The sequence below is a fragment of the Delphinapterus leucas genome, chromosome 13 (assembly GCF_059928025.1).
Source record: "Delphinapterus leucas isolate spDelLeu-1000000601 "Yukka" chromosome 13, BTC_Dleu_Yukka2, whole genome shotgun sequence".
NCBI lineage: Eukaryota > Metazoa > Chordata > Mammalia > Artiodactyla > Monodontidae > Delphinapterus > Delphinapterus leucas.
In genome coordinates, this window is record NC_143141.1 from 13,687,129 (window position 1) to 13,930,921 (window position 243,793).

General features: G+C 44.7%; 4 protein-coding genes and 1 non-coding gene across 11 annotated transcripts; 2 read left to right on the top strand and 3 right to left on the bottom strand.

Moving 5' to 3' along the window:
* Positions 1-119,892: 119,892 nt before the first annotated feature.
* On the bottom strand, positions 119,893-137,377 carry THNSL2 (threonine synthase like 2). Of its 4 annotated transcripts, none has more exons than XM_089922834.1 (9): positions 137,103-137,228; positions 134,136-134,370; positions 132,704-132,898; positions 131,844-131,996; positions 128,400-128,630; positions 125,364-125,512; positions 125,132-125,257; positions 122,834-122,985; positions 119,901-122,340 (listed from the first exon to the last, which is right to left on the bottom strand). In XM_089922834.1, the coding sequence occupies exons 1-9, from the start codon at positions 137,166-137,168 to the stop codon at positions 122,115-122,117; spliced, it is 1,533 nt and encodes a 510-aa protein (XP_089778960.1). In that variant the 5' UTR covers positions 137,169-137,228; the 3' UTR covers positions 119,901-122,114. The 4 variants fall into 4 exon arrangements, with proteins under 4 accessions (XP_089778962.1, XP_089778960.1, XP_022411766.2 ...); XM_022556058.2 differs by lacking the exon at positions 137,103-137,228 and adding an exon at positions 137,291-137,377 and having other exon boundaries at positions 119,902-122,340; XM_089922835.1 differs by having other exon boundaries at positions 122,230-122,692; positions 137,103-137,229.
* A 19,296-nt stretch (positions 137,378-156,673) lies between these two features.
* FABP1 (fatty acid binding protein 1) lies at positions 156,674-163,485 on the top strand. The gene is made up of 4 exons (XM_022556076.3): positions 156,674-157,714; positions 159,661-159,833; positions 161,296-161,388; positions 163,435-163,485. Exons 1-4 carry the CDS (start codon positions 157,648-157,650, stop codon positions 163,483-163,485), a joined length of 384 nt encoding a protein of 127 aa, XP_022411784.1. The 5' UTR covers positions 156,674-157,647.
* Positions 163,486-171,371: 7,886 nt separating this feature from the next.
* Positions 171,372-223,522, bottom strand: SMYD1 (SET and MYND domain containing 1). The gene is made up of 11 exons (XM_089922839.1): positions 222,292-223,522; positions 213,591-214,850; positions 198,510-198,686; positions 195,740-195,953; positions 192,975-193,105; positions 190,582-190,620; positions 187,724-187,913; positions 181,048-181,140; positions 178,839-179,002; positions 177,520-177,688; positions 171,372-176,278 (listed from the first exon to the last, which is right to left on the bottom strand). Exons 2-11 carry the CDS (start codon positions 213,725-213,727, stop codon positions 176,120-176,122), a joined length of 1,473 nt encoding a protein of 490 aa, XP_089778965.1. The 5' UTR covers positions 213,728-214,850; positions 222,292-223,522; the 3' UTR covers positions 171,372-176,119.
* Positions 222,976-242,709, top strand: LOC111165397 (lysine-rich coiled-coil protein 1). 4 transcript variants are annotated; one of them, XM_089922837.1, is made up of 5 exons: positions 222,976-223,210; positions 232,704-232,810; positions 233,174-233,346; positions 240,959-241,038; positions 241,348-242,709. In XM_089922837.1, exons 3-5 carry the CDS (start codon positions 233,308-233,310, stop codon positions 242,138-242,140), a joined length of 912 nt encoding a protein of 303 aa, XP_089778963.1. In that variant the 5' UTR covers positions 222,976-223,210; positions 232,704-232,810; positions 233,174-233,307; the 3' UTR covers positions 242,141-242,709. The 4 variants fall into 4 exon arrangements, with proteins under 4 accessions (XP_089778963.1, XP_022411718.1, XP_022411720.1 ...); XM_089922838.1 differs by lacking the exon at positions 222,976-223,210 and adding an exon at positions 223,601-225,024; XM_022556012.3 differs by lacking the exon at positions 240,959-241,038 and having other exon boundaries at positions 222,977-223,210.
* Positions 227,654-227,726, bottom strand: TRNAR-UCU (transfer RNA arginine (anticodon UCU)). Its single transcript has one exon. It is a non-coding gene; the product is annotated as a tRNA-Arg (tRNA).
* Positions 242,710-243,793: the final 1,084 nt, after the last annotated feature.

Below are 243,793 nucleotides of genomic sequence, written 5' to 3' on the forward strand. Positions count from 1 at the left end.
TGGGCCACCCTGGCCCCATGTGCTGGCGGCTCTGGTTTCCCAATTCTCAGAAGCTTTGCTTCTGGCTGGGGAAGACCCTCTACAGAAAACAGGCTACAGCAGCAGAGGGTCACAAATGACACAAAAGAGCACCTGCCCCATGGACATATTACTGTGATTGCTGCAGGAGCACAGCTCCTGCCCCTAAAGACAGGTACTGGCTGCCCTGTAGATCAGTCCCTTTGAAGACAGAATGTCATCATGGTTACAGATGCCATTTCTGCAGTCAGAGTGACAGGAGAACTTCCTGGTTGTGCCACATACTTTTGGTGTGACCTTGAGCAATTACTAAAGCTCTCATCACCAGAGGTTCGTCATCTATAAAATAAGAAAAAAAATTGCTTGTCTCTTAGGATGAGTAAGAGGATTAACAGAAATGATAAATGGAGAGCACTTTCTACAGTTCCTGGTGGTAAGCACTCAAAAAACAATAGCTGTTGTTATTACAGGGAAATTGTTGTTATTGGGGGAAAAGCCTTACACCAAAGATAATCAGGTATAAACTAGTGATTCATAAAGAGTAGTAAGAGCTCAGGACACTAGCCCACCTGATCTGTGCTTTGGCTTCTCAGCTGAAGGGCTACACAAAACAACAGCACTGAGGCAGAAAGTAGGGTAACCAACTTGTCCCAATTTGCCTTGCATTTTCCCAGTTTTAATACGACAAGTCTCATGTCCTGGGAAGCTCCCTGGGTCCTGGCAAAGCTGGATGGTTGGTCACCCTAGATGCCGAATGGAATTTGTTTGGGGAATGATTACAAGTAAAGTACCTCATGGAATGTTTGCTCCTAGACTGACCCACTGTGTCTTAAAGCCCAGACTTTTAGTGGAAGGGGCCTAATAAGGGATAATGGTCCTGGACCTCATTCTTCGTTAATGGCTTTAATTGGAGCCGGGGTTATCTGGCAAGGCAACTTCCACCCAGCCTGCTGGGCAAATCCCCTCCCCACTGGGCCCAGTCATCAGGCAGATTTGTGTGGGGAGGAGGGGACACGGCTTTCCCTTGTTCTTCTCTGGGGAGAATCCATGCAGAATGTTGAGGGGACGCTGCCCACGTCTGCCCTCTGGGGCAGATCCTAGGATGAAGCTAGGTCCTGGGTAATGAACAGCAGTTGCAGCCCACCCTGGAGACCACATCTGTGGACGTTGTCCTCTGCAGCAGGGAGAAGCTGGAACTGAGACTTTGAGAGGGCAGCTGGCCTAATGCATCCAGGCCAAGTGCTGTAGCTCCTGATCTCCAACGTGCTGTCAGACGTTTGGGGGTAGCATGGACCTCATGTTCAGATTTGTAGGAACCACAGATCAGCATCCCCGGGATCATTACGGTCCTTCCAACCTCCTCCCCTGAGCTCCAGAGGAAAAGAGGAAAAAGTACTGATTAATATCAGTATTGGGGGGACATTCAGTATACATGTATTAATAGAAAGACATGGTTTAAAAATGGAAATACTTCATTTCAGTTTATTGATTTATATTGGGTTGGCCAAAAAGTTAGTTTGAGTTTTCTCGTAAGATGTTATGGAAACAATATGAACCCAATCCCACATGAACATACTATTTCTATTTCTTTTTTTTTTCCTTTTTATTCTTTTATTTTGGGGCCGTGCATGCAGCTTCCGGGATCTTAGTTCCCCGACCAGGGATCGAACCCAGGGCCTTGTCAGTGAGAGCATGGAGTCCTAACCACTGGTCTGCCAGGGAATTCCCACGAACATACTATTTCTATAGTGCCTATTGCATCACAATACGTAAGCATGCATTACAAGAAGACAAATGCTGTCTTTGGCGATATGCATGTATTCGTTTACTGTTGCTGCTGTAACAAATTACCATGAAACTTAGTGGCTTAAAACAATACAAATTTATTATTTTGTAGTTCTGGATGTCAGAAGTCCAAGTGAGTTACTGGGGCTGAATTGCTTTCTGAAGGCTCGAGGAGAGAATCCGTTTCCTGGACTTTTCCAGCTTTTAGAGGCTGCTCTGTTCCTTGACTCATGGCTCTCTTCACCTTGACCTCTGCTTCCATTGTCACATCTTCTTCTCTGCCTTTGATGTGGACATTGTGGGAGCCATCACTGCCCATCACAATGAGAAATGCATCTGGGACAAAGGCTGAAGTGGCTGCCCCTCTCTTGGTAGGGGATGCGATGCTGCCTCTCTGCCCTTGATGGCTACTGCCACATGTGGGGACAGGGTGTTAACCCAGCATGACATTGCTGACCCAGCAGCATGCTGGCAACAAGGATGGGCCAAGGACAGAAGGAATATCTGCCTGGAATGGACCTGAGCGTCACTCCTCCTTGGGCTATCCAGGCCTTGAGGGAAAAGATTGTGTCCATTTACATAAAAATATAATTTTTCTAGAAAAATTTCTGAGAGGCAAATTGGCAAGAATTAAAAAAAAAATGAGTAAGAAATAATCCTTACCTTGAAATATAGCCTTGTAAGACAGGTAGACACATAACAGGAAATGACAGCCAAGGGGATTGGTGGAATAATCTACACAGGTACACAGGGTGAAGGTTATTGTGCCCGTATGATTCTATAAACAATGAATAATTTTTGTTTTTACATTTATTCAGCACCTGCTGTGTGCCAAGCCTGTGATGAGTCTGGGGATGCTTTTGTGAAGTAGGTCGGCAGGAAACTCCTACCTTCTCTCAAAGACAGTACAGTCAAGGCCATAAAAGGCAGTCAATTAGTGTAGAAGATGAGTAAAGGCTTTGCTCCCAAGGTGATGGCTAAGTGTACAAAGATCGTATAAGAATTAGTCTGCCAGTCATCAAAGAAATTAAAATAAGAATGGGGCACTATTTCATATGCATCAGATTGGGCAAGTATGAAAAGGCCCGACAATACTAAGTATGGCTGAGGATGTAAGAACAAAAGAACTCACGCATGCTGCTGGTGGGAATATTATATTGAAAATATCAACCTCACAGCCCATCAATCCTTCATCTAGGTATGTGCCCGAGGACAGCAGTTCTCAAAGTTTTCTCCCCAACACCCTTTCAGGGACCCATGAGGTCAAAGCTCATTTCATAATAACATTAAAATGTTATTTTACTCTTTCACTCTCATCTCATGAGCGTACAGTGGCCAAATTATATGTGATATCACATATCAAAAATAATAAATGATATGTGATATCCCAACAGATTGAATGCAGGAACACAAAGCCATTCTATTTTTTGTTTTGGATACATACAGGTATAATTAAATTATAAAATATAAATGGCTAACATGGAATAATACTGGCAATGCCAAGTGCTTCTAAGACTGTGGAGCAACCAGAACTCTTATACACTGCTAGAGAGGTGGCCAAATGGTCTAGCTGCTCTGGAACCTGCTCTGCACTCTCTTCTAAACTTAAACATACACCTATCATATGATCTGGCCGTTCCACTCCTTGGGATTTATCCAAAAGAAGTGAATGTGCTGATGGTCACACAAAGACCTGTACACAAATGTTTACAGCAGCACTATTCATAATGGCCACAAATTGGAAACAACCCAAAACTCCTTTAGCAGGTGAATCAATAAGCAAACTGTAGCATATCCATGCAATGGTATACTACACGGCAATAAAAGGGAATAAATTACTAACACAGGCAACAACTTAGATGAACCTCGAAAGCATAATAATACTAAGTGAAGGAAGTCAGTCTCAAAACGTCGCATACTATTTGATTCCATTTATATGATATTTTTGAAAAGACAATATTATAGTCATAAAAGATAGATCGTGGTTGCCAGGGGTAGGGTGTCAGAACAGCGTAGCTACAGAGGGATAGCAGGAGAGAGCTTTGGGAAATGATGAAACTATTCTATATTTTATATTCTGATGAGTCTGTATGTGTGCTAAAATTAATGGAACTCTACACAAAAAGAAGTTAATTTTAATACTATCTTTTTACATTAAAAATTTATTTTTAAATAAACTTTTAGTTTTAGTTGTAAATTTACAGAAAATTGTAATGATAGTACAGAAGTTTGCATATACCTCATACCCAGTATTCCCTGTTAACATATCACATTAGTGTGGTACCTTTGTCACAATTAATGAACCAATATTTATATATTATTATTATTTATTTTTAAAAAATCTATATATTTTTATTCTTGGCTGTGTTGGGTCTTCTCTGCTGTGCGCGGGCTTTCTCTAGTTGCGGCGAGCGGGGGCTACTCTTCTTTGCGGTCGTGGGCTTCTCACTGCAGCGGCTTCTCTTGTTGTGGAGCACGGGCTCTAGAATGCAGGCTCAGTAGCTGTGGCGCATGCGCTTAGTTGCCCCGCGGCATGTGGGATCTTCCCGGATCAGGGATTAAGCCCATGGCCCCTGCATTGGCAGGTGGATTCTTAACCACTGTACCACCGGGGAAGTCCCTATGTATTATTATTAAGTGAAGTCCATACGTTATTCAGATTTCCTTACTTCTTACCTATGTCCTTTACTATTCCAGTATCCTATCCAGGACACCACATTGCATTTTGTTGTTATGTCGCCTTAGGCTCCTCTCACCTGTGACAGTTTCTCAAACTTTCCTTGTTTTCAGTGACCTTGACAAGATTGAGAAGTACTGGTTAGCTATTTTGTAGAATGTCCCTCTGTTGGGGTTTAGTGTTTTTCTCATAATTAGGCTGGGATTTAGGGTTTGGAGGAGGGAGACCACAGAGAAAGTACCTTTCTCATTGCATCGTATTAAGGGTACATACTGTCAACATCCTTCATCACTATTGATGTTAACTTTGATCACCTGGCTGAGGTCGTGTTTGTCAGGTTTCTCCACTGTGAAGTCATCCTTTTTCTCTCCTTCGCGTACTGCACACTTGGAAGGAAGGAAAATATGCATGGCTTAAAGAGTGTGCAGTCGTGCTCCACTGTCTTGAGGGATGAACATCTATATAAATTATTTGGAATTCTTCGGTGCAGGAGATTTATCTATCCTCCCCTCCCATTTATTTATTTAATCATTTATTTATATCAGTATGGATCAATGGCCATTTATACTGTGGTTATAATTCACTACGTACTACATTATTTTTTTTTCTCTCTCTAATTGTTCCAGCTTTTGCCGTTGGGAACTCTTTCAGTTGGTACCCATGTCCTTTTGACATACCCCTCACTGTTGCATGTGATGGTGTTTGGCATTTCCTCATTTTCTGGCACTATAAGATGCTCCAGGCTCATCTTGTATATTTCCTGCCCCTGCCCTAGAATCAGCCACTTCTCTAGGAGCCCTGGTTCCTTTTATTGGGTAATGGTTTTAGAAAACAAGATCTGGGCATTGGGTGTGCTTACTACTACTGGTGTGTCATTACTTCTAGGCTCTCTCAGCTGATAGAACAGGAAATATATGTATCTATACTAACTCATATAGGTGCACATATCTATAAATATCTCTATATGTGTCCATATGTATCTATATCACACTAAACATGGGTTTATACTAATGTCTCCAATTCTAATTCAGAAGCACATGGATCATTCTAGCCTTCCTCCCTCACTTGTCTATAACCCCCTACCAGTGAGAAACCTGGCTCCCAACATCTGCTATCCATTTACTTAATTTTTCAATTCCCCTATATCTATATAATGGTTTCAGAATTGTTCATATCCCATTGAGAAATAATTTTACCAACTAAAGTACAATGCTTCTGTACAGTTCCTTTTCCCTCTACTCTTACAGCCTCCCTTCATTTTCAAAGTCACTTAGATGAGCACTTTTTCCCCCCACTCCAATCAGTGTGGTTATTTAATACATTTTATACAAACATTTCATACTTTCATTCTTTTGTCATAGTCTGCATTCCATCTTGGGATCCCCTGACTGCCTAAATGATTTTTATTTAATTTGCATACATTAAAGGTCACACTTCGTGCTGTAAAGTTCTATAGACTCTGATAAATGAATAATGTCATTTATCCAGTATGGCTATAAGATCATTTGTTTATCATTCACCTATTGGAGGATCTTCTGGTGGCTTCCACTTTGGATGATTCTGAATAAAGCTGCAAGAAACATTCATGTGCAGGATTTTGTGTGGACTTAAGTTTCACATCAATTTGGTAAATATCTAGAGCTCAATTGCTAGATCTTGTAAAGTATCATCCTGAATTAAAATTTTTCAGGTTTTTTAAAATTTTAACATTTATTTTATTGACTTGTACAATTAATATGGAGTTTAACTCATATATCATATAATATACTTTTATATAAAAGGAATATATGAAATTACATTGTTTTTAAATAAGTCATGAAATTTATTTTGTTTTGGTTTGGGGTTTTGGGGTTTTTTAATTAATTTATTTTTTAAAAAGTTTGTATAGGGCTTCCCTGGTGGCACAGTGGTTGAGAGTCTGCTTGCCGATGCAGGGGACACGGGTTCGTGCCCCGGTCCGGGAAGATTCCACATGCCGTGGAGTGGCTGGGCCCGTGAGCCGTGGCCGCTGAACCTGCGCGTCCGGAGCCTGTGCTCCGCAACGGGTGAGGCCACAACAGTGAGAGGCCCACGTACTGCAAAAAAAAAAAAAAAAGTTTGTATACAATTTTTAAAGGTTACTTTCCATTTACAGTTATTACAAAATATTGGCTATATTCCCATGTTGTACAATACATCCTTGAGCCTATCTTACACCCAATAGTTTGTACCTCCCACTCCCCACCCCTTTATTGCCCCACCCCCCTCTTTCCAATGATAATCACTAGTTTGTTCTCTATATCTGTGAGTCTGTTTCTTTTTTGTTATATTCACTAGTTTGTTGTATTCTTTAGATTCCACATATAAGTGATATCATACAGTATTTGTCTTTCCCTGTCTGACTTATTTCACTTAGCATAATGCCCCCCAGGTCCCTCCATGTTGTTGCAAATGACAAAATTTTGTTCTTTTTTATGGCTGAGTAGTATTCCATTGTAAATATATACCAAATCTTCTTTATCCATTCATCTGCTGATGGACACTTAGGCTGCTTCCATAAGTTGGCAATTGTCAAATAATGCTGCTATGGACATTAAAGTGTATTTATCTTTTCAAATTAGTGCCTTTTTTTTTTTTTGATGTATACCCAGTAGTGAAATTGCTGGGCTATATACAGTTCTATTTCTAGGTTGTTTTGTTTTGTTTTTTTGGCCATGCCACACGGCTTGCAGGATCTTAGTTCCGCAACCAGGGATTGAACACAGGCCCCAGCAGTGAAAGCACTGAGTCCTAACCACTGGACCACCAGGGAATTCCCTATTTTTAGTTTTTTGAGAAACCTCCATATTGTTTTTGTGGACATATATCTTCAATCCACTTGTATGTATACCTAAGAGTGGAATTATCAAAATGTTTTCCAAAGTGGTTGCACCGTTTTGAATTTCAATCAGGAAGGAATAAGAGTAGCTATTTCTTTGCATCCTTACTAGCAATTGATATTTTCCTATTTATGGATTTTAGACATTCTAATTGGTGTGTTGTAGTATCTCATTCTCATTGTTGATTTAATTTGAATGTCCCTAGTGACAAATGATCTTCAGTATCTTTTCATATGCTTATTTTCCATCTGTATATCTTCTTTAATGAAGTGTCTGTTCAGACCACTTGCTCATTTTTACCTGGGGTGTTTGTTTTTTATTGTTAAATTTTAAGAGTTTTTGTGTAATTTTTATATGTCTTTTATCAGGTAGCTGATGTACAAACCACCATATGATAATTTTTAAAATAAAAATTAAAAAAACATTAAAAGCAAGGAGAAGAAGGGAAGGGGCCTCATAGTCTCTGAAGCTGATAATCCTGATTCTGCTTCTGGCTTTGCTTCTTTTCAGCAATGTAACCTCCTGGGGTCTCAGTTTCTCCATCCATCTTTGAGGATGATTGTAGGGACTAAATAAGTTGAGCTGTAAAAATTACTGGTGCTTATGAAGTGTACAATAAATGGTAGTTTAAATAAATTTTCCTTACCCAGGATTACCAGGTTAGCAAGTAGAGGAGCCAAAAAGCAAATCTAGAGACCTTTCAAAACCTGTGCCTTTCCCAACTGTCCCCACCAGAGGGCAGCATTAGAAGCCAAGCAGCCCTGGGTGCCAATTTTACCTCTGCTGCCTGCTAGCTGCGTGACACTGGAAAGGTGTGTTCATCTCTCTGAGCCTCAGTTTCCTCAACTGCAGAGTGAGGGTCAGATGAACCAATGTATTTCAAAAAGAATCTACCACTGTCTTTGAGACATAGTAAATGGTATATATTTCATTTATATATCTTTTTAAAAGATACCATATGGTATATTTGGAAGACAATGAATAAAAAGTCAGGAGTCCCAGGCTCTTGTCTTATCTTGCTGAGTGACCTTGGGCAAGTCTTGACCTCTCAGGACTTTGGAGTCTGCATCTACATTAAAGCATTAGAATCACTGATGGGAGTGGGGGGTTCTTTTAAAATACCAATAAAAATTATGAAATATGTATGGGGTAGACAACAAAATCAAGATAGCAGATGCTACTCAAGAAGAAAGGAAATGAGATTGAAGAAGGGCCCAGAAATTGTTTCAATTGTATTTATAGTGCTTTCTTTCTTTCTTTTTTTTTTTTTTTTTTTGCTGTACGCGGGCCTCTCACTGTTGTGGCCTCTCCCGTTGCGGAGCACAGGCTCCGGACGCGCAGGCTCAACAGCCATGGCTCACGGGCCCAGCCGCTCCGCGGCATGTAGAATCTTCCTGGACCAGGGCACGAACCCGTGTCCCCTGCATCGGCAGGCGGACTCTCAACCACTGTGTTACCAGGGAAGCCCCAGTGCTTTATTTCTTAAAGAAAATCTGAAGTAAATATGGCAAAATATTTAGCTTTGATAGTCTACATGGCAGAATATGATAGACATTATTCTCTACACTTTTAAAAGGGAGAGAAGGGTTTGATGAAAAGGAGATTGAGGGGTGGAGGTATTTGATAAGGAGGTTCCAGGCACAAGGAAGTGAGTAGAGACGTAAAGGTGATAAGTAGTATGGTGTTTTCTGAGAGACTGTGGATACATCAAGTTCAAGAAGGGAGTGGCTGAGATAAGCAAGCAGTCCAGACAGAGTCAGGTCAAGGAGGACCTTGTTTGCCAGGCTGGGCAGTATGACTTTATCTTGTCTATAGTGGGCATGGGGGAGGGTGGTCACCAAAGACTCGTATGATATATGATTTTGCATTTGAAAATCATTTATTTTTTCTTATTCATTCTTCATTGACCAATTAACTTCCAAATGTCATGCCAGTCATTGTCCTGGGCACTACAGATGCAGTGTTGAAAAAGATGAGCTCAGTCCTTTTTATGATGGAGTAAGTCCTGGGAAAGCAGACATTGAAGCTATGAATTATCAAGTTAATCAATCATGATGCATTACTCCAATAGAGTGTAGATGCTGGAGGCAAGCACACCAGTTAGGGCTTCCTACAAGAGTTTGGGCTGGGGGATATTTAGAGGGCCCGGGCCTGGCAGGCAAGATGAAGAAGAAAGGATGACATTAAGGATGATTAGGAGTTGATGATTGGTTGGATGAGGCAGGAGAAGGGAGGTCAAATCATCACTGATGTCTTTAGCCAGAGTGCCTGGGGGATCAGTGGTGCCACCCTCTGTGAAGGATAATATTGTCTTCTGTGTCCTTTCTATCTCCCGCATCCTCACAATCTCCCCCCCAAAATTGTTTAGCATTTAGAGGTCCTTGTGTTTTCTACAGAACACAATGAAATATTAATATTTGTACTTTGAAAATGAAATATATAATTTTGTGATAAGTTGAGCACCATTTTATATTAATTTCTAGCATAAGCAAATTATAACACGTACTTTGAATTGAAGTAAAAATTCCAGGAGTAAAAGTTAAAATTAAAGAGTTTATTCATTAATTTTTATCTCCCTGAAGACTAGAAAATGACTGCCCTTATATGGCTTGAGCTTCAGAAAACATTGTTCCAGTTTGAGGATGCCAGGATTCTGTGGGAGCACAGTTAGAGGACCTCTAACTTTTACGATAATCAGGGCCCTTCCTGGTGGTGTTTCCAGAAAGTTGCATAAATATTCCAATTCTCTCCTTTATGGCAGAAGAAGAAGTGATGGGAGGGGCAAGGAATGATCCTGCCAATAGGGATTTTTGGTGCTAAAGCTGGCAGAGGGAGTATCAGTCTAATCCCGAAGCTTCTCGTGACATCAGTATTGGGAGCGCTTTCAGAGTCAAGAGTTGAGTGTCAGTCAAAAGTTAGTGATGTGGAGATGGAGGCTCAAATGGACCTTCAAAATGAAGTGAAGAAAGACAAACAACCTAATTTTTTAAATGGGCAAAGGATTTGAATATATTTCTCCAAAAAAGATAACTGAGAGGCCAATATACTCACATGAAAAGATGCTCAAGTTATTAATCATTAGGGAAACAAATTACAATAAGATAACACTTCACACCCCCTAGGATGACTATAATCAAACAGATGGACAGTAGTAAATATTGACAAAGATATGGAGAAATGGAATCCTCATACATTGCTGGTGAGATTGTGAGATGGTACAGCCACTCTAGAAAACATTTGGCAATTCCTCAAAATGTCAAACTTTATGACCCAGCAATTTCATTCCTAGAAAATTGAAAATATGGAAAATGCATGTCCACACAAAATCTTGTACACAAATGTTCATAGCAGCATTATTAAAAAAAAAAAGTGGAAGCAACCAAAATGTTTCTCAGTTCATGAATGGATAAACAAAATGTGGTATTCCGCACAATGGAATGTATTTGGTCATAAAAAGGAATGAAGTCTTGGTACGTGACACAACATGCATAAACCTTAAAAATATTAAACTGAAGTTATAAGAGGGAAGTTTATAGTGATACAAGCTTACCTTAGGAAACAAGAAAAATAAAGATCAGAGCAGAAATAAATGAAATAGAGACTAAAAAAACAATAGAAAAGATCAATGAAATTATGAGCTTGTTCTTTGAAAAGGTAAACAAAGTAAGCCTTTAGCCAAACTCATCAAGAAAAAAAGAGAGAGGGCCCAAAACACTAAATCAGAAATGAAAAAGGAGAAGTTACAATCAACACCACAGAAATACAAAGGATCATAAGAGATTACTATGAACAGTATATGCCAATAAAATGGAAAACCTATTAGAAATGGGCAAATTCCTAGAAATGTACTATCTCCCCAGACTGAACCAGGAAGAAATAGAAAATATGAACAGACCAATTACCAGTAATGAAATTGAATCAATAATTTTAAAACTCCCAACAAACAAAAGTCCAGGACCAGATGGCTTCACAGCAGAATTCTACCAAACATTTAGAGAAGAGTTAACACCTATTTTCTCAAATTATTCCAAAAAATTGCAGAGGAAGAAATGCATCTGAACTCATTCTGAGGGCAGCATCATCCTGATACCACAACCAGGCAAAGGTATCACACAAAAAAGAGAAAATTATCGGCCAATATCACTGATGAACATAGATGCAAAAATCTCAACAAAATATTAGCAAACCAAACCCAACAACACATTAAAAGGATCATACACCATGATCAAGTGAGATTTAATCAAGGGATGCAAGGATGGTTCAATATCTGAAAGTCAATCAATGTGATACACCACATTAACAAACTGAAGAATAAAAAATGTATGATCATCTCAATAGATGCAAAAAATCTTTTGACAAAATTCAACAACCATTTATGACAAAAACTCCCCAGAAAGTGGGTATAGAGGGAACATACTTAACATAATAAAGCCCAAATATGATAAGCCCACAGCTAGCATCATACTCAACAGTGAAAAGCTGAAAGCATTCCCTCTAAAATCAGGAACAAGACAAGGATGCCCACTCTCACCACTTTGACTCAACATAGTGTTGGAAGTCTTATAGCCACAGCAATCTAATAAGAAAGAGAAATAAAAGGAAGCATTCTGGCCACTGTTAAGCTCAGACTTGGGGTGGGGCGGGCAGTGGGGGATGTGGAGAGGAAGAAGGTGCTGAATCAGTGAGACTAGTCAGGAGACCATCATAGGAACCCAGGCATGACACGGTGGAGGTTTGCACCACTGTGCAGGGAATGGAGATGGTAGGAAGCTGTTAGATCTTGGGTACTTTTATTTGATTGTTTATTTTGTGTTGAAATTTTTTTCCTCATGCATATATTGATTTACTGTCATTTTTGTTTTGCAAAATTTGGATAATATAGGCCTCTGGCTTTTCCCACTAATCAATAAATTGTGGAAACCCCACCAAATCACCTAGTATAAAATTAATTATTTTAGTGGCAGTGTGATACCCCATGATGTATGTACTGGAATGTATTCAACTATCAATAGTTGAATGTAAGTCAACTATGAATGTTAAATGTCATCTGTATTAATAGGTATTTACTTCATTTCTACTATTTTTGCCTCTGAAAACAATGCTAGATTAAATACCCATGTATACATATTATTATTTACAATTGCTTTCACCTGTATGGGATTGATTTCAAAGGAATGGTAGCGCGGGTTTCAATGGTACATGCAATTACAATATTATATTATGGAAAATTTCAGACATACACAAAATAGAGGTAATAATATAACATAATGAACCTCTATGTACCCATCACCCTGCCTCAGCCATTATCAGAACATGAACAATCTTGTTTCATTTAAATGCCCTCCCCGCTCTCCTTCTCTCCACCCCCAACACACGCTGGATTATTTTGAAGCATCAGGCTGTATTTTTAAGGTAGAGACAAGATTTCCTGACCCACAGGATGAGGCACGTAAGAGAAAAAGAGGAGTCAAAGATTGTTCCAAGATTGTTGGACTGGGCGTGGGGTGGGGGAGGTTTGGGGAGGAAGCATTTGGTTTTGGACAGGCTGAGTTTGTGGATGATTCGGCAGCTAAATGGAGATGTCTAGGGGGTCAGTAAAATAAATGGATCTGGAGTTTCGGAGAAAGCAAGTGCCTGGAGATATAAATTTGGGAGCCACTGACATGTCCCATCCATAGGCCTGAATGATATCATCAGGAAATGAGTGTAGATAGAAAAAAGAAGACCGACCCCTGTGGCCCTCCGTGGTAGGCAGAATTATAGCCCCCAAAGATGTCCAAACCCCAGGGGCTGTGAATATGTTACCTTACACGGCAAAAGGGATTTTGTAGATGTGATTAAAGTTAAGGACCTTCACATGGAGAGACTATCCTAACTTATCCTGATGGGTGCGATCTAATCCCATCGTACGGTCAGGCCGCTCAACATGGCTGTTCTCTTGCTCTCTGTACATCCCCTGCTTGACCAGTGCCTGCTTCACCTACACCCTACTCACATGACGGACCTGCCTACATACTTGCCCCCGCCCCAGCTAGTTACTGTTCTAACTTTTAGATCAGAATATCTCCACTATGATAGTTTATCAAGGGGGTGGTGAGGGGCGTGCCCGTCTGACGGTTTCCTGGGTAACCGATGAACCAACCGGACGTCAATTCCCCCTATAACCGGCCATGTCTCCCCTTCCCCCTGGGAGTGAAGACTGCCGCCATGTCCTGCCCATCGTCTGCAGCACACCGTGGGGTGTCCCTCCGGGACCTTGCTTCAGACGTGTAAGATGCCCCTGTCCATTAAAGCACTGATGTCTCTGCTGCTGACTCAGGGCTCATGGTGCAGCCCAAGACACATGGATCTTTAAACATGGAGAACCCTTCCCAGCTGTGGTCAGAGAGATCTGTATTGATGCAACAAGGGGCAGAGAGATGCATCGTTGCTGGCTTTGGGGAGTTGGGGGGCAAGAGTCAAGGAATGAGGACCGTCTTCAGGAGCTGGAAAAGGCAAGAAAATGGATTCTCTCTGGAGCCTCCAGAACTGTCAGAGCCTGTCAGCCCCACCGACACCTTGATTTTAGACCCATTTTGGATTTTTGACCTCCAGAACCGTAAGATAAGAAATTTGCGTTGTTCAAGCTACCATGTTGGCAGTGACTTGTTATAGTAGCCATGGAAAATGGCCACACCCTCCTACATGAAGGGGTGCAGGAGAAGAAGAAGCAGCTGAGGGGTCTGAGAAGCAGCCAGTAGGATAAGAGGAAACTAGGAAAGGTGGTACCCCGGAAACCAAGGAGGCAGCAGGAGCTTGGACCACATGATACTGATCAGTCAGATAAGGATGAGGACAGAGATGCCACCATTGGACTTAGGAATGTGGTGGGTAATTCTTTGAAGAGGTTTCTGCAAAGGGGAATGAAGACATGGGATGAAATTTAAGAGATGTTTGTTGTCACTGTTGTTGTTTAAAATGGGAGAAGTAGCAGTATGTTTGTAAGCTGGTAGGAGTGAGACAGAGAAAGTGAGAAATAAAGAGAGAGGGGAGACTAGACGGAGCGCTGTCCTTGCGTAGCAGGACAAGGTCTAGCGCACAAGCAGAATCAGCTTTTCTGGAAAGAGAAGGTCAACAGGTGGGAAAGCAGTCTTGGATGTTGTTGGGGGCAGCTGCGTGGCAATGGTGGCGGGAGTCTATGACCTTCTGTTTGCCTCAGTCTCCTCAGTGAGGTAGAAGATGGGGGTGGGTGGAAAGAGAAGACGTAGAATAAACCCCTAGGAGAATGGGAAACTGCATGGATGAGAGAAGCACAGTATAATTGCCACGCAGCATTCAAGACCCACTTCAGGTTCAATTACTTTCAAAGGGAAATAAATGAAATGGAAAGTGTAACTAAAAACAGATTTGCAAAGTGCAGGTTTCCCCTGATGCTGGATATCTAATTCCCAGCCCACATTCACCTGATAGAGGCCATGGGCACTCGGTCTTAAATTCTCTCTTAGCAACTTTTTGGCCTCTCATCGTGGGGCCTCTAGGCTCTGTGTTATTAGCTGCCTCCCTGGGGCTAGTCTGATGAATATCGTGTTCAAGGTCAGATGAAACAAGTTTTTCTGTTTCCAGCTGCACCACACCCTTTGGCGACCTCCCACTGAGTTCTAGCTTCTGGTCTAGACAAGACCCTTCGTTGTTTTTTTTTTGCTCATTTGCATAGCAGAGATTACTGACATCAGGCAGATCCCAGTGAGAGCACAAACCCGTCTCAGCCCAGGTTCCCAGCCTCAGCCTGGGTCCAGTCTCCCCTGCCAGGTAGCAGCTTCCTTTTTCTTTTCCTTTTTCTGTGGAAAAGTGTATCTACAAAAGCCTCACATCTGAGTAACAGTGATACACCTCCTATAGAAATGATACAGTGATCACCATGGGTGCTTCTTTCACAGACCTTGAGCAGTCAGGGAAAAAGGGAGCACAACCAAAGAGGGGATGGGGGAGGAAATGGTGATTTAAAAAGTGAGGTCAAAGACAAACCTTTTCTAATCCAATTTGGTCACACTTTGGCTATCTATAGGACTGGGGAGGTGAGGCTATCAAGAAGGGAAAGACCTAGAACAGGTCCCTGTCAAATTGGGAAGATATTTTTAGATGCATATGGAAAGTCTGCACTTTCCATGGAAGCTTCCAGAATTCCCCGCTTTGGGCCTCTGCTCCATGGAGTGTCGGCTAGTTGCTGTTTTATCTGGAGGAAAGCTCCTTTGCTACCTCTGTAATCCCATTCACCCATTCCCTCTGCCAGAAAGCCCTCCTACCCTAATTTCCAACGTTCAAAAATTTTTTTCAGGCATCAAGACTCACTTCAAATTTTACTTCCTCTATTATCTTTGGTTTCTTCAGCTAGAAGTTTTCTTAAACTTCTTCATAAATTCTTAAAGCAATGTACCTCCCCCTCCCCCTTTTTTTTCATTTTCACCCTGCTAAGGAGCCTTTTTTACACATTTTCCCCCCTGGTAGCCCCGCTCCTGCAATGGAACTGTAATACTTCAGAGTAAGGGTGTCCAGGAGAAGGCTGGGATTCCAGGATTTTGAAGCCATGGTAATAAGAAGGATGCAAGGCAAGTCACATGGCTTAAGAATTGGCATACCTGGTTCCCCCACTGGTTTGACTGAGGTTCTGTCCACAGGATTCCAGTTTCTTTGATCCTTCTTTGACCAGAAGACCATTCACTGACAGACACCAGAACCCTGGCTCAGATGTTTGATGGAAGGCACAGAACTAGGAAAAACCCATAGACTATAGAAGGGCTCATTTTTAGAAAATCATGAAAATCTTAAATTTCAAATCAGATAAACAGTAGATAGATTACAAAACACTGTTCACACAACGAAAGTGCCTTAGAGCAGGGGTCCCCAACCCCTGGGTCGTGGACCGGTACCAGTCCGTGGCCTGTTAGGAACCGGGCCGCACAGCAGGAGGTGAGCAGCCGGCGAGTGAGCGAAGCTTCATCTGCCGCTCCCCATCGCTCGCGTTACCGCCTGAACAATCCCCCCCCATCCCCTGTCCGTGGAAAAATTGTCTCCATGAAACAGGCCCCTGGTGCCAAAAAGGTTGGGGACCAGTGCCTTAGAGTACGCCTTTGGACAGTAGTATAGTGAGGGGCAATGAAAATAGGACTTGACTTAACAAAAAAATATACACAAATTTTGGCAAATATGCATTGTACTATGCATGGTATACTAACATAACATCGATCTGAACATACAATACCAAAAAATCACATAACAACACATTTACTGCTCATTTTTAAAAGTATAAAATAGTACAGGTTAATTGTAGATATTTAGAATATATGTATAACCTCCCTAAATTAAAAATCACATAAACTCACCATGTAAAAATTATCATTGTTACTAACAGTCTATGTCCTCCCAATCTTTTAAAAATGCATACTTGTCCCTTTCCAAGATTGAGATAATACAACACATATTGTTCTTTAATCCATTGATTTACACTTAAAAAAAAGAGGATAACCATTTCCCAGTACCATTATGTATCTGTCGACACCACACTTTTTCAGGGGTGGTATTCCAGCCTATGGATGGACCATGAATTATTATTTAATCTCCTGTTAATGTGTCTAGTTTTATTTTTTGCAAGTATAAACAGTGGGCAGTGAGTATCTTTGCAGAAATCTGTGCTCACACTCGTGGTTATTAGGACAAATTCCTAAAAGTGAAATTACTGATTCAAAGTGTATAAAACATGTAAAGACTTAAGAGACAGGGTCGGGAGGCATTAGAGCAGCTTCCATTAGACATGGTTCATTGAAAAGAACATTTTCTGTTCACCTATATATATGGAATATATAATTCAGCCACACCCCAAATTTTCCTCACTCTGTCCTAGTCAGTCCCCACTCACCACTGGTCTGCTTCCCATCACTAAAGATGAGATTTCTCTGTTCTAGGGCTTCATATAAATAGAACCATACAGTATGCACTTTTTTGTGTGTCTGATATCTTTCCTCAGCCTGTTTCCGATTCATCCACATCAGTGAGTGGGTCAACACATACTTTTATTATTGAGAAGGATTTCATTTTATGGATAATAAAAATTGCTATCCAAACACCTACTGAGGAACATTTGAGTTATTTCCAGTTTAGGAGTATTATGAATAAAACTGTCATGAACATGCATGTGCTAGTCTTTGAGGGAACATATTCTTCCGTTTCTCTTGGGACGATACCTTAGCAGTAGAATTGTTGGACTAAAAAATATGTATATATTGGGGCTTCCCTGGTGGCGCAGTGGTTGAGAGTCCGCCTGCCGATGCAGGGGACATGGGTTCGTGCCCTGGTCCGGGAAGATCCCACATGCCGCGGAGCGGCTGGGCCCGTGAGCCTGGCCGCTGAGCTTGCGCGTCCGGAGCCTGTGCTCCACAACGGGAGAGGCCACAACAGTGAGAGGCCCGCGTACCGCAAAAAAAAAAAAAAAAAGTACATATTTAACTTTATAGAGAATTGACACAGTTTTCCAAAGTGGGTGTACCATTTTACATTCCTGCTGGCAAAATATAAGAGTTTCAGTTATTCTATATCTTACCAACATTTGATATTGTGAATTTTATTTTAGCCTTTCTGGTAGATGGTAGTGGAATCCCATGATTTTTATTTTCATTTCCCTGATGATTAATGATACTGAACACCTTATCATGTGTTAATCGGCCATACACAGCATCTTCTACAAAGTGCCTATTTAAATCTTTTGCCAATTTTAAAGTGGGTCATTTGTTTTATTATTGAATTTAAAATTCTTGATAAAAATTCTTTGCCAGATATATAGATATCAAATATTATCTTCTATACGTGTCTTGCCTTTGCATTTTCTAACAGCATTGTTTGAATTGCAGAAGGTTGAATTCTGATGATTTGTTTAATCAATTTTTCCTATCAGGGTTTGTGCTTTTTATGTACTACCAAAGAAACCTTTATCTACCCCAAGTTTACAAAGATATTTCTCTATGTTTTCTTCTAGACTTTTACAGTTTTAGCTTTTATGTTTAAGTCTGTGGTCCATTCTGAGTTAATTTTTTGTATGGTGTGAAATGTTATTTTTCACTATATGGATATCCAGTTCTAATAATATTTATTGAAGACTACACTTTCCTCATTTAATTACCTTAGCTCCTTTATGAAAAATCAATTGAATGTGTGGGTCTATTTCTACTCCCTGAGGTACGTGGTTATCCTCATGCTCATACCACACTGTTGTGACTACCCTTACTCCTTAGTGACCTTGACCTTAGTGAAGTTTGGCTTCACTAATAAAGTGTTGCCCTTCTGGGGTCTCTACTGAATGCCCTGGGTGATCAATGATGACTCTTCAGTATGACTGATTGGAATTCAAGCCACTCTCAGCCCAGTGTGAGCTCTGGGAACTCTTCAGCTCACAGCTACCCTGTCATTCTTTGTCCAGACTAATGGAATTTCACCTTACAATTCCATGTCTTAGAATTCACTGAAGATATTCACAGCCTTACAGACTCAATGCTTCTAAGTTCTTAACCTCTCAAAGGGATCCCTTGGCAGATTTCAGATCTTTTTATGCCTAGACCCCTCTATTCTGGAACTCTACCTCATACTTTATAGCCATGTCAGCCTCCTTATATTCTGATCTCTATCCCTCGATTCAACAATACTGCAGTGCTCTGCTTGAGAATTGCCTGTGCTCTGTGGTCCAGAATATTTCTCCTGGCAGAAATCAGAAGTGATTGTAGGACTTAAATCGTTTATTTATCTTCTCTCAGGGATCACAGTCCTTCACTATCTGTTGTCCAGTGTCTGAAAGCAGTTGTTTCTTAAAATTTGTCCAGTTTCCTAGTTGTTTAAGGCAGAAAGGTAACACCATTATGGAGTTAAATCCATGAGATGGAAATTCTTCATTAAACATTAAGATTCTCATGTTCACATAGTTGAGAAGAGTATAGTACTCACTGGCCACTCATTATTTTTGTAGCATTAAAAAAATGTATGTTTACTGAAATTGTCAATAATTAGTAATAGTAGTAGTTAAATATTTAATAAATATGACTGTCTACTTGCTCTATTATTTCACAATGCAGCACTCACAAGTTGCAAAATGTATTTTCTTATTGATTATTCGCATCAGCTACTTCTAGTTAATTAATTTCGAAGTATTTTACTTTTTTCCTAGGTTCTATATTCATTTGGTACATATTCCATAATTTTTACTTATTAAAACTTGTAAAACTTTGGTTAAGAAAATTTAAAATTTCAGACATACGCAAAATAGAGATAATAATATAACATAATGAACCTCCATGTACCCATCATCCTGCCTCAGCAATTCTCAGAACATAAGCAATCTTGTTTCACTTAAATGCCCCTTCCCCTCTCCTCTCCACCCCCAGCACACACTGGATTACTTTGAAGCCATCTGGATATATTTTTGGCTTTCAGAAGTTTTAATATGTATTTGACGTTTGTTTGTTTTTTAAATCCTGCTCAGAGTTTGACCTTCTTGTGTCTGTAAGTTGATTCTTTCTCTTAACCAAATTTGGAGGGTTTTCAGCCATTATTTATTCAAATCTTTTTTCTGCCCCATTCTCTCTTGTCCTTCTGGGACTCTAATCATACATGTGTTGACCAGTTGATATTGTCCCAAGGTCAATTTAAAAAAATTTTTCTGTGTTCTTCAGATTGGATCATTTCTATTGATTCATCTTTCACTACCCTTTCTTCTATCATCACCAATCTGCTACTAAGTCTAACCAAACAGTCAATTTTATAAATTTCAGATATTGCCAATTTTCAGTTCTAGAATGTCCATTTCGTTCTTGTTTATAGTTTCCAGTTCTCTTCTGAGCTTCTCTATCTATTCAGTCACAATGATTATCTTTTCCTTTAAGTCCTTGAACACATTTTAAAATATATGCTTTAAAGTCCTTGTCTGCTAATTCTAAAACCTATGTGATCTCATGGTCTGTTTCTATTGGCTGTATTTTTTTGACTATTTTTTTCACACATTCCTGTTACTTCACATATCTAGTAGTTGTTTTATTATATACTGGACACTGTGGATGAGACATTGTAGAGACTGGATTCTGCTATCTTTCTCTGAAGAGTGTTGTTATTTGTTCTAGCAGGCAGTGAATTGTGGAGGCTTGGTTTTACATTTATTTAGGTCTGTGAGAACCCCAAGATGGTTTACCAAGCCTCTCTATTTTGACAGAATTCAGACACCAAACTCTTTCTCCTCTTTGGTGTGTAGTAGTTCAAACCTCTGTTCAGTTCTTTCAGACTTTCAACTTTTGCTTTCTACTAGGTTCCTTGGATTCTCCCCTACATATGTGAAGCTCAGGGGTCAGGCAAGGATTTGAAGGGATTTATATGCAGATTTGGGGGATCCTTGCTGTTGTGGCTCCTTTCTTTATGTGATCTACTCTCTCAGTTTCCAGATACTCTGGCAGCTCTGAACATCATCCTCTGATACCCCAGGCCAATAAGATCAAGAATTTCTATTGAATTATAGTTAACCTGAGCCACACAAACTCAGGGGGTGGGGTGCTCTTAGGGAAAATCATATAATGTGAATCTCACACAATATGCTTTTCTTCTTTCCATTAGTCAAATTCCTTCCAGTTTCTGCTTTCCTTTGGCCATTTTCCCATGTCTTCAAAATATATATGTCATTTGTCCAGAGTTTTTAATGATCATCTCTTGGAGGATTAGGCTGACACAAGATATTCCACCTTAATGGGAACTAGAGCCACTCCTTGCCTTCTTTTTATAAAAGAAAATATGATTATAAAATTAATGCTTAATCATTGAAGAAAAGTTGGAGGATCCTGAAAAACATAAAGAACAAAATGAAGTGATCCTAACTATCTGGAGCTAGCCATTGGAAACATTTTATTGAACATCCTTCCAGTCTTTTTTTTTTTTCTAGATGTTGGGGGTAGGAGTTTATTAATTAATTTTTTGCTGTGTTGGGTCTTCGTTTCTGTGCAAGGGCTTTCTCTGGTTGTGGCAAGCGGGGGCCACTCTTCATCACGGTGCGCAGGTCTCTCACTATCGCGGCCTCTCTTGTTGCGGAGCACAGGCTCCAGATGCGCAGGCTCAGTAGTTGTGGCTCACAGGCCCAGCTGCTCCGTGGCATGTGAGTTCCTCCCAGACCAGGGCTTGAACCTGTGTCCCCTGCATTAGCAGGCAGATTCTCAACCACTGTGCCACCAGGGAAGCCCACTTCCAGTCTTTTTGCTATCTATCTATCTCTCTATCTTTCTATCTGTCTATCACATCCATCTCCCTTATCTTGTGGCAACAGTGTTTCTTGATATTCTTTCTCTTTTTTCTTCGTGGTTTTCTTTTTCTCTATCCATTCTTATGACACTGTCTGTATCTTATTGGTATTGATGTTTACAGATACTGTAAAGTATTTCAGTATCTTTAGTACTTGGAAAACTATAAGCATTCAATGAATGGGTGCAGAATGACCAAACTTTCCTAGGAAAGGTAGAGATTTTCTTTAACCTACAACTATGAATTCTGTGGTAACAACTACAGCTATTCAAAAATATTTGGTTCTCTCTTTTTAGCACATGGTAGGATTGTACTTCTCTGTTGAATTCAGATGGGATCACATGACTTGCTTCGGGCAATAAAATGTGAACAGACGTGTGGCAGAACCTTTCAGGACCAATGCATGCTTTGCCAGTTTCTTTCCCCCTGCTGGGGTGATTAGCAATGTGCCATTTAAAGGCTCCTCCATCACGCTGGGTCCTGGGTCAAGTATGATGGTAATAGAGAGCACAGCCCCCACTTACCCTCAATGGATAAGGAACACGGTATGAAGTAAAGCTTTCTATTTTGCACCGAGGGGTTGGTAAAATATGCCTGAGGGCTGGCTGTGTTTGTAAATAAAGTTTTATTGGGACACAGCCACAGCCATTCATTCATGTAATGGCTGTATTCATGCTATGAAGACAGAGTTGAGTAGTTGCTACAGAGACCTTATGGTCCACAAGCCTAAAATATTTAGCAGCTGGTCTTTTAAGAAAAGTTTGCTGATTCTTCTTTTAAGCTGCTGCAGTTTTGGACTTGTTGTCACTGCAGCATAATCCAGGCAATCCTAACTGATACACATTCCAAATATCCAAATGAGTATCAGGAACAGGATGGAGAGAGAAGAAGGCCACAGCAAAGCCAGACACAGTGACCCTAGAAGACTAGAGTAGCTAAATCTGCTCGCCTTAACCTTTTAAAACTCATCATGTTCCTTTTTCATATATTTTAAAACACATTATTCGTCTTTTTAGATTGAAGTATAGTGATTTACAAGATTGTGTTAGTTTCAGGTGTGCAGCATAGTGATTCAGTATTTTTGCAGATTATCTTCCCTTATAGCTTATTACAAGATAATGGGTATAATTCCTTGTGCTATACAGTAGGTCCTTGTTGCTTGTTTATTTTATATATAGTAGTTTGTATCTATTAATCCCATACCCTTAATTTATCCCTCCCCTCTTTGGCAACCACAAGTTTATTTTCTATGTCTGTGAGTGTGTTTCTGTTTTGTATATACAGTCATTTGTATTATTTTTTTAGATTCCACATATAAGTGATATCATATAGTATTTGTCTTTGTCTGTCTGACATTTAACTAAGCATAATATTCCCTAGGTCCATCCACATTGCTGCAGATGGCATTATTTCATTCCTTTTTACGGCTGGTAACATTCCATTGTATATATATGTCACTTCTTAATCCATTCATCTGTTGATGGGCACTTGGATTGTCTCCATGTCTTGGCTACTGTAAATAGTGCTGTTCTGAACATTGTGGTGCATGTATCTTTTTGAATTAGTATTCTCATTTTTTCTGGATGTATACCCATGAGGGGAATTGCTGGATCATATGGTAGTTTTACTTTTAGCTATTTAAGGAACCTCCATACTGTCCTCCATAGTGGCTGCACAAATTACATTCCCACCAACAGTGCAAGAGGGTTCCCTTTTCTCCACACCCTCTCCAACACTGGTTAATTGTAGATTTTTTGATGACAGTCATTCTGACAGGTGTGAGGTGACATCTCATTGTGGTTTTGATTTGCATTTCTCTAATAATTAGCGATGTTGAGCATCTTTTCACGTGCCTGTTAGCCATCTGTATGTCTTCTTTGGAAAAATGTCTATTCAGGTCTTCTGCCTATTTTTAAAAACACATCATTCATAATGTTTACAACGTAAATCATTTGTTCTTTACTAAGCTTCTAACAAATTGAAACTATAGTAATTTCTGAAGGGAGTTTTGTTTTTATCTTAAAAGAGGCACTTTTTGGTTTGAACTTGTTTGGTTTTGATTTGTTTTGACTTTATCAGGGTGAACAGTAACTCTCCTTTCAGGTGGAGAATAGCACACAGTGAATTACTTTCAACATCAGCTTATTCTCTGCTTTGTAATCAATGACATCCTTCCTCCCAGATTCTGTTAATTACCTCCAACCCCTGTGAAGGATCGTGGCTCTACAGGACCTACAGCATCACTACAGACAGGAAAAACTTGAGAGTAGAAGCCAGAAGGGTTCTGTCTGGGGCTCCAATAGAAATGTAGTTCTCTCATCCAGAGTCCAAAGGGGAGGCTGCAGGCAGCCCTGTCACTGAAACAGGAGGATGAAAGGACTGACAGTCAGAAGGACATAACCTCAGGGTGAGGGTTTTGAGAAAGGAAGGGTCTTCAGACTAAAAGGGACAGATGGCAGGGAGTGCCTGGAAGGGTTTGCTCAGTGCTTTATACCTGAGCCAAGCTACCTGAACAAGGAGAGACTATTCTTCTTCTTCTTCTTCTTCTTTTTTAATTTTTAAAATGTTTTGGTCACACTGCACAACACTTGGAGATCTTAGTTCCCTGACCAGGGATCGAACCTGTGCCCCCTGCAGTGGAACCACTGGATCACCAGGAAATTCCCCATGGAGAGGTTATTCTTATGAGAACGCTCCATGATCGCAGTACACTTGCCTTAGGAAACTAAGGCTTAGAAATGGTTGTTTGCCCATAGCCATGCAGGTAAGTGGTGGGAGGAGTCTCAGACTCAAGCTGGCTGACTCTGGAGTCTGCACTTGAACCCCTTTATTACCTGGCTCTCTAAAGAGTGACTTAGCCTCTGTAGGCAGGTAAGATCAAGAGGCCAGGAAGAGGCCAGGGTTTCCAGGGACAAGGAAGCTGGGTGAGCTTCATTGGCCTTGAATAAAATGATGACATTTCTCTCTTCCCCTCCTCCTCTTCCTCAGAGTGCCTTAGTTTCCCCATCTGTACAATGGGTACCTATCTTATAGGGCTGTTAGGTTTAAATGATAGAAAGCAAGTGATGCCCCTAGCAGAGTATCTAGTGCTTAACAGACACAAGCCATTGTTATACAGAATCTCGATGGATTAAATTCTATGGCAACAGGCCCCCCCCCCCACACCCTGCTTCCCAGACCTCAGTCGGCCACCTGCTCTTCTCCCCACAGCCCCTTTTTATAGGATTTACCATCTGATACCCTATAGGGAAGAGTGCCTTTGAACTTGTGTGTTGACCAGCTGAGAAGATGGAAGAGCAGCTATGGAACCTAAAGAAACTAGTGGCGACGAGGGTCTCAGGGCCTTCTGACTTGGAAATCCTCCCTTTTCATCCTTGGCTGGTGGACAGGGGCAAAGTGAACCCACCAGATCCAATGGGAGCCTCCCTTAGGGGGCAAAGGGAGAATGGAGAGCGTTCAAAGCCCAGCTCTGCCACTGACTTGGGCTTGGAACATGGTGGGGCTCAAGATGGATTTGCTTCCCCCTTCTCTTGGTGGTGCCCCAGAAGCCACGTGAGAAGATGCCAAGTTCCCAGTAACAACACTTATCTTTCTCCCCGCTTCTCTGCTCCCGCCCCTCGAGAAAGTTCTCGCCTACCTGCCGTGCTCTTCATTAGAGTTCACCTGGGGCTTCTCCCGACCGAGACACCGCAGCCATTCCTGAACCACCTAGGGCCAGAGTCTCACCAAAGCCAGCTTGGGGCCCCCTACCAGATGCAGAGCCGGTAATGGGGCCAACCTAGGGGCAGGCGGCGGCTGCGGATCTGCAGGCAGGGCCGAGAGCTGCCTGATCCGCAGAAACTTGGGGGTGGGGGACCGACATCAAAGGCTCGGCGCCGGGAGCGCGGGGGTAGCGGCGCAGGTCGGGGGCCGAGGGGCCCACGCCCCGTCGACCCGCACGTTTCTGGTTCTTTCCGGATAAGAGAAAATCCCTCTGTTGAGGATGGCGATCGCCTTCCTCTTCCTGGAGTGCCGAGGTCCTTACACACTCTGCTTTCGGAGGAGGCTGCGGGGCATCCGGGGGGCGGCAGGGGCCGGCCGCCCCACATTGCTGCTCGGCATCCGGTACCGATTGCTCAAAACTCTCCGAACGCAAAAAGGGCTTGAAAGGAGATCAATAATGACGGCTTCGTGACAGCTGTGATTCAGGGATGCAGATCTCCGCGGAGATGCTGACAGCGATTCCCCGCGGCGGCGGAGGCGCAAAGGCTTCTCGGAGGAGGCGCGGGCCTCTGAGGAGGGTGGAGGTTCTCAGGCCCTGGACCAGAGCTCTGGGGCTGCACAGAGGGGCTGATGTTTGCCCTTGGCAGGGTCGGAGGCCTGCCGGCCTCAGCAGGCGGGGCGCGGCTGGACTCCCCGGGCAGACCTGTGACCTCCGCGGGGGCTCCTTCCTTCTCTCGAGAGGGGGCGGGAGAGGCTGGGCGTTCCAAGGGGGAGCTTGGGATGCTGAGGCAAATTATGGGAAGGAGGCTCAAGACACTTCCGGAGCCGACTTCCCGAAAATAGGCCCCTGTGAAAAGCATCACCTGGGAACTTGTTAAGAAGATAAACCTTGGGCTTCCCTGGTGGCGCAGTGGTTGAGAGTCCGCCTGCCGATGCAGAGGACACGGGTTCGTGCCCCGGTCCGGGAAGATCCCACATGCCGCGAAGCGGCTGGGCCCGTGAGCCATGGCCGCTGATCCTGCGCATCCGGAGCCTGTGCTCCGCAACGGGAGAGGCCACGACAGTGAGAGACCCGCGTACCGCAAAAAAAAAACCACCAACAAAAAACAAGATAAACCTTCTGAATCAAATTGACCCAGCAATCAACTGTTCAGCAGGCCCTCCTGCAGGTGATTCTGACGCCGGCTCAAGTTCAAGAACCACTGGTACAAAGGAAGGGTTCTGGCCTCGGGGCTGGGAAACTGGGCCCCTCGGTTTTCCCATGGGTAAAAGGAAGGATTGGACCAGATCAGGGGATGCTGGTGGGTGGAGCCAGGCAGGTCGTACAGAGTGAGGTGGATCGGGTAGGTAATGTCTCTGTGCCCTGTGCCAGCCAGGGGTTGTCTGGCCTGAACCGGGGACAGGTTGTTGCCATATTATGTGGTTTTGCAAGAGAAGCTGGAAACCTGGATTTTTAAAATGTGAAACCTCTTGTTTTTGTTTAAATGTTGGCAACTAATTAGACATTTTAAAAACATTGTTTGGGTCTTCACTGCAGGCCAAGCAAAACACACATCCGCCACCTGGATTCGCCCTGTGGGTCCCAGTTTATTCTAGGATCTCATCTTATCCTGAAATACCTGTGAGATTGACATAAATGTGGCCTCTGCCCTGGGACAGAAGAGTAGGGCTTCCTGAACTTCTAAGAAAATATTATTAGGAGAGACAGTTGTTTGAGCACGTCATAGTATCACAAAAATATCATTGTTCCTTCAACTCCCTCCTTGCTGTTCTCCATCATCCTCTTAATCTGGGAACTTCGTTGTTCTCGTTATAATTTAGATCTAAAATAATGCTGACCCGCAGACACGTTAAGCAACTTGCCCAAATTTATCTGCCCGCATCAGACAACTTCCTCATCAAGACCCACTCTAAAAAACACCTAGCATTTATCAAGTGTTTTGCCTACGTGCCAGATATTGTTTCTAAGTTCTTCACAGGTATTAACTCTTTTAATCCTACAACAACCCTATGAGGACCATTATTGTCTCCCATTTTACAGGTGAGGAAACGGAGGCCCAGAGAGGTTGAGTGACTTACCCAAGGTTGCCCAGCTTGTACGCAGTAAGTGGCAAAGCTGGGATTTGAACCCAGGCCGCCCGGCTGGCTCCAGAGCCCACCACACCTTACTGCCTTCCCTGCTGTCAGTGATAAGCCTCCTCCTGTCCCACCAGGATGGGGTCCCTAGGAATGTGGCAGCTCAGAAGGCCATAAAGAGCCTGTGCTGATGGAGCCCAGCAAGCCTAGCGCACGCCGAGCTCTGACCCAACCAGGTCAGCCCCTCTTCGACGTAGCCGCTAATGTAGCCAGTCAGGCTTAAGGTGTCACGGAGTTTGACAGTTTTAACAAAGGAGGTGTCATCCAGAGAAGATGAAAGAGCAGAGCTATTTATTTGAGGATTAGAGCCTTAAGAAGTGTCTGTAACTCTGCAGGCTGCATTTCTGCATCTCACCCTCCTTGTTCCTGACAGTGTTCTCAGGGCTTTGGAGGTAAGAATGCCCTGTAATCTAGGCTTTCTAAGCAGAGGAACTGTTTCCCTACCACATAGCACTTGCTCTTAAGGGCTCCAGATGGAAAGAGCACTGAAAAAGGAGTCAGGAGGCCTGGGTCCTAAGCCCTCGCCTTATAAATAATTGGCTGTGAGACCTGGGGAAACTAATTTTACCTTCCTGGGTTCTGGCTGGTTCCTCCCCTGTGTAGCCCTCACCACATGTAGCTAAATTAAAAATTCAGTTTCTCACCTGTACTCTCTAACGATGCTCAGTAGCCAAGTGTGGCACGTGACTGTCATAATGGACGGTGCAGATGTAGGACTTCTCTGTTATTGTAGAAAGTTCTGTTAGGAGGTGCTGCTGGTGATTGAATTAGCAAATCCTAAAGCCCTTTGAATACTTAAATCCTATGTTTTGTTTGTTTCTGATACGTGAGAGGTCACTATTCATATCTGCTAGACTTTCCCTGGGGATGGCTGATCTCTGCCAGTGAAATGGGGTGCAGTGAGCTTTCAACTGGTAATTTCACCCTGTGGCCAAGAGCAGCTACTAGAGAGACATCCGGTCAGAATCAGCAATGCAGCTCTAGACCGTGAAGGTTGCTGCTCTTTGAATCCTACTGGCCCATAAAGGAAGTGAACATTGGATCTAATTGTTTGGGGTAAAAGTATGAATGATATTAGCAGCACTATTCACAATAGCCCAGACATGGAAACAACCTAAGCGTCCATCGACAGATGACTGGATAAAGATGTGGTACATAGATACAATGGAATGCTACTCAGCCATAAAAAAAAAAAAAAATGAAATAATGCCATTTGCAGCAACATGGGTGGACCTAGAGATTATCATACTAAGTGAAGTACGTCAGAAGGAGAAAGACCATATGATATGGTCTTTCCATATGATATCGCTTATATATGGAATTGAAAATATGACACAAATGAACTTATCTACAAAACAAAAACAGACTCACAGACATAGAGGACAGACTTGTGGTTGCCAAGGAGTCGGGGGGATGAGGGAAGGATGGACTGGGAGTTTGGGATTAGCAGATGCAAACTGTTGTAGAGAGAATGGGTAAACAACAAGGTCCTACTGTACAGCACAGGGAAATATATTCAATATCCTATAAGAAACCATCATGGAAAAGAATATGAAAAAGTATATATATATAAAACTGAATCACTTCGCTGTACAGCAGAAATTACCACAACATTGTAAATCAACTATACTTCAACAAAATAAAAAAAAATTTTCTTAAGTAAGAATGATATTGTGCCAACTAGATGTTGGGATAAAAACATTGAAGGGATTTCATCAAATAAGAGTAAAAGCTAACATTTACCTAGCATTTAGCATATGCCAAGCATTGTCCTAAGCACTGAACATGTTTTAACCCATTTAACCCTCATAGCAATGCCATGCGGTGGGTACCACTATTACCCCATTTTACAGAAGAGCAAGTTGAGGTACAGAGAGGTTCAGCAGTGCCCACTGTCAAGTGACTAGTAACTGCTGGAGCTGGGATTAGGGCTGCCAGATAAAATACAGCACTGAGATTCAATTATTATTGGATGTCCTGTATTTTTATTGGCTAAACTGGCAACCCTAGCTGAGATACAAGTCTAGGCATTTTGCCTCCAGAGTCTGTATTCTGCCTCTATTTGTTGCCTCTTAAAAGAGGAAGGTAATTTGGGATGCTATGTTCTAAGACACAAGGAAGCACCTCCTTGGAACTCTGCAGCTCTCCTCAGTGCCATCCCAAGTCCTCATACTCAAATGAATGGACATCAACCAAAGCACGAAGAATCTGGGAGTCCACATTCCATACAAACTGACCAATTACAGATGCCCCGTAACAGGATCCAGCTTTTCTGGCCTAAAGCATGAACCCAGCTTCACACCTGGACAAGTAGGCTCCATTATTCCCAGAATTCCAGGAACCCACCCACCGCATTAACATGGAGGCCCTCTCAACACTTTTGCTTTAACACAAGGCACAAAATTCAAGCCACAACATGAGAATACCTGGGGCTTATATTCTAAAGTTTTCGTGAGCCAGATCCAGATCTGCTAGCATTGAATCTCCAGAGGTGGACCAAGGGCATCTGTATTTTTAATAAGCTCCTCAAGTAGTTCTGTTCGGTTCCCAGGTTTGATGACCCCAGTTCAGAGGTGCTGCTGGACCCGCTGCCCCCTCTCAGGACTTTTCCCTACATCACATGCCACAACCCCACCTCCCAGTACTGCTGCCTACCTTGTTATCCTGAATCCTTTCAAGTCTTTTCCTCCCTTATCTATTTCCTCCACTCATCTCTTGCCTTTTTCTCCCTACCCCAGAGCTGGATCCTCCCAGGCTTTCTCTCCTAGCATTGTTCCGGTTCCTATACCGTCAAGTTTCTGGTCAATCACTCTATCAGTATTCTCATGACCCATTGGTGTACCACCTCCACCGTCACAGAATCTCTCTAGGTTAGATTTGTGGATGAGACCTCGGCGGGGGAGAAAAAAATCTCTATTTTACAGATGGAGGAAAAAGAAAAAAAAAAAAAAGGCTTCAAGAGATGAAGTAACCCTCCCAAGATGCAGAGAGAGCTTGAAAGGAATCTCTCTGGAAAATCTGGTCTCTGGAAACTCTGCATATGCCAAGACCCAGGCATATGCACATAAGATGTCTCGTATTTACAGGGACAAAGGCTGCAGTTCCAAGCTAGATGTGATCTCAAACAAAAGATATTTCGTACATTTTTACCCCTGCTCCAGGGATGGTTTTGACAATTGGAAATCTGTTGGTGAGTGGTCAGCCCAAATCAACTGGCTACAGCCTAGGAATTCTTGGAGTCTCTAAAATGTGAGATAAGCAGGCCTGTCAACCATTTAATTAAGTCTGTGGACTTTGCAGAAACTATGACTCATTGGCACTGATCTGCACTGACAGGGGAGTTTGACAGGTGGGCGGTGGGCTGGGGAAGCTGGGTGTCCTTTATAGCTGTCAGCTCAGCAGACAAGCACCCTTATTTTTCTTTAAAAGCCTGCCCTCATCACTGGTGACTCTAAGTGCCGAAGGCCCTTAAGAACCCTTCAATGTATTCACAAAGCAAGCCTTGAGGACCTAGTATATGTTGAACACAGCCTGAGTGCTGAAGAAGTGGATGGAATAAACAGGACATGGCCCCTGCCCTCTGGGAGCTAGAGACTGTTACTGGAGGTGAAAGGTACCTCGGGACCTTTGGATACAGGGAACTTTTACTGCAGCTGATAGAGTGTTAAGTGAGAAGAACTTTAGGCTTGGGGGTGGGGAGGGGTCTCTGTGGTCCGCATCACTCCAGGAGTGACAGGGAATGAAAAGGGGGCTCATTTTCCAATACAAACACTACCATACATGTTGTCATGCATGTTAACGTATGATATATATGTATCATACATGGGCAAGCTACTTAACCGTTTTCTGCTTCCATTGCTTGATTAGTGAAATATACATACTAGCTAGATCTACTTTGCTAGATTGTTGTGATGGTTTCGTTAAAATAGATACAACTTAAACTGCCCTAGTAAAGCGCCTGACTCTTGGACATGAAACAAAGACGGTCAGCTACCCACCCAGTCAATCCTACCATTTAAAAGAAAAATCAGCCCTACCACTTATTTGGTTTGGAATTCCATGGAGCATGCCATGAAGGTCGCTTTTATCACCAAACTACCAAAATGATCGGGTTGTATGGCACTGCGGCAAAGCGTGGCCAAAGAAGGAGAGAGGGAAAGAGAAACAAGACAGAGAAAGCGTAGAAAGAGGGAAAGGGGAGTGAGAACGTATCAGACAAAACAAGAGCCAGGCTGGAGAACATTTTATGTTCACTTTTGACCAGCTATTCAGAGCCTACACAAAGGAAAGCAACACCTAAATAGATAATTATTTAGATAATATCGGCTTAATTAGTCCCAAATGGTACTCAGTTACTAGAGAATTAGAAATCCTTGATTATTGGTGTGGAATTTCAAAGGAAGAGCCTAGGAAATATGCAAATGCTCCTGCCGGGTGCCCAGGTGGGACCCAGGCATGCCAGGCGGCTGCCATTCATTCACCTGGGAGAGGCGCAGGGCTGATGTTGTCAGAAAGCAGCTGGGACAATTACAGATTTGTGGCGAACAGCTGGAGACCCGGGAGAAACGAGAGGAAGCTAAGCTGTGCCTGAAGCCGTATTAGAATAGTTGGGTCTTACCTGTAGCTTTTTTACTTTAAAAAAGAAGAAGAAAGAAAAAGCACAGCCATGATACATGCTGAATGAATCAATGAATGAGGTTGAGAAGTTTTCGCCAGTTTAACCCATGTTCTGTCTCTCATGCTGGCCCCGTTTCACAAAACAGAAAATTCGTTTTCTGTCTAGAAGAGGGGATACTGATTATAATAAAGCAACACTATATTATTTTAAGTACTTTATATGATGAATGTAAGCCCCAATAACTACCCTCTGAGGGAGGTGCTATTAATATGCCCATTTTACAGATGAGGAGACGGAGGCATAAAGTTCACGTAACTTGCTCAAGTTCACACAGCTGAGTGGTGAAGCTGAGGACCCTGCTAGGCAGTCAGGTTCAGAGTTTACGTTTCCAACCACCAGACACACGTCTTCTCTGTTCAGAGCCCGGGGAGCGGTCTTGGACATCCGTGCAGTGAGGTACAGAAGGGACCAGCAAGGAAATCAATGTAGGGTCAGGGAGCACATGGCATTTTCCTGGAGCAGCCCACACGGAGGAGGTACCCCATAGGCAGCCTGTGGTGTGGGCATCGTGCCCCCGCCATCCCCACCTGCCCTGGGGCTTCTCCCTGGGGTGACTTCTCAACTCCTTCCAGGAAGCGATACCCCACATATAACTTCTTTATAGAGTCCTAAAAGGACCATGTGTGTCCATTTTTTTATTGAGGTGTAGAGTTACAATATTATATTAGTTTCAGGTGTACAATATACTGATTCAAAGTTTTTATAGATTATACTCCGTTTACAGTTATTATAAAATATTGGCTATATTTCCTGTGCTGTACAATGTGTGTTATGTATGTAATGTGTGTCCATTTTGGATGACACCTACCCCATGAGCAGAATTCCTCACCCTCACCCTCCAAAATAATTTGACAAAGACTCCAATCCAGGGCCAAGAGGTCCTGTAAGTAGTTCAGACATGTCAGAGATTTCTTTGTGGTCACATCGAAGCTATGCCAGTGGGTTAACTCTTGAATGACCGAATGGAACCTTAACTAAAAATTAGAAGTTCACCTATGATATAAGATTAAGGATCTATTGCCAAAAGAAGGCACTTTTCCAGTGACTGGTTGCACAACCACAGGGGGAAATAATAGATGCTAAGGAGGTCTTGCAGGGGATTCCTTAAGTCGTTCTTCCCACCTGGCAGAAGCTTTCCCACCCCAAGTTGAACCTGTGCTCCATCATTTGACTTTCCAGATGTGTGTATGGGTGGATGTGTGTGTGTGTACGGATGTCTGTGTGTATACATATTTGGCCCTGACAGGCGGCATGGTGGAAAGTGGCTTGAACTATGACCCAGGAGAATTGAGCCGTCCTGGTTCTGCCCCCCCTTAGCTGTGTGACTTTGGGTCGGTCCACTTCCCTCTCTGGGCCTCACTGTGGTAACTTAGAAGGCTTAGGAGTTGGAGATGTTCTCACCAGGGATTTAGGATCTCTGAAGAGTGTTACAGGGACCTCCCCTTTAGCAGCCCTTGATAAGCAGCATCTCCCAGACCCCAAGTCCAAGTTCTCCCTACCTTCCCTAGTTGCCACCCTGAGACAGCCGCCCATGAGAACTGCCTCTGCCTCCCTGTTAGTATTTCAACAATTTCTCCCCCTTCATCCCCCACCTTGCGGAGGAGGGGAGGCAAAGCCACAAGCAAGTAGGCATGTCCAAACCTTGGTTCTCACAGCACCACCAAGCAGGCTGTTCTCAGAGGTGAGCCCCATCCTGACCCAGACTTGCAGCCCAGCTCACTTATCTGCAGACGGCTTTGTTCTTCCAGGCCCAGCACAAGACTCAGTTCCAACACAACCGAGCAGATCCCAATCTTCCTGGCCCACGCCAGCCGCGGACGCTAGCTTCAGCACCTTGCTCGTCCTCTAGAGACTCCTTGGCTCATTGTATCCTGTGATGGAGGCGTCCGACACCCCCAAGTTTCTCTGGCCCCGGGCAGGAGTGGTGACAGGAGCACAGGGCAGGGGGAATTGTGCACGGCTCCTCTGGAGCGCCAGTGAAGGCACATATTTATTATTTTTCTGCTGATTTACTGGGCTGGCAGAGCCCTGCCTTTGGTGAGAAAGCTTTGGGGCTCGTTGATATCTGCTCTTCTTGTAGCCAGAAAGATGGTGGTATGGGTGGCAGCCTCATGGCACACATGAGAGCTTTGAGTCTCAAGGGCTGGCTTTACGTCAGGTATGACAGTGTGAACCCCAAGCCCTTGGGCCTCCTATGGTCCCCAAAGAGGAAATCACTACTGGGTGGATGTCAGGAGGCTGTCCCAGGCAAGTTCTGTAGATTCTCCTGGTCTGAAGACCGAGTTAAGGCATTTCTCCTCTTCAGTAGGGCACAGGTATAAGTTAGTCCACTTATAAGCCACTCTTCAGAGTCTGCACTTTGCCAACAATTGAACTTCACCCTGTGTTCAGTTAATTATGGGCTTTAATTGAAACCAAAATAAACTCGGGAGTAGCTCAGGGCTCCGCGGGCATCTGACACCTTGATCCTCTCTGAGGGTTTATCCCCAGTTCTTCCCGGACCTTCTCTGTAAGCTGTTACCCGGACCTCCTTCAAGGCCTAGTCCATCTTCCAAGTCCCAGATCAAATCTTCCCTGACCATCCCGGGCCTCTTTTTTTTTTTTAATTTAGTTAATTAATTAATTAATTAATGGCTGTGTTGGGTCTCCATTGCGGCACGCGGACTTTCTCTAGTTGCCGCGAGAGGGGGCTACTCTTCGTTGTGGTGCGTGGGCTTCTCATTGCAGTGGCTTCTCTTGTTGTGGAGCACGGGCTCTAGGTGCGCAGGCTTCAGTAGTTGTGGCTCACAGGCTCAGTAGTTGTGGCTCGCGGGCTCTAGAGCATGGGCTCGGTAGTTGTGGTGCAGGGGCTTAGTTGCTCCACGGCATGTGCAATCTTCCTGGACCAGGGCTCGAACCCGTGTTCCCTGCATTGGCAGGCAGATTCTTAACCACTGCGCCACCAGGGAAGCCCCCAGGCCTCTTGATCACACCTTTTCTGAGCGTCAGAGCTGCCCATGTAATTTGGCCCGCAATAGTGTCTATTGTTCCCTAACTCCTTCTTATCTGTGAGTGTTGTCTCCCTAAAGAATCTGGAGGACTGGGAGGTCTATTTTTTATTTCTTTTGGAGCCCGCCTTCCATTATTTTCTGGCAGAGTGCTGATCTGGGAGTTGGGGCTTAATAAATGCTTGCTTGATTGAGAAAGATAATACTTTGTCAAGAGATAAAAGAAGCCAGAGATAAGGCACAACTGTTGCAATCCTTTAGAAGAGACAGTTGTGCTAACCAGTTGTGGTCCAAGCCCCCCTTCATTCCCTCATGACTCCCTTGGGGTCATGTGACTAGCTCTGGCCAATGGAAGGTGAGTAGCAGTGCCAGTGTCACTTCCTATCTGAAGGAGGTCAAGTCACTGAGAGTTTTTCACGCCCTTCCCTACCCTCTGCCACTCACCCTGTTGCTATGGCAGCATTACAAGATGGTGGCGTCTCCATCAGCTTGGGTCCGAGTGACCCTATGGAGCCAAACCCCCAGCGTGAAAGTCATAAATTTTGTGTGAAAGAAATAAACTTTATATAAAACCTCTGAAATGTGAGAGTTTGCTCCTGCAACAGAGCCTCACCTGACTAATATGACTCCTACTCTACTTAAATATATTTTAGAAATAAAGATGATCTTCACATTGAACATGGAAACGCAGAAGACAAAGAGAAATAATTGTAGTCCAAAATAAGCCCCAAAAGGGGCATCTTGCCTGTTGTTTCTTAAAATGTCATCCAGGGATATATGTGTTAAAATGCATATATGCGTTAAGACACTGGTTAAATCGCAGATTCCTGGACCCTACTCTAGACCAGATTCTGACCTAAACTCTAGGTCAGAATCTCTTGTGGCAGCTCCTGGGCGTTTATATTTTTAATGAGTTCCTAGGTAATTTTTTTTTTTTTTTGCAGTACGCGGGCCTCTCACTGTTGTGGCCTCTCCCGTTGCGGAGCACAGGCTCCGGATGCGCAGGCTCAGCGGCCATGGCTCACGGGCCCAGCCGCTCCACGGCATGTGGGATCCTCCCGGACTGGGGCACGAACCTGTGTCCCCTGCATTGGCAGGCGGACTCTCAACCACTGCGCCACCAGGGAAGCCCCCTAGGTAATTTTTATGCACAGTTAAGTTCGAGAAGCTCTGATCTCACCACTTTATTTTATTTTGTTTTTTTGATGTGGACCATTTTTAAAGTCTTTCTTGAATTTGTTACAATATTGCCTCTGTATTTTTTATGTTTTGGGTTTTTGGCCGTGACGCATGTGGGATCTTAGCTCCCCGCCCAGGTATTGAGCCCGCACCCCCTCCACTGGAAGGCGAAGTCTTAACCACTGGACTGCCAGGGAAGTCCCTGACCCCACCACTTTAAATGAGGCATTCTCTGACTGGTGATTCAAAACCCTGGCTACACATGAGAATCACCTGAGAAGCTTTTAAAAAATGCTGATTCTCTGCCTCACTCCTACAGAACCTTTTCTTTTTAATTGAAGCATAGTTGATTTACAATGTGTCAGAGGGACAGCAAAGTGCTTCAGTTTTATATATATGTATATATATTGAATATGAATATATATATGTTCTTTTTCAGATTCTTTTCCATTGTAGGTTATTCCAAGGTACTGACTATAGTTCCCTGTGCTATGCAGTAGGTCCTGTTGTTTATGTATTGTATGTAGTAGTGTGTATCTGTTAATCCCAAATCTACAGAACCTTTTTTAATTGGTCTGGAGAAAGGCCTACATACCACTCTGTTGTTGTTGTTGTTTGAAGTTCTCTTTTATGACTTTAATGTGAACTGTTGACCTGGATTAACTGTTTAAAAGCATTTTCAGTTCATATTTCAGAGGATTAAATAAGAAGGAATTGCTCCAAGACTGAGACATGAGCTCAGATGAAGGTAACTGGCATGGTGTCCTGAGTTAAACGTTTACAACCTTCAGTGACAAGTTCTCATTCATCTGTGGCTCCTCCCCATTCAGAGCTCACAACCTACACACACCACGAGGCAACACTGTAGGAAAGAACCCATGGGTGTGGGTGGCCTTACCCAGATGAAGGGACATTCTCTGGCACCAGAAACTTTATCTGCACAAAAAGACTGCTTCTTGTAAAATGTCCAGTTTTCATGAAAGGCTGTTTCTGTCACCCAGTTTTACCTCAACTGTTTTCCTCATCTGTAAAGTGGGCTTAATAGAAGTTTCTAGTCTTATAAGGTTGTTGTGAGAATTTAGACAGAAGTAAGTTACACACATACACACAAATCCACTCAGGATTCATTGTACACAAAAGTTTTTATTTCACACAGATGAATCAATTCTCATAGAAAAGCCACAATCAGTAATCTCCAAGGATTCCTGGAAAGTTAAAGTGTCAGTTGACAGGATATGAGCAAATATCTTTTTTTTTTTTTTAAGTTTTGTTCCAGCAACTACAGACTGGCAACTTTGCTCTCTGTCAACGCCAAAATTTTAGAATCAATCTTTCTTTATTTCTTTTGGCTGTGAGGCTTGTGGGGATCTTAGTTCCCTGACCAGGGATTGAACCCGGGGCCACGGCAGTGAAAACACCGAGACATAACCACTGGACCGCCACGGAGCTCCCGAGAATCAATCTTTCAATTGTGATCACCAAGAACTGATATAGGTTCATTGAGAATAAGCTTCTTTCTGATAAGATTGCTTATTGAATTGGCAAACTGGTAGATGCGATGTATCTTGACATTTAGCAAGGCATTTGGCAAGTATTTTTTTAAGAGGCTGTTGTGAATAAAATAAAAGTGTGAACTTTTAGTTCAATTCTCCAAGCCTATCTAAAAACAAATTCGTCAATGGCTCTGTTAGCTTTCTACAATGTTGTACACTCTCAACTGTATCTTAACTTAGAGTCCCTCAGAACCACCAATGCAGCATCCTACTAGGTGTGAAAACACTATAAATCATCATTAAATGACTGCTCTCAAGGGACAGAATTCTAGTTAACTTCCCCTCACTGCTCTCTTCTTGGCTCCCTTATTGACTTATAGCTTAGACGATAATGACGGATGGTGAGGTCAAGATCCCAAAAGTTCTCTACATGAAATCAGTTGGGAGTAAGATGACCTCTTTTTCTTAATGAACAGGGACATTAATGTAGTTGGGGAGATCTAGCCTAGCAGCTAGATCTTGTAAAATCAGTGTTCACTTGATTACAAAGTCAATTGTAGCCAGTAATGTTCTTGGCAACTGAAACATTAAAAAATCTTAGCATGTTTAAAGTCATCAGATCATCTTAATAATGGTCTCGTCGCACTTTGCACCAGTAAGACCTCATTGGAGGAATCTCATTGGCTCTCACTCTAATGGGTTGAATTGTGACATACCCACTCAGAACCTGTGAGTGTGACTTTATTTGGGAAAAGGGTCTCTGCAGATATTATTAAGTTAAAGGGAATTAAGTGAGATCATCCCGGATTGAGGGTGAGTCCAGAGTCCAACACCAGTCATCCTTGTAGGAAGAAGGGAAGGCAAAGTGAAGATGGAGGCGCCACCATAAGCCAACGAAATCAGGATTGCCAGGAGCCACCAGAACCCAGAAGAGACAGTGACCGATTTGTCCATGGAGCCTTTGGAGGGAGTACAGCTCTGCCACCATCTTGATTTCAGACTTCTGGCGCCCAGAACTGTGAGAGAATAAATGTCTCTTGTTTGAAGCCTCCGAGTTGTGGTGATTTGCTGTGGCAGCTCCAGGAAACTAGTCCAGGCACCATGGTATTTAAGCAGAGGTGTGGTGACCGGAACAGTGACCAGTCTGGGAAACGGGATGGAGGTCTTTAAATGTTTAAGAGGCTGCCAGAGAGGAGAGGGAAGGAAAAGGATGTCGATGGAGCCCTGCTCTGAGCCAAGTGCCGGCTGGTTCAATCTGTCCCCTCATCAGCCTCACAACACAGCTCCCAGTTACTGCTTCCTGCCTTGTTCTTTCGTCAGGAAATCTCTCCGGAGCACTGACTGGGTGCCGGGCCCTCCTCTGAGGCACTGGGGATAAACCAGAAGGACACAGGTGAAATCTCTGCCTCTGGAGGCCACGTTCCAGTGGGGAGGAGGGGGGAGTTCACTGAAAGCAGAAAACTGGAATATGCAACAAAGCCAGAGTTTTGTTTTCTTGTTGTTATTTTTTTTTTGTGGTATGTGGGCCTCTCACTGTTGTGGCCTCTCCCGTTGCGGAGCACAGGCTCCGGACGCGCAGGCTCAGCGGCCACGGCTCACGGGCACAGCCGCTCCGCGGCATGTGGGATCTTCCCGGACCGGGGCACAAACCCGTGTACCCTGCATCGGCAGGCGGACTCTCAACCACTGCGCCACCAGGGAAGCCCTGCTTGTTTGTTTTTAATGCTCAGATGAAGATGTCAATCACCACTAACAGTCCCAGACAAAGCTTTGACTTGAGGGAGATGTTAACATCCAGTGTGAGTTAAGAGACCCTTACTCCACCCAGGAGGAAAACAAAAGTCAGAATTCTCTTGTGTTGATTAATAGCAAAAAGAATTTAGAGAAAACGTCCAAATTTTACCTAGACTCACTTTTCTTACTAACTTCTTCTTTGGGACTGTTGCTTAAAAAAGGACCCCGAGAGAAGCTTGGGTGGTTGAATCATAAAGCATTACTACCCCACTGATGGTAATTTACTCTAATTGAGGACAAAATACCTAGGAGGAATTGAAATGTCTCTTGATTGCTACTTTTTAAGCCCAGAACTTTAAGAGATGGTGAGAAGCAGAGAAAGCATTTTCAATGTTATAAAGGGAATTAACAGGAAAGCAATAGGCTTCTCTTGAAACGGAATCCCTTATGTGTTAGTTTTGCTAGAATTCAGCTCTTCCTCAAAGGAAAAGATAGCACCAATTACAAACCTATTGGTATTTATACTGAAGCCAGTAAATTCCAATGACACATCTATTTATCAGGAACAGGGACGTTTTGGTTGCATAGCTGCACGTATAGACTGCTCTGCAGCCCTTGGTTATGAAGAGTTCATCTGTTACTGTCGACTTTGCTTTTCATCCAATGAACTTTGTTCTAAAGCGATATTTCAAGAGATTTGCTGTTTGAAGTATTGCTGTGTACAAGAAAGTACAGAAAGCAAGCCCCGTCTTTCTTCCTGGGAGAATATGTTTCGGAGCAACGTAAATAAAGAGAGTAGAGGCAAAAGCGACGAAGACCAGAGGATTTCTTCCGCTTCCTGTAATGGCCGGCCAAGAGGAACAGTCCAGAAGCCACTGTGCAAAACCTCCTGTGTCTTAATGGGCTGAGCTCTTGCATAGAGACCACATCCAGGGCCATGGATTTACCTGAACAAATAGATGAAGGCCTTCCAAAGCTGCAGCCTAAATGCTGTTTACGCTGTAAATAAGAAAGACATAAACAGCTCTCTGAGGAGCTACTGTCACATCTGGGCTGCCTCGTGGGAACAGAGGCATGTTCCAGTGGGTTGGCTGGCAGTGGGCGCATTTTGCTAAGATCGGCCCTCCTGGTAAAACTTGGGAGATGCAGCCGATAAGAGATCAGGACGCGAAACTTCTTGGCTGTTTTTGAAACAGTACAGGGCTGAGTTCCCTCACCTATCGTTTTCCCCCAAACTAGCCATCTGGGAGTGTGTAGCAGGAATGAAAGCCCTTACCCAGCGCTGGCCTGGTGCTGAAATCCTGGTCACTCCCTTTACCACTTTGGTGGTGCCATTGGTCTGCAAAGGCCCAGAGATTAGCCTTCCAGCCAGAGCGGGTGTGTCAGCACGCCAATACTTATGGACAGAACACCCTACAGAGAGCTCTGTGCTCTTTGGTATGGAAGATGAAAATAAAGACAGCCCCTGCCCTCAGAGCTGTCATTCTAGTTGAGATTAAATTGGTAAGACTTCAGCCAGTGGAAGATGAAGGATGGTCCCCGGGGAGGGTGAGCCAGGCCCCAGGCCTTGGGCTGTGACGGGGCCCTTGACTGTTTCGCTTGCTTTCCCCACCGCTCACCCCCATATCCTCACTCCGCGTCTCCCTCCAGCCAGGCCAGGTGTCTGCCAGCTTCCCTAACTCTCCCTGCATGACCCTCTCTCCTTCTGGCAAGCTCCCATCCATCCCATCCCATCACCGAGCTAAGCCAGCAAGCCCAGCTCCTATTTCTCCTCCTCCACGAAATCTTCTGTGAGCCATTTTTTGTGGAACATGTTCTGTTCCTCCTCTGAACTCTCATGGCATTTATTGTCCAGGACTGTGGTCCCCAAACTGTGTGCCGAGGGACCCAGGGCACCACAGCAAGCTCGCAGTGTGATGCGGATATTTTAGATTTTCTCAGAGAACCATGTGTCCGAAACCATGCAAAGTACTGGCTCAAGGTAGTACAGTTTCCATGTTAAATTGCACCGCATTCCTTTGGATGACATATTTTTTACAGTTGCTGTGATTTTTGTCCTTTTTTACAATGTTCCACGTGAAAATCAATTCGGAACGGGAAATAAGCGTGACAGTGTTGTGTCCGACCTGATTCCAAGGTCTGAAAGGTGGTGACGAGGATTATAATTATGAAGTACAAATATTTTTTCTTTCTGTCTTTTGAGTTATTAATTTTGCAAGTGGCTACTAAGTTATTAAGCCATGAATACTTAAGTTGCTTGGATCTAATTACTTACTTAATAAATGGAATTGTTGGTATTTCTTCTGGCCTAGGGGCACCTTGAAAAAATTACTGAGACACTGAGGGTTCCGTGAACAGAGAAAGTTCAGGAACCTGAGGTCTAGAACATTCATTGGACGGGTAGCCTTTACTGCGTGAATTCTTGTTTTATCTCGTCATGTAGCATCTTGGGAATCAAGATGTGTTTCATTTGCTTGTTTATTCAGTTTCTTCTGGGGCTAGGCTTGGGAAGAATAAGAAAATGTTTTCTCCAGAAGATCCAAAGGAGCTTTAAGAAAGAAGAAAAACTGACCAGCAGGGGGATTGGAGAGAACTGGATGAGTCTAGACAGAAAGAGAACCCAAACAAGGGAAAGGCCAGGAGGAATCCATAAATAAAATTAAGTTTAATTAACTCAGTGGTTAGAGGATTGTATCACTTTTATGCAAAGGTAGGTCACCACTTCTCTGCACCAGGCTTTTGAACAGTGTATGTTTTTCCTTATTTCATAATGAAGGGTATATTTTAAGTAAACTTGTTTTATTACTATTAATAGATGTTTGAAAGTTAGTGCTAATGAGGGAATGAAAAGTGACTCCTATTTGTTTATTTGTTTGTTATGTTTTGTTTTGTTTTCTGTGCTTCATATCTGGAGTTTTCCATGCCTAGAACACACTAATTTGCTATTCAAACAAAGCACCATTTACCCCCACTGTTGACAGCTAGATGTAAAGATGAACTTGAGAGGAGTCTTTCCCCAATGAATTTGCCAGCTCCTGGTGAACAGGTTTGCATATGCTACGTTCCTCTGACTCCTTGCAAAGAGTCTTGAATGCTAAATCACTATGATTCTTCATGGATTGGACCCATGGGGACCATGAATGGAGGAAAACTTGGGAAGTTATGATGATGGTTTAGAATTTAGATCATCTTGCACTGAGAGCTAGGAAGTCTGCTAACACTATAGTAGAACCAGTGGGTAGTAACTCAACCTCTCAGAGCTCAGTTTCTTCATAGCATTGTTATGAGGTTTACATAACGTTGGGTGACAGGATGGTGCACAAAATAAACATTCAATAAAGTCCATCTGAAATCAACAAGACAATCGAACATGTGTGTCCCTTAAACTGTTACTTTTTTGTGTCCTTTCCTCCTCCAGACTTCTTGGTGGCTGACTGGCCGTGTGAGCTCGGTATATCCCTCCTTGTTCTGCCCTCTGGTCACTCTGTTCCTTTGATTTCTATTTGTGAACTTGCCCTTTGACCTTCACGCCCTGACTCTTGCATTTGTGTGCTTGGTGCCTTCTGGTTGGGTCCTCCCCCAGCAAGTATGACAGATTTGCTGAGGATCAAAAGGGTTGCAGCTGTGACCACGTCTTCAGACAACATTCAACCGTGGGGATCCCCCCAACAACTATGGATGAGATTGTCTTCTGAGAAATTTACAATCAAGTAGTGGTTATATAACTGACTCCAGAGCCAGACTGCCTGTGCTCAAAAAACGGATTCTGGGGCTTCCCTGGTGGCGCAGTGGTTGGGAGTCCGCCTGCCGATGCAGGGGACGCGGGTTCGTGCCCCGGTCCGGGAAGATCCCACATGCCGCGGAGCGGCTGCGCCCATGAGCCATGGCCGCTGAACCTGCGCGTCCGGAGCCTGTGCTCCGCGACGGGAGAGGCCACAACAGTGAGAGGCCCGCGTACCGCAAAAACAAAAAACAAAAAACAACAAAAAAAGGGATTCTGGCTCCACTATTAATGGCAATTTACTTCATGTTTCTGAGCTTCTGTTTCCTCCTCTATGAAATGGAAATAAAAGTAGCATCTACTTCATAGTGTTGCTATGAACATGAGATGCCTAATACATGAAAGTGCTTAGACGTGTCCCAGGCGCGGAAGAGGTACTCAGGCATTGGCGGCTGTCTTCCATCAGGGGCGTGCTTTAAGCCTGCACTACCGTCGGCTGGCTGTGTGACCATGACCTGGCTCTTTCACCTCTCTTGGTCCCAGATGTCTTATCTGCAAACTGTTGGTGGCACCTGTGTAATTGCTTAGTGGTATTGTTGGGGTAGTAAACTGGAAAAGTTCTGCACGCACGTAAGATTTTAATTTGTTCTCAGTGGCCCCTTCTTTTTCCATTACAGTCAACAGTGTGGTAAAGGTCTCTTTTCCTGAGAGAGGATGCTGAGTGCTGGACACAGTGCTCAGGCCCAGCCTAGGCATCCACTGGGCACCACGTTGGACTCAGTGCAAGTAACCAGGGCACCCAGGGAGATGCATTTCTTGGATCCTCCCTGGGTTCGTGAATGAGTCCAGAGCCTGGTTTTCTGTCTCTCCTTTTCTCAATTAGGGAAACAGTTGAGCACTGTGTGTTCTTTTTCAGGTCTCGACAAGCCCTGGGGGTGGGGGGAGGAGAAGAGAGGAGACAGGAAGAAACTCTCCCTGTAAAACTTGGCTTTGACTGAATAGCTTCCAGTTGCCTTGAAATCCAATCTTCTTTTGAACTTGAATTTGCCATCAGTCACATTCTTGGAAGGCAATGAGCTCCAGCCCCAGTCCTGACAGTTGGGAGGGATAATACCTTTCCAAGAACCCCACTCCTGGTGTGGTAGAAGCTGACCGCCAGCTAACGCTTCTTTTCATCTGCTCAGGGAGAATGGAGTGTCATGGACTTCAGCTCTGAGAGACCCTACAGACATCCTATGATCTGGCTCAGGAGAGAAAGTGCTCTCTTTCTACCTACTGTCTCTAGAACTGAGGGATAGTTTGATATCTCTTTTATACACTGTTATTGAATTCTCAAATGCTTGGCTTCCCCACTGCAACCAACAAAACTTGACTTCAGGCTGGCATTCACTAACTCATGAATTAATTAATTCAACAAATGTGTATTCAGGACCTACCATGGGTTCTAGGCATTTGAAGAACAGTGGACAAAGTGAACAAAACACCTGCTCTCTGTGAAGTTCACCCCCAACACTTAGCCAACCAGCAAAAGTCAGGACTGAAATCTGTCAGAGAGAAAGACTTGGACCACAAGTCAGAAGATCCAGGTTTGAGAGAGAGAGAGCTTTACCATGTAAAAGGCGTCTGACACCAGATATACCACTGAGGTTCCCCGAGCCTCAGTTTCTCCTCTATAATGGGCATTGTATGGCCTGCTCATCCCCTGTCCTTGCAATGATACAATGAAGGGAAATAAGTGAACTCATTTTGTATGCTGCAACATTGCCTGCCAACTGGTCCAGTACAGCTCTACTGTACCAACTCAAGCTTTTTATTTGGTTACGGAAGGAACGTTTCTTGAGCACCTACTACGTACCCTGCATTTGGAATACAAGGATGAATAAGATACGGCCCCTGCCTTCCAGTGGAGGAGACACACACAAAGCAGTTGGTTATACAGCTGTGAGATGAAAGCAGTGATGAAGCCATCCAAGAGAACTATGGGAGAGTAGAGGAGGGGGTCTAGCCCCATCCTTGGGTGACGACGACGATGGGACACTTGAGCTGAATCTTAAATGACACATTGGAGGTAGCCAGATGAAGAGAGTGGGAGGGGAGGGGGATGTGCTTGGTAAAAAGGTGTTGAGAGCAGAAGAATGGAAACCAATGACAGCTCAGTCCCGTGGTTCCCAGGCATTGAGTATTGACAGGAAGTGATGAAAGAACAGCTGTCTACAGGAATGAGCTTCTGGAAGGCCTTCTACCATGGTGATGTGTTGGGGTATATTCTCCAAACAGCAGGGAAACATTAAAAGGCTTTGAGCAAGGACGTCAAAGCATCAGCTCTAGGTTTTAGTTACTGGCAGTTGTGTGACACATTGGCTGAAGGGGCACCTGCAGAGGTTGTGAGACAAGAATATTGCTGTAGGGCTTCCCTGGTGGTGCAGTGGTTGAGAGTCCGCCTGCCGATGCAGGGGACACGGGTTCGTGCCCCGGTCCGGGAAGATCCCACATGCCGCGGAGCGGCTGGGCCGGTGAGCCATGGTCGCTGAGCCTGCGCGTCCGGAGCCTGTGCTCCGCAACGGGAGAGGCCACAACAGTGAGAGGCCCGCGTACCGCAAAAAAAAAAAAAAAAAAAGAATATTGCTTTAACTGTATAGCACAGGGGACTATACTTAATATTTTGTAATAACCTATAAGGGAAGAGAATCTGAAGTACATATATATATATATATATATATATATATAAAACTGAATCGCTGTGCTATACATCTTAAACTAACACGATATTGTAAATCAGCTATGCTTCAATTAAAAATATATTCAAAAAAAGAGAGAATATCGTCTTAGACCCACAGCAGGGCAGGGGCCTGAACTTGGGTGGTAGAGAGAGGTTAGGGTGGATTTAGCAGGTGGAATTACAGGGCTTGGTAATGGCTTAGATGTAGTGAGTATGATCGGGAGAGGAAATGATTCCCAGGTTCCTAGGCTGAGTGCCTAGGTGGAGGGTGCAGCAGGAATCAGAAAGGAGGGAGGATTTTGAGGGAGAGATGGCAAGTTCTAGGTGCTTGTTGGATTTCTGGGTGGTCTAGCAGCCAGTTGCATGTGGGCAGACCTCGCTTTGCGTGGTTCCGTACCTGTGAACCTCAGTCGCCAAATATAGTTAATAACCAGTCCCCGCCGCCTCCCCCTGCCCCGCACCTCTCAGTTACCACAGCACATTAACTGTGAGTGATTGTATAAGGCAATTACTCTACTTCTCTGCGAGCTCTTGGGTCCACAAATCACTACAGAATAAGAGATGCACATAACGATCCATGACCCATCACATCATAAAAAACAAGTGTGTCAAAATTCAAACAATACAGACATCAAAAAGCCCCGAGTCATGCCAACACACCTCTCTGACCCTCTGCTCCCATACCCACTCCCTCCCCTGGAAGGGTTTCCTGGAACAAATGGGACTTCAAACCAAGCCTTCAAACACAGGTCTTCAGAAGGAAAGCTAGAAATTTGCCAGACTTACCTGGCAGGGATTTTCCCATTTTGTGCAAACAATGTGATTCTTGTCATACTCGACCTGGACACCACACCTGGCACCTCAGAATCAGAGAGGAAAACAGAAAGGACAGGGGTAGATGTCACTGTTCCTCTTCTCTGTACCCAAACGAGTGTTTGATGACTCTTTTTGGACTGAGGAAAGAAGAGAGGAGAAAGGAAGTGGGGCTGCGATGAATAGTAGGAACAGCACCAGCCTGGGAGCCTCAGTTTCTTCATCTGAAAAATGGGGCTATTGAGCCACCTGATGGGCTTTGTCGCAAAACCCAAACGAGATCATGTGCGTAAGAGAACTTTTTCAATTGCGAAAGACTGTTCAAAGTTGGGAGGCAGTGAATGTATCGGGAAAAAAGAGAGAAGAGGTGAAGAATATAGGATCCTGAGAGATAAATAACAAGGACCTACTGTATAGCACAGGGAACTATATCAATATCTTGTAATAATGTATGGCGAAAAAGAATCTGAAAAACAATAGATATGCATGTATAACTGAATCAATTTGCTGTACAATCAAAGCATTGTAAATCAACTCTACTTCAGTAAAGAAGTTAAAATTAAAAAAACAATATAGGATCCTGGTTTCCTGCACAACTCAGAATCAACTACAAGAGCCTCAAAAACTTCCTGGGCTCCTGCTACACACTAGGCGTTGTCCTGTGATTATTAGCTTCTATCTATTTCGTGCTTGGAGCAGGTCAGAGATAACTCTACAGGGTGTCTTATTCAGTGCTCTGAGGGTAACAACTCAGCCCTTAGCAGAGGCTGGTCCGTTTTAGGTATGGATTTATCAGGAACCAGAGGCTGGGGCATTTTAGAAGGGAACACCTTCTAAATTTTGGAAGGGAAGAGGCAAAGTTTCGCAAGATGGGCTACTTCCCAGGAGGCCAAGTGAGGGCACCCACGGGGTGGGGCCGGGCATGGCAGGAGGGGAGAAACGTTGGGATCCATCAAATCTGGGTCAAAGCTCAGAGCCTCCACTGACCACCTCTGAGACTTTGGGCAAATAAGTCACCTGACCTTTATTGACCTTCCTTTTTTGTAACACTGGGGTATTAACAGCACCCTTCTCACAGTGATGCTGTAAAGCTTAAATTCAATAACGTACATGCCATCTTTCCCAAAGGAAATAAATGTTCAGTGCTGGCAACTAGCCCGCCCAGGGGGGCTGGAGAGCCTCTTCCACCAGGCCGCGGTGGCGGGGAGGCGTCACCAGGAAGCATCAGAAAACAGTCTGCCTCCAGGGAGCTCCTGGTCAGCCCAAGCCCAGTCCCCAGGGTCTTGCATGCCTCTGCTTGGGGGATAATCTGAGCTGTCCTCAATGCAGAATTCTGGGCTAGGAATCATAAAAGATAGCCCGGGGCTAGTCAGACAACTACTGGGCTTGGGCCACACTCTGCATTTATTTTCCTCCCTCTCTCCTGTCGCCCCTCGTTCCCTTCCTCTTCTCTCTCTCCTTCCCCCACCACGTCCCTCCCTTCTTCCTTCTTTCTTTCAAAAAGTATTTACTGAGCATCTACTATAAACCAGACATTATTTTTAGAGCTGAGGATGTAGCAGTGAATAAAACAATGTCTCTGTCCTCAAGGGCCTTAAGTTCTAACTCGGGGAGAGACAAAGAAGCAAAGTAGATACTGATTAGGGCTGTGGGAAAACAGCTAAGGAGGGAAGGTGGGCAGGGAGTCAGAAGGTGGGAGAGGGGGGCCATTTTGGAAGAGAGAGGAAGGAAGGTGGGGTCATTCTCCTATCTTCTCTCATGGCCACATCACCGCCAACGGGGCCCCATGGACAACATCCACAGCCCCTTCTTGCTTCCCACCTTTAGAGAGACCCATCCTTAATCTCACTCCCAGGTTCCCTTCCCAGATCCTGGGCTAAAGATCTTGGGAGATGCATGTATCTGTTTTTTCCTCGAGAGAATCTCTCATCCATAACTTCATCATCACCACCAAGATACACATCTGCCTTTCCTCACAGAGGCAGAGGGGGAAGGAGGGGAGAAGAGAGACAAAAAAAAAAAAGAGAGAGAGAGAAAGAGAAAGAAAGAATGAAAGAGAGGAAGGGGGAGAGGAGGGAGAGAGGAAAGAAGGAAAAAAAGCAGGAGGGAGTGGGGAGAGAAGGGAGGAGAGAAAATGGAAGAGCTGAGCCTTTCCAGCCCACAGGGTTACCATCTTTGTTACTGGCCACCACAAGCCTCGGAAACTCTCAAAGGACTAGGGTTTTGCTTCGGGACGTCATGCACGGACCCTCCTCTACAGCTCCCTGCCATCTGTTCTGCAGTAAAACAGGAAGAGAGAAAAACGATCAGAAGCAGCAGGTGGAAGAGAGAACAAGACAGGTCCGGAGCTGGTGGGTGAGGGTGGGAGTTGAAGGAGAAAGCAAGACAGCCAGGGCTGTGCGGGCAGCGTCCAGGAGGGTCTCTGCCGTCAGAATCCCCAGCTCCTCTCCAGCTCTAGCCTTGGTTGCGGGGGTGGGGGGGTGCTTCCAGGGGCCACAGGACCCCTCAGTGGTGCTTGGTGGGTGAGCAGGGCAGCCAGGTCGATGGGCTCAGGTCTTAGCCACAGGGAGGCCTGCCAGCCCCACCCACGCACAAAAGGCATTGAGTCTCCCATGGGGAGAAGGAAGAATTGCCAAACTCATTTCTGCTCTGAAGTCAAAGAAAACCTAGTATAAACACAGTGGGCTCTTTGAATTACCCACATGAAATATTTAACGTGTGTAGCCTGGAGCAGAGGAGATTTAATAAAGGGATGTTCTCATGGTGATTTTATTAAAAATTTTAATAATCAACTACCATTTATTAAGCGCCTGGTATCATATCAGCCACTGGGCTCCAGGCACCTTGCCATGCACTCTTCTCCCTGAAACCCCCAGAAGGACCCCACCACACAGACTCACATACATCCCCCACTACCACCAATGTTACCGCCGGGAAACTTCCCTGAGGTTCAGGAACATTAAGAAACTTTCTTAAAATCATGGAACTAGTAACAGTTAGATTCAGAATTGGAAACCAGGACTGGCTAACCGCAAACCCCAGGGCCTCCATCACCGAGCTATCCTGCTTCTACGTACAATTTAAGGATGAATCAGGCAAGAAGATTCAGTCCATTCAGTCCTGTTTTATATAAGGCAAAATGTGCAACTTGAGCCCTTTACAGTTTAATTGCTTTTTCCTAGAAATGTAAGCGATTCTGCAAGACAGAGCTTCTTCAAAGGTTGAGATATTTATAATCCCATTTAGGAGTAAGCACCTCATGCTCTACAAGTACTTTTAAAATCAAAAGGACCTTTTTAAACATGTGATGTGTTTTATTTCTAAATGATAAGTTACTACCTGCACATGACAACAGAGGTACAAATCAAATGATAAAGAAGAATTTATCCTCAATCTCACCTCCCAATTCATTCACTCCCGCCTTCGTGGGGGAAACCACTTGAAGACGCATAGAATTTGCCAAAAACAATGAGACAAGGTGTTGGAAAGCTTCTAAACAGAACTTCTTTAAAGCAAAGGGTTATAGGACATATATGTTCCCACCCAACTCAAACATTTTCAGGAAAGAGAAACAGACACTGAATCATTACAACAAAGTTAGGACTTTCCCAAAGAGTTTCCCACATGGTTGCTTCGAATCAATCCCAATTGTTTACCTCCCACGCTTTTCTGCCTCCAAGGCATCAAGTCCTGCCTTCTACTGCCCGAAACCCTAGACAAGGACCTGTCTCCTGGATACTGCAATCACCTCCTACCCTTTCTCTGCACATGCACTATTGCCCCCTCTCCAATCTTTTAAAAACGCGAATCTGACTGTTCTTAGAATAAAGACCTAAATTCTTAATGTGGCCTCTAAAGGATATTCTTGGTTGCTTAGCAATCATTGCCTTCTCCCTCCCTCCTAGGAGACATGTCAGCTAGACTGTGTTGAGATGCAAGCACTAGAGTACCTGACTCGCAGTAGCCTAAGCAATAAAGACTTTTAATCATCTCATGCATGTTCCTTGTTTAATGTAGCTGCTCTACAATGTTGTCAAAGACCCACACCCTTTCTGCTCCCTCATCTTCAGCATGTTGGCTGTTGGCCCTCGCGTCTGTCACCACATGAGCACAGGAAGGCTGCTATAGCACCATGTTTCACAACTGCATTTAAAAGCAGGAAGCCTGGGGAAGGTGGTAAATGGGGCATTGCCTCAAATGATAGTCTCCTTTTATAAGCAAAATAAATATTGCCCAGAAGCCTCCCAGCAGACTTCCTCTCACATCTCACACATCATTACTGTGTCACAATGGCCCTTTCTAATGACAGAAGAACCTAGGAAAGTGAAAATATGGCAAAGGGAAATGGTATTACCGTGACTGACTTAAATCAATCATGATTCATCAAGTGGGCCATTGGGACATGGAGGGAGGTTTGGCGGGCCTTTTGGGAAAGTGATTTCTTCACTTTTCTAGGACAACATCTGTAAAAGATCTTGTTTTCTTCCTTAGGATGCAGTCTTGCATGGGAGTAAAGCTCTTCAATCTTATAGCCATGTTGTTTCTAGCCTGTTAAGCAGTGATGCACAGAAGAGGGGCAGAGGCAAGAGAAATCATAAAAGCATAGATGGAGCCTGTGGTAGGCGGCCTCTGAGCTCCACCTGCCCCCCCCCCCGCCCCCGCAACTCCGTGGTCCGTGCCTCCTGGGTTCATGCCATTGTGTAATCTCCTTCGCTTGCGTGTGGGCAAGACCTAGGGACTCTCTTCGAATGCATAGAAAAGGGCAGAAGTGGTGGCGTGCCATTTCTGAGATTAGATGATAAAAAGACTGCAGCTTCCACCTTAGGTCTTCTCTGTCTGTCTGTCTGTCTCTCTCTGTGTCTCAGCTCACTTCCATTGGGGGAAGCAAACGTCCATGCTGAACACATCCCTGTGGAGAGGCCCACCTGGTGAAGAACTGAGTTTCTCGGTCTAACCACCCTGGAGGAACTGAGTAACCACCGCCAACAGCCACTCGACTGATCTTGGAAGCTGATCTTTCGGCCCCAGTCATGTCTTGGGATGACTGGAGCCCTGGTTGACAGCTTGGCTGCAACCCCATGAGAGATCTTGAGCCAGAGCCTCCCACTAAGCTATTCTTAGACTCTTGACCGGATAAACTGTGAGATAATGTTGTTTTCAGCTGCTTAGTTTCAGGGATAATTTGTTTTGTAGCAACTGTTAACTAACACAGTCATTAGATGAAGTCAGCCCTTGTGCGTAGGGCTTCCGGTTATATGAGACAATACGTTTTCTTATTTATTAAGCCTATTTAAGTTAGGTTTCTGTTACGTGCAGCCGAAAGCACACTAAATTGGTCAAAAGAAGACTGCATATTATCTTTCTGTAGCCTGTCTCTCTGGCAGCATCTTGAAACACTTTCCCATTTCTCTAAAATACTCCAGCCACCATCCACCATGACCTTCTTCTAATCCCATGAGCACACCATGTTCCCTCCCGTTTTCTGGGTTTTTACCTATCTTGTTCCTGCTAGCCAGAACATTCTCCACTTTATCTTGTTAACTCTTTTTAGTTTTTCAGACTTTAGCTTGTAATCCCATTTCTTGGTGAAGTCCCCAACCCCCCTCCAAATTATATCATATCCCCTTGCTATGCACCTTCATAGCACTATGTACCTTTTTCCGGGCCTTTACACAGTGGTCATTATGCTTTGTGTAATTATTTGCGTACCTCTGTCTCCTTTCTCCCTGAGGACAGGGCTCATAGCTGCTTGGTACCATTGGACCACGGTGTTCAACACAGTGCCGGAGCAGGGCAAGTTCTCAATGAATAATTAATAAGTGAGTAAACAAATGCATTGGAAACATACATTGGTTGGCCAAGAGAAGGGCCAGGACTAAGTAGATAGATTTTGAAGTCATTGGTATAGAAGGGATATTTGATTTCCCGGGAGAAGGCAGTCTCCCAGGAACACTATGTTAGGGCAAAGATGAAACTTCAGGATCTCCAGTCCATGGAGGCTGAAGAAGAAAGAAGCCTCAGGAGAGGAGGTCCACAGGTGGTGAGGGAGAAAGTCCAAAATGCCAAAGTGATTTAACCATCAGAAGGAACTCCGAGTCCTTGAGAGGTGACAAAATGTGGGACTCTCAGAGTGCCAACCAAGCCAAGGAGACATGGTACAAACCAAGCTGGGCTGCAGGAAAGCAGCTCACAGTGTGAGGCCTTGAGAAGGACACACTAGTGACTCTTTCTCCTGGAGCAAATGGACCAGGATGGGTCACTCCCCTCTTCACACCCCTCCCTGTACCCCTGACCAACAGCATGGGAATAAGACAGACAGTAGAAGTATAGTGCTTTGAAAGCAGTGACAACCACAGCATTTTGTACATGGAAAGGGATTTTCTCCCAGCACAGATTCTAATTGCAGTATCCATCACTGTGCCCCTAGGGAAGGCTAGGCCAACCCTAGAGGAGTCATGACATGATGGTGCACTCCACCATCTCTGCGGATAATTCAGGCCCCACCTCCTCTTTTTTGTTTTTCTAAAATTGCTGAGAGAGGGGCTCAAATTATTCTGACAATTATTTTACCTTGACTCTTTTGTTCAGCCCCTGGCTCATACGTCTAGCTGAGCCTGAAATCTATGTGTTCATTAAAACATCATCTATCTCGCCAACTGAGGGAAGGATGAATGTGGATCTGATTAACGCAGTGTCTATCTAAGCTAAGTGCTTGAGTTAGGAGATTAAATTTCCAGGGACTTCCCTGGTGGTCCAGTGGTTAAAACTCTGTGCTTCCAATGCTGGGGACGTGGGTTCAATCCCTGGTCGGGGAACTAAGATCCCACATGCCACACGGTGCGGTCAAAATATATATATTTATATTACTAGAAGGTGAAATTTCCAGATGACTGGAATTTGCTGCTTGAGCAACAAAAAGTAAAAAAAAGAAATAAAGCATTATCAAGTTCAACACACACCTCACTCACTTTGAATGCAACCTGTAGCTCCTTCTTTCTTTTTCCTTCCTGATGGTAAAGGGGATGGTAGGGAAGCAAAAAGAGGAGGAAACAGAGAGAGAAAGAGAATGGGGGCATGGTTAGAGCAGGAACTGTCTAAAGCAGGTGTCAGCAAACTTTTTTCTGTAAAGGGCCAGATAGTAACTATTTTAGTCTCTGTTGAAACTTCTCACCTCTGCTGTTGTAGCATAAAAGCAGCCATAGACAATGCACAACCGTGAGCTTGGCCGTGCTCCAATAACTATTTGTGGATACTGACATTTGAATTTCAAATGATTTTCATGTGTCACAAAATTTTCTTCTTCTTTTGATTTTTTAAAAGACTTTGTTTAGAGCAGTTTTACGTTCACAGCAAAACTGAGTAGAAAGTCTAGCGAGTTCCCATATACCCCATGGCCCCACACAGGCACAGTGTCCTCCATCATCAACATCCCCCTCAAGAGTGGTCCATGTGTTACAATTGATGCACCTACACTGACGCATCATTATCACCCAGAGTACATAGTTTACATAGTGGTCCTCAAGAGTGGTCCATGTGTTACAATTGATGCACCTACACTGACGCATCATTATCACCCAGAGTACATAGTTTACATAGTTCACTCTTGGAGCTGTATATTCAACGGTTGATTTTTTTTTTTCAACTATTACATTTTAAAACCATTCTCAGCTCATGCACTATACAAACACGAGTAGGGGGCCAGATCTGGCTCATGGGCTGAAGTTTGCTGACGCCTGATCTAAAGTAAGGAGTTAAAACTACCAAAAAGAAGCAAGTCTCTAGCTTTCCTTCCCTCTTGCCTTCTCTTCTCTCTCCACCCCTCCTTTTACACCATGACGTTCAAATTTTACCCTGTAACAAATATTCAGACTGTTTCTCTTGGCTTCTACCTTGCCCGTCCTCTAACAAATACTTTTACTTGTGTTAGCATTCAAGAAATTGGTCCTCAACCACACGTTCACTTTCCTGTAGCTGAAAGATTAAGGAACATCCAGAGCTTTCTATAGAGTAAGATTCTTTTTTTTTTTTTTAACATCTTTATTGGAGTATAATTGCTTTACAATGGTTTGTTAGTTTCTGCTTTATAACAAAGTGAATCAGTTATACATACACATATGTTCCCATATCTCTTCCCTTTTACGTCTCCCTCCCTCCCACCCTCCCTATCCCACCCCTGTAGGTGGCCACAAACCACTGAGCTGATCTCCCTGTGCTATGCGGCTCCCATGGGTTCTACCACCGCTTATCTTATTTCTTAAGAATCTTACTGCCTAGCACAGGGAGTAAGATTCTTAAGAAATAATATAAGTGGTGGTAGAATCCATGGGAGTGATAGTGACTCAAAATTCAACTCTGTAAAGTATAGGCCCACCCACTTTTTTTCTCTATTGCTGTATTACAAAGTAGAAATCATTTATCACTAACTATAATGCTTAGGTTTTATTTTTAATTTTTCTTACTTGCTCAGAATTTTAAGTGATTTTCACTAAAGTCTAAAAATGTTCAGCCGTTCTTACTTTCGGATGAAACAAATGGTCAGTACTGAAGCTCTCAAGCAGGGAAAAGTCTTACTACGCGTACTTAGTGAGGGCTGATGTCCTTGTCCTTATATTTGCATAAACTTCAGCCTCAGTGAATACAGGTCATGGACGTCAGGGAAGAACTCAGTGTCTGGAGTGAGACAGGCTTGGGTCCAAACCTAGTTCTGCCACTAGTTGTAGGACTTACCTTCTTGAAGCTTCAGTCCCATCCCCTGGAAGCTGGAAATAATAAAAGTCCATTGTTCTGATGTTTAAATGAGCTAACAAATATGAAGTCCTACTTCATGTCAGCGTTCTTCATCTCCTCCATCTCTGGAGCCTCTCCCAATCCCCTCCCCGTCTACTGAGCACCGTTGTTTAGTATCAGCAACAACTTTCTATTTTTTTATCTGAAGGCAGAGCAAGTAATAAAAAGGCATTCAAAGTCAATCTCCTGGATCGAAGGTGCTTTTTCCTTTTTAAGCTGTCTCAGAATATTCAAGTTAGTTTCAATTGTCGCAATAATTAATAGCACATTAGTCAATGAAGCCGGCTTTCAGAAGTAATAAACCCGGGAGCAGAACGTGAGCTCACGGCTACTCTTAGCTCTTAAGTCTCTGCTGAGGAGGAGAAGAGGAGCCTGCCAAGGAATGCTGGGGGGAATGATCAGGGGTGTGGGTTTGCCAAAGCAGAATTAGCCGGGCTCTGATGCCTGCGGTGGGCGCCGTGCAGATGCGGAGATGCCTGAAAGCAAGGCAGGAGGCGGGGAGGGGGTGGGGTTGCTGCAGGGGAGCGTTGGAAGGATGGCGGCAAACATGCGCTGGGGTCGTGAGATGCTGGGCCGGGCATTGTGCACTGGAGTTACAGACCGGCCTTGCTGTATGGCCCAGATTTAGATACCGAAGCTAGAAAAGGCTCACCATCAGGGGGCTCTACCCTCTCACTGTACAGATGATAAAGCTGAGACCCAGCCATGTCCTGACTTGCCCAGGGACATGCATGTTCTGTGAAGGAAGAGATATATGGCTGGCTTCCTAGGGGTCATTCAGAGAAGGGAAGTCCAGTGTCCTGTTCTGGCCAAAGTAGAAATAGACGTCCAGAAAGTGCTCAGCTCATCATGTAAATGTCCCAGGCAATATCGCCTACTTGTCCATCACCCCTGGGCAGAGAGGGCCCCGCACACACACACAGACTCACTCACTATTGTCTTTCTTTTCGAATTTGGGGTTTGTGAATGCTGAAGCCAACTGTTAGAGCCTTTTGAAAAATTTTGGTTGCTATTGCAACAAATATTTACAGTATTTATTATAATGAAATATTAATGCTAATAATGAACCAGACACCAATTTGTGGAAATGACCCTTCTTCCCTGTCCTCTGTCCTGAGAAAGGGGCATGAATTGAATGCCTGTGATTAGCCTTGGGGGAGTCATGGGGGCCCTTGAAAACCCACCTCCTGATGGCCCGTTGGAGAGTCTCCCAGCAAGAAGTGCCCCTGCTCTGTTGCCATGGCCCTCCAGCCAAAGTCTCACCTGCCCATCCCCGGCCCCTACCCTGGGCTGAGCCCCCCACGTGCACCCCTCCCCACAAGGAGAGAGCCTGGCAATGGGAGAAGGCGGTTGCTTTTTCAGGGAAAAGAGGTGCCAATTACAGCCTTTATTAGGCTCACACCGCCGTCTCCCTGCCTTCGACTGCTGCAGACCACACACACACTCGGTTTTCTTGCACTAGGACGGGAGACCTGTGTGGTCCTGCCGACTCACTTATAATAAATCTGCGAGCTTAATAAAAGGCATCATTTCTATCATTTGATCTCTCTTGAGTTACTCATAGCTCTGGGTGACACACAATTCTTGACTGACAGGCCCTTCCCAGGGAAAACCCAAGCTTGGTGGTTCTTCAAACAAAAAGCGGTGTGGAGAGGTGGGGTGTGTGTGTGTGTGTGTGTGTGTGTGTGTGTGTGTTTGTGTGTGTGTGTGTGTTTGTGTCTCTGTGTGTGTCCATGTGTGTGTGTGTGTGTGTGTGTGTGTGTCTGTGTGTCTCTGTGTGTGTGTGTCTGTGTGTCTCTGTGTGTGTGTGTGTGTGTGTGTGCTTGTGTTGGGGGTGATGCACTGTGTGATTTGCAGGAAAGGAGAAGGGGAAGGAGGAGCTTGTGTATTCCAGGAGAGGAGGCGAGCATCACCCAGGGCCGGTGCTGCTGGCAGAAAGTTCTAGAACCCTTAGGGCATTGGGCTCTATAGGCCTCACCTGCTCCAATCTTCCCTCCTGCCTTCCTTCAGAATCCTTCTCAGGATCCTGTTTCTCCAGGGACCCTCTCTGTTGACTCCCTGTCAGCTCCAGGTCTTAGTTTTAATTTAATCTGAGTTTGTTTTCAACGCACTAAGGCCGGTTTCTTTTGGGACCTCCTGTGTGTAAATTCCTTGAAAGGATCAATATTCCACTTTCTTTCCCACCTCCTGGCACACCCAAAATCTATCGTATCAGCCACCACGTGTGGGTGTTGGCTGCACTTCCTCTGCGTCAGGCTCTGGGCTGAGCTCTGGCCGTGGATTATTCTCATGTGTCTTTACAAACCTGTGAGGTAGAAACGGTTATGATGTGCATTTAACAGCTGAGGAAAGTCAGGCTCAGAGAATGTAGGTGAGTTGCCTGAGGTCACACAGCTCATAGGTGTGGATCTCATCCCAGGGATGTCTGAATCCACAGGCCCTGCTCACCCCCACTCTGCCCCAACCCCATGCTGGGCCTCCCTGGGCTGGTCAGCTGGGCTTGCATTTGCATCCCCTCCAGCACCCAAGCCCGAAGTCGAGGTGAAGTTCCCATTCCAGCCTCCCATGGACTCACGTCATGCCCACTCCCTCTGTACGACTTCACCCCAGGCCACGGCTGCTCTGGGAAACCGCAGCTACTCAGGGGACCATGTGGTAGACGCCAGACTCAATATCGACTCACTGTGTGTTGGCGTTTCAGCTGAGAAAACAAAATTACCAGGCCAGCCATGTTTGGTCCTCTTTACCTCATAGACGCAGCCTTCTTCCCAGCCACCCTCACGTGAAGCCACAGGCTCGGGGATCACAGGGCCTCATGGAACAGAGAGGCAGCCTGGCCCGCTGGTGAAGGGTGCAGACCCGCCCTGTCCCTCAGTATCTCTTTGACCTCGAGTAAGTCACTCAGCTTCTCAGCTCAGTCTTCTCACATGTAAAAGGGAGATAATAATGCTTATTTCATGTTAAGTGAGATAATCCATGTAAAAAAGCCTGGCATAAAGGAAAGTCTTTTTTTAAAGGTTAGCTATTATTAGTGTTCTGGGTTGAATTGAGTTCCCCAAAAGTTATGTTGAAGTCTTAACTCCCAGTACCTGTGAATGTGACATTATTTGGAAATAGGGTCTTTGTAGATGTAATCAAGCTAAAATGAGGTTATTCGGATGGACCCTAATTCAATATGACGGGTGTCCTCACAAGAAGAGGGAAATTTGGACACGGATGTACACAGGGTGGAGAACACACTGAAGACACAGACATAGAGGGAAGGTGGCCATATGGAGACAGAGACAGAGATGGGAGTGACACTGTCACAAGCCGAGGAAATACCAGAAGCTGGAAGAGGCAAGGAAGGACATTCCCCTCGAGGTTGCAGAAAGAGCATGGCCCTGCTAACACCTCAATTTCAAGCTTCTAGCCTCTAGAGCTATGAGAGAATAACTTTCTCCTGTTTTAAGTCAACCATTTTGTGACTTTGTTACGGCAGCCCTAGAAAACTAATACAATTAGCATTAAAAAGATCACTGGTCTAGGACGCCCAAGACTATTGTCCTAGTTTTGACTTTGTTTCTAAATAGTTGTGTGAACTTGGACAAATAAATTATAGAGGCATCGACTGTTAGAACTGAAAAAGACCTTAGGCCCAGAGGAAGAAACTGAGGCCCACAGAGGGGAGGGACTGGCATGTAACCCCAGAGAACCTCAGTTACTTCATCTGTCAACAAGACGTAATTATCCCACCCCACCTGCTTCACCCAGCTGCGGTTGACATGTCAATAACATCACCTGGGTAGACCAGTTGCCGTCACAATCACGGCAACACACACACACCACTGTCTGTCTTCAGAGGAGCACCATTGTCAGTTTCCCAGGATTCTGGTTGATTCAGAGGAAGGAGCCAGGCCAATGATGAACTATTTGAAGCAGATGGAATCCATAAGAGCCTCTGGGCACCCGTTGACAGCCAGCCCACTGTTTGGGTAAATAGAGAGGAACTGCGTAAATGTGAGTCAGTGTGCCACTTGAGAGGCAGTGCAGACAGCATCTACTGACATCCATGAAGGAGGGATTGGTCTCTTAGGGAAGCAAATGACGAATCAGGACACCTGGGTTCTGCGTCTGGAGCTGCTGCCTGACTCACTATGCATCCTTGGGCAATTCTCTTACCCTCTCTGGGCCTTTCCATGCCTGTCCATACAATGGGAAGCCAGGACCCGCACCCAGGTCTGTGTGACTCCAGAATCTCTGATCTAAACCATTGTTTTATACTGCTAAGAGAGATGAAAGTGACTGGTCATTCCAGGGAGTACAAGTGTCAGTAGGGCACTATGTATGTATGTATATATGAACTGAAATCATAAAGCTGACAGGGTCAGGAGGTCCTCTGAATCATAAAGGTGACAGCCTTCATAAGCAGATGTTTGAATAGCTTCTGGACATTCCAGTGAAGTTTTCCTTATTCCTCTTGAGGACACTCATTCTGTCGGCATGGAAACAGTCTTCCTTATATGGGGAAGTGATGAATATAAAGATTAAGAGTTTACAAAACCAGACATTTCTCCAAAGAAGACATACAGGTGGCCAAAAAGCACATGAAAAGATGCTCAACATCACTAATTATCAGAGAAACGCAAATCAAAACTACAATGGGGTATCACTTCATACCTGTCAGAATGGCCATCATCAAAGAGTCTACAAACAATAAATGCTGGAGAGGGTGTGGAGAAAAGGGAACCCTCCTACACTGTTGGTGGGAATGTAAACTGGTAAAACCACTATGGAGGACAGTATGGATGTTCCTTAAAAAAGTAAAACTAGAACTACCATATGATCCAGCAATCCCACTCCTGGGCATATATCTGGAGAAAACCATAATCTGAAAGGATACACGAAAACCATAATCTGAAAGGATACACGCACCCCAATGTTCATTGCAGCACTGTTTACAATAGCCAGGACATGGAAGTAACCTAAATGTCCATCATCAGAGGAATAAAGAAGATGTGGTACATATATACAATAGAATATTATTCAACCATAAAAAAGAATGAAATAATGCCATTTGCAACAACATGGATGGACCTAGAGATTATCCTACTAAGTGAAGTAAGTCAGAGAAAGACAAAGATCATCTGATATAACTCATACGAGGAATCTAATTTAAAAAATAAAGATACAAATGAACTTATTTTATTTTTTTTATTTTTATTTTTTGCGGTACGCTGGCCTTTCACTGCTGTGGCCTCTCCTGTTGCGGAGCACAGGCTCTGGACGCGCAGGCTCAGTGGCCATGGCTCACGGGCCCAGCCGCTCCGCGGCATGTGGGATCTTCCCAGACCAGGGCATGAACCCGCATCCCCTGCATCGGCAGGCGGACCCCCAACCACTGCACCACCAGGGAAGCCCCACAAGTGAACTTATTTTTTAGAAAAAGTTTACAAAACCAGTTTGGGTCATTTTGGGTTCTGCCCCTTTTTTTAGCCCATACAACTTCGGGCAAATCACTTTGCCTTTGCTAAGACTCATGTGGAGACTTTGCAGAGTCACTGTGAGGGTGAAGCAAGAGAAGGCTGTGGAAGCTCTTAGCAGCCCTGGAACACAGCAGGTGCTCAAGAAACGTGGGCTTTCCCTCCCTTGTGTTAACCTGGAGCAAAACAAATTATACCTACTCTTTGGACCTCTGTCAGCTCTTCAGCTGAAAACTGAAAACAACTCTCAGGTAGTCCCCCAGCCCTTAGCATCCTCAGCACCTTCCTCCCCTTCATGATCTTCATCATAACCATTCACATCATCGCCTTTCATTATCACTGACACCAACAGCATCCTCACCATCATCTTTATCAACACATCGTTATCATCCTCATCTTCACATCACACACATGAACTAATTCCCATAAGTGTGGCTGTTGGGTCCTTTAACAATTCAATGAACTAAATATTCTGACTTTACAAATGATGAAACTGAATCTCAGAGAACTAAGGTGACTTTCTCAGGCTTGCACAGCTAGAAGCGTCAAAGGCAGGAACCTAACCTAGGTCTCGTGATGCCAAATCTTAGGACGGTCCCTTCGAGGGCATGTTTTTAGCAAACATGTCACCCAGCCGGCTCAGGTTACACACGGGATGAGGTAGGAACCTCCAAGTGTTTTCTAGTGAGGTGTGATATTCTCCATTATGTTCTTGTGCAACTGACTTCTCAAATTTAAAGGGGAAATTTTACATTTGAGTGTGTGTGTGAGAGGGAGAGAGAGAGAGAGAGAGAGAGAGGAAGAGGATGTAGATATTCCTGGAAACCTCTGGCATTCTGCTCCTGCCAAGTAGACTTGGGATTCAGCCCACACCTGCAAGATTTGGATGTCTTTTGTCCTCTGAGAGTCTCACTCCGTCTGGTTAATCCAGGCAGAGCTTCCTGTTGCCTCCTTACAGGACACGGTTCAGACCAGAATATTAATGGAGATTACAGCAGGGGGAAGAATAGATTTGGGGGAGGTAGGGAGCTGCCTGGCAGAGAAGCTTGGCACCCAGGTGGGGTCCTTCCATAGATGATCTCGAAGCACTTGTTTGGAAGCAGGATAGGACACAGGAGACACTTCCTAGGGGTGCCTAGAGCTAGTCTATATCCTGTCCCCAGTTTGTTCCTAGGACAAATCTGCCCACCCTTTTTCTAGGAAATTGGCATGTGTGCATCTTTTTTCTCCCCTGCACATCAAATTCTGCTCACTACAAATAGAGTGACCCTACAGCCCAGTTTGACTGGGACAGTCAGGTTTGCATCTGCTGTCCTGGCACCCCATCCAGTTTACTATTTGTCATCATCAAAAGCATCCCTATTTGGATGTTAACTATAGAACATTCTTTCAAGGATAAGCATCAAAGAAGGCAGGAAACAAGAGCCACCAAATGCTGGGTTTGCCATGTAGCCCATTGGGAAGAGCATTAGACTTGGAGGCAGAGAACTTAAAGTCTCAGCCATACCGCTTTCTACCTAAGTAGGACTCAGGTATCTCATCTGTAAAATGGGCATAATTATACCCACCTCACAAGGTTGTTGAAGGTAAATGGCCTTAGTGGGCTCTGTTCTCTGCAGTCATCACCTTGAATGAACCATTTTACCTTCATTTTTCAATTACTACTGAGCCAGTTTTTCTCCAAGATTGTTGAACATCTGGTCACATGGAATCAGTGGGGACCTTGGGCCAGGGTCAGGGACTCACCACCTGTGGGGTCCACTCAGAGAGCTGTAAGTTACGCCTGGAAAAAATCCAACCCATCTTTCAGTGCTCCACCAGCTGAAGCAGCTACACATCAGGAACTGCTAATTTGGTAGATGGATTTGGAAAATCTGGAAGATTATAAAAATCTTTTACTTGTTAGAAGTTTAGAATATTAGAGCCAATAAGCAGAAAGTGGTATTGGGAGGTGGATTAACTACAGTAAAGGACTGAATTTGTTTGGAGAGGAAGATATTAGAGTCAGCCCTGCAATGTCATTCCACTGGGGAGCCTGGCCCAGAATGTTCTCTCCAGCCTGGTTACTGAGCCCAGCACTGCTCCCCAAGTCCTACGTTGGTGAGTTCCAAGGGGCTCCCAGGTGCCACTCTACTGCTCCCTTCCACTGCTGGTGGCCAACAGCAACACCTACCAGTCACAACCTGGCCTGCCAACCATGCTGCTCATTTTCCAACCACACACCAACTGAGCACCTAAGGCCTTGACCACAGACACACCTCTGAGACACTGGGGTTTAGTTCCAGACCACAGCAATAAAATGAATATTGTAATAAAGCAAGTCACACAAATTTTTTGGTTTCCCAGTACATATAAAATTTATGTTAATACACTGTTGTCTATTATGAGTGCAATGGCATTACGTCTAAAGAACAATGTACATAACTTAATTGAAAAATGCTTTATTGCTCAAAAATGCTACTTATCTGACCCTTCAGCAAGTCATAATATTTTTGCTGGTGGGGGGTCTTGCCTTGATGTTGGTGGCTGCTGACTGATCAGGGTAGTGGTTGCTGAAGGTTGGGGTGGCCGTGGCAATTTCTTAAAATAAGACACCAATAAAGTTTGCTGCATCAGTTTCACGATGATTTCTCTGGATCATGCAATGCTGTCTGACAGCATTTTACCCACAGGAGAACTTCTTTCAGACTTGGAGTCAGTCCTCTCAAAACCTGCTGCTGCTTTATCAACTAAGTTTATGTAACATTCCAAATCTTTTGTTGTCATTTCAACGATCTTCACAGCATCTTCATTGGGAGTAGATTCCATCTCAAGAAACCACTTCCTTTGCTCATCCATGAGAAGCAACTCCCCATCTATTCAAGTTTTATTATGAGATTGCAGCAATTCAGTCACATCTTCAGGCTCCACTTCTAATTTTCTTTCTGTTTCCACCACATCTGCAGTTACTTCCTCCACTGAAGTCTTGAACCCCTCAAAGTCACCCATGAGGATTGGAAGCAGCTTTTTCCAAACTCCTGTCCATGTTGATATTTTGACCTCTTCCCATGGATCACAAATATTAATAGCATCGAGAACGGTGAAGCGTTTCCAGTAGGTTTTCCAATGATTTTGCGCAGAGCCATCAGAGGAATCAGTATATATGGCAGCCACAGCCTTATGAAATGTATTTCCTAAATAATAAGATTTGAGAGTAGAAATTACTCCTTGCAGAATGGATGTTGTGACAGTAGGCAGGAAAACAAAATTAATCGTATTATACATCTCCATCAGAGCTCTTGGGTGACCAGGTACATTGTCATTGAGCAGGAATATTTTAAAGGAATCATTTTTTCTGAGCAGTAGGTCTCAACAGTGGGCTTAAAATATTCAGTAAACCAAGTTGTAAACAGATGTGCTGTCATCAGGCTTTGTTGTTCCATTTATAGAACACAGGCAGAGAAGATTTAGCATAATTATTAAGGGCCCTAGGATTTGGGGAAATCAATAAATGAGCATTGGTTTCAAATTCAAGTCACCAGCTGCATTAGCCCCTAATAAGAGAGTCAGCCCCTTTGAGGCATTGAAGCCAGGCATTGACTTCTCCTCTCTAGCTATGAAAGTCCTAGATGGCATCTTCTTCCAGTAGAAGGCTGTTTTATTTACATTGAAAACCTGTTGTTTAGTGTAGCCACCTTCATTAATGATCTGAGCTAGAGCTTCTGGATAACTTGCTGCAGCTTCTACATCAACACTTGCTGCTTCACCTTGCACTTTTACATTATGGAGATGGCTTATCTCCTTAAACCTCATGGACCGATCTCTGCTAGCTTCACACTTCTCTTCTGCAGCTCCCTCACCTCTCAGCTTTTATAGAATTGAAGAGAGTTAGAGCCTTGCTCTGGATTAGGCTTTGGCTTGAGGGAATGTTGTAGCTGGTTTGATCTTCTGTCCAGACCACTAAAACTTTTTCCAAATCAGCAATAAGGCTGTTTTCCTTTCTTATTACTTGTGTGTTCACTGAAGCGGCACTTTTCATTTTCAAGAACTTTTCCTTTGCATTCACAACTTGGCTAACTGTTTGGCCCAAGACACCTAGCTTCTGGCCTATCTTGCCTTTCGACGTGCCTATCTCACTAAGCTTAATCATTTCTAGCTTTTGATTTGAAGTGAGAGATGTGTGACTCTTCCTTTCACTTGAACACTTAGAGACCACTGTAGGGTTATTAATCAGACTAATTTCAATATTGTTGTGTCTCAGGGAAGAGAGAGGCCCAAGGATAGGGAGAGAGAGGGGCAATGACCAGTCAGTGGAGCAGTCAGAGCACACACAACATCCATCCATTAAGTTCACCGTCTTATCTGGGCTTGGTTCATGGGCCAAAACAATTACAACAGTAACATCAAAGATCACTGATCACAGATTTCCATAATAAATGGAATAATAATGAACATTTTGAAACATTGTGAGAATTACCAAAATGTGACACAAACATGAAGTGAGCAAATGCTGTTAGAAAAATGGTGCCAGGTCTTCCCTGGTGGCGCAGTGGTTGAGAGTCCGCCTGCCGATGCGGGGGACGCGGGTTCGTGCCCTGGTCCAGGAGAATCCCGCATGCCGCGGAGCGGCTGGGCCCGTGGGCCATGGCCGCTGGGCCTGCGCGTCTGGAGCCTGTGCTCCGCGATGGGGGAGGCCACAGCGGTGAGAGGCCCGCGTACCGCAAAAAAAAAAAGAAAAAGAAAAATGGTGCCAATAGACTTGCTGGACTCAACGGTTGCTAAAAACCTTCCATTTGTAAAAAAAAAAAAAACAAACAAATAACTCCATATCTGCAAAGCTCAATAAAACAAGGTACCCTTGTACTCAGGGCCACATTGTATGTCCAAATGCAGAAGGTACTGCCAGGCCTTGTTCAGGCTCTTTCCTTTTCTGAACAAGCCCTACTTCTCCTCACCATGTGAATGCAGCCACCTTTCAACACCAAAATAAAGATGGTTGATTCTCAAAACTTTCCTTGACTCCACCTGCTCCAGGCAGTGTGAATTGTTTCTTCCCTACTACTTCACTGTAAGTTTAACTCTCTTTGCAAAAGTCGTCATACTTTTTTTTTTTGGCCACACCGGCATGTGGGGTCTTAGTGAGGCATATGGGATCACAATTCCCCAACCAGGGATCGAACCCATGCCCCCTGCATTGGAAGCATGGAGTCTTAACCACTGGACCACCAGGGAAGTCCTGTGGTCATAATTTAGAAGAGGCTGTCTCTGGGTCTGTTCCCTCCATTCACCGTGAGCTCTGTCCCAGGCCAGCTCTGATTCCCCAGTGACTCACACAGTGGGGGTCAGGTTAACCCCTCTAAGACCCTTATCAGGGCACGAGGTGTTTTGACCTCTGTGTTAGGGTTCTCCAGAGAAACAGAACAAATAGGATATTCGTTTTACATATATATGTGAAGAGATTTATTATAAGGAATTGGCTCACATGGATATGGAGGCTGGCAAAGTCCAAAATCCACAGAGTCGTGTCCCATTTTGAGTGTGAAGGCTGGAAGCTGCTGTACAATCAGGTCTTCCGATGTCTCAGTTGGAAGACTGTCAGGCAGGAATTTTTCTCTTATTCAGAGAGGGTCGGCTTTTTGTTCTATTCAGTCCTTCAACTGATTGATGAGGCCCACCCGCATTGGAAAGGGCAATCTGCTTTACTCAGTCTTGCAATTCAAATGTTAATCTTATGCACAAACACCCTTGCAGAAACACCCACAATAATGCTTGACCAAATATCTGGGCACCAAGGGGCCCAGACAAGTTGACACATGAAATTAATCATCACAACCTCCCTGTGCTGGATAGCGCTTAAATGTCATCAACATTCATTACCTTGCCCTTCTATGCTCTCCAGTGCACTGCAGAGGCTAGAACCTGAGACCTATGTTTCCCAGACTCCTTTGCCAGCAAGGATACCATTAAGGTTCTGCAATCCATCAATTTGCAAGAGATTTGGAAGCAAAGCAGAAGCATCCTCCCTCCAGCACCAGGGACAGGAGAGTAAGCTTCTGCAGATGTGAGTTTTACAGTGACTGCTAGATTCCCATCCTCTGTATGTCATCTGTGCTAGCTGCAGTGTAAGCCGATAGGATAAGGCGGTCCCTGAGAAAGAGAGTCAGGCATGGCTTTCTTGACAGAAGAGAAGCCATTTTGGCCTAAGGCATTCTGTGATCTAAGCCTGGCCACAGTGCTTGCCCTTGAACAGGTCTCAGTAATTAACAATCTTAAGGGGAAAAAAAGAATACAGGAACAAAGGAAAAGAGGTCAAGAAACAATAGTTCAGCAGTAAAAACAGAGTCCTAGTTCCTCCTCAAGGGACATACATCACAACCTTATGCTTATCTTTGAGTTCTGCAGTGATGATGTTGGCATTTTCTGATCCTTGAACTTCAATCAACTAAAGCTTGGACTCTGTCAACCTTTGCCCCAATTCTATGCTGAATTCTCCTCTGCTCCAGCCCCCTCACGAATACACACGTACTCTTAGCTTAAAACTTCCCCAATTTTGCTGTTCAAGGAGACACCGCTTTGGGAAAGAGCTCTGGTGTTCTCCTTACTTGCTGTAAGTAATAAATCCTTCAAGTAAATAAATAATAATCCTGAAAGCAAATAAAACCGTATCTCCTGACATTGTCATTTTTGTTTTGTGGTTTTATTCCTACCAAATCTAAGAACATCTTCTGTTATAATACTTGGGCTTTGTCCTCAGTTCCTGAAATAGCTTCAGAGAGTTAAAGATAAATAGATGTCTTTTATTAATCATAACAAACCCCTTTCAACCATACCTAAGTTTGTGTTCTTTGTTTGTTTGCTTTTTAAAGGCTTTTCTATGTCAGCCCACCTGTCTCATAAAATAATGCAAAAGAAAACACAAACATGCTTTACCTTTAACAACAATAACAAAATAACAGAAAACCATCTGCATACAGGGTTATACATTTTGCCATTGCTTTCCAGTATAACTAACACATTCCTTTAAGGCTTTGGCGAATAATTTTCTAAGTCAATAATTTTCTCAGGCAATGCCTCTGCCCTGGAGGTAGCTGATTCTATCTGGTCCCTGAACTATAGGCATAATCATGTCACTGTATTTCCCCCCCAGTGTTTACATGTTTTGTTTTTTTTTAAATAAATTTGTTTATTTGTTTTTGGCTGTGTTAGGTCTTCCTTGCTGCGCGCGGGCCCTCTCCAGTTGCGGCGAGTGGGGGCCACTCTCTGAAGCGGTGCGCGGGGCTCTCACCGCGGTGGCTTCCCCTGCTGCTGCAGAGCACAGGCTCTAGGTGCACGGGCTTCAGTAGTTGTGGCACACAGGCTCAGTAGTTGTGGCCCGCGGGCTCTAGAGCGCAGGCTCAGTAGTTGTGGCACACAGGCCTAGCCGCTCTGCGGCATGTGGGATCCTACCGGACCAGGGACTGAACCCGTGTACCCTGCATTGGCAGGCAGACTCCCAACCACGGCGCCACCAGGGAAGTCCTACATTTTTTTAAAACATCTTTATTGGAGTATAATTGCTTTACAATGATGTGTTAGTTTCTGCTTTAGAACAAAGTGAATCAGCTATACATATACATATATCCCCATATCTCCCCCCTCATACATCTCCCTCCCACCCTCCCTATCCCACCCCTCTAGGTGGTCACAAAGCACCGAGCTGATCTCCCTGTGCTATGTGGCTGCTTCCCACCAGTTATCTATTTTACATTTGGTAGTGTATATATGTCCATGCCACTCTCTCACTTTGTCACTGCTTACCCTTCCCACTTCCCGTGTCCTCAAATCCATTCTCTACATCTGTATCTTTATTCCCGTCCTGTCCCTAGGTTCTTCAGAAACTTTTTTTTTTTTAGATTCCATATATATGTGTTAGCATACGGTATTTGTCTTTCTGTTTCTGACTTACTTCACTCTGTATGACGGACTCTAGGTCCATCAACCTCACGACAAATAACTCAATTTCGTTTATTTTTATGGCTGTGTATATTCCATTGTATATATGTGCCACATCTTCTTTATACGTTCATCTGTCGATGGACACTTAGCTTGCTTCCATGTCCTGGCTACGGTAAATAGAGCTGCAATGAACATTGTGGTACATGACTCTTTTTGAATTATGGTTTTCTCAGGGTATATGCCCAGTAGTGGGATTGCTGGGTCGTATGGTAGTTCTATTTTTAGTTTTTTCAGGAACTTCCATACTGTTCTCCATAGTGGCTGTATCAATTTACATTCCCACCAACAGTGCAAGAGGGTTCCCTTTCCTCTACACCCTCTCCAGCATTTATTGTTTGTAGATTTTTTATGATGGCCATTCTGACTGGTGTGAGGTGATACCTCATTGTAGTTTTGATTTGCATTTCTCTAATGATTAATGATGTTGAGCATTCTTTCATGTATGTGTTGGCAATCTATATCTTCTTTGGAGAAATGTCTATTTAGGTCTTCTACCCATTTTGGGATTGGGTTGTTTGTTTGTTTTTGATATTGAGCTGCATGAGCTGCTTGTAAATTTGGGAGATTAATCCTTTGTCAGTTGCTTCGTTTGCAAATATTTTCTCCCATTCTGAGGGTTGTCTTTTCATCTTGCTTAGGTTTTCCTTTGCTGTGCAAAAGCTTTTAAGTTTCATTCGGTCCCATTTGTTTATTTTTGTTTTTATTTCCATTTCTCTAGGAGGTGGGTCAAAAAGGATCTTGCTGTGATTTATGTCATAGAGTGTCCTGCCTATGTTTTCCTCTAAGAGTTTTATAGTGTCTGGCCTTACATTTAGGTCTTTAATCCATTTTGAGTTTATTTTCGTGTATGGTGTTAGGGAGTGTTCTACTTTCATTCTTTTACATGTAGCTGTCCAGTTTTCCCAGCACCACTTATTGAAGAGATAATGGTTTTAGTTTTTCACCATTGAGAATGATGTTGGCTGTGGGTTTGTCATATATGGTCTTTATTATGTTGAGGTAAGTTCCCTCTATGCCTGCTTCCTGGAGGGTTTTTATCATAAACGGGTGTTGAATTTTGTCGAAAGATTTTTGGCATCTACTGAGATGATCATATGGTTTTTCTCCTTCAATTTGTTAATATGGTTTATCACATTGATTGATTTGTGTATATTGAAGAATCCTTGCATTCCTGGGATAAACTGCAGGTTTGTAGTTCCCATTGTTTTTGGTGTCTGCCACCAGTGGCTAAGGTTGGTTCACTGGGTTGTGTAGGCTTCCTGGTGGAGGGGACTGGTGCCTGTGTTCTGGTGGATGAGGCTGGATCTTGTCTTTCTGGTGGGCAGGGCTGCATCCGGTGGTGTGTTTTGGGGTGCTTGTGACCTTTTTATGATTTTAGGCAGCATCTCTGCTAATGGGTGGGTTTGTGTTCCTGTATTGCTAGTTGTTTGGCATAGGGTATCCAGCACTGTAGCTTGCTGGTCATTGAGTGGAGCTGGGTCTTAGCGTTGAGATGGCAATCTCTGGGAGAGCTTTTGCTGTTTGATATTATGTGGAGCCGGGAGGTTTCTGGTGGACCAGTGTCCTGAACTCAGCTCTCCCATCTCAGAGGCGCAGGCCTGACACCTGGCTGGAGCACCAAGACTGTGTCAGCCACACAGCTCAGAAGAAAAGGGAGAAAAAGAAAGAAAGAAAGAGAAAGAAAGAAAGAAAGAAAAAGAGAAAGAAAGAAAGGAAGGAAGGAAGGAAGGAAGGAAGGAAGGAAGGAAGGAAGAAGGAAGGAAGGAAGAAAGAAAGTTATTAAAATAAAAAATTAAAAAGTAATTAAAAAAAAGAAAGAAAGAAAGAGGAGAGCAACCAAACCAAAAAACAAACCCACCAATGATAAAAAACACTACAAACTACAGTAAAAAAAAAAACAACCCCAAAACAAAAAAAGGACAGACAGAACCCTAGGACAATTGGTAAAAGCAGAGCTGTACAGACAAAAATCACACGAAGAAGCAAACACACACACACTCACAAAAACAGGAAAAGGAAAAAAAAATATATCTATAGATAAAAAAAAGGAAGAGAGCAACCAAATCAATAAACAAATCTTCCAGTGATAATAAACTCTAAATACTAAACTAAGATAAACATAAAACCAGAAACAAATTAGATGCAGGAAGCAAACCCCAAGTCTACAGTTGATCCCCAAGTCTACCACCTCAATTTGGGATGATTTGTTGTCTATTCAGGTGTTCCACAGATGCAGGGTACATCAAGTTGATCGTGGAGCTTTAATCCGCTGCTCCTGAGGCTGCTGGGAGAGATTTCCCTTTCTCTTCTTTGTTCGCACAGCTCCTGGGCTTCAGCTTTGGATAGGCCCCCACCTCTGCATGTAGGTCACCGGAGGGCGTCTGTTCTTCGCTCAGACAGGACGGGGTTAAAGGAGCCGCTGATTCAGGGGCTCTGGCTCACTCAGGCTGGGGGGAGGGAGGGGTACTGATGCGGGGCGAGCCTGCGGCGGCAGAGGCCGGCGTGAGGTTGCACCAGCCTGAGGCGTGTTGTGTGTTCTCCCGGGGAAGTTGTCCCTGGATCCCGGGACCCTGGCAGTGGCGGGCTGCACAGGCTCCCAGGAGGGGAGGTGTGGATAGTGCCCTGTGCTCGCACACAGGCTTCTTGGTGGCGGCAGCAGCAGCCTTAGCGTCTCATGCCCGTCTCTGGAGTCTGCGCTGATAGCCGCGGCTCGCACCCGTCTCTGGAGCTCGTTTAGGCTGTGCTCTGAATCCCCTCTCCTCACGTACCCCGAAACAATGGTCTCTTGCCTCTTAGGCAGTTCCAGATTCTTTCCCGAACTCCCTCCTGGCTAGCTCTGGCACACTAGCTCCTTCAGGCTGTGTCCACACAGCCAACCCCAGTCCTCTCCCCGCAATCTAAGCTCTGATGCCCAAGCCTCAGCTCCCAGCTCCGCCCACCCCGGCGGGTGAGCAGACAAGCCTCTCGGGGTGGTGAGTGCCAGTCCGTACCAATCCCCTGTGCGGGAATCTCTCTGCTTTGCCCGCCGCGCCCCTGTTGCTGTGCTCTCCTCCGTGGCACCGAAGCTTCCCCCTCCGCCACCCGTAGTCTCCGCCCGCGAAGGGGCTTCCTAGTGTGTGGAAACCTTTCCTCCTTCACAGCTCCCTCCCACTGGTGCAGGTCCCGTCCCTACTCTTTTGTCTTTGTTTATTCTTTTTTCTTTTGCCCTACCCAGGTACGTGGGGAGTTTCTTGCCTTTTGGGAGGTCTGAGGTCTTCTGCCAGCGTTCAGTAGGTGTTCTATAGGAGTTGTTCCACGTGTAGATGTATTTCTGATGTATTTGTGGGGAGGAAGGTGATCTCTACGTCTTACTCTTCTGCCATCTTGAAGGTCTCCCCCTGAGTTTATGTTAATGACGATTTTTTAGGTGATTTTTTAGAAAGCCCCTAGATAACCACAGGATGGGGGCTGGTTGCCAGAGGAGCCAACAAAGTGGTTACAGGGTTGGAATTTGAGTCTCTCCCCCATTCTGGGAGAGAAAAGAGGCTGGTGGTTGAATTAATCATTGGTGGCCAGTGATTTAAGCAACCATGCCTGCATAGTGAAGCCTCCAAAAAAATCCAAATGATGATAGAGTTGGAGAGCTTCTGGGTTGGTGAATAAGGAACAGCCGTGTGCCAGGAAGGTGGTGCACCTTGACTCCATGTGGAAAGATGCTCCGTGCTCAGGACCCTTCCAGACCTTGCCGTATCTTTTCATCTGGCTGTTCGTTCTTATACTTTAATTTCCTTTGCAATAAACTAGTAATCTAGTAAATTAACTGTTTTCCTGAGTTCTGTAAGCTGTTCTAGCAAATGCTCGAACCCAGAGAGGGAGTCATAGGAACCTCGGACTTATAGCCAACTTTGATGAGTCATGGGCAACATGGAGACACACCACTCGTGATTGGTGTCTGAAGTTGGAGGGGGCCGGGCTTGTGGGACTGAGCCCTTAACCTGAGGGGTATGTACAAATTCTGGTCAGTATCAAAATGGAATTGAATTGTAGGACACCCAGCTATAGGTGTTGCAGGTCCCAATTCTGTAGGAGTTGCAGAATTGCTTGGTGTGGAAAACCCACACATCTGGTGTGTGGGTTTTCCACAGGAATGAAAAATTCTGTGAAGAGTGTTGCAGTAAAGGAAAACAGAGGAGCTTTTTGTTTCTGTGTGATGCCTCAGTTTTTAGAGTTCACTGTGTACTATTTCAGTTGATGTCAGATTTCTTTCTTGATTATTATTTCTACAGGTAAATTCTACCAGTAATCATCAACATAAGTTAATTATACAAAGATTGATTCTTTGCATGGTCCTTTAATTGAAGCAAAGTATATCAGACAAAAAAGGCGGAGGCTGTATGTGCACAGCCAGCTCCTAGCATTCCTATCTTCAAGACGGTAGGGTAAAAAAGCCCTGCTTGTCTGGTTTCCTTAACTATAAAACATGCTTGTTCTGAGGATTAAGTTAAACAATACATCAAATGCTTAGCACAGCATCTGGAGTATAAAGCGCTCAGTAACGATTAATCATTATTATATTAACTCTGTGAGTTAAATTGAATTTGGAATCCTGTGAGATGAATATCATTATTATCATCCCCATGTTACCCACGAGGAAGCATAGGACATTGGTGGCTGGCCCATGTGAATCTAGGACATGGTCCCAAGCCTTCTGACACTGGGGGCCAAATCCTTTCTCCCACCCCACACAGCTCTGCAGGGGAAAGAATGTGTTCTGTCCCAGGAGACAGAGAGCTCTGTGCTGTGCCAATACGATTGTGCATATACAATTGTGGTATACGTGTCAGATCATTCCAGGAATTCCAACCGAACACTGCCAAGGGTTTGGGCAGGAGGGGCCAGGAAACAGCGAACAGGTATCAGAAATACCAAGACATCCATGGTTCCTGACCCAGTGCCCAGCTGTCCTATCAGGGTTCAAGAGAAGCAAGGCAGGAAACAGAAACAGCGGCCCATTCTGAACACTGAGGCAGGGCAAGTCCAGGGCAAGAGCTATGTATTAGTTCCCTATTGTTGCTACAACCAGTTGCAACAAATTTAGTGTCTGAACAATGAAAATATATTATCTTACACTTCTGGAGGTCAGAATCCTCCAGAGTCTCAGTAGGCTAAAATCCAGGCATCAGCAAGGCCCTGTTCCTTTTGGAGGCTCTAGGGGAGAAGCCATTTCCTTGTCTTTTCCTGCTTCTAGAGGCCGCCCGCACTCGTCAGCCTCCTTCAGTACCAGGCTGGGTCCTTCTTATGCTGCCATAGCTCTGGTTCTCTCTTCCAATTCCTTCTTCCATTTCTAAGGACCCTTTTGATTACATTGGGTCCGCTTGGATAATCCAGGATAATCTCCCTATTTTAAGGTCAGCAGATTAGCAACCTTAATTCATTCTGCAATCTTAATTCTGCTCTGTCATCTACCCTAACGTATTCACAGGTTCTGGGGATTAACACACAGATATCTTTGGGAACCATTATTCTGTCCACCATAAGCCAGTAAAAGTGTGGCATAAGAGGGCCCATCATTATGGAAAATTGGTCAGTTTCTACATTTCATTCTAGCTGTTGGGCAAATTTCTGGGAGATGGTTTAATGTGGCTTTGGTGTCAGGCAGATCTGGATTAGAAGCCTGGCTTTAACACTTAATGATTAGTAACTCAGACACTCAGTTATCTCCTCATCTTCAGGGCGGAGATAATACTTGAGGCACATATTTTTAGCAAGAGTTCAGAAAGACAACACATATGACGGTGCCTAAAACATTCCAAGTGTTCAATATCCTTCTACTGTCACTTCCTTTACAATATGTAGGATCTCTTATCACCTCCTGACACTTCTTTACTTAGCAAATATATATGGAACATGAACTATGTGCTGAGTATTGTGTTAGGTGCTGAGGGAGAGCCAGCACCTGGATCTGCCTTATCTGAACTTCAGAAACACAGCAGGGGATAGAGCTGGATGATGGATCATGAAAGGGGCAGCAACAGAGAAACCAGAGGACGGAGATGCCTCCCCCAAGATCTATGTGTGTCATCCTTTACCAGGTAGTGCCTGAGACCCCTAAATCACAGGACTAGGCTGTCAGGAATGGGAGAGAGTAGGTATTAAGAACATGAGGTTTGAATTCAGACCTAGATTTTTAAAAATATATATTTATTTATTTATTGGCTGCATTGTGTCTTCGCTGCTGTGCACAGGATTTTCTCTCTAGTTGTGGCGAGTGGGGGCTACTCTTCGTTGCAGTGCACGGGCTTCTCATTGCGGTGGCTTCTCTTGGTGCAGAGCACGGGCTCTAGGCATGCAGGCTTCAGTGGCTGTGGCTCATGGACTCTAGAGCGCAGGCTCAGTAGTTGCGGTGCACGGGCTTAGCTGCTCCATGGCATGTGGGATCTTCCCGGACCAGGGATCGAACCCGTGTCCCCTGCATTGGCAGGTGGATTCTTAACCACTGCGCCACCAGGGAAGTCCAGACCTAGATTTATTTTAAAATACTTTTTTAAATGAAAATTCCAAATATTTACAAAAGAAAAGAATATAAAACTGTGTTGTTTAATTCCGTGACTATTGAGCATTTGAAAAAAGACTAGTCTGAAATGAGATGCGCTAAAAGTGTAAAATACCCGCGAACTTCAAAGACTTAGTATTAAAAAAATGTAAAATATCTCATTAGTAATTTTTATATTAACTAGTTTTGGTACGGTGGAGCAAATAAACTAGCATTATTATAACTAATAAAACACATTTCATTCCTTTTTTAATGTGGCTAAAATATTTTAAATTATGTATATGGATCACATTAAATTTCTGTTGAATCAAGATGATGTAGAATAAATCACTCAGCTTCAACAATTACCAATTTCTGCTGTTGTTTCCTCTATACCCCTACCAATCTCCACCCCCACTGAATTGTTTAGCAATAAATTCCAAATAACATATTACTTCATATGTAAATATTTCAGTAAAAGGACTATTTTTTTAAAAAAAATCTCATTATTACATTTAATAAAAACTAACATATGTCAATTATATCTCAATAAAACTGGGAAAAAACTAACAATAATTCTTTAATATTATGGGGTAGAGATTTCTGGTTCCAGAAAAGGTGGAGTAGACACATTTCTTCCTCTTTCTCTAAGAACAGGTAAAAACCCTGGATTTAATACATAAGACAAATATAAGAAGACTCTGAAATGTGGAAGAAAGGAGAACTGAGTGGGAATCTCAGGATTTGAGGACAAAGTAATGAGTTCCGAGATTTTCTCATTTACTCTTATATCTATTATGGCTTCCCTCCATCTGGAAGCACCAAAAAGTATAGAAAAAATAATCTCCAAGAAAATCTCTAGCCAAAGAATTAGCAAAGGGGCAGCTTAGAAAATCAAACACATTTTGGAAATATTCTAGCCAAACATCATGGGAAAAAACAAGACACCTGTCTACAGCTGAGATCAAGTGGTAGCCAAGGCTTTCATCTATGCCCAGTCGTAATCAGGTTCCTCTTCTTCCTCTTCCCACCACCTGCGGTGTCAGCAGAGACTAAATGGGAATTCTGGGTTTCTGCATTACATGGTAGTAATGAGATGGCAACACCATTTCCCCTGCAGTAGAGGCCTGCTAGAATAGAATATTTTAATAATATCCAGGGCTTCCCTGGTGGCACAGTGGTTGAGAGTCCGCCTGCCAATGCAGGGGACACGGGTTCGTGCCCCGGTCCGGGAAGATCCCACATGCCGCGGAGCGGCTGGGCCCATGAACCATGGCCACTGAGCCTGCGCGTCCGGAGCCTGTGCTCCACAACGGGAGAGGCCACAACAGTGAGAGGCCCGCGTCCTGCAAAAAATAAAAAATAAAAAAAATAATATCCAGAGTCTTATAACACAATACCCTACATATCTAGGATACACTACAAGAACACATCTTATACCAAGAATCAGGAATATCTCAATTTGAAAAACAAAACTCAAAAGTCACCAATACAGATCACACAGATGTTGGAATAATCTGATGAAGATTTTAAAGCAGCTATCATAAAAATGTTCTAACAAGCAATAAGCACACTTGAAGCAAATGAAAAAAGCTCAGCAAAGAAATAGAAGACATAAAGAAGAACCAAATGGAAATTTAAAAACTGAAAATATAATTACTAAAAGAAAAAATCACTAGGTGGGCTCAATAACATAATGCTGTGACAGAAGAAAGAATCAAGGAACTTGAAGATGAATCAAAATAAATGATCCAATGTGAACAACACAGAGAAAACAGACCAAAAAAGAACAGAGTTTCAGGGATCTCTAAGCCAATAACAAAAGATTTAACATTGATGTCATTGGAGTACCACAAAGAGAAGAGAAAGAATCTGGAGCTGAAAAACATTCTACAAAATAATGGCTGAAATTGTCCCATGTTTGGCAAAAGACATAAACAGATTCAAGAAACTGATTAAACCCCAAACAGTATAAACCCAAAGAAGTTTATGCCAAGACCCATCATAATTAAACTTTTGAAAATGAAAATCAAAGAAAAATATTGAAAGTATCAAGTGAGAAATGACACCTTACTTACAAAGGGAAAAAGTGAATGACATCAGATTTCTCATCCAAAACCATGGAATCCAGAAGGAAGTGACACAGCATTTTTCAAGTGCTGAAAGAAAAGAACTGTCAACTCAGAATTCTATGTCCACAAAAATGTCACTCAATAATAAAAGGGAGGGAAATTCCCTGGCAGTCCAGTGGTTAGGACTCAGTGCTTTAACTGCAGGTATCCAGGTTCAAACCCTGGTCGGGGAACTAAGATCCCACAAGCCATGCAGCCAGGAAAAAAAAATTTTTTTTTAATTTAAAAATAACAAAAATTGAAATCTAGAGAAATATTTTGAATAAATAAATAAACAAAAGGGAAATCAAGACATTCTCAGATGAAGGAAAACTAAGAGAATTTGTCAGCAGCAGACCTGCCCTGTGAGAAGAGCTAAAAGATGTTCTTTAAAAAGAAAGGGAGTTAGGGGCTTCCCTGGTGGCGCAGTGGTTGAGAGTCCGCCTGCCGATGCAGGGGACATGGGTTCGTGCCCCGGTCCGGGAAGATCCCTCATGCCGCGGAGCGGCTGGGCCTATGAGCCATGGCCGCTGAGCCTGCGCGTCCGGAGCCTGTGCTCCGCAATGGGAGAGGCCACAACAGTGAGAGGCCCGCGTACTGCAAAAAAAAAAAAAAAAGATACATCCAAAAACACTACTGATATATGAAAATAAAATTCAAAAAATGTTCACAGAATCCACAGAGAGACAGGAAACAGAAGAATGGAAAACAGAGGGAATAAACAAAAAAAAAATAAAAAATGAGTAGTAAGCCCTAATATATCAATAATTACATTAAATGTAAGTGGTCTAAATACACCAGTTAAAAGTGATATTTGGCCCAGTGGATTAAAAAAAAAATATGACCCAACTCTATGCTGTCTACAAGAAACTCAGTTCAAAAATATAATGATATAGATAGGTTGAATACAAAACGATACCCTGGGAATTCCCTGGCGATCCAGGATTAGGACTCTGTGCTTTCACTGCAAAGGGTGCGGGTTCGATCCCTGGTCGGGGGACAAAGATCCCATAAGCTATGCAGCGTGGCCAAAAAAAAAAAAAAAAGATACCCCCCCAAATACCATGCAAACCTTAATCAAAAGCAGGGCCCTGCTGAAGCCTTGATTTCAAACTTCTAGCCTCCGGAACTGTAAGAGAATGTAGTTCTATTGTTTTGAGCCACCCAGTTTGTGGTACTTGGTTACAGCAACCACAGGAAACTAATATGCCTCTTCCTTCAGAGCTAAGCACACAACTCCCCCCAGGAAGCCTTCCCCTGCACCACCTTGCCCAGCATAACCACATATCACCTGTGCATGCCTCCTCCCAGCACTCACCTATCTGTCTCCTGCGCTAGTCAAGGGGGGGCACTTCCGCAGGAGACAGAGAAGAGGCTTTGTGAGGGCAGGGAACACACCTTCCTTTCTTCTTCCATTCATTCTTTCCAAAACTAGTTTTTGATCACCTGTTTCTGGCCAAGCATTGTTCTAGGCCCACAGGATACATCACTGAACAAGGCAAACAATACCCCTACCTTCAGGGAGCTTGTGTTCCAGTGGGTCAGGGGAGACAAACAAGAGCTTCTAAACACATTAATCAAAGAAATAAAATCATTTCTGATAATGACAAATTTATGGAGGAAAGTAATGGGCAAGAGAAGGACGGGTCCTGGAGAACGGGGAGGTGAGGGGGAAGGCTTGAGGTGCCCTTACAATAGGTGGCCACGGAAAGCAGCACGAGAGGCCTGAATGAAGCCAGCCATGCTCTGTGTAATGCCCATCTTCCTCATTAAGGTCTACATTCCTTGGGACTTGGGATGGTGTCTGTGGAGCTTGTCACTTTGTTCCCAGCATCTGTGATGTATTTGAACTGGCTCTGACCCCCGCCTGGAACAGGTACCCAACAAAACCACATCTTGCTGAAGGAGCATCTGAATCGGGGATGTCATGAGAAAAATATTAGAAACTACAGAAAGGGCCTGGTACACCTTGGGTGTTCCATAAATATTCCTTCTGCCCTTTCCTCCCATTGTTAGCAGCACACATGAACTTGTAGCCCATTAGCCCCATACAACTTGACCGTCACATCACCAAGGAGGCCCCTTTCCAGGAGGCTGCCAGCCAACACTACTCCGTTCTGCAATCCCGCCCCGCCCCCCTCCCCACGCAGCCCAGGACAGACATTCTTGTCCCTCACAACACAAGCGTTTCATGCTGATGCTAAGCAGCCATTCTGATAACAAAAGACTTAGAATTTTATGAAACCATCCCGCATATACCATAGCCCTTCATTTTTTCCAGATCCCTTTCACGTAGAAGGTACCATCTCTGCCATATCTATAGACAAAAATCCAGTCTCAGAGAAGCAAAGCGTTCCCCCAAAGTTTCCCCATGGTAAGTTGAGGGGGACCTGGCCAAATCCCTCGATCCTCCAACTACACCACAGGCCAGGTTGGGAACAAACTCCAGTTCATGGGGCTTCCCTGATGGCGCAGTGGTTAAGAATCCGCCTGCCAGTGCAGAGGACATGGGTTCGAGCCCTGGTCCGGGAAGATCCCACATGCCGCGGAGCAACTAAGCCCGTGCGCCACAACGACTGAGCCTGCGCTCTAGAGCCTGTGAGCCACAACCACTGAAGCCCACGTGCCACAACTACTGAGGCTCTTGCTCCTAGAGCCCATGCTCCACAAAAGAGGAGCCTGCACACCGCAACGAAGACCCAACGCAGCCAAAAATAAATAAATAAATATATTAAAAAAGAAAATCCAGTTCATGTCTCATCAGCCAAGGGAGGCATCCGGAAGAGGAGACGCCTGGTAGTGCAAAGTCACATGACAAGAATTTATGGGGTCCGGAACCACATATTGTCAGCAAATGTTATTATCATTATTGGTGGTGAAAGTTCCAGAAGCAGTGAAATTCTTTGCTGTCCAGAAAGGTACTGCCAAGTTAGGGGTCAGAAGCCCTGCAGGCAAGATTCCCCCCACCCCCCCAGCTGGCTAGGTGACCTGAGGCACATAAGTGAACCTGTTGTTTGATTACTCTTTTGTTTATAAAACAAAGTAGCAAATAAAAAAACAAAATAAAAGGGAAAACAGGACTGAGTTGCCTTCCCTTCCCCTATCACGGGGTGACTGTGATGATAAACTGAGGTTGGAAAGTTGTTCTCAGGTGTGAGGAGATGCCGCTGTGCCCCTGGAGCCTCACCCAGTATTTGAGTAACAAAGATGCCCATCCAGAGAGGGACAGACAGGCAGACAGGAGAGAGCTCCCCCTTCCAGATAGCCTGGAGAGGAAAGGCAGAGGATGGGCTGGTTGTCAAATCCTGTAGCTGTGGCGACGTCCTCAGGGTGCGTTGTGTGCAGTGAATCAGTGACCCACATACGCTGCTGTCCTCAGGATCTGCAGGCAGGGGACCACAGGGCAGGGATGGGAGTGGCCCCTCTCACTGTTAGCCCTGCTGATCCACAGGCAGCATTTGGCTTCCCGCTTCCACAGCTCCGAGCTCTGCTGGTGAAGAGGTCTCTGTCCCCAAGGGGGTGGGGATCTCCCACAGGGGACACAGCACGGGGTCCACTGAAGAGGAAGCTGGGACGGCCATCTGGACACATTGCCTCTTCACTCCAGTGAATCAACAGGCAAAGAGGTCGCTCTACTGTTTGGGGTGATTGATCCTGACTCTCCAGAGAAAATCGGGCTGCAGCCGCACAACAGAGATGACGAGGAATATGTCTGGAATGCAGGGGCTTCCCTGGGGTCCTCTTAGGGCTCTCGAAGGCTGTGATAAAATTCAGTGGAAAACTACAACAGCCCAATGCAGGCAGGTCTGCTATTGGCCCAGGCCCTTCAAGAAGAAAGATTTGGGTCAGCCCCCTAGGCAAGGAACCTGGTCCAGCCAAGGTGTTTGCCCAGGGCACAGAGTGTGGAAAGGGCGGAGGAAGGAAAGAATTATAAATACCAGCTGTCACAAGACCAGCTGCAGAAACAAGGACTTTAATATTTGTATTTCTTCCTCCTTTTGGATATAAATATGTTTGTGTATATATTAACTAATTTTTTTTACTCCTCTCCCATCCCCCTACCATCTAACATGAGATACGTTAACAACAGTCAACCTTATAGCTCAGTATTTGTTACAGGCTATCAAAGGGGAAGTGTGATTGAGCTAGAAGAATGAACAGCAACCAAAGACAGGAAAGGGACTCTGTATCCTCCTTTGGGGAAAGAGTTTAGCATGTCATCAGTTATGTGGCATAGCGGTATCGTGCTCCGTGAAAGTGACTTGGCTGTTGCCATTATTTGCTAAATGTGGTTTAAAGTGGTATAGATGAGTGCTAAGTTGACAACAGGTGGACCACGGTGGCTTTGTAATACAATAAGTCCCCTACATACGAAAGAGTTCCGTTCCGAGGCACGTTCGTAAGTCCAACAAAGTTAGCCTAGGTACCCAACTAACACAATTGGCTATATGGTACTGTACTGTAATAGGTTTATAATATTTTTCACACAGAGAATACGTACATAAAAATCAAACACAAAACATAAGGAAAATATTTTTAATCTTACGGTATGTACCTTGAAAAGTGCAGTAGTGCAGCACAACAGCTGGCATCCAGGGGCTGGCACGCACGTTTGCGGTTTTGAAAGTTCGCAACTTGAAGGTTCATATGCAGGGGACTTACCGTACGTCAACTTGGCTGGGATGAACGGTGTTTCCTCAAATTCCCTTTCCTGTGTTTTCAGTTAGTGTGACCCCAAGAAAGATTATGCGTGGTTTTTGGAGGGTGAAAGTGAAGCAGCAACCATGAGGTGTGTGTGAGCTGCCGGGGCCCAAGCATCGCTGCAGCCCACACATGTCACGTGCCTGCTGGCTGACTTTGTTGGCATGGCCAGCTGCCAGGCCCGCAGATGTTCCAGCTCCAGAGTGTGTGGTGTTCACCTTCATGATAAAGGGCACCAGCTTCTCCTGCAGGACACCCACCATCGTGGCCATGGGGGACAGTGAGGGCTCGTTATGGACTGAACTGTGTCCCCACCCAAGTTCATGTGTTGAAGCCCTAACTTCCAATGTTACTGTGTTTAGACACAGGGCCTTTAAAGAGGTAATTAATATCCTAATCTGTGTGGGGTCCTAAAAGTGGAGCCCTAATCCCACATGACTGGTGTCCTTATAAGAGGAGGAAGAAACACCAGGGATCCATGTGCATGGAGAAAGGTCATATGAGGACACAGCCAGGGGTGGCCGTCTGCAAGCCATGGAGAGAGGCCTCAGGAGCAACCAAACCTTCCAACATCTTGATCTTGGACTTCCAGCCTCCAGAGCTGTGAGAAAATTAATTTCTGTTGTTTAGGTCACCCAGTCTGTGGTATTTTGTGAGGGCAGCTGTAGTAAACTATATAGGGCCCGATGTGGGTTCCAGCTCGTATATGTGACATCCAGCCTGCCCTTGACATTCCATACCTTGTGTTTATCTTTCTTTCCCAACTGTCTGCTCTGCCAGCCCCAAGCTCCAGCATCAGGGAAGACAAGACTCCCAGAGACTGCTGAACCAGCTCCTGTAATTCCATACTGTCACCTCCTGTCACGAACCCCAGGGTTCTGATTCTCTGACTGAAGCCTGACCCATACAGGAGGGGAGGTTCTTGAACAGGCCTATGGGGTGGCCCCTGGAGGACTGAAAACCTGAACTGCATTCAAGGACAAGCACCGGCCAAGGATGAGGGCACCTTGGGACACGCCCGTGCATCTCTCTCTGAGCTTGGGTGGGAGGGAGCTAGTCTTCCATGAGGACACTGCAGCAGCCCCCAGGAAGGAAGGAACATAGGCAGAGGTGAGGAGAGCAGATGGGGCCAGGCATGCACCCAGTCCGTTGAGCAGATGCCAGCAGCCCCACCTGCAAGCTGCCAGGCTCCATGTAAGATCAAAACCTCCAGCCCTAACACCTGTGCTCCAGGCAGCCCGGCCTTGCTGTGACAGGTAGGGACCCAGAAGCCAGATGCTTCCTCCCACGTGACAGAGCCCGGAGCCTACATCTGTCAGGGATTAGGGTGCGCTGCCCTGGGTCACTAATTGGTTACACTCCAGGCAGTTTCCCTCCTCTGTCACCTGAGCCCATCTCCTCTGCCTTTTTGTCCGCTGCCTCCCTGCTTTCCCTGGCTGTGTGGTCCTGGGATCGCAGCAGCTGTTGGAGCGCAGCCCTCTTCATCAGGCCGATGCTGCCTTTAGGATTCACGTTTAAAGAACACAGTCAGGGACTTCCCTGGTGGCTCCGTGGTTGAGAATCCACCTGCCAACGCAGGGGATACGGGTTCGAGCCCTGGTCCGGGAAGATCCCACATGCCGCGGAGCAACTAAGCCCGTGCGTCACAACTACTGAGCCTGCGCTCTAGAGCCCACCAGCCACAGCTACTGAGCCCACGCGCCACAACTACTGAATCCCGCGTACCTAGAGCCTGTGCTCCGCAACGAGAGAAGCCACCGCGATGAGAAGCCCGCGCACTGCAGCGAAGACCCAATGCAGCCAAATAAATAAATAAAAATAAAGAATGCAGTCAGCCCCCCAGGATTTTGAGCATCCCAGCCCAGGAGGCCAGCGGCCTGGTGGAGAAGCAGAAATCAAAAAGAAGCTACCATGTGCCAGACACAGGGTAACTGTTATTAGCTGAGCTACGACTATATGCCAAGTGGGTTTATAGTTACAACCTCAGCAGCTCTGTGAAGCTGGTCTTAACGTCTGCATTTTCTAGAGAATTCTCGGAGGCACAGAGGAGTTAGGGAAGTTAACAAGGGGTCACACAGAGACTAAAAACTTGAAAGTCCTTTCTCATCTTACTCCCAGAGGCTGCTGCTGGTTAAGTTACCCTCTCTTAACCCAGATGGGGCTGGGGTATGAGTGAGGGGGAGAAAAACATGATGTATGACAGCGATTTTCAAAGTGTGGCCTGATCAGCAGCCTCAGAGTCACCTGGAACCTTGTTAGAAATGCAGATTCTCAGGCCCACCCCAGACCTCCTGAACCAGAAACCGGCGGGGTGGGGCCCAGGCATCCCCGCGTTAAGAAGTCCTGCAGGTTGTTCTGATGCGTGCTCAGGTTTGAGACCCACGAATCTAGGGTCTGTGACCCTCTAGGTCTGGGCTGGGGTGCCCTGGCTGAGTGGAGACTCCCTGGTTGGAAGGGCTGAGTGTAGGCCCAGTGGCAGGACATGGACCAGGGTGGGATGGCCCCTCTCATTCACAAAGCACCTCTCCTGACCTCAACTACTTCACCCTCAGACCAACCACAAGGATGCATATCATCGCCCTCTTGTTTCTGATGACATTTTCTGACAAGCACTGGGTTCAAATCCCAACTCCACCCCTTCCTGGCGGTGTGACCTTGTCCAAGTCACATTCCTGCCTCCATGATGCTGGACCCATCACTCATCTTCTCTGGACCTCCGTTTCCTGTAAAGAGAAGGGGCGAGATGTGCTCAGAGTTTATCCATTTGATTCGAGGACTCCCTGGGCTCTGTGTGGAGAGGGGCTGTGAGAGCTGTTGGGGGCACTGATGGAGATAGATTATTCCACAGACAGTACGACGTAGAAGAAAGACTACACCAAGTGCCCTTGTTGATTGTAACATTTCAGAGACATTAAAATGTGAATTTCCAAAGTGAGGAAGTGCAGCTTCCTTGGCGCTGGGTGGCTTACTTGCTCTCCCTGTGCAGCCAGTGTTTTTCGTGAGGCAGCTGGAAGTGTCAGGCTCCGCATCACTTCCTCCTGGAAAGATCCGGCTCCAGGGTGGGGAAGCTGGTCCTCTGACTGTGGAGACCACCCCTCACGTACAGCAGTTCTCCTGCTCCAGGAAAAGGCAGTCATGCTAACCCCGAATGTGCGTGAAGGTTTCTACCCCCTCACCTGCTGCTTCCTTTCACGCTCACCCGTTTATGTAACTGTAGAGAGTTTTCTGTCTCATTTGCTCCTCAAAGCAGCTCTGAGAGTGCAGTGTCATTGCTCCCGTTTTCCAGATGCTTGTACAGCTAGAAAGCAGCGGGGTTGGGATTTGAACCCCCATCTTCTAACAACAAGTGTAGTGCGCTTTATCCTAGAACTAGGGATCCTGCAGGTTCAGGTGGCCCTGGCTCGGCTCGGCTCGGCAATTTTCCTGCTGTGTGTCCTTTGACAAATCAACCAACTCCTCTGAATTAAACGTCGTTGTTCAAGGCTGTAACCACGTAAGCTGGGAGAGGCTACCCCTGGTTATTTTATAGGGAAAGGGAGCTCGGATTGTCTCTGATTTGATAAATTAAAATAAATGGACCCTCACTGTTTCATAGTACAAGTGGTTTATTTGGTGGTAGGCAAAGTCTTTGAGGAACAGAGCCACAGAGTAGGGGATAAATCGCAAAGGATGCCCAGTGATGACCAGGTTGGTGGCAGAGCCCTCAGCCACCTTTGGACTAAGACAGTTGGCTTCTCAGAGAAGAAGATCCATCACGGACTCCTGGTGGCGATTTTCCCATGGAAAACCTCTCTGCGTGATCCCTACAGGGGTTCATCTGCCTTTCCTTGGATACTTCCAGTGACGGGAGCTCCCCTCTTAGGATAAACTCTTGCAAGTCGGATGGCTCCGATTATTACGAAACTCTTCCATAGAGCACATCAGATCCAGCCACAAGAGACCAGGAGTCTTTGGTCTCACTCGGCCTCCAAGGCCCCACCGTAAGTCTAGACCAGGAGCCCTCTGGGCTTTTGCAGACAAGTTCTGGAGTCTCCGCCAGCAAATTCTCATGTTTGTTTTGAGTCCACAGCCCTGACACCTATAAGTATCTTACTCCCCAAATGTTCTGGCATAGTTTAAAAATTAAAGTTAATTAAATTCAAGTAGGGAATTTCATAACCTCTCCTACGCTTGCACACCTAAGGGGGAAGAGTAATAACACCTCGTCCCCCACCCATGCCTGCATCTGTTTAACGCATTTCCTTCAAAACATCCCTGCGCTTTTTATTTCAATTGATCTCTGCAGCATCCCATGACATAAGCCAATGGGGATTACTATCTTCATTTCCTGGTGAGGAAACTGAGGCTCAGAGATGCTGAGTGACTTATCCATGAGTGAGTCGTAGGAATTGTTGTTATCGTGGGGACTCCTGACCCATGGGTAGCATTCTTTCTGCTACAGCTCATTATCACAACGACTGCCAGGTTCAAAAACAAGCCACTTCTAAGTATTTACCCTACAGGAATATTCATAAAAGAATGCACACGTCTGTACAAACGTGATGACTGCAACAGTGTTGGCAAATGATTCTTTGCAATCTGATTGTTCAGCGATGGAGAATTAAAAACTGTGGAACAGCCATTAATGGAATTCTACACAGCTTTTATTTTGTTTTATTTTTTATTGAAGCACAGTTGATTTACAATGTTGTGTTAGTTTCTGCTGTACAGCAAAGTGATTCGGTTATACATACATACATTCTTTTAAAAATTCTTTTCCATTATGGTTTATCACAGGATATCGAATGTTGTTCCCTGTGCTCTACAGTAGGACCTTGTTGTTTATCCATCCTATATATACTAGTTTGCATCTGCTAATCCCAAGCTGCCAATCCATCCCTCTGCCACAACCCCTCCCCCTTGGCAACCACAAGTCTGTTCTCTACGTCTGTCTACACAGCTTTTAAAACAGAGTGGGTGACTCATGTATATTCATATGTGTAATGTGTATGCTGTTTAGCTGAGCCACGCAGTAGTGCTGAGTTGGGATGAAATACATTTTTTTAAAAGTGGGTATAATATTCCATTTTTATTTCAGATATATATATATATGTTTAGATGTACATAAAAGCTTGAAAGGATACACACCAGCTACCAACAGGGATGATCTTTTATTTGTGTGTGGGGAGGGGGGAAGGTCGGGGGTTAAGAGTAAAAGGGAGGTTTACTCTCTCTACTTTCTTGACTTCTCATTTTTATTAACAATGAATGCAGAAAGTTAGAAGTATCATAGGAGTCTTTCACTCTTTGCATTACAGATTTTTGTTTTGTAATAGAGACACATTTTTGTTTGATATTTATATATATATGTATGTATATATATATGTATGTATATATACACACACACGTCCCAAAGCATTACCAGAAAATGGTTTCATTTGATTTCAAATATGAAAACTTCAGAGTCCCAGTCAAGTGTATACTAACTTGGTCTTCACTGAAGTATCTATCTCAACCTCAGCAACTGCACTTTACAGAGAAGACTCTCTTATACCCATGAGTAATCTCACTACGTGGCTGGTGGAGCCCACGAGGCCTGATGGTTAATGGTGTTCATGGTGGACTCTTTCTAACAGGCGGCTGACTTTTAAGGAGAGAACAGAAAAGACAGTTATTGAAGACCATCACTATAATATAATGCTGGTAACAGTCCTAATAACAAAAGCTATTATTATTGCCATTGTGTGGCTTGAAACTCCCTGAGGCTGCCCCAGCTGGTGCAGGAAGCAAGCCCATACTACCTGCTTCTGTAGCTCCAGCATTTAAGGGTGCCTGGAGCTCAGTAGAGAGGCTCAATGAACATTTTTGGCAAGTATCAGTTGAAGAAATGAATGAAAACTCTATTTAGGTTCTAAGTCACATTTATCATAAACACGGTTTGCCCTGGTGACACTGGCTCAGGAGTTTTAAGCAAAAGGACACTTTGTGTGCCAAAAATGACCATTCATGGTTTCCTCTAGTTGTCAGAAACCCTGCCGATTGGTCCTTCTGATTCTGCTTCCAGCGGGCAGAGCTTTCATTTCTCCTGAGGACAGCAGGTAGATGGCAGGGCCTTGAGGGTGATCTGGAAGGGGAAGCCCATTGGCAGCCTAGCCACCCATCCAACATCCTGCACAGCTCTCTCCTGAAATCCCATGGTGATGTTTACTAAGCTGGGGATTGACGAAGGTTTGGAACTTTTCCTTTAAAAACATTTACTGCATCTTTCATTTTACTGTCCTAAATTTCATAAACAAATCTTCTCTGTATCCTGATGTTTGGGTGATGTTCTTTAACTTCTAAGTAGAGGCCAGAGCTCCCCACTTCTTGCCCTCAGTTTCTCTGGGCTCTGGTCTGTTGCCCTTGATGATTCTGAGGTGGTAGGATTGTCTGATCAAGGGTAGGGTGGGGAGGGCATTCTTCTTGATTGGGGGGGGGGTGACCACTGGGGAACAGGTGTGAGCAGCCACGGTGTAGATTGCACAGTTCTGACTCCAGCCTAAGACCTAAAGTAATGGGCCACAGGGAGTCCTCAAGTCTCAGCCCAGCTCACCATTCCAAGCCAAGCAGCCAGTGTGCCTCTGGGCCACAGAAGCCCAGGACCCTAAGCACATTTAGGGGATTCACATTGTTCCAGTCTTGCCTACCAAGTAACAGGTTTTTCGGTGATCCATTTAAGTGGGGGCATCTTTGGGATCTCTGTCCTAGGGGCTTTGGTGAAGAATCTTCATCTACCTGGTCCTCCAACAACCCCAATGCTGCCATAGCCTCGCTTCTCTGCTTTGCTCCCAAGGAGCTGTGTAGAAATCTTGTCTGTCTGAAGGGAATCCCACTGGACAACCATATTTGAGGAAATCTAAATCCCAGTTCCCTAGTTATCGATAGTTGCAAAAAAACAGTACCACAAACTTAGCAATTAAAACTACACACATTTATTACTTCACAGTCTCTCTCAGTCGGGAGTTGGGACATGGCTCAGCTGGGCCCTCTACTTTGGGGTCTCTCATGAAGCTGTCAGCTAAGTGTCAGCAAGGGCTGGGTTCCCTGAGGCTCCAGGTGGGAAGGGCCCACTTCCAAGCTCATGTGGTTGTTGGTAGGATTCAGTTCCTTGCAGGTTGTCAGACTGAGGGCTTCAGTTTCTTCCTGGCTGTTGTCCAGGGCCCACCCCCAGTTTCTTGTCACTTGCCTCTCTCCACAGAACAAGTCATAACACAGCAGCTGCCCTCACCAAAGGAGAAAAGGGAGAGTCTGATGGCAAGATGGAAGTTACAGTGCTATGTAAAGTGATCATGGGAGTGGCAGCCTTTGCTGTATTTGTTGGTTAGAAGTAAGTCACAGGTTCACCCTCCTTCAAAGGGAGGGGTTCCACAGAGGCATCAATGCCAGGAAGCAAGCACCATGGGGTCACTTAGAGTCTGCCCACCACAGGGATCAGCAAACCTCTATAAAATGCTGGGGGGAGGGGTGGTGGAGTCAAGATGGTGGTGTGGGAAGACGCCAAGTTAGCATCTCCCCACAACTAGGGAGACTGCCGGCCGCTGGTGGGAGACCCTGACGCCCAAGGAGATGGGAGGAACCCCCAAGTGAACCAGTAGGATGTGGGGGGAACTGAGGGGGGAGGAGAAGTGGAGGTCAGACAGGATCGGCATCCCTGAGACCGGGTTGATCAGGACAAGCAGGTAGGAGGGGCCATCCCAGAGGAACGGGAGAGGAACAGAGGGCATTTGCCCTGCCCACTTGGACCGGAGAGGCTGCTGAGTTCCCAGGCTGGTACCCTGCCCTCCAAAGCCCCCTGCAGGCCGCATGGGTCCTGGGGGCATAGGAGGGAGGCCAGGGGAGAACAGGAGAGGCAGGCAGGAAGGGTCCTCTGGGACTGGAAGAGCAGGAGAGGAGACGAGGGTGTTTGCCCCACCCACTCGAGCCCAGGAAGCCTGCTGGGCTCCCAGGTGAGTCCCCCGCCCTCTGAGACCAGGGGTGGGGGGCTTGCCTGGGCCCCTTCTGTTCCGTTGAGCCTAAGCCCCACCCCCCACAGACCCCAGGGCCTTTTCCATCCCTGTGGGTCCTAAGCATTGGCCCCGCCCACCATCTAAACCTTGCCCTTGCATAGGCCCCGCCCTCCACAGCCAAGCCCTTTCCCCCCCTTTTATTTTTCTTTTCCCTCCTCTTTTTTACTAGTGTGGTACTGTTGTACCTTCCGGTTGTTGATTCATCTATATTCTTATTTTTATATTCTTTCTAACATATTGTTAGTTTCATAGTCTAATTTTTTTTCACTTTGTTATTATCCTCCCTCTCTCTTTTTTTTTTTTTTTGCCATGTTACATGGCTTGCGGAATCTTGGTTCACTAGCCAGGGGTTGGGCCGAAGCTTCTGCGGTGGGAGCTCTGAATCCAAACCACTGGACTAACAAAGAACCTCAGACCCCAGGGAATATTCATTGGAGTGAGGTCCCATGGAGGTCCTCATCTCAGCAGCAAGACCCAGCTCTACACAACAGCCTACAAACTCCAGTGTTGGAAGCCTCAGGCCAAACAACCAGTAAGACAGGAACACAATCCCACTCATTTAAAAAGAAAAAGAGAGAGAGAGAGACAGCAAAAAAATATGTCACACATGAAGGAACAAGGTAAAAACCTACAAGACCAAATAAATGAAGAGGAAATAGGCAATCTACCTTGAAAAGAATTCAGACTAATGATAGTAAAGATGATCCAGAATCTTGGAAATAGAATGGAGGCACAAATTGAGAAAATACAAGAAATGTTTAACAAACATCTAGAAGGACTAAAGAACAAACAGAGATGAACAACACAATAAATGAAATGAAAAATACACTTGAAGGAATTAATAACAGAATAACTGAAGCAGAAGAACGAATAAGTGAGCTGGAAGACAAAATGGCAGAAATAACTGCTGAGGAACAGAATAAAGAAAAAAGAATGTGGCTTCCCTGGTGGCGCAGTGGTTGAGAGTTTGCCTGCCGATGCACGGGACACGTGTTCGTGCCCTGGTCCAGGAAGATCCCACATGCCGCGGAGCGGCTAGGCCCGTGAGCCATGGCCACTGAGCCTGCACGTCCAGAGCCTGTGCTCCGCAACGGGAGAGGCTGCAACAGTGAGAGGCCCACGTACTGCAAAAGAAAGAAAGAAAGAAAGAAAAAAGAATGAAAAGAATTGAAGACAATCTCAGAGACCTCTGGGACAATATTAAATGTACCAACATTCGAATTATAGGGGTCCCAGAAGCAGAAGAGAAAAAGAAAGGGTCTGAGAAAATATTTGAAGAGATTATGGTCTAAAACTTCCCTAACATGGGAAAGGAAATAGTCCCCCAAGTCCTGGAAGCACAGAGGGTCCCATACAGGATAAACCCTCAGAAAAACACACCAAGACACATATTAATCAAACTAACAAAAATTAAATTCAAAGAAAAAAATTAAAAGCAGCAAGAGAAAAAGAAAACAAACAAAAAATACAAAGGAATCCCCATAAGGTTATCAACTGATTTTTCAGCAGAAACTCTGCAGGCCAGAAGGGAGTGGCAGGATATACTTAAAGTGATGAAAGAGAAAAACCTACGACCAAGATTACTCTCCCCAGCAAGTATCTCATTCAGACTTGATGGAGAAATCAAAAAGCTTTTCAGACAAGCAAAAGCTAAGAGAATTCAGCACCACCAAACCAGCTTTACAACAAATGCTAAAGAAACTTCTCTAGGCGGGAAACACAAGAGAAGAAAAAGACCCACAAAAACAAACCCCAAACAATTAAGAAAATGGTAACAGGAACATACCTACTGATAATAGCCATGAATGTAAATGGATTAAATGCCCCAACCAAAAGACACAGACCGGCTGAATGGATAAAAAAATAAGACCCATATATATGCTATCTACAAGAGATCCACATCAGACCTAGGGACACATACAGACTGAAAGTGATGGGATGGAAAAAGATATTTCATGCAGGTGGAAAAAAATATTCCATGCAAATGGAAATCAAAAGGAAGCTGGAGTAGCAATACTATCAGATAAAATAGACTTTAAAATAAAGACTGTTACAAGAGATAAGTAGGGACACTACATAATGGTCAAAGGATCAATCCAAGAAGAAGATATAACAATTATAAATGTTTATGCACCCAACTTAGGAGCACCTCAATACATAAGGCAAATGCTAACAGCCATGAAAGGAGAAATGTACAGTAACACAATAATAGTAGGGGACTTTAACACCCCACTTACACCAATGGACAGATCAGCCAAACAGAAAATAAATAAGGAAACACAAGCTTTAAATGACACAATAGACCAGATAGATTTAATTGATATTTATAGAACATTCCACCCAAGAGTGGCAGAATACACTTTCTTCTCAAGTGCACATGGAACATTTTCCAGGATGGATCACATCTTGGGTCAAAAACCAAGCCTCAGAAAATTTAAGAAAATTGAAATCACATCAAGAATCTTTTCTGACCACAGTGCTCTGAGATTGGAAATCAATTACAGGAAAAAAAAACTGTAAGAAACACAAATACATGGAGGCTAAACAGTATGCTACTAAATAACCCAGAGATCACTGAGGAAATCGAAGAAGAAATTTAAAAATGCATAGAAACAAATGACAACAAAAACATGATGAACCAAAAGCTATGGGATGCAGCAAAAACAGTGCAAAGAGGGAAGTTTATATCAATCTCACCTCAAGAAACAAGAAAAATCTCAAATAAACAATCTAACCTTATACTTAAAAGAACTAGAGAAAGAAGAACAAAGAAAACCCAAACTCAGTAGAAGGAAAGAAATCATAAAGATCAGAGCAGAAATAAATGAAATAGAAATGAAAGACACAATAGCAAAGATCAATAAAACTAAAAGCTGGTTCTTTGAGAAGATAAACAAAATTGATAAACCCTTAGCCAGACTCATCAATAAAAAAAGGGAGAGGATGCAAATCAATAAAATTAGAAATGAAAATGGAGAAATCATAACTGACACTGCAGAAATACAAAGGATTATAAGAGACCACTACAAACAACTATATGCCAATAAAATGGACAACCACGAAGAAATGGACAAATTCTTGGAAAGGTACAATTTTCCAAGACTGAACCAGGAAGAATTAGAAAATATAAACAGACCTATCCCAAGTAATGAGATTGAAACCGTTATCAAAAATCTTCCAACAAACAAAAGTCCAGACCAGATGGCTTCACAGGTGAATTCTATCAAACATTTAGGGAAGAGCTAACACCAATCCTTCTCAAACTCTTCTGAAAAATTACAGAGAGAGAAACACCCCCAAATTCATCCTACGAAGCCACCATTACCCTGATACCAAAACCAGAAAAAGATATCACAAAAAAAGAAAACTATAGGGCTTCCCTGGTGGCACAGTGGTTGAGAGTCCGCCTGCCGATGCAGGGGACGCGGGTTCGTGCCCCGGTCCGGGAAGATCCCACATGCCGCGGAGCGGCTGGGCCCATGAGCCATGGCTGCTGAGCCTGTGCGTCTGGAGCCTGTGCTCTGCAACGGGAGAGGTCACAACAGTGAGAGGCCTGCGTACCACACACAAAAAAAGAAAACTATAGACCAATATCACTGATGAACATAGATGCAAAAATCCTGAACAAAATGCTAGCAAATAGAATCCAACAACACATTAAAAGGATCATACACCATGATCAAGTGGGATTTATCCCAAGGATGCAAGGATTCTTCAATATATACAAATCAATCAATGTGATACACCACATTAACAAATTAAGGAATAAAAACCATATGATCATCTCAATAGATGCCGAAAAAGCTTTTGACAAAACTCAACACCCTTTTATGATAAAAACTCTCCAGAAAATGGGCATAGAGGGAACCTACTCAACATAATAAAGGCCATATATGACAAATGCGCAGCAAGCATCATACTCAATGGTGAAAAACTGAAAGCATTTCCACTAAGATCAGGAAAAAGACAAGGATGTCCACTCTCACCACTCTTATTCAACATAGTTTTGGAAGTCCTAGCCACAGCAATCAGAGAAGAAAAAGAAATAAAAGGAATACAAATTGGAAAAGAAGAAGTAAAACTGTCACTGTTTGCAGATGACATGATAGTATATGTAGAAAATCCTAAAGATGCAACCAGAAAATTACTAGAACTAATCAATGAATTTGATAAAGTTGCAGGATACCAAATGAATGCACAGGAATCTCTAGCATTCCTATACATCAACAACAAAAAGTCAGAAAGAGAAATTGAGGAAACAATCCCATTTACCATCACAACAAAAAGAATAAAATACCTAGGAATAAACCTGCCTAAGGAGGTGAAAGACTTGTACTCAGAAAACTATAAAACACTGATGAAAGAAATCAAAGATGACATAAACAGACAGAGAAATATACCATGTTCTTGGATTGGAAGAATCAATATTGTGAAAATGACTATATCACTCAAAGCAATCTACAGATTCAATGCAATCCCTATCAAACTACCAATCGCATTCTTCACAGAATTAGAAAAAAATTTTTTACAATTCGTATGGAAACACAAAAGACCCTGAGTAGCCAAAGCAATCCTGAGAAAGAAAAACAGAGTTGGAGGAATCTGGCTCCCTGACTTCAAACTATACCACAAAGCTACAGTAATCAAAACAGTATGGTACTGGCACAAAAATAGAAATACAGAACAATGGTACAGGATAGAATGCCCAGAGATAAACCCAGGCACATATGGTCACCTTATCTTTGATAAAGGAGGCAAGAATATATAATGGAGAAAAGACAGCCTCTTCAATAAGCGGTGCTGGGAAAGCTGGACAGCTACATGTAAAAGAATGAAATTAGAACACTCCCTAACACCATACACAAAAATAAACTCAAAATGGATTAAAGACCTAAATGTAAGACTGGACACTATAAAACTCTTAGAGGAAAACATAGGCAGAACACTCTATGACATAAATCACAGCAAGATCCTTTTTGACCCACCACCTAGAGAAATGGAAATAAAAACAAAAATAAACAAATGGAACCTAATGAAACTTAAAAACTTTTGCACAGCAAAGGAAACCATAAACAAGACCAAAAGACAACCCTCAGAATGGAAGAAAATATTTGCAAATGAAGCAACTGACAAAGGATTAATCTCCAAAATTTATAAGCAGATCATGCAGCTCAATATCAAAAAAACAAACAACCCAATCCCAAAATGGGCAATCCCCCCAAAACAAACAACCCAATCCCAAAATGCCTAAATAGACATTTCATCAAGGAAAACATACAGATGGACAAGAGGCACATGAAAAGATGCTCAACATCACTAATTATTAGAGAGGTGTAAATCAAAACTACAATGAGGTATAACCTCACACCAGTCAGAATGGCCATTAACAAAAAATATAGAAACAATAAATGCTGGAAAGGCTGTGGTGAAAAGGGAACCCTCTTGCACTGTTGGCGGGAATGTAAATTGATACAGCCACTATGGAGAACAGTATGGAGGTTCCTTAAAAAACTAAAAATAGAACTACCATACGACCCAGCAATCCCACTACAGGGCATATACCCTGAGAAAACCATAATTCAAAAAGAGACATGTACCTCAATGTTCACTGCAACACTATTTACAATAGTGTTCGAGCCCTGGTCTGGGAAGATCCCAAAGCTGCAGAGCAACTAAGCCCATGCGCCACAACTACTGAGCCTGCGTGCCACAACTACTGAAGCCCATGCGCCTAGAGCTCGTGCTCCACAACAAGAGAAGGCTACGCACTGCAAGGAAGAGTAGCCTCCACTCGCTGCAACTAGAGAAAGTCCTTGTGCAGCAATGAAGACCCAACACAGCCAGAAATAAATAAATTAAATTAATTAATTAAAAAGATAAAAACAGGCTGTGGGCCAGATTTGACCTGTGAGCTCTACTTTGCCAAACTCGTCCTCATTTATCAGTTAGAAAAATTAAAGTTTTGCATATCAAGTTTTTTTTGTTTTTTTTGGCCGCGTTGTGCGACTTGTGATCGAACCGGGCCCAAGGCAGTGAAAACATTGACTCCTAACCACTGGACCACCGGGGAATTCCCAGCGTATCAACTTCTCTTAATGTGAGTTACTCCAGAGTCGGAGGCTTTCGGGCAGCCTCTCTGCATGTGGTCAACTTCTGCTGTTGAGTTTTAGAGATAGTTCAGTTTAGAGACTCTTTCCCAGACTATTTTGAAGGAAGGAAATAGTCCCTGCATTTGTTGAACCACAATTCCCTCCTCAGTTTCACTCAGGGAAGTCAGACATGGAGAAATGCTTATTTGTCCTGAACTGATTTGTCCCCAGGCTGGAAAGTACCCTTTGACCAGAACATACAGGCCTCTGGTGAGGACCCCAGGTCCAGAGGGAAAAAGTGACCACTCCCCACTACCAAGGCTGCAATGGGATACTCCGTGCCCTACCTCCCGGTCCTTCAGCTGCCTGTCTCCCACATCAGCCCACACTGGTCTTTTCTTGTTGTCTCTCTCTCCGTCCCAACCCAGCCACCCATCCCTCAGGCCGACCTGGAACTCCCTGAGACCTGCTAGAGTATCTCCCCTCTCTTCTGTCTGCACATGCTCCCTCCTCCTCTCACCTCCACCACTAACTGGAGAGTAGGGGGTGGGAGCCAGGTGCACAGTGGGATGGGGGAGCAGTGCAGCAAGTTCTCATGGAGGTCACGTGAAGGCCAAAAGGGTATCTATAAAGAAAGCATTTGCAGATTCTGCTTCTGTATAAATCTGTTCTTGCTGAGCCGCTGGCTTTGGAGCGGCAGAAGAATGTTTTACCCTGTCTACCTTCCCATTCGACTGCGGGGTGGAGAGTCCCACAATGGCAAGCGGCAGCAAAGGCTGTTAGCATTCAATTCTTGTTCAGGGGTTTGTGAATAATAAATGAGTAGTTACTCAGCAAAACTCCCCCCGGGGGCTTAAAAGAGAATTTGTCTGTAGACTCTAGAGCGATCTTTTAAAACGTTAAGGGCATCATGCCTCCCCTTGCCTGACAGGCTTAGAATAAAATCCAAACTCGTCCCTGCAGCGCACAGGCTCTACCTGCTTCTCCCACCACTCCTTCCCGGGCCTCCACCCTTGCTGCAGCCTCCCTGGCTTCTTCTTTGTTCCTCTAGCGACCATGCCCTTGCCCACCTCAGGGTATTTGCACTTGCTGTTACCTATGCCTGCTGCCTCTAAGGCTCTTTACTGGAGCTTTTGAATGATTGATTCCCCCCATTCAGGTCTAGATTTAAATGTTGCTTCCTCTGAGGGGCGACGCCAACCTCCATTCTAAAGGAGCCACATGCACTCTGCCTTTAGTCTGTTTATTTCTTGCCCATCCTTTATCACCTCTGCAATCATCCTCTTTGTTTACGGGTTTATCATCTTTCTCTAATTTACTGCTGCATCACCAGTACTTACCGTAGAACCTGGCACGTGGGAGCAACTCCCTAAATATTTACTGAATGAACCAATAAAGGAAATATTTATTCCTTCTCTCATCAGGAATAATTGCAACGCAAATGCCCTTCAGTGGGTGAATGCTTAAACAAACCATGGTACATCCACACCATCAATACTACTCAGCGAATAAAAAGTACACTGTTTTTTGGGTTTTTTTTTTAATATTTATTCATTTGGCTGCACCAGGTCTTAGCTGCCGCACTCGGGATCTTCGTTGCAGCACGCGGGATCTTTTAGTTGTGGCATGTGGGATCTAGCTCCCTGACCAGAGATCGAACCCAGGACCCCTGCATTGGGAGCGCAGAGTCTTAGCCACTGGACCACCAGGGAAGTCCCGGCACACACTGTTGATACATACAACAACTTACCTGGGACCTTAGGGGAACTAAACTGAGTAAATAAAACCAATTTCAAAAGGTTACATACTGTATGATTCCATTTATATAACATTTTTGAAATATCAAAATTATAGTGATAGAGAACAGATTAGCGATTGCCAGGGGTTAAGGACTGGGTAGGGGAGAGTGTGAATCTTGCAGCATGGGGAAGCCCTGTGGTGATGGAACAGTTCTGCATCTTGATTGGGGCGGTGGTTACACAAAGCTACACGGGGGATAAAATTGCACAGAACTATGTACACACATATACAAATGAGAGCTTGTAAAACTGGTGAAATCTGAACAAGCTCTGTGCATTATACCAACGTCAGTTTGCTGGTGTTTTTTTGTTTTGGGTTTTTTTTTTGGCTGCACCACGTAGCTTGTGGGATCTTAGCTCCCCGACCAGGGATTGAATCTGTGCCCCCTGCAGTGGAAGTGTGGAGTCCTAACCACTGGACCACCAGGGAATTCCCAACTTGTTGGTTTTGATACTGTACTAGAGGAATTGCAAGACGTTCACTTTGGGGAAACCTGGGTGAAGGGTGCATAGACCTCCCTATTCATTTTTTTCCCAACCTCCTGTGAATCTACACTTGTCTCAAATAAGAAATGTTCCCCACAATCAAAAAAAAAAGACAAGCTGAAATGTTTTTAATATTAAATCTATTTCTACAGGCAATATTATTCTTTAGGCCATTGCAATATAAAGCATATCTAATTCAACTAAAAGCCTCTTCCAAAAATAAGTGATCAATGTGTTTTGCCTCTAATATCAATGAACAATTCTTTTGGGATTGGTATTCCTCCCTGATTAACATCTGTGCTTTACAGATCACACAGGCTTCCACAGGCATCATTTCACTGGAGATTATCAGTACTGAGGTGGTACTTTGATTGATATCTCCATTTTGTGGATCAGAAAACCAAGGCTCAGACATAAAAATTATGCACCTTAACTAAGAGGTAGAGCATGACTGATTCAGGACCTAGTTCTCCTGATTCCAAATTTCCCCTCTCCTCCTTTTCCACCAATGACAAACATTTGAATAACTGCTTGGAAATCCTAAATTAATCTAAATCTATGCTGATATTCAGACTCTGAAACCTATATCCACTCTCTCCTCTAGAGGGCGGTGGCCTCCCAGACTCAACCAGCTCCAAGAGGCTAATTAGCACTGCTTTTTCAAAACTCAAGGTGCACTAACAGAGAAAAGAAAAATGTGTTGCTTGTTGCTCATTTGCAGATGTTTTCCTTGCAAAACCACATCAAAGCAGGAAAGCCCACCGTGCACTTGGCCGGAGACCAAAGCTCGCTGGCCAATCTGAGAAGTGGCAAGTTCCATCAGGCAGAAAACCATTTTATCTTCTGGGTCCAGATTCCTCGCTTAAAACTGATGGAGGTGGAACACCCCCCCCCCCAGCAGCAAAGCTCTCTCTAAGCCCCCAGTCAGCTTAGGGAGCCCCCCACTTAAGGAGCCCAGCCCCACGCAGGCCTGATTGGGATGGAAGATGAGCCTCCAAACAAACCCCATGGACTGTCACTGGGTGCCTTCTAGGTGCAGGGCACGTGGCAAATGTGACCTTGGGAGCAGCCCCATCACATTTGGGTACAAAAAAAAGAAAATGGGTTTTCATCTTCCTGAAAGGCATTACCAGACATGTGTTCATTTTTTTTTGGAAGAGAAATCAGAAGGGTCATCCTATTAGCCGCTAAGAGTATGTTCTGCAGGGCATTACAGGAAACACACAGTAAAGATGGCATAACTCCCCCCCCCTCCACAGAAAACTCTCTGGGGGATTCCAGCATTCACAACACACAGAGAACCATCTAAGATCTCCCAGGGAGGAGTCTAGATTTGATTTGAAGGAAGCACGGGATTTACAGGATACAGCAAGTATGGGGGTTGCTGTTCCGGGGAGGGCATTTCAGCAAGAGGCACCAAGGATACTTGGCCATCTTCCTGCATGAGATTGTGTTCTTATCCTTCTCCTTGCCTACACCCTGAGCTCCTTGGGGGCCGGGCCCATGGCTTTCATCTTTATATTCCAAGTGTCTAGCACTGTACCTGGCACATAATAGGCACCGATACCCTTTGAGTGAATGAACGGGTTAGTGTCTGAGTAACGGAGATTAATCAAGGATTTCTGAGCTGTGGAGGTGACACAATTTTACCTATGTTTTAGGAATGTCACCTTGACAGCCCTGTGTAAGCCCTGGCTGTAGGGTGAGAGTTTGGGGATTTGAGCTGGGCATTCTAAGTCTGAGAGGATAAGGCAAGTCACTTTCATCTTTCCTCCACCCCCCAATTTGACCTCTGGTCCTGTAAATAAAGAGCCCAATTAAGGCTTGGTGTAAGCTGGAGCTGAAAGACCTCAGGCTCTTTGGAGGTTTCAACTAAAGGTGACAGTTCCCTTCCCACTCACTGTGCCTTACAGGGACCTTGGATTTGATAAATACGTGTTGATTCATTAAATGAAAAGACATGGGGAATTTCATAACTATGGAGGTGTGGTCATTTTACAGTTCATCACATCTATTCTCTCTTCCTATGTTGGAAGAATTCCCCTCCTTATGAATCTTGGTGAGAAGAGCCCACCTCACAATAAGGAAGCAGAAACTCATGAAATTGTTTGCCCAGCCTTTCTTACAGCCAGAGCACTGGCATGGGACCCAAGCTAGCCAACCAGAAGCCCCCAGCTTCCTTGGCTTTAATGAGGTGCCAGTGATACTATCTCATACCTTGGCCATGAACTTCCGACAGGGCACAAATCACCCAGGTGGACAGGACATCTCTGCAGATATCAGTGACGATCCAGAGAGCAAACAGCAGATCCAACCCTGCTGCCAAAAGGCCATCGCAAGCTACAGCTCAGCCTCTGCACCTAAGAGATGCCTCAGTAAAGGAGGAGCAGAGCGGATACGCACCACGGCCGTCTAGCTCAGGGGCACGGCCTTCGACTGACCAGTGAAGACTCCTTGATTCAGTATTTCAGACTCTAGGTAATGCTCCCTGTCAAAAGCTGGAGGGCACTTGAAAGTTTTTTCTTATACCAATGGTTTCTGAATGTTCTGAAGAGGTAAAACTTGGAGTTTGTTTCATATTAGAAGGGAGGTTAAAAGCAAAACGCAGAGGCTAAAAACATAGACCCCAGAATCAAACAAACTAGCATTTGGTTCTAAAATCCTCCAGCTGTGTGACTTTGGTGAGTTCAGTTAATTGTGGCTCTTATTGTTTTGTTTTGTTTTAATCAATTTATTTATTCATTTTTGCCTGTGTTGGGTCTTCATGGCTGCACGCGGGCTTTCTCTGGTTGCATTCGTTGCGGTGCGCGGGCTTCTCATTGCTCTGGCTTCTCTCGTTGTGGAGCACGGGCCCTAGGCGCGCGGGCTTCAGTAGTTGCAGCACGTGAGCTCTAGAGCACAGGCTCAGTAGTTGTGGTGCCCAGGCTTCGTTGCTCCGTGGCATGTGGGATCTTCCTGGACCAGGGATCAAACCCGTGTCCCCTGCATTGGCAGGCGGATTCTTAACCACTGCGCCAGCAGGGAAGCCCCGCTATTATTGTTATGGTTATTACTATTACTGTCTGGGGAGACTATTTGAGGAGGCAGGATTGGAGAGATGGAGGAGACAGGCTGACTCCAAGAACTGGGCCTGAGCTCCTGGCTGAGCAGAGGCAGACAGTGGAAGAAGGATTAAACTTGCTCAGCGTAGCCCTGAGGGCAGAGGACCAACTAATTGTGGAAGCTCGAAGGTGACATGTTTGGCCTCAACATAAGACTTTCTAAAAATAGTCAGAAAATCTGCCAGGGTCATTGAGTGGATAGCAAATCTCCCGTATAGGAGGTGTTTAAGCCAAAGGTGGAGAAATACTTGGTGAGCTATTGGAGAGAGGATTTAAATAGACATTAGATTCGATCGAAAGTTTAAACAAATGAAACTTCCCTTTTAGATGAAACGTACTGTGAAACCCCAGTCAATGCTGTGATTCCCCAAAAGGCATTCTAAGCATATGGCTCAGAACACTGGTGAAGTGGGAGGAGGGAGAGAAAAGTTCCACTTGAATAAACGCAGCTAGAATGTTTCCATCAGCAAAACTAGAAATAAGCTACTTTAATGTCAGTGATTAAAATCCAGTTGTATGTAGGCATGGAGGCATCACAATCTTCTCAGTATTCCGGGCCTTTAAAGTCTTAATCTGGTCCTGAGCTCATTATAACAAACAGATCAAAGCAGAAGTAAGAGCCAGGAGCCCCTCCCCACAGGCCTCCCACTGAGGCCCCTGCAGGGACTCTGAGGACCCCTAGAGAGTCATGGAGCCCAGCCTGAAAAATCCTAGAGCATCCTTCTAGTCCTGGGATTAGGGAGAGGTTCTCCCTTCTTGACATACGGGCTCAAGTCAAGCTCCACTTACAAGTTCATCTGTGATATTATTTCATTTTAATTTGCTTAGTAATTTTAACTTTTCAATCTTTTTCCCTTATCTATTATCTTAGTTTACTCTCATAGCATTTCTTGAGGGAGGTTGAAGGATTTCTCTTTTTGTATTATAGGTAAGGTAACACGTCTCAATCACACAACATTTTTTTTAAGTGGAGAATTTCTAACATACCGAAAGTCCGGGACTTCCCTGGTGGTCCAGTGGTTAAGACTCCCTGCCTCCACTGCAGGGGGGTTTGATCCCTGCTCATGGAACTAAGATCCCGCATGCCATGTGGTGTGACCAAAACAAAACAAAACAAAAACAAGAACAGAAAGTGAACAGAAAGGTATGATGAACCCCCAAGTATCCATTATCCAACCCCAATAACCATCAAGCCCTGGCCAGTTTGACCTTATCTATACCTCATCTATGTCCTCTTTCTTTCTTTTTTTTTTTTTTTTTTGCAGTACGTGGGCCTCTCACTGCTGTGGCCTCTCCCCTTGCGGAGCACAGGCTCTGGACGCGCAGGCTCAGCGGCCATGGCTCACGGGCCCAGCTGCTCCGCGGCATGTGGGATCTTCCCGGACCGGGGCACGAACCCGTGTCCCCTGCATCGGCAGGCGGACTCTCAACCACTGCGCCACCAGGGAAGCCCAATGTCCTCTTTCTGGTTTTTTTTTTTTTTTTTTTTTTTGCGGTACGCGGGCCTCTCACTGTTGTGGCCTCTCCCGTTGTGGAGCACAGGCTCCGGACGCACAGGCTCAGCGGCCATGGCTCACGGGCCCAGCCGCTCCGCGGCATGTGGGATCTTCCCGGACCGGGGCACGAACCCGTGTCCCCTGCATCGGCAGGCGGACTCTCAACCACTGCGCCACCAGGGAAGCCCAATGTCCTCTTTCTGGTTTTACTTGAAGCAAACCCCAGCCATCATACCATTTCATCCACAAATATTTCAGTGTATATCTTTATTTTTTTAATAAATTTATTTATTTTTGGCTGCGTTGGGTCTTCGTTGCTGCGCACGGGCTTTCTCTAGTTGCGGTGAGCAGGGGCTACTCTTCACTCTGGTGCACAGGCTTCTCATTGCGGTGGCTTCTCATTGTAGAGGTTGGGCTCTACCTGCACGGGCTTCAGTAATTGTGGCACGTGGGCTCAGTAGCTGTGGCACACGGGGGCTTAGTTGCTCCGAGGCTTGTGGAATCTTCCCGTACCAGGGTTCGAACCCGTGTCGCCTGCATTATCAGGCAGATTCCTAACCACTGCGCCACCAGGGAAGTCCCTTAGTGTATATCTTTAAAAGCTTAGGATTCTTTTCTCTCTCTCTTTAACACATAACCACAATACCATTATAATATTTTAAAAATTAGATATAATTCTTTAGAATCATCAAATAGCTATCAGGTTTCACATTTCCAATTATTTGGTAAATGTCAGAACTATTTCCATTAAAAAAATCATAGTCCAAGTGAGGAACTCACTTTACAGTTTGTTAAGTTTTAAAATAATCATTTAATCTATGCTCTCTCTCATCTTGCAATTTATTTGTTGAAGAAATTCAGGTGTTTTTTTCCTATGGAGTTCCCCATAGTTTGGGTTTCTTGATTACATCTCTCAGGCGTGATTTAAAGTGTTTTTCTTTCCTCCCTCTTCTGTATTCCCTGTAACCTAGTATTTGGATCTAGAGGCTGGATTGGATGTAGATCACAAAGCTATTTATGGAAAGTAGGGAGCAACAAGGTGTGCTGGAGTCCATGCTGTTGTGCTCGTGCATGACTCCCTCTCTGCCACCAGGGTCACTCTGCTCATGAGCCAGTGTGCAAACACGGGGGTGGCTGAGAACAGAAGTGGGCTGACAGCTATTGGCTGAAGTCCTAATCACTCAGTTGTTTATTCCCCTCTTCCGCAGGGGATGGTGTCTGACGGGCATTAACCGGTCAATGCAAAGATTCTCACACTTGGCACACAGCCCCCAAGGTCTATCCACAGACCTCTTCTCGAAACTTTCTTGTCCTTCATCTTCCAATTTTGCTCCTTCCAGGGCCCTGACAAATCAGCCAGCCGTTGACCACAGCCCAGGAGTCTGCGTTGACTCTTTCTTCTGTCTCACAGAGATGATCGAGAGTCCATTGGAGGTCTCCTTACCACTACCTTTCAGGGCCACCCTTGAGAGGTCATAGTGTATCAGCAGTCCTCTTTGGGCTCATAGCTACCACTGAGCTGACCCATCTATGATCCATACGGGGCTCTTTTTGTACTTTGTCAGCTGGTCATAGGGAGCACCTCTTCCCTGTATAAGACCACAGGTGTGAGCCGAGGGAGGTATGTTTGGAGCAGTAGTGGTAAGTGGCGTGTGTGTCTGGGCCGTCCACTTTCTGCTCACTTGTCCCCCGGACCCGCCCAATCCCCAATGTATCACTTTCATAGATTTCTGCTGCCTCCCCCCGCAGCCTATGACTTACTGGCTCTCACAATATCCAGCTCATGGCCTTGTGGCCTCTTGGCCTCCCATGGTCAGAGGCTAAATTTCTACAAGAACCCAGTAACATGTCAGGAGCTGTTTTTGCAATAATGGTGCGTAGCTCTCTGCCGTAAATGCCTCTACCCTGTTTCTGAACCTTAAGAGCCGTGTTGTCGCTCTCTTATCGGGGTGTGCAGAAGTTCTACCTGGCATCTTTCTCTACCCTGTGTGATCTCCCAGGTCGTACAAGCCAAGAAGCAAGGCTGCTTGTACTATAGTCTGGAGCTGCTGTAGAACCTGCTTTTGCCCTGGACCCCACTCAAAACGAGCAGCCTTCTGCAACACCTGATAAATGGATCATAACAGGATTCCCAAGTATGGAATATATAACATTCAAAACCCCAAGAAGTCTGCCAAGCACTGTGTTTCTTTCTCAGTAGTGGGAGTTTAAGATGCAGTAAGTTGTCCTTTGCTTTGGAGAGTTAGCCTGACCATGGCTCGAACCACTGGACCCTTAATAACTTTATCAATAGAGCAGTTCCCTGAATCTTTTATGTTTTTTCTCTAGAATGCATTTCTAGGGGGCGTGTCTTTTACCAAGTATTTGCTACTTTTTTGTACACTGGACCAAATTAGCATGATTTTACCAATTTCTTATGGGGGCTCAGGCTCAGCCTGTGTGCTGTGGGATGTCAATAGGTGTTTCACCAAGAAAAAGCTCAAAGCTCTAGTAGCCATATTTTTGCTCTAAAAAAATGTTTAAAATATCTGCTTAAGGGCTTCCCTGGTGGCGCAGTGGTTGAGAGTCCTCCTGCTGATGCAGGGGACGCGGGTTTGTGCCCTGGTCCGGGAAGATCCCACATGCCGCGGAGCGGCTGAGCCCGTGAGCCATGGCCACTGAGCCTGCACGTCCGGAGCCTGTGCTCCGCCACGGGAGAGGCCACAGCAGTGAGAGGCCCGCGTACCGCAAAATAAATAAATAATTAAATTAAATTAAATCTGCTTAAGAAAAATACTGGACACATTTATAGAGGTGCCGTTGATATTATTACGTGATAATCTGCTTTTCAAAAATGATGAGCCTTATTGAAGAACGGAGGAAAGCATTACCTAATCATACACATGCGACATCCAAAACAGCCTCCACTGATGTATGGTGTCTAACAATTGACCCTTAGGCTGTGTGACAACACAACTCTTGGGGTTCAGGAACAGGGTAGAGGCATTTGCAGCAGAAAACGATGTGCCATTATTGCAAAAACAACTCCTGACATGTGAGCAGCATCAGCCTATATTGTATGTTCAGACTTATAAGATCCAAAGGTATTCACGATGTGTTTCAATGTTTCCTGTATCCTAAACGTATCTGCTGTCCCGTATCAGTCCTCATGGATCTAGAAGAAGGAAGTCTTCAATAAAAAGAATCGTGCGCTTCCAAGCTGGGTTTGAATCATACAATCACAGAAGTAAGCAGCCTCCAAATGAAGAGAGTTTCTAAAAAGTTGGAAGAAGAGCTCTTGAAAAGGAAGTAATTAATTGCCAATACCACTAACAATAACTACGATAAAACACAACACAAATAAGGCAAATTGGGTTCTTGATGTTTTAGCCTTTGCTACACTGTAGCGGTAACAGAAATGGACTTGATGTTAAAACTCATAACAAAGATCCAAACCCACGTCCTTGCTCCTAAGTGAAAAGGTAGCTTTTAAATAATTCAAAGGAATGCCCTGGCGGTCCAGTGGTTAAGACGCCGCGTTCTCACTGCCGGACCCAAGTTCGATCCCTGGTTGGGGAATGAGGATCCCACAAGCCGCATGGCACAGCCAAATAAATAAATAAGGATTATTTCGATTAAAAAATGTTTGTGGGGGTCATACATTATAATAAAAGTATAAAAATACATATTTAAAAGTGTGTTCTATTTAATTATTAAGAAAATTAAGTTGGTTTAATTTACAGAATTTGGAACTTCTCTTCTAAATGAAAAATACAAAACTCCTTTTCAGAATTTCTTGCTACAATTAGTTAATCTGCGAGACCACATTCTGCCTGGTGTGATCCAAGCACATTACTGCCTTTTAATCATCTTGGTGTCTCCTCAGTCCATTACGCTTTTAAAAAGTATTTCATGATGATATAAGTGGGAGAAACATGGTCACAAGGGCTGGTGGATGTGTGTAGGGCCTTGGAGTCAGAGAGACCTGAGTTTGAACCTCTTTCCCTGCCATTTCCTACCTGGGAGCCCAGGGCAACTTCCTCATCTTCTCTTAGTCTTTGTTTTCTGGCTTTAGCACAAGGGCAGAACCCCAGTATCTTGGGGGTGAGACAGCCATGTTAAATTAGTGGTAGCCATTAATATTTGCCACATATCTCCAGAGTCTGTGAGAAGAAGATTCCACCCACAAGTGCTGAGGAAGGCGCTGCAGGGCCAGCAGAGTTGGCTTCCTCAGGAAGAGCTTGTTTTGTTACCACTCTGCATTTTCCCTTCATGTCTCCTAAAACTGCCTGCCCTATTCCCGCAAACTGCCGGATTGTCCCATGGCTTTGCTCCTATCTGGGTGAGCTTCCGGACAGCCCAGCTGGTGTCTCCTGTGTTTGTCTTCACAGAGGCCACTGGTAAAGTTTGTCCAGGGGCAGCTGCCTTCTAACTGGTTTTAGATTCGGGCCTTGGTGAGCTCCAGCAATCCTGTCTGTCTCTCTCTCCCTGTCACACACACACCCCTTTTAGGACCGAAGGGCGTACAAGGGAATACGCCCCACACCCCAGCTGTTGGGAGCACCGCTACAGACAGCCCTGAGCCCTAACCCTATGTGGAAATTGTCTCAGTGGAGGTGAGTCACCTCACCAAGGGCCCCCTTCCTGGTGCCAGCCTGCCACCAATGACTAGTTGATTTGGGAGATAAACACTGTCCATGCCTGCTTCTCTCCCTTCCCTTCCTCTGAAAGGGCCGCCCTAGAATAACCCTTCTCTGTTACCCACCCAGCTGCACCCCTCCCTCAGCCAAGATGGCCGCCTCTGGGCCCCTTCCTCGAGGCTGCTCCACCAGCCAGCATCACTTTTGGAAAGGTTCTTGGACCATAATCTCCCTTCCTGACCTTCGTATGTCAAGGCTCCTGTTTTTTTGTTTTTCGTGGGGAAGAAAAAGGAGGGAGACTTCCAGAAAAGAAGAGGGAAAGAAAAATAAGAGAGAGGTAAGGATAATAGACCTGCCTGTTGTGAAGCCCAGTCCAGTTGGCCAAAGGATTTTTCATCCACATTGTCTTAGAGAAGAGGAAGAGGTACTGTTACTACCTCCAAGCAGTGAAATTTCAGGTGATCTTTGCTTTTTTTTCCCGCTTTTGTATATTTTCAGGATTTTTTGTTTTGCAATGAGCAAATAATCAGGAAAAAAAAACAAACAAAAAACACCCAAGAAAGCTATTTTGAAGGAGGACTGGAGGACTTAATTCTTCTCCCTCTCTACTCCCTGCTTTCTTTCCCTGAGAGCAGAGCGGTCCAGCGTGGCTTGTGGGCAGAGGAAATAAGGCCACAAAGCTCCAAGGCAGCTCAAAGCCGGGATTTCTGGCCCAGCAGATTCCCCCATTCTTTGCTTCCAGCCCCAAATCCCACGCTTACTCACTTCACAGCACCTACTTTTAACCTGCCAAATGCCACTAAATCTGCAAATTAAACCTCTGATTACAGAATTCCTTTTGATGTAAAAAAAAAAAAGTTGAGATTTAAAAAATGTAATTATTCATACACTAAGATTTTAATTGTGCTGCTTTTCTCCCTCTCTCGCCTGTTTTTTTTTTTATTTTCGGGGCAGGGTTATTCCCCCGTGCAGGCCTGCCCAGGCAACACCAGGGGCCGGCGCAGGAAGGAGGCTGCAGGAATTGTCTGATGCTGGCCGATCAGGCTGCTGCATTCCGGGGAGGCTGCAAGGGGTCAGGGCAGCAGCTGGTGGCACAGGCCCCCACCTCACAACCTTCCACCTCAGCAGCAGTGTGACACCAAAGGCAAGGTCACGGTGCGCTTCCTACGTGGGGAGCCTTGGACTGAGGCTCAACATCCATGGCCCTGGGACCTGGGAAAGTCCTTGGGTGGAAATCCTAGAGCCAGCCTTGTAGGGTGCAGAGCAATGGGGAAGTGGCCTGGGCTGCCCCCTTTCTTCCGGCCTCTCCCTCCCTCTGCTCTTGAGATGCAACCAGACTGAGTTTTTTACATTTGTGGCAAAATACACAGAACAGAAAATGTGCCACTTTAACCATTTTAAAGTGTCCAGTTTAGTAGCATTAAGTACGTTTACAGTATTGGGCAACTGTCACCACCATCCACCTCCAGAGCATTTTCATATCCTAAAGTGAAACTCTGTACCCATTAAACACTAACTTCCCATTCGATCTCCCCTGCAACCACTGTCTCTCTGTTTCTATGAAAATGCCTATTCTAGGTACCTCATCTCTTTTTTTTTTTTTGCTGTACGCGGGCCCTCTCACTGTTGTGGCCTCTCCCATTGCGGAGCACAGGCTCCGGACGCGCAGGCTCAGCGGCCATGGCTCACAGCCCCAGCGGCACGTGGGATCTTCCCGGACCGGGGCACGAACCCGTGTCCCCTGCATCGGCAGGCGGACTCTCAACCACTGCGCCACCAGGGAAGCCCCCTCATCTCAGTAGAATCATATGGTACTTGTCCTTTGGTGTCTGGTTCTTTCACTCAGCATAATATCCTCAAGGTTCGTCCATGCTGTAGCAGGTGTCAAAATTTCTTTCCTTTTTAAGGCCGGATAATACTCCACTGTAGGGATATACCACTTGTTTACCCAATCATCTCTTGATGGACACTTGGGTTGTTCCCTTGTCTTGGCTACTGTGAATAATGCTGCTATGAACATGGGTGTACAAATACTTGATCAAGTCCCTGCTTTCAGTTCTTTGGGCTATATACCCAGAAGTAGAATTGCTGAATCATATGGTACAGACTTTTAATTATGCAAGTTAAACCATTTTGTCCTAAGCCTCTCTTGGGCCTGAAAAGGTCTGCATGATGGGCTCCCTGCCGGGCTCAGGAGCTCATTTCATCCCATGTTCCCCTTATGGACCCTGCCACAAACACACTTACGTTCTTGGGGATTCTCAGACACCCAAGCATGCACCACCCTTAAGCCCCTGCTCTGGCTGTGACTTTCCCCTGGAATGTTCTTATGCTAGGCTACCCAGTCCCCAGAGTTAGGGTGTCAACTCCTAGAGATCGTCTCCTGACCACCCACCAAAAGCTGGCCCTACCCCTCTGATGTCCATCACATCTTCACCCCTCTGTTTATTTTCCTTCACACCTTTATCACAGTCTGGAATTATCTTGCTTATTTATTTATTCCTCTATTGCCTGCCCCCCTCCCTCCCCAGAATGAAAGCTCCAGAGGAGGAGGTACTTTATCTGTTATATCCCTGCGCCTAAAACCATGTCTAGCTTATAGCCGGCACACCTTAAAAAATTATTGGATGAATGAATGAATGAATGAATGCAAGCCCATGACTTTCCAAGTGGGTAGAGTTAGGCCACAGACTAAGCATGGGTATCTTACAGGAACATAAGGACCATACATTTTATTTGAAGATGGGGGGATGCTATTTTATTTATTTTAAAAAGGTATTTTAAGGTATATATTAGTTTCCTGGGGCTGCCATAACTAAGGACCACAAACTGGGTGGCTTAAACAAGAGAAATTGATGGTCTCATAATTCTGGAGGCTAGGCGTCTGAGATCAAGGTGTTGGCAGGGTTGGTTCCTTCTGAGGGCCATAAGGGGAGGATCTGTCTCTTTGACTTGAAGATGGTTTTTCCCTGTGTCTTCCCTCTGTACGTGCTGTGTCCTAATCTCTTTTTATAAAGACACCAATCATGTTGGATTAGGGCCCACCCTAATGACCTCACTTTACCTTAATTACCTCTTTAAAAACCCCGTCTTCAGATACAGTTACATTCTCAGGCACTGAGGTTTAGGACTTCAACGTATGAACATCTGGGGGGCACAATTCAGTCCATAACAGCTGATAAGAATTCCCTTAGCCCAAACCCGAAACACACTTGACTCACTCCCTCTAGAAGCTTTTACTAACTGCCCGACACTGCACCAGTGATTTCTCCCATTCTCAGAACCACCACAGGAAATTACCCAGGGCTCCCAGCACTTCACATTTGTGTGTGTGCATGTGTGTGTGTGGGAGGGGTGTGTGTGGGGGTGTACAGGTCTTCTGGCAACTACTGGAAAGCAGGAGCTTCCTTCTTCTTCAAGATGCTTCCTCATGCCTTGCATGGTACCGAGCACGAGGTAGCGGTTTTATAAATGCTGAATGTTCAGCTGGCCACTGATACCAACGTTTTATTTGACACTGAGAACAACGGTTTAATTAGAAACGTTGGGAACCCATCCCCTCCCTCTGAAGGACCAGTGCAAGCAAACGATGCAGCCCAATGGAAGGTTGTCAGAGTCCAGGGCCACTGGGACTGGGAAGAACACAGAGAATGTGGAGCCAACCCCACCATTCACAGCGCTGAGAGTGGACGAGGCACATCTGACCACAGCCGGACAGTGGCAGAAGCAGAAGAAGGAACCGGTTCTCCTGACTCCCAAGCCACTCCCCTGTCCACCACAAGCACCACCTCTGTCCCAAAGACAGGTCTAGATGACTAGAACGCTCTGCCCCAGCCCCTTGAGCTGATTGCACACAGATCCACACACCCAAACACAGCAAGCTTTCTTTTACCTAGAAAAAAAGGCGGGGCGGGGGAGTACTCTGGCTCATTGAGAGTAACCACTTAAATCATAGAAAGATTATCAACTTTCAAAGAATTGTATAGACTAGAAGGGAAGATTCCTGGTACTAAATGGCACCGGGCAGACCTACCCTTTCTATTTTTCTTGGCCATGAGGTGCAGCTTGTGGGATCTTAGTTCCTCGACCAGGGATTGAACATGGGCCACGGCAGTGAAAGCGTGGAGCTCTTACCACTGGACCTCCAGGGAATTCCCAGACTGATCCTTTATTTGATGATGGCCCTGGTGCTGGCAGGATCTCAGGTCACCGTTCTGAGCATCCTCTCAGCAGCCTGTCCTCTCTGACATCTGTGAGATTGGATCTACTCCATGGTGGGTCCCCTGGAAGCTGAGTTCTACAGTAAATTTCAAATTTCAACATGTTTACTTTATTTCATTTTTCCCTCAAGCTGAGAGCAGAACAAGGTCCCACCCCGGTTTGCTTGTTTACCCTCTTTGCACTATTCTACCGTTTTATTAACCATTTTGCACAATCCCATCCTCCACACCACCTCCAAAGTATGCTTTCTAGAGCATAAATCACACCATTTCAGTCCCTTCTTCCAATCATGTAATCCTTCACCCCACCCACCCCCATCATCACCTCTGAGGATAAACCACAAACTTCTTAGAAGAGCATGGAAGTCTTTCCTGATATGGCCCCACCTCTCTCTTCATATACACCCTTTCACTAGCATGCCTTTAGCCACAAAGTACAGAAAACTCAACTAAAATATTAAATGTAACCAGCCTTGTTATCTCCTCTAACTAGAAGTCCAGAGGTGGGAGGCTGCAGAGCTGCTCAGCTCAGAGGTTCGCAGCCTCCCTGAGGGCTGAGGGCCCTGCCCTGATCTCTGTTCTGTCATCCTCATGGGGGCAAAGTGGCTGCAGCAGCTCCAAACGTCCCCACCTCCCATTCTAATGTCAAGAGGCAGAGCCTGTCCTGGATGAGCTTTCCCTTGCATTTCATGGGCCAAAGCCAGGTGACCAACCCTTTCTGAAACTGGCATGGGGAATGGAGTACCATGATTGCTTTATACCAACTTGTATTTCCCCAAGTCCCAAGGCTCACCCCAACTCTCATTTTCCTTTGAAGTATTTCCTATCCCAACTCTGGCAGGGCTACATGATGTCTTCTCATCTAGTCACTCAACAAATATCTACTGAGCATCTTAGAAGTGCCAGGCATGGGGGATACAGTAGTGAACAAAAACAGACACTGTTACCCTCATTTTGTCCCTATTTCTATTACAGTACTGGACATATTTATTATGTTTTGTGGAGTGTGTGATATTAGGCACCTCTCTGAGCCTCAGTTTCCTCATGTATAAAAGGAGATGATAATGTCCAGCTCAGTGTTATAAGATTTAGCGATAATGTACCATATAGAACCCAGAATGTGCCCAATTTATAATTGATGAACAAGAAGTGGTAACTTTACAGATTTGTTTTCCCCAAATGAAGAGAACTTTTCTTGTGTGTTCCTCAGTAGCCTGGAGGAATATTTTCAAATGCACAAAATAAAATACCTGGGATAAGAAAGGAAACTAATTATATTGAAAGACAGTTACCAAAATACGTTTAAATATATGTAATATAGAAATATACACTCTTTAATAATAATTAAATAGCGTAATATAGTGTCAGATCTAATATTATTTTAAAGTAGTGATGAGCGTTAATGCTATTTCAAGACACCTACAACTGCTACTATAACGCCATGTGAAAATGTCTGTGATTTTTATCTTCCAAAAAGTCCCAGGTGCTATTAGTGTTAATTGGTTTGTTGCCAACATTTATATTTTAAAGAAGTGTTAAATTTCAGGTACAGGCTAGGGAAAATAAAGATGCAGTTTTTTCCCATCTGGTTCTCACACCTCCAGAATTCTATCCATGGACCCTTTGGGAGTTAAAAGACCTCAAATTAAAAACCTGCCCCTGGAGTTGGGGAAGAGATAGTCTATTTTCCCCAAGCCGTAAAAGTAGTATCCAATAAGCCCTCAATATCTTAAAGGCTTAATAAGTATATATTTTGTTCTCTCCATAAACTTTCATATATATATATATATATATATATATATATATATATACACATACATATATACATGTATATATATCAGAAAATGGAGTCTGGTAGGGCTTTAAACAAGTTCTTCCTATCTGTGGCAGTGGCCGTGTATATCTAATTTCTTTCCTGTTCCAAGCTTGGAAAGATGGCTGCTTGAAATGTGCAGGAAATTACCCAGACTGCAATGGTTAATTCCTAAGAGAATCCCTAAAACTCCTTTCCTTGGGTCAAGCCTGTAATGGGAAGTATTACTGTGTAAAATGAGAGAGTCTCAGAGTCCTCAAGCTGCCCCATCTGATTAGCTGTGTGACCTTGGCTAAGTCAACTCTCCTCTCTGAGCCTGTTCATTCATCTGTAAAAAACAAGGGTTGGGGGAGATAATGTTTGTCAAACAGGGATTCAGACATGTATTGTTTTTTTTAATTTTATTTATTTTTTTAATTGACGTATAGTTGATTTACCATATTATATTAGTTTCAGGTACACAGCATAGTGATTCAGTATTTTTACAGATTATACTCCATTAAAAGTTATTATAAGATAATGACCATAATTCCCTCTGCTATACAATTTATCCTTATGGTGCATCTATTTTATACATAGTAGTTTGTATCTCTTAATCCCATACCCCTAACTTCCTCCTCCCCCCTTCCCTCGCCCCTTTGGTAACCACTAGTTTGTTCTCTAGGTCTGTGAGTCTGTTTCTGTTTTGCATATACATTAGTTTGTATTAGTTTTTAGATTCCACATCTAAGTAATATCATACAGTAAGTACTCTTGCTGTTTAAGAATTCTTAATCAATGGTGTGTTTGTGTGTGTGATTTCATTTGATAATTTTTTTAAGACATTTTCTGCATCATTTGCCAGCCACCTTAAAAGTAAGTCATCACGGGCTTCCCTGGTGGCGCAGCGGTTGAGAGTCCGCCTGCCGATGCAGGGGACGCGGCTCGTGCCCCGGTCCGGGAAGATCCCACATGCCGCGGAGCGGCTGGGCCCGTGAGCCATGGCCGCTGAGCCTGCGCGTCCGGAGCCTGTGCTCCGCAACGGGAGAGGCCACAGCGGTGAGAGGCCCGCCTACCGCAAAAAAAAAAAAAAAAAAAAAGTAAGTCATCACATAATTTCAGTGTCTGCATTTGTACCTGTATTTACAATTGCAAGCAACAATACCATCTCAATTGTCACAAGGAGAGGCAGACAGATGTGGCAAATATATGATGAGCTGGTGCCATGTAAAGGTTATATGACATCACAACGTACTGTGCTTGGGATGTTTCCCGGTGGTTAATGTACGAAAAATGATGAAGGAGCAAAGTTATTCCACCACAAAAGGAAAGTAAATACGCTAAACAAGCAACAACAACGAAAATCCTGTCTGAGGGGTGCAGTGCCACTGTCACAGGGCACCAGAAATTTGAGTGCAGTACACGATGGATTATACACATTAGTGAGATTACTCTGAATTTTACTGATTTTGTTTGTAGATTTGTTCTCATTTAATTTGAATGTTTGTTTCTCCTTGTTTGGGAGATATCAATATAAGGGGTTCATAGGTAGTTTCATGTTTGTACATGTTGCAGTAGCATTATTACAAAGCAAAAACTGTTTACGACAGCACTGGAATTATATGTGATATATACGTTGTGAGTATATACTTATATATATATATGTGAGTATATATACCTTTTTTTTTTTAAGCTTTAGAGGAGGGACTTCCCAATATTAAATTTGAGAAACAATGAGCTAAGAAACAAGAAAAATCTCTGGGGCCCACCCCCCTTTCTGACCTTCAGGGGCTCTAATTCCTAGAGAACAAGGTCAGGCCTGCATGCCTGTGGGGTGCGGTCAGTCACCTTTGGAGGGAGAGGGACTTTGGGTGTGTTCTGCCGCTCTCTGCTGGCCATTCCGGGCCTGAAGAAGATTTTGGAGGGAGCTTTTGTCCAGGGGTTGGGGGGGGGAGGGGAGAGAGGGCGAGAACGCAGCTCGAAGGGACGTCCATTTGCAGGAGGTTACCCAGAGCTGCGCCCTGACCTTTCCGAACCCTCAAGACCTAAACTGCATCCGTTTTATAAACAAGCGCTGTCCCTGCTTGGGGATGAGGTCTGGATCAGGGATGGTGGAAGCCAGTGATTCCAGCAACTTAGGAGACCAAGGGGAGGCTGGAGAGGTGACACTCAATAGGTCCCCCTAGCAGCCAAACCAAGGGGAGGCTCCAGGGGCTTCACCCTGGCCTAACCCATGCAGAGCCCTGCCTCAGTTCTTGGCTCTGCACCTGTTACAGGACCTTGGCCTTGGTGACTTAAGACCTGCGCATTCATTCAGAGAAAAGAAGGTCCTCTCCCCAAGGAGCAAGTGCACAGACACTTCTGCTGCAACAGGAGGTCCCTTGCCTTCTTATAATAGATCTTTGTGATGGCTAAACCATTGAAGAAGAGAAGGGAACAGTCCTGAACCGAGGAGCATCCCCTTGGTACCTAGCAGACCCTTGGAGACCCAGCCCAGCCTTCTTCACTCCAGCCCCACCCTCTCCTGCCCAGTCACCTTTCCTCCTCTGGGCCCTGCAGTTCCTCCCACCTGTTCTGTTCCATGCTCAGTGAAGGCTAGGTGTGGACGCCAGGTCCTGGCTTATGGGGTATTTGACAGCAGCCTTTAAGGACTGTTTAAGTAGCGGGGGAGCAGGCTCTAAACCAATCACTGCAACACTGAGGGTCAGTGTGGGAGGGGGCCGCAGGGGGACTGCCTGGGCTCCTGCCCTGGAGAGCCAGTAACCAGTCCCTCACAGCCTTGGGACAGCCCCTGGGTGCTGCCACAAACTTTTATCCTTCTGCATAAGTCAACCCCAGCCCCATCTTTTCCTACTTTTTCTCTCTCCCCAGCACTTGGTAGGCAGTCAGCACAGTGGCGTTCAGCATTTGCCCAGCTGGCACCTGGGAGATGCCCAGGTTGTGGAATGGATAAACTGATGGGTTGGGCCTGAAAGGGAGTTCTGGGGAGATGCTTTTTTGGACAGAGGCAGTGAGCAGGACAGAGAAGTTGGCCCTCTCCTCTTTCCAGGAGGCTAAGAGCCCAGCCCTTCCTGTGTTGCTCACCCGTTATTTATTTGGGGACACGGAAAACCCAACAAAGGCTCCCCGACTTCATCCATCTAAGTTTGAGTCTTTCCAGTGGGAACCACCAGGCTGGGCCTCCCTGCCAGCAGCTGACAATCCCACAGAATTACTCTCACCTCCCTCTTGTCCCGTAACCATACCCAATCCACTCAGCAGACACCAGCATCCCCGCGAGGAACCCAGCTCCAAGAGGGAGCCTGAGCCAGAGGAGAGCTCCCTGCAAAGGCACTGGCTCTGTGCCCCTCTCCCCAGATGGCCCGTCTCCTAGTGACGGGTCCTCTTCTCTTCTCCTCCACCCTCAGACGCAGCCCTCTCCCCATCGAGCTCACAGACTCTGATTGAAGAAAACTTGGAAGCCATCGGGCCCAAAGTTCCTCTCCTAGTCTAGCTCTGAGGTTAACTCAGCCTCACATCCTTCCTCCAGGACTCACTGGCTGGGTGGTCTTGGGAAAATTACTTAACCTCTCTGAGCTTCATTTCCTCATCTCTAGAATGGAGCCCCTAATGGTACTTTCTCATACAGTCCTTGTGAGGACTGAAGGAGCCAATGTCTGCAACGTGCTTTACAAAGGGCTCAGCCCATCATGAGTGCTCAGGAAAGGGAATCATCCCACCATCCTCATCACTGCAAATTAATGAGGCTTGTTAACTGCCCAGCAGAGCCCCTATTGATTAATCCATGACATTCAATCCCCAAATGACCCCTACAGGGCTTGTCGCTGGGTGCACTGAGCAGGCCAGGGCAACTCCAACCCTGCACCCAGAGCTGTCCCAGCACCGCAGGGCCACGAAGGAACTTCATCCTTCAGGAAGAGGCAAGAGAAGACGAATCCGGGAAGCAATTAGTAAAAAACACAACATAGCTTAAAAGTACTAAACTGTTCACTGCAGACTAAATTATGTTAGAAAGAAGCACTTGTATGGCATTTTAGCATTTACCTGGGAATTGGAAATACACGATCTCAATCCTCAAAATAAACTAGCGAGGTAAGTGTTACAATTAGCAGGTGAGGAAACTGAGGCTCACAGAGATGAAATGGCTTGTGTGTGGTCACACCGCCAATTAGCGGACGACTCAGAAGGACAACTTCAACCTGATTCTAATTTCAATTGGTACCAGGATCCTTGCTTTTTCCATTGAGGGGGATGAGTGTGTATGTAGGTATGTATTTGTATGTGTGTGTGTGTCTGTCTGTCTGTGTTTGTGTGCCTGTGTATATGTTCACAGGGGTGGATGTTTCTTCAGACTTCATCTCACTCCTGTCCTCTCCTCCATTCAGCCCTAAGGTTCCCTGTGGCCAGAATATCTTGTAGTTCATGTTTCATGTCTGTTTGTGCTGTGTCCAATGGCTTTATTCTGGGTCTCCTCTCACAGGTGCAGTGGGCTCTCAGAGTTGGATATCACTCCGAAGCCTCTAGAAGGTGAAGGGTTTTGTGACCCCCTGTAACTCCCAGCACTGCCCTGAGAACCTCAGAAATGCGGCAGCAAAGAATAAGGAACCACTGGCTCTGGCCGCATGCAGCAGGTGGGTGCCAGGGCCCGTGCAGAGACCTGGGAAGCAGGTTTGCAGCAGCCCCTGGTGGACCTCCTGGAGCATCATGGCCACGCTCCCAAATCCACCCATGAAAGGGAGGGTGGAAGAGGATCCCGCGGAAGGGCCACGGCCTGGGGCAGGATGGAGAGTGGCGGGCCACAGCAGAATGGACCAGCTCCATGCAACATGATAAGATGAAAATACACGTCAAACTTGAAGCCACATGCCTGGGTTCAAGTCCCAGCCCCTCTGCTCCCTTGTGGTACCACCCTGACAGGTTACCTCATCTCTAAAACATAGATGGTAGTAACACGTATTTCACAGCTTGCTTGCCAGCATTAAATTAGTTGATTCTGGTGAAGTATTACCTGGCGTAGAGCAGGTCCTATGAGGGCCGCATTATGACTTTTGTGGGCTCCAGGCACTTTTGCTTTCAAGGGGTTCTTCTACAAAAAATATTTAAAGTTCTTTTTTACTACTCTGTTGGTGTAAAGATGAATATAATCCAAGCCGGATTATATTCACTGTTTCTTTTAATAGAAATAAAAATATTTTCATGGGCCTCTAAATATCTCATGACCCCGAAGTATCAGCCTGGTCTTGCCTAATAGATAAATGGGTCCTGGGGGCTCCATCAGGTACGCTCTTGTGGATATTAAAGTGTCTCGGAAGCTGTCAGGTGCTGATGGCTGTAAGGGTCACGGTCATCTCGCCCATCCTCCTGTGCGTCCAGCATTCCTGCCCTCTCTCTACGTGCTGAATGCCATGCTTCGATGTCAAGTTTTCCAGTAAGAGGATGCCCTCCGGCCTCTCCTTTCAGCCCCTGGGCACCAAGTAGATGCGGAGCTAGTGGTTCTGATGTGGAGGTAGCAGGCAGAGATCAAGCTGGGTGGCCCAGAAGCTCCTTTAGACTTCGGGGGCCGGGAAAGGCAGCTTTGCAGGCCAGATGCCCACTGGCTCCTTTCACAGCGGCCCTCAGAGTGGTAGTAACAGCGCCCTCTAGTGGCCAAAAATACCTCCACGCTGTGCCTGCCTTAACTGCCTTCCAGAGGGCCCCCCCCCCGCCCCCCCCCCCCGAGACCAGAGCCTCAGGCTTGTGTTGACGTACACACGTTTGTGTTTGTCTAACCCCCTCCCTCAATCTACATGAGATTTGAACCCAGTAATATAACTAAATCCACAACTATCTGACATGTGTTCATGTGTACCCAAAGCCTAGATCACTGCTGTCCGTAGAAATACAATGTGACACAAAGGCGAACCACATACATAACTTTAAATGTCCCTGGAAAAGGAAAAGGAAAAAGACGGAATTAATTTTGATAACGTGTTTTATTTAACTCAATACATCAAAATATCATCCTTTCAACAGGTCATCTGTATAAAATTATTAATGAGATAGTTTAGATTTTTTTCATTGGAAGCCTTTGAAATCCAATATGCAGTTTACATTTGTGACACATGTCAATCAGAACATTGGAAATACTTATCTGTATTTTATGTACATCATAAATTTCACAGCTGAAAAAGCAGATTCACATATCTGCATTTTTCCAATCATACCTAAAAGCTTTCCAATGACTGAATCAAGTAACAGTTTTGAAATTTAAATGTAAGTTAAACTTAAATAAAATTTAAAATTCAGTTCCTCAGTCAGACTATTCACATTGCAAGGGCTCCACAGTCACATATGGTTAGTGGCTCCTGAATTGGACAGTGCAGGCTAGATCATGAAAACAGTAGCAGGAAGAAAGCATGCCCTTGTGAAAAAGCCTATCTCCCTGTGGAAGAGAATTATTTATACACTTAAAGCCTCTGGCCAAGGTTTCCCGAGTGAGAGGGTCGAAACTTACTTGGGGCATTTGTAAGGACTGAAGATGGCGCACGCACGCCCACAGATTTGCCTTTGAAGGTCTGGGGTAGGGGCCAGGAGAGTGTATTTTGGATAAACCCAGGGACCACACTTTGAGAGTCATCGCACAGTATCTGGCAGATGTGCAATCACAGGGGAGCTATGCCCCTGGTTCCTGCTGGTTCTGGAATGTAACAGGCACTGTGTTCAACCAGGACTGCCAAAGACAGGCCCACAGGCAATCCATTGGAGAATGGGGAGAAAAGATAAATATAGGTGTTGTTATTATTCCTTCATGTCTATTTTAGCACACGGTTTGTGTAGTTTATAAATAATTTAGTACACATATGTTGGGAGAACATATTAAAAGATTTTTAATCAATAGGGGCAAATCCAAAAAGTTTTAGCCCTTGCGTTAAACAATTGTTCCTACCTTCAAGGAGCTTAGAGACAGGAAGATAATGTCTCAAGTGGATAACCATAAAACAGGGCAGAAGGGAATACACAGCTTAAGAAAGCTACAGTTGGAGTTCTGCCAGAGTTAGGAAACAGGAGTCCTTATTTCCAGCTGCGCTGACGAGTAAACAAGACACAGTAATCAAGTACCAGGAACCAAGACAAATAGCCTGTGAGATGGGACTTGTGGGTTCATCAAAGAAGGACAGTCTCCCAGAGGCAAGTGTAGGGTCAAAGGCATGGAGAGGGGAGAGCGTCAGTCGTGTCTTCAGTGGAAAGAACAACTTGACTTCTCTGAAGCAGCGTGATTATGGAGGTACCTGTGGAAATGTAGGCATTTGGACTTTATTTAGTATTTAAAGAGGGACCATTGCTTCTCGCTGCTATGATCATGACTTCGTTTAATAAGGATGGTGAACCTGGTACATGAGCAACAGGGCAACTTGACCTAGTTTGAGGCCCCTGCTTTCCTACATGGCCTGGATCTGGTGATCCTGAACCTCAACTCCTGTGCCACCTGCCCTGCTGGCAACCTGGGGCAGCAGATGGATGAGGGACACCATGGCACCACCATCACCACCTGAGAGGCACTGGGCTCTGCCCACAGGGCACGCAGAGTCACCATCGCACTGAACCTGCACTTTTATTCCAGGGATTCCCAACGTTTGACAGGGTGGAAGCCCTGTGGCCAAGACCTCTGGATCTGACCTGGGGACCAGATAAACTAAGGCTCAGAGCCAGACCTGTGGTAATGGAGGCAGCAGGCCCCACCTGCACAGGTTTTAGGATCTGGGGGTCCAAAATCTTGGAGCCAAGGTTGCCCCTGAGCCCCAGACCTTTCATTTGCAGGCCCTGAAAGTTTCACAGGAAGCAGTGATGTTCCTGCACTGTCTGGCCCTGGGGGTGCACCCCCAGCAATCATCCACGACTCCCTCCCCGCCTCCCCGGTGACCAGGCCCAACACGGCCAGCCAGCCACGGTGAGAGCACAGAGCAGCCAGGGAACAGCGCACAGCCCGCTGGCTCCAGACCCAGCTGGGCAGCCCCCTGAGAAACTCCTGCACCTGCATGGGGAGAAAGTGCACAAGGCAGCTCAGAGGGGACACCTCCCAGGGTCCGAAGCATGGAGAGAAGGTGCACCAGGCAGCTCAGAGGGGACACCTCCCAGGGTCCGAAGCCTAAAGGAAGCCAGCTCCAGCCTGGCTATGCCGGCGCGTTCCGGAAGCGCCCCTGCCGCTGCCGGCTCAGGTCCTCAATCAGGCCCCGAAGCATCCGTGTCCAGTCGTCACCCTTCCGCATCGGGGTACAGCGCGCCTCCTTGTGCTCCAGGGCGAGGATCTCCGCAGGAGTCTCCGGGGTCAGCCCAGCAGCCAGCACGGCCTCCGGGAACTTGGCTGCGGAGGCGGGAGCCAGACAACAGCGGGGAGGGCTGCGGAGGCAGGGCAGGTGGGAACAGGGGGCGGAAGACAGAAGACAGAGGGACAGGTACAGAACGAAGGCCAGGAGGGAGAAGAAGGAACAGGGGAAGGGGAGAGGTAGGGTGCAGAGAAAGAGAGAGAGAAAAAGACATGTTTGGTCCCTTGAACTTATCTCTGCAAGCAAATTGCTCCTCCTTGTTGGAGGCCCAGCTCCCCCTTCCAGGATCACAGTCTCAAGACACAGTTCCACGCAGCACCCATCATGCTCATAAAAGCCATCTGTGGGACTTCCCTGGCGGTCCAGTGGTTAAGACTCTGTGCTTCCACTGCAGGGGGGCATGGGTTCCATCCCTGGTCAGGGAACTAAGATCCCGCGTGCAGCAAGGGGCAGCCAAAAAAAAAAAAAAGTCCATTTGTTCACATTCCTCTCTCCCCTGCTTGGGGAAGAGGAGGGCCCCTGAAAGCCAAGGGTCCCCCCGACACACAGGCACCCACCACCTGTACCTGGGCTGCCTCCTGTCCACCTGCTGGTAATGGTAGCTCACAGCCACGGCCGAGTGAGGGCACAGCAAGTACTGGTTCTCTTCCCAGCAGCGGCCCATGGTCTGGGTGATGGCCTCGTCTGACACTGACTGAGAAATTACTGCCTCTGAAAGCTGACAGGTTTCAGGGTCAGAGGGGTGGGAATCAGGGCTGAGGGGAAGTGGGGGAAAAGGGGAGAAAATTCCCGCCACGTAACATAGCTAGATATGCACCAGAAACTCGAATGAAACGTTCAGATTGAATGGCTCAGATTCAGCTCAGAGAAAAATCTGGTTTCCCACGTTTCCCAGTTTTAACTGGATTCACTCAAGTTAGGGGAAGGATACCTTTGAGTTTCAGGTCAACACATTTAGTTAGAATTTGGCTCATGAATCAGCAAATTAGTGTATGTAGTCTTGTTCAACAACGGGACAGAACACAGGGTAAGGGCACTCAAGCATTCCTGCTGCTTTGTTGTTGGCACGCCCCCTTCCTGTGGATGTGAGAATAGCTTCCTGTCAGTTCCCACCCAGCTCTTGTGGCACCTCCTTTAGGAAAACTCCCCACTACCTTTAGACAGAGGAAGGCTTCCTTCTCAGTGCTCCCTTGGTGTAGATGGTTTATTTGATCATTCTCTGAAAATTCACTGCATGCTTACAATGTGCCAAAAACCCTGCATATACTCAACTGCAACCAATAGAGACCAGAGGGTATTATAAATTGTTTAGATACCTTCCTGACCCATTAGGGTTCACAGAAGACAATGCATGTGTTTTATTTATCTTTGTATCTCCAGCACCAAGCATAGCTCCTGACTCATGGTCAATATGTAATATGAATGAGTGAATGAATGAATGAATGAATGCTGTTCCAGCAGTTGGAATATCTTCTACGTGTACAGCGGGGGAGAGAATGAAGAATTGGGGGATATGGTGTCTGTCTTCATGGAGCATCTCATTTACATGAGGAGAAGGATTGTGGGTGTCAATACAAACCATTAAATAAGTTGAACTTTGGTTGTGTTATGGTCTGAATGTCTGTGTACCTCCCAAGTTTATATGTTGAAGCCCTAATCCCAATATGATGGTATTTGGAGGTGGGGCCTTTGGGAGGTAATTAGGTCATGAGGGTGGAGCCCTCATGAATGGGATTAGCGTCTTTATAAGAAGAGGTCAGAGGGCTAGCTAAATCTCCTTCCACATATGAGAAGGCAGCCAACTGCAACCCAGAAGAGGACCCTCACCAGAACTCAACCACGGCACCCTGACCTCAGTCCTCCAGTCTCCAGAACTGTGAGAAGTACATTTGTGTTGTTTCTAAACCACTAGTCTGCGGTACTTTGTTATAGCAGTCCAAACTAATTAAGACAGGTTGCATCAAAAGAAGCATAGATTCCAGAAGACAGAAATTCCACTCCAGTCTGTGTGGGTGTATCTAGTTCTGGAGACAACCCTTTAAGATGGGCATTGACCACTGAAAATTACGTCATGTAAGGGACAGCTAAAGGAGGGCTTAGCAGGTAAACGAAGATTCTCTTCAAGTATGGGAATCAGATGGCTCACCAGTGCACAAGCTAAGAAGTAACAGGTTCTAGCTTGATATAAAGAACTTCATAATGATTAGAGCTGATGTGAGGTAGTGAGGTCCTAGGCACTGGAGATATACACAGTCTGGATGACGATTTGGTGGGAATGTGGCAGAGAAAATTAAAAGCAAATTCAACATATGAAATTCTTTTTTTATATTAAATAAGTTTTCATCGCCAGGTTACCTTAAAATAAAAGCAATCCCTCCCTAGGCTCCTACCCATCTGAGGAGATAAAATTTCTCCTTCTTTCTTTTTTTTTTTTTTTAAAAAAAGCTAATAGAGCAATAGTCTCTGCTCATACTGGATGGGAAAAGTGGCTTCCAGTTATTATTGGAAATCAACAATAATAAATAAAAACAACAGTTAATATATTAAGCCCTATATTGCCAGGCAGTATACAAAGTTCTTCATGGGTATTATTTGACTTAAAATTCAACAATGCTATGAGGCAGGCATTCTCTTTATCCCCATTTTATAGATGAGGAAATTGAAGCACGGAATTTAAGAAACTGGTCCAAGGTCTCACAGCTGGCTTGGAGTTAAGCCCCACCTGACTCTAAACCAATAACCTCTACTGCCTCTCCTCATTCAACAAAGAAATCCACATGACGTGACTGCAGATGTGCCAGGCTCATCGTAGGTACTCAAGAAACAAGCATCCCCTTCTCCATGGTGTATGGGTGGTAACTGACCTTGCTGTGCAATTCCTTGGGTAGACTCACACTTCGGGTCCTTTCAAACTGCTCCATGAGGGCTCTTGTCACCTGGCTGTCAGAGCCAGATAGCAGCCAGAAGATCCTCTCCATGTTGTACGGCACCTGGGCAGAAAGGCAGGGTCCCGAGGGTCACGCTGACCTCAGCCCTTGTCCACCTCCACCCAACCAACACCTGGGTCAGACCTGCACATCGCCTCACAGGCCCCACCTGAATGTCCATAGCTGATGCCAAGGTTGGTTTGACGGCCTCAGACAGAGAGAAGTCTCCCCGCTGGATGGTCCTGTGGATGATGTCATTGTAGTTCACTGCCGCGACCAGGTGGATGGGCAGGCCCATTTTCTGAGCGATGAACCCAGCTTAAGAGAGGAGAACAATGGTTTCTTAGACACAACACCAAAAGCACAAACAACAAAAGAAAAAAAGTAGATAAATTGGACTTCATCAAAATTAAGAAGATTTTGTGCTTTTGGAAACTTTTGTGCTTCAAAGGAGACTATCAAGAAAATGAAAAGACAACCCACAGAATAGGAAAAACTCTTTGCAAATCATATATCTGATATAGGACTTGAAGCCAGAATATATAAAGATTTCTTACAACCCAACAATAAAAATAACCCAATTAAAAAATAGGCAAAGGACTTGAGTACATATTTCTCCAAAGAAGATATACAAATAGCCAATGAACACATGAAAAGATACGCAACATCATTAGTCATCAGGAAAACACAAACCAAAACCCCAATGACATACCACTTCATACCCACTAGGATGGCTAGAATCAAAATGATAGATAATAACAAGTCTTGGTCAGGATGTGGAGAAACTGGAACCCCCCCCCCATACACTGTTGGCTGGAATGTAAAATGGTGCAGCCACTTCAGAAAACAGTCCAGCAGTTTCTCAAAAAGTTAAGCACAGAGTTCCAATATGACTCAGAAATCCACTCCTAGTTTATATATACTCAACTGAAAGCAGGTCCTAAGCACAAATGTTCATAGCAGCATTATTCATAACGACTAAAAGATGGAAACAATCCAAATGTGCATTAACTGATAAATGCATAAACACAATGTGGTATAGCTATACAACAGAATAGTATTCAGCCATAAAAAGGAATAAAGTACTGATACATGCTACAACATAGATGAGCCTTGAAAACATTACACTAAGTGAAGGAAGGTCAGATATTGGATGATTCTATTTATATAAAATGTCCAGAATAGGAAAATCTATAGAGACGAAATAGATTAGTGGCTGCCTAAAGCTGGGAGGGATGAGGGGAAATGGGGAATGATTGCTAAAGGAACAGGACTTCCTTTTAGGGTGAGGAAAATGTTCTAAAACTGGTGATGGCCACACAAATCTGTGTATACTAAAAACTATTAAGTTATATACTTTAAGTGGGTGAATTGTACGATACGTGAATCATAGAGCAATGAAGCTGTTACAAAAAAAAGAAGGAAAGAGTAGGAGAAGGTGACTGTGCCCTGACACTGTTCCCGTGCCAAACCCTTCCCCCAAGCAGGTACTGACACATGCTTGCCACCATTTGCAGAAGAGAAAACGGAGGTTCTGAGAAGTTGAAATGACCCATCCAAAGCCTGCTAAGTGGCAGACTAAGGATTTGAACTAGGTCTGTCTAAGTCTAGAGCACATGCTGAGTCCCCTGACTCAGTCTCCTAGAACCAGCGCCCTCAGACTGCGTCCCCTGGAAAGGGACTGAGAGGGCACAGAGCAGCAGCCTCAGTCTACCCCAATAGCGGTGTCTATTGGCATGGAACAAACAAGGAATTCCTCACCCTGAAAGATGGAAAGCCCAGAAAGGCAACGTAGTTTGGGGGAAGGTTCCTACCGCCATGAATGGCTTATCTCTGATGAGCAGGTAAAAGGAGTTAAGGATAACCACACCACCCAACATCACTCTTAATTTTGCAAAGCACATTCACAGTCTTATTTCACGTGATCCTCAGTAAACATCATGATATCCTCGTGTGACAGAGGAGCGACGGAGGCTCAAGGGGTCCAGGGGCTTAAGGTCAAGCAGCTAGTTCCTGATGGAGCAGGGCTAGATCGGAGTCGCCTCTGCAAACACTGCTTTTGTGCCAGGCACTGTGGCAGATACTGGGACGTGCGCAGGTGGCATCACTCCCTGGAGGGTGATGCAAATGGGCAGCCATGGATGGGGAAGAAGGCTGAGCCATCCTGGTCTAACAGCCAGCCTGCCATTCTTTCCATCCCTGTGTTAGCTGAAGTCAGGAAGACTCCTGACCGCTAAGATGCTTTCATGGTCTCACCTAAGCTGTCCTGGACGCCCATCAGAAGCGATGCCACTAACAGAACCATCAGAAAAAAAGTCATGCCAATCAGGAGGCAGCCTTGCATGCTGGTGAGGATTCAGGCTCTGGAGCCAGCCTGCCTGGGCTGCCATCCTGGCTCTGGGACTGACTGCTGTGTAACCAGGGGCAGGCTGACCAACTTCTCTGTGCCTCAGCTTCCTCGTTATAAAATGGAAATAATAGTGTCGTCCCCCTCATAGGCGCATGTGAGGATTTAAGGAGTTAATACGAGAGAAGCATTTAGAGCAGTACCTGATGCACAGTCAGTGCTTGATAAACGTTAAGTATTATCATAGGAAATGATTTGAATGCCACGTAGCTCTATAGCTCTTGACCCTCATAAAGTCCACAGACACGCATAAAGAATCTTATTTCTGCTCCGTGGTCATCCTGAGAGATATGATAAGTGTTCCAATCTTTGATAGCTGAGGAGCTGAATCTAAGAGACAAGACGTTTAGCTAGTAAAGGACAGAACTGGCACAGAAGGCTAAGTCCAGGACTCTTTCCACATCACACGGTCTCCAGGGAAAACACGCCGTGCCAGGCAAGCCCTTATCTTCAGAGAGGGCAGCTGGCTGGAGCTGGGAGGAAAGTCCACGCTCCTGGCAGAGGGCACTGCCAGCCGGGCCAGCGGCTGAACCTTGACATGGTCTCCCCACGTTGTGCTGAGCAAACACATCAGATCAGGCAGCCGGAGCACCTCGGGGTTAACCCATCCTCCTTCCCCTGTGGCAAGAGGCCAGGGTGTCACCCCCAGGGAGTTGGGGCAAGTTTTCTGGAAGCTTCTTGTGTGTCATTTCCCATCACTTAGGACCCAACCTTTATCCTCAACCAAAGTGCAGCTAGGAGGACGGGGACCACAGGCGTTTTTCTGGAAAGCCCATTTCCGCTCAGGGGTCTCCTTACCTGCGAGGCTACCGGCACCCCCCGAAGGTACAACCACCTCCACGGGGGGCGGTGGGTGCAAGTCTAAGGTTGGTGCACACCGGAAATAAGCGAAGAAGTGGTGGGCCATTTGCACGAGGACCCGGGACCAGTTGATGGAACTCAGACTCATCAGACTGTGCTCCTTGACAAAGGCCACGTCGGCAAACACGGCCCTGATGGGCTCGTCCAGCTCATCGCTGCTCCCCTCCGCTGCCAGAGGAGAGAGGAGAGGGAGTTATCATGAAGAACCCCCCGGGGGCCAGCGCGTGCCCAGAAGGTCAGCATGCACTCCTAGGCTGAGACCATCCTGCTGGGACCTTCACTCAAACCATGTCTCATATCCTTGGGGTCACATTTCCAACGTTTCTATCGTTATCTAAAACGAAAGAAAATGTCAGCTTTCTGGGATATTAGGGGGAGAATTCCTCTTTGTATTCCATGCCCTCTTCCCCAGTCTCTGGGGATGGTCTATCAGATTGTGAGATGGTGAGAGGCTGGGCTTTACTTCACCGTCCTCCATCAGGGGCTGGAGGGAAAGAGTCGCTCTTCCCACGTGGGTCCCTAGTCCAAGTTGCATCCCTCAACCCAGCCCAACCAGCAATCAAGCCAATATTGTTCTCTTATCTGAAACCTGGGTCTGTTTCTCCACTGGGTCCAAGCTTGGAGGACAGCGGGGGAAGATTATCAGGGGAAATGCCAGAGTAGGCACCGAGGTTATTTATTTATTTTTTAAAATAAATTTGTTTATTTATTTATTTATGGCGGAGTCAGGTCTTTGTTGATGCGCAGGCTTTATTTGTTGCGGCGAGCGGGGGCTACTCTTCATTGCGGCGCGCGGGCTTCTCATCGCGGTGGCTTCTCTTGTTGCGGAGCACGGGCTCTAGGTGCTCGGGCTTGTGGCACGCGGGCTCAGTAGTTGTGGCTCGCGGGCTCTAGAGCACAGGCTCAGTAGTTGTGGCGCACTGGCTCAGTTGCTCCACGGCATGTGGGATCTTCCGGGACCAGGGCTCGAACCCGTGTCCCCTGCACCGGCAGGCGGATTCTTAACCACTGCGCCACTAGGGAAGGCCGGCACTGAGGTTACTATTCATTCCACCCTTCATCGTGTAGCAGTAATGAGGCTGCAGGACTGACTCCAGATCCATGTACGGGGGGGATATTTGCTGGGGTGCTAGGAAAAGATTCACTGTTTTTAAGAGAGAGCCACAGGAAGAGAGACTTGGTTACCTTCAGTAACCATCATATACCACAAGAGGAATGAGGCTGAATGGAAGGTGGAGCAGAGAACCTGGCTCCAGTGAACCAGCCAGTCGGGAGCCTATCCCACCTCTAGACTTCCAGGGACATGAGCTGAAAAGTATCCCTGTTCAAGCCAGTCTGAGTTAGATTTTCTGTTACTTCCAACCAAAAACATCCCAAGTAATATATAACTAGCCCTTGCTGATTATCCTGTGCTTAAGGAGAACCAAGTATACAATGTATATGGAAATGCATGACTTTAGAAAACATTAGTGTCCAACACACAACAATCCAGGTGGCCCATCTCTACTCCCTGAGCTCACCAGCCCAACAGAAAACACATGCCCACCGTTAGCTCCCGAACTAACACACGTCCTCCTGGAAACCAAACCAGAAGATTCCAGAAAGGAAGGGAAGAGTTTGAACAGTCCTGTTTTAGGAACAAAAACTAATTCCTTTAAAGGCTCCTGCCTTATTTTCTTGACGCGCAGAACGCGTATGAAACAGAGATGCCCTTTGCCTCAGGCAATAGCACATTGATGACATACTGTGTTCATCACCATCCACGTGTCTGCCACTATTTTTCTTTTCTTTCTTTCTTTCTCCTTTTTAAAATTTTCTGGCCATGCCACACAGCATGCGGGATCTTAGTTCCACAGCCAGGGTCGAACCCACGCCACCTGTGCTGCAAGCGCGGAGTCTTAACCACTGGACCACCAGGGAAGTCCCTGCCACTATTTTTCAAATGTGCACCATTCTCCAGCCCGTGGTCAGGAACGGTGCTTCTACACATGCCCTTAGGTCAAAGCCTTCCAACATCTGTGTACAAGGAGAGAAGGGCGTAGGTGCAGATTAGAGGTACAAAAAGCTCTTCTCTGCTTTGATTCTAGGTAAAGACAGTCCTAGATTCATAAATAGCAATTTTGGTGCTTAGGGTGAAACAGGGACACTCAGGAACCTGAACCTTGTACATTAAAATCTTGCCATGACTGCAGGAAAATGCAGCCAGATATGGGTAATTCATTTCTAAGGCTAATGTGTAAGATTTTTGCCAACACCCGCCTCAGCTAAACCATAAACTTTTCAGTGGAATGCGTATGTGCTTGCTAAAGAAAAGAGTAGAAGGGGCTTTTTGTTTGCTCTTGAACAAATAGACAAAGAATATTCATGCTACTCCCATGGGTAAGGTTCGTTCTCAATGTTCTTTTGGTCCTTGACAAAATTGGTGTTATATAAAAACATCATCTATGGGATTATAACAGGAGGCCAGGCCAGTTATAGAAGGAAGGTTTTCTGCCACCACATTTGCTGTCCTGCCAGGTGAGTGACCAAACCAAGCCAGGCCACCTGGACAGCTTGCCCAAGGCCACAGTGCACAAAACCTCACCAAGACCCCTACTGCTCATATTCCAACCCCTTCCTTGGGGCTACCTGGGGTGTAGTAGGGTGTCAGAGGTAGAAATAAAAAGTATGGCTCCACTCAAACCCATCCCGCCTTCCTACACTCTTGAACTCCGTAATGATTAAATGCACTCAGAACAGATGGCCAGACATTAAGGAGATGGCTTTTTGCCTCTCTGCAAACACAAACGCTACGATTCGTGATGTGGCTCAGGAAGGGGGGTCACTAGCAATGGGTCCCACTGAGTAGCTTCTTATTTTAAATACTTAGACCTGCTAACCAAGTGCATAGCTTAGTTGATTCAACACTGCAAGGGAGGGCATGAGCTGCCAACATGCAACGACACATTCTCTTAAAAATAATTATTAAACATGTTTTTGCCATCTGAACTTCAGTGCCCTGGGACAGAACCCAAGTCAGTTGGCTCAGGCTATGACTCTGGGTAGTTGCCTGTAGATATGGCACCAGCAGGGTGAACGTGCAGGGAAGTGGCATTCTATGGGGTATGGTTTTCAACTTGCACTTCCTCGGTTGTACTGTCAGTATTGGCTTATGCACCTGTCACCTCCAGTAGTTTCTGAAACTGTGTAGCCACGAGCCTGCTCAGAGCTAAGCCAAGGCATACACCAACCTCTAAATATGACTGATGAAGGAAGGGAAGGAGAGAGAAAGGAGAGGAGGAAGGATGGCCAGCTAGTCAACTGACTAGTTTTCTAGTCTCCCAAAACAGACCACTCGAGGCAAAGCCATGCTGTCCCCGGAGCCTCTGTCCCAGCACTCACCTCCAAACACGTGGACATTCTCTCTCAGCACTGTCGTCATCTGGAGCTCCTGAATCTTTGTGCAGCGACCTTTGGGCAGCAGAACAATGATGTCCACGTTCTCTGCCCCCTTAACACTCTCGATAGCAGCACTCCCTGTGTCCCCAGAAGTTCCTGGATGGGAAGAAGGAGGAACCCTCCTCTTTAGGACGAGGGAGATGGAGAAGGAAAGCAATGGCCCCTAAAGCACTGTCGCCAAGTGAGGCAATATCCAGGAGGGTAGGAACCCAGTACTTAATCTGGGGTCCTTGAACCTCCAAGGGATCCACGGATAGAAATCAGGGCATCTGTGAGCTTGGCGCCATATCTTCTGTGTATTTTATGTATTTAAAATATTATTCTAAGAAGGTTCCACAGCCTCCACCAGACTGTCAAAAGGGTCTGTGGCACAAGAAAAGTTTAAGAACCGTGCTTTATAAATTAGGAGGTTGGGATTACCATATACACATTATTATACATAAAATAGATAACCAACAAGGACCTACTGTAGAGCCCAGGGAACTGTCCTCAGTATTTTGTAATAACCTATAAGGGAAAAGAATCTGAAAAAGAATAGATAGATAGATAGATAGATAGATAGATAGATAGATAGATAGTTAATGTATAACTGAACCACTGTGCTGTACACACACACACACACACACACACACACACACACAGAGTACTGTAAATCAACCATACTTCAATTTAAGAAAAAGAACCCTGCTCTGGAAGAACCAATAACACACTCCCCGAGAGACATCAGTGGAGGGCATCCTGTGGGTGGACCCCGGCAAGCTGGGGCACTGTAGGGCTCCAGGGCACACGGCCATGATGCACACCTACAACCACGGTGATGTGCTTCTTCCTCTTCTCCAGGAAGTACTGCAGGAACTGTGTTGCACAGCACAGGGACAGGTCCTTAAACGCGTAGGTGACCCCATGCCACAGCTCCAGCACGTTCAGCCCATTCCTCAGTCTGGATAGATGGACCACCTCTTTGTGTCGGAATCTGCTGAAGGCTCGGTCGATCAGATCTGCGAGGGGAGAGAGGGGACATTGGACGGTGATTAAAGGCCATTCTCTTGTCCCTCAAGTTCACTCTCAGTCTCTTTACACTTTTACATTTGAAGTTTCTTTCCCTTGTTACCAGATAAAAAGACCGGAAGTTTTCATCATAAAGGATACTGTGTATGAATATAATTGTTTAATCCTAGGAAAAATGTCTGAAAAGGCATGAACTAAACTGTTCATGGATTCCTCATAGTGATGGCCCCAGAGACCAGAATTGGTGCTGTAAGACTTTCAGTTTTCACTTTATAAATTTCTTCATCATTTGGATTTCTTGTGTGCATGTATTCCAATGAGATTCAATTAAACAATTGCATAAGAAACAAAGCAAATGTCTCATCTCTTCTAATTTTCCTTCCTAAAGACAGAGACTTATTTGTTTGTTTTTGCATTACTTAATCTCACATCTGTGATGCCAGAACCTTGAGATGGTTTACTTAGAATCCTACCTAAGGCTAAGGTCATCTAGAGTAGTGTTTCTGAAACTTTAATTAGTGAACCAATCACCTGGGATCTTAAAATGCAGGTTTGGGGTCTCTAGGTCAGAGAAGTCTGAGAATTCTAATATTCTAATATGTACATCAGTGCGGGTCATCGAACTACATTTTGAGTCCTCTTCTTCTCAGCCCCAAACTCTCACCATTACATTTGGTCCACAGACCAGCAGCACTATTATCATCTGGGCATTTGATAGGAATGTAGGATTCTCAGGCCCACCCTAGACCTACTGAATCAGAATCTGCATTTTAAAGATATTCCCACAGAGTATCTGTAGGCACATAACAGTCTGAAATGAGCTGGACCAGAACACTCTCAAAGTCCCTTCTGGAATTACCATTAAAGGAGATAAAACAGCAATCTGAGGGTCTGGGTGTTTTATATACAGGAAGGAAATACCCCACATTCAAGCATCTCAGGACAATAGCGAAATCCCTTGAAAGGGTTTTTTAAAAATAAGCAAAAAAAAAAAAAAAAATCTCCACAGGTCACTTTGGCATTCATCTCACTGGAGGTGGGAGCTGGAATGAATTAACCCTTTGGGGATATTTCCAATTCTGGGATTCCAGAGTCTGGAAAAAACTCCAAAGTTTCAGAAATGTGGCTAGGGACCTCCTAGGGGTTAAATGATGGATTTGCAACTCCATGGTGGGCTGGGCTGGCAGAAGAGTGAAATGGGAGAGTAGAAAGGCAGGGTCTGCTCACCATTTAAGTCATCTCTTGGAATGTGCTCGGGGCCAATGAAGAGGCTACACAGCTCCTTCACCAGGCTGGGGTAGGAGACCACACTCCACTGACGCAGGGTGTCTCTGTCCAGCTGAGGCAGCTTCTCGGGCATGTAGAGGCCCCCATCCGGAGCATAGCCAGAGAAAAGGGCCCCTTCAAAGTCAACCCGTGGGGCCATCCCTCGAGTACTGACGTACCACATGATCCTGGAGGCCTGCAGAGGGAACAGTCCCAGAGACACTTGATCTCCAAGCTCAGTACCCCATGGGACGATGCTGAAGTACACCCAGCCCCTTCGGCTAGCCCCTGGGCCATCATCCAGACTGGGAGGCTGGAGCTCTGTGAAATCTCAGGCCAGCTTCACCTGAGACTGTGCAAATCCTGACCTCTCCAATCAAAATGAGGTAATTCTACTGACCTACTGCCACGGGAGAGGGGGTACTGGAGCATTCTGGGAAAGGAGAACACTTGGTCCTCACTGATGAGGAAGAAGTCCTTGGGGCGGGGAGAAGGAATAAAAATAAGGCAAGTGCCATTTTGATACCCCTCTCGATAAGGAGAGGATGACACACTTGATTATACTCCCTTTTGAGAGATGTATCTACTTCTGCTAGAAAAATAATCATCACCTTCAATGGATTTTTAGCAATGCTGCCTATAACCTAATGGTTCTCCACTCTGGTAGTTTGTTGCAATCAGCTTGGGAGTGTTTAAAAAAAATACCCCTACTTGGGACTCTACCTGGATCAATTAAATTGAAATCTCTACATGAGGCTCCTTGGGTGGGTCTAATATGCAGCAAGGATGAAGAATAGGGTGGCCAACCCATCCCAGTTTGCCCGGGACTTCCCTAGTTTTAAAACTGAAAGCCCCAAGTCCCAGGAAACCCCTCAGTCCCAGGAAAACCAGTACGGTTAGTCATCCCAGGTGAAAACCAGTGCCCTACCTCTCAGTCTGATCCTAAAGTAGTTAGAAGTGCTGATATGCTACTCTATCATCTGGCCCGGCTAACTGGTCCTGTCTGGATGCAGAACTCTGATTAGCATGGAAGGGGATAGGGTCCAAGGGCACCCCAGGCCTAACTCTGGTCACACTTCACATCAGTTAGGTTCCCAGGAGCCGAGAACCATGTTAAGCCGCTAGGCTTGAGCTCGGAACACCTTTCTCTGGATCACGGCTGTGAATTCTGATTATAAATCCCCACAACACCTCTGGGGATGAATTTGACTAGACATAGCTCTCAGTACCAGCTTGGACTTACTTCTGTGCCAGGGCCGGAGGGGAACCCCTGCCCTCTGGGGACAAAGCCACCTGAAGCCTTCCACCTATGAGCAAGGGAATGAGCTAGCATTGACCTGGAGGAATTCTGGTTCCCTAGACTGTGACTCTGACACATCTGAGCCCAGAGCAAGTCCTACATGGGCTGCCCTGTGCCACTCCCAAGCCTACGAACACGAATGCATCCAACTTTGAGAGGCAGAGACAAGTTGAATTGTCCAAATCATGAATCTTTTGAAAGTGAAAGTGGACGTTATTAATAATTACGCTGGGACAATGGGGATAAACCAGAACCGTCTCAGGCAAACTGGGACATATCACCTTGTATAGGGGTGCACGGCACAGAAATGAAGTCAGGCAACTCCAAAAGCCAACCGCAGGGAATACGCAAAGAAGGCCCAGTGTCTCACAAACCACAACAGGGTGGGAGGGCACAGGGCTAGCAGTGCCTTCAAGCAAAAGAGTAATTTCTGTAACTCTGTGGCAAGGGTTAAAGCCAATGCATACTACCCAAGACCCTGGAGTAACGGGAGGGTGATCGTGCCTGGCCACTTCCCGGGGTCAGATTAAAGGCAAGAAGACAACTGGGCTGCCAGAGAAGCTGTGGCAAGCATGAGGGCAGTCAGAGCTACAGAGAAGCGCAAAAGAAAATATCTGTGGAATGCACTTTCCTGGGGCGCTGGTCTCTGTTCCCGGCTCCACCTGGCCCAGGAACAGCGGAGAGGGCCTGAGGCCGGGCTCTGCACAGGTCAGTGGGAAGAAGTGGACTGATAGGCACACGGGCGGCTGTCTGCACCAGGAAGGGCCGCCGCCGCTGTTCTATCCAAAGGCCCCAAGGGGCAGCCTTCTGAGGCCAACACGGCAAAGCTACATGCACTATACACTACTGGGTTCAGTGTAAGGTAAACTGGAGACAGAAGCCCTGAAGTAGAAGCCGCTGCCACAGGACGTGGAGAAGCTGACGAAAAAAATCAGGCACTCTGGTTGGACTGCTGTATGCGGGCTGTATGGGGGCTCCAAGCATCCGACGGGGACTGACCTAAGTGACCTCTGGCGCACGATTGATTTTATAATTTGCCCCTGTGACTCCGCTGGGCCCTATTCCAGAGTGGAGACAGGTCAGAAAAACTCTGACCAATAATCTGGATGAAAAGCAAGGGAAACAAGAGAGCGCCGCAAGACAAGGAAACGTTTCAAGAAGGGTTCCTCCAGGAGGCGAAGAGATTTCTGAGCAGGGGTGAGGCCATGGGGAAGACTTAAACCTCTGCGGCCGAACCCCTGGCAGCCGATCGCTGACCTCGGACTGCGGCCCCTGGGGTGGAGGCCCCGGCAGGCCCACGGCAGGCGCCGGCCTCTCCAAGGTCACTGGGCACCAGTCCAACGACTGGCCTGGTCTTGGGCCAAGACGGTTTTGATAAGGTCTTAGGGATAAGCCTCCACTCCCAGCCTCTGAAAACCCCGCAGACTTCTCAGTGTCGGGGCTCTCTGAGAATTGCAGAAATCCTACCCAAAGTGCAAAGCATCGGGAACCCTCAACCCTCCCAGGTTCCTCCAAGTCGCAGCGCCCGAACTAGAGACTGAAGAAAGGGGTTAGGGAGGCCGATCCAGCCACGCCGAAATCCGGGTTGAGCGAAAGTTCCAGAGCTCAAAAGTCTCGCTACCGATTACCCCAGAGAGGGCGCCGCGTTCACCGGAAGAGGACCCGGAAAGGGGACCCGAGGCCGGCGCGCGCATGCTGGACGCTCGGCCGCTGAGGCGCCTGCTCCCGTGGGGGCGGAACCCCAATCCCCGCCCCGGAATCGGCTGGCCGGGCGGGAGAGTGGGAGGGCTGCGGGGTCCGGGCCGGGCACGTTTACCTGGTGCCAGGCTCCGGGAGTGGCGGGGCGCGGCCCGGGAGGCGGATCGGGCGCGGCGGGAGTGCCCGGTTCCGGACGTGCGCGCGGACGCGGGGGCAGCGGCCAGGCTTCCGGTCGGAGGATGAGCCGGGCCACCTGGCAGGGAGGCTAAGGGCGGAAGAAAGCGGCGTGGGAAGGGGTGAAGGAAGGAGCGACAGGGAATGATAACGAGAGGGAAACCATTTATTCTTCACTTAGTATGCTTTTCTGACACTTTGCTAAGCGCTTTATTCACAGTCTCTTAAATATTCCTTGCAAGCCCCGGAAGCACCACATCGTCGCACGTTTCAGGGTAGAAAACTGAGCGCAAGATGCAAAGAAGAAAGGCCCTTATCGTCTCTGGGCTTCATGCTTCCCACCTACGAAAACTGGAAGGCTGACAAACTGTTTCTCAAACTAGGGTTAGTGAGTCAGGAATTCAGAATCCACAGGGATACGTGACATCGTATTGTAGGAAAACACTTTTTATTAAGCACAGATATATTCTAGGGTAAAACGCCTCCCCAATTTATTTTAAAGAAAAAAAGCAAGACGTGAAAAAACGTCTTCCAGATATAGCCAGGTATAGCCTTGGATTCACGTTCCTGCTCCTGGGACCCGACCCACTTAGATGGCAAAATTTGTGGAACTGGATGTGATAGATGCCGGATAAGGTTTAGACTTGCCTCTAGGCCGGGCTTGGTCACTGTAGGTGGTCCCACTGGGCGTCATGGGGATGGAGGGAATGGCCGCCCTCTGGTGTTGCCGTTACTTCTGCCATCTTCCTTCTATTTATGACATTCTCCTAAACCTATGGTCTCTGCTTACTCAAGTTACCTGCCCTCCAAGCTTTGGCCCACACATGGTGTCCACATCCATATACGTCCACGCACCTGCCGTTGACTGACTCCAGCCTGAGTGGGTCTCAAATTCCTGAAAGAGAAAGTCTGACTAGTCACTGCTCAGCTTATAGATTGTTGTCATGGAATTCACACAGTGGCCAGAGGGGCCATTCCCAGAGAGGAATATAGGTCAGGCAGGGACCTGCAAAGAGTTTCCATCCCCTGCATCAAGTGTACTTAATAACTCAAAGGCCAGGGAAACTGAGACCCATGGCAAAAATGCCATAAGATGCCACAGAGTTTGTTACAATACTCATAACCAACCAAGCATCTTCTATTGCTGGATGCTTCTTATATGTATGGTTCTTTTTTTTTTTTTTTGGCCACGCCAGGGCATGTGGGATCTTAGTTCCCCGACCAGGGATCAAACCCACCTCCCCAGCACTGGAAGGGCAGAGTCTTAACCACTGGACCACCAGGGAAGTCCCTGTATGGTTCTTATATGTATTAGTTATGCACCCTTTTCTAGCATACTAAATAACTTCCTCTATTTCTGAATTTATTTGGAATAGCAGTAATTGTGCCTAATTAATAAGAATCAGAGATGCCTTTTAATGTTCTGATAACTGGTTTTACTCAGTAACTTTTGATAAACTTGTAGAATACATTTGAGAAGGGTACAAACAGTTCTGCAGTTAATATTACTTCGTGTTGCTCTTTTTTTTAATTTTCTTCATAGCGTTTATTGCTCTCAGACTCATGTGCTTGTTGGCTGTCTTTCTCTCCTCTCTATTCTAATGGAAGCTCTATGATAGCATGGACCTTATTTGTTGTATCCACCACTCTTTCCCCTAGAACAGTTACTGGCCACACCCAGGACATGCTTATTGAATGAATGAATAAAATGCATAGAAAACAAAACTGACTTGTTTAAAATATTAGCCATCTGGATGTCGCTGGTAACTCATTTAGCAAAGGCCAGCCTACAGAAGTTGATTGGATACTAGTGTGAAATTCCATCACACTAGTGGTGGCTGTGTTAAACATCCCTGGAAAACAATGGTCAGCAAGAAAGTTTCAAGCTTCAGCATGAGAACGCACTTTTGCAGTTCCATACATTGAGAATTAGACAATCCGCGTAGACTGAAGTGATCTTAAATGCAGAAAGGGAATCTGCAGGCTGTGAAACTTTCTTATTCCTCTGGGTGAGCCAAGCAACCATTTCCCATGGCCCAAACCCGAATGTAGACCCTATTCTAAGAACCTTTTGATGGCGTTAGGTCAGTGGTTCTCACACTCCCAGGTGTATAAACATCATTTAGGCCTATGCTTCTCAAACTTTAATATACCAAAGCTTCACCTGAGGATTTTGTTAAATATGGATTTTAATTCAGTAGATCCGGGGTGGGGCGTGAGATTCTGCATTTTTAACAAGTTTCCAGGCGAGACCAATATTGCTGGTCTGAGAACCCCACTTTGAGTAGCAAGTACCTAAGAAGTTTGTTTAAAATGCAGATTCCCGGGTGCCATCTCTAAGATTCTGATTCAGAAAGTCAGTGGCAGGGACCCAGAAATCTTTATTTTTAACAAGTGCCCCAGGTGACTCTGATTCAAATGATCTGTTGGCATATTTAGAGAAATTTTGCATTTGACCGTTGTAATAAAAAAAAAACCTCAAGAAGAACAAGGAGGGCTTTCCTGGTGGCATAGTGGTTAAGAATCCGCCTGCCAGTGCAGGGGACATGGGTTCGATCCCTGGTCCGGGAAGAGCCCACATGCCGCGGAACAACTAAGCCTGTGCGCCACAACTACTGAGCGTGCACTCTAGAGCCTGCGAGCCACAACTAGAGAAAAACCCGCGCGCAGCAACGAAGAGCCAACACAGCCAAAAATAAATAAATAAATAATAAATAATAAATAAAAGAAGAATAATGAGCTAACAAGCTGCCTTGAATAAAGGCAAAAAAGGCAACTAGGGAAATAGGAAAAGGGTTTGGGGGGGATAGAGAGGAAGCTTTTTATGGGGACCCTCTCACGGGTGGTGAGGAAGATTGACTCAGGGTAATGCTCACATTACAGCGCTTCCAAACGGCCTTTGGACACCTAAAAATGTCCAACACAGAAGTTCGTGAAGGGGTTAGTGACGTCATGAGCTCTTAGTATAGAGCATGACGTCCTTCATGACAATGAGCCTGGATTCATATTTCAGGAAATAATTGGAGCAACAGCTCCTTTTTAGAGGCAATTAGAAATATAAGAGCGTTAACATTTAACTTCATCCCCTATACTCTCCTCCTCGCTCTGTCTGCTCGGGCCACAATGGTGCCCACCTCTTCCAACACGTGACAAGCATGGCGCCACTTCAGGTCTTTGCAACTGCCCTGTCCTCTGCCCAGAATGCTCTTCCTCTCGGTGCAGTCAGGTTTTTGTTCCAAGGTCTCCTAATGCGAAAGGGCTTCCATAACCACTTGGTCTAAAACAGTACTTAGTTATCCTTCTACGCTGCTTTACTCTTCACCATAAACTTAACACCACCGGACACTCTAGAGGGTCACTGGTTTCTCCTCACCCTAATGGAAGCTCCCAGGAAAATAAGGAATAGTTCTGTTCCATTCTCTGATTTATCCCCTGTGCTCAGACAGTGCATGTCATATAGTAAATGCCCCATAAAGTATTTGCTTAAGGAAGACATTACTACAGCAATGGAGATGCTTTTCCCTCTCTCTACCCTGACACCTTCCCTTCCTCCTGGTCCCAAGGTTCTTACCAGCACGCTGACCGGGAATGAGAACAATCAGTTACCTCTTTTTAATAACTAATGCTGCGGGCTTCCCTGGTGGCGCAGTGATTGAGAGTCCGCCTGCCGATGCAGGGGACACGGGTTTATGCCCCGGTCTGGGAGGATCCCACATGCCGCGGAGCGGCTGGGCCCGTGAGCCGTGGCCGCTGGGCCTGCGCGTCCGGAGCCTGTGCTCCTCAACGGGAGAGGCCACAACAGTGAGAGGCCCGCATACCACAAAAAATGCTGCTCTATTTTGTCTTTCTCAACAAATTATAGAAAGACAAAAGAGTAAGGTCAACATATAATAATTTATTACTTCAGGTGAGTTACAAAACGATAAATGACCATCAAGTTGACACAGGTATTGTACACGGCATGTGGATGACACAGGTCTCGGTCACAGAGAACAAGCCTGAGACAACATGGGACACGAGTCAGGCAGGTCAGTCATAGATCAAGCCGAGGCTGGGAGGAGAGTTTGACTGTCTAGGACAGGGGTCAGCAAACTATAGCCCACGGGCTAAATCTGGCCCACTGCCTGTTCTTCTGGATACAATTTTACTGGAACCCAGCTGTGCCCATTCATCTGAGTACTGCCTATGGCTGCTTTTGCACTAAGACAACAGAGTGGAGAAGCTGCACCATCGACCCTATGGCCCGTGTCAACTGAAAAAAAAATGCACAGAAGTTGAGAATTGTGTTTTATTCGGTGGACTGGCTGAAGACTTAAGCCCGGGAGGCAGCCTCTCAGATAGCTCTGAGGGACTGCTCTGAAGAGGTAAGGGAGAAGCCAGGATATATAGGAGTTTTTGCAACAAAGACCAGGTAGTCGGAACATTAAGAGATTACTATTAATTAAAGGAAACCAGACATCTCAAGTTAATGAATTGAGCGCTTTTCTATGTATGGGAAGATGTAAAAGTCTGGGCTCATTGAAATCATTCCCTCGATGTGCACCGCAGCTGTCTAGGGACACTATCTTGCTTTTCTCCATCCTGAGTCCCCTCAGGGTGCACAGTGGGTGGAGGCTGCAGTGGCCAATGGCTTGATGGCCCCAACATCTTTTGTTTACTGATACGGCAGGTGACATTTTTCACCCACACCCGCAAAGCCTAATATGTTTACTATCTGGCCCTTTACAGAAAACATTTGTCCACCCTGGTCTAGCAGCTTCTTCCTAAGTAGAATGACAGGCAGAGAGTGAAGGTGGGAAGTATTTGTCTGAATGCTCTGTGGGAGACTCGGAACTTGTTGACCATCTATCTCACAGCACGACTCCACAAGCAGAGTCAGGAAAACACCTGCCAAGGGAAGGCGGGAAAGCACCAGGGCCAGGAAACAATGCGAGTCACACAGGGGCACAGAGGGAAGGGGAACAGTTTAAAACACAGGAAACATTTAAAAAACCTATGACACTCAGCTGAGCTACCTGAAAGGAAGGAGCAGAAATGCTGGAGGTGTATCCCAAGCTGTAAGAGGGGAGGGGAGAACGGTCCGTTTCCCCTGGTGCAGAAATGGAGCAAGTTAGCCAGGGCTTGGGGACGGAGGCACACTAGGTCCCTGGGGGCAGATCTTAGAGACATCACAGTGTCTTCAGGAATCAGATATGATTCTATAAATCACTCTTGCATCGGTCAGTCATTGGACATGGCTACCCTGGGCGGGGGGAGGTATGACCTTGGACGAGGCTGATACAATCGCTGTCTACAATTGTACCGTCAGCTGATACAATCTCCAAAGAAAGCTGTGGGCTGAAGATCTTCTCCCAGCAGTTCCCAGCCGCTGGGGAAGAAGCTTTTTCTTCCTGAAGGAGTATGTGAGGAGAACATCACAGTATCCTCCGCATTTAGAAAATGATTTAAGAGGAGTAGAGCTCTCATTCTCTGGAGCTGATATTATTAAAGTGATGAACACTTACTCTGCCATTCACTCATTTTTATTCCATAATATATATATATATATATATATGATGTATGATTAAAGATATTTTATATATATTGGACACCCAAAAAAGTACCAGGCACTGGGCGAGGCTCCAGGCTCTGCCCTTCAGGGTCCCATAGTCTGCAGAGCAGAGGGGTAGGGACGGGCAGAAAGACACACACAGCCCAACCGAGAAGTGCTACAGGGGAAGCAAGCACAGGCCTGGCTCAGCACACAGAGTTGGGGCTCCGGAGATGCAGCCACGGCTTCACAGAGGAGGTCCCTGGTCTAGGCTGGGCGACTCGGGTTTACAGCTTTAGGTGGAACAGAAGTGGGCTTTTTTCTACCCATTCACGCCATGCAGAAAGTTGAGTGATACAGAGCGTGTGGCTCCCTTCTCTCGCGCCTGGTACTGCCAACCTGAGTTCCAACTCTCCGGTTCTTGATTCCAGCATAAACCAGGGTGTTTACACTCTTTGCCACTAGATGGCAGTATTCGGTCAAGAGGACTGGCTACCGTGGCTTATTGCTGTCAGCCCCAGTTCCGATTTTGGTTGTTGCGGGGAAGGGGGTCAAGGGGAGGGGTCCTGGGAATGGCAATAGGGTTTTCCATTTTTTTTACTTTAATTCATAAAATTGTATATGACATATATATCCATGCGCCTAAAGGATTGAAAAATCAAGCAAATACTAGAATATTGGTGCCCATGGTAGTCTGGAAATTACTACCTGATGTTTTCCTAGAAAACTGGCAAAACTAGAATTTTGCCATGAGAATTATTTTTTCTTACTGTGTCCCCCCTACCTCCTGGCCAGGTACAGATTGGTGATGTTATACTTAAATTCTTTTCATGATCTCCAGCTGGGACCACCTTCTATCACTTTTGAGTGTCCCGCCCACGCTCCACCCAGTGAGAAGAAAAAATTTTCTAAATGCGGAGGATACTGTGATTTTCTGCTCACACCCTCCTTCAGGAAGAAAAAGCTTCTTCCCCAGCGGCTGGACTTTCTGTGGCAGGTGATATGGGGCACGTCTGGGGCATTCCCTGACAGCAAGACGACACAGGTGTGCCCAGCTGTGCACCTGAAAACCACCAAAGAAGCCTCATGATCTTAATCTTCCATGATAATGAGTCACTGATAATATCTAAAGCTAAAAAAGGAATGAGGGGGGGACCTTCAAGGTGGCGGAAGAGTAAGACGCAGAGATCACCTTCCTCCCCACAAATACATCACAAATACATCTACATGTGGAACAACTCCTACAGAACACCTACTGAATGCTGGCAGAAGACCTCAGACTCCCCAAAAGGCAAGAAACTCCCCGCGTACATGGCCGTGTGGCTGACTGGGTCCTGGTGCTCCGGCTGGGTGTCAGAACTGAGCCTCTGTGCTGGGAGAGCCAAGTTCAGGACATTGGTCCATTGGAGACCTCCCGGCCCCATGTAGTATCAATCGGCGAGAGCTCTACCAGAGATCTCCATCTCAGTGCTAAGACCCAGCTCCACTCAACAACCAGCAAGCTCCAGTGCTGGACACCCCATGCCAAACAACTAGTAAGACAGGAACACAGCTCCACCCGTTAGCAGAGAGGCTGCCTAAAATCATAATAAGTTCACAGACACCCCAAAACACACCACTGGACGTGGTCCTGCCCACCAGAAAGACAAGATCCAGCCTTATCCACCAAAACACAGGCACAAGTCCCCTCCACCAGGAAGCCTACACAACCCACTGAACCAACCTTAGCCACTGGGGGCAGACACCAAAAACAACGGGAACTACGAACCTGCAGCCTGCGTAAAGGAGACCCCAAACACAAAATGAGAAGACAAAGAAATACACAGCAGATGAAGGAGCAAGCAAAACCCCACCAGACCAAATAAATATAGAGGAGATAAGCAGTCTACCTGAAAAAGAATTCAGAGTAATGATAGTAAAGATGATCCAAAATCTTGGAAATAGAATGGAGAAAATAAAAGAAACGTTTAACAAGGACCTAGAAGAACTAAAGAGCAAACAAACAATGATGAACAACACAATAAATGAAATTAAAAATTCTCTAGAAGGAATCAATAGCAGGATAACTGAGGCAGAAGAACAGATAAGTGACCTGGAAGATAAAATAGTGGAAATAACTACTGCAGAGCAGAATAAAGAAAAAAGAATGAAAAGAATTGAGGACAGTATCAGAGATCTCTGGAACAACACTAAACACACCAACATTCTAATGATAGGGGTCCCAGAAGAAGAAGAGAAAAAGAAAGGGACTGAGAAAATATTTGAAGAGATTATAGTTGAAAACTTCCCTAATATGGGAAAGGAAATAGTTAATCAAGTCCAGGAAGCACAGAGAGTCCCATACAGGATAAATCCAAGGAGAAACATGCCAAGACACATATTAATCAAACTATCAAAACTTAAAATCAAAGAAAAACTATTAAAAGCAGCAAGGGTAAAGCAACAAATAACATACAACGGAATCCCCATAAGGTTAACAGCTTTCAGCAGAAACTCTGCAAGCCAGAAAGGAGTGGCAGGACATATTTAAAGTGATGAAAGGGAAAAACCTACAACCAAGATTACTCTCCCCAGCAAGGATCTCATTCAGATTTGGTGGAGAAATCAAAAGCTTTACAGACAAGCAAAAGCTAAGAGAATTCAGCACCACCAAACCAGCTTTACAACAAATGCTAAAGGAATTTCTCTAGGAAGGAAACACAAGAGAAGGGGAAGACCTACAATAGCAAAGCCAAAACAATTAAGAAAATGGGAATAGGAACATACATATCGATAATTACCTTAAATGTAAATGGATTAAATGCTCCCACCAAAAGACATAGACTGGCTGAATGGATACAAAAACAAGACCTGTACATATGCTGTCTACAAGAGACCCACTTCAGACCTAGGGACACATACAGACTGAAAGTGAGGGGATGGAAAAATATGTTCCATGCAAATAGAAATCAAAAGAAAGCTGGAGTAGCAATTCTCATATCAGACAAAATAGACTTAAAATAAAGACTATTACAAGAGACAAAGAAGGAGACTACATAATGATCAAGGAATCAATCCAAGAAGAAGATATAACAACTGTAAATATTTATGCACCCAACATAGGAGCACCTCAATACATAAGGCAAATGCTAACAGCCATAAAAGGGGAAATTGACAGTGACACAATCATAATAGGGGACTTTAACACCCCACTTTCACCAGTGGACAGATCATCCAAAATGAAAATAAATAAGGAAACAAGCTTTAAATGATACATTAAACAAGATGGACTTAATTGATATTTATAGGACATTCCATCCAAAAACAACAGAATACACTTTCTTCTCACGTGCTCATGGAACACTCTCCAGGATACATCATATCTTGGGTCACAAATCAAGTCTTGGTAAATTTAAGAAAATTGAAATCGTATCAAGTATCTTTTCTGACCACAATGCTATGAGACTAGATATCAATTACAGGACAAAGTCTATAAAAAAAATACAAACAAATGGAGGCTAAACAATACACTACAAAATAACCAAGTGATCACTGAAGATATCAAAGAGGAAATCAAAAAATACCTAGAGACAATTGACAATGAAAACAAAATGACCCAAAACCTATAGGATGCAGCAAAAGCAGTTCTAAGAGGGAAGTTTATAGCAATACAATCCCACCTCAAGAAACAAGAAAAATCTCACATAAACAACCTAAACTTACACCTAAAGCAATTAAAGAAAGAAGAACAAAAAAAAAACCCCCAAAGTTGGCAGAAGGAAAGAAATCATAAAGATCAGATGAGAAATAAATGAAAAAGAAATGAAGGAAACAATAGCAAAAATCTATAAAACTAAAATCTGGTCCTTTGAGAAGATAAACAAAATTGATAAACCATTAGCCAGACTCATCAAGAAAAAAAGGGAGAAGACTAAAATCAATAGAATTAGAAATGAAAAAGAAGTAACAACTGACACTGCAGAAATACAAAGGATCATGAGAGATTATCACAAGCAACTATGCCAATAACATGGACAACCTGGAAGAAATGGACAAATTCTTAGAAAAGCACAACCTTCTGAGACTAAACCACAAAGAAATAGAAAACATAAACAGACCAATCACAAGCACTGAAATTGAAACTGTGATTAAAAATCTTCCAACAAACAAAAGCCAAGGACCAGATGGCTTCACAGGCGAATTCTATCAAACATTTAGGGAAGAGCTAACACCTATCCTTCTCAAACTCTTCCAAAATATAGCAGAGGGAGGAACACTCCCAAACTCATTCTATGAGGCCACCATCACCCTGATACCAAAACCAGACAATGATGTCACAAAAAAAGAAAACAGGCCAATATCACTGATGAACATAGATGCAAAAATCCTCAACAAAATACTAGCAGACAGAATCCAACAGCACATTAAAAGGGTCATACACCATGATCAAGTGGGATTTATCCAGGGAATGCAAGGATTCTTCAATACATGCAAATCAATCAATGTGATACACCATATTAAAAAATTGAAGGAGAAAAACCATATGATCATCTCAGTAGATGCAAAAAAAGTTTTTGACAAAATTCAACACCCATTTATGTTAAAAATCCTCCAGAAAGTAGACATAGAGGGAACTTACCTCAACATAATAAAGACCATATATGGCAAACCCACAGCCAACATCTTTCTCAATGGTGAAAAACTGAAACCATTTCCACTAAGATCAGGAACAAGACAAGGTTGCCCACTCTCACCACTCTTATTCAACATAGTTTTGGAAGTTTTAGCCACAACAATCGGAGAAGAAAAAGAAATAAAAGGAATCCAAATAGGAAAAGAAGAAATAAAGCTGTCATGTTTGCAGATGACATGATGCTATACATAGAGAATCCTAAAGATGCTACCAGAAAACTACTAGAGTTAATCAGTGAATTTGGTGAAGTAGCAGGATACAAAATTAATGCACAGAAATCTCCTGCATTCCTATACACTAATGATGAAAAATCTGAAAGAGAAATTAAGGAAACACTCCCGTTTACCACTGCAACAAAAAGAATAAAATACCTAGGAATAAACCTGCCTAAGAGACAAAAAACCTGTATGCAGAAAACTATAAGACACTGATGAAAGAAATTCAAGATGATACAAACAGATGGAGAGATATACCATGTTCTTGGATTGGAAGAATCAACACTGTGAAAATGACTATATACCCAAAGCACTCTACAGATTCAGTAAAAACCCTATCAAACTGCCAATGGCGTTTTTCTCAGAACTAGAACAAAAAATCGCAAAATTTGTATGGAAACACAAAAGACCTCGAATAGCCAAAGCAATCTTTTTTTTTTTTTTTTTTTTTTGCAGTATGCAGGCCTCTCACTGTTGTGGCCTCTCCTGTTGAGGAGCACAGGCTCCGGACGCGCAGGCTCAGCGGCCATGGCTCACGGGCCCAGCCGCTCCGCCGCATGTGGGATCTTCCCAGACCGGGGCGTGAACCCGTGTCCCCTGCATCGGCAGGCGGACTCTCAACCACTGCGCCACCAGCAAAGCCCAGCCAAAGCAATCTTGAGAAAGAAAAACAGAGCTGGAAGAATCAGGCTCCTCAACTTCAGACTGTACTACAGAGCTACAGTAATCAAGACATTATGGTACTGGCACAAAAACAGAAACATAGATCAATGGAACAGGATAGAAAGCCCGAGATAAACCCATGCACATATGGTCACCTTATCTTTGATAAAGGAGGCAAGAATATATAATGGAGAAAAGACAGCCTCTTCAATAAGCGGTGCTGGGAAAGCTGGACAGCTACATGTAAAAGAATGAAATTAGAACACTCCCTAACACCATACACAAAAATAAACTCAAAATGGATTAAAGACCTAAATGTAAGACTGGACACTATAAAACTCTTAGAGGAAAACATAGGCAGAACACTCTATGACATAAATCACAGCAAGATCCTTTTTGACCCACCACCTAGAGAAATGGAAATAAAAACAAAAATAAACAAATGGAACCTAATGAAACTTAAAAACTTTTGCACAGCAAAGGAAACCATAAACAAGACCAAAAGACAACCCTCAGAATGGAAGAAAATATTTGCAAATGAAGCAACTGACAAAGGATTAATCTCCAAAATTTATAAGCAGATCATGCAGCTCAATAACAAAAAAACAAACAACCCAATCCAAAAATGGGCAGAAGACCTAAATAGACATTTCTCCAAACAAGATATATAGACTGCCAACAAACACATGAAAGAATGCTCAACATCATTAATCATTAGAGAAATGCAAATCAAAACTACAATGAGATATCATCTCATACCAGTCAGAATGGCCATCATCAAAAAATCTAGAAACAATAAATGCTGGAGAGGGTGTGGAGAAAAGGGAACACTCTTGCACTGCTGGTGGGAATGTGAATTGGTACAGCCACTATGGAGAACAGTATGGACGTTCCTTAAAAAACTACAAATAGAACTTCCATATGACCCAGCCATCCCGCTACTGGGCATATACCCTGAGAAAACCATAATTCAAAAAGAGTCATGTACCAAAATGTTCATTGCAGCTCTATTTACAATAGCCTGGGCATGGAAGCAACCTAAGTGTCCATCATTGGATGAATGGATAAAGAAGATGTGGCACATATATACAATGGAATATTACTCAGCCATAAAAAGAAGTGAAATTGAGCTATTTGTAATGAGGTGGATAGACCTAGAGTCTGTCATACAAAGTGAAGTAAGTCAGAAAGAGAAAGACAAATACCATATGCTAACACATATATATGGAATTTAAGGGAAAAAAATGTCATGAAGAACCTAGGGATAAGACGGGAATAAAGACACAGACCTACTAGAGAATGGACTTGAGGATATGGGGAGGGGGAAGGGTAAGCTGTGACAAATCGAGAGAAAGGCATGGACATATATACACTACCAAATGTAAGGTAGATAGCTAGTGGGAAGCAGCCGCATAGCACAGGGAGATCAGCTCAGTGCTTTGTGACCACCTGGAGGGGTGGGATAGGGAGGGTGGGAGGGAGGGAGACGCAAGAGGGAAGAGATATGGGAACATATGTATATGTATAGCTGATTCACTTTGTTATAGAGCAGAAACTAACACACCATTGTGGAAAATTATACTACAATAAAGATGTAAAAAAAAAAAAAAAACCTAGGGAAGATTGTAAGATAGAGTGGTACAAACAGTAAGAGAGGCATAGTGACTAGAGTTCAGAGTGAGGAGGAAATACTTCCAGCTAGGAGGAGGGGAAAGGGAAGGGGCAAGGATGACTGTCTTCTCCCTACATCTCCCACTTGTGTGGATGGCGTTAACATCGCCATGGTAACCCAAACTGGGGCTTCCAGGAGCATCTTCAACTCCTCCCATTCCCTCTCACCCACCTTTAATGGATCCCCAAATGTTCTCAGTTACAATCACAGAATAGCTCTCTAATTCATACACTCTCACCTCCTCCCAAGTTCAGCTCCTCTCCCCTCCTGCCAGAATTTTTGCAGGAGTTTCCTAACCAATTTCTCCACCTCCAGCTCTCTCTCCATCCAGCCCGTCTTTCACGCTACCTAGAGAGTAATATTCCAAAATCACAAATCTGATTAGCATTCCTCTGCTTAAGAACTTTGGTTGACTTTCCATCACCTAGCATAGCAATATCTAAAATTTTGTCACTAGCATATCAGCTTCCCTACTTTATTGCTGTCACATCTCCTTATGTCCTGTGCCCAGATTTTTTTTTTTTTTTTTTGCCTGTGTCTCTTGGCCCCTTCCCCCCACTTCACCACTCGGCTCTGTGTTTTGGGGGCTGGAGTCTACAAATAATATTTTCTGAACTCCTTTGCCAGCTGCTTTTCTGTTAGGACATAGGGTATGGCAATCACCCAACCAGAGGGCAACTGGAAATCAGCAGGAGGAGACACTCTTCCTTCTGCAGCAGTTACTTGAAGCTCTCGTGGTTGCTGCTGTGACAGCAGGAGTGCAGTGGCTCTAGATTCCAGCAGCCTGGTCAAGGTGGATCCAGAACAGAAGGTACCAGCAACCTCCAACCTTGTAGAACCAGGTGTAGACCCCTGGGTTCCAGCCCGGAGGCATCAGCAGCTTCGAATTCCCTTTTGCTCTTCCAGCTCTTCCATCACCTTGGTAACCAATCTCCCATATTCAATTCCTGCATTTGAAATACCTAGGGTAATATCTGTTCTCCACCCTGGACTCCTGTACTGTTAGTTATGTACTATTTTTCTCTAAATGACTCCTTAAAAAAAACAACCTGACCTTATCCAAGGCAATAATATTCATGAGGTCATAAGTTGATGTATATTTTTCTAATACATGTTCGACTAAGTGCAAAACTATTAATGTGTAAATTGTCCATCTATATCCCATCTAAAATCATCTCTTGTACTGATATATATCCCATTTGGGGAAACTATAGGCTAGGGAATACAGTCCAGCCTCCCCATCACCATCTGGTTGTGGCCTCCCTCTCCAGCTCCCATCTCCGGTTCCCCTACACAGACTCTTCCATCCTCCTCTCTATCCTTCCTCCCCAAATGACATGCCTTTCTTCAACAACAGTATATTTTTCTGTTCTCTGTTCATGAAACTATCCTGATTCTTTCCCTGACCAGAAAATCCCTTCTTGGGACTTCTCTGCTGACGTAGTGGTTAAGACTCCGTGCTCCCAATACAGGGGGCCTGGGTTTGATCCCTGCTCAGGGAACGCAATCCCACATGCATGTCACAACCAAGGAGCCCGCCTGCCATAACTAGGACCCAGTGCAACCAAATAAAAATAAAATAAATAAATAAATATATTTTAAAAATTACTTCTTACTCTTAATTCAATCATCCCCTACATTTTGAAGTATTATTTAAACTTCATGCTATTCAAAGGGCAGCTTTGACTCTCTTCACGCTCCTTACTAGACAGGGAGTTCCTTTGTAGATTCAAAATATAACCCCTGCAGGAACTTCAGTAGGTCAGAGTATTGCTTGTTGAGTCAATAGTCAAGAAGAAGATGAATTATCTGATGTCTGTGGCCTCGGTGGGATCCGAGGCTGGGGAAAGTCTACCCTGGAGGAGGGAACAGAATGATGCATGCAATCACCATGAAGCACCAGGTGAGTGCTTACAGAGCGGCCCAAATTGGATATTCCAGTAAATCCAATACAGGAAGAACAGCAGATACTAGCCTTAAAGAATTAGAATTCAATAAAATATGCTTTGCACGGCACCTCTACTGGACAAGGGCTCAGCAGCCACTTCAGGACCTTTCATTTCTTCGAGATCAGTCTTCATGCACATGGACTGTCCAGTTATTTGACCTAGAGTAACAGGACATTTCTAAACCAACAGTAACCCAACCATCAATGACTCAAGAGGTCAATAGCACCTGGACTATCGTCTTGTCAACACTTTCTAGACCCGTGCTCCATGGAGAGCGTAAGCTTAAGCTCTGGTTTAGAAGAATTTTTATCAGAATAACCAAGATATACCTTTAAAAATTATAATGTGGAAAAAACAAAAGTCAAAACCATACGCTTTGGGCTTCCCTGGTGGCGCAGTGGTTGAGAGTCCGCCTGCCGATGCAGGGGACACGGGTTCGTGCCCCGGTCCGGGAAGATCCCACATGCCGCGGAGCGGCTGGGCCCGTGAGCCATGGCCGCTGAGCCTGCGCATCCGGAGCCTGTGCTCCGCAACGGGAGAGGCCACAACAGTGAGAGGCCCGCGTACCGTAAAAAAAAAAAAAAAAGCTCATAAGATTTGTGTTCAGCAGACGGGGTTCAAGCTCCTATTTGGCAACTTCCTATTTGGGTAGCCAGGTAGCCATTACTAACCTCTTCTTACCTTACTTTTCTCTCCCGAAAAATGGGGATAATAATGCTTACCTTAGAGTATTGCTTTGAGAATTCAGGAAGAATTTTCAGAGAAAGCACCTACTTAGTAGTCAATTAGTGGAAGCCGCATTTTATCGCTCTTAATGTAACAGAATTCATGGAATCAAATAGAGGTGACGATTGGGGATGTCAATCTAGAGGAACAGAACCCCCAGGAGGGCTATATGGAGAGGGGCTGTGGAGCTGAGCCTTGAGGGGTGTCAGTGGAGTGACCATTCTGGCTCTAAAGGGCTGATGATTCACGACTCTAAGGCAGAGAGAATGCAGGGCTGCAGGGTCGGGGTGGCTAGTTGGCCAAGGGTTGCTGGAGAGAGATTTCACTTTGAAGGGCCAGGCTGACTTTGAAGCCAACTGGAAGCCTCCAACCCTCAGAGGGCAAGGGACATAAGGACACAGGGACACAGGACAAGCAAACATGATTAGCTTTTACAGCCAACACAGGAGACTTATGAACCAGCCTTGCAGATAAGTTTTGAGTTCTTCCTTGATTATATCAGCCCTCAAGTTAGTGCCACTCCCTGCCACGTAATCCACAGGATTTTCTACTCTACCGTGTCACAGGAAAGGAGAACTCACTGGGGGGGCCCAAAGGAAATCACAGGAAAGTCTCACTTTACACAATAGGGATATTCTTAAAAGTTATGGTGTAAAGGGAAATTTTGTTGAATACGTTTTCCAGTATAGTCTGTGTAAGTGTGATTCCCTTTACAGGGCAAACCACAACCCACAATTCTTGTTTGGCATATTTGTCCTTTTGTCCCACTGTGGCTTCTTCAAGGAGGCAGACCTCTAAAAGGCCAAGGACATTGAGTGGTTTCAAGGCAGATCCCATTCTAGGTACCGGACAGTTTTTATAGGGGGGATTCTTGAAGGAATTTACAATGATTGAAGAGACAGAATAAGCATATGAAAAGCAAGGCTTAAGAATGTCTTTTAAAAGTTTTCGTCAAAGGATGTACATCCTGAAATTCCAACGAAAAGATTTTTTAAAATATTTATTTATTTATTTGGTTGCACCAGGTCTTAGTTGCAGCAAGTGGGCTCCTTAGTTACAGCTCACAGGCTCCTTAGTTGCAGCATGTGGGCTCCTTAGTTGTGGCATGCGAACTCTTAGTTGCAGCATACATGTGGGATCTAGTTCCCTGTCCAGGGATTGAACCCAGGCTCCCTGCATTGGGAGCGTGGAGTCTTATCCACTGCGCCACTAGGGAAGTCCCCCCACCAAAAAGATTTGAAACAGCACATGATAAAAACACAGGACTCGCAGGACTGATGACACGGCCCACGAAGCTGATACAAATCCTTCCCTCAGGACGCATCAAATGTGCAGCTTGAACCATACCGCCTTTTCCGATGTACAACTGAGGTGTCAGGAAAGAAAGAAAAACCCCCAGATGCCAGGAGCACCGTAGGAATTGTAAGTCAGAGAAGTAAGCAGTGAGCTGAGGCTGGGGCACCCGGAGACATTACCACTGGCCCAGGGAGATGGGAAGGAAGCTAGTCCCCGAGTCAGGAGATAAACATAAAAGTTGGCCCTGGGCTGGAGATACCTCTGGACACCTGGCACAAGCAGATGCAAAGTGCTCTGATCCCCTCTGACTTCACTTTCCTGAAGGACTTGGGTTGACACAGGGCTTTCACAAGGCAGAGAATGTCAGGACCATTTAATAGATAAGGAAGTGGAGGCCCAGTGAGGTTGAGTGATTTGTCCAGGGTCACACGTCTGTTAGCCAGAAGAGCTGGACCCAAACTCAAGTCCTTCCCCTCTTGCAGCCCTGCCTCTAGTGAAGTACATGGCATCTCCCGAAACACCCAGGAAGTGGGGAAACTGACACTGCAGACATCCTGGGATCAGATCCAAGTGCAGAGGTGCCTGGCCTCAAATAAATGGCAGTCATATTCTGGCTACCAAGAGGCTGTCACCCCTCCCACGCCTCCACGTTGCTCATCTGAGTAGGGAAAGTGAGGAGAGGGGATGTCTGGTGGGGCTTGGAGGGGGCTGGAGTCTGCGAGTGGACAAAAATCAGAAGCTGGTCCCATGAAGTGGGATTCTTTCTTTCTTGAAAGCCACTTGAACTTTGTCATTGCAATTAGGCTTATCTCTTCTTGTGTTTACTTAGCTTGTGGGCGGGAGATGTCATTACCCTTTTTTAATTTTACGGAAAAATACAAGTGGTACATTTTGAAATGGCCACTAATTTCTGTGACTTCAAGACTCTCTCTCTCTCTCTCTCTCTCTCTCTCTCTCTCACACACACACACACACACACACACACACACACACACACCACACAATCTAGCCAAGAGGAGGCTGTCCCTTTGCCATGGGAGCTGTCATGTCTCCAACGGCTGTGCTAGCCCCTTGACCAGCCTCTGAGCTGGTCATACCAGGCACTGCCTGGACGGAGAAGCAGGAAGGGCAGGGCAGGCAGAAGGGTCTGCAGGGAGTCAGTTCACAGGCACTGCTCTTCCTCGGACACCAGAAAAGGGTCCAGGGTTCCTGAGAGGCCTCTGGGATTGGTGCCATCCTGCCCTATGGAGAACCTTTTATGATGCTCTGTCCCCCTAGCCACCTTAGAGCCCAATGAGCAGTACTGTGGGTTGTGTCATTTGACATCCATGGTCAAGGGGAGAGGGTCTGGATGTGGAATTCATATACCAGGCAACCCTGTACCCGAGGAGGGGTGTTGGGCAGGCAGTGGCTGCCTGAGAGAGCGTGCCGTGTCCAGGGCACTGCTAGTAGATCCTCCCAGATAGAGCACTTGATAGCGGGGAGGGATTGGGGGGTGTCTCAGGTATAACTTGAATTTAGCCCAGGGGTCAACCAGCGCACAGTCATTAGGCAGACACACGTCAGCTATTAGCCAGTGCATTACCCTACGTAACCCAGATGCCAGCAGGGATTAGATGGTACTCTGGGATTTGGACAAAATTAGTTTGAATTCCTCTAAAGCCCAATCTAGGATTTAGGGGGATCCCTGGGGAAAATGCACCCCATGGCCACTCGGCTTCCTGGCACTGTTTTCAGTGTGCTGTCTTGGCTGCATTACATCAACCCAGAAATGAAACTCAGCCCATCATTTTCCTCTTGCACATCTATTGATTCATGGGTTATGCTTTACTGAAGCATGGAAGTAGCTGGGGAGAGAACTGAAGAAAGATGGATGGGGATTCACTTGGCAGTTTCAAATTCAACACCAGCCTTCCTAGAAGCCTGCCTGCCTCCCTGCCACTGGGGATGCCTTAGTGACTCGGTCACCCCACACCCTCTTGCTGGCCACTCTCCTTTCTGCCTGCTGCACTGCTCTGTCTCCTCCCCATCATCCAGGAGGGAGAAGGATGCAACTGATGTGTCTCTCTCAGTCTCCTGCCCAGAACAGCCCCGCTGCCTCATCAACTCAGCCTCACTAAACACAGACCCCGGGCTCCCTCACCCTCTCTCCCTTATCCTGTCATGTTTTCTCTCTCTTACACACACACACACACACACACACACACTAATCTCCTGGCTGCCCAGCCCTGCCCAATCTGACTACTCTGTATCTCTCGTTTTTGTTTAACGAGAAACACGGTGGCCTCATTATCTGCTGACCGTTTTTATTTGCTGACTCATCATTAATTGGACATCTACTACGTGCCAGTGTTGGGAATACCAAGGAAGAAGTACAGTGGGAAAAAAGGCAGAGAGAAATAATCCCAGTAGGAATGACAATATAGTTACTTGCAAAGTGTTCTCTGAGCCCAGAGGATTCATAGAGGAGGCTACCAGGGGGAGAAGGACAGAAGGGCAGGGGGAGCCCCGTGAAAGCCAACATAGAGGCATGAGCACCCCGACAGGTTCAGGGGGTCCAACAGGTCCTACCTTCTTCCTTCCCCTATCTTGTCCCTGCCTAATTAAATGCATCTCAATCTCCACACACCTGGTGTAAAGGTACCCTTTCACACTTCCAAAAGGAGATTTTTTTTTTTTTTGGCTGTGTTGGGTCTTCCTTGCTGCACACGGGCTTTCTCTAGTTGCAGCGAGCAGGCTTCTCATTGCAGTGGCTTCTCTTGTATCGGAACACAGGCTCTAGACACGCAGACTTCAGTAGTTGTGGCTCGCAGGCTCAGTATTTGTGGCTCACGGGCCCTAGAGCGCAGGTTCAGTAGTTGTGGCGCCCGGGTTTAGTTGCTCTGCGGCATATGGGATCTTCCCAGACCAGGGCTCGAAGCCGTGTCCCCTGCATTGGCAGGTGGATTCTTAACCACTGCATCACCAGGAAAGTCGCCAAAAGGAGATTGATTTGGACTGTGGAGGAGCCTGTGAGGAATTCCCAGAATACAAAGCAGCTCTAGGGACTGATGACAACTTGGTAAAAATTAACTTAGGGTGACAATAAAGATGAGAAGAGATCATAAGGTAACTAAGGTGAGGTTTTGAGATTAAAGGGATTCTTTGGTATTTTTCTGAGTGTCTAAATCTGGATCCACACGTACACATACACATCTCCACGTATACATACATATACACATGCACACACACACACATATATGCGTGTGTAGGTATGTATGCATACACATATGCGCACACACACATTTCATGGGATAGCAGCACCTTAAAGTCTGCAGAGCCATAGGGCTTTGCACCTGATTGGCACTCATCAAGTTTTGCTGAATTGGAGCAAATCACTGCTGTGCCCAACCTGGTTTTTTTTAATCGTTGACCATTGCTCTCAGGAGTTAATGTTTGAACCTGGCCATAAAGGAGTCGACAGCGGCTGACCTATGGCCTACATTTGAAGGGGAAGGAGCCCCCTATAAATCAGCCCATGCTGGCAGCCCTGCCAGCAGAGCTGTTGACTCAGCTGTGAAGGGAGCTTCGTCGCCACCATGAACTTCTCCGGCAAGTACCAAGTGCAGAGCCAGGAAAACTTCGAGACCTTCATGAAGGCAGTCGGTGAGTGCTGGGCCAAGGCTGGGGGCCATGGCCATGACGGTCTGGTCCTACACGTGGTGGCCCTTTGGGGTCCTGAGGTCTGGATGCAAGGAGCGGTCCAAGCTTTACACAGACCAGGGGTCCTGTTCTGTTACTTTCGAAGCGCATGCTAGTCCTCCCTGCGCAAGGCTACGCCTTAGGCAAGTGGAAATAGCACTGAACTAGGGTCTGATCTGGATTGAAGCCACCTCTACTGGTACCTCATTGTGTGACCCTGTTCATTCACTCATTCATTCATTTATTCATTCTTTTTTTTAAATATTTATTTATTTATTTTTGGCTGTGTTGGGTCTTCGTTTCTGTGCGAGGGCTTTCTCCAGTTGCGGCGAGCAGGGGCCACTCTTCATCGCGGTGCGCGGGCCTCTCACTATCGCGGCCTCTCCCGTTGCGGAGCACAGGCTCCAGACGCGCAGGCTCAGTAGTTGTGGCTCACGGGCCTAGTTGCTCTGCAGCATGTGGGATCCTCCCAGACAAGGGCTCGAACCCGTGTCCCCTGCACTGGCAGGCAGATTCTTAACCGCTATGCCACCAGGGAAGCCCCATTTATTCATTCTTCTAACAAACTTTGATTCAAGGCCAACCGCATGCTGAGATGAGTGCTGTGCTGGGCAGATACCACGGAGACAGATAACAATGAGCCACGTTTCCAAGGTCACAATTTAGAGAAAAAGAGAAGAAATAAATGCAATCAAGCATGCTCTAATGTGTCCTGAGTGCTGACTCAGCATCAGGCCCCATGCTAAGCCCTGAACAGGCAACATCCTGTTAATGCCTCAAACTCTGAGTTGGCTACTATTATTTTTCCCATTTTATAATTGAGGCAATTGAGGCCTTGAAAGGTGAAGTAATCCCAACCGGGGTCACACAGGTAGTAATCCCAAACTGAGCTGGGATTTGAAGCCGGCTCTAGTTCCCGGGGACACATTTAAAATCCCTTCGCCCCACCCCACCGGGTCACTTACAGGAGGATGTGGTGGTCCTGGGAGGGCATCAAGGGAAGCCTTGGGAGGAGCGAAGGCGAGCCTTGGCTGAGTCTTGGGAGATGAGCAGGTGTCCCCTGTGGGGCTGGGGGAGGGGAGTGTCCTCCAGGGGGAGGGAGCAAAGGGGCAGGGGGACAAGGAAGGATGCTGAGAGGAGAGGGTGGGGAAGACAGCAGAGGCAAAGAGAGGAGGAGATTCGGGGAAGCTGAGAGCTAGGACCTTCTCCTGTAGGGCACGTCATAACACCTCTCTGTGTCCTGCATCCCTCACTTGGGCAACAGGACCCTCCCCACCGCTGTCAATGCACCTGGTTTTCATGAAGCTCAATTCATGTAACAACATAGACATGCTCTGAAATTCGTAAAGCTCTGTCCCCGGGCAAGGGACACCTTGTCCATCTTCCTCAGGAGCCTCGATGGCAGAGGTGGAGGTAAGGATAGGGGGACATAGGTTTGCCAGGCACAGGCCGGGTGTGTGCCTGCTGTTCTGGCATAATTATTCAGAGCTCCCCTTCCACTCTCGGGGGGGACCTGGCTTGGGAGACAAGCTGGATGGTCCCCTGAATGTGGAGGACAAAATCCTTTACACTCAAAAGAGCAAAGTCTGAAGGCTTTAAAGTAGGAGGAACGAAGAGGGAGAGCAAGTAAGAAGCAGGTGCTCAGCCGAGAAAAGCTTCCCCTGGGCAGAGGGGTGTGTTTTTCTTATAAACCAACTGGCAAGATAGCAGGTGCATGAGATCAGGCCAGGTAAGGCCACTGACCTTCCCTTTCAGAGGTCAAAACCCACACTGCTCACAGGACTCCAGAAAGTGCTGGGGCCTCCGGGAAAACACGGCATCTCCCCTCCCCCTCCACATCACGGGGTTTCTCTTGTGACCTTGCAGCTCCCACCTCTGCCCACCTCTGAACTTCCAGTGCTTTCCACCAGGTATGCCTGATGACCTCATCCAGAAGGGGAAGGACATCAAGGGGGTGTCAGAAGTCGTGCATAACGGGAACCACTTCAAGTTCACCATCACCACTGGCTCCAAAGTGATCCAGAACGAGTTCACCTTGGGGGAGGAGTGTGAGATAGAATTCCTGACTGGGGAGAAGGTCAAGGTAGGAGGTGCCCCCTTGAGCCACCCTCTGCTTCCAGAACTTTCCCTGGAGCCTGGTCCCAGGCTTCCTCCCTCAACGCTCCCACCTCACAATTCCCACTGCTGATACCCTATCTCTGAACCCACTGCTGGGGTGAGAGGCAGAGAGACAAAGACAGCTCTTAAGGAAGAAGCTCTTAGGGAAGCTCCCAGTTTCCTGCGACCCTCTGGAGGAGCTCTGGCCCAAGGGTCCGAGCTCTCCCATATAGAGGGTATGGGGAACCAGGCCCAGAGCGGGAGTCTTAGACTCAGAATCTCCCAGGCCCAGCAACGGGCAAGTGACAGTCTGTGCAAAGCCCCTAACAGAGCCCTGAGGTCATCCATGAGCCAAAGGAAATGGCTTTGCTGAGCCTAGAGCTGGTGGTCATGGGGACAGACTTCCTGAAGGAGGTGCCTGCGACACCAAAGAACCAAAGCAGGCCTTCAGACCAAGCCTTGTGGGTTGGTCAATGAGCCCCTAGACTTTGCTACCTCATCTGTGAAATGGGCACAGTCGCCCTTCCCAGAACAAAGGCAGCAGGCAGGGTGGTGTCACCTCTGCTGGGCTGTGGCTAAGGTGTGTGATGAGAGCTGGGTGTGGGATGTGTGAGTGGTGGGCAGGCGGTGGCAGGGAGATCCAGGCAGGGGGGCGCCCCCCACAAAGGGCCTCTGTTCCTCCGTCCGAAACCCCACACACCCCAGCACCACCAGTACCACTGAGTGGCCATCTTCAGTCCTCTCCCCCAACATCCCCTGACCCCAGACAACTTTGTGCATCTGTCTCCACACAACTGTTGGTCTTTTTTTTACCTCTTCTGATGGCTCTTGATTTCTGCTTCTCTAGATGTAACATTACAGGTCAGGAAATGTGTGATAAATTTTAGATGGGAAATTCTCTTATACGTCCCACGGTAAGGGGCAGGCTGTCATGGGTTTTACCACAGGCCTTTTACAATTGTCCGTTTTGGAGGCACATTTTAACGTTGGCCAGTGTCTTCTGCTCCGTGCTGGGTTTCTGTTACCTCTTCCTGGATGCATGAAAAGGAGACCGCAAGAGGAAAGATAAAGGTGCTAGAAGGAATAGTATAAAATAATACAAAGCAAAAATATGTGTTCTTCCAACTGGCCAGGATTTTGAATTTTGCTACTCCCTCCCTCCATTGGCTTGGAGAATTGCGACTTGAATCAATTTTATTTGTGTTTGATTTGAGACAGCTTAGGGGTCTTATGCTGACTCCTAGATCACATCCCATAGATGAAAAGTCTGGCAAAAGAAGCCCTGCCATTTTCTTCAGTTCTTACATGCACCTCACTTCTGTTCAGAGCCAGAGAACAGGGTTTGTTTGCTGCAAGCAGAGACCTATGCAGGGTAGCCAACCTCATTAGAGAGAGGTTTACTCCCTCGCAGACCCTTCCTCCCAGGCCGTTCCTTCTGTCCTATGCAGGCGGTGGTTCAGCTGGAAGGTGAGAATAAACTAGTGACAACTCTCAAAGGCATCAAGTCCGTGACTGAATTCAACGGTGACACAGCCATCAGCGTAAGTTGACACTCTGACTTGTGGCTCCTCGTGCTTGGGGCCAGGGGTCAATCTCTGCTACCACTTACTGAGCATCCACTGTGCCCAGGAAGCTTTCACACATTATCTCGAATCTTCCCACCAACACTGAATTTTCTTAATGGGGAAACTGAGGCAATCATACCGCCAGGAAATGGCAGAGCTAGGGTTCCTCTGAGCTGGATCTGTCTCACAGGGCAGCAGTCCACGGTGATACACTGCACCACCCTAGGAGAAGCCAGCTCCTATTGTAGACGGGGGAGCTTTGTACATTTCTTACTGGCTTGCAATGGATGCTAGTAAGTCATTTTGTTCTAATAAAACCAGTGCAGTGTGTTAAGGCAGTTTTCCAATAGAGAAGTATGGTGTCTTAAGGAAGGGGCACACTTTTCTAATTCACCAAAAGCCCCCCATGTGCTGGTGGTGGCCCCAGCTGGTGCTTCCCTGCCTCTCCCTGTTCCTTCAGGCTGTCCTTCCACCACCACTTTCCTGGTCAGGGTCGACCACTCCTACCTCCCCCACTTCCTTCCTCCCTCACTGCCATCCCCTGCCTCCTCTCCCCTTCCTCCCCCAACACCCAAATAGGATGGGGTAGGAGAGGAGCCTGGTAGGAGACACAGCGTCATGCAAAGCCACCAGCACAGGTCACACTTCTTAGACTCTGCTGGGGTGTGGACACAAGTCTCGCTCACGGGCTGGAGGACAGAAATCCATTCATTCCCACCTGTGGTCCTCTGATTCACGGAGCAACCTTCCCATGCACGCAGCGCCCACGCTCAAGGAAGGCTTGGTCTGGCAGAAAGTTGGGCTGTTTCATTGCTTTTTCTATTTTATGACGTTGCAGTAATTGTCAGCCATAACCCTTCCCTTCTGCGTCACTAACCAATGAACACAGAGGCCTCCATCTGCCTTGCAAGCCCAGGGAACTCAGTAAATGCCTTTGCCCTTTGGGCATTTATAAGGAGAATCGTATTCTCGGCAATTTCATGGCAGCTTATGGATCTGACACTCCGGTTTGTGTGTGCCACGTCACCCTTGGCGTCTGGCTGTCGGCCACGTCCTCTCCCCCATATGGGGGTGAATAGCACAGTGTCTCTCCTGCAGTGATAGTCCCCCCGGCTCTTCCTTGCCCCCAGGTTGTATTTTGGGGAGTAACAGGGGCAGAACACTGCTCAAGGGGAGAAATCCCTCAACGAGGGAGAGAGTGAGGGTCAACCATGAAATTTGCGGTCCCCAGCACATTCACAGCAGAGAGAGGCACCTGCAGGGCAGTGGTAGATAAGCTGTCCTGGACTCAGTCCTGGCCGATGTCTTTGCTATGTTCCATTGCCCCTATTCCTCTCATCTCCTGTGAGGGAGGCAGGATGGGGGACTTAATAGACAGGTTGACCTGTCCAAGGTCATCCAGCTAACGAGTTGTAGAACTAGGGTTCAAACCTAGATCTTTCCGTTCCATTTCATTGCTGTTGAAACTAAAGGGCTGCCTTTTCACCCTGATGACATCACCCCACATCATTTCCATAGTCTTGTTCAAGAGAATCAGCAGGAGGGAAGGGCTGGGGGAGAAAGGAGCAACCCTCAAAAACTCAAACACTTACGGATCCAATGAATCTAATGTTTTTATAGGCTCCACAGCTTTGGGAGGGAAATTATGCACTACCTACTAAGTTCCAGGCTGGATGCCCAGGTGTTTCCCCATACACTTGTCCTCGGTGCTCAACACGTGTTTGGTCCATAGTAGGTGCTCAATGAAACTTTGAGAAATTGGATCAGATTGGACTGGTTTGGATGGTCTTGCTGTAACAGTCATTGATGTAGGAAGGAATTCAGTAAAAGGCAGGACAACTCTGCACGTGAGGAAGTAAAGTGACCAATGGGATTTTAGAAAAGATTGCCAACCCTTCCTCTGGTCCTATAGAAAACAGAGGAGTCTTTGAATTACTACATATGTTAGCATACTGGGGGCTTAACTATCATTTACGATTCAACGTCAGATGAGCGTTTCATGATGTCTTTTCTGGCTTTCAGACCATGACACTGGGTGACATCGTCTTCAAGAGAATCAGCAAGAAAATTTAGACAAGTCTGCATTTCATATCCTTTCAGTATATACAATTAATGTAATAAAGTGAACTTTGTTTTTAAAAAGTGTGTTTTCCTCTTTTCATTGATGTGGTTATTGAACGCCGATCACCTCTATTTTTGTAAATCTTGATCATCTTCACATTCCATCCTACAGAGTCAGGTCTGATTCTCAGCCTGAAAGCAGACCCCAGGCTGCCTACTCAGGTGACCCTGTAAGGGACACATGATGTGGCTGGATCTGTAGAGCAGCCCTGAAATGAGCTGTCCCAGCCAGCCACATGGCAAGGAGCTGGAACTAGAGGGGCTGTGTGCTGGGTCACCCCCATCGGGACAGAGGCAGCAGAAACACTGGGCAGGCAAAGGGATGCTATGCTCACAGCAGCCCCACCCACCAGGAGACATGAACAAAAAGATCGGGCACTGGCCCACCCAGGGACAATTCTCCCTCCTAGAGGATGGCTGAGTGAGAAGCTTCCAGAAGCAGACAGAGGAATCTCAGGTAGAAATTCCCTCCATGCTGTGGGCAGAAGCAGAATATGGGAGAAGAGGGATTTCTCCAAACGGCACCTTGTACCAGGCTCTGGTAGCTGTGATGGGTTGAGTTGCATCTCTCCAAAACTCACATGTCGAAGTCCTAGCCCTCACTACCTCAGACTGTGACCTTATTCAGACATAGTCTTGCAGATGTAACCAGTTAAGTTAAAATGAGCTCACACTGGAGTAGGGTGGGTCCCTAATCCAATATGGCTGGTGTCCTTCTAAAAAGGAGAAATTTTTGAACACATACACCCACAGGGAGTCTGCCATGTGGAGACGAGTTATGCAACCACAAGCCGAGGAACTAGCAGAAGCTAGGAGAGAGACCTGGACCAGATCCTTCCCTACCTCTTGCAGAAGGAGCGTAGCTTTGGTCACCTTGATCTTACACTTCTGGCCTCCAAAACTCTGAGATAATAAATGTCTGTTGTTTGAGCCGCCCAGTCGGTAGTACTTGGTTACAGCATCCTTAGCAAATGAACACAGAGCTCATTTCCCATACCCAAAGAGCTACCAAGCTCGGGCATTTCTACCTTAAATCTTTCAGCTCTCAGAACAGTGCCCAGACCACAGAAAGCTCTCAACAAAGATGCTTTAATGAATGAATGAATCTGTCACCTTTCCCACCTTCCCTCTTTTGGGGTTGAAACCCCGTTACTTGTTACTTGTATTGTTTCACGGGCCACTATGGCATCTCCCTGCATCTCTCTCTCACCTGCGAATCTGTACCCCACAAATTGTCATCTTCCCTAAAAACAGCACTGATCATAATGCACCCTAGTTCGTTGCCTTATACATAAAGAGTCAAACTCCTCAACCTGCATTCAAGGCTCTGCAACAGGGATCAGTAAACTTCTTCTGTAAAAAGCCAGAAAGAAAATATTTTCAGTTTTGTGGACCACCCGGGCTCTGCCACAGCTCCCTAATTCTGCTGTTGTAGCACTGAAGCAGCCACAGAACAATACCCAAACAGGTGGGCATGGCTGTGTTCCCATGAAACTTTATTTATGAACACTGAAATTTAAATTTCATATCATTTGCCTATGTCATAAAATATTGTTCTTCTTTTGATTTTTTTCAACCATTTAAACATGGAAAACCATTCTTAGCTCGCACACCATATAGAAACAGGTGGGGACTTCCCTGGAGGTCCAGTGGTTAAGACTCCGTGCTTTCACTGCAGGGGCGTGGGTTCAATCCCTGGTCAGGGAACTAAGATTCTTGCATACTGTGCAGTGCAGCCAAAGAAAAAAATGTGGCAGCTGGATCTGACTCATGGACCATAGGTTGCCGAACTTTGCTCCATTATGTCCTGTCCCACCTTACCTAGCTTTACACCCTTCCTATAATATACACTCCAATCGAGTTAAACAACCTCTCATTCCTCTGATAATTTAAGTGCCACCTCCTCCAAGAAGGCTTCCTAAACTGCACAGCTGAAAGTACTCTTTCCCTCTCTCTGGCTTTTTATCTGCACCAGTCTACTGGATGAAGTTCTTCCTTCCTTGCTCTATAGTTTTCCCCATATGTTAGCCCTCCTCCTTCCATATGGAGCAGGATCTTGGGGGAAAAAATGGGAGACAATTATTTCAGGAACTAGGGCAGACTTAAGGAAAGTGCTTCAGAGCTTCAGTAAGAACTCAGAGTTGGAAGATACAGGGGAAAATACAACTAATAGGAGACTACAATATGCCATTCACAAAATAAATTCCAGATGAACTAAAGAGCTAAATGAATAAATGTGAAATATTAGAAATAGATGTGATGATAGATAAATAACTTGAAGTATAGAAGACCATCTTAAACAAGGTGCAACATCCATGAAGGGAAAGATTAATTCATTTTACCACCTTACAAATTTTAAATTTGATATGAAAGAAAGACACTGTAAACACAGTTTCCAAAAAGAAGCAATAATGTGGGAGAATATATTTGTGGCTTACATAACAGAGGTTAATAGACAGAATATAAAAACCTCCCCCAAATCAATAAGACCAACAAGTCAATGGAAAAGTGGGTTGAGGACATATACAGGGAATTCACAATATGAAATATGCTTAGCCTCACTGTTAATCACAGAGGAGGGATGTAAGATGAGATATCATTTTACAAATCAAACTAGTAAAACGTGAAAAGATTGACCACATCCAGTGTTTGCAAGGATGTGATGAATGGTTCTCCCATCAGTTGGTGGAGACGTAAACTGGTACAGCCCATTTGGAGCACCACTTAGCAGTATCCATTAATATTTTCAATGTGAATTTCCTAGCACCTAGAAATGCCACTGTTGTACATCGCCCTAGAGTTGTGTTTAAACACATGCACAAAGAAGCATATAAAAAATGCAACAGCCAAAAACTGGAAACAAATGTCCATCAGTAAAAAATGGATTAGATAAACTGTGCTATGGCCACACTCTGAAATAACCTTCGGTAGATTAAATGGACGAGTAGATCTATATGTACTGTTATAGGACTATCTCTAAGACCAAGCATTAAAAAAAAAAAAAGTAAGTTTCAGAACAATATCAACAGTACAATATCATGTAAATTTTATTAAAATACGAAACAAAATTATCTATTTATATAGATATACAGATATGTCTATGACCATGGATGGCTGGAACACCAGATAATAGCCATGACTTCTGTGGCAGGAACAGGAATTGGGTGGGAGGTCAAGAGAGCTTTTTGCATTATTTCTATTGTTTGAATCTTTTACAAGGAACTAATTTTGTGGAACTACTTCTTTTAAATGAGCAATGACTTTTTAAAAAGCAGACGATTTCAAGTAAAAATAGTGGGCTTGAAGGCACGGTTCTAGTTAACTAATCCATGATTTTGGACCTCAGTTTTCTCATCTGTAAAATGGGCAATACAACACCTTCTCTCATAGCTTTTGTAAGGATCCCATGAAATGATGCCAGTACCATGCAAATAAAACATGTCATCATTGCCACTTGGATTCCTAGGGAACTGCGGTTGGGTTTGACATTTAGACTTTTAGTAGCAGAAGCTCTGTTACTGCCCAGAGAAATTAACCTCTGTGAGCAGATGAAGCACAGAGAGGAAACAAGGTTTGCTTAGGACCACCCAGCTGATAAATGGTGCACCTGAGGTTCTTTGACTCTTAAGACACAGGAGGCAGAAAGTAGTAGAAATAAGGTCTTCTCCTCAGCAAAGCCTCTAGGGATCTGACAAACTTCCCAAAGTCTCCTCCTAACTGGGAACAGCTCTGGATTTAGGAAGGTGTTGTTTGTATGTTTTTGCCTGAAAAGGAGAATTCACTTTAAATGCTGAATTTGTATTTCGTACAGGTGCCTAGAGAAATCTGGGCCCGAAGCCTGCTTTAAATAAATTGAATAAACGGCTGTTGATGGTATCAGCTATTTTTAATTGGACCCCTAGTCTCTTCTGACCCCTCCCTCTTCCCTCCGCCTGTCCTGTGGGCATCCCACTACCAGAGACGGCTCTTCCCCTGTGACAGCGGATTGACTTGTAAAGAGTCACTTTTGGTGTCTATATCCACACAAAAGTAGACATTTCTGTTGTTGTTTCAACTGATTGTCATTAGAATAAAGAAAGTGATTTGGGGGGGGTGGCTGGGGGGCTGAATATAACAGCTCATACTCAATATTCAGACCATTTTTTCTACATATACTAGAGGCATCTTGACCATCCTATGATTTTCTAGTATTTCTTACCAGTAAAACACAGAGATGTGGAATTACATGTATCTTCTCTACAACCTAGACTCATTCAGCCAGATCAGGGCTGGGCAATGCTAAGCTCTGAGGAGACAGTAATTCCTGGGAGACTTGATGTCTAGCAGGGAGACCAACCCATAATCCACATGGCGACAGTATGATCCGTGCCGTGATCCTGATGTGTACAATCACCAGAGCCTGTCTGCCTCAGAAAATGTCTCAGTGGAAGTGACGTTTCAGCCGACTCTCAAAGCATCTGAGTGTGTTTGCTTGGCAGGGAGGTGTGGTATAAATGGAGGCTTGGCAAGAGATGAGGCTGAGAAGGACACAGAGTCTCTGTCATGAATATTCTGGTAAGGAGTTTAGACTTGACCCTGGAGACCATAGGGAATCATTGAAGGGTTTTCAGCTGCAAGAGGAACATGGTACTAAATGCACTGTAGAAAAATTATTCTGGCCATGGTGTCAAGGATCAGAGAGAGGGCCATGGCTGAATACAGACAGACCATGAAGACACAGCGGCGATAGTCCAGGCAAGAGATGTTGGGGACCTGAACCAAGGCAGTGCCTGTGAGGATGGAGCAGAGTGGAAAGGTGCACGAACATTTAGGAATTAGAGTCAATGGGATCTAGTGACGAGGTGTGAGAAGTAAATTGGAAAGATATATGTCAGGGAAATACTGTATGACATCACTTCTCTGTGGAATCTACAAAACGCAACAAGCTAGTGAGTATAACAGAAAAGAAGCAGACTCACAGAGAGAACAAACTCGTGATTACCAGTGGGGACGAGGCAGAGGGGAGAAACGATACAGGAGCGGGGAAGTAAAAGGTACAAACTATTATATATAAAATAAGCTACTAGGATATACCGTACAACATGGAGAATACAGTCAGTATTTGCAATGACTATAAACGGAGTATAACTTTTAAAAATTACTCCCTATATAGTGAATCCCTATATTGTACACCTGTACTTATATAATATTGTACATCAACTATACTTGAATTTTTTTTTAAAAAGAAAGATACATGTCAGGGATGTATCAGCAGGAAATAAGCCTCACTCAAAAGGGTTTTCTTGATGAGAATTTAATGAAAGCACCATATACAAAGGTGTGGTTTGAATAAGGGGAGCTTATGGGGTAGGTGAGGCACCCAGGGACCCGCAACCACAGAAAACCATTACCACCCATGGGCCTGAAGCGGCAACCTGGAGGACAGCATTACTGGAGCTCAGTGAGAGCTGGGACCCTTCGAGAACCACCCAACAGGCGCTGGTTAGGCAGGGAGGGGCCAGGGAAGAGGGAACGTGGTGGGGAATAACACCCACCTCTCTCTCCTTCTACCATCCCATCTCCTGCCGGTGCGTCCCACTGGCTGAACAAGAAAGCAGAAGTCAGCCCTCCTGGGCGCAGAGCCGGGCAGAGAAGGGTGGAAAAGGAACGTAGGGAAGGGAAGATGGAGACAAACTAGCACAATGGGAATTCCTTTAGCTGCGAATCAAAGGAGCCCACTTAGGACTTCCCTGGTGGCGCAGTGGTTAAGAATCCGCCTGCCAAGGCAGGGGACACAGGTTCAAGCCCTGGTCCGGGAAGATCCCACATGCCGTGGAGCAACTAAGCCCGTGAGCCACAACTACTGAGCCTGCGCTCTAGAGCCTCTGAGCCACAACTACTGAGCCCACGTGCCACAACTACTGAAGCCCGCGCACCTAGAGGCCGAGCTCCACAACCAGAGAAGCCACCACAATGAGAAGCCCGCGCACCGCAACGAAGAGTAGCTCCCTCTCGCCGCAAGTAGAGAAAGCCTGCACACAGCAATGAAGACCCAACGCAGCCAATAAATTAATTAATTAAAATTTAAAAAAGAAAAAGAAACCCACATAAACGGGCTTAGGCCAAAATTAAAGGTGGGACGGGGTAGTTCACTGACTCATGTAACTGTCAAGCAGGAGTGGATCCGAAGCCTTACAAGAACACCATCAATACTTCTCTCTCTCCTTGTCAACTCCTTTTTCTCCCTCGATGCCAGCTGTGTTCTCCCAGAACTTTCCAGGCAGCAGTGAGTCTGACTACCAGCATCTCTAGGGTCACAGACCGAGAGCTTTTATTCCCAGAGAAGGGCAGGGACTCCTTCTCCAGTTCAGAAGGGCCCCAGCAAGGGGCCGACTGCCTGGCCTGGGTCGCATGGGGTACTGGAGGCAGCTAGGACCAGCTCCTGACTCAACATACAGCTCGGGAGCTTGGCACTGGCCATGGTGAGAACAGTTACACTGAGAAAAATCAGCAGACGTTACCAACCAGGGGTCTCCTTAACCTAGTTGCTGAATGTTTACCAGCAAACCATTGTGGGTCGGGAAATGCTGCACCATCGTAGGTTCAAGCTGGGTGAATGTGGAAGGGAAAGAAGGTAAGTTGGACATGGCTGTCAATGTGATGGATGGGAAGGAAGGTTCATTCTCCTGGTGCCTGGAGATCAGGATGCGAGTCCCAAGCCTTCTGCTCAGAGGCTTGCTGCTGTGTCTGCATGACTGGTCTGAGGGCTTGATAACAAGACTGCTGTGCTAGGCAGAATGATGGCCTCCAAAGATGTCCCCATGCTACCCCCCAGACCAGTGACACATGGCAAAAGGGATTTTGCGGATGTGATTAAGGCGAAGACCTTGAAAAGGGAACATTATCCTGGATTATCCCAGTGGACCCAATGGAATCACAAGTATTCTTGTCAGTAAATAGGAAGGCAGGAGGGTCAGAGAAGGAGTGGTGTGTTGTCGACTGGGGGCCACAAACCAAGGAGTGTGGGCATTCTAGAAGAAGCTTTTAGAATCTGAAAAAGACAAGAAACAGATTCTTCCCCAAGGGCCTCCATACAGATTCCCTTCTGCATCCTTGAGAAGTAAGCCCTGAGCAATCTTCCCAACCAGTGGTTATATCTGGCCTTTAATACATGTGTCTGTCAATACACTGGTGAGGCAGTGAACAAGTGGCTTAGTCTGAGGGGTAGTAATCAGAGTCTTAGACTTGTTTGTGAGGCCCTGCGGGATAGAGGTTTCAGAATGCAGAGTTCACCCCAGCTGAAGTAAAGATTTCTTTAATGGTCTTTCTAAGTATCTGTTCTGCTAGAGTTATGTAGCAAACCCCATATTTATAGATTGACAACACTACAAATTAATGTGTTCTTCTAGAGTTAAACCGATTACCATGATGTAAATATTCCCACTGTGGCTAATGGCGGGCTATCAACATGATGCTGATAGATGCAGAGGTGGGAAGAAGTGTATGTGGTTGGCTGTCTCAAGCTGGTCCAGCATACCACTGCTTGTGTCTACCCTTCACCTCCACTTTCTTAGTAGGAGAAGGGACACCCTGATAGAAGCATGGTTGGAATGCTCATGGACCACTTACGATGGGCCAGGCACTGTTCTAAGAGCCTTACATTTAAAAAATGTAATTCTTTTTAAAAAATTAATTAATTAATTTTTTATTGTTGGCTGCGTTGGGTTTTTGTTGCTGCGCGTGGGCTTTCTGTAGTTGCGGCGAGCAGGGGCTACTCTTCATTGTGGTGCGCGGGTTTCTCACTGCAGTGGCTTCTCTTGTTGAGGAGCACGGGCTCTAGGCGCGCGGGCTTCAGTAATTGTGGCACGTGGGCTCAGTAGTTGTGGCTCGCGGGCTCTAGAGCACAGGCTCAGTAGCTGTGGCATACGGGCTTAGCTGCTCCACGGCATGTGGGATCTTCCTGGACAAGGGCTTAAACCTGTGTTGCCTGAACTGGCAAGTGGAATCTTAACCACTGTACCACCAGGGAAGCCCAAAAATGTAATTCTTATAGCAACACTATGTGATAAGTAGAAATAAGGACACTGAGGCATGGATGAGATAACCAGTCCACGGTCATCTAGCTAATATCAGGAGAGCTGATATGAACTTAATTTGTGTCAGTGTCCATAATCTTGAGAACTGCACTGAAGTATTCTCTAAAACTGCACTGTCTAATACAGTAACCACTAACCACATTAGCTATTATAATTGAAATGAAATAATTAAAAGTTCAGTTTTTCACTCATATTAGAAACATTTCAAGTTCTCCATTGTCACATGATGCTAGTGGCTACTGTATTGGCCACAGATAGAACACATTTCCATCATGACAGAGGGTTCTATGAATAGATTGTCAGAAAGAAAGAAGCCACACACATTTGCTTGGAAATACAGAAAATTTAATGGCCTCTGTGGACTGCAATAACATAAAAACTCGAGATACACAGTTTCATGTCTCTTCTGCTCTGATCTAAGCGAATTCATTCACTTATTCATTCATTCATTCAATACACATTAACTGACCACCTACTATGTCCCAGGACCTGTGCTAGGTTCTGGGGATAGAAAGATGAATAAAGGAACGAAGCTCCCGCCCTCCAGAGCCTCACGATCTGATGCTGGAGGCAGACAAGTGAAAAGGCAATTATAAGGCCATGAGGGGAGTGTGATGATGGGAGACTCAAGGATACTAGGACAGACTCCGACAGGCAGCCAGCTGACTCTGAGGCTTTCAGGGAAGACTTCACAGAAGGGGTGATTTCCAAAGTGGGTGTTGAACGATGAATACAAGTTGGCAGGTTTCGGGTATTTTAGAGAGAATGTTTCAAAACTCAGAGAGGCACAGAAGAACATGGGCCACCCGGGGACCCGTGACTGAAGGGACCTGGTTAACGTCTCCGATGCGGTAGATACTCAGGAAGTGACTAGAAGTCAGATGTTCTCCTCAGGGGTGGAAGGAGGGCAGTGCTGAGCAGGAACAGGTGTCGGGGTGGAGAGAAGGGAAAGAGAAAGAGCTTCCTTTTGGACACGCCAAGTTTGATGGGCCTGCAGAATGTTCAAGAGGGTATGCGGGGCTGAGGGTATGCGGAGCAAGGTCAAGGGATACAGATTTAAGGACATCAGCCTCACGGCAGTGATTAAACGAAGGGCCTGGCCGAGCTCATGGGGGAGGGTGTGCAGAGAGAGATGAGGACAAACTGAGAGTGACCCGAATGAACAAAACCAGCTCCAGGAAATGCCAGGGGCAGGAGGGAAACGGGGCCAGGGGAGAAACCTCATTAGAGGATCATCACAAAGGATGTGGTGCCCGGAAGTCAAGGGCTGTGATGCCAACTGAGGCAGAGAAGCCAAATAACACGAGGGCTGAAAAGTCCCCCCAAGAGTCAACCGTGGGAAGAGCCACATTCATGGACTCAGGAAGCCAGGCTGCAGTGGGTTCAGGAAGAAATGGAAAGTAAAGGAAGGCAGATAATAACTGTGCGGGACAAAGCCTTTTGTAAAAATACTCAGCCTTGGGCTTCCCTGGTGGCGCAGTGGTTGAGAGTCCGCCTGCCGATGCAGGGGATGCAGGTTCGTGCCCTGGTCCGGGAAGATCCCACATGCCGCGGAGCGACTGGACCCGTGAGCCATGGACGCTGAGCCTGCGCGTCCAGAGCCTGTGCTCCTCCACAGGAAAGGCCACAACGGTGAGACGCCCGCGTACCGCAAAAAAAAAAAAAAACAACAACTCAGCCTTGAAGATTATGATCAGAGTTTCCCCAGCACATCTATTAACTGCTTTGAAGAAGCCAGTAGACAGAGAAATGTGAAGAATCCAGGGTGAGAAGGAATAAATGGGAAGCAAGGCCCCAAGGACCTAGGAGGGGATGGGGTCCAAAGCACAGGTGGAGTGTTTGGCTTTGGAGGAGAGGGGCTCTCATTCCACTGGTGTGAGACGGAAGCGGGAAGGATGAGCACAGACACGTGTGTGAACGCGGGAAGAGGAAATTGAGGAATCCCATCTCCTGGCCTCTGGGTGAAGCAGGAGATGAGGTTCTGCTGAAAGCAGAGGACTCGCTCGAGGACAGGAGTGAGGACCTGAAATAACCACTGGGCAAAGGGAGAAGCACAGGGAGCACGCCTGGGCTGCACCCCAAGGCCAGCTGAGGTTGGAGAAGAGGCCGCGGATGCGCCTGAGCTGAGAGGTGCCATTTTCCTGGCTGTGCTCAGACCTCCAGGTGCAACAGAGGAACAACAAGACAGCTGAATTCATCCAGGCCTGGACTCTGCCAAGTAGGAAGGGGGGATGGGCAAAAAGAAAAAGAGGCTGATGCCCTGGTTATCTGGAAGGATGTAAAGACAGGAGGAGGGGGGACACACTGGAGAAAATACGATGCCATCTAGGAATCAGGGGTGGAGGAAAAAGAGAAGTGAACAGATGGGAAGCAATGACCAGAGAGTCAGACATCAAAAATGAAGAAATTGGGAATTCCCTGGCGGTCCGGTGGTTAAGACTTCGCCCTTCCACTGCGCGGGGGCACAGGTTCGATCCCCAGTCAGGGAGCTAGGATCCCGCATGCCACAGAGGGCGGCCAAAAAATGGAGGAATTATGGGGGATGACAGTGTCCAGGATGTAACTAAGAGAGGGTTTTAATGGGGGAAATGGAAAGACACCTGGAATTGAGTAAATGAAGAATCTGTAAAACAAGTGGTTTAGATGGTTTGTGAAAGTGGACTTTGAAGACACCAAATCTGAGGAAGAGGGGACGGAAAAGAAGACCTTGAATGTGGGGGAATGACCAGCGGTGTGGCAGGTGACAGTGACAAAGAAGGGAAGAGGTTTGGGGGAAGGTTTCATATGAGGATAGAAGAGAGACCATTTGAACTGGCACAGTTAGGTCCCTGGCAGAGGGCTGGTGCCATCCTTACATGAGCTTAGAAGAACTGTCAGTCTCCCTGTGAAAGTTCTGAAGCAGCAGGTGTCCTCAATGAAGAGCCAAGTGCCAGGTGCCAGTATTCCGCAAAGAGGTGGCACCTTTGCAGAGTTTTTGGACAAAGTTTTTGGCACATTGGCAGAGCTGTTGGTCAGGTTACAAGGGAGGCAGTGGATCATTCTGAGGACGAAAGGGTGGGGATGGAGGAACTGACACTTTAGGCACAGATGACAAATATGGAGCCTGATGGGATCACCTGACCTCAAGATGTTAGCTAGAGCTCTGGGGTCAAGGGTGGCCCCAGAGAGTAGAGAAGACTTGGTGACACTCTCAAATGGGGGGGCTTTTGTCCAGGATCCCCCAAAACATTCGTGAGAAGTTTGGGATCCCAGAAGATAACAGGCCAATGGGACAACTAGATTGGTTGATTCCCAAGACCCACACTCTTGGGTGGAAACCAGAGCAGCCTCCCAGGAGATGAGGGCAAGTTGGTCACACTCCCAGAGAGGTCCTCACCTAGGTGTGCAGAGTCCAGACTAGACATTCCTTCTGGTAAGGAAAGCAGAGGACCCAGGGAAAGGACAATGAAAGAAATCAAGCAAGGGAAGTCATAATTATTCATTACTAAAAAATAGAGATTTACTGGGGGCCAGTGATGAACTCTAAGCTGGTAAAGGCCACCCAGGCACACGTGACAAAATAAAAGACGCAAAGGCCAATTCCGCTGGACCCATGATCATCATGTATGTGGGTTTCCAAGTTTCTCCCTCAACTTCACCCTGAAGAGACTTCTCCAATCCTAGGAGGCCAATGGCCAGAAAAATCTCAGCTATTATCCAAGTAGCCCCACGTCACGGGAATCACAAGGCTTGGCAGGGAGAGTGTGGAAAGGAAACACTCCCTCTCTGTGTTCTAGAATTAGTTTCAGAATAATGCTGAGAACCCAGACTTTAAACCGAGGCCTCAAGTGGTTTGGGCAAAGCCCTCCTTCTGCATACGTGCCCTTCTGAAGAAGTTTCAGTTCTCTGAGTAGGACCTGAAAGGCCCAAAGACAGTCTCTTCTTCATAACTCCACACTCGCCTGAGGAAACTGAACATCACCCATCCCAGTCAGCAAATCCTGAATATTCCAGAGACACCTGCACAGATAGGTGAGCGGCCACCTGAGACTCCAGGTACCTGCCACCCTTAGCTCAGATGTCATCTCCTCCATGACACCCTCACCACTACACACACACACACACACACACACACACACACACACACACACACACACACACACCAGACACATGCCCTCCACTGTACCCCCTCTCTCCATAGAGTTTACCATTGCATTTATTATCACGCTGTGCTTTAATTGTTTACATTTTGCCTCTCCAGCTACATTTGGAGCTTCTTTATCCCTATACATATTTATCCCAATAAATATTTGTAGGAGGAGTTGGACTGGTCTGGGATAGGGTTAAATTGAATTGAACTGAGTTGAAATGAACCGAAATGACACTGGGAAAAAAAGAGTAGGACATTCCCACGGCAACAAGGCTGAGCGTTACGCTGATTTCCTCATCAAGGGTCTCCCCAGAAACCCACCACCTCCAGAATGTCTCCCCAGTTCCCCAGCCACGGCGCCCCTCTCCCACCAGGCAGGTCCTCATTGCTTCTTGTGGAACAAAGCCGGCGCCGGCTCATTGCTGGGTTCAGCCATGACCTGCATGGGCTGGTTGTTCAGGGCGGCCTCGCGCATCTTGTGGTACATGAACTCGTTCTGTCGGAACATGCGCAGCTCCATCTCCGTCTGCATCCGCATGGCCTGTGGGATGCGGATACACCAAAAACAGTGATGACAAACCCCCAGGATGTGTTGGTTTCTGACCTACCTTGGCCCTTTTGGAAATGACAGACTATGGGGTAAGTGGCTCCCAGCCACTGAGATTCAACTGTACCTCCTCAGAGGACACACACACACACACACACACACACACACACACTCATACACTGCGAGTCTAATGTCCTGGCAGTGGACTCCATTTGTTAGGAAGAGGGAGTCAGACCCCTGAGAGAGTAGCTTGAGGGAATGCTCTCAGCAGAGAATGTTTGTTCCTAGGAACTGCTACGTGGGGACCTGGATTTGAACCCTGGTTCCTGAACTTAAGTCCCATCAACACTGTGGGACATCAGGCAAGTGACTTAATCCCTTCAGCCCTCAGTTTCCTCATACACGAAGCGGGTGAGATTCCCTTGTACTTTACAACGGCCGGGAAGATTACAGCGTGTGACACAGAAAAACCCTCATTCTCCCATATGTTAATTCAAGAAATATTTATCAAGGGCCAGGCTTCGTTGAGGGGCTGAGGTTAGAGCAGTGAATACAATGACAAACACTTGTATTTGACAAGCTTAATGTACTGACATACATTCTATGACACCAAAGTCTGTCCTCTTTCCCTGTACTACTGCCTGAGGGCAGTCCTCTGAACCCCATCACTTTCAAATAAATCAGCCCTCGAAGCACAAAGCCATCCAGCAGATATGAAGAGCAGGCCACTCACCAGACACTGCTCTGAGTGCTTTTCACACATCAATTCATTGAACCTTTGCCACAACCTTAACCCTTTTTTCTCCATTTTTCTGATGAGAAGACTGAAGCCCACACACTCAATATTTGTAGCCACAAAGCTGGAAAGTGGTCAAACTGGAATTGGATCCCAGCAGTCTGGTCCCAGAGCCTGTGCTCCCTGACTCTACTCCATGTGGCACGTTTTCTAATGTACGTGCTACACATACATGCACACCATTAGGTTTTCTCAGTCCAGGCTTGGAGCCTCCCAGGGTTCAAGCCTCAATTTTGCCGTCCACTCGCTTTGTGACCAAGGACAGGTTACTCCCCTTCTCTGGGCCTCAGTTTGCTCAGATGTAAAACAAGGGGAGCAGTCTAAGCATTTCTGAATTCCCTTCTGGTCTAGCAGGCAATCTAGGGTCTTTCCAAAAGCAGAGTCTAGCACTCAGCTTTCATCTTCAGAGAGCCCAGACTTGCCCCAAGAAGCCACTTGCCTCTAAGTCCTTGGTGATGGGGTGGGAGGGTCCGTGTGTCACCAGGAGAATGGCGTAGGCTTTGCAGATCATGCTGTGCCCCACCTCAATGTTGCCAGCATGCCAGTTGGTCAGCCCTGCCCGCATGATGGCCATGCCCAGCTGGGCATTGTTGGGGTGATACAGCTTCCTGCAGGGGCAGAGCAAGTAATGATAACACATATTCCCAACCTACCTTTTATCTGCACAACATCTGACAACTTATAAAGTGACCTCACTGATGAAGTCCATATACTCTCCCACCAGCGCTGTGAGGCATCAACCATCAAGGGAGACTAAGGAACTCAGAGATGCACTGAGATGCCAAACACCCCACGCGGTGAGGCTGCAAGAGCTGAGACTCCGACCTAGGCTACTGAGCCAAGTCCTAATGGGGAAACGGGGTCAGGATTGTACTTGGAACTTGAGTGCAAGGAGCTGGGAGCCTTCAGCCCTCCTTTGAACAGGCTAGGAAGTTCAGGGGGAAAAAAATAGTTTGAATGTCCTTCTCGGGACAGAGTTGTATCTTCACCTCCTTGGCACTCTCTTAACAGGACTTCCTTTCGCATGGTGTACAGGTTTCCCAGATTTTGTTTATGAGTAACATCTACTCAAAAAAATGCAACTTTCTTACGCCAACATATTCATTTGGCCAGAAATACAAATTCACATGCCAATGCGGGCACATAAGGCAAGAGAGGACATTAGCAGAGGGAAGGCAAAGGAGTTGCCTTTTACAATTTATAAGCAAGAATGGCTGACACCTCTTTTTTTTTTCTTTCTTTTTTTTTGCACCTTGCTGTGCAGCATGTGGGATCTTAGTTCCCAAACCAGGGATGGAACCCACGCCCCCTGCAGTGGAAGCGAGGAGTCTCAACCACTGGACCACCAGGGAAGTCCCTCTTTTTTTTTTTTTTTTAAATAAAATCTAAAGCTGACAAGATTGCCTCTGTTGATTGTTGGGGGGGGGGAACTTTTCTAAGCACTTAACATCAAGCCAGATTTAGCCTTAAGGAAACCACAAGCAGAAGATGCCTCCCAAAGGACAGACAAGCTGGAGGATTTGGGGAAGACCAGGGATGACAAATAGATTTCATCTCAGGTATCAAACCTGATTATGTGGACATTATTGCTCAGAACATCACGATACAAAGACTCAGTTATAAAGAGGACAGTTATCAATTACTGAAGCCTGCTGTGGGCGCAGGAGGGAGAGGTAGCGACATGCATGCCATCTCTTTGCCATCCCTGGAATAGACACATTTCCAGGAGACTACCTGAGACCCAGGATCGTCACCTACATATAGCCATCCACCATCCTCCTGGCATAGTGTGAGGCCTCCTCAAAGGCCTGCAGGTAGGAGAGGACCTCGGAGACGGTGCTCAGCATCCACAGTGTGTAGAGGTTGGTGTCGGCCAACACTGGCTCCTGCTTCTGTAGGCACTCCCGGCATAACTTCACAACCTAGGAGACACAGGCCCTGTCTGTTATCCCTGCACCAGAGCACATGCTTGACTCACACATGGGAGCATCACGATGGCATTGGACACTCACTCTTCGAAGCTTGAGGAAACTACCGGCAGAGAAGGGAAAGCACCAGTTTGTGATCCGAATAGCAAAATGGCCCTGTTTGGCTAAGATGTAGGGATGGCAAGGGTAACAGTGGGAGACACAGCTGACATGGCAGAATGAGGAGTTATCATAGAAGTCAGTAGGGAGCTATGAAAGCCATGTTCATACATATATATGTACTCCTTCTCACAACAACGCAATGACATAGGCACTACTAATATTCCCATTCTCCCAGACGAGGAAACCGAAGCACAGAGCGGCAAGTGCTTTGCCAAAGTTACACAGAAAGTGAGCAATGGAGCAAGTATTCAAAGCAAGCAGTGGAGCTTTATCTTAACCATCATTCCCATGATTCTGCATCCTGGCTGTGCTTTGGAGTCACCTGGAGAGCTTTTATAAATCCCGACGTCTGAGTCCTATCCCAGACCAATTGAAACTGAATACCCAGGGGAGGGACCCTGGCATCCTTCACATCTGCCCCTGGGTGGCCCTTATGCACAGTGAGGTTGGACAGTCATGCCCTGCTCGAAGTGTACGGGAGGGATTGGCAGAGAGAGAGGCCAGGCGACCCATCAGGAGGAGGCCACATGGGTCCTGGTGAGGAAGAAGGTGGGCCCGACCACAAGCGGCTTTATAGTCAGGCTTTTCCAACTGATTCATGTGTAGACATATCTTCAGTTACACCCTACAGAGTCAGATGGTCTCTAGATTTTAGTGGTTCACAGTTCTCCCCTCCTTCCCTTGCCACTCTCACGGGAGAAATGTCACACAATCCTTTCCAGTTCAAATGCGTGGAAACCAGTTTTCTCTGAGACTCTCCCAGAGGCCCATGAGGCACCTGGGTAGGGGCGTGGCAAACTGTGAGCTGGCAAACAATCCATCCTGAAGACAATCCTTGTAAGCCCATGAGCAGCGCCTGGCCCTACACCCGACCCTACCAAGCTTGAGCAGAGAAGAGGACAAACGAAGAAGACGACAGAGGGATGGAATCCGGAGCTCCAGCTCCTACCGCGAGCCTCTGCCATAGATTTTCCGTACTGTACAGCAACACTTTGTTCATGGGACTCTCTCCCCGCAACCTGACAGAACTCCCAGGAGGCAAGGAGCATGTCGTGTGTTGGTCACCCCAGTAAGGGCTCAAAAGTGGGCAAAGAATGAGTGAGGAAAGGAGGCGAATGAAGATCAGAGAAAAGCAGATAGAAACGAACAGAAATTAATCTCCCACCTTGCCATGCCCTAGTGCCATCCAAACCTAGCTACCAAATTGTCTAAAGAGCTTGGGGGAAAAAATACTGATTCATGGTCCCTGTGTTCTGTTGCAGACTAGACGAATCACACCTTAGGGGGTGAGACACGGGAATCTGTACTTCCAACAAGCTGCCTTTGTGAATTCAGTGCAGGCACGTGCTCTGCAGGTCAGTGTTGGCCGTGGGTCTCAACTTTAGGTGCCTGTTGAAATCACTCGGGAGCTTTACAAATCTTGATGTCTGGGTCCCACTCCTAGAGATTCTGGAGGAATTGTACTGAGCATCAGGGTTTTTTCAATGATTCTTGTGTACAGCCAGTTGAGAATGCCTGGTGTTTCTAGAGCCAGGGTTGAATGCACAGTTAGTAGATCTGGACACTGTAGCCAGGACACGAGAAAGCAAGACACCCACTGCCATTTCCATTCCTCCATCCCCGATATCACAGACACCCCCAGCCCCAGGACATTTGTCAGGCTGCCTGTGCTCTCCTCAAACCCAGTTTCAGTGAGTTGCCAATGCAGGGGACACGGGTTCGTGCCCCGATCCGGGAAGGTCCCGCATGCCGTGGAGCAGCTGGGCCCGTGAGCCATGGCCGCTGAGCCTGCGCGTCCGGAGCCTGTGCTCCACAACGGGAGAGGCCACAACAGTGAGAGGCCCGCGTACCGCAAAAAAAAAAAAATGAATTCTTACCTCGTGGTACAAACCCTCAGAGCGAGCCTTGTCAATTTTTTCCAGCGTATCCTTGGAGAACTGTATCATCTCCTTCACCACCTCCTGAGAGGGCTGGGAAAGGGAGGGGCATTCAGTTGGAGACCCCTTTGTGAGGCAACCCACTGCATCTTTGAACAGCTGCCACCTTTGACATTCACTGTAGTACAAGATTAATGCCTTCTTCATTGAATGCTTCAGTTCTGTAAATGCCACTCAAGGTCCCTACAGCTCAGGACTTCCCTGGCGGTCCAGTGGTTGAGGACAGAGGCCGGGGACTTGACCAAAAAATATCATACTCCAGTTTGCCATTGGAACTCATTAAAGAGGGCCCTGTGGCTATGGGCTGTCAACCCTTCCAAGTGTCTCTGCATCCAGTCCCTATTTCCTTGTCTAGACCAAAAGGATATCCATGAGAGAACTTGTCAGCTGTGAAATCTAGACCTACCAGGCTCCCTATGTTTGCCTAAGCAGTCTAGTGATCTTGTAAAAAAAAAAAAAATGAGGTTTTGATATTTGAGGTACCATAATTAAGAAGCCAGTTCCCATGAAGGCACGATAATTTTGAAGAAAAAGTGACAAATTTCTCAAAGACCAAAGGAAAAGTTTGCTTGCTATGTTTATCCATATCAGAAGCTCTTTTCTGGGGGGACTTCCCTGGCGGTTCAGTGGTTAAGACTCCTCGTTTCCACTGCAGGGGGCACAGGTTCGATCCCTGGTCAGGGAAATAAGATCCCGCGTACCACGTGGCAAAAAAAAAAAAAAAAAAAAAAAAAACTCAACAGCAAAAAAAAAAAAAAAAAATACTAAAGAAAGAGAAGTTCTTTTCTGAAAAAAGATTTTTTTTTGCTTGGGCAAATCTAATATAACTTTTTTCCAAAATAAAAATACCTTCATTATTTATTCTGACTGTAAAATTAACATATGCAAACTGTAAAAAATTAAAACATTATAAAAAAGTATGAAGAAAACAGTAGAAATCCCCAGAATCCACACGAAGACGGACACAGCACGTTGAGGAGTATTTTCCAATGAGTATACAGAGGAAAAATATTTAAACTATGTAACAACTGGTACAGGAAAGGCACCGACCTATCAAAGGCACAGACACATCAACAAAGAGTATGTCTGTATGACTGTATCAGTGTGTTCTGGCTGAAATGCAGTCCTGCATGTACACACATGCATGAGTGTGTATATGTCAATAGCATCAATCTTTTTCTAACTGGAATAATAACATATTTCTGTCTATTGCCTGCTTTTTTTTCACTCAGTAGATTGTGGATATTTTCCCATATAAATATAAAAATACCTATACTGCCTTTTTAGTAACTAGAGTTTTCCACTGTACAAAACTAGAATAATTTAATCAGTTCTCTGGTCGTCCAATTTTTTCACCACAAAGAATCGGGATCAACAGCTGTGTTTATATCTGCTGCTCACATTATGTTGTGAGGTCACCGTCACTAAACTACCAAAAAGTTACAGGAGAATGGGCATCTGTTCCCTTAAAAACACAGCCCCCTAATACATGGAGATCAAGGGTCTTCCCTCAGGCTCCCAGCTGTCTTGAGCCAATTCCACAGTGTCCATCTTGTAATAGGAGAACCCGAACCCAGGACAGCTTGCTTCAGGGTCGAGATCACTTAAGGAAGTGGGATTATATTTATGCTTCTCCCCACCTCACCTACTTTGGCTTCTGCAGAGTTCTTCATTATCCCTAAAATTCTGACTACCTTCATTTCCATATCCTTCTGTATCTGGGCCTCCCTGCAATTCTTCTGTATTTGTTTCTGTACTTGTCTCACAGCCTGACTCCAGCATTTGATGCATCCATCAATGCTCTGAGTTCTTCTGGCAGGTCTCACTCCTGACTTAATTTTCACCTTGACCTTTGATTTGGCTGAGATTCCTGGCTTCTGGCTGCCTTCCCAACGACCCGAATGTTGGCTTCCCGCCCGAGTGCAACTCAGCACTCTGCTAGTTAGCAGACCATGCCTTGGTCCCAAGACCAGTCATTTCAGCGTGCGTCTGCTTTCCTTAGCCCGTTTGAATCAAGCACATTAGTGAGAGGCGTCCATATCTTGCCTGGCTGTGTAGAGTTCTGTGACTGGTGGTTCGGAGATGTGTCACCCATCCATCAAACGTACATCTTTAGTTTCACCTATAGTTTGTTGCCCAAGTGTTGGCTCATAAAATCACACTAGTCTCCAACCCACTGTACGTTCCGTTGTCTTTAAAACTCAAAATTCTTAGTGAATCTTCTGGGGTAATCAATATCTTGCAGGGTATAATTCAGGGAATACCAAGCTGTTAGGTGTTAATAAAAGCCTTGCTCAGTTTGATGTTGTGAGGAAGAGTGTTACTTTAAGCTCTTGAAGGGAATTAAATTTTTTCAAGGAGGCAACTGCCAAGGTTCTCAAAACAACTTGACTGAAAGGTTGTTAACTGACACATGCAACATGGGATAAAGATATTCTGAGAAGGGAAATGGGCTGTTCCACTTGGCTCCCTTTTTGGAGTAAAGGCAGGAAAACCTGATCTGCAGATAGGATGTAAGGAAGCCCACAGAGAGAGGCTCCCCTCTCGAGGAGCACACCACAATTAATAGAAAACAGGGAGGAAGAGAAAGGAACCGGAGGAGAAGGGGTAGAAGCCAGAGGAGGAATCAAAAGAGGAGGAGGGGAAGGAAAGAGGGACATTAGCTCCCCAACCTTGAGAAACTGGAACATTCTTATTGTGAAAACCATAGCTGAAGGCTGGAGAGAGAGAGAGAGAGAGAGAGAGAGAGAGAGAGAGAGAGAGAGAACCAAACAGCCTAAACAAGGAGGGTCCAAAGCTACAATCGGGGGAAATTGGTGTTATGTTCTCATTTTTAAAAGATTTCATTTTTATTTTTATCCAGGTCTGTATGTGTATGTTTATATTATATTTATTTAGTTATTTATAATATATACATAGGAGTCAGAAATAATTTTGATGCCAATTTAAGGTTTGAAGATGAGTCACAAAGGCTGGTGTATAGAAAGGAGCTTGTCAGGCTGGGATAAAGCATTATTTAAATAAAGAAAGGAAAGCAACTGTGATGACATCGTAGATAGAAAAGCTTGAAGGAACTGTTAATAAGTTAGTCCAATGCTCCACTTTACAGATGAGGAAACTGAGACCCACAAGGAAGAGACGTGCCCAAGCTCAGACATTCAGGGTCACAGCCAGAACTAGAACACAGGCCTCCTAATTCTCCAGTATTCTTTCCACTACAATATAATGGCTTTTTATTATGCCTTCAGATGCACTTGCTTTTAAAAAGTTACACTCAATTTTTTTTTCTGCTTACTTGTTTTGGTTGAGTCATTTTTGAGTTATTTCTTTATTTTAACAGAGAAACCCAATGTGATATAAAAATAATAGACAGTTTTCGCTTTGAATCAAGGTCGGTTCAAGCAGAAATCATCGATGTTTTTATATCAAGAGAGATGTCAGCTCTGCTAATTCAGACTGAAAGACGTGGGCATACAGTCACCAGCTGGTAAGCATATCTAAAGTGAAGGGACAGGAGCTAACAGCCACACATCACCTATTTAACTATTGGAGTTGCCAGGTAAATATTGAAAAATTTAGAGAAATGACTACACAGTTGTTTCACTTAATTTCTGAAGGGATAAAAGAGGGTCTGGCCTCTTTGAAAAATTAGGTCGTGGTGGAAGCAAGTTATGAAAAAAATACTCAGGGCCAGGCACCAGGAGGGAAGGCTGGCTGGCTTGCTGATAAGACACATATTATCCTGCAGGTTCTGGAAGGTCAGGGTGAGGGTGGACACAGTAGCTTATTCTTTTCTGTAGCTCCTGTGGTACTGTGTTCAGTGCCCCACACATAAGTGTCAATACACATTTCCTGGAAAACAGAACCTTTGATTCTGTGAAAATGGGGTTGTTCCTATAAGGAACACATTCCTGCTTTGTATCCTGCCTGGGAGGGATGACTCTCAACTTCTCCACACTAAGCATTGTTGATCCACTGGTTACAGATTCCTCCTCCTACTTCTGTCTGTTTGGAGACTGACTCTGCTTGCACACCCATGTGGGGTGAGTGAATCTGTGTGAGGGCATGTGTCCCTTTTAATTTAAATAATTTAATAATTTTAATTTTCAGAAATGGTAGCATACAGTGTTATGGGTTGAATTTCATCCCCCCAAAATTAAATTCCTATGTTGCAGTCTTAACCCTCAGTACCTCAGAATCTGACCTTATTTAGAAATGGGGTCATTGCAGATGTAATTTGTTAAGATGAGGTCATACTCAAGTAGGGTGGGCCCTTAATCCAACAGCACTGGTGTTCTTAAAAAAACAATGCCAGGTGAACAGAAAAAGACACATGAGGAGAAGACCATGTGAAAAGGCTCAGGGCCAGCTACAATCCAAAGAAAGAGGCCTAGAACAGATCCTTCTTTCACAGCCCTCAAAAGGAACCAGCCCTGCCAAGACCTTGATTTCAGATTTTAGCCTCCAGACCTGAGAAACAATACATTTCTATTGTAAGCCACCCAGTTTGGGGTACTGTGTTATGGCAGCCCTAGGAAACGAATTCATATGTCAATGTTCAGCCCCTTAACTCTTTTCCCTTAAGAAATAGAGCTCAACTATTTACAATTACCAAGACATGGAAACAACCTAAATGTCCATCGACAGATGAATGGATAAAGAAGATGTGGCACAATGGAATATTACTCGGCCATAAAAAAGAATGAAATAATGTGATTTGCAGCTACATGGATGGACCTAGAGATTATCTCACTAAGCAAAGTAAGTCAGAAAGAGAAAAACAAATACCATGTGATACCACTTATATGTGGAATCTAAAATGTGACGCAAATGAACTTATCTATGAAACAGAAACAGACTCACAGACATAGAGACTTGTGGTTGCCAAGGGGGAGGGGGATGGGGGAGGGAAGTATTGGGAGTTTGAGACTAGCAGATGCAAATTATTACATGTAGAATGATAAACAACAGGGTCCTACTGTATAGCACAGGGAACTATATTCAAAATCCTGTAATAAATCATCATGGAGAAGAATATGAAGAAAAAAATATATATGTATGTATAACTGAGTCACTTTGCTGTACACCAGAAACTAACACAACACTGTAAAGCAGCTATACTTCAATTTTTAAAAATAATAAATAAAAAAAAAGAAAGAGAGCTCATTCCATGTCTGTACACAAAGATCTACCTCATTAGTTTATTTCCTTAACTTAAATATTTCCCTATTGGTGGTTATTTAGCTTTTTTCCAATATTTTGTTGTTCCCAACAATGCCATAATGTACTACCTCTTTACACATATATTCCTGTGCACATACGCAAGTATATCTGCAGGGTAAATTCTTAGAACTGCTTGGCCGAAGGGTAAAAAATATTATATATTGAGAGTAAAAATAAGTTAGTGGCAAAAGAAGCCTCGAATAGCCCGAAAATGAAAGAGAGGTGCGTCAAGTGGGGGAACAGAGTTATCCGGACGGTAGCACTGACACCACTGGGTAATGAAGTCATTGAGAGGGGTCCCTCCATCTGAACCTAGAAGTCAGTTTTGCTTGTAGCCTTTGCTCTAACCAGAGACAAGTTTCTGCCCACACTTAGGATGCAGAAGTTAATTCAGAAGTATATTTGTATCTTAAATGCTCTGGTGAACTGTGAATTATATAGAAGTGCTGGGTTAGCCTCCCCGAGGAGAATGGCTCCCGGTTAAAAACCTACGTGTGATTTTTCAGACCTGACCATAGGCAATTCCAAAGGCTCTCCCTGGCAGGCCCCATGGGTGGGGGGAAAGCTGCCCTCCCCACAGGGGATTTGGTGCAGGGCCAGAGCACCGCAGTCTGTGAAGGGAGATGCAGCCAAGGACTCAGGTCCCCCCGCAGGTCATGCTCTTCGCATATTTGCATTCCTGGACCAGGTGCCTTCGTTCCTAAGTCTCTCTCTCTCTCTCTTTTTTTTTTTTATTGAAGTATAGTTGATTATCTGAGGTCTTGAGGTCTTCTTCAGGAGCCTCTACGAAGCCCTGCCTATTGTGAAGGGGGCGCTGGGGGACATCCCCCTTGGTAAGACTTCCAGTGCTCAGTGGTCCCACCGTCGATTAGGCAACAGTTACTCAGGAATTAAGCATATTAAGCGATCTGAACATTGCCCGATCTCCCCATTGCCCATTTCCATGGGACTAGGAATATCTTTGTGATAACCCGACAACAAATCTCTTTGCCCATCTGGTCTCTCTATATGGAATTCTCAGCATCACTTAACCTGCAAAGGGGCAAGAAGAGGAACTTAAATTTACTGAGTGTCTACTCTCTACGCCACTCCTTTAGTGTCTACTCTCTATGCCACTCCTTTTACATATATCATCTTGCTTAATCCTCATAACAACCCCTGCAGTAGGTGCCATCATTCCTATTTTACAAATGAGAAAACAGAGTAACTTCCCCAAACTCAAACACCTGGCAAGCAGTGGTACCAGGACGCTAGCTGGGACCCATCTGCGTGCTCTCTCCACCACCCACTCTGTCCACCAGGGCAGCAGTGCCTTGGTTAGCTGTGGAATCTGCCCTCGCCTGGCTCCTGGGGAAGATGCCCAGAAGCACCCCAGTGGTGGGGCTGCCTGTACCTTCGGGTCGTCTTTCACACCCAGGAAGAGGTCGTCCTTCAGCCCTTTCTGGCAGTGCTCACACGTGCAGTCAAAGTAGTACTGCTTCTTCAGCTGCTTCTTGCGTTCTTCGCTGACGTTAAGGAAGTCGATATAGGACACGGTCAGCTCCTCTCCTTCTGAGATCTTGCCCAGGGCCCGGAGTTCAATCCTGGAGCAGGGTAAAGGAGAAGAGTCCATCAAATCCGGGGTGGGATGTATGCTCTTCAAGGTTTCAAGAAGCTGAGTCTCAAAGACAACGACCTCCACTAACACTGAGAAAACTCCATTCCCCCCCAAAGGGGGAGATGTGGTGTAAAGGACAGTTTTCTGGAGAGTTCTACTCTACTCATTATAACAATCAAATCTGCTCCATTCAGCTAATTGCTCTGGAATCAGCTCAAATAGACTCCCAGTAAAGGTCTGGGCTCCATCATAAAAGCATACAAAGCTTCCACGCCTGCAGGTCTCCCAGTGCATTTAGCTACTGACTGTCTGTAACAAAGGAATGGAGAAATAATAAGGCAAAAACTCCAAACAGGAGAAGCCTTGATAGTCATTTCTGGTTAGTTTGGAGACTGCTTCTCTCAGAAACACACACATTCAGTTACCCAGAAGCTTGGCCCGTTCTGTGTCTAATTATAAGCCCCCTCTTACCTTAACCTTTGGTCCAATGGCTCAGACTTAATTTATGTGAGGAGACTATGCCTGGAGATCTCTGAGGCAAATAAAGGCTAGCTCTTTATTAGCCCACTGCATTGTTCACTTTTGTGTTTATTGGGGGACGTGGCTTTGGGGTTGAAGGTGGTTAGCGAGAGCAGATGACATTGCAACCCCCTTCCAGCCTAGACCTGACCCTCCAATTACCTACAGCACTACACACCTCACCATGTGATAGATACAGAATGTACTGAAGACAAAATCCCACTGCACAACTGACACCCAGCTAAGCCAAACTAGCTGAGACCAGCCTGTGGGCCTCTCAGCCATGCATCTTCCACCCAGGAGGCCAGAAACTACAGAAAGAGTGGTGAGCCCGGCAAGCTGGATCCTAAGCTATGCTCCTGTATCCCCCCAACATCAGGGGGCCTCCCTGCCCAGAGGGAACCCATCACCCAGAGAGTGAGGGGCAGGATGCAGAGGGCTGGGAAAGCATCTACAGAGAAGTCCATGGTCATTTCCTTTACCTCCCAGAGAGGCTGATTCAGATGCCACGTGAAAGGCAGGAGAAGATTCCAGCACCAGAGAAAGGTCCCAGTCAGAGGGAGCCCCTTCCACGTGCTCGGAGGTGACAGCCAAGCAAGGAATAGCAGTGACTTGCATGTCCAGGCCCCTGAGGTGACCACTTAAGGTTAAAGAACCTTCTCTCAAAGTGGGGTACACTGCCTTGCCCAATATATGTGATAATATAGGATAAGTAAGCAATTCTGCTCCCACTAGCCCTTTCACAGAGGCAGCTCACTATATTGACATGTCCTCGCTCAACAGCGAATCAGTGGCCAGTAGCTTTGCTTCGCACCAAGGTTAATCCAGTTCTCACAAGGTCTCAGAGTATCTCAAATTATTTCAATGATATTAGAGAGTTTTCAAAACCAAATTAATGTAAAGTCACTTAGGTATAAGAAATGCACATTTATATGCCCCATTTTACCTAACTTGGCACTGGGAATCTGGGGAGGAATAGTGACCACTATTCTGTTTTGGATCCCAGACCTCTTCCATCTCTAATGCTCTGCAGTTCTACAGTTCAGCCAATTGAGCCACAAGTAGGCAACTTAAGTATTTCTTGTAGAGAGGTCAGGAGCAGAGTCCAGGGCCACAGAAACTTAGAATTAGGAAGGTCCCTAGACACGCTCTCAGCTTGACCTTTGCTCTACAAATGTAGAACCAAACACCCAGGAGATGATGTGAATTGTCCAAAGTCCCTCGCAACACACATCAACACAGACTCAGATGCACCGACCACTCCTACCCCTGCCCTCCCAAAGCCCAAACCTCCACACAGCATTTTGTTGTTAATCCGAAGATCATTTCAAGTACTTTCAAGCCCACCTTGAGAAAAAGGCCCACTGGGGCTGTGGAGTTGTCATTAAGAAAAGCCCAAAGTAAAATCTAACCTAAACCACTAATTCATAGTTGGCCAGAAGCAATAAAGAGAATACTATGAATAAATATTTATCAAAAACATCACAGTTATGGGTACCATTTTCAGAACCAGTCTGAGTGAGAAGTTGGAGGTTATAAACAAACACAGAGTCCTTGGGCTTCCCTGGTGGCGCAGTGGTTGAGAGTCCGCCTGCCGATGCAGGGGACACGGGTTCGTGTCCCGATCCGGGAAGATCCCACATGCCGCGGAGCAGCTGGGCCCGTGAGCCATGGCCACTGAGCCTGAGCGTCCGGAGACTGTGCTCCGCAAGGGAGAGGCCACAACAGTGAGAGGCCCGCGTACCGCAAAAAAACAAACAAACACAGAGTCCTTTAGTAGGTCAGTAATATCAACAGTGCTCATTTCACGATAAGCAGGGTTTAAAGGGAGAGTGTGGGTTTTTGCTAAGATGATGTGGACTGGAAAAGACCTTCACGCTTTGAGGTTGGAGGAGAGAGAGAAATGAGGAGTAAGAGAGGGAAGCATAGGCACAGCAGGTAGTGGGTGGGTGAGGAAAAAAATGATTAATATAAATGCATTAAACACGCAGCATCCAGCAAAGATGAGATTCTGGGGAGCAGAAGGACATTACGGACAGACAGCCAAGGAGTCTCGTGAAGGGGCAGCCCCAGCAAACCAGGCAAGTGAGGGAGATGGGTCAGAGCAGCAGGGATGTTTCCAAAGACTGACCCACCTCATCTGGGTGTGAAACATGGATTTCACTGCCTCATGACTGAAAAACAAAACAGACACCCAAATGGAAATCATTACCATTGGCTTATCCCGTATGGCTAGCAAGGATGCACAGCACTCCAGGTTATGCCATCAAAGCTTTGGTCATCACAACCATCTCTATCCCAGCCCCTCCTAGCTGGGCTCCCTTAACAAGAGGCAGCCTGCTATAGTGGAAAGTGCACTGGATTTGGAATGAGAAGTTCTGGGTTCAAAGGGATTCAGCCCTGGACAAGTTGCTTCACTTCCCTGGGCCTCCGTATTCTCATCTGTAACCTGGTAATGAGACCGTCACGAGACAATGCATTTAAAAGTAGAATGCTACAGTATTTTTCAATGGCAGGGCACAAAAAGTATGTGAACCATTCATGAAAGATGCTCCAGGTTGCCCAGTCCTGTTTGAGCGCCAAATCGTGGGCAAATTGGGCTTGGAGTACCCCTTCAGAGCCTTGGGGTTTTCTGAGTGGTACACCAATAAGGGATTCAACTTAGAGTCCCCAGCTGTGTGGCCACCAAGAAGCAGCATCAAGCGATCTTTGGATGATTCAAACCCTGGCTCAGCTTTCTCTTCTACTGAAATAAACCTTCCTTCAGGCATTCTTTTCCAAAAAAATAAAATAAAAGTAGAGTGCTAAGAAAACACATGGGAGGCTATTATTATCCCACTAACAAGCATCTTGGACAAATAAGGGTGGCCTCTTTGAATGTCTATTTTGGGAACAGTTTGAACTGTGTCTGGAGACCCATCACACAGGAAGTATGCAGAAATTACTGGGGTTAGAATTGGGCTCCTAACACCGCGTCCAGTGTTCTTTCCACTATGGCAGGCAGCTAGACAGTGACTGCAGTCACCTCTTGCGCAACATCCAAGAAGCTCAGGTACAATGTGGCTGCTCGAAATTAGTGGATGCATGGAAGCCAGAGCGGGCACTGGTGATGATCTGAAGAAAGGGCCCCCAGGTTCTTGTGGCTGCTACATGTGGTGACAAGAAGAGCTCTGGGTCACCACCACTTAGGGGAGTGGTGTCCAGAAAGACCAGCCCCACATGTGAATCTGATCTTCTCTGCCAACCAGGGTAACTCCAGACACCAGCTCCTCTGGGGAGGATTCCATGAGGTCCAGGCCAGTGACCCCAAGAGGCTTACAAAGGGAAATACAAATGCTGGGGAAAGATAACCATCTGGGTGCAAAATGAACTGTCCTATCTCGAGTGACTTTATCAAGTGCTACTGTCATGCACGCCCTTGCTTCCAGAAGTAGGGAGGAAAAGGGAAATCAGAGCCCTTGCTCTATTGGAACGTAAGCTTGACTCTTGGCTGAGAACCAGAAACCATTATCTTTGGGGGAAGCCTGCTCATTGTTGATGGCTTAGAGTCAACTGGCACCTGTCATAAGAGCTCGTCTCTAAGAGCAAAAGAAATATTGTTTAGGCCTCATTCCCCCAAAGCCCCCCAGCCTAAGCGATGGACAACGAGGGGCTCATCCTGTTTGCTGACTCTTCTCCATTTGCGCCCCACCCCAAATTCCATTCTCTGCCCTTCTGTCCCCTGACCTGTGCCTTCCAGGGGGGCAGGGCTGACCTGTGAGGGCTTCATCACCCAGGTTCCTTGGCCCTCTGGCTTCTGGTTGGGGTTTGGCCCATGGGAGGAGAAAGAGGTTGGGGTATCTAGTCTCTCGGCTCTCCCTCTGCCTCACCACGGTTCTAGCAGTGGCTGGTTTCTCTACAGGTACAGCCAAGCTGTTGGAGTGGCGGGGGTGGGCAGGGAGAAAGGGCCCCCTCCCATGGCTACAGCTCTCACCAGCTGCAAGAACAATACTTCCTCCATTGCCCCTCCAGGTCAAAAGCTGGTAATGGTTTCATTCTGTCACTAGACCCTGGACATTTCACCATTCTTTGTCAATTTCTTCGACTCTACCCACACTTCTGTCAATTGTCCTTTTACTAACTTCTCTTAGGGTAACCCCTGCGTGTGCCTTCTGATTTCTGCTGGGAACTTGACTGTTCCTGCCAAGCGCCTTCTCAGTTGATGATGTTCTGCAATGACCTCTAGATAGAAAATCTCAGGCTTCAAGCTCTAAATTATGTAGTAGTTAGAGGTTTATCTAACATATCTAGGCAACCTCAAGAAACATACAGAGACTCCAAAATTACTCATGTGGAATTCTTTGCCATCTTCCTCATTATGTTTCTCCTATTCACAATTATTCTAGAATAAAATTTCTATTTTCTGTCCATTTGGAATCCATGCTAGCTCAGGTTCAACAGGTTCCTTTTGGTTTAAATCAAGGGCAGAGACAATACCATAAGGCCTCCCCATCCCCAACATACCAACCCAAGTTGAAGACATACTCACTTGCCGTTGTTAAATATGACCGTGCAGTTGGGCCAACAGTCATGGTTCACCAGGCCCAGGTTGGGGAAGATGCCCACACCCACTGCCTGCAGGCCTCTCTGGTCACTGAGCGTGAAACCATTGCAGTTAATCTACCCAGGGGAAAAGATGAGAGTCAGCTAACATAGACTTGGCACAGCACACCCTCCAGCTGTTGAAAGTTGTTTAAAAAATAGAAAACCTGGTCTCATCCTGGAAATGCTTAGAGAGTCTGGAAACGAGACAGTCAGTCTCCTGTTCTCTGTGTGACTCCAAATGACCCTCAAGATTAGTACCGTGGGAGGGTCTCCTATTTGCTAAAATGCACCACCACCTTGAAAGTTTGGGGTAGCTGTATTCTAAAAAGGCCCCAAGTGGGAATTCCCTGGCGGTCCAGTGGTTAGGACTCGGTGCTCTCACTGCCGGGGCCCCAGGTTCAATCCCTGGTCGGGCAATTAAGGTCCCACAAGCTGTGTGGCACAGTCAAAAAATAAAATTAAATTAAAAAATAAAAATAAAAATGCCCAAGATGGAAATTTGGTTCTGAGAAGTTTCTCCTTTTTCCTGTATCTGGGTCTCACGAGTCTTCCCCAGCGTCTATCTTGGTTTCTCTCTCTGTGCCCTTCTCTGCTTTGTGTGTGTGTGTCTCCTCTGCTACCTTTGACTACTCTCAACTCCTATAACTATTCATAAAATAAAATTAACATCTGTTTTTGATTATTTTGTGTCTGGTGGATACCTTGTGCTCCCTGTCCACAATTTTAAAATCTGATGAGTGCAACCTTTATCTCTGAATGGCGGGCAAATCAAATTGGTTACTGCTTATACGGCACCTGATTTCTTTCTTTTTCCTTAAAAATTATTTTTTATAGAAATAGATTCCAAATGTCTGCTCTCAGGGTATAAAAAATGTATAAGAATAAATATTACCTAGGATACATTAATATCTGTGCACAACTTTCTGCCAAATGTAAAAATCATATATATAAATACATGCTGTCCATAATATTTATAACACAATATACATTTATAGATATATACTGATCTGTATAGCTATTTGTTACATAGCTATTTGTTACTGATACTAGAGGACAGTCACTTTCTCCATCAATCTCATTGGTCATTCAGCAAGTACATGAAGTTAAGCCCGTCAGTACCACTAATAAGCTGTGTGACCTTGGGCAAATTTCTTTCTTCTCTGAGCTCTTATTTTCCCATCTGTAGGTTGAATAAGTTAGACTAGATGATCTTTATGGGTCCTTTCAGCTCTACACCTTGGTGATTACAGCATCCTTGGCTGTAGTCCCCAGACCACCTTAGAGATACTCAAGATAGTCTATGACACCCATTCACACCAAGGCTGTGGAGCATAGAAACTCCACATGTGAGAGTAGAAACTCTGGCATCAGACAGACTGCTTCTAGACCTTCCTTGGACACCAGCTCACTGTGTGACCTTTGGCAGTCCTGTAACCTCTCTGGCCCTAGGCTTTCTGTTCTATAAAATAGGAATGTTAAAACCACGGACTTCATCTTGTTTTGTAAAGACTGCACAAAATAATATCTGGAAGGCTATGATGGTTATCTTTCTGTCAACTTGGCTGGGCTGTGGTGACCAGATATTTGGTTGAACATTATTCTGTATGTTTCTGTGAAGGTGTTTTTTGGATGAGATAAACATTTGAATTGGTAGACTTTGAGTAAAGCAGATTACCCTGCACAATGGAGATGGGCCTCATACAATCAGTTGAAGGCCTTCATAGAACAGAGACTGACTGCCCCTGAGCAAGAAGGAATCCTGCCAGTGGACTGCCTTTGAACTTGAACCACAATTCTTCTTTGGGTCTTCAGCCTGATGGCCTACCAGCAGCTCCCACCATCACAAGAGCCAGTTCATTAAAATAAATCTTCCCTCTCTCTCTCTCTCTCTCTCCATATATAATATATATATGCTATCCATAATATAATGCATAGAGTATAATATACTATATATATATATATATATATATATATATGCACATACATGCACACACACAGTACATCCTTGTGGTTCTATTTCTCTGGAGAACTCTCACTATTACAGAAGCACTGGCACATGGTGAGAGATGCTGGGTGCGATCACGCTACTGTTATCACAATAACCCCTTCCTCAGCCCACTCACCAGCACCCCACAAAGGGCCGGGCCTGCCAGATGGGAGACATGCCCCCATAGCCCACGGCCTGAGACTGCTGATCCCCTGGGCTCCCACCCCATCCTCCCGGACCCTCATGGCTTCAAGAGGCCTGGATAGGTTGCTCAAGGCAGTCCCCTCCAGAAAGCCCCTACTCTCCTCTCCCTGGTTCCCCATGATCAGCACGTCAGATGTGGGAAAAGGAAGAGTCTTACTTCCAAAGTGACTGGTGGGCAGGAAGGGATAGTGACTGGGTCTTCGTTTTCAATGTGGAGAAGAAAAAATATAGGAAGTGCAGATGAACGAGAAGGTAAATCACCATCAAAATCTACCGCTCAGAGCTAATGAGTAGTTTACGCTCGGGGTGCTGACTTCAGCCACGGCAGGCATGACCTCAGAGTAAAGGAAGACCAGAAAGAGAACTGGGTAAAAGTTCGTCACGTGAGGTCTCTTTCCCCCGTCCAGCACTTCTCTTGGCCTCCCCTTCCACACGGACCTGGCAGCATCTGGAAGGTCCTTCGTCGGACAATCCCAGGCGCCAGCCCAGCCCCAAGGCCACTTTGGGAGAAATCTTACCACGCCGAAGATCCGCGAGATGTACTGCATGCTGAACTGCTGGCTCTGGGGCGGCCAGTACTGCAGGAAAGTGTCCACGTCCCCCCGCAGCTCTTTCAGCGCCTCCTCCCCGAAGTGTTCCACGTGGCTCTGCAGGTCGTCCACGGGGACCAGGCAGCCCTCCGTGAGCCCGCCGCCCTCTCTCTCCACCCGCCACATGACGCGCGCCGCCAGCCTGCGCAGAGGGGCGGGGTTAGAGAGGCCTCGCTGCGCTCATTCATTCGACAAACGCTTGCTGAGAGTCTAGTACACGCCCTGCACAGGGTCGGGCCCAAGACACCGTTTTGAACTAGACGAATGGAATTTCTTGTAGCATGAAGCTTCTTAGAGAGGGGGAGACCTAAGTTGAAAAGATAATCTAAAACTACTGTTAAGTGCTATGCCCCAAATCAAACAGGGTGACCTGATAGGGAGCGGTTGGGGAAGGGGAAACCAAGGTGATGGGGGGAGGCTTGACAAGGCACCCCCTGGCTGCCAGCGGAGTGAACAAGCGCCCGTCCTGTGCAGATGGGGAAAGAGCAGCGAGTACAAAGGAACAGGGAAAGAGCTTGGCACGATTAGAAACAGCAAGGTGCTGGAGCTAGGGAGCAAGGAGAGGAAATCACATAAAGGTGGAGAGGTGGGCAGAAGCCAGGTCACGTGGGTCTGGGCAATCATGGAAGGGGCCTGGGGACACAGTGAGGTGCGGCAGCCTGGGTCTCTCCTGACTGTGCGGCTAAGATGAGCACTGGAGAAGGAGTCTGACGACTCCACTTCTTACTGTGTGACCCTGGGCAAGTCACTTGACCTCCCTGAATCTCTCCAGTGGCAAGTAAAGTGAGGATAATATGTATCCCCTGCCGTGCTAACCTGCAGAGTGCTGGTTCACAAACTGGCCCCCATCCACAGAGGGCAGGAGGAGAGGCAGACCACTCCAGATTGGTGGGTGGCAGTTTGAATCAGCAGGGGACTTACTTAGGAGGCTTGTCTTGGGCGGCCACAGATAAAAAGATCTTGGGGGCTTCCCTGGTGGCGCAGTGGTTGAGGGTCCGCCTGCCGATGCAGGGGACACGGGTTTGTGCCCCGGTCCGGGAAGATCCCACGTGCCGCGGAGCGGCTGGGCCCGTGAGCCATGGCCGCTGAGCCTGCGCGTCCGGAGCCTGTGCTCCGCAACGGGAGAGGCCACAACAGTGAGAGGCCCGCGTACCACAAAAAAAATAAATTAAAAAAAAAAAAGATCTTGGCCCCTGCCAGCCGAATTTTAGAGTTTATAAAGAGGCCTTCACTGGGTTCAGTCATACCTTCCAGGTGATTTCAACACCACATTACTATCTCAATGCCACATGCTTGGGCAGCTTCTGGGAGGCGGGGAAGGCAAGCGAGCACATTCCAAGGACAGGGGAGGGGATGAAGATCTGGGTCCAGCTTGCAGGTCAACCGGAAGTCGGGTCCTCTCAATGACCTCCTCCAACACAGAGGTGTTTAGGAGACAAAGTGAGGTAGTGGATGTCGACATCATGTGTGAACTTATTCACATTCTTAATGATTAGATAGAGAGAAGGCAGAGAAGACAATCTAAGAGGGGAAACAGTATAAGCAAAGGCCCTGAGGCAGCCCCAAACGTGCATATGCAGGGAGCAGGGGCAAGGAAGGCCTGGTCTGGAAGGAGCAAAGGGCTCTGGAGGAGAAGGGGGTGTTAACGTGGGGCAAGAGGGAGGGCCCTAGAAAGCACAGAACTTTATTTTTTGTTTTTGGGGGAGGTTTTTTGTTTTTGTTTTTTTTTTACATCTTTGTTAGATTATAATTGCTTTACAATGTTGTGTTAGTTTCTGCTGTACAACAAAGTGAATCAGCTATATGTATACCTATATCCCCTCCCTCTTGGGCTTCCCTCCCACCCTCCCCATTCCACCCCTCTAGGTCGTCACAAAGCTGATCTCCCCGTGCTATACAGCATAGAAAGTACAGAACTTTGAGTATGAGACAGAGGGCTTTACTTCACTCTGAGGGCAGAGAAGGCCCACTTGTTAACCGTGAAGCAGCCCATGCCCACAAGATAAAGCCTGTGACCAAGGGACACTTTGGTGACTCTCTGCCACTCATTAATTTTTTGACACAGGCAGATCAATTTTTAGAAAGTAAACATTGGGGGGCTTCCCTGGTGGTGCAGTGGTTAAGAATCTGCCTGCCAATGCAGGGGACACGGGTTCGAGCCCTGGTCCGGGAAGATCCCACATGCTGAGGAGCAACTAAGCCCGTGAGCCACAACTACTGGGCCTGCACTCTAGAGTCTGCGAGCCACAACTGCTGAGCCCACGAGCCACAACTACTGAAGCCTGTGAGCCTAGAGCCTGTTCTCCGCAATGAGAGAAGCCACCGCAATGAGAAGCCCGCGCACCGCAGCCAAGAGTAGCCCCTGCTCGCCGCGACTAGAGAAAGCCCACACACAGCAACGAAGACCCAACACGGCCAAAACTAAATAAACAAATAAAATAACATTTAAAAAAAAATTAAACGCTGGGGAGCTGCACGGAACAAGTCTGCAACCAGCTCCACCAGTGGGGATCCCCTCATAGATGGGTTTCCCAGACCAAGGGAGAGCACGAAAGAAGTGACCATATCCTGTCTCTTCGGGACTCTTTCCTGATTTGCACTCATCCCAGCTTGCTTGGACCTGGGCATGCTGTCCCTGCCACCATCCCCCACCTGACATTTGGGAATCCCAGTCTCCACCCCGGGGCCCAGCTCTGACCTGATGTTCTCATTGGGCACCTTCCCATGTCTTTTGATGGCCGAACACTCATTCTTGTGGTTCAGCCAAGCATCCTTCTGGCAGGTGCGGTCACAGTAATGGGCAAACTTGCACTGCCCGCAGCGGTGGAGCTTCTCCTGCCTCTTGAAGCAAGTGTGGCACACAACGTTCACAAGGCTGGAAATGGAGGGAGAAAACCTGTGATTGGGGGACACCACACTGGCTTTTGGGGGACTGGGGTTCGGGTACTGGCTGTCCTTGTCTTTCTAAGCTTCAGATTCTTATTTTTCAAAATGAGGGCTTGGGTTTCCAAAGATCCCCTCTAGCTGTAGCTATGCTTCTGGCAGATATTTTTCAGTGAAACCAATGTAGGGAACTTTACTGTGCTCTTCATATGAGCCCTTCAATTTAATTCAGCAAGAGGTCGTAGAGTTACAACCTTCATGCGTTAGCCACCGGGAATACCACAAGTTGCTGGATGAACACCTGAACTTGGGATCACCATGCAGCATGAGCACCCACTATAATAGGGGGGCCACAGGGTATTCCTGGATCACAACGGAGGAACCAAGGAAGTCTCCTAAGCCAAGGGAGTGGCTGGAAATTCCTCCCAATCCTCTTGCCAAAAGTCACATGTCATTGGCACCGTGGCCCGGGAGAGGGCATACTGTGCGACATATTCTTCTCATTGTTGAAATGGAATGTCCCTTTCCCCAAAGAATAAAAATATCGTAACTACTTACGATATGATGGGACATGAAACATGACATGTTTTACACAAAATGAAGTCTACACGTTATGATGTATGTCATAGCTCTGCGTGTTTTGCAGGAGTAAAGATTGACGAGGTTACTGATGTCACCGATGTTATCTGATGTATTCTCCTGGCTCAGAGAGAGAGTGGAAGTGATGGGTGGCCAACTCCACAAACTGCTGTGTCCCCATCTGCTGTGAGGTGTGATGCTAGTAATTTGTAACTAGTCATAAAGTACTCAAGAGCATGAAAGGTTAGTGCTTATTTATTAACTTACAGTAGATGCAAGGTTATTCCCATAATAACGTCTTCCTCTCCCTTGCATTCCCTTAAGCTTTCCCAACGAGAGAGGAAGAGTAGAATTACCCTGGCATATTTACAGTTGCACAGAATCCGCAGCGCATCATAACTAATGCCGCTACTGCTGCTTTGACCAGGAGAAGGCTGGGGACAGAGCCCCAAGATGCTACAGTATAGATTTCACCCCAGTCTGGGTGATGGAGAGACCTTTACAGTCATGCATATGATCCCTTATCAGGCCTTGACTCAATGCAGCTATCAGTTCAATAATATTTCACCTTCATATTGTCTCATGAGAGTCTTTACAATCACTTTGCTATAATAAACGTTTAATTACTTTTCATGAAAAGAAAACGTGATCAATCTGAAATGATTTTTCTCCTAGTGAACACATAGTGGGTTCCAAATGTTAACCACCAAATTATTTTCTACAGGCTCACATACCTGTTTAAATCTCATTCCACAATTTTTTTAGGACTTAGAGTCAATTTTTAAAAGCTGGTGAAATCCAGGAAGTATTATGAGCTATCTCCTAATTTAGATCTCCTTGAGATGAGGCTGACCTTTCTCTCCATCACCCCACCTACCATTAAGGCTTAGCCACGAGGCTGGAACTAGGAAGAAGGAAGAGGGTGGGTCTGATGCAGAGAGGGGTTCCTCAAACTTTAGTGTGCGTGCACATCATCAGAGATCATGTGGTTCTAATTCAGCAGGTCTGGGGTGAGGCCTGAGATTCTGCATTTCTAACAAGCTCCCAGGTGATACTGATGCTGCAGCTTTAAGTAGCATGAATGTAGATATGAGAGATAACCTAAATTCTACCCTTTCTTGGGGGGCGGGAGGGGGGCAGTATGTATGGAAGTATCAGGTAGGCAGGAAGGGGAAGTTTAAAAAAAAAAAAAAGCTTGTCTTTCTGGTCTCCATCTCTCTTTGTTGGTGGTGGGATGGGTATTACAGAAAGTCAGACCTGGAGTAGGTCAGAGTTGAGTTCAGCCCCTGATTCCAGTATCTACTGACTGTGTGACCTCAAGCAAGTACCCTAACCTCTCTGAGCCTTCGTTTCCTTATGTGAAAATGAGAATAGCAACACTTAGATCTTGATATCATTTAGACAAATGACTATTACCTTTTTTAAATTTTTAAAATTATTTATTTACTTTTGGCTGCGTTGGATCTTCGTTGCTGCACCCAGGCTTTCTCTTGTTGCGGCGAGCGGGGGCTACTCTGTTGCGGTGTGTGGGCTTCTCGCTGCGGTGGCTTCTCTTGTTGTGGAGCATGGGCTCTAAGCGCGCGAGCTCAGTAGTTGTGGCTCACGGGCTCTAGAGCACAGGCTCAGTAGTTGTGGCGCACGGGCTTAGTTGCTCTGCCGCACGGGCTTAGTTGCTCTGCCGCACGTGGGATCTTCCTGGACCGGGGATCGAACCCACGTCCCCTGCACTGGCAGGTCGACTCTTAACCACTGCACCACCAGGGAAGTCCAACTATTATTTTTTAATGAAACATACTTGGTATCTTAAAAAACTCAAGCAAGAAGAAAATTACAAAGAAGTTCCAAAATTCTCCCACTCTCAGAGTGATTCGAGGATTAAATGAAACAACGTGTAAAGTAGCAGCTAAGAGCCTGGCACAGAACAAGTCCTCAGTAGGTGTCAGAGGTTGGGCCAGGTGATCTCTGAGCACCTGCTCTCCTCCAGCACCCACAAATTCCCAGGCAGCCGCCACAGAGGACGGCTTCCCAACTGGAAGAGAACCTATAGGTAGGGGCCCAAGGGTACTTCCGTGATAGAAATACCACCCCTTCTTTACTTCCCCACCATGAGAGCATCTAAAAGACGTGATGTCTTAGAGGGAAGTGATAAGTGAAATAAGACAGAGAAAGGCAAATACTATATGATATCACTTATGCGTGGAATCTAAAAAAACACAACCGGGCTTCCCTGGTGGCGCAGTGGTTGAGAGTCTGTCTGCCGACACGGGGGATGCGGGTTCGTGCCCCGATCCGGGAGGATCCCACGTGCCGCGGAGCGGCTGGGCCCGTGAGCCATGGCCGCTGAGCCTGCGCGTCCGGAGCCTGTGCTCCGCCACGGGAGAGGCCACAACAGTGAGAGGCCCACGTACCGCAATAAATAAATAAATAAATAAATAATTTAAAAACACAACCAACTAGTGAATATAACAAAAAAGAAGCAGATTCACAGATACAGAGGACAAACTAGTGGTTACCAGTGTGGAGAGGGAAGGGGGAAGGGGCAATATAAGGGTAGGTGAGTAAGAGATACAAACTATTAGGTATAAAATAAGCTACAAGGGTATATTGTACAACCCAGGGAATATAGCCAATATTTTATCATAACTAAAAATGGAGTATAAACTTAAAAAATTGTGACTCATTATATTGTACACCTGTAACATATAATGTCATACATCAACTATACCTCAAAGTTCGAAGACCACTTTTTAATTATTTTATTGAAGTACAGTTGATTTACAACGTTTCAGGTATAGAGCAAAGTGATTCAGTTATACATACATATATATAATAGCTATTCTTTTTCAGATTCCTTGCCATTATAGGCTATTACAAGATACTGAATACAGCTCCCTGTGCTATAGAGTAGGTCCTTGTTGTTCATCTGTTTTCTATATAGTAGTGGGTGTCTGTTAACCCTAAATTCCCAATTTATCCCTCTCCCACTTAAAACCACTTTTTAGATTACAGGAGAAAGAGTGCTTCTTCCAGCCAGCTTAGCTAGTGACCTTCACCAAGCCTCATTTCTCCTCCTTAGTCTCATTTTCCCAGTCCCCACAAGAGTCCCATTCACACAATGCTTTGCAGTTGAAAGAGATGTTTTTTAGCAGTTCTCTTGTGTTAAACCTTCACAACAACCCTTTAGAGTACAGGTCATCACTATCCTCACAGGGATAGTATTCTCATAGGGGTCCCTGAGGGCTGACACTGCTCCCAGCACAGAAGGCAGAGGAAGCCACCAAGCCTACCTGCTTTGCCTGCAGCCCTGAGTGTGCCCTGCCCCAGCCAGCGGTCCCCGCTCACTTTTTGCTCTGCAGCCCTGGGCTATGTCATCTGTCAGAGTCAAGTGGGATGGAAAGGCAGCTGTTGCTCAGCTCCTTGTATGGAAATAACCAGTTACTGGACAGATAAATGCAAATAGAAGGTGCCTGCGAGGTGGATGAGTCCTCCAAGAGCACAACCAGAGAGAACTGGACCAGCAGTGCTGGCTTCCTGGGCTGCTTAAAAACTCTCATCCTGCAAAGTGGTCTCCCCTCAAAAATCGAGGGGGAGGGCACATGTCTTAAAGAACATCACATCCCTCAAGTACCCAGAGAACTTTACAATATTTTGAATTCTGTCTTTCTTCCTTGTTCCTTCCCCTCTTTCTTCTTTTACAAGTATTTATTGGGCATCATTTGCAACAATGTGGATGGACCTAGAGGGTATTATGCTTAGTGAAGTAAGTCAGAGAGAGAAAGACAAATACTGTTTGTTATCACTTATGTGTGGAATCTAAAAAATAAAATAGATGGATGAGTATAACAATACAGAAACAAATTCATAGATATAGAGAACAAGCTAGTGGTCACCAGTGGGGAGAGGGAAAGTAGGAGGGGCAGGATAGGGGTATGGGAGTAAGAGGTACACACTACTATGTATAAAATAAATAAGCTATAAAGAAATAAGTCATAAGGGTACAACACAGGGAAATATAGACTATTTTGTAATAACTTTAAATGGAGTATAATCTATAAAAATATTGAATCAGTATGTTGTACACCTGAAACTAGTATAATATAGTAAATCAACTATACTTCAATTTTTTTAATTTTTTGTTCTTATTTATATTCTTTTAAAACTATACTTCAATTTTAAAAAATAAATTAAAAATTTTTAAGTTTATTAAAAAATATTTATTGAGCTTCTATTATGTGCTGTGCATTGAGCTGGGTGACAGAGGGCCTTAAAGACAAAGAAGATACAAACTTTGCCTTCAAGCAGTCCCAAGGCTGGGCTGGGGCATAAACACATATAAGCAAGGTGAGGCATGCCATCCAGGAGTGCTGGGAACCTGCTGCAGGGTTCAAGGTGAGGGAGGGAGGAATCTGGGAGGGTGATCACCGAGGAGGGGGGGACGCACTGTTCTGACCCTCTAAAGATGAGTTGAGTTGTACTCAGAAGGTCAAATTCTTCCACCATGGAGAGGCACTGGCACGAATCAAAGGCTTCCATGGGGGGAGGAGTCGGGGCAGGCACATATAGGAGAGAGGAGGAGATGTCTGACCAGATCATAGGATGCACCGTATGGGGAAAAGATGTTGGAAAAATGACCGAACTGTGGAGGACCTGGAATGCAACTCTCAGTAGCAAGTCCTTATTCTGCAGCAGAGGGAAGCCACTGGAGGCTTCTGCAGAGAGGAGAAACACGGCCAGAGTTGGTAACACTAACTTTCTTTTCCCTATGGCATCTACCTAATGTCCTTTTTAAATGGCCCGCGTCAACACTTAAGGGGTATCACTGGATTCACATTTGCATGATTATTTACCTTAGCAGAAGAAGTTAGGTGGTACTGCATCCCCAGGTCAGACCTAGGGATTACCTACTTATTTTTAACATCTCTTTCATTAAAATAGCACTTCTCAAGATTTTCTCTGCCGCGTCCCAGGACAAGGTTCACACGCCCCACTCAGACCTGGATGCGTCTCTCACATTCTACCTGAGACCAAACCCCTCTTCCCAGGCTCAGAACACATCTTTAGAGGCAAATGAGTGAAGGTGACATTGTTATGGGGACAACATGGCATTTGACCTAATCTATGTTTAAAAGGCTATTATCCCCAAACTTCTGCATTTAAGGATTAGTTAACAAAATTTAGCAACACAGCTCACAACGGGTCATATGACATTTCAACACATCTGACCTCCACAGCTAAATTAAAGCACCAAATTAAAAGCATATTTCTAAATCTACTGTGGTTACCCTTAAAATCAAGTGCCAATGTTTAAGGCTGTAACCTGAATACTTTCACAGTTACTCATTTTCTGAACTATCTGTTCAGGAATTTCTCTAATCCCTTTATTAAATTATTTCCATTTATAGCATCATTTATCCCCCACCACCTACCCACCAGCTGTTACCAGATTAAAGGCTACACTTGTGTTTGTGCATATGCCATGGTTAATTCTGGTGTTCCCATGGGCCCACATAGAATTACATGGGCTGAAAGCCCAACTCTCTCCACGAGACCTGAAGAAGCTCATGGTCGGTTTGATTTTCAAACAGGCCCAGCTGACAGTAATTTCTTTTAAAATACCTTTCTTTTTCTCATGTTCTCATCTTTATTTTTCCCTACTCAGATAGATAGATAGATAGATATTCTCATATTCTCTTGGGCACTTTCAACTCTTTAAACAGAATCATTTAGGAGCTAATCAAGAACTTAAAAAACAAAATCCACTATCCTTGCCACTTCTTAACATCTTTTGTGATAAATTGGATTAATAGGAAATTCATATGATTGGTTGTGATAGGCTGGAAAATAGCCCCCCCCAAAATGTCAATGTCCTAATCCTGGAAACTGCGAATTACCTTACATGGCAAAAGGGACTTTGCAGATATAATTAAGATTAAGGACTTTGAGATGCGGAGATAATCCTGAATCATCTGGGTGGCCTAACGTAATCACAAGCGTCCTAATAAGGAGGCCGGAGGTCAGAGGAGGAGAAGATGCTACGTAGCTGCTTTGAAGATAAAACCCAGGGGTGCAGGCATTCTGTAGAAGCTAGAAAAGTCTAGGAAACGTAGTCCTGTGGACCCATTTCAGATCTCTGACCTCCAGAATTGTACAATAATAAATTTGTGTTGTTTAAGCCACTAAATTTGTAGTAATTTTTACACCAACAGTAGGAAACTAATACATTGGTTTGTTATTATAAACACTTTTTTTCCTGTATAATCACATGTATATTTCTATTTCTTACTTATGAGTTTTTGGATCTAACCATTCTCAAGCCCCAGAACCAGATGTTTATTCTTCTAAAATTGATGGGTGTGTATTCTTTCTTTTATTAAGGTTAAATAATATTAATTGGACTGACAAGAACAAAAGAAAATTAAGTAGACAATGCTGGGCTCACTTGTGTGTCAGGGGATGGGAGGCAGTGAGAAATGATGACAGACAAGATCCTGGGAGATTCATACCTGCCCTATGACTCACTCCTGTGACCTGGGGAAAGCCTCAGTTTCCTCATCTGTAAGAGACGGTTGTATGAATTCAATGGGTCTCGACTTTCTTGTGGGTTGAGGATCATTTTGAAAGAGATAACTTTCTCTCAGAAATAAAAAGCATGCATGCACATCCACATAAACTTTGATCCTCCAATTATAGGTGTTTCCTTAGCTAAGGATCCGTGGACTCAGGTTAGGAACCAGTAGGCTAGATATACTCTAAATTCAAGACATCTGGGACTGTTAAAAAAAGAATAATCAAATCGTATTTTTGGCTTCTAGAGATGCCTACAAGCACATTTCCTATGTCATATCTTGTATTTGATGCTAAAATAAAATAATAATCAGAACAAGCTTTATTCCTATATTAGCTTAGCACCCTTCTCTTCCTGAACTGGAGTCCTTTGCATGTACTGAAGAAATGGTGCAACCCAGAAATCTCAGGCTGGAAGAGATCCTCAGGGTCATATGACTCAATTCCCCTCTATGGCCCGACTCTTCGTGTACATCATCTCTGCCAGGTTGTCACCAGGAAATATACAACCTTGAAAATAGCGCTTTCCATCTCCAGACTGTGCCAACAGACCTGTTCTACCTATCAGGCAATAGAAGCTCAGTGTCAAAGGCCTAAAAGCTTGCAGGTGCCCCAGGAAAAGGATTGGGACTGATAACACCTTTTAATAGTTCCAATTTTTTTTAAAACAAAAACAAAAATGCAAACTGGAATTTAATAACAATTTCAAAAGCAGCGTTATGAAAGTCCATTCAGAAGTGGTAAGCAAAACTACACTTTGACATGTTGTGAGTTGGTGTCTCTAAAGGTAAGGATATCTAAGACCTTCTTAAATGGCTTGAGCTCTGGCTAGGACTTCTTATCTCTCCCATTTTGACCTGAAATATGACTCTGTATCTTCTGCTCAAGGTGCCCATTTCTTACTCTTCTGTCAATTAAAAAAGAAAAAGTTCAGAACCCTCTTTCTTGCAAATAACAGTTTGTTATTGGTAGATGGCTATTAGGAGAAGTTTTTCAACGTTACTGTAAAACATGCTTCAAATTCATGCCCCTGGTGAATTCTTTGGAATCTATTCCAGGCTGAGCATGTATCTTTTGGTTGTGGGTATTGTTTGAAGGTGATGGTGATGATGTGACTTTATTCATATTGTAATAAATTGTGCCCCATGGGCCTTAGTCTGTGGGTCAACTGGGTTAACCAACTGATTGATTTTACAGTTTGGAAAAGATGGAGGTTGTACTTCAGAGGGCTGGAAGGGTCCTTCCAAGACCAAGCACAGAAAAGATAAGGATCCAATCTCCTTGCTGAGGCCTGAGTCACACTTAAGACTAAAACCATTTATCTTCTCATTCCATTTGATGTAAAATGAACTAAATAAGCTAAAAAAGGAAAATGAAAGATGCAATGACAATAAGTAACTGGAATAAAAGTAAACTAAAAGAAAATAAAAGAAACTTAAAGCTTAGACATCATTTTAAAAGACACATGTAAAATGAGAAAAACGGATAGTTTTAAATATAAAAGACATGAAAAATTAAAGAAAGTCAAAACTAATTGAGGACTATAAAAGAATTGAAATCCAATGAGCTGGGGACTTCCCTAGTGGTGCAGTGGCTAAGATTGCACACTCCCAATGCAGGGGGCCTGGCATCAACCCCTGGTCAGGGAACTAGATCCTACATGACACAACTAACAGTTTGAATGCCACAACTAAAGACACCGCCTGCCGCTACTAAGACCCAGTGCTGCCAAACAAATAAATAAATATTAAAAAGAAAAGAAAAGAAATCCAATGAGCTAAGAAACCAAAATGATGCAAAAGAATTCAGAAAATTTAGAAGTCTTGAACATTAACAAGTAATAAACAAATGAGCTACACATAATTTTAAAATGAGGGCATCAATATAAAATAGACAAATCACAGAAGAAGAAATGTAACGACCAATAAACTTTTTTTTTTTTTGCCACACTGTGCAGATTGCAGGATCTTAGTTCCCCAACCGGGGATTGAACCTGAGCCCCCAGGAGTGGAAACTCGGAGTCCTAACCACTGGACCTCCAGGGAATTCCCCAATAAACATATTTTTAAGGACCTTTCATCTCCCTAATAATAATAAAAAATCTCAAAACAAAATAACGCTAAAATAAGTTTTGAAGGTTAAGGTGGAAAATACAAAAGTAAAAGATAGCTTTCCGTGTTGGCCAGAGTTGGGAAGGAGAGGCAAATGCTCTACTACTCATGGAGAAAACTGGTTTGATCCCCTTTGGTGGGGTGATTTGGAGATCTATATCAAGAGCCTTAAAAATGTCTTTTGAATCCAAAATATATATTTCTAGTTCATCTTTAATAAATAATCAGAGACATAAGGAAAGATCTACTAGGAAAAGTAGGAAAGAACCTTGATATCCAAAATATAACACTTGTCAAATTGATGGACAACAGTCAACATAAGGAATATTATACAGTCACTAAAAATGCTTTGAAAGGATAATCAAGGTTTGGAAAGTTGCTCACAATATATCGTGAAGTAAAGAAGACAAGTTGCACAATACTTCCACTTTCGTGTAAAGAAAAAATGTATATGTTAATTACATTGAATCTAAGATATTGTCAATTATTAAATGCACTACTTTTCTTTACCATTAAGAAACAACAGCATCAAAATGCTCCCAATTAAATCATAATGAGCCATAGATTTTAGGACACACCATGATTTCAGAGATGTTAAAATGAAACATGTATTCTAGAATTGATAAAATACTATATTGTGTCACATTCCTTTCATTGTAAAATAACCTCCCCCCAATATTTTAATATCTTGAATTTAGGGAAGCATTTTACAGTGTTTACAGTGTTTCTCTCCCACCACCACCCTCCACCTACAAATCGCTGGGATCAAGAAAATATTTTATATGCATCATATTTGCATAAAAGAATTGTAAGAAGCCAATTATACCTCAATTTTTAAAGAAAAAAAAAAGTTGTAATGATATATACCAGAAGGTTAACAGTAGTTTTCTGTAAATGCTAAGGTTGCAGAGAATTTTTATTTTCTTACTTTGGTTTTCCTATATTTTCTAAAATAAGTTTTTAAAAAATCTATACAAGAGAGCATAATGAATTTCCATATTAGCCCCACCTCATGCAGAAATAAGCAAGATCAGTCAGGCTAAGGAATCATGGAGCTCCTATTCTCTGTCCTCCCTGGAACTGGGAACCCTCAAAGTACAGAGCTAGAAGGACAGAGAGAAACCTTGAACAGCCCCTTCACCACCCCTGGGGGCTCATCCATTTTGAAAGACCAAATCCATGTAAAACAACTCCTTGGTAAATTGACCTTACCCACTTACTTCGCCTTCATCCCTTTCCAGCACCCAACCCAAAATACCTAAAAGGGACGGCAAATAGGCTTTCTTTTAAATACCAGTTTTGGTTGATTAGCAGTGGCTCCCCGGAGTACCCTGCTAGAAAGAACTCTGAGGCCAAATTGGAGTTCAGAAGAAAGGAGTTGCCCGATTGATTAGCCATGTCTGCCAGGGATCATGGTAGCCCAAGTGCTAAACATTTGCCAGGTCTGAATGGATTATCTTTCGTTTATTCTTGCTCCTTTATGTTTAAGCAGACCAGCTGTTTTTCCAACAAGCAAAATTAAAGAGATCCTAACCAGACTAAGGACTATATTATAAAGTCCTGGATTGTTGCTCTTAATGCTAAGCCCAGTCTATTCTAGCAAAGACGCAATTCAACTTGCAAGTCAGCATGACACAGTGCAGCATTATATTTTATTTTTATTTTTATTTTTATTTTTATTTTTTGCGGTACGCGGGCCTCTCACCGTTGTGGCCTCTCCCGTTGCGGAGCACAGGCTCCGGACGCGCAGGCTCAGCGGCCATGGCTCACGGGCCCAGCCGCTCCGCGGTGGGATCCTCCCGGACCGGGGCTCGAACCCGTGTCCCCTGCATCGGCAGGCGGACTCTCAACCACTGTGCCACCAGGGAAGCCCAGCAGCATTATATTTTAAAGCTGAATATCACATATATTATGAACCAGTAATTCCACTCCTAGGATACTCACCTCATGTATCTGTTCACCAAGAGATACAAACAAAAATGTCCATAGCAACCACTTGCAGGAGAATGGAAAAATAAATTGTGGTACCTACACACACAGAGCTTGCTCGTTTTATCAGTAACACAAAACCATATGGATGAATAATAGAACTACATCTGAGTGAAAGAAGCAAGAGGCATAAAACCACATATAACATTATACCATGGTTTAAAAGATGATAAATAGGGACTTCCCTGGTGACACAGTGGACAGGAATCTGCCTGCCAATGCAGGGGACACGGGTTCAGTCCCTGGTCAGGGAAGATCCCACATGCCGTGGAGCAACTAAGCCCGTGCGCCATGACTACTGAGCCTGTGCTCTAGAGCCTGCAAGCCACAACTACTGAGCCCGCATGCTAACTACTGAAGCCTGCGTGCCTAGATCCCGTGCTCCGCAACAAGAGAAGACACTGCAAGGAGAAGCCCGCGCACTGCAACGAAGAATAGCCCCCGCTCGCCACAACTAGAGAAAGACTGCACGCAGCAACGAAGACCCAAAGCAGCCAAAAATCAATAAAATTAAATCTTAAAAAAAAAGCTATATAGAAAAGATGAAAAATAAACTATAAAAACTAAAGTATATATTGTTTAGGACTATGTACATATGTGATAAAACTAGTATTCAAAAGGCAGGGGAATAAATAACACAAAATTCAGGATACTGCTGTAGTTACCTTTGCAACAAGTATGAGACAGGATAGGGAAAGATAGGGAAGATGCATGTATTAGAATGTTCTAGTTAAGTAGGATGGTGGTTTCACAGGGGTTCATTTGTTGTAATGCTTCATAACATACATATATACATACATGTACATGTCATGTATCGTTTGCAAGAAGAGATTTTCATTTAATGCAGTACTCAACTAAAGATAAAATCTTTCTTCATGTTTGTGTTTGGGGGGGTGAGGCAGAAATAACATGGCTTGCAATAACATGGATTAGAAGGTGCCTCTTTTATAGAGTGACTTTTGTGGGTCACCTGGTCCTGCCTCTCCAGTCAGTTTTCTCCTCTACAGTGGCTGAGTCTCAACAGGAGCCTAAGATTGAAGTGAAGACAGGATGAGCAAAGCTTTCCTCTGATGCCTCTCTGGGCTGTCTCAGGAGCACCCAAGCAGTTCCCTCATCTGTGCAGGGATGAGTTTGAGTATATCACTTTTTTTAAAATTGTGAAACAGTAATTTGAATATCTATCTTTCTTTTTTATTGAAATATAGTTGATTAACAATGTTGTGTTAATTTCAGGTGTGCTGGGTAAATCACTTTTTAAAATAGTCTTTTAGATTGTTTTTAATCATTTTAAAGATTGTTTACTCCAATCATCTTAATTTTTATTAGTGTTGTAACAGTAATATAAGATTTTATTAGACTCTTATCCACAACATACACTAAAGTTTTTTATGGTTATTACTTCAAATGAATGATGAATTCTTTATAGTAAGAAAAAGAGGTAAACAACCTAAATGTCCAGTTATAAAGGAGTGGTCAAAAAGCACGCAGCCGTTAAATACGATGCTTATGAAGAGAGTATAGTAACGCAGAAGGTACTTAAATCATTAAATGAAAAGCCATGATAGTTTATAAGATCCCAGCTAATAGTACAAATGAAACCTATGTTTTAAAATAAGCTGGAAGGAAATAGACAACAATGTTAATGCTAGCTTCGCGTGAAAATACATTTTTTTTCTTCCTAAGTTTTACTCTTGTAATGGAAAGAAAACCTGCTCAATTCCAAATGCTCTTGAAAACGAAACGTGATTGGCTATATTGGCTTTTAGGGAATTGGAGACACCCACAGAGGTGTTCCATAAAAGGCAAGGTGGCAACTCAGCAATAGTAACAAGATCATTGTTCAGCGTTCCTGTGTTTCTAGCTTTTTGTGTCTTAATTCTGAATCCACCTGACTCCTCAACTGCCCCCAACACACACACACAAGTAAATAAAGACACGCTCCCCTTGAAGAGGTATTACTGTCATCTCAGCCCCCCTAAATTCTTCAGCTGTATCTAGCCGTATACTCTGTTCACTGCCTTTTCCCTGAAGGTCTTGGTAAACTGGAAGAAATGAGAATTTGAATGCTACTCAAATTATCTCCGAAAAGCCGTGCCTATTCTCAGGATGGTCATACAGTGAGCCAACAACAAAGCCTAGATTATCAGAGGCCACCTTAATTCAGACCACTTCAACGTCAGGCAGGTCACCCCAGTTTTGGGGCTCAGAGGATACTGTCATGATTTTATCACAGTGCAGGGTTTTGTTTTGTTTTGTAATAAAGAAAGATTTAGTACTACTTTAAAAGTTTGGTGGTCAAGTATGGACAGGATTGTGGGGAAATGGGGATGTAATTTAATAGAGCCACTTTGGAGATCCTATTAAAATGGAAAACAGCACACCCTATGGCACAGTGATTCCTCTTCTAGCCATTTATCCTAGAGAATAATCACACATGTATACAACTGGACATGGTCAAGGATTTTGATCACAGAAATGTTTGTTTTTAATGAAAAATTGGAAACCACCAAATGTCTCTCAATAGGGGAAAAGATTTTCAAAAGTTCATATATTTATAGGGTAGACAATCCACAGCAGTTAAAATCCACAGCAGTCCATACAGCATATGTATCAACATGGACAGATCTACGTGTGGGCAGGAAAAACACAGATCTTTGAGGATTTAAAAGAAGCGGCTATAGACTTATAATTCCCATAAGGATATATAGCAGAACATGTTGTTGAGCGAAAACAGCAAGTTCCAGAATGACGTCCAAAGTATGACACCATTGGGCGTTCTCTGATGGCCCAGTGGTTAGCATTCCAGGCTTTCACTGCCATGGCCCGGGTTCAAGCCCAGGTCGGGGACCTGAGGTCCCCCAGGCTACATGGCGCAGCCAGAAAAAAAAAAGAAGTATGACACCATTTCTGTTAAAAAGAAAAAGCAGACGAACGACAGCCGTACTTCTTGATAAGTACGGATATACATAGGCAGGCAGGTACATAGATAGATGATAGATAGATAGATAGATAGATAGATAGATAGATAGATAGAGATAGAGATATATGTAATAGTACAAGAACATTCTAGAAGGAAACACATTAAAATCATAACAAGGGTTACCTCTGAGGAAAGACAGAGGGGACTGGGACGTGGGGTGGGAAAGGTGAAAGGGGATTGCAGTTCATTGGAGATATTCTAATTTTTAAAGGTAAGTGGATTCCAGAGTTACTTGTGTATTTACAGTTACTTTTTTAAAGTCTCAGCAATGACTTAATCCTCTAATATATTTATTACACCTCAGAAGCTAAAAACATGGAGGCTTCCATACGAGAACATTTCCTAGGGCAACACACCCACCTCTCCACTCCCTGTCCCTCCACCCTCTCCACACACAGCACTCCCACTCAGCCAAGTTCACTGGTGCTCTGAGAGCGTGCCCCAAAGCCTTTGCTCACCTTTGCAACCCTCCCGGGCACCAGAGCGAATCGCATTGGCCATGACTGTTTGCAGAAACAGTCATGCCAGCAAACACTTAGCTGTCCGAGTGCCCTGCGTTATCTATGGTCACACGGATTGTATCCCCTTCCCTGCTGATTTTGAGAGCAAAGTATTCGAGAATGTGGCACCGGCCAAACCAATGGGAGAAAAGAAGACAACCCACATTCCGTACCTGTCAAAGACCACTGCGGAATAAGCCCGCTCGGCAAAGATGACGTCAGCAGCCCAGAACTCCTTAGTGGCCTTCAGACCTCTGCCTCTGCCCTCAGAAGTGAAGACCTCCACGTTCTCCATTCCCCCTATTGTCATCTCAGAAGCTTCGGGCAGCTCGGTAGCTATTTAACACTGAGCCAAGTCCCTTGTCCTCGCTGCTATTTCAGCACCTTCAACATCCCAACAGCAAGACTATAAATGGACAGGCGCCTCCCCTTCCCTACCCCCTCTCAGCCACTGGGCCCTCACACACACACACCCCCCCGCCTCTTTTCCTGGAGACGGGGATGAGCCAGGCCAGAGGACAGTGACCTGGGAAGGGTCCCATTCACCGCCCAGCAAAACTGACAAAGTCGAAAATGACCATGGGCTGGTGTGCTTCTCAAATTGGGCCTGAAAACTTTGGAAAAGTTCCTTTGCAAGGAGTAGTTAAGTCCTGGATTGCAGTCATGCCCAGCTGTAGTTGGAATAGGCAGCCCTTGGTCAGTAGGGTATTTTTAGAAGCCAGATGCCTCTGTCAATCCAAAGCAGACAGCTGACATGGTCCAAGAGAAGAGGCGAGGTGATGCTTGCTGCTCTGGGACCCTTCAGCCGTCAGGCTTGGGCTTTCTCAAGTGAGATGGGCCCCTTGTTTCCCTGCTCCCTCCCCCACGGGTAGATCGTTGGCAGAAAGCAGCAGATGCTAAATTGACCCCTTCGCCGTGTATATGGCAGTACTATTTAGGCTCCAAGGGACATCCCTCTTCTCCAGTGTTACCTGGGGCTCCCACAACATCCCCACCTGGGGCATGGAGGTCTGAGCGTTCCCTGATGATGTAGTACTCAGGCTGTATTGTGAGAGGAGGTAGGCCTTGAAAATGAAAACCCTCGTGTCTATCATTCTATCAAATCTCCCTTAAATGGGTGTCCACTGCCAGAAAAATACCAATACCTTGTTCTTTCCCAGGAATGAGGATTGGAAGGATTATTCTAAAATCTCTATTGAACTAAATGCTACTCATCTCGATCTCCAGGCAGCTCTCACTGAAAAGAAAGACATTTGCAGATCTGGAGCTATGGCTTACCTTCAAGGTAATATTTTTAGTTTCAGGGATGCATCTGTGTACAGATTTCTGTGCTCCGGGTTTCTGTGAGTGTAGTCGTCTACAAGCACTGGCTTCTGAGTCAGATAGATTTGTGTTTGACTTTTGAGCCTACTAGGACAACTTTGAGATAGTACCTGTAAAACAAGAGTGATAATTTCTACCTCACTGGTAAATGAGATAATATATACAAAGGACGTAGCACAGCACTTGGTACTTAGTACAGAACTTATTAAATGATAGCAAATTTATTTTATTTATTCTGTCACATTATCTTCCCCAAACCATCAAGATATGCTAGAAATTCTGATGTGTCTTTAACCAAATTGCACCTCCTGAGACTTCTTTGACTCTTGGAAGCAGGTGCAGAATCCTCTGTCAGACCACGTATCCCAATTTTTAGGTCATAACACATAGCCCCTGGAACCAGAGAATAACTCAGTGACTTCTGATGTATCCGAAAGACCAAAACACGTTAAGACCTTTAAAACTGGATGCCCCCCAAAAGTAAACATCACATGCTCTCAGGGGAAAAAAATGATTAAAAAGGAGTCCTTTAGGTTAGTTTCAAAAGAATGCCTGCATCCACATTGCCTGGCAACAGCCAGAGTCCACCCTTGGGAGCTAGCAGCTCAGCCTGGTAGGGATGGTGTCGTTCTTCTCTAGACACTTATACCCCTGGAACAGGTTCAGCCCAAGCCAAGGTCAAGGAGGAAATCTACCTGCCCCAAGTCAGAAGGAGAGAGGGAGCATCAAACCCAGTGCTTTAGCTTCAACTGAGTCTCAACCTTATCAGAAAAATAAGAATTATATTATTAAAGTGTGGTAGACAGAATAGTGGTTCCCCAAAGATGTCCAGGTCCTACTCCCCAGACCTGTGAATATGTTACTTTACGTAGCAAAAGGGACTCTGCAAATGTGATTAAATTAAGTATCTTGAGAGAGGGAGATTATCCCTGGATTGGATTGTCCAAGAGGGCCCAATGGAATCACAAGAATCCTTATACGAGGAGGTTAGGGGGGTCAGAGTCAGGTGGAGATGTAACAGTGGAAGCAAGAGGGTCAGAGTCAGAGAGACAGTTGAAGATGCTATACTGTTGGCTTTGAAATTGGAGGAAGGGGCTATGGGCAGAGAAATGCTGGCACCCTCTAGAAACTAGAAAAGGTAGGGGTACAGCTGCTCCCCCAAGAGCCCTCACAGGAAGCATGGCCCTGACGACACCTTGATTTAAGCCCAGTGAATCCCATTTCTGGCTTCTGACCGGCAAACTTTAAGATAGTAAATTTGTTATTTTATGCCACTAAGTAATTTGTTACAGCAGCAATAGGAAACTAACACATAAAGTATTATACTTAGTTTCTCATTATAGTAAGTATTATATAAAATCCCTTTTGCTGGGCTTCCCTGCTGGCCCAGTGGTTGAGAGTCCGCCTGCCGATTCAGGGGACGCGGGTTCGCGCCCCAGTCCAGGAAGATTCTATCATGCCGCGGAGCGGCTGAGCCTGCACGTCCGAAGCCTGTGCTCCGCAACGGGAGAGGTCACAACAGTGAGAGGCCCACGTACCGCAAAAAAAAAAAAAAAAAAAAAAAAAATCCCTTTTGCTGCTCTGAAATAAAATTCATACAGAATTTATCAGTTCTTAAACTTAAAAAACATAAATTACTAACTCCTATAGTCTGAACGTTTGTGTCCCCCACCAAATTCATATGTAGAAATCCTTACCCCCAAAGGTGATGGTATTAATAGGTGGAACATTTGGGTGGTGCTTAAATCATGAAGGTGGAACCCTCATGAATGAGATTACATAGCGCCTTATAGAAGAGCCTCCAGAGAGATGCCCTAGGCCCTTCTCTTCTGCCATGTGAGGACACAAGGAGAATCCTGTGACCTGGAAGGGAACCTCCAGCCAAACGTGCTGGCTCCCTGATCTAAGACTTCAATCTTCCAGGAATGTGAGAAATAAATTTCTGTTGTTTACAATCTACCCAGTCTTTGCTATTTTGTTACTGCAGCTCAAATGGACTAAGACACTGGTCTAACATAATAAGGGAGAAATAAAAATGAAAGTTAAATTATAATAAAAGTATATATATTCATTGTAAATTAAATATGTCAATGTGCTCACAAGACACATGCTTGAGTACAACTACACTAGAAAACATGATAAAGTAGTCAGATGTTTGCACCTCTAAGTAGAATCACTACGATGGTGAGAGCTAAAGATGTAGATTGATTTGGGGAACACAAATACCACACAAGGCATTGTTGTCTGTGACATGATTTTCTGAAGTGGTGAGTGACTCCTAGTAAGCTCTGAATGAAAGAAAGTATAATCTTTCTTCAGTTAACAAGAAGTTGCCTTCCTGGAAAATTTACCATACATTAAAACTTTACAAAAACTGCTCTAAGATTACATAAAAGAGTTCTAGACTCAGATAAATATAAACAAGATTTTGAAAGCAGCTCTTTTGCCCCTTTCCTGTTTGCCCATTTCTGTTCCCCTCTAACCTTGAAAGAACCTAATTATAGGAATGAGATCACCAGGCAATTTAACCTAACTCCTGACATGTTCTCCTGAATACACACCATGCTTTGTCTAATCTGTTGATATTTTTCCTAGATAACAAGATGTAAAAATGAAGAATTAAACAGCTAACAAATGACTAGCTCTCTACCCCCAACAGCCCCCTTAAGCAATCCTGCAGGTAGATCACGCAGGCAAGATCACATCTGAAGAAAGAGTCAGCCAGTCTACCTAACGGAGAATGATGCAGAACCCAACCTCCTGCCTCGATGATTCACTGAGATTCTTCCCCTTTTTCCCCTTTAAAAACTGTCATGGCTGAGCAGAATCTTCAAAGTTGGCCTCTGGACGTGAGTCCAACTTTTCCCCAGATTGCCATCTTTTCTGATTAAAGTATCCTTCCTTTCTACTGACACTTGCCTCTCAAATTATTAGCTTTTGAGCGGCGAGCCGCAGAACCTGAGTTTGGTAACAATTTTACATAAGTGAAATACACATCTGGATATTTGAAGCTGTATAGGATGGGCAGAGAAACTTTAACGTACAGGGCTTGCTTCCCAGGACCTCCAGCACCTCTGGCCAGGACCAGTGAGACAGGGGATATCGGCTCTAGTTATCAGGCTGGTGAGAGGGAAGGGAGCACAGGGCCCTGCTGTATTACATATTAATACAAATCCTATGTAAACGTTTTTTGCTCATCTGCCCCCCTCCAGTTCTTTTTTTTTCCCCACTGGGATCCAAACCTTTCTTGCTGGCCCTAGCCCTGCCCACAATACGTGAGTAGCAGCCCTCAATCATCGTGACAACCAAAAGTTACCCCCACGTTTCTAAGATGCCCCCTAACTAGTGGAACTGCCTCCATCGAGAATTGCTGGTGTTCGTCATCAGGAAAAGCACATCTAGAGTTTTGAAAGGCTTTCTTATTGCTCTACTGGGGCTGTTTAGCCAGAGAAGAAAAGATTCAGGAAGGACATGAGACCTTTCTTCAACGTCATTCATCACAGTATGGAAGAAGCAGTAGATTCATTCTGCATTTCCTGAGAGAGCAAACTAGGAGGCCAGAGTGGACATAACCATACGGCAATTTTCTGCTCCAAAAAGATGGAAACTTTTTCCATTGTTAATGATTTTAATAACCATCCGGTCTCTTTCTTTGGTGTGTCTGGATAAAGAAGGGTGGTGAGAAAAGAAGAAAAATGAGACCGTTCAAGTCAAAGGACCCCTGGTCCAGGAGAGTGGTCTGAGCTGGGAGATTCCAGACAAGGGGTGACGAGAATGACCATTATGGTCCCATTTACCTCTATTTTAGCTGAACTTCCCTCCCCACTCAGGCCACACACACATGCCAAGGACATTACTATGGCTACTGAGTACTCCCATACCCTAAAGAAAGTGTGGGGCAACCGTTGGCAGCATGTGCTAAGCAAGGGTAATGCTGGATCCCCAGTCGTGCACCTTAAGGGCAGAAGGTTAGACTTCCCTGGCAGTCCAGTGGTTAAGAATCCGTGCTTCCACCGTAGGGGCACGGGTTCGATCCCTGGTCAGGGAACTAAGAGCCCACATGCCGCACTGTGCAGCCAAAAAAAAAAAAAAAAAAAAGGGTAGAAAGAGGTGCTGTGAAGAGGACAGGACTGAGGGCCGTTTTGGAGAGAGTTAGTATCATAACATCACAAGATTAGACATGGGTTTCAAGCAGCCCTTACTATAAGCTCCACTGGTTAACTTTCATCTTGGGTAGAATCTGTTCCCGGATTTCACATTGCAGCCCTAAAACCTTTAACCATATTCTGTATTTGTATTATTGTCCTGGATCTTCAAGCAGATAATCTCAGAGGTCTTAAGAGAATGATTGTGTTCCCGTCAGTTGGATATGCTGCAGTTCAGGGAATATGTACAAATAAGTGTGAAGGCGGAGAAATGAAACCTCGAGTAACCGTTTTGAATCATTGAGACAGTTTGTGTGCCTGTGTTAATACCGCACTGGCTGATCTACCACAACCTGGAAAAACTCCAATCATCCCTTCTGTTGAAAGGCTCACTGTCTGAGTCACACATCTGCAGGGACCACCATCTGGTGGCAAATCAAGGGAGCTGCAAGATTTTAAATCTTTTTCTAAGGCCTTTTTCAGTAGAAGAACAGCCCTTTATCATTGGATTCGACCTTCCTTCGTACCCAGAGCTAAGATTCATTTAGGCCAGGGGTCAACAAGTCTCCTTTGGGCCTGTGAACTAAGAACGGTTTGTACCTTCTTTAATGGTTGGGGGGAAAAGCCAAAAGAATATTTTGTGACACAAGAAAATTATATGAAGTTCAAATTTCAATGATGACAAATTAAATTGTATAAGAAAACAGCCATACTCACTTGTTTACATATTTTCTATGGCTGCTTTCACACTACAACAGCAGAGTTGAATATTTGCAACAAAGACCATAAGGCCCACAAAGTCAAAAATATTTACTGTCTGGCCTTTTACAGAAGATGTTTGCCAATCCTGCTTTAGACCAATAACAGCTAATGCCTAGCAGTGTTAAATAAGCCAGGGGTTGCTCACTGCTTTCAAGTGTATTCGCTGGCTGATTTAGTCATTCACTGCATGATCACAGGATCAAAGAAGTTCTTGTGCACAGCTAGCACTCTCATTCCACAATGACAGGAGCAGGCTCCCTCCTGAATAGTCCATTATACCCTGTATAATTACATCATTGACAAAACTTTACCCTCTCTCTGGTCCCTGTGATCTTACTCAAGCAGCACAGTTGCTTCCATCGTTCTTCCTTCGCTCTTAGAAATCCTTAGCTCCTAACTGCTTTCCTCCCAAGAATTCCTAAATTCACTCATTCCACATGCATTTATCAGCACATGGACCAGGTACTATACTCAGTGCCCCGATACAAAGATGATTAAAACGTAGGCCCTGTATCTAAGACATTGACCATTTAGAGAGGATTATGGAAAAGCATATAAAGATGGTGAGAGAGATGTAGGAGGCAAAGGGGAAAGGGTACTTAAGGCAGCCTGAGGAATCAGGGAAGGCTTCAGAGAAGTAGCAGACAGGGATAAGTGCGGAGGGGGAGAACCAGAACTGGAGGAGACCATTTCAAGCCCAAGGACACAGCAGCAGGAGCAGAGATGTGGAGGTGAAGAAACAGCATGACATGGGCAGAAAATTACAATCAGCTAGGTATTCTGGGAGCTACAGAAGCACATGTGTTATACTTCTTTATCATTCTGGCACCAGACTATCACCCTTTATGTCCCAGCTTTTCATATACATTTGAGAGATAGTCTAACAGCAAGAATTAATGTTTGAATGCTTGAAATTGTGCTTTATTTGCACCACCTCATAGGTTTTCACAGCACCCTTTGAGGTGGGTATTATTGAGCCCTCCTAGTTAAAAAGCAGCAGCATCTCCTAAGTATAAACCCCAGAGAAACTCTCAGGTGTGTGCACAAGGAGACTGCCCAAGAAGGTTAAAGCAGCACTCTCTGTAAAAGCAAAAATGGGAAATAAGCTCATAGTCTTATGAAAGGAGAACGGACAGCTCATGTGCATTCATTCAATGGATGTCATAGAGATGTGAAAGGGAATGAATTAGAACCTCACATCTCAGCAGAGCTTAACATCAAAAAACAATGGTGAGGGGCTTCCCTGGTGGCGCAGTGGTTGAGAGTCCACCTGCCGATGCAGGGGACATGGGTTCGTGCCCTGGTCCGGGAAGAACCCACATGCCACGGAGCGGCTAGGCCCGTGAGCCATGGCCGCTGAGCCTGCGCGTCCAGAGCCTGTGCTCCGCAACAGGAGAGGCCACAACAGTGAGAGGCCCGCGTACCGCAAAAAAACACAAAAACACAAAACAAAAAACAATGGTGAGTGAAAAAAGCAAACTGTAGGGGAATAAACAGCAGGCATAATAACATTTATATAAAGTTTTAAATCATGTAAAGCAATACTTCATGTTAGTTAGGGATAAATACGTATGTAGTAAAAATACACATATAAAGAAAGGCATGGGCTTCCCTGGTGGCACAGTGGTTAAGAATCCACCTGCCAATGCAGGGGACACGGGTTCAAGCCCTGCTCAGGGAAGATCCCACATGCCGCAGAGCAACTAAGCCCGTGCGCCACAACTACTGAGCCTGTGCTCTGGAGTCCACGAGCCACAACTACTGAGCCCACATGCCACATCTACTGAAGCCCAAGCGCTCTAGAGCCTGTGCTCCGCAGCAAGAGAAGCCCACGAACGGCAATGAAGAGTAGCCCCGCTCGCCACAACTAGAGAAAGCCTGCGCACAGCAACGAAGACCCAACACAGCCAAAAATAATAAATAAATAAAAATAAATAAAAATTTTTTAAAAGGCATGAGAATGAGAAATACTGAATTCATGATAGTATTTACTCCTAAGGGGAGGAAGAGTTCTTTAGGAAGTAGGGAGAGGGTGTTTCAGGAAGAAGTAGAAGATACAATAAACTGAGCTATGCAGTAGCTTGGTATTTAGGGGAACCAATAAAGGTTTAATGTTGGTGAATCATCAAGTGAATGCAGGGTGGGGAGGTGAGAACAGCAGGAAGATAATGATATCAGGCAGGTGCACAGAGGTCCAGGAATAGCAGTCATGTTTGACTTTCTCCACCAGAATACGGGGAACCAGGATGACTTCCAGATGGAACCCTTTGGCAGTATGGAGAGTAGATTGGAGGGGTGAAATGAGAGGAAGGATAAGTTAGGCAGCTATTGCCATGGCACTAACAAAAGACGATAAGAACCTGAAATTGGTCAACAGTAGTGTGACAGGAAAGGAGAGCATACCCAAGAGAAACTTTTGCACAGTGCACCCAGGGACATGCCCATCAACAGGAAAATGGGTGGAATTTGCTACAGCAATTAAATGAATAAATAACACCTATATGCAACAGCTTGGATGAACCTCGAAGTGTCCAGTGAAACAAGTTCCTGAATACTTCTAGAGAAAGACATAAATCTTATGAGATTCAGAAACAATCTAAACTTTTTTTCATCACACATATATATGATAAAGAGATATACTTACGGGGATTCCCCTGGTGGTCCAGTGGGTAAGACTCCATGCTCCCAAGGCAGGGGACCCGGGTTCGATTTCTGGTGGAGGAACTAGATCCGCATGCATGCCCCAACGAAAAGATCTCGCGTGCTGCAACTAAGACCCTGCGCAGCCAAAATAAATAAATATGTATATTTTAAAGATACGTGTATATATATATGAAAGGAAATGATGACTACAAACCATGGTAATGATTTCTTTGGGAGACAGGGAACGAAAGGATGAATGTGTGTGTGTATAAATATACGCATATACTGAGGGAGCCAGAAGGAGAGAGAAAAACGTCACTTATGGAGCAATGATGACAACGTATTATAACCAAAGATTTTGCTCAGTCTACTCTGTGTATTAAAGGTTCTAACAAAGAAAAGAAAAACAGATAAAACAGGGAAGCATATATTTTTCAGATATTTTGGAGGCAGAATCCGTAGATTTCCTAACTGTTTTTCCTGGTGGTCTGAGATTCACTCTCCCAAGGTGAGCGGCCCCACGAGCGTTTCCTTCCTTCTAACGGAGAGACCAGGAGCAGCCGAAGAACGGCAGGCGCGAGCCAGATTAGAACCGAGCCCCGGAAGTAGCGGACGAAGGGGGCGGGGTAAACAGGAAGGCGGGGCTAAACGGGGCTTTCTGGGAGCGGGGCTGCTGGGCAAGCGCAGTAGCGCGCCTCGCCGCCATGGCGGCGGTGCCGTCCAGTCAGCCGGTGGTGGTGGCGGCGACTTCCCCTGCGGAAGTCAGGTCTCCGCCTCTTGCCCCCACCCCGCTAGCTCGGCGGCGGAGGCAGCGGCTGTCCCTGCCTCTCCGCCTACTCCACCTCGGCCTACCCACCGGCCGGCGGCGTTGGCGGGGAGGGGGACAATAGTTGTAGACGGCCGCCCCTGCCTCAGAGAAGGTGAGTTCCCGCCCCGGCAGCGGGGGCGGCCCAGGCGTTCAGCCCCCTCGACCCACGGCCCAGGAGAGGCCGGGCGGGCCCGGAGAGTACGCTCCCCTCTCCACCCGCCACCCCCGGAAACGGGCGCCGGGGCCTCCACGCGGATCGCTGCCGGGGAAGCTGAGGTTGGAGCGGGAGAGAGGCGACCAGGCCGAGGCCGTGGATCTGAAGCGTCAGGGAGAGGGAAGGGGGTGATGAGGACACTCGGAGATCGAGGGGACAGAGACGAGGAGAGAAAAGGCTCCAGACGTGGAAGGGCGTAGACCTGCGCAGGGTGAAATCAACATCCTGGAAAGTAGAGACCTCACTCACACGTGGGGAGAAGTGGAGTTCGGAGTTCGGGGAGAGTAGGAAGTAAACACGCGAGCTTAAAGGTGCCGGGCCCTAGAGGAGAGAAGGGGGTGAGGCTTTTGAGGGATCACTTTGTAGAGTTTGCCCGGGTTTTTGAGGATAACGCCGTGTAAAACAAGCCTCTAAGATTTACAGCCCTATCTTGACAGTGGTCTGAGTTTTAATATGTACCTGCCAGCGTCAAAGCTAATAAAGCAGGACATCGGGGCGGCGAAAACAGCTTTTATTCAGCAACTACTGACAGTAGGAAAAGAGCTGAGCTCCATTCCGATTTGCGCAGAGGTGTCCGGGGGGATTTAAAGAGAAAATGTAGGAATGGGGCAAGGTGGAGCTCAAGTAGAGGCAGGGACGTGCAGAATTACAAAGGGTTGGGTAGCGTCCTTGCAGCAGGCGAGCTGTGTCAGTTTGCTGGCAGTTACGGAAGTGAGGATTCTTTTTTCCCACAGGGACTGGGAGACAGAGGCCCTGTCCTTCCTGGTGATTACGCTGCAAAGGAATGGCTTCCATATCCTTGAGAAAGACACTCCTAAGTTGTAGGAGGTACACACATACATCTCAGAGGGACAGAGCAAGGGTTCACAATCGTAATCCCTTTTTAGTTAAGTACTAAAGAGCGGCCAGGGACCTGTCATCGGGTGTTGGCTAGAACAAACAGTAAATGTCTTTTGACAGCCCCAAGTTTTTCCAGATCTGAGCTCAAAATGGGGCTGGTTCATCCGAGGGCCGTAGCCACAGGCTGCTGGAGGCCAAGTTAAAGTTTGGTCAAGCCTTTGTGCAGAAGTTTGGAAGGAGTATATCTGCCTAGAGTTTTCACCAGCACATTTTCCCTAACACAAAAAGCTATTTCTTGATCATCTCAATCTAAGAGATGTTTGAGTTTCTACAATTACTGTATACCTGCAAACAAACTGCTGGTTCCAAACCCTGAGTTTAGGCTTTAAGGAAGTTTTGGAAAGGATTTTAGACGGTGGAGCTTGATCCCACTGCAGAAGATCTAGTAAAACATTACGCCATCTTCATTTTCATAATTAATTTCTAGTATTTGCAGTGTTGCCTTATGTTGCTTTTTGTCTCCAGAGAGAAAGATGGTGGAAGCCAGAACATTGTTGGATAATTTAATTTCTTTTTTCCTGAGGGACAACAGTAAATATAGTAACTTCATTAAAATAATTTTTATTTTCATCCTCTTCCACAATATACTCTATTTTTGTGTGGTATTCGGTAATCTTTTATACCTTTCACTTGGAGGAATGGCAAACAGTAAAGTATTATAAATTTCTTAAAACATTTTGTAAGAACTTTATATAAATTCCATTCACTAAAAATGGAAATTAGAATTTCATTGCAACCAAATGATGTGCCATTAAGTCCCTTAGTGAAGACAACCTGTGGAAGACTAGATTTAGTGTCTTCAATCAACCTGGGTTAGTATGATTGTTAAGATATTAAAAAATAAAATCTCTTGAATCTTCTGCTTTCGTACCAGATTTCCTGCCTTTCACTAACAAGTAAGCCTGAGCAGTTTATATGTGTCAAGACTACAATTCATTTTAGCTCCCATGGCCACATCACAGGAAGATTTGGAAACAGTTTCTTACGAAAAAAAGAAAAAAAAATACAGCTTTCTGCCAGACTTGGTTTTTTGCAATGACTTTGAATATGTGCAATTACTAAACACTTTAAATCAGTTCACACGATGCTAGCAGTTACTTTTGTATACTGCTTCAAGGTGGTATGAGAATACTGGAATAGGAGTCTTGACTGTTAAGTTCTAATGCTAATTTCTTAACTAGCTGTATGACCCTAAGTCCCAAACTTCCTGGACTTGAGTTTTGTCATCTGTGGGGAGGGGAGTTGGACTAGCCCAACTGAGTGGTTCTCAAATCAGGGGTGCTTTTGCCCCACCCCCTCCTCAGAGGACATTTAAGTGTTTGGAGCCTTTTTTTTTTTCCCCTTGGTTTTTGCCACTGGACAAGAAAGGGCTTGGTGATTACAGGTGCTACTGGCATCTACTTGGTATAGGCCAGAGATGCCGCAAACAACCTAAAATGCACAGGCCATCAACACAAACAACAAAGGATTATCCTACTGAAAACGTCAGTAGTGTCGAGGTTGAGGAAGTCTGCACTAACTAAACTGAGCTCCTTGACAGCTCTAAAATTGTGCACTGATTTTGCTGTTCCATACTGGTATTCTTTCCATGGCCTGGCTGTGTACTAGAACAGCAATTCATAAAACATGAAACTTTGACCTCTAATGGCCATCAAATGACATTCAAAGACTAATGAAGTCTGTTGAGTTATGCTTGAGACCACTAGGATTTGAAAAACAAAATACAACTTGTTACCTAAAAATTACCTCTTGTTGCTTTGAGTAAATATCCTTAATTAACTTTTCAGTTAACTGCTACTTAACACATGGTGAATATTTGATAGGCTGTTTAAAACACTAGTAGGAGTAGGACCCAAGGTATTTTTAGTTTAGATATTTATAAAAGCCTAACGTTATTGCCAATATAATAGTACATGAACAAGAAGAGAAAAAAAAATTTGCTTAGTACTTGGCCAGTATTTTTTTTTTCTTAAAAGACTATATTAGGAGATTCCTCCAAAAGGTATCAAAGAATTGGCATGCTTCCAGTTATTAAAATTCCACTCTCACTTTCAAGATCCTGATACTATTAAAACGGCTGATCCATTTTCACCTATAGCTGTAACACTCTTACAAGGAGCTCCTCTATATCGGGCTTGATAATAAACAAAGGTCAGTAAAGATTAAAAATTAGCAATCAGGGAATATATGGACGGTGTAAGATTATAAATAGGAAATTGGGAAACTCAATCACAAAAACCCAAAGAAATACCACATGACCAGACTTATATGAAAAGAAATATACATTGCATTTATGGTCAAGGGAAAGATTTTCCAGGACACTTTGTAATTCATTCAGTCAAGTTTCTCAGATATTTTTGATAGTTAAAATGTTCTATTGAGGGACTTCCCTGGTAGCGCAGTGGTTGAGAGTCCGCCTGCCGATGCAGGGGACACGGGTTCGTGCCCCGGTCCGGGAGGATCCCACGTGCTGCGGAGCGGCTGGGCCCGTGAGCCATGGCCGCTGGCCCTGCGCGTCCGTGAGCCTGTGCTCCGCAACGGGAGAGGCCACAACAGTGAGGGGCCCGCGTACCGCAAAAAAAAAAAGTTCTACTGAGTAATAATATTCCTAAGAAATCAGTAAAAACAAAACCACAGCAAACAGTTCTTGCTTATCTGCTTTTTAGGAAAAAAAGTTAGACTCATTTTAAGAATGAAGAACATTTCTGAATTCTTATTGAATCATAAATCCATTTATATAGCAATTGCCAAAAATGTTTCTTTGTTTTCTTGACAGTAAGCAGAGATTCGAGTCAAATGACAGAAAATCTAGCTAACAGCCGTTCTTACGGTTATTCAGAAAACAGTTAGAGCTCCTACTATGGACCAGGTACTGTGTGTTAGGACAAGAGCATTCACAGACCCATTCACGTTTACTGATCTTTTAGAAGGACTGGCATGTATTTGGTGGCATTCTGAGATAGGATGTCTGCCATTGGTCCAACTAAAACTAATTTCACAAGCAAGAACCTTGAGCTAGCTAGCCATAGATTACTTATAATTATTGATGTTCAAAGGTTTAGTTTAAGTTAAGACATATATTTTATGTTAAGTATGTAACTAGTGCCCGTAATTAATGATTTTGTTAATTTCTTTGTATTTTGTCATTGGAAATATGCCATAGTAAATCCTCAGTTACTTTTATGGTTGTCGTATTAGTGTAAAATAGCTAGAGCTTGGCAAACTCATAGGTCACATACTAATCTCATTTCCTGAAAAGGCAAGGTTAATAACTAACACAGTTAAGAATATTCATGATGCTAACAGGTACACGCTGCATCTCTCAAAACTTCTTTTTGACCCTCAAAGTCAAAACAAAAAGAAATAAAACAGCATACTTTGGTTAATGGTTTCTTTGGGGGTTTTTTTGGCCGCACCACTCGGCATGCAGAATCTTATTAGTTCCCCAACCAGGGATCGAACCTGTGCCCCCTGCAGTAGAAGCGCGGAGTCCTAACCACTGGACCACCAGGGAAGTCCCAGCATACTTTGGTTAAGATAACAGAATCAGTTACCTAGTCTTGTAAAACTTAGTGCTGTGTTCTACTTAGTCTTTCCTAAGATTTAATGGTATTAAAAGATTGCAAATCTCAAGAGCCAGGAACAAGGCAAGGATATCCAACCTCACCACTTCTTTTCAGTATTGTACTAGAGGCCTTAACCAGGATAGTCAGACAAGAAAAAGAAAAACGTTTACAGATAGGAGAGGAAGAAATCACACTGTCTTTATTTGCAGATGCTATGATCATCTATGTAGAAAACCCCAAGGAATTTTGGGAAATGCTACTAGAATAAGAAGTGAGTTTATCATAAAAGACACGAAATACAAGGTCAATATACAAATCCAATAGTATTTCTAAATGTTAGCAACAATTAGACATTGAGATTTTTAAAAAAATACTATTTACTATTGCATCAAAAACCAAAATACTTGGGCTTCCCTGGTGGCGCAGTGGTTGAGAGTCCGCCTGCCGATGCAGGGGACACGGGTTCGTGCCCCGGTCTGGGAAGATCCCACATGCCGCGGAGCAGCTGGGCCTGTGAGCCATGGCCGCTGAGCCTGCGCGTCCGGAGCCTGTGCTCCGCAACGGGAGAGGCCACAACAGTGAGAGGCCCGTGTACCGCAAAAAAAAAAAAAAACTAAAATACTTTTGGATAACTTTAACAAAGTACAGTGGATGCTACATAACATTGCTGAGAGAAAGAAGATGCAAATAGTGGGGAAAATTGTCTTTTAATGCTTCTTAGTGAACTAAATTTAGAAGTATAGGACCATGCCATTAATTTGGTATATTTATTAAGGAGGAAGAATTTATTAAAGGGAACCTAATTACACCTAAAACTTAGCAAATTAACATTCCTAATTTTGCTCAAACATTTTTTTCTTCAGTGATTAAAGATATTTAATAAATATTTTTAAAACCTTTATGCTGTACTATGTTTTAATACCATGTCACAACACAAATCAAATAATGTGCTGTGGACGTGAAAAATTTTGGTAAATTTTTCACTCAAATTGAGTTGATTTGCTCGTTCAACCTATTAAACCTATTGAGGCATATTAAAAACATTTCATACAATGCAAAGTTAAATTCAGGTTTTGCTGTTTCTAAAAGGGTGGTTGGAATGTAACAAATTCTCTCTGACAGGTCTAGAATTAGGAAAAGTGGAGTGGTTCTTAGTATTTTATTAAGATATGAAGCATTTTTTAGACAGTTTTGAATTACGAGTAATTCATACTCTTCATGTGTTTCATATTTAACTCAGTTCACGTGCAGTTTTTATTACTTTAGCTTTTGCAATGGCTTTAGCTACTAATATTGAAATAAAAAAGACCAAACCTTGTACAGCAATTGAATAACAACGTGCATAGTTTCATTTCTCCAAAATAAAAGATTCCATTTTCTTTCTCTTTCCACTATGATATCTTTCCTAGAAGTAAATGGCATTGTGAGTGTTGGTCTATAACTAGGCTTGTGGTGTACAAATAGGAATGTCAAGTTTTCAGAATTTTGCTAGATTTTTTCCAAAAATTTTAGAAGGTACAACTGAAAAAATACTCCAGATTAGTTTCAGAAGAGACAAACTATTTCTTGCTTGAGACCTAATACCAGCTTGTAAATAGCCTGTGTGTTTCTGCTTGACATTCCATATTCTTTTAGACATTATATGTAGCAGACATTAACACAGGACGTAAACTGAAATCTTTATAAAGAGTTGGTTTAAAATCAGAGCAATCAGAAAAGATAATAAGGATCAAGTTGAACTTTCAGCTTTCATTAAAAAAAAAAACAAAAAACAAAGTCCCTCTGAAACATGAGTTAGCTTGAAATACAAAGAATAGATAGATACTCCTGTCAGGCACTCCTGACCTGTTTACCCATAACCTTTTCTACTTTCTGTAGTTACTAGAATAATTGGTTGGAAAAACATTTCATTCTGTCAGTTAAGTAGATGAAATCCTGAATAGCAATAAAAACAGCTCAGCTGTACAGCACTCAGTATGTGCCATGCACTCTTCTAAGCGCTTTACATTTACTAATTCCCTTAAGACACACAACAACTCTGAGGTGTGTGTTATATCCTGTATTAGAGGTTGAGAAACTTGACCAAGGTCATATAACTAACAAATGCCAGAACTGACTCGAGTCCCTATGTCTGGCTCCTAGAAGCAGTGAGGTAACTAACATAGTATGACAACCAGTAGTTCTGCATAGGTGACTCGAGCTTTGTTAGGTGGGTGATCTTTCTAGAAACAAAGCCAACACTTAAAACTCCAGTTTAACAAATTAAGGTACAATTTTTTTTTCAAAACGTTCATTATAGATCTTTAAGGTCCTCTCGTACACTTTACTGAGGTATACTTAACAATAAACAACACTTATTTAAAGTGTACAGTTCAATGAGTTTTTGACAGGTGTATACTCCTATGAAACCACCTTCATAAACAAAATGCCGAATGTTTCCACCAACCCCAGCAGTTTCCTCCTGCCCCTTTACAGTCCATCCCTCCCTCCACCCCTGTCCCTGGCAACCACTAATCTGCTTTCTATCACTATAGATTAGTTTGCATTTCTAGAACTTTTTATAAGTAGACTCATAGTAGGTACTCTTTTGTGTCTTACTCAACATGATGATTTTGTGATTCATCCATGTTGTATGTCTTGCTATTTCGTTCATTTTTACAGCTGAATAATTCTGTTGTATTTATATACCACATTTTGTTTACCCATTCCCTTGTTGATAGACATTAGGGTTGTTTCAGTTTTGGGCTATTACAAATAAAGCTGCTGTGAATATTCATGTACAGGTCTTTGCATGGACATATGTTTTCAGTTCTCTTGGGCAAATATATATGAGTGAAATGACTGGATCATATAGTAGGTATTTAACTTTTAAAGAAATTGTCAGATTGTAAAGTTGTACCATTTTAAATTATAACTAGTAGTGTATGGGAGTTCCAGTTGTTCAGCGTCCTTACCAACACTTGGTATTTTCAGTCCTTTTAATTTAGTCATTCTGATGATGGTGTAGTATTATCTTCTGGTTTTAATTTGCATTTACTTGGCTGTTTATATATATTTTTCTGAAATGTCTGTTCAAATTGTTTGCCCATTTTTAACTGAGTTTGTCTTATTATTGAGTCATAGAGTTCTTTATTGATTCTAGATATAAGTCCTTTGTCTGATGTATGAAATAAGAATGCGTTCCACCATTTTGTGGCTAACTTTTCATTTTTTTTAATGGAGAGCTGTGTAAAGCCCTGGAGATCAGAAAATATTTCAGGTTTTGTAAAAGCGGAGAAGTGGATTCCAGACGTGGAGAAGTTTTACATCAGTTGGAAAGGCAGCCAAGCATATCAGTTAATAACAGATTCTGGAGCCAGACTGCTCCTGTCATTTATTAACTGCAATCACAGACATGTTCCTTAACTTTTCTATGCCTCAGTTTCCTCATCTATTAACTATGAATAATAACAGTACTTAGCCCATAGGCTTCTTAGGGAGGATAAAATTAGTTACTATTCTTAAGTGCTGAAATAGTACCTGGTACATGGTAAGGGCAATGCTGGGTAAGTGTTACAGAGCAAATAATTAATAGGTGACTTGTAAATGTAATACTTTGAAGTGACCATAAAAGGCAATTTCAGGTTTACTAAAAGTACAAGTGATGCCATGCCTTATTTTCTTTTGTGAACCATCTGGTAGATCAGAGGAATGTTGTGGGATCATATTCTTCAGTGAGGACACTGTTTTCCATGAGATTTTGGGGTATCCAGCAGTGTGCCAGGAGGTACTTGAAGTTTAAATGGCACATTTTATTTAAAGATTAAGTTAAAACTTTTACATAAAATGGATGTTTTAAGACTAGAATTCAAGAAGTTCATGAGTTTTTAAGGTTAATCATGAAACTTGAAATACATCTTTCTGTGATTGATCTCTAGGCTGTATACTCCCTAGACCTCCAGGCAATAAGAGTTCACTTGTCTGACTGTATAGAATGCTTTGGTCAAAATGATTGAGATTGAGAACGATTGCTGTAGAAAGAATAGTTACAATTTAGGAAGTCATGTCATGTATTTTTCAAATATTAATAAAATGGAAAAATAAGACATTTATATAGTACAAATAGATTTCAATAATCAGACTCATAAGAAGGAAGGTGGTGGGGAGCACAGTGGAGAAGCATAGAGTGTTCACATAAAGATGCTGAATTTAATTTTGGAATAAACTCAGATTCTATGAAATTCTTAATGTCTTTCTTATTGGGAATGAATAGATCAATCCTAGATGAAGGAAAGAGGTGAATTCTTTGTAGCATGCCATAGGTATTATCTTACTGTCTTCCTACTTAAAGTTTTCGCCAGTAACATGAATGAACACATAAACTGAATGCATATAAAAACTATGTGTGGGAAAAGTAGCAAATGTCAAGATTAAAACAATTTGAATTTTAAAGATCGTCAGAGGTAGGAATGGTGGCCTAAACCCATTACAAGATGAAATGTAAAGTCCTGCATTTAGAGAAATTAGTCAATTACATTAAGTACCAGATGGGAGAAGACAGCCAATGTGGGGAGAGAGATGCTACCTCTGGGATTTTAGCGATTACAGAGGTCAGTAGAAGTCAGTAACATGTCTGCTGTAAGACACGAAGTACTAAGGCTGGATGCCCCAGATCATTTCCATAAAGTCCAGAGTTCTACTGGTGCCCTAATAACTTCTCCTTCAGAATGGTATTTTCTGGACTAAAAAATATATTACCATAGTAAATATCAGAGGCTTACTAGATGTTTTTATACTAAAATTGTCATTCTAATAAGCAAAAAGCCAGTACTTTAGCCTTGCAAGCACTTAGGAAATTAAGGTTTGAGATGGTATATGAAATGATATTCAGTTGAAGATTGAAAATATTACCCTAAATGTCTTACCTCCCTTTATTTTATTCATAGATACCACGTTGAATGAGCAAAGACTGAACTTTTTACAGATACCTTTTGTAAAAGGCTTGTAAGGAATAGTGCCATAATTTGAATTGCAGTGGATTTCACGTTATGAGGTAGGTTGAAAATAAAGGGCTTCTAAATTGTTAGTATTTTTTATACTGAAGCTGGTACTTTGACTTGAAAGCAAGCAAAACTCTTAAAAGTGTTAATTCAGATCAGATATATTAAAACTCATGAGTGCTATCTTCAAATTCAGAGGTGTAAACTTTGGATCACTTTCTCTAAAATAAACAATATTATTTATTTTTCAAGGGTAAAATACATACTCAAAAAGTTAGCTTTACTTTCAGATTTACAGGGAGCAAAATAAGAAATTGAAGATGCATTTTATGCGTTTTCAGATGATTGATCTATGTTGATGTAATTCTAAACTTCGCATTATTTAATTGTTATAACAAGATTGTGTTTGGTTTCAGGTAAATGAGAGTGGAGTATTGGACAAAAAATAGATTTTTAAATCTCTGCATCATGGTTTTTAGCTCAGTTGTTGCACCGTGTCACTATTTGGGGAAAGTTCATGCTAAGAAACTGAAGCAATTAATGGGTGAATATGATCAAATTTCTCCACCAAGTTCTCAACCTGATAAGGGTAAGGTTCCATTCACCTCTTCATTGATCTCTGCACAATCTGTGATCTTTTGGGATTGGATTCTTTGACTCTGCATGTCTTCAAGGTTCATCCACATTGTACTATTTATTAGTATTTCATTCCTTTTTATTGCTGAATAATATTCCATTGTGTGAATTGCCACATTTTATTTATCCATTCATCAGTTGATGATCACTGAGTCATTTCTGCTCTTAGCTGTTAGGAATAGTGCTGCTGTGTACATTTTTGTACAACTTTTTGTGTGGACATAGACTTTCAATCCTCTTGCGTTGAAACCTAAGAGTGAAATTGCTGGGGTTACGTGGTAACTCTCTGTTTGACACTTTGAGGAATTGCCAAACTGTTTTCCAAAGTAGCTGCACATTTTATATTCGCACCAAGAATGAATGAAGTTTCCAGTTTTTCCTCCTTTTTGTCAACACTTATTATTATGTCTTTTTTTATACAGCAGGTTCTTATGAGTTATCCATTTTATACATATTAGTGTATATATGTCAATCCCAATCTCCCAGTTCATCACACCACCACCCCACCACCACTTTCCCCCCTTGGTGTCCATACGTTTGTTCTCTACATCAGTGTTTCTATTTCTGCCCTACAAACAGGTTCATCTGTACCATTTTTCTAGGTTCCACATATACGCGTTAATATGTGATATTTGTTTTTCTCTTTCTGACTTACTTCACTCTGTATGACAGTCTCTAGATCCATCCATGTCTCTGCAAATGACCCAATTTAGTTCCTTTTTATGGCTGAGTAGTACTCCATTGTATATATATACCACATCTTCTTTATCCATTCGTCTGTCGATGGGCATTTAGGTTGCTTCTATGACCTGGCTATTGTAAATAGTGCTGCAGTGAACATTGGGGTGCATGTGTCTTTTTGAATTACAGTTTTCTGTGGGTGTACGCCCAGCAGTGGGATTGTTGGGTCATATGGTAATTCTATTTTGAGTTTGGTTTTTTTTTTTTTGCGATACACGGACCTCTCACTGTTGTGGCCTCTCCCGTTGCGGAGCAACAGGCTCCGTATGCACAGGCTCAGCGTCCATGGCTCACGGGCCTAGCCGCTCCACGGCATGTGGGATATTCCCGGACCAGGGCACGAACCTGTATCCCCTGCATCGGCAGGTGGACTCTCAACCACTGCGCCACCAGGGAAACCCTATTTTTAGTTTTTTAAGGAACCTCCATACTGTTCTCCATAGTGGCTGTATCAATTTGCATTCCCACCAGTAGTGCAAGAGGGTTCCCTTTTCTCCACACCCTCTCCAGCATTTGTTGTTTGTAGATGTTCTTATGATGCCCATTCTAACTGGTGTGAGGTGATAACCTCATTGTAGTTTTGATTTGCATTTCTCTAATAATTAGTGATGTTGAGCATCCTTTCATGTGTTTGTTGGCCATCTGTATGTCTTCTTTGGAGAAATGTCTATTTAGGTCTTCTGCCCATTTTTGGATTGGGTTGTTTGTTTGTTTTTTAATATTGAGCTGCATGAGCTGTTTATATATTTTGGAGATTAATCCTTTGTCCGTTGATTCGTTGGCAAATATTTTCTCCCATTCTGAGGGTTGTCTTTTCATCTTGTTTGTAGTTTCCTTTGCTTTGCAAAAGCTTTTAAGTTTCATTAGGTCCCATTTGTTTATTTTTGTTTTTATTTCCATTACTCTAGGAGGTGGATCAAAAAAGATCCTGCTGTGATTTATGTCAGAGTGTTCTTCCTATGTTTTCCTCTAAGAGTTTTATAGTGTCTGGTCTTACATTTAGGTCTCTAATCCATTTTTAGTTTATTTTTATGTATGGTGTTAGGGAGTGTTCTAATCTCATTCTTTTACATGTAACTAGCTGTCCAGTTTTCCCAGCACCACTTATTGAAGAGACTGTCTTTTCTCCATTGTATATCCTTGCCTCCTTTGTCATAGATTAGTTGACCATAGGTGCGTGGGTTTATCTCTGGGCTTTCTATCCTGTTCCATTGATCTATATTTCTGTTTTTGTGACAGTACCATATTGTCTTGATTACTGTAGCTTTGTAGTATAGTCTGAAGTCAGGGAGTCTGATTCCTCCAGCTCCGTTTTTTTCCCTCAAGACTGCTTTAGCTATTCAGGATCTTTTGTGTCTCCATACAAATTTTAAGATTTTTTGTTCTAGTTATGTAAAAAGTGCCATTGGTAATTTGATAGGGATTGCATTGAACCTGTAGATTGCTTTGGGAGTATAGTCATTTTCACAATATCGATTCTTCCCATCCAAGAACATGGTATATCTCTCCATCTGTTGGTATCATCTTTAATTTCTTTCATCAGTGTCTTATACTTTTCTGCATACAGGTCTTTTGTCTACCTAGGAAGGTTTATTCCTAGGTATTTTATTCTTTTTGTTGCAGTGGTAAATGGGAGTGTTTCCTTAATTTCTCTTTCTGATCTTTCGTTGTTAGTGTATAGGAAGGCAAGAGATTTCTGTGCATTAATTTTCTATCCTGCAACTTTACCAAATTCATTGATTAGCTCTAGTAGTTTTCTGGTGGCATCTTTAGGGTGCTCTATGTGTAGTGTCATGTCATCTGCAGGCAGTGACAGTTTTACTTCTTCTTTTGCAATTTGTATTCCTTTTATTTCTTTTTCTTCTCTGATTGCCATGGCTAGGACCTGCAAAGCTATATTGAATAATAGTGGCGAGAGTGGACATCTTTGTCTTGTTCCTGATCTTAGAGGAAATGCTTTTAGTTTTTCACCATTGAGAATGATGTTGCTGTGGGTTTGTCATATATGGCCTTTATTATGTTGAGGTAGGTTCCCTCTATGCCCACTCTCTGGAGAGTTTTTATCATAAATGGGTGTTGAATTTTGTCAAAAGCTTTTCCTGATCTATTGAGATGATCATATGGTCTTTCTTCTTCAATTTGTTAATATGGTGTATCACATGGATTGATTTGCATATATTGAAGAATCCTTGCATCCCTGGGATAAATCCCACTTGATCACGGTGTATGATCCTTTTAATGTGTTGTTGGATTCCGTTTGCTAGTATTTTGTTGAGGATTTTTGCATCTATATTCATCAGTGATATTAGTCTGTAATTTTCTTTTTCTGTAGTATCTTTTTTGTCTGGTTTTGGTATCAGGGTGATGGTAGCCTCATAGAATGAATTTGGGAGTTTTCCTTCCTCTGCAGTTTCACCTGTGAAGCCATCTGGTCCTGGACTTTTGTTTTGGAAGATTTTTAATCACAGTTTCAATTTCATTACTTGTGATTGGTCTGTTCATATTTTCTATTTCTTCCTGGTTCAGTTTTAGAAGGTTATACCTATGTGTCTATGCCTTTCTAAGAATGTGTCTATTTCTTCCAGGTTGTCCATTTTATTGGCATAGAGTTGCTTGTAGTAGTCTCTTAGGATGCTTTGTATTTCTGCAGTGTCTGTTGTAACTTCTCCTTTTTCATTTCTAATTTCATTGATTTGAGTCCTCTCCCTCTTTTTCTTGATAAGTCTGGCTAATGGTTTATCAATTTTGTTTATCTTCTCAAAGAACCAGCTTTTAGTTTTATTGATCTTTGCTATTGTTTTCTTTGTTTCTATTTCATTTATTTCTGCTCTGATCTTTATGATTTCTTTCCTTCTACTAACTTCGGGTTTTGTTTGTTCTTCTTTCTCTAGTTCCTTTAGGTGTAAGTTTAGATTGTTTGTTTGAGATTTTTATTGTTTCTTGAGGTAAGCTTATATTGCTATAAACTTCCCTCTTAGAACTGCTTTTGCTGCATCCCATAGGTTTTGGATCGTCATGTTTTCATTGTCATTTGTCTCTAGGTAGTTTTTGATTTCCTCTTTGATTTCTTCAGTGATCTCTTGGTTATTTAGTAACGTATTGTTTAGCCTCCATGTGTTTGTTTTTTTACATTTTTTCCCCTGTAATTGATTTCTAATCTCATAGCGTTGTGGTCAGAAAAGATGCTTGATATAATTTCAATTTTCTTAAATTTACTGAGGCTTGATTTGTGACCCAAGATGTGATCTATCCTAGAGAATGATCCGTGAGCACTTGAGAAGAAAGTGTAATCTGCTGTTTTTGGATGGAATGTCCTATAAATATCAGTTAAATCTATCTGGTCTATTGTGTTATTTAAAGCTTGTGTTTCCTTATGAATTTTCTGTTTGGATGATCTGTCCATTGATGTAAGTGAGGGGTTAAAGTCCCCCATTATTATTGTGTTACTGTCAATTTCCTCTTTTATAGCTGTTAGTGGTTGCCTTATGTATTGAGGTGCTCCTATGTTGGGTGCATATATATTTATAATTGTTATATCTTCTTCTTGGATTGATGCCTTGATCATTATGTAGTGTCCTTCCTTGTCTCTTGTAACATTCTTTATTTTAAATTCTCTTTTATATGACATGAGTATTGCTACTCCAGCTTTCTTTTGATTTCCATTTGCATGGAATATCTTTTTCCATCCCATCACTTTCAGTCTGTATGTGTCCCTAGGTCTGAAGTGGGTCTCTTGTAGACAGCATATATATGGGTCTTGTTTTTGTATCCATTCAGCCAGTCTGTGTCTTTTCGTTGGAGTGTTTAATCCATTCACATTTAAGGTAATTATTGATATGTATGTTCCTATTACCATCTTCTTAATTGTTTTGGGTTTGTTTTTGTAGGTCATTTTCTTCTCTTGTGTTTCCCACTTAGAGAAGTTCCTTTAGCGTTTGTTGTAGAGCTGGTTTGGTGGTGCTGAATTCTCTTAGCTTTGCTTGTCTGTAAAGCTTTTGATTTCTCCATCGAATCTGAATCAGATCCTTGCCGGGTGGAGTAATCTTGGTTGTAGGTTCCTCCCTTTCATCACTTTAAGTATATCATGCCACTCCCTTCTGGCTTGTAGAGTTTCTGCTGAGAAATCAGCTGTTAACCTTAAGGGAGTTCCCTTGTATGTTATTTGTTGTTTTTCCCTTGTTGCTTTCAATAATTTTTCTTTGTCTTTAATTTTTGTCAATTTGATTACTATGTGTCTCAGCGTGTTTCTCCTTGGTTTATCCTGCCTGGGACTCTCTGTGCTTCCTGGACTTGGGTGGCTATTTCCTTTCCCATGTTAGGGAAGTTTTTGACTATAATCTCTTCAAATATTTTCTCGGGTCCTTTCTCTCTCTCTTCTCCTTCTGGGACCCCTATAATGCAAATGTTGTTGCGTTTAATGTTGTCCCAGAGGTCTCCTAGGCTGTCTTCATTTCTTTGCATTCTTTTTTCTTTATTCTATTCCGTGGCAGTGAATTCCACCATTCTGTCTTCCAGGTAGGTCACTTATCCGTTCTTCTGCCTCAGTTATTCTGCTATTGATTCCATCTAGTGTATTTTTCATTTCAGTTATTGTATTGTTCATCTCTGTTTGTTTGTTCTTTAATTCTTCTAGGTGTTTGTTCTTTAATTCTTCTAGGTCTTTGTTAAACATTTCTTGCACCTTCTCAATCTTTGCCTCCATTCTTTTTCCAAGATCCTGGATCATCTTCACTATCATTATTCTGAATTCTTTTTCTGGAAGGTTGCCTATCTCCACTTCATTTAGTTGTTTTTCTGGGGTTTTACCTTGTTCCTTCATCTGGTACAATGTCCTTTGTGTTTTCATTTTGTCTATCTTTCTGTGAATGTGGTTTTCCTTCCACAGGCTGCAGAATCGTAGTTTTTCTTGCTTCTGCTGTCTGCCCTCTGGTGGATGAGGCTATAAGCTTATAGGATAGATGATTGCTACAGGGGCTCTTTCTTGGTCTGTGTCTCAACAAGTGGCACCTCTCTGTCTTTTTGATTATAGCCAGCCTAGCGGCTATGAGGTGAAATCTTTTTATTATAAAACATATTTAAACATATAAGGAGAGAAAGCAGTATTATGAACGCTCATGTACCCACCATCCAGTTTTAACAATTATCAACATCTTTTTAATCTTGTTAGTGACTTTTAACAGTTTTATTGAGGTATAGTTGACATACAGTAAACTGTATGTATTCCAGGTATACAATTTGATAGGTCTTGAGAGGTGTATATACCCATGAAATGATCACCACAATTAAGATAGTAAACATATCCATACCCACAAAAGTGCCATTTATAATCGCTCCCTCCTACTTTTCCTGCCTCATTCCCAAGCAACCACTGTGTTACTACAGGTTAGTTTCCATTTTCAAGAGCTTTATATATATGGAATAATATATTATGTACTCTTTTGTCAGGCTTCTTTCATTCAGCATGATGATTTTGAGATTCATCTATTTCGAGTGTATCAATAATCTATTCCTTTTTATCATTGATTCCATTCTATAGAGATACCACTATTTGATTTATGCATTCACCTGTTGGTCAATATTTGGGTTTGTTTTTTTTTTTCCTTTCCAGGGCTATTACAAATAACACTGCTATGAACATTCATGTATAAGTCTTTATGTGGACATATACTTCCTTTTCTTTTGGATAAATATCTAGGAGTGGAATAACTGGATCGTATGTTAGGTGTACATTTAACTTCCTCAGAAACTACCAGACTGTCTTCCAAGTAGTTGTATCATTTTACATCCCTACCAGCAATGTATGAGAATTCCAGTTGTTGCACATCCTCACCAGTCTCTTTAATTTCAGTCATTCTAGTGAGTGTGAGGTAGTACCTTTTTGTGCTTTTAATTGACATTTACTTGATGACAAATGACACTGAGCATCTTTCATTTGTTTATTGTCCATTTGTATATATTCTTTCCTGAAGTGTCTGTTCAAATTTTTTTACCCATATTTAATCAATTATTTGTTACATTATTTTGCTCTAGTCAGAATTTTTATACTGTTTGAGTAGAATAAGGGCTGAATTTTCTGACTCACCAAATTAGGCTTCATTTAGATTTTCTTTTTAATCTCAAATTGCCAGTAAAGCTAGCTGATCACTAGTGACTCTAGATTTTGCTCTCAGACTCGTTCTGTTAATGGACAGAAATGTGTGATTCTACATGGGTTACGCTGCCTCCTAATTTTTGGAAAGAAAGTACAACACAAAAATATCTAGCGCATTATCATCTCATAGTGAGTACCTTTTCTGCTAGATTTGTAACACAGGATTTGAGGTGGGGGGAGAGAAAGAGAAATAGTAGTTGTACTGCCCCCACCTGCCAAAAGAAATTTAAACAAGCAAACAAAGACTAGCATTATCTGATTTAAATTTCTTTTGAAACTTTTCTCTACATATAAATCCTAGCCCCTCTCAGCTGTCACCTCCATTTCCTTCCTTACCCCTCCCACCAGTGCTTTAATAGAGAACAAACCAGAAGGCATTCTAGAATGCTTTTTTCACCAATCAGAAGTAATGGAATGAAATCCAAGACCCTGTTCGGAAGATACGGAACTCTTGTCCCTCGTCTTTCCTCATGCCCTGTACTTACGATTAGTTTTGTCTCATAGCTGAATTTCTAATTTCCAGCATTCCCAAACCATTTTACAAGCATCCTTTTATTATTAAGTCTTACAATACTCTAGTCAGGTGAGTATATGTGTTCATTTTATTTTGTGTGAGTAAACAGAAGATTTTTAAAGATCAAATTACTTCTCTATGGTTTATTTCTTTTCTTAGACAACAGTATACAAAAAATTGACTATTCTGAACTTTAGAAATTGTTTGAACATTCAGATCAGGACAGTCACCATGGATGTGTAAGTCGTTGTATCCCTAATTCCTTACGTTTTTAGCCCTACAAAAGAATTCTATATGTCAGCTCCTTTCTACCCTCTTCATCCCACTTCTGAGAAAGATAAAATTATTTGTGAGTGGCCTAGGCAGTATTTGACCTTTCTGATGCTCCTTTTTGGCATTTAATGTCATGATGTTTAACTTTCATGCCAAAGTAGTTTTGATTTGTTTGGGCTTCTTTATTTTGTTTTTTGAGACTCTTTTCAAGAGTAAAGGAAATATTCAGCATAAAATAATATAGTAAGAAGAATTTTCTCCCATCTTCTCTACAGAGAATCCCTTGTCAACCTAATGAATCATTCAAAGAAGACATCTGACTCTTTTCAAGATGAACTTGAAGATTATATCAAAGTGCAGAAAGCCAGAGGCTTAGAGCCAAAGACTTGTTTCAGAAAGATGAGAGAGGATTATTTGGAAACCTGTGGATACAAAGAAGAGGTTGATTCTAGACCCAGGTGTAGAATGTTTGATCAAAGACTCCCTTATGAACCCACCCAGACCTACCGAAGACCATGCAATATCTCACAAGCAGTGGAGAAGCAGTTACCTCTGTGGCTACCAGCTCATGACAGCAGGCTGAGACTAGACTCCCTGAGCAACTGTCAATTCACCAGGGACTGTTTCTCAGGAAAACCAGTAGCCCTGAACTTTAGTCAACAAGAGTATAACTGTAGCTCATACAGTGTAGAATCTGGAGTTTACAGGCACATCTCCTTAGAAAACAGTACCAGTCCCTATCAAGCTAGTTATAAACAGATACATCAGAAGAGAAAAAGGCACCCAGAGGAAGGCCAGGAAAAGCCAGAAGAGGAGTGGCCCAAGCATAAGAGGAAGAAAGCTTATGAGGAAATAGATTTAGACAAACACAAGAGCATCCAAAGAAACAAAACAGAGGCGGAAACAGTCAGAGTCAGTACAGAAAAGCCTAAGAACCAAAAGGAGAAAAAAAGCCGAGATGTAGCCTCTAAGAAAGAGAAACGTAAGCGTAGAAAAGAGAAAAAGGAACAAGGGAAAGAAAGGACAGAAGAGGAGATGCTTTGGGACCAGTCTATCCTTGGATTTTGAAGCTCTTGCATTGGTTCTCCTGAGGTTAAACTGAAAAAATAGTTGAGGAGCTTGGTTTTACGATGTCCACGTTCATATCGCTCTTTTCATGTGAACAGGTACAAAGGCTAAGTGAACAGAAAACATTTAATGTACTTGCTCTCCAACATGGAAATTACTTTTCTTCTCTTCTAAAATCATTACTACATTTTTCTTATGCATAATGTAATTTCCCTTAATGAGGGTGGCTCTGCTTTTATTCATCAAATTGCTATGATGGTGGAAGTATTTTTCCCTTGGGAGGTCATTTATTTTAAATTGGAGGATTAATAGGCTTTACAGAATCTATTTATTGATTGGCTTTTAGTTTGGGGTGGGTGTTTTTATGTATCTGTGAAGCAGTTTAGATTGATTTCTTTTTCCTTCGCTAGATCTAACTTGCAGTATATTTTCTAGATTGGAAAGTGGAAAATGACATACATTATAATAAGCTTAAGTTACATACAGTTTTAAACGTTTCAAGAAGTCTTGATACAAAATCAGTTTATATTCTGGAAATGTTTATAATATAATAAAGTTCTAATTTCTACAATTTTTTTTGTTTTCTAATTTCTGCATTTTTGAGCACACAGTGATGTGTTCCTATTCAACAAAGATGTTCTTCTGGAAGAGCAATAACTGAGCATATATAAACCCACTTTTTAGGGCAGAAATCTGAACGACCACAATTTTTCCAAATAGTTGAAATTGGGGAATTTATAAGAAAATGCCATTAGAGGGACTTCCCTGGCAGTCCCGTGGTTAAGAATCCGAGCTTCCACTGCAGGGGGCACAGGTTCCAACCCTAGTCAGGGAACTAAGATCCCCCATGGTGTGTGATGTGGCAAAAAAAAAAAAAAAAAAAAAAGCCATTGGAATATTCTTTCCTGACCAGTGTTTTCATTCTGATAATCCACTTTTTTACGATAAGCATATCAAGTGTTTGAGCACTGCTATTTTGTTGTAGAAAGACTGGTGAGCTGGGAATCTGAATCCCAGGATTCTAGACTCAACTATGCCATCAAATTGTTACGTGACTTTGGGGAATTCACTTTATTTTCCTCATTATCAAATATACCTAGAAGGACTGGCCTCTAAAATGCTTTGGATAACAACAAGATGCTGTGATATGAAAACTCTCTTTGCATTCTACAATGTTGTGCTTACATGTTTATTGTAATATTAACTTTAAAATTACTTTGCTTAAATTATTTTTAATGATATATATTCCCTTCCCCTACTCAACCCTCTGCATATAACCAGTCTCTCCACCCTTGCTAGGCTGCTGCCTTACTCAGCTCTGACACCTCTCTGGGTCCCCACCTTGCCTAGCTTCCTACCTCAGTGGCTCCCAAATAGCAAAGAAGAAAGGAAGGAGGGCTTCCCCGGTGGCGCAGTGGTTAAGAATCCGCCTGCCAATGCAGGGGACATGGATTCAAGCCCTGGTCCAGGAAGATCCCACATGCCACAGAGCAACTAAGCCCGTGCGCCGCAACTACTGAGCCTGCGCTCTAGAGCCCGTGAGCCACAACTACTGAGCCCGCGTGCCACAGCTACTGAGACTGCGTGCCACAACTACTGAAGCCTGGGTGCCTAGAGCCCGTGCTCCGCAACAAGAGAAGCCACCACAATGAG

Bases quoted from the DNA above. Each gene is read 5' to 3' on its own strand.
- LOC111165397 (XM_089922837.1), top strand. From the start codon at position 233,308: ATGATCAAATTTCTCCACCAAGTTCTCAACCTGATAAGG. The intron at 233,347-240,958 runs GTAAGGTTCCAT...TTCTTTTCTTAG, and splicing joins AAGTTCTCAACCTGATAAGG to ACAACAGTATACAAAAAATT. The intron at 241,039-241,347 runs GTAAGTCGTTGT...TCTTCTCTACAG, and splicing joins AGGACAGTCACCATGGATGT to AGAATCCCTTGTCAACCTAA.
- SMYD1 (XM_089922839.1), bottom strand. From the start codon at position 213,727: ATGACAATAGGGGGAATGGAGAACGTGGAGGTCTTCACTTCTGAGGGC. The intron at 198,687-213,590 runs GTACGGAATGTG...CTCCATTTCCAG, and splicing joins TCCGCAGTGGTCTTTGACAG to CCTTGTGAACGTTGTGTGCC. The intron at 177,689-178,838 runs GTAGGTGACGAT...CTGCCCCTGCAG, and splicing joins AGGATGGTGGATGGCTATAT to GAAGCTGTATCACCCCAACA.
- THNSL2 (XM_089922834.1), bottom strand. From the start codon at position 137,168: ATGCGCGCGCCGGCCTCGGGTCCCCTTTCCGGGTCCTCTTCCGGTGAA. The intron at 132,899-134,135 runs GTGAGCAGACCC...CTCCCCTCGCAG, and splicing joins TCCAAGAGATGACTTAAATG to ATCTGATCGACCGAGCCTTC. The intron at 131,997-132,703 runs GTGTGCATCATG...CTTCCCATCCAG, and splicing joins GCACATCACCGTGGTTGTAG to GAACTTCTGGGGACACAGGG.
- FABP1 (XM_022556076.3), top strand. From the start codon at position 157,648: ATGAACTTCTCCGGCAAGTACCAAGTGCAGAGCCAGGAAAACTTCGAG. The intron at 159,834-161,295 runs GTAGGAGGTGCC...TGTCCTATGCAG, and splicing joins TGACTGGGGAGAAGGTCAAG to GCGGTGGTTCAGCTGGAAGG. The intron at 161,389-163,434 runs GTAAGTTGACAC...TCTGGCTTTCAG, and splicing joins ACGGTGACACAGCCATCAGC to ACCATGACACTGGGTGACAT.